The following is a 267,769-nucleotide window of genomic DNA, read 5'->3' as shown; positions in this document are numbered from 1 at the left end:
TTCGTCCACTAGAGTGCAGTGCTACACTATAGTTGGACTGCATGTCCTACCAAACTGCTGCACTATCAAGTCATGCTTTACAGTTTTTTCTGAATGCTTAAACCCTAACTGTGATTCCTGTAGCACAATCTCTAAAACTATTCAGACTTATAGCAAAACCACTCACTGAGTTTGCAAAACTAAAAGCACAAAAACTGCTTTGCACTCAGTTTGCAATTTTGTAACACACACTTTGCAAAACTGTAGGCACAATTCACTGCACAACACTCAATTACCAAATTTCCAACACACTCCTAGCAAAAGCATACACATGTATGGCTATCATTAACACTAATTTGCCAACTGTCTGGCACACTTTCACATGTCAAAACTTTCTTAGATAATTAGTTCACTTTGCAATCAGCCTAAGCACTATAATACAGGTAAGCTGTGTGTGCGGAGTACAATGGAGGGAGCAGAAAGAGTGAGAAGTAGAGGAGGCCGAGGAAGAGGACGTGGAGGTGAAGAAGTAGGATGAAGAGGACGACAAGGACAAGGAGGAGCAAGGAAGACGAGGAGGGGGGAGAGGAAGGGTAGGAAGAGTAAGAAATAGAATTGCTGATGACATCAGAGCTACAATAGTGGACCATGTCATCAACCGTGGAATGACCCTGAGGGTAGCTGGCCAACGGGTCCAGCCTAAACTGAGCCGCTACACTGTAGCAAGCACCATAGGGACATCTTGAAATGAGAATCGGTTAGTACAGTCACTTTGCACAAAGATTTGTAGCACTGCCATATGCCAATGAGAAACACACCAATACCATTGATGTACAAATACTGAAATTGTTACTTTACAGAATTGCTAGATGACCAGATGCTGGGGGCAAAGGAAGCATGTTCACTGCAGACCAAGTAACCCATATAGTCATTATGGCGATTGCAAATAATCCTATACTTGGAAATAAACACTTGTGTTTGTTTTGATGTGTTTGAATAAACACCAGTACTTGAAGTTTGGATCCCTCTATGCTTATGGATCTATGACAGAAGTATGAGCTCAAACTGACATAGCCTACCTTGTGCACAGAGAAAGCAAAAGCCAGATGTGTTTTGTATTCATACCATCAGTGTGCAGTTGGCGCATTGTGTGCTTAGTAGATGATGGCTTGTGTGTACTGTTTGATACGGAAACACCATTTTTACGAAGGTGTGAAGAGTTAATCTAGCTGTGTTTGCTTTTGCAAGAGAACTACAATGTTTTGATGATTGGGTGACAGGTTTTCTTATTTGTGTGAAGAGTTTTGCAAAATTAGCCAATAGTTACAAAAAATGTGCTTAAGCAATCAGAAAAAACTGTAATAGGGGAAAAGGTCCCTTGCATGATGTAGTTTTCATATTTGAATTGTGTTTGGCTTCTGGACTCATATCTTTTTGTTTGTGAAGTTTTGAGGTATGAAATTACTTTATTTGCTGTAGTTAATCATCTGTTTTCTCAAAAGAAAACACTTGGTGGGACTTCTTGAACAGAGACAAAGCTGTAGCATCGATAACAAGGGCAGATAAAATACTGAGACAAAAAGACTTCAGGATAAGGGGAACCCCCCACTCATGGCACACCTATGTGCCATGAGTGGGGTTTCCCTCACATAGTCTTCAAATTGACAAATTGTCAATCCATCCTACGATTCAATTTTATATATACATGTACATGTTTTAGAATATTAAATACTGTATGTTTGGTTTAAATTTATCAATGGTATTTATAGAAACATAGAGGGGTTCAGGTAAGGACCGAGAGGGAGGGTGTTTGGTGGGGATGTCAGACATGGAGACGCTGTCAGGCATTCTGCTGGGCATGGTGCCCTGCTTCCTTGCTGCCGGCTCCTTGCCACTTAGACTGGCAGCAGCATGCTTTGACTCCATCCCAGCAACAGCGTCAAAGATTTGGGCTGGCTGCCACAGGGTCTTCAGCCAATCGGGGCAACACACTGCCAGATCATTTCAGAGGCAGCCAATAGTAAGGCTTAATTTGTTTTGTGTCATCCCTCCCAAATGTGAATTCCTCCAAACCCACAAGGTACACAAATGCACATGGAAACACAATCTAGGCTTTCACTTAAAGACAGAGTTCACAGATTTACACTGACTCTGTGTATGTCTGGAAAGAGGAAGAGTTACATAAACATTCTTTGTGGTTGGAAATGAATGCACCTCTTCATAGCACAACTGCCTTCCCATGCCTTTCTGTCAGTATTTTTACAGTTTTTTCTGATTGCTTAAGCACATTTTTTGTAACTATTGGCTAATTTTGCAAAACTCTTCACACAAATAAACTTCAAGTACTGGTGTTTATTCAAACACATCAAAACAAACACAAGTGTTTATTTCCAAGTATAGGATTATTTGCAACCGCCATAATGACTATATGGGTTACTTGGTCTGCAGTGAACATGCTTCCTTTGCCCCCAGCATCTGGTCATCTAGCAATTCTGTAAAGTAACAATTTCAGTATTTTTACATCAATGGTATTGGTGTGTTTCTCATTGGCATATGACAGTGCTACAAATCTTTGTGCGAAGTGACTGTACTAACCGATTCTCATTTCAAGATGTCCCTATGGTACTTGCTACAGTGTAGCGGCTCGAGTTAGGCTGGACCCGTTGGCCAGCTACCCTCAGGGTCATTCCACGGTTGATGACATGGTCCACTATTGTAGCTCTGATGTCATCAGCAATTCTATTTCTTACTCTTCCTACCCTTCCTCTCCCCCCTCCTCATCTTCCTCTCCCCCCTCCTCGTCTTCCTGTTGCTCCTCCTTGTCCTTGTCGTCCTCTTCATCCTACTTCTTCACCTCCACGTCCTCTTCCTCGGCCTCCTCTACTTCTCACTCTTTCTGCTCCCTCCATTGTACTCCGCACACACAGCTTACCTGTATTATAGTGCTTAGCCTGATTGCAAAGTGAACGAATTATCTAAGAAAGTTTTCACATGTGAAAGTGTGCCAGACAGTTGGCAAATTAGTGTTAATGATAGCCATACATGTGTATACTTTTGCTAGGAGTGTGTTGGAAATTTGGTAATTGAGTGTTGTGCAGTGAATTGTGCCTACAGTTTTGCAAAGTGTGTGTTACAAAATTGCAAACTGAGTGCAAAGCAGTTTTTGTGCTTTTAGTTTTGCAAACTCAGTGAGTGGTTTTGCTATAAGTCTGAATAGTTTTAGAGATTGTGCTACAGGAATCACAGTTAGGGTTTAAGCATTCAGAAAAAATTGTAAATTATGATCAGCATAGGTTTTCACATAGAGGTGGCACCCACATTGCTGCTACTACACATGGAGCTTTGTCTCACTCTTGTGGAAAATCCAAGTAATACAACATGATGGTGCACAACACAATTTTTCAAAAGATAAACAGTTTTATATTAGTATGTGTCATTACTTGTATTCTGTAAGGCAAGTTAGCATTTTTCTTAATTCAAGAAGAACTGAAGATAGTTAGTTATTTGTTTTCTTTATTGATTTTTAATGCATTTCTCACTTGTCTTACATACATGTCGCATCTAGCACAAAACTAAAACACAAATGCCAAAAATTGTAAAGCATAAACAATGTCATCAATAACAATGGAAAAACAAAGCATTACATGTTCAAACTAGTCAGGACAGGTGCTGTTCAAACCCCCAGAACTTAGACATTTCAGTCATAATACATGAACCGTCCTGTGAACATCATGGTTTAGTCTGAAAGAAAAAATGAGAGAGAAAATGTAATCCTTCAGTGACAACTTTGTATTGTTTTCTCTTGAAATAAATAAAAGAAACAACAGCAACTTTTATTATTATTATTATTATTATTATTATTATTATTATTATTATTATTATTATTATTATCATCATCATACTATATGCTCCAAGATTAGTGGACTAATCATAATGAAAGTTTGCATAAACATTGCACAGGGAAATTTGTGTGCCAACATATATATGGCATATACACGTATTTCATTCAATAACCAAAATTGTATATATTTGTCATATTTGAAAGTTCAACTAAGCACCAAATGGAATATCATAATACAGTTTTAGAAGCTGAGAAAAAAAAGTAACTGGATTCCTTTAGGTTTTGTGAAGATGTTGCTAGGCCTAGCAGCGCCACCACTTCCTGAGACGCCTAAAGCTTGCCAACCTTCCTCCTCCCATCCTCACCATGTTCTACAGGGGCACCATAGAGAGCATTCTGACCAGCTGCATCTCATAATCCTGCCCATGTTTACAAAATTTAAATTGTTATTGATCCTTTTACCTTAGTCTTAAAGTGTATATTTATTTCTTACTCTTCTTATATTTATTGTTTTTTTTGCACTGAATGGAACTGGAACCTCGTCGTCTTGTCTCTCAATATACTGTATTGTTTAAAGCAGAGATGACAATAAAGTTTGCTTTGACTTTGACTAAAGTCAGGAGAACACCTGAGATAATCCATCCACAATGTGAGGTTAGTCATTAACATACTGGTGCATGGGCTGCGCTGTACACAAAAATGCATTTTCTCCTCCTGTAAACGGACACATAAACGGACACACAAATGTGTGTATGCAGAAGCAGGGAATAATATGCAGAAGCTGAGATAAATAATGTGCTACAATGTTCATACTATACTGATTTTCTATACAAACAAGTTCCTTATGCGCATATACTTTTACTTAGCACTTTTACTTTGCACATTGTCCAAAAGAAAATTGGATTCCTGTAGACACAAAAGGAAATAACTGAACTGCAGAGCTTCAGTGCTCTCTTCTGAAGTCCATTGAGCAGGTTAGGGAGGAGAGGATTTTGTCTAAGCTAACATCCATCATGGACAACAGCTCCCATCCCCTGCCTGAGACTGCACGAGCACTGAACAGCTCGTTCAGCAGCAGACTTTTACACCCACAGTGTAGGATGGAGCACGACCACAGGTCATTCTTACCAGCAGCTGTCAGACTCTATAAGACAATTTAACATCCTTTTGGTTAGCTTATCTCCGTACAATTTATTCTATACATATTTCTTTACATTGTTACCTGTATATACGAACTTCAGTTGCTTATGTATATAGGACCACTTTGTGTCTTCCTTTTATATTTTATATTTCCCCTTGCTATAAGAGCTGTGTAACACCCAAATTTCTGGGATAATGAAGGTTAATTCTTGTCACGGTCCAGCAGATCTGCCTGAGAAATAATCTGCTTTGTGTTTTCTCTTTCCTCTCTTCCCCTCTCCCTCTCTCTCCCTCTGTCACCTGGGCGGAGTTCATTGTGGGCTCCCACCTTTGGCCTACATACCTGGGAGATGGGTAACACCTGCGTCTCATTAACTGGCCTTTACTTAAGGGAAGAATCGAGACTTCTCTTCGCTGGATTGTTGCTTAACCTGTGTCAGTGAAATCCTGGCTGAGACACTGCAATCTAGTTCCCTTGGTTTTGCTTCTTGTGTTAACACATTGTTTTCCTGTGTACAGACACTGTGGACCTGCCCTTGTTCCTTACAAAGATTCTGGTGTGAGAGAGGAGTGAGAGACTGGTAAGACACCAAGAGAGACAGAAGAGGAGTGAGACTGTTCACCTGCTTTTCCCTGTGGATTCCCTGGAGCCCTGATCCCTTGTATATAGCACTTTGTCACTGTTGTACATTTCACCCGGTGTTTGTGAATAAACCCTTCCTTTGAGCCAAGGAGTCCTGTGTTTGAGTCCCTCCAGTTAATGTGACTATTCTATTCTATTGTATTCTATTCTGCATATAAATTGACTGGCAAGCAAACACAGATTTAATATTAAAGTTAATTCAATGTATTAATGCTCAGTGAAAGTGGAGAGAGACAGGCAGAGATCAGTAAGGACAAGGATTATGTAGACAGACGGAAAGAAGCATACTACTGTTTTTCAGACAGGCGCAGAGGACAATAACATTAGGACAGTAAGTAATTAACATTTATTTATATATCACTTTTCATAGATAAAAATCACAAAGTGCTTCACATTAAAACCAGAAACATAAATAAAATAAAAATATAAAACAATGACAAAAATATTAATTAAAAGCTTGTTTGTATAAAAATGTTTTTAACTGCTTTTTAAAAGAGTCAATGAAGTCTACACAGCATTAAACACAACAGAAAGAGCCCTGGTGCCAGTGGCTGAAAAGCGTGTTTTGATATGGGACCAACAGTAACCTCTGACCTGACGATCTAAATGCTCGGGAAGAAGGAGGTTTCAACAGGTCAGAGATATACTGTGGAGCTTCACCATATAGAGCTCTAAAAGTTAAAACTAAAATTTTTAAATGAAACCTAAAATGTACTTTTCAATAATATGTGACCTCTTGTTAGTACCAGTTAAAAGTCTTGCTGCAGCATTCTGTACAGTCTGAAGGCGATCCAAAGCTTATTTGCTGAAACAAGTAAAAAGACCATTACAATAATCCAGATGAGAAAAAAATTTATAGCATGAATAATCATCTCAAGTTCTGCCTTTGACACCAGTAGTCTGAGTTTAGAAATGTTTCTTAGATGATAAAAACAGTTCTGAACCAGTTGTTTCTCAAGTGACATTGAACTGTCAAATATGACACCCAATACAGCGTATGAGTGAAGAATAAAAAAAAAGACAATGTACCAAAGCTTAATAATCATGAGCAAGACTGCTTGGATATATTCTAGTTCTCATTCCACCATGTGTGTGTGTGTGTTGCCACAAAGTCTATGAAAAAATTATGAATTTTGAAATATTTAACAATATTTCATGTTATTTAATGAGGTGAAATATTTGATTTTATGTTGGTTATGTTTTTTTTTTGTTTGAATAAGTTTGGGTTTTGGTTGTAAGTTCAAACAGTTATTCCTCTCTGTGTTGAGATTATTTATCAACATAAGCAGCTTGGGGCGCATTTACGATAAAGTCAGCCTCTACTATAATTTCTTCAAAAAACAAAAACTGGAGATTAACTCAATAACTGACTCTTATTAGAAGAAGCAATCACTAGATGTGGCCCAGTAATTATTTATAAGAAATATTACTTCAGAAAAAGCGCACTGAATAGGTTTACTGTAGCAATGTACTTTGTATGTGATGTATATAGAATTCAAATAACCTAAGAAAAGGAAATTAAATGACTTAGCATAAGTCTTACCAATTGGATCAACAATAGCCTGTGCATTCCCAGCAGCGTGATTCACAACACATCGGAAATTCTGTTGTGTATCCCAGTCCTGTTTCCTCACTCGGACTTGACTGACTCCAGTATAAACATCGCCTTTTTGTACTGAAGGGTACTGGATGAAGTCTGTCAAGGCAGTGTCGCCTTTGGTCCACGAGAAAGTCACTGCAGGTGCACTGAAGTTTACTGTAGCAATGTATTATGTATGTGATGTATCAAGAGTTCAAATAACCTAAGAAAAGGAAATTAAATGACTTAACAAAAATCTTACAGACTATAACAATATCAGCCTGTGCATTTATGTGCAAATTCATTCAAATTGTTTAGTTTTGTATATGTTCACAGAGCTTTCATGTAAACTTATTATAAGTCAAATAGAATAAGATAAACTGATTAAATGTGAATTAGCATAAGGCTTACGTGTTGGTCTGACAGGAGTCTGTGCATTCCCAGCAGCGTGATTCACAACACATTGGAAATTCTGTTGTGTATCCCAGTCCTGTTTCCTCACTCGGACTTGACTGACTCCAGTATAAACATCGCCTTTTTGTACTGCAGGGTACTGGATGAAGTCTGTCAAGGCAGTGCCGCCTTTGTTCCACGAGAAAGTCACTGCAGGAGGGTTAAAGCCGGTGGCAAGGCAGCCAAGAGTGACCATATCTCCACTTTCAGAACCACATGGTGCCAGAAGAAACACAGTGGGTGCAGTTGCAGTGGCTAAGAAAGGGGAGACAACAGTAATTAAGATACCAGAATAGAAATACAATAATATACCACACATTTTCACTTAGAACTGATTAAAGAGAAAACACTTGAGCTGATTATGTTGCGTAATAAATCCCATCTTGAAAGACATTACATTTTAAATGTTTAGCATTTCAAATGTCCCGATTTATGTCCCATTTCATTGATCACTCTCCATTAGTGTTAAATATTAATATTATATAGTAATATATATATTATTATATACTAATAAGTGTCATAAAAAACTGAAATAAGTAAAAAGAATAGCATATATACATCTTATTGACAGTAATGGTGACCAGACACAGAGTGATTTCATCTTCAGGCTAAAATTGGTCAGTGTGCAGCTGTGAGAGGATGTGGATTGTCACCGCTGGCTCTGTCCCATCAGGAATTGATACTCAGCTAAACAGGGAGATTATGTATAAGTTTAAAGTCAAGACATGAGATAAAATTATGTATATATGACGACATATGTATGTGTACGCATGTGTGTGTATTGTAACGTACTGTTTTTCAGATCTGTGGTTGTGAAAAAATCTGATGGGGAGAAAAAAAAATTATGTATTATGTGTTGTACCTCAATTTATTGGCTATTAGTTCTCATCAAACTTTATCTTTATTTTTTTTTAATTATTTTTAAATTCCTCCAAAAGTTGAAGCTGTTGAAATGACTAGCACTTTCATATGAGTACATTAGAAGTTAAAGAAACTACTCAAAACAAATTCTATATGACTTAGCATAAGGCTTACCTGGTTTTATGGTTTTATTTTGATTTATTACAAAATCATAGAGCAAAAAAACATTTTTTGGTTTTTTTTCTCACCTAGTGTGTTGTCTATCTCGCTTTTATTCAAAGATCTACTTTGCCCTCCTGTAAACACAAGTGAATTCAGTATCTTCATTCACATCACTGGAATTTACTGTGTGAAAACTTGCTGTGTTGTACACTTGATTCAGAAACTGTAGTGATCAGATCAATTTTGCTGGTGACGTCTGCTCCATTTTTCAGCCATTTGATATCATGTTTCTTTGGTGCAAACTCTTTGGCAAAGCAGGAGGCAGAATAGGTACCGTCCTCATCAGGAGAGGAAATCACTTTATGAGTTGGATTCCTCTTAAACAGCACTGAAAAAAAAAGATGTACACAAATGTATGTATGCAAAAGCATTGAATTATTAATTTAAATGAACATACTATTCATAAATATAGAAATCCATCCATTTTCTTGCGCTGGAAAGTCTGTCTTGCAACCCAGTCCTGTCTCCTCACTCGGAGTTGAGTGACTCCAGTATAAACATTCTCTTTCTGTACTGCAGGATAGTGAATGGTGTTTGTCAAGGAAGAGGACCAAAGGAAGGAACCTTTTGTCCATCACAGGAGGGTTAAACCCAGTGGCAAGACAGGCAAGAGTGACCATATCTCCGCTCTGAGAACCACATGGCATCAGGGGAAACACAGTGGGTCGACTTGAAGTGGCTAAGAAAGGGGAAACAATAATAATTAATATACCACAATGGCAAAACAATAATAAAGCACACATTTTCACCTAAGATTAGTTAAAGATAGACTTTAGCCTTTAAATGTTTATCATTTCAAATGCCCCGAATCCCAATTTGTTCATCAGCCTCTGTCAGTGCTATTATATATATATTACTGTTGTTATAAGTTCCAGATTTTGTTAGTGTATAGATCATTTTTCTAAATTATTTTAAAATGCAGAATGTGGACAAAAAAAAAAAACAATAAAAAAATGAAATAAATAAAAGAATAACATAAAGTTAGTAAACTTCGTTTCACAGTGTTGATGGCAAACTCTTTTAAGAACACATTAAATTTGATTCCACTTCAGCATTGATATTTGGCTGAAATGGTTTACTTACCTGATGAAACAGTGACTGTTGTCCCCTTTCCCCAATAGTCTACAGCACCGTATCATAGTACTGAATATACTTAGTACTGATGATACACAGAAGCAATTACTTCTGGGACTAATTAATTATTACATTATATTAATTATAATATATTATAAAATCCTATCAAATCACCCAAAATACGCTATCTGTTAATAATAATGGATTTCGAGACCCTTAAAGCACTTTACAATTCCACTATTCATTCACTTTCACACACTGGTGGAGGCAGCCACAGTTGTAGCCACAGCTGCCCTGGAGCAGACTGACAGAAGCAGGGTTGCCATATCGCACCATCGGCCACTCTGGCCAACACCAGTAGACGGTGAAGTAGGTAGGTGAAGTAACACAACGACCAAGACAGACGGAGCTGGGGATCGAACCAGCAACCTTCCAGTTACAAGATGAGCTTCCCAACCCCCTGAACCACGGTCACCCCACAAGACCATTTCGACGATATCGCATTTTTATAGCAAATGTATATGAACACAATTCACATTTGAAGTGACACTGACAAAAAGTCTGTGAAGGTTCTCAGTCATCCAGGTCATCATAATGTAAGGAACTTTGAAAGAAAAGTGTCTGGACTTCTTTATGTTGCTTGAACTTGAACAAAAGTAACTTGAACAAGAAATTTTTCGCTTTTCTTTCCAAGCTCCTTAGACCACACTGACAAAAAGTAAAATTAGAACTTGCATCCAATGGAGACATATCTTAACTGATGACGCTGTAACTGGAGAGCCATTTTATAAGTCTTAAAGCCATTTGAAATAGTTAATGGATACTGTAACAGGGTAGCCCTTAGCGGCTGGAAACACAGTGAGACAGACCAAGGCAAGTGTAGTGGAACAAAGTATTTATTCGCTATACGGCTCTCCTTACAACAATTAACTTGTCGAGCTTCTTTACAGCACAAAAATCCCCCTCTAATGACAACTGGCAGCCTTAAATATGTTCAGCTGTCACAGACTCAACCATTATTCCACTCTCAGGTAAATTCTTAAATCCCAACCTTCCACCACAGTATACAATATATCAATAAGAATAAATAAATACATAAATACATTTTCACATTTACATATTAATAAATATTTCACACTTAATGTTACACCAAACCCAATATTATAAAAACCCAGAAACCCAAGCACAAAAAGATTCACCACACTCTCTTTACCCATGGTCTCTCCCGGAACCTTTAAATGGTGTCTGGACCCCCGGGGAAACATTTGCCCAAACACCTTGAAGAGGACACAGGCAAGAAAGGTGAGTAATCATTAACTTACAAACACTTATTTACACCACTTTTATCCCTAGATTTTACACACACATTTGCCTTAGTTTCCCTTATTGGTAAACCTTAATCACAATCTCAATCACCATTCTTCTCTCCTGACAGACAACCACCACATTCCTTGACGAGGAGCAGCTGTGCAGGATCTGAAATAAGGCTACCAACTGATTTTAAAATTCCCAATAAATAGACAATAAATATTTAAACTGCTTGTGTGCAAATCCATGCTTAAAGTGCAATGCTCATAAAGTGCTTGATAAGGTGCTTTTAATAAAGTGAACAGTGTGCTCCAAAGTGCTATACATATAATATAAATAAATGCAGTAAGGGAGTCCTCTTCCTTACAGATACTTTTCTTACTTCTCACAAAATTGGTCTGAAATTCTTTTTTTAACATATTCTGTAACAAACTACAACAATTGTTGAAATAAGTACTTAATTTATCAAATTTATCATTATAGTTGTAAACAAATGAAAATGAATACATTGTATCGTACCGGGGGATCAGGAATTTCTCTCTTTAGCAAGAAAGATAACAATTCATACCTGATGTGACAGTGACTGTCGTGCCCTTTCCCCAGGAGTCATAAGCGTAGTCACAGTCTAACAACTTACTGACAACTGTATACAAAAACCTTACGCCCCATCTAATAAATTCTACAATCTGATATATTCTCCAGTTAATATAAAGAGATTCAAAAGACTGAACAAAACCTGATTTTCACCACCATTTAAACGAAGTCTGTAAATTATAAGCCATTTATCCCTCAGTAGTCCACAAATGATGGTATTGAACTTTCTCACAACCACAACATTTCTTTAAAAAAAAAATATCACAATTTAAATTAGAATCATAAATTAAAATGAAAGAATTAGATCACCTTACCTGATGTAACTGTAACTTTTCTCTTTATCAGATTTCATATAATTAAGCAGGAAAAAAAAGTTAGTTATAAGAATGTTAGAATTCATACCTGAACTGATAGTGACCATTGTGCCCTTTCCCCAGTAATCAAACGAATGGCCACAATCTAAATAATTATTTACAGCTCAAACCAAAAACCTGTTTGCACATTTCTGTGTTTTTCCATATTATTTTATGATAAGAAAATTATGTGGAATACTACTGCAAATTGAGATTTTGAATTGTTAAAAACAACAACACAGCCTTTAAATTTAAATCTTAACATTAAGGGAAAACAACTGACTCACTTTCCCTGATCTAACCGTAACCATTGTGCCTTTCCCCCAGGGGTCAAAAGCGTTGTCATACAGGGAGTGCAGAATTATTAGGCAAGTTGTATTTTTGAGGAATAATTTTATTATTGAACAACAACCATGTTCTCAATGAACCCCAAAAACTCATTAATATCAAAGCCGAATGTTTTTGGAAGTAGTTTTTAGTTTGTTTGTAGTTTTAGCTATTTTAGGGGGATATCTGTGTGTGCAGGTGACTATTACTGTGCTTAATTATTAGGCAACTTAACAAAAAACAAATATATACCCATTTCAATTATTTATTTTTACCAGTGACACCAATATAACATCTCCACATTCACAAATATACATTTCTGACATTCGAAAACAAAACAAAAACAAATCAGCGACCAATATAGCCACCTTTCTTTGTAAGGACACTCAAAAGCCTGCCATCCATGGATTCTGTCAGTGTTTTGATCTGTCCACCATCAACATTGCGTGCAGCAGCAACCACAGCCTCCCAGACACTGTTCAGAGAGGTGTACTGTTTTCCCTCCTTGTAAATCTCACATTTGATGATGGACCACAGGTTCTCAATGGGGTTCAGATCAGGTGAACAAGGAGGCCATGTCATTAGTTTTTCTTCTTTTATACCCTTTCTTGCCAGCCACGCTGTGGAGTACTTGGACGCGTGTGATGGAGCATTGTCCTGCATGAAAATCATGTTTTTCTTGAAGGATGCAGACTTCTTCCTGTACCACTGCTTGAAGAAGGTGTCTTCCAGAAACTGGCAGTAGGACTGGGAGTTGAGCTTGACTCCATCCTCAACCCAAAAAGGCCCCACAAGCTCATCTTTGATGATACCAGCCCAAACCAGTACTCCACCTCCACCTTGCTGGCGTCTGAGTCGGACTGGAGCTCTCTGCCCTTTACCAATCCAGCCACGGGCCCATCCATCTGGCCCATCAAGACTCACTCTCATTTCATCAGTCCATAAAACCTTAGAAAAACCAGTCTTGAGATATTTCTTGGCCCAGTCTTGACATTTCAGCTTGTGTGTCTTGTTCAGTGGTGGTCGTCTTTCAGCCTTTCTTACCTTGGCCATGTCTCTGAGTATTGCACACCTTGTGCTTTTGGGCACTCCAGTGATGTTGCAGCTCTGAAATATGGCCAAACTGGTGGCAAGTGGCATCTTGGCAGCTGCACGCTTGACTTTTCTCAGTTCATGGGCAGTTATTTTGCGCCTTGGTTTTTCCACACGCTTCTTGCGACCCTGTTGACTATTTTGAATGAAACGCTTGATTGTTCGATGATCACGCTTCAGAAGCTTTGCAATTTTGAGACTGCTGCATCCCTCTGCAAGATATCTCACTATTTTTGACTTTTCTGAGCCTGTCAAGTCCTTCTTTTAACCCATTTTGCCAAAGGAAAGGATGTTGCCTAATAATTATGCACACCTGATATAGGGTGTTGATGTCATTAGACCACACCCCTTCTCATTACAGAGATGCACATCACCTAATATGCTTAATTGGTAATAGGCTTTCGAGCCTATACAGCTTGGAGTAAGACAACATGCATGAAGAGGATGATGTGGACAAAATACTCATTTGCCTAATAATTCTGCACTCCCTGTAGTGTAATATTTCAACATATCCAATGTAAAAAAATAACTAGCTCCAAATTCTAAATATGCCCAATTATACAGTGAAAGTTCACTTCAATTCACTGACAGACTGTCTTCAGTTTTCCTTGAGCCTTGTGTTGACCTTGTTGCCACCTTCTTAGGCAACAAGGACTCATGATAGACTCATGATGCACCTTCATGTCTAATTCTGTCTCAGATTGGTGTCCTGATGTGCTCACTGGATCACGGATTCAAAGTGAGAACAAAGTTAGCTAGGTAGTTAGCTTTCAGCAAGCCAAAATATATGTCAAAGATATACATAAAAAATAATCATTTTAAAACCAAACCAGATAATATTTTGTTTAATATTTGGTTTTCTCCTGGCATTTTTTCTATTCAAGGTTGAAATGTTATTTCTAGAAAATAAAAGTTCAGCTAAAGGATTATTAATGCTTTTCATCACCACAGCAATCTGGCGTTTTTCTTTTTCTTTTTCGTTTTAATTTTTTTTAAATTTTCTTTTTTGGTCTGCGGGTCGAGTCTGTGCCCTCCAGCAATAACTTTTAACTATTATTTATAATTTTCCCAAATAAAAGGATCTGGCTTGCATTAGTCACATGACAACCATTAACCAATGCTCACCCTTGACAGCAGAGTGTTCTTGTTACAAGCTCGCAATGAGCACATGCATGTTTTTTTGCTGCCTGGACGGTGTGGAGCTGTAGGGGAAACACACAAATTAACATGGAGACGCAGATGCAACAAAATCCAGTAGGAAGGGTGTACAGCATATATACCCTATAGCTCACAGGAGTATTAGTTTATTATGTACACAAGGCAACAGCCATTAAGATACCATAATAGAAATACAATATATCAGACATTTTCACTTAGAACTGATTAAAGAGAAAACAATAGAAAAGACATTTCAAGTGCCCGAATCCTTCCCTGCAACATTTTTTAGAGGCAGTTTGCCCATCAGCCTCCTCCAATATAAGTTTACTCTTCTGTTAGTGGACACATACATCAGAACATTATTTTAAATGCAGAACATGAACAAAAGTCATTGCATGTAAACAATAGTGTAAAGTTGTTGAATGTCCTTTCACAGAATTGAGGGAACATTCTTACAAAAACACAATACATTTAATCCAACTTAAGTAGTGATCTCGGAAATGAAATTGTATTCTTACCTGATGAAACAGCAACTGCTGTCTCCTTTCATTCTCAAAGGTAATGCCATCTAAGGTAAGTATCTGATTAGACATGATGTTTCTAAGATTTTTATGTCAGCAGGTCTTCAAGAGATTTTTTCACCTGTGTCATCTTACTTCATAGATGAATAGAGCTGGGTATCATCTGCATAACAATAAAAATGTGTGCACTCTTTTCTAATAATATTAACTTAATAAAGTTTAGGAAAGCATAATAATGTGTGCATGATGTGAAAAATTATTGAATCATGGCACAGACCTGGAGGAAATCCATGAAAAACTTTTGTGTCTGAGAAAGACTCCTCATTATCATGCTAAAACTGGAATCTATCAGATAGGTATGATTCAAATCACAGCAGCAGAGTGCCTTTAATACCTACATTGTGTTCTAATTTCTGGAGTAAAATATTGTGGTCAGTGTTATGGACTGCTGCACAAAAGTCTAGCAGGACAAGCATAAAGATGAGTCCACAGTCAGAGCACATAAGAAGATCATTCATAATTTGCTGTTTCTGTATTGTAATGAATTCTGAATCCTGACTTAAACTTTTCAAATAAGTCCTCATCTGGAGATGATTCGTTTTCTGTTTTACAACTACTCTTTCAAGATTTTCTTCTTCTTCTTCTTCTTTTTACATAAAAGGAAGGTTGGAGATTGGCCTGTAATTAGATTAGACAGTTGAATCAAGTAAGAGCTTTTTAAGTAATGGTTTAGTTACCACAACTTTAAAAGCCTGTGGTATCTACTCTTTTACAGTTTTTGCCCGTTGCTTGAACACTATAAACCCATGCTCAGACTAAAGTAACACAACGTGAAGCTTTTGTTACCATACCTCAAACACATGTACCCATACCTTAAACAAAAGCGCTGCTTTGCACCCCAGTACCAATTATGCAACACTCCTACTCCTTTATGCAACACACATGGTCCTGCATGCTACACTCTATTTCATACATAAGACACTTCGCTCACAAAATGAAATCTCAGGGTGCCATTCGGAAAACACATGTATCCAAAATACAAAACACATCGGATAATTGCAACCACTCAAATACACACCTGAAGGCACGTACTTGCAAAACCGAACACCAATTAGCCAACTACAAAAAGCCCTCAGCGTAGCCATTTCAAGAACTTTGCAAGCATGGATGGAGGGAGAGCAAGAGGAAGAGGTAGAGGAGGAGGAGGAAGAGGAGGAGAAGGCCGAAGAGGCCATGAACGGACCCATATTTCTCTTGGTGTGGGAGTTTGAGTTTTGCAGTGGGAAGGTGTGGTTGTGTTTATGTAGCTTTAGAGAAGGGTGTTGTGTTTGGACATTGGGGGACCTGGTGGTAACGTTTGTGAAATGTGTTTTAGCATTTGAGAAAAACTGTATTTGCAATCGCCATAATGACTATATGGGTTACTTGGTCTGCAGTGAACATGCTTCCTCTGCCCCCAGCATCTGGTCATCTAGCAATTCTGTAAAGTAACAATTTCAGTATTTTTACATCAATGGTATTGGTGTGTTTCTCATTGGCATATGGCAGTGCTACAAATCTTTGTGCAAAGTGACTGTACTAACCGATTCTCATTTCAAGATGTCCTTATGGTACTTGCTACAGTGTAGCGGCTCAGTTTAGGCTGGACCCGTTGGCCAGCTACCCTCAGGGTCATTCCACGGTTGATGACATGGTCCACTATTGTAGCTCTGATGTCATCAGCAATTCTATTTCTTACTCTTCCTACCCTTCCTCTCCCCCCTCCTCGTCTTCCTTGCTCCTCCTTGTCCTTGTCGTCCTCTTCATCCTACTTCTTCACCTCCACGTCCTCTTCCTCGGCCTCCTCTACTTCTCACTCTTTCTGCTCGCTCCATTGTACTCCGCACACACAGCTTACCTGTATTATAGTGCTTAGGCTGATTGCAAAGTGAACGAATTATCTAAGAAAGTTTTGACATGTGAAAGTGTGCCAGACAGTTGGCAAATTAGTGTTAATGATAGCCATACATGTGTATACTTTTGCTAGGAGTGTGTTGGAAATTTGGTAATTGAGTGTTGTGCAGTCAATTGTGCCTACAGTTTTGCAAAGTGTGTGTTACAAAATTGCAAACTGAGTGCAAAGCAGTTTTTGTGCTTTTAGTTTTGCAAACTCAGTGAGTGGTTTTGCTATAAGTCTGAATAGTTTTAGAGATTGTGCTACAGGAATCACAGTTAGGGTTTAAGCATTCAGAAAAAACTGTAAAGCATGACTTGATAGTGCAGCAGTTTGGTAGGACATGCAGTCCAACTATAGTGTAGCACTGCACTCTAGTGGACGAAGTAATTATGACATGGGAAAGAAAGTAAAGCCAACTGCAAAATGAGATGATGCCACAATGAGTCCCATTGCATGTGGTGGATGAATGGGGTCAAGCACCATAATAAATAAATTAATTAATTTAATTAAATTATAACACAGGACATTTTCCACTTCAAACTAATATTCAACATGGCTTTGACTCAAAACCAAGTCTGCTTATGATTTTTTTATTTTTTTAAGATCATGTGGGAACAAATTACTAATTACTGAGAGCTTCCAAGTGTACTGATACTCTGTTTAATCCGTATAAGTCACAGTTATTATCAAATCATAGTAATGTGTGTAGAGGTCCCGGTTTGATAGTTTAACAAAAAAATTTTTTTAAATGCCCTCCAAAAGCTAGCACTATTCATCACTAGTCATGGAAAACAGAAAACATTCCAGGTTTTACTTGACCACTGTAGCCATGCTGACAAAGAGTCAAAGTCAAGCCAAGTATTCTGTTGCGTCTGCGCTTCCACAGGCCCCGCTGGTTTAGAAACTTATTCCAATTACAGTTTTTGCCCGTTGCTTGAACACCATGAACCCATGCCTAGACTAAAGTAACACAAGTTGAAGCTTTTGTTACCATACCTCAAACACATGTACCCCTACCTTAAACAAAAGCACTGCTTTGCACCCCAGTTCCAACACACATGGTCCTGCATGCTACACTCCATTTCATACATAAGACACTTCGCTCACAAAATGAAATTTCAGGGTGCCATTCGGAAAACACATGTATCCAAAATACAAAACACATCGGGTAATTGCAACCACTCAAATACACACCTGAAGGCACTTACTTGCAAAACCGAACGCCAATTAGCCAACTACAAAAAGCCCTCAGCGTAGCCATTTCAAGAACTTTGCAAGCATGGATGGAGGGAGAGCAAGAGGAAGAGGAAGAGGTAGAGGAGGAGGAGGAGGAGGAGGAGGAGGAGGAGGAAGAGGAGGAGGAGGAGGAGGAGGCCAAAGAGGCCATGAACGGACCCATATTTCTGATGAAATAAGAGCAACTTTGATGGACCATGTCATCAACCATGGCCTGACTATGAGGGAAGCTGGGCAGAGAGTCCACCCACATCTAAGCCGCTTCACAGTGGCATCTGTAATACGAACATTCCGACTAGAAAACAGGTCTGTCTTCACCTCCATACCTTCTGCTCTACTCAGATGGTTTTATAGCACTGTTCTACAGTATATCACATTACCATATCAAGTGTACGGGCTGCTAATGCTCCTTTTGCAGTCAAAGTGGCTGATTCCTTATATTGAAGTACAGTGTTGTACAGTGGATGACACAGTACATACAGTAAAGTACTGTAAGAAAAATAAGCAAACCGATGACAATATGTGGTTGTATTCCTCCAGAATGACCCGAAGACCTTCTGGGGGAGGACGGCAACGCCTGTTCACACAACAGCAGGAACTTGCCGTTGTGGACCTAGTGAGGGCAGACAATGCCATCCGTCTCCACCAGCTACGACGGAAAATACTTGCAGACAGGCGAGTGTTCAGCAACATAGACCATGTGACCATCACCACCATCAGACGCATCTTGGGTAAACACAGCATCACCATGAAGCAGCTCTACAGAGTCCCATTCGAGAGGAACAGTGACAGGGTCAAAGGACTTCGAGCTGAATATGTACGGGTACGTGTAACTGTCCCTTACATTTACAATAGAGTATTGGTGAAGTCCAGTAGCAGCTGAATATGTACCATATCAGTACCACATGGATCTATTCTGAGAGCTACACAGGTACCTGTGTGATGGGGTGAGGGTGCCGTATGTGTAGCACTGTAGTACAGTGATATGTTCCCCTTTTTTTCAGAGAATCTTGGCCATGGATGGAGCTGCACAGCCTCATGAATACATTTTCATTGATGAAGCTGGATTCGACCTGAGCAAAACAAGACGACGGGGTCGTAATGTAATTGGCCAAAGGGCAATTGTGCACGTCCCAGGGCAGCGCGGGGGAAACATCACATTATGTGCCGCCATATGCCTTCGAGGGCTTCTGCACCATCATGCAATACTAGGTCCATACAATAGCCAACACATACTCACATTTCTAGATGCTCTCCATGATATAGTTGTACAGAACAGACCAGATCAGCCCAGGTTTGTGGTGATATGGGATCATGTCAGTTTCCATCGGGCTGCTCTGGTCCAGGCCTGGTTCTCCAACCACAATCAATTTGAAGTGGTATACTTGCCCCCTTACTCACCATTTTTAAACCCTATTGAGGATTTTTTTAGGCTTGGAGATGACGTGTATATGACCGCCAACCACATGCCCGCATGCCTCTTCTGCAGGCAATGGAACAGGCCTGCGGCGACATTCAGGTGACAGCAATCCATGGATGGTTTCGACATGCAAGAGGATATTTTCCCCGGTGCCCAGCGGGAGAGGACACTGCTTGCGATGTTGATGAGGTCCTGTGGCCAGACCCCAACAGACGGCGGGATCCATGAGCCCACTTATGCACAATTGTCATGGTTTTTTGTGTTTACAGTATAGTGTTTTTTCTATTGCAGTATTATTGTGTTGTGTTTTTTTTTTTTTTTGCTTTATCTGAATTCATGGTACTGCGATGTACACTATTGAGTAGGTCTATTTGCGTTTTTGGTTGTTTGGAAATGTGTCTCCTGTAAATGTGCCTTCTGAATACACAATGGAAATCAAGGACTGCAGTGTTTTATGTAAAGAAGACTAGTGTGTTCCCCCTGATCTGTAAGTGTTTGCATATGATGCAAGTATGTGTCATTTTGTCAACAGAGTTACATTTTGACAGAGGAATGATAGGTTTTGACAGCAGAGTTTAGGTTTTGGGAGTGGAGTTTCATTTTGGCACAGATGTGTATGGTATATTTCCCAGTGTTGTGTCGTGTTTACTTGTGTTTAGAGTTTTGGCACAATGAGCGACGTTTTGCCAAATGTGTTCAAGCAACGGGCAAAAACTGTAATACAGACAGATTATTCCCATTTAGAATTTAAACATTATTAATCATCAATTTATTTGAGCAGTCTTGTAGGAATGGAGTCTAAATGGCATAATCATGGTTTCGAGGTAGAAATGATTGAAGTTAACTCAGAATGATTAATACGAGAGAAATAGTCTAAACTTCAGAAGTCATTAAAGAAAACATGAAACACTACAACTATAAAATCTAATTAATTCACACCAGGGAGCCCTGCTGTCAAAAAACGGACATAGATTTAACACTGTCTGTGAAGCTCAAGTTAAGAGATAAGTGTTAAAAGTTTTTAGAACATATATAGCGCCATCTTGTGTCAGTGTAGAACATTACATCACTGTGTTGATCGGTTGCTGGTTATAGACTTACATTAGTTTATGTTAGCTAACTCATAATATAACAAATAACTATTAAATAGAAAAGGAGACTAAAACTAAAAATCTGTTTTTGTTCTTCATATTTGGATGAACACTCATTCAAGAAATTCATGAAATCCTTGCAAGTTAAAGTTAAAGACATACGTGACCTGGAACTTTGACTCTTTGTCAGCGTGACTACAGTGGTCAAGATAAACCTGTTGTTGTTTCTGTTTTCTATGACCAGTGTTTAATAGTGCTAGCTTTTAGGAAGGCATTTTTTAAATTCTTTTTTTAGACTAAAAGGTATTTTCTCCCTTTTGGACACTGGGACCTTCACACATGTTACTACGATTTGATAATAACTGTGACTTAAACAGATACCTGGAAACTCTCAGCAATTAGTAATTTGTTCCTACATGACCTTAAAAAACTGAAATGCAAAAATCAGAAGCAGACTTGATTATGAGGCAAAGCCATGTTGAATATCAGTTTGAAGTGGAAACTGTCCTGTGATATGATATTATTTCATTTATTTATTTATTGTGTTTCTAAACCCCAATCATCCGTACTAACCACTTTTCTGTGCAGACAATGGGACTCATTGTGACGTCTTATTTTGCAGTAAGCTTTATTTTTTCCCATGTCATAATTACTACATCCACTAGAGTGCAGTGGTACACTGTTGTTAGACCCTCATTTCTGCTTCCTCCAGTAAATGATCCAGTCATGTTTTAATGGGAGAAAGGTCCCTGGCATGATGCAGTTTTCATGGTTGGATTGTGTTTGCCTCTGGATTCATAATTTTTGTCACTGTGATGTTTTGAGGTATGAAATTACTTTATTTACTGTAGTTCATCATTTGTTTTCATAAGAGAAAACACTCAGTGGGATTTCTTGAATAAAGACAAAGCTGTAGCATCAATAACAAGGGCAGATAAAATACTGAGACACAAAGACTTCAGGATAAAGGGAAGTGGTTTGGGTAATATTGGAGGTACATTCCCTCACAGCGTCTGCAAATTGGTGCTTTAAGAATCCATATACAATCCAATTTAATATATACATGTATACATTGTACTGGTGGATTATTAGCTCATGTAGGATGTTTGGTTTAAATTCATCATTGGTATGTAAGGAAACAGGGAAGGGTTCAGGTAAGCACCTGGGGGGAGGGTGTTTGGTGGGGATGTCAGACATGGAGACACTGTCAGGCATTCTGCTGGGCATGGTGCCCTGCTTCCTTGCTGCTGGGCCCTTGCCACTTAGACTGGCAGCAGCATGTTGTTCATTAGCAACAGCTTCAAAGATTAGGGCTGGCTGCCACAGGGTCTTCAGCCAATTGGGGCAACACACTGCCAGATCATTTCAGAGGCAGCCAATAGTAAGGCTTAATTTGTTTTGTGTCATCCCTCCCAAATGTGAATTCCTCCAAACCCACAAGGTACACAAATGCACATGGAAACACAATCTAGGCTTTCACTTAAAGACAGAGTTCACAGATTTACACTGACTCTGTGTATGTCTGGAAAGAGGAAGAGTTACATAAACATTCTTTGTGCTTTCAAATGAATGCACCTCTTCATAACACCACTGCCTTCCCACTGCATCTGTCAGCATCTTTAAATTATGATCAGCACAGGTTTTCACATAGAGGCTGCACCCACATTGCTGCTACTACACATGGAGCTTTGTCTCACTCTTGTGGAAAATCCAAGTAATACAACATGATGGTGCACAACACAATTTTCCAAAGATAAACAGTTTTATATTAGTATGTGTCATTACTTGTATTCTGTAAGGCAAGTTAGCATTTTTCTTAATTCAAGAAGAACTGAAGAAAATTAGTTATTTGTTTTCTTTATTGATTTTTAATGCATTTCTCACTTGTCTTACATACATGTCGCATCTAGCACAAAACTAAAACACAAATGCCAAAAATTGTAAAGCATAAACAATGTCATCAATAACAATGGAAAAACAAAGCATTACATGTTCAAACTAGTCAGGACAGGTGCTGTTCAAACCCCCAGAACTTAGACATTTCAGTCATAATACATGAACCGTCCTGTGAACATCATGGTTTAGTCTGAAAGAAAAAATGAGAGAGAAAATGTAATCCTTCAGTGACAACTTTGTATTGTTTTCTCTTGAAATAAAAAGTGTATTAAAGTGTAATAGAAACAACAACATTTTATTATTATTATAATATACATTTATATATTTGTCATATTTGAAAATTCAACTAAGCACCCAATGGAATGTCATAATACAGACTTAGAAGCTGAGAAAGAAAGTAACTGGACTCCTTTAGGTTTTGTGAAGATGTTTCACCTCTCCTTCAAATGACTTCTTGAGTTCTTAAACTAGATGGTGGGGAGTTCCAGGTCCTTAAACACTAGTGAGTGTTGTCTCTTAAGGGGGTCAATGACCGATATTAGCCATGTGCCTCATCATTTGATCCAATGAATGAAAAAAGTAATTATCACCATAGCTTTTTGATAAACCACTGTGAGACCTCACCCAGTCATATGACCTTTTGAGGTCACCTGAGGGAAGATGTGAGTGGGGGTTTAGGCACTTGGTGTGATCCCAACACTGCCAAGAGTGATCTTTATCCTTTAGGTGTTGATTTAAAGCTAACTCTTGCAATGCTGGTAAAGGACAACCTGTGCCAAGGTTTAAATACCGGGGACTCTCCATCGTTTGGTTTTAGAACTGAAAAACGTCTTGGATGACAGGCGAAACCTCTTCATATAACTTAAAAAAAGTCAAGTTGCTTTCTTTCCAATCTCCTTAGACTATCATGACATGGATGACTGAAAGCCTACATAGACTGGAATGTCAGATTAGAATGGTGTGTCACAATATAAATCATCACAGCATCATACTGTAATGACAGTGCATGTACATATTTTTATGCTCCCTGTCTCCCTTGTACAGATAATAATAACAATAATTATAATAATCTTCATGGTTCAAATGAGAAGCTAGACGTGAATCTTACTTTTAAACAATCAAATGACAAGTGCTTACCTTAAATAATGTAACTATGATACCATATATGGTGGCGATGATGAAAAAACCAGTGAGGGTGAAAGCCACATTCCAGCTTTCCTCAGCTGTGTCTTCATTCACATCAGCATGCACAATGTTGTCAAATAAATTACAATATTTCATCGTATCTGTGAATAATGTATACATTGCGTTATTTATCACTTACTTGACATTATTATACTAACAAAGAAGCTGAAAAGAGATTGGAAAAATAATGGACTTTACATGTCCTTTACATTACTTAATAGGACCTTATATGTGCAAGAAAAAAAATCAATCAGTGAATGATGCAGTACCTGGTTTCGATATATTCCGGGACAGGGTGGTGTTGGCATGGATCACCCGGCAGGTGAAGACCACCCCAGGTAAGAATATTTCTTGGGACAGGTAAAGGTGGCTCTTGACACTGAACTTTCCATCTGGGCCTCTGTGGGGCTCACTAGTGTTGTAGTTCAGCGGTTCTGTGCCTCCATTTTGAAACCAAGTGATGTTAATGGATACAGGGCTGAAGCCAAAGACCAGGCACACAAGTTCATTAGAGCCCTGAAACAAGTAGACTGATGGCTGGCTGTAGATCACTGAGGCTGGAAAGATATCCACAACATTTTTAGCAATCAGTCAATCAATTTTAATCAGTCTGTTAAAATGATTATAATGGAAATAATAGGTAAATATTAAATGCTAAATGGCAGCTCACCAAACACATCAGTTATATTGTCTTTAATAGGCGCTTTAGATGACTCCTGTTTGACAACACAAGAATACGTAGACCTTGTGGCTTCAGTTTTGGATATGTTTAGTCTGCTGCTCATAGAGTAAGAGCTGCTCCCTGAGTATTTCCATGGAGGACTGTTTACGTAATGTGAGGATGCGAGAGTCCGGCCATCTTCTTCCCAGTGCACTATGATGTTAGCAGGGAAATATTCAGACACTAGGCAAACAAGCGTTAGGATGTCAGACTTAGAAAGTTCAGAGGCAGTTGGTTGTATTATCTTCACTGTTGGCTCAAGGAAGTCTTGAAAAACACAAAAGGAAGAGAACCATAAAAATACAGTCACAACCAGAGGAACATGAAGTTTAGAAAGATTTGTTACATTTCTAATATTACCTCTGCTTTTGCTTATATGGTCTTCATTCCCATGATTGGAACATGGATGTTTTCCTTCACAAGAAATCTTTGTATGTGCATCCCAAGCCACTGCTGACACTTTAAGGAAGCTCTGTCGAGTCTCTGTTCCATTGTTATGACTCACTGAGAGATTAGTTAGGACACCATAACTCTCGGGAATTTTGCTGCCACCTACTCTCCAGGTGATGGAGAAATCACTAAGATTAGGGCCGACCAGAAGACAGGTAATAGTCACATGTTCTTTGCTCTCAGTCAGCTGTGGCAGTGGTCCCTGGACATAAACCCCAACTAGCTGTGATGATGATGGAGTTTCTATAAAAAATAAAATTAATTTTAAAAAATGAATACATAAATAAATAAAAATAATATGCAACAACCATGGAGCAGTTATAAAATGTCTCATATCCAAATTTCTAATTTAAAAATAGTTTTATTGTATTCTTAATGATTATCACAATAAGAGAATTTTCACTGTACCTGAACAGAGACTGATTGTTTTTGTGATACTTGTGTTCAGAGACCTGTCAGACACTTCACAGGTGAAATTATTCCCTTTTTTCCACTCAGATTGATCAATTACAAGTTGACTCGTTACTCTAACACGTCCATCTACACTCATGCTGATATTAGTGGAAGTTGGAGACCTTTCCTGAGACTCAGACAACCATTTAATGTGAGGGTTGAAGCTCCATCCAGAGCATGAAAGAGTCTGTGATTCTGAACCTTTACTGGGAACCAGAAGAAGCTCCATGGATGGGTCCACTAAAGGGGCATAAATCAATGCATCTATTAGTCTATTTAATAGAAACCATGTAACTATAAAACAACAAAGATAAATCAGCTTCTACAAAGGGAAAAAAAGGGAAATCTCCTCACCAAAAATATTGCTGATGGAGTTTGAGTGAAAGGTTTTAGAAGAGCCTTGAATCACTTTGCAGGTAAAGGTTTGGTCTTTCATCCAGTACTTCTGAGGGACAATGAATTGACTACTGATTGAAAGTTTGGCTACTGAGCCTTCAGCAAAATTATAAGGTTTTTTTTCAAGAATTTCACCACGATTGACTTCTAAGGCGATGAAGAGGTTACATGAGGACAGTTGTTTGATGTCACACTCGAACACTGCACTGTCTCTCTTCGGCAGATCTGTGAGAGATCGCCTGATCTCCACCGAAGGAGTATTAACTGGACAACCTGGATGATCATGCAAAAACATTATTTTAATTGCTCTTTGGTCATAACATGTCTGATTTTCCTATTGTTGTATCATCTTACCTGCAATATTTATGGTCTTCTCAGCAGATGTGAAGCACTTATGCTCTGCTTTGCATGTTACATTCTTCACGTTCTCCCATTGAGTCGAGGAAACTGAAAGATTGCTGATTATATGAGTTGCGTTTTTCTCTCGGGTCGCTGTTTTAGTCACGGCTTTGCCATCAATCAGCCAGGTGATCGTGGCATCAAAATAAGTGTGGACCAAACACGTTGCTTGCATGTCAGTATTTGAGGTAATTACAGTCTTGAAGCTGGGAATCTCCACTTGAATGAAGGGAGAGGAGCTTGGAAGAGCTGTTAATAGGAAAGTCAAAAAAACCAAACAAACATTAGAGTCTGACGTTGTTACAATAAAGGTGAATTTCTGTGGATTATAAGAAAAATTGCTTATTAATATGGCAAGCTAATAAAACAAACTTTTAACTAAAGACTGATCTTAATTAGTTTCACATATTAAGAATTTGCGCATGATAAATGTGTTATTTGAGTCAGTAACTCTACATACTTACTGTGACAAATGTTTATTGTTCTGTTATATTGATCACCATTGGGCTTAGTCTTGCAGGCAAAAGTTGAGCCTTCTGCCCACGATGTCATATTTGGCCTAAACTCACTGCTCAGGCTGAAGGTTTTCTGTTCTCCCCCTGCACTTTGTAGCTTCCTTGTGCTTTCCTTATTGCTTTGATCCCGTTTTTCATCCAGGAACCACTCCAAAGTCAGTTTGTCTAGAAAGGAGCCACTCAATGTGCAGATGAGCCTTACTGTTGAGATTCCAACTTCCCCATCCCAGACTGAGTACAATGTGATGTTTGCTGAGACAATCCGAGGCACTGAGAAAGAGCAAATATTAGTTTGACTTTACATGCATAATTATAAATTCTATGTGTTAACGCAGCAAGAAAAAAAGTTAATGTCATCTCAGTTATACATACCTTCAGATTTTGGTAAATGAGGAACTGTTTCAGTTTTAAGTGTAGTGTGTTTGTCTTTAGGCTAGATGGCAGAGTTATAATTTGACATTGTTTGGTGTTACTGTGTCAGGTGAAGATAGGGCAGGAAGTCTGTTGCACAGTTGTTATGCATGATAGGGCAGAGTGGTCAGGGCAAGCAGCAAGCGGAAGCATTGAGTAACACCCAGGTCTCAAAAAAGTACCAAAATACAGAAGTGAGAGAATGCAAAGAGCAACGGAGCATCACAAACAGCAGGTGTGAGGTGTGGTTATGCCAGTAAGAGAAACAATTTGCACATTTACATTTCTCATGTCAGTTTGCATGTGCACCACATGTATTTTATTTCACATCTCATGACTTTGCCAAAGGTTTTAGTTCTCAAATCCTCTAATAATAGAGTAAAACGCAACCGACTGTAAAATCTACCACTTTGCATATTTGGTATAGCATGGGCTGCTGATTCCAGATGCTGTGGATGTGATGAACAGAACTGTATATTAGAGTTTAAAAAAGGACAAAATATTAAATACATATAAATAATCTTTAAAATGCATTAAACTTTTACAGATCAACCTTCAAATAATGTAAACAATTTCAAAATAAAGCAAGAGAAAGACAAAATTTAATCTTAATTAAAACATTTATTTTTAAAGACAGATAAAGCTTTTGCAGTTTAAAAAAGGCAGTTGTGATTACTTACATGATAGTATGAGATTATATGAAAAAAAATGTTTGAGAAATATTTTTTTCACCACACTCAAAGGTCCTTTCACAGTCCATTTGTTTTATTTGACCTGTTAAAAGAATAAAAAAATAGTGAACTTGGAGCAAAAGGATTTATTTCATACTGCTCACCACTACTTCATTATAAATAGTGTTTATGCATGAAGTTACATTGCTACACATATATCAAAAATGTATCAATACACAGGAAACTTATAATGCTGTGCGTTTATTTTGTAGTTGGTTAAATATAGTTGCTGAATAAACTTAGAAGGAACACTACTTTAATATCAGCTGAAAATCACTTAGGAGGTCAAACTAACAGTTGACAAAGCTGCTTATAAGAGATTGTTACACAGTATTAAGACAATTTCTAAATTAATTTACTTTCAATAATACACATTCAATTGATTAAGGCATTCAGAAACTTGCCATCTGGACATAAAGCACTGGGATATACATGCTACAATGGGATATAAAGAAAAATGAATTCAAATAGTAACATTATGTAGTGTAATTATCTTTTAACTTACACATATAAATTGGTTTAAATCAGCAATATGAGCATATTTTATATGTTTTGCCATTGGCATAGATTATTCCACACAATATCACACAATTTAATGAGTTTGATAATCACTTTTGTCACCATATCTTAAATATTGTAATCAACCACACATGCCACACTGATTTTGAAAGAGCTTCATTTTGATCTGACACGATTTTGTATTTATGGTCTTCCAATATGCAGTGTAATAGAAATTACACTTGCTGCTTCTGACTTAAAACCCTTGTCTTTGTCCATACAGCTAGATCTTTGAGTAGGGCGATATCAGTATGATATCAGTTGGCCCTTGAACATTCAACTATTAAATTATGTTTTTATACAATTTCAGCACTCTAAGTGAATTTTAGCTGATATATATTGTTTATATGATATTAGCAATAACTGTATAAAGATAATTAAATTCACAACAACAGCTGAATTGTGAAGTAGGTAATCCCTCACTGGGATAACGTGAACCTTTTTCTTCCTTTTTTAATTGTATTAACTAAATATTACATTGGTTTATTAAACTGACATAATCCTAAATGCTTCTAATGTGCATAGATACAATTTTTTCTGTAATCTGCATTTTTTTAGTTGTTTTTACAATAATTGAGTTATTCTGACTCATGGTTAAAATGCAGAATGCTAAATGAGTTTTAGTTTTTTTCTGTCATGGCTACGTGCTTGATGAATGTAATCTGTCATATTGCTCAATGCTGAGTTAAATCTGCAGACAATGCCAGCACATTAATTTCTGATTACCTTAATAACAGTTGTTCCAAAGATTAACAGCAGAGTGATGAGGAAGAGAAGGATGAAGACGATGGCTACGCTTGCTATGTTATCGTCTCCAGATAGCCCAGGGTGATGAAACTCCAGATAGTCACCGATGAGAAGATCTAGATGAACAAACGTTATTGTGTCAAATAACTGGACATTTCACAACCCACTTTGAAACACACATTGTACGATGGGAACTTATAGATTTTATTTATTTCTGTTGTGGGTTAAATACATATGTTTTGACTCTATATGCTATAGCAGATTCATAGTCAGTCAACTCAGCTGGAAGTTATAATGACAGAAAAGAAAAAAATAAGCTGACAGATGTCGAGTGAGTGTCCCATGAAGATGAATAGAATTTCATGCCCTTTCAGACCTACAATCCTGACTTCTGACTTGCTTTAGAAAGACTCCAGTATTGTTTATTTGCCTGGGAGATTTAAAGGGTTGTATTGAGCAGTCATCTGTTTTTAAGGGGTGCAAGACTCAGTAGATGACACACAGGCACACAAAGACAAGTCACAGAAGCAGTGTTACTGAACTATCTGCATATTAAATAAACATAGACTGTTCCCTAAATACCTCATTTAGTACTGTTGTATTATTCTAGTAGAAATTAGATATTACATTTTTTTTATATTATTATTTTGTATTATTTTATAATTATTGTGTAAATAACCCAAACATGCTACTGTCTACATTAGGATAGCACTGTGACTGTACAATAAACATAAAGCTCAAAATATGATTTAAATGAAGACATGAACTGCATACAATAAACATCAACAGAGTTGCAAACTGTTTTTTTTTTTTTATTTTGAATCTGCATTGAAACACACAAACACAATGTCATATCACAAGCAACAGACATTAAACAACAAACAGCAGAAGACAGAGACATGAGAAACATCTACTGGGCCGAGCACTTTGAGTCTTGGTTGATGTTCATGTTGAGGTCAATGCGGTTTTTGTCAAATGTTCTGTACCCAATGGACCTGACAATAGCTCTAGTTGTGTTAACCACAGATTCGTGGTACACTACACAGCTATAGACAGCATTGTTTTTCCACTCGTGAAGGCTGACAAACAACTGGCCATACGCAGAATAGAATCCATTGTTTTCAATGGGTTCTGTGGTATTAAAAGCATAACTACTTGAGTCTGCTTCCTCGTCATCCACAAGCCAAGACACAAAAACTTCCTTAGGGAAGAAGTCTTTCACAAAGCAAGTCAGGGTCACCTCTGCTTTGTTAGTTTGTTCTAAAGGAGGGAGCATAAACACTGACGGACGCTGAGGGTTTCCTCCTGTAAGCATGAAACAACATGAGACTTTGTGCCACACATACATTAACCAAAATAATACAGGAAATCAAATACACACACACACACACACACACACACACACACACACACACACACACACACACACACACACACACACACACACACATACAGACTGAGAAGCAACAGTTATGATGTCTTTGATATCAAGATGTCAATAAGGACTAAACACAGTTTCAGAGTATTCTTCTTACCGAATTCCCTTTCATAAGGTTCCCTTGAAGGTGTGAGTAAATCTGGGTGGTGAACAACACAATCGCGCTTTACCCCCCTGGTCCATTCATCATAGGTGATGTCAAGTTCAGACATGTATGTCTCCCCATTTTCTTCAATCATTGGTTTACTTGCTATCACATCTTGTTTCTCATCCTCCCACATTATTTGAGGTTTATTTTTTTGTACTGTGACTCGACATGTTAGAGTTCCTTTTTTATGGAGAAGCATGTCCTCAGTTGCGGGGCCAGTGACTTCTACTTTCACATTAGATGTAACACAATCAGGACCTGAGTAATGAAGCAAAAAACAGTTAGTGAGCAAAATTATTACAAAACCACATTTAAAAATATAAATGTATATTTTTTTTAAAAGAAAACAAATCTGTTACTCACATGATGGTTTTACTTTGTAAGCCACAGTTTTATTCAAAGATCCATCTTCTCCTCCAGTAAACCAACATGTAAATGTAGTCTTATCATTCAGGTCACTGGAATTTACTGTGAGAAAACTTGTTGCATAGTACAGTATTTTTCCAGCCGCATTTTTTGAGTCAGAAACTGTTTCGGTCAGATCTATTTTGCTGGTGATATCTGCTCCGTTTTTCAGCCATTTTATGCCATGTTTCTTTGGTGCAAACTCTTTGGCAAAGCAGGAGGCAGTATAGGTACCGTCCTCATCAGAAGAGGAGGAAAACACTTTAAGAGTTGGATTCTGCTTAAACACCGCTGAAAAACAAAGATATACACACATATGTGTATGCAGAAGCAGGGAATAATATATATATATATATATACGTATTTATATATATGCAGAAGCTGAGATAAATAATTTGCTACACTGTTCATACTATATTGTTTTTCTATATAAACAAGTTCCTTATGCTCACTTTTTTTTTTAGCACTTTCACTTTGCACAGTGTCCAAAAGAAAACTGGATTTGTGTAGTCACCAATAACTGAACTGCAGAGCTTCACTGCTCACTTCTGCATATACATTGACTGGCAAGCAAACACAGATTTAATATTAATGTTAATTATGTTAATTATCAATGCACAGTGAAAGTGGAGGGAGACAGGCAGAGATCAGAAAGGATGAGGATTATTTAGACAGATGGAAAGAAGCACAACATGCTGCAATACTGTTTTTCAGACGGGCGCAGAGCACATAAGTATATGAGTGAAGAATTAAAAAAAGACAATGTACCAAAACTTAATACTGCTTGGATATATTCTTTTTCTCATTCCACCTTACAATGTGTGTGTGTGTGTGTGTGTGTGTGTGTGTGTGTGTGTGTGTGTGTGTGTGTTTCCACAAAGTCCATTAAGAAATTATGAATTTTGAAATATTTCACGTTATTTAATGAGGTGAAATATTTGCTTCTATGTTGATTATGATTTTTTTTAAAAACGAATAACTTCGTGTTTTTGTTGTAAGTTGTGTGTTCAGATTAATTGTAAACATAAGCAGCTTGGGGCACATTTACGATAAAGTCAGCCTCTACTATATTTCTTCAGTAAACAAAAACTGGAGATTAACTCGATAACTGACTCTTATCCTTATTAGAAGTAACAATCACTAGATGTGGCCCAGTAATAGTTTATAAGAAATATTGCCTCAGAAAAAGTGCACTGAAGTTTACTGTAGCAATGTATTATGTATGTGATGTATCAAGAGTTCAAATAACCTAAGAAAAGGAAATTAAATGACTTAACAAAAATCTTACAGACTATAACAATATCAGCCTGTGCATTTATGTGCAAATTCATTCAAATTGTTTAGTTTTGTATATGTTCACAGAGCTTTCATGTAAACTTGTTATAAGTCAAATAGAATAAGATAAACTTATTAAATGTGAATTAGCATAAGGCTTACGTGGTTGTCCGATAGGAGTCTGTGCAATTCCAGCAGCATGATTCACAACACATTGGAAATTCTGTTGTGTATCCCAGTCCTGTTTCCTCACTTGGATTTGACTGACTCCAGTATAAACATCGCCTTTCTGTACTGCAGGGTACTGGATGAAGTCTGTCAAGGCAGTGCTGCCTTTGTTCCACGAGAAAGTCACTGCAGGAGGGTTAAAACCGGTGGCAAGGCAGCCAAGAGTGATCATATCTCCGCTCTCAGTGCCACATGGTACCAGAGGAAACACAGTGGGTGCAGTTGAAGTGGCTAAGAAAGGGGAGACAACAGTAATTAAGATACCAGAATAGAAATACAATAATATACCACACGTTTTCACTTAGAATTGTTTAAAGAAAAAACGAGATGATTGTGATGTATAATAAAGTCCATTGTGAAAGACCTTACATTTTAAATGTTTAGCATTTCAAATGCCCCGAATCCTATTTTGTTAAATACTCTCCATTAGTGTTATATAACAATATTATATATTAATAAGTGTCACTTCTTTAGTAGTCTACACCACACCTTTTTGTAAATTATTTTAAATGCATAATATGGACAAAAATCAATCACAAGAAAACAGAAATAAAATAAAAGAATAACATAAAGTCGGTAAACTTCCTTTCACAGTGCTGATGGCAAATTATTTTAAGAACACATTAAATTTGATTCCACTTTAGCATTGATGTTTGAGATGAAATGGTTTACTTACCTGATGAAACAGTGACTGTTGTCCCCTTTCCCCAATAGTCAAAAGCACCGTAGCACAGTACTGAATATACTTAGTTCTTAGTATAAAAAGGCTAAACTATTAATGATACACAAAAGGTCTACTTCAACAGTCATTAAGAAGAAGATTATAAAATCCTATCAAATCACCCAAAATATGCTATCTGTTAAAGCCAATTTTGACATTTTTTTTAGCAAATGTATATGAACACAATTCACTGAGAAAATATTACGTTAAATTATAACTTGTATCCAATGGAGACATATCTTAACTGATGATGCTGTAACTGGAGAGCCATTTTCTAAGTCTAAAAACCATTTGATATACTTAATAGATAGTTTTCATACTTCACACAAAACATTTGATACTCTTACTTAAGGATTTTTATTACTCACAATTGGTCTGAAATTCTTTTTTTTTACATATTCTGTAACAAACTACAAATTTTTTTTGATGTAAGTACTTATTTTATCAAATTTATCATTATAGTTGTAAACAAATGAAAATGAATACATTGTATTGTAACGGGGGATCAGGAATTTCTCTCTTTAGCAAGAAATATAACAATTCGTACCTGATGTGACGGTGACTGTCGTGCCTTTTCCCCAGTAGTCAAAAGCGTAGTCACAGTTTAACAACTTACTGACAACTGCCTACAAAAACCTCACACTCCATCTTATAACAATCTACAATCTGATATATTTTCCTTATAGTTAATATAAAGAGATTCAAAAGACTGTACAAAACCTGATTTTCACCACCATTTAAACCAAGTCTGTAAACTATAAGACATTTATCTCTCAGTCTACAAATGACGGTATTGAATTTTCTCACAACCACAACATTTCTTTAAAAAAAATCAAAATTTTAATGAAAATCTTAAAATTAAAGTGAAAGAATTAGATCACCTTACCTGATGTTACTGTAACCATTGTACCTTTACCCCAGTAGTCAAAAGCCCAGTTATCACAGTTAACAGAGTCTTTTCACACCTCTCACAAAAACTAACTTCTGTGATATGGCATTACTTGGTGACATCATTTAACTTTGGAAATAATTTGAATCATTCTCAACTAAATAACTGCTTATATAATTATCTTCTAATCAAATTAAAGAGAAAGAAATACAAAGTTCTTTCTTTTTTGTGCCAATTCTTTTTCAGATTTTATATAATTAAGCAGGAAAAACAAGTTAGTTATAAGAAAAATGTTAAAATTCATACCTAAACCGACAGTGACCATTGGGCCTTTTCCCCAGTAGTCAAAAGAATGGCCACAATCTAAATAATTATTTACCACTCAATACAAAAACCTGTTCACATTTTTCTGCGTTTTTCCATATTATTTTACGATAACCAAAAAATCTGGAATACTCTCATTTTTTGCAAATTGAGATTCTGAATTCTTAAAAATAATACCATCAAAGATTAAACTGAGAGTACAAATTATAGGCTTGTAATACTATAGAAATTAGTTTGAAAAACATTTTTTCTTTGAAAGAACAACAACACAGTCTTTAAATTTAAATCTTAACATTATGAGAAAGAAATGAATCATTTTACCTGATGTAACCGTGACCATTGTGCCTTTCCCCCAGTAGTCAAAAGCGTGGTCACAGTGTAAAATTTCATCATATCCGACATACAAAAACAACCACCTCCAAGTTCTAAATATGCCAAATTAACAGTGAAAGTTTTGTATTTTTAGTATTAAAATTAAGTCAGAAAGCTCATCTTACCTGTTGTGACAGTGACCATTGTGCCTTTTCCCCAGTAGTCAAAAGCATTGTCACAGTATAAGACATTAACACATTGAACATACAAAAACAAGCACCTTAAAGACTCTCATGGTCCCACTAATGTCGAAAAATCAACCAAACAAAAAACCCAAAAATGCCTCTAAAAGAACCACATTTATAATATGAAGACAAAAGCCTTTTTTACCTGTTGTGACAGTGACCGTGGTTCCTTTTCCCCAGTAATCAAAAGCAGCGTTCACAGTGTAATAACTCAACATATCCAACATACAAAAACATGTGCCTTTAAAACCCTAAATACAACGATTTAAAAAGTGTTATTAAATTTTTCATAGAACGGAAAAAATACGTATATTTTTTACCTGTTGTGACAGTCACAGTTGTTCCTTTTCCCCAGTAGTCAAAGTAGTCATCACAGTGACAGATTTCAATTGCACTTTAGTGCAAAAAATATTTTGCCAGCTACTTGTGTCATTTCAAAGGTGATTACACTAAACCGAGAAACTATTACCTATCATTTACACAGATATTACACTATAACATTAGATGCAAAATATAACCAAGATTTTATTTAATACTCTAAATAATCAGCTAAATATAGGATTTCACTAACTCAAAATACATGACATGATCACTTACCAGAAGTTACTGTGACTTGTGTTCCTTTCCCCCAGTAGTCAAAGTAGCCATAGCTGTCACAGTGATCTGTTAGAGTCTGTTTCCAATACAAATACTTATTTAATTTAAACCAAAGGAATCAGGTTTCACAGACAAAACAATTCCCAGTGTACTCTTTATTAGCAGTTTCCGTTGAGACATCCATTTCCTGTGGTCTGGGTTATATAAAATTAGGTATCCTGCCAACAGTTTGTAAACACTTCCTCTTTATCAGACCCTTTGGCAGCTCCTGCTTTTACAGCAACCAACCAGCACAAAGTCAGTAGGAGTTAATGTTACTGATAGAGCTTTGTTGGCCTAAAGGCCTTGTATATATGTTAATACTGAACAGTCAGTGCTTGTTTTTGGTTCAACTCAAACATGATTGATGTAGGTAAACATTCTCCGCTGCAATAGTGAAGAAATTTGAAGAACAGAATTTAGCTTTCAATGTTGAGTTAGGTGATTGTTTTTCTAGTTACTGTTTCATAGCAGAAATGGCAAATAAGTTTGCCTCAAGGTGTCATCAAAATAAAGAACTATGTGTCTTGAAGAAGTTCGAAGAAACTTGTGGGCACCCTGGACAGGTGTTGATGAGATGTCCATGTTGCCCACAGTAAAACCACTCACTCCTTCTTTCCTCTGAAGTCAGCTCGGTCCTGCTGATCTGCATCGGCTACAACTCCAGTTTGCTCTCATCACTTCCTGTTTCCTCTTTTGCCCCCCTGAAGTTTCGCACCTGAAGTGGAGCGGGAGTTTAGTTTTAGTTGACAAGAGAATCAAGTAAGTGTTTAACAGCTAAGTCTTTCTTCATATAAATAACTGAACTGTTAAAAAAAAACCTTGATGCTACACCATTGGTCCCCAGCCAGTCTCCTTCACTAGGATCCAAAAATCCAAAAATCAACTGAATAGTCAGCCACACTCCACACCCCTGTTACACATTAAACATATTTTGAGCTGCTGTTTCTCAATTGGACTCTTTGACAAAAACACAAACTAGTAAACAAACTCTGCATCATTTCCATTTATCACAGCTTGTCCCTATTTTAAGACCCTGCCCCGAGGAAGTTTAACTATGTAAGTAACCTTGACATGATCTGAAAAATATGTATGCAGAGTAGTTTGACATTGAGTTAAAAATAATCATGGACATACCATGAAAAGCTTCACGACAAGGATGTGTTCTTTCATGGAGATTGGGTTGAGTTTTGATTGTGGATCAAGAGTCGAAGTTACTGTGGAATGGGCTTTGGTTTTTAAGCATATAACTTTAATCTTAACTTCTGACATCAAGAGCTGGACACAGGGAGAAAGTGTTACAAGTTTTATCAACAGCAAATACTTAAGAGAATGGAGGCTTAGAGCGACAGGTGGTTAGCAGGCTGGTCTGGCATAGAAAAACACAGAGAGTTTACACATGTGAATCCACAGACAAGGTGAGCTGGGTTGCGTAAGAGAAATGTCCAGGGACCGAGAACTGTCTGCACGGAGGGAAACCGAACATGCAATTTGTAGGAGACCATGAAAGGTGTTCCTGCAGACAGTGGGCAGCATGTGGTTTGGAGATGACTGCATGTCCTAAGAAACATAACATGATAATTTTTTCATGTGGTTGGTTAGGGGCTGCAACACAAAAATTAACCACAGCAATAAAGAAACACATTTTTGTCCTACTGTAAAAAAGAAATGGAAAAATGCTACTGATGTCAACTCTGCACAGCAACACACCTGTGGGCACAAGGGAGGACAAGAAAGTTCAGGGAATATTGGATTTTTTTTTACACTGTTAGCTGCAGTTTGGGGACAAGTTTCTTTGGACCCAAATAGAATGTTCACTTTTGACTGGGAACACAAAAGTTGTAACTTTATCTGACAGTATTTATGAGAGTTCAGAAAAAGAAGAATGACTTTCAAACCCTTGCTTAAATATCACTCTCTATCACCGGGTGTCTCAAGACAAACACAGTGAGTGTTTTCACATTATGCAGTAGTGTAAATCATCTAATATGCTGTGTCTTTTGATATATATGCATATGTATTCATTGAACAAAAACATTCTGAGTAGTCATGAATTATCAATGAATGAGTGACTGGTTAGTACAAAATCACTATAAGATAAGATAAGATAAGATAACCTTTATTAGTCCCACACGTGGGAAATTTGTTTTGTCACAGCAGGAAGTGGACAGTGCAAAAGTTATATAGCAAAAATTAGAATATAACTAGAAAAAGTTGCATTTCCTGCAGCGTATTTGAAAGACTACACTGAAGAGTGTCATGAAAGCAGATTACATGCAAGCAGGGAAGATGTGCAGCATCTGTCCCATGTAGTACTTGAACCTTTGCCACGAGAGCTCACAGCTGCTGCGCATCCCACTGCGCCAAACCAGTTCCAGTACCGAACAGAGATATGATGAGAGGAAAAAAAATGCGCACTGTGCAGAAGAAGCTAACTTGTACTGAAAAGAGGTGAATCAGCAGACTTTCTGCTGAAAAGAGGAAAATAAGCTGAAGTTTGTGCTAAAAACAGCTTAAGAAGCTGGAATTTGTGCTGAAAAGTAGTGAAAAACTGAAAGTTTTGCTAAAAAGAGGTGAAAAAGCTGAAATTTGTGTGGAAAAGAGTTTAAACAGTTGAAGTGTTAACTGAAGAAAATGTTGCCATAAGTGGGATTCGAACCCAGGCCTCCTGGTCTGAGAACGGATGCTCATCTCACTGAGCTAAAACATGGCTCAGTCCAGCAAGCAAAACTGGTGATCACACTGATAATGTGGTCCCTGTCAGCAAAATGGACCAAAAAATGGCATAAAAAGTTGAATATCTCAAAAAGTATAAAAGTTATCATCATCAAAAGATATAGCAGATATAGCAGAAATAGCAGAACAGTTTAAAGTTTGAACTGTGAAAATCGACTGAAAAATGAGGGAGTAGTTAAGCGGCAAAGAAACGGAGCAACTAGAATAATAAAGGATAAAGAATAAAGAGAAACAGGATCTCAATAGTGTGAATGCCTGTGAAGAATTCACACAATAAGAATAAATACAGTACACAACTGTACAGAATAGAATAAAATAAAATACTATATACAGTAGAATAAAATATAATAAAATATACAATAGGAGAAAAATAGAATACAAATTCTATATACAACTGAGTAAAAATACAACTTTGTCAGAAAAGAATATTGCACTTAGTCTTATTGCACATGTGTGGGTTTTTGTGCGTTTGATCAGTTGAAGTTTTTGTTGTAGAGTCTGACAGCAGTGGGGAGGAAAGACCTGCAAAATCTCTCCGTCCCACACCGTCGGTGCCGCAGCCTGCCACTGAAGGAGCTGCTCAGTGCTGTCACAGTCTCCTGCATGGGGTGGGAGATGTTGTCCAAAAGGGATGACAGCTTAGCCACCATTCTCCTGTCACTCACCACCTCCACTGGGTCCGGAGGGCATCCTAGAACAGAGCTGGCCCTTCGGATCAGCCTGTTCAGTCTCTTCCTGTCCCCAGCAGAGATGTTGCCACCCCAGCAGACCACACCATAAAAGATGGCTGAGGCCACCACAGAGTCATAGAAGGTCTTCAGGAGTGGGCCCTCCACTCCAAAAGACCCTAGTCTCTGCAGCAGGTACAGCCTGCTCTGACCTTTCCGGTAGAGGGCGTCTGAATTATGAGTTCAGTCCAGTTTGTTGTTCAGATGAACACTAAGGTACCTGTAGCTGTCCACAGCCTCAATGTCCATACCTTGGATGTTCAGTGGTTGCAGTGGAGGATGCTTGTGCCTGCGGAAGTCTACCACCAGCTCCTTGGTTTTACTGGTGTTAATCTGGAGGTAGTTCAGCTGGCACCAGTCCACAAAGTTTTGTGTCAGTTCTCTGTACTCCTTGTCGTCCCCATCAGTGATGAAGCCAACTATTGCAGAGTCATCAGAGAACTTCTGCAGGAAGCACTGGGTGGAGTTGTGGGAGAAGTCTGCAGTGTAGATAGTGAAGAGGAACGGAGCCAGAACCGTTCCCTGTGGGGCCCCAGTACTGCAGACGACCCTGTCCGACACACAGCCCTGAGTTCTCACATACTGTGGTCGGTGGTCGATACTATGGCGATGAAAGTGGTAATAGACTGACTCACTAGTAAGTAAGTAAGTTTATTTATATAATAGCTTCAAGATAAAATCACATCCAGTGATTTTATCTTGAAGCTATTATATAAATAGCAACAAATACGAAACAGAAAATAAGACAAAAAAAAACCCCCAACAACAAAATGAATATGAAACTAATGCAAGCTTAAAGAAATTAGCTTTCAGCTTTTCAGAGGGCACAATTCCAAAGCACTTTTTCTATGAAGTAGTGCTTTCAATCCCCCAATCACACACACACATTCATAACCCAGTGGAGCAGCCAGGGATTCAACCACCGACCTTCAGTTCAGTAGATCCCCTGCTCTACCTCCTGAGCTACAGTCACCCTATGTTTTGCAAAACTTTGGAGGATCCAGTAGGGAGCCTGACAGCATTGTGTACTAGTGACTAGCTAGTTTTCAGTTGGCCAAACACAAAACTATACTGCAGATTAACTGGTGCTTCTAATACACTTAGTTAGTTAGTGCACTTCAGTACACTTTAGTTTAAGTGAAAAAAAAAATTTCAATTACCGCAATGATTTTTTTTTTCTTAAATAACATGCCTGAGACTTAGTATCTGATTACATGCCTCATAGTCAGCTATACTCTTATTGGTACTCATACTCTTTTTGAATTGGTATTAATTATAATTTTTCTTTACTCAGGCATTATTCAGTTCAGATGTGCTATTCTGTAAGGAAATGCCATAACTGAAATATTTATTTTGAGGCTGAAAACATACAAACACTGTCTCTCTCCTGCTTTGTCCAATATATTAACAAGAACTATCAGTGCTGAGCTTTTTGCTGTCAGTCCAAAGTTTCAGTTTGTTAACTGCATGTGGAAACACCTGTTGTGGTGAAGACTGCTTCCTGTGTGTTATAATAATATAAACCCGAAAGGATGTCCTTTGAAAGTTTGAAAATACCCCTGACTGTATATAGGTTTAATACTTTTGGAAAGAAATACATTTGAAGTAAAATTAACTATAAATAAAGTGTAATATATAACATTTAAAATACGTTTGGTGCATTTTAATTTGTAAAGATCCACATATTATTCTTATTTCTATCAAAATAAGGGCTAAAAAACTATAACTTTTTAGCTGGTGTTGTTCTAACATAAGTACTGGTGTAAGAAAACATGACTACCAACATATAAACATTTTTGCTTTCCCTAAGAAACATACCAGTCTTACACTTCCCACATACAGGATTATATGAGGACATTCTAGGGTATATACGAGGCTCCAACTTGTTATAACAGTTAACACTATTTTATGTGCCCTCCCAGCTCCAAGCGGATCAGAAAATTGTATAATAAGAACAACTACCACCGGTACTACTACTTGTGTCCACAGCTGACCATGTGCAGGAGGGAAAAGGGCCGTGATCTTGGCCATTGTTTTTGCCATAGGATATACCACTGTGGTTGTTATAGTGCACTGTTGTTGAACCCTGTACAAAAACTTCCCCATGTACATTGGCTATCATGACACTTCACACTGGTTCCAACTTTAATGCTTCTTATATTAGTTTAACACTATTTTACTTTGTCTGTCTGTCAGTTTATGAACTATGTTAACTATGATGAATCAGAAGCAAATAAGGAAAACTGTTAAATTGCCATATTTTTCAAGATGAAACTACTTTCATAACCTATATTTTTATGGAAATTAACTGAATTCTTTTGTTTGTTTGTCTTTACAGATATAGTAACCTTTGGTATTTACTAGAGAGGTTTTTGTATTGCCTTCTAACACTGTGAGCCCCAACCACTACCATACACAGTGAGGAATACCCATTCAAAAACCTTTGTCTGATAGTGTGCACAAGTCAGTGTTTTTCACTTTTTTTCACAGTGTTTTTCAGTTTTGCTGCAATTAATTTCAAATGTTACTCTTGGAACTTTAAGTTTTGAGTTTTAGTTATTAACATCGCAAATAACATTTACTCTAATAATATTTTAAATTATTGATAAATAACTATTTAAACACATGCTAAAGATGATGTATTAGTTTAAAGCTCATTGTGTTCTAAAAGGATTCTTATTGTAAATATGACTTATCAAACATTCTTGTTTTTTGTATAGTGTTGTGAGGCACATACGGGAAAGAAAAGCCATCTCTTTACCCACTCACTGTTGTTTGTTTATTTGTTTGTCATTTTGTTTCAATCAGGTCTGGAATCAGGTTTTTGTCATAGAAGGTGTTACAGTGGTAGCCACTGTTATCCACTGTGGCACAACCCAATACAAAAACTTTACAGCACACTGGCTGTCATGCACTCCTTTAAGATTTTTATATTACTTTAACAAATAATTTTAATTTTATTTCAATATCATTTGTTTCACTACATTTACATTTGTTTGTGACTATGCATAATATATGGACTGAAATTAATCAAAAAAAGTTACAACAAAAAAGTTTAAAAATACAAGTGTTACAATTTTTCAAGACAAAAGTGAAAAAAAATCTATTCCTTCATATATTTTGTTGAATATTACTTTTCATGAAAATTGCAAGGATTGACCCTCAAGGCATCCGTTGCATTTCCTCCAGTAAACGTTGAAATTTTAGTTGAAGAAAACGTTTATCTAAAAGATTATTCATGGTCTGCTTTCCCGTAATCTGCTCTTGACGACAAAAGTGTCAAAGTTTGCTGGTGTCGGCTGGGCTTTGATGTCATGCTGGATTAAAGCCAAATGTTTTGTCAGTTTTGACCACCCCTTTAATGATATATCAGTACAGCTCAAAGCTCAAAGATTCACAGATTATAATGAGCGAGATGTTGTACCAGTTTGAGAAGATGAGACTTTCTGGGAAAAACAACAAAAAAAAAAAAACCCAATGAAGACAAAAACAGCACTAATGCGAAGGCTTTGTCTAGCCAGTGGCAAACTAATTTACCAGCTTGATCAGTCATTAAAGTTCTGATTATCTCAGTTGACACTCAAGACAATTATTTTACTAGGGTTAGCCAACCTACCTACTGTGACTTTTTGGAGCCATTCTAAATTCTGAAAATATGCCTGTTAGTCTAGTTTTTGTACAACGTTAGAATACTGATTCTAGTATTTGAGTTAGTATTGAATATTCCCAGTTGTGTAAATAGAAATGGATTACATTCCATGCTACATGTAAGAAAGGACAATTTATGATCTTATTACTTATTACTAATGATCTTAACCTGATTCTTACAGAATTATCTAAAGTGTGTGTATAAAAAGTTCTGCTATCTCAAGTACTTGTTTTATGTATCAGCATCACATCTTTCTGAGTGGAAGGATTTTGTCTCAGTGTGTATCACTGTGGTCGTAATAGTGCACTGTAGTACAACCCTATACAAAAATGGTCAAGCTAAATGACTAGCTCAAACCTACTGCCTAGTTAACACAATCCCTTTTTTGGTAATTAAAAAAGCCATTCCAATATTAAGTCAGTGACAGACAAACATTAGAGTTAATGAAATTGTGGCATTTGTGAGAATTTGAAGCATTTTTTTAAATTTTCTTGTTGTATTGATCTAATCTGAGAGACCTCAATATTTTTGTGCTTAATATGTAAACATATTGTGTTTGATGGGTATATGGGGTATTATGGATAGAAGAAAAATGAATCACAATGAAATTATGGTGCTTGGAATTTATAAGTCAAAACAACTAATTTCACTACTTTCTATAATGAATATTTGTGCTTTTAGAAACATAAACAAAATTGCTTTTTACTCCTTTTTAAATGTGTCAGTGAATTTTCTCTTTTCAGAACAACATGTGCCATAGTTCAGTACAAGATGTGTTTTTGTATTATCATTTAACAGTGTGGGTTCCACCACACAGTGACACATACTCATACAAAAACATTTCCTGAAGTGGCTCCTGAAATGTTCAGTTCAATGCTCCATTTTTCTGTTACATAAACAGAAATTGAAGTTTAACTAACGACTTTTACTATTTCAGTGCATTATCACCATACACAATGTCCCTTTCTTTGTGGAATGAAGTTTTTGTCATAGGATGTGTCACTGTGGCCGCTATAGTACACTGTGGTTAAACCCCGAACAAAAACATCAGCCCACACACTCACACAAAGTTACTTTGAGTAAAGTAACTTTCTGCATAAATTCTGCTCAGGACAGGTTTTTGTATTGTCACATATCACTGTGGTCCCAGCTATACACTCTGGCACACAGCCATACAAAAACCTCTGATAAATATTTTGTTTACTGTTTTTACTATTCCATGTATAAGATGACGTTATATGTATATATCTATATATATCTATATCTATATATATAGATATATATATATATGTAGTTCTGTACTATATATATATACATACATATATATATACATATATATATATATATATATATATATATATATAATACAGTATATAGTACAGTATAACTGTAGAGCACATTTCATATACATAATTCCATAATTTTACTGTCTGTGTGTAAATTCTCAATATTCAGTGGCACAGGACATGCTAAAGAGCTGCCTGTATATTAATGAAGGTCCCCTTGTAATATGCACATATATATCTTTTTTACAGCAAAAATGCCTTTTCTCTCTTAAGGAGGTTTTTGTAACTATGTGAATCACTGTGGCTGCCCCAGTTATATACACAGTGACACATAGTGATGCAAGAACCTGTGCCACAGTATAGTTGCCACTGTGGCTTATGTTCTACTTATATGTTTACCAATTAGTGTTAAAACAAATATTTTTTGTTGTTTAAAACGTTCAATCAAAAATAAAATGTATAATGATTTTCAGTTTAGCTCAGTTCAGTCATTTTATTGTCCTCACTTAGACACTTGGCTTACAGTTACAGACAGGCTGTCAAAAAATCTTCCACAGAAACAATATAAAAAGAGCAATATAAAGTGTATGACTTTGATAATGCAAATTATTCCTCTTGTTTGTATTACCTGTCAAGAGTGAAACAAAAGAAAATACATATAATTAATTAAATTGTAATTATAGTAAAACTAAAAAAAAATAGTGACTGCAATTACACCTTTTCTAAAAGCTCAAGCTCTGTCAGATTAGATGCAGCACATGTTAGTTCTTTTCAATTTATTTTAATAATAATCATTTGTGTGCTTGTACATATACTATATTTCATAGTTATATGCTGTGCTATGTGGATAAAGCTTAAATCTTATTATTTAAAAATAGCTCAGTCTTTCAATAGCTTCTCTGTTACAGTTATATATGCCCTTGCTTGTCCTTACATCAATAACATGTTATTATGTTTTTAAGGTTTTGCATGTATGGTTTACATGACCACTCATTTCGCACACTACTAAAATTATAATGAAAGGATTTCATAAAGAAAGACTTTACGTCGCTTATGGAGGTTTTTGTAACTGTGTGAATCACTGTGGCCACCCCACACTGTGACGCACAACACTTCAAAAACCTATGCCATAGTATGGATAAGCAGGAAAACAAATATTATTTCCTTTATTTGGAATCTTTAAAGTTATCTTAAATCATTTTTAAAGACATAACATCTTTTTTATTACTTTACATTTTTCGTATGAATGTTTTGTATGTTAACATTTTTTTAATGGCTGCTTAAATAAATGCATAGGAAGTGTTATCAGTCGAAAGCTCATAGTGTCTTCAAAATCGCTGTTGCTGTAAATATAACCCCTTCTTTACAGTTTTTCCTTTTATATATTGTAAAATTATGATATTATTTTATGCCATGTTATACCCCTAATTAAAGATTGTGAATTATTATGTAGTTTTAGTTTGCATTATTCTCCTGAATTAGAAGAAGCTGATAACTATTGCATTAGTTAAACTGATTTGCATTACATTAAATTGCTGACTTGTTGTGAATGAATGATATTGTTTTATGATGCATTATATTGCTGAGTTATAAGAAATACTGTTCGCAGAAGGTTATTGTCTAATTTGTCTGAGTAGAAGAGAACAGAGTGTGCTGGAGTTTTCTGCCCCATTTCAGCAGGAGCAGATAAACAGGGAGCCAAGGTCGTAGCTTAGGCGCTGTGTGAGAGAGAGCATGTGAATGTTTAGGCTTTTTATGATAAGGTGGAGGCACCAGAGGTTATAAAAGTTTGAGCAATGCTCCACCATTTTGAGATTTTGAGGCTGTCTGCATCAGTGTCCATCTCCCACGTGTGTGATCATTAAATCATCGTTTGACTCAACCCGGCCGGACCAGTGTTGTTATTGTGGTTTTTTTCTCTTGTCTCCATCCCCAATATTTTGAACCTTAACAATATTTTTGTAAAACACACAAAAAGCAAATGTTGTTAACCACTAGTGCTTATTTCTTTATCAATTTTCTGTTCTGTGTTTTGTTTTCAGTTGAATGAGGTTTTTGTCATAGACTGTGTTACAGTGGTTCCCACCATACACTGTGGCTCAAATCCATACAAAAACCTTTCATTGCACGATGACTATAATGCATTCATTATTTCTTCATATTTATAATAATTTAACAAGTAATTTTACATCGGTTTATGACTATGCAAAGAATATTTGGCTTTCCTGACAAGAATTGATCTAAACGCAGGGATTGATCTTCATGAATTTGTTGTTTGATCTGTATTTTCTTTAGTGATGGTTGAAATTGTAGTTCAAGAAAATAATTGTACACCTCTTACTGCTCTCCATCCCAACTACCATGCTTACATGCTTCTGCACATTCTAGTTGGAGCTCTTTTGTCATCCTCAGCAAAGAATTTAGCTTTCAAAGTTTCTGCCAAAATGCCATTTGTTTGTTTAGCTCATAGAGTAATTAGCCAGCTGCAAACTTTGTCAGCCATAGACTTCTGACTATTTCAGCTGGTATTGAAGACAGTTGCTAGCCAGCTTATTTAATGTGACTTTTTGGAGCCGTCGTAAATTATGAAAATATGTCTTTAGCTTCAGCTACTGCCAAGTTAACTTAAAACTAGCATTGATGATACCAAAACTTTTCTTTTTTTTCTTTTCCTTTTTTCCCCAATCAGCTTAAACATGACGTTTTTGACAATTTTTTAAATGAAATTCTCATCTCTGCGAGAACTTGAATTCTCTTTAAATTTCTGCCCAATTAAAACGCAAATACCAGTGAAAAACATCTTTACAAAAAATATTTGTGTACAATTAAACTTTTGCAAAACATTGCAGCTCTGCCTGCACATACAATGCCTTTCTATCTATATGAGACTTCATGTTTATTTAAAGAAAAATAGCAAAATTGCTATTTTTCGAAAGTCATTATTTATTGAGTTTGGTATATATTTCACAATGACTTCACTTTTACACGTTATATAATATTTGTATACCGGTAATATTTATTTACTTATTTCATTTTATAGCCTCATAACACAACAGTAAAATAGCTGAATTGACAAATGCCATTTCCTTATCTGAATGAGAGAAGAGTTTAAAGCAAAGCATAACAGGGTTTTTTCTTAACCGTTTCTAATGTTTATTTATTTGCTTCTTGTGCGAATATATATTGTATTTCATTGGTATATACTAGGTCATGTATAAGATATAATTTCTAGTGTTTGGATTTTATTAGTCAAAAAGTTATTTCTTTTAATATATTTTATATAAAGAATAATTGCCCCGCATATTCTCTCCTTTCAAAAAAGAACGTTTTTGTATTGCCATTTAACAGTGTGGGTTCCACCCCACAGTGTCACATACTCTTACAAAAACTTTGCCTGCTAGGGTCCATGTTCAGCATGTTCTGCATGTTGCACTGTTTACACTAAGCAGGGATGCCTATATATATTTACTTGCCACTTTATGGACACTTTATTAGGTACACCTTGCTAGTACTGAGTTGGTTTTATTTTATGTATTTATATACAGTAGAAGAAGGACACTAAAACACTTTTTGTCTCACCTAATGACTTGTTTTGCTCTATCACCATCACATATAGTCACTTTCTTAGTGCTGTGAGGTTTTTGCCTCAGGATGCATCACTGTGGCTGTTATAGTACACTGTGGTTCAACCCCATACAAAAACAACAGCTCACAAACTACCCATTGTAATGACTAAACGCCTGCACTTCAAGTACGGATTTTTGCCTTAGTTTAACCAAATCCATAAGGCCTGCAGTGGTACTGTAATATTCCTTGTTTTTCATAATACAATACATATATAAATAAATACATACTAACCTAAACAACATTTTCTAGAATTTTCCTTGACTGGTGACAATAGCCCTTTTGTTCACACTGAACCAGTTTCATGTTTTATGAAGTACACTGACTTTCTGCATAAATTCAACTCATGTCAAGTTTTTGTATTGCCAGATAAAGTATCACTGTGGTCCCAATGATTGAGCTCATTTGAGCTTTGTGACATGGCACATCATCCTACTAGAAGCAGCAATCAGAAGATGAGTACACTGTGGTCATAAAAGGATGGACATGGTCAGCATCATACTTAGGTAGCTGGCCTTTAAGTTATGCTCAGTTCATGTCCAAAGTGTGCCAAGAAAACATTCCCTAACCCATGACACCAATGATACAGGGCAGGATAGGATCCCAACCATCCGCATTTCACAGCAAAAATCAAACGCCATCAGATAAAGGTAATAACTGTCATCTTACTTATAAATTGCAGACAGATTGCTAACAGTACAGTATTCTGATGAATATAACCTTTCTTCTGAAATGTGGCAGAGTAACACAATTTCTCATTTTTGAGGCTTAGCGACTTTCTGTATAAGTTTAGGACAGGTTTTTGTATTGCCAGATTTCACTGTGGCTCCCATCATATCCACTGTTGCAACTAGTGATACGAAAACCTCTGCTACTTTGCAACTGCACTATCAGTTTTTTTAAAGATTTTTTTAAGATTCAGTTTCATGAAAGTGTGGTCTATTATTTTTTCAGTTTTATATATCTCTTTTATTAGTGTTATTATTTTATTTTAAACCTTGAATCCTAACTATTATATGTCTTGAAACCTAGTTATTAACTAAATAGTAACACGCATTTAGATACCTTAGTCAGGTATAACACTGTGTGGTTTGTATAGTTAAGAACAAGTTCAAACAAAGGCCAAATATCCCACAGAAGAGAAATAAACCCAATATGTTAGCGTTGAATATTAAACAAAAAGAGGTGAATGATCTTTTTCTTTGTCTTCTTGGGTCTTTTTGTGCAAAGAAATACTTTTTTGATGCAGTGTAATTTATAATACATGCTGTATGTAGTCAGTAACCCTTTTGTTCATACAGGGAGAATTCATCATATTAGTGGATGTGTTTAAGTTTCATAAACAGAACTTTGGCAAATATTCTTTTGCTGCCATTTAGAATATGCTCATGCTTTCTTCAGACACAATGTAATGATGTCATGTTTTTGTTTTTGTCAATGACAGGTTTTTGTCACAGTACGTGCCACTGTGGCTGCTATACTGCACTGTGATGAAGTCCTATACAAAAACTCCACCCTGCGAACTGTCTGTCTGTATATATACCTTTACTTGTTCAGTTCAACTTTGAAATATGATTAGGATACATCAAACTCAATAAAAAATATACCCCTGGTAGCGAAACAGTCACTGCAGTTGTAAACATCTAATATGCATTATTGTGGGAATAATAATTATCTTATTAGACTCTTGTTTTTTTCATTTGCATTTTATGTGAATTCTAATTTTTCAGTAGCAGGAATGATAATTTGGTTTTGATTTCACAATAATGATATTAACAAAATCTTCTTTAACAAAAAAATGTTGTTTTTTTTCTAAAAAAAAACCCCTTTAATTTTAGGATATGCTAAAGAGCTGACTGCATATTGATGAAGGCTCTACTTACACGTCACACATTTATACCTTCTATTAATTAGGACTGAAAAAGGCAAAATTCAATTTAATGATCGTCATAAATGTTTTTTGTTTCCATTTAAAATATGCTCATGATTTCTACAGAAACAATGTTTTGATCCCCCCATGTTTCACAATGACAGGAGGTTTTTGTCACAGTCTGTCTCACTGTGGCCGTAATTTTGCACTGTAATACAACCCTTTACAAAAACTCCACCCTTCAAACTTGACATCATATCTGCACATATTCATTAATCATGAACTCCATGAAAGAATATGAAAATATAGTAAATGTTTTAAGTGGTACATTTTGTATGAATTCTACAAAAAATAACCTCAGTATTACAGAAGACAGAAGAGAGAAAAATGTGCTTCACAAACTGTTAGTCTGTATTTTAAATGCAGGAAAAAAACCTAACAAGTACAAAGACTGAGTACATACATGTTTTTAAGTCTATCATCCAAAGTCTTCAAGTTAACTCATTTTTAATATTTGTAACTGGTCTAATGAAAAGTGTTTCTTCAGAGGTTTTGTAGCTGTGGCCCTCTTTTAACATACAGTCTAACTGTCATACACATCTAATGAACACAATTAATTTTGGAACTAATAATTATTTCATTATTATATGTTTTTGTTTGCACAGCATGGATCAACAATCAAATCATTAAATCTTCCTTTTTGGTAATAAAAAGCTTATTTCCATCAGAATTTTAGGATATGCAAAAGAACTAACTATATTAATGAAGTTTGTGCTTACAGTATGCATCACACAGTCTAGTTGCAGCAGAAAGACATTGCCTTTCAAGGAGGTTTTTGTAACTGTGTGAATCAGTGTGGCCGCTCCACACTGTGACACATGTTTGTTCAAAAACCTCTGCCACCGTGTAGCTGTCACCCATTATGGAATATAAGCAATAAGACAAATATTCTGCCAAAATATTGTGGCCATTCTATATAAATATGGCCCCCTTTTCATGAATATAAATTAAAGATTTAATAATTTGAATAAAATCTTGCAATAGCTTTATTATAAGAGTTACTATTGATTAGTTATTACTATTGTGTGCTTCTTTGCAGTTATAGAAAACACATTTATTTATTTTTTTACGTAGTGTATTCTAATAATTAGTATGTTTTATTATTGCTGTACCTATTTCCCCATTTTAACTGTGTGTTACAAATGCCTAAATTAGTCATTAATGGATAATAATTAATGATGACTAAATATATTTATAAATAAAATGTACCTTTTTCATTAGTTTTACCTGATCAGTACTGTGCTTCAAAATTTACAGGACAGAGGAAGAGGAGAGGGGTTTCACGACATAGTTTTTGTTATGGGGTATAACACTGTGTAGTAGCCCCCATAGTATCACAGTGACATAAGCGCTTACCAAAACCTTCCCACTCTTGCCAGAACTTAAGAGTTTTAGACTATGAAAACAACAGGATGTTCTAGTTAAGATGATCACAAAAACAGAGGCATATTTTAAAAAGGTTTAAGAGAATATTTCTGTTTTATCTGTATTATTATTTTATGAGAGTGGAAATACATTAATGTATTTTCCTTCTTTGTAGCTGTGAGTTCTTGTTGAATAATAGACTTAAATCTTTTGGAGTCACCTGGTGACTTTTAGGTCTTCAAAATACGTTAAACTTAAGCTTGCTTGACAGGAAATAATTGTTGGTTAAAACCTCACATTTTGTACACTTCTGTCCACTTTATGTTCATTCTTTCATTAATCAGGGACACACCGTTTCACACTATATGTTTTTGTCTACATAAAGACCTGTAGGTGGCAGCAGAAGCAAGGGTTGAATTTGTACATGTCACCTCTCTGAATACACAAAGGAGGCAGCCAGAGATGGAGTTCCTTTTTTGCTGCTTCAGTTTCTCAGCCACACAGCAGCATTATCTGAATGCAAATACAGATAAAAATAATAATAATAATAAACACCTTTTAATGTTTGCATGAAGTAAGTGAATTCTTTGGTTTCCAAGCACTGCTTCTATTCAAAGCATCAACATCTTCCAACTGTTTTATTAACTGCAAAACAAGCTAACCCACTAGGTGGTGGTATTTCATCATGTTTCCCACTTCAGTTATTCACTGGGTACTGTGTAAAGCTGTACATATTTGGTGTATTTTGAGTTTTTATACAGGCACAGATGAAAATGTTTTAGATGAGGTTTCAAAACAATACAGTGGTTAAAACTGAATGGATGTTAAATTATGAAGGATAAAATGTTAATTGCAATAAAACGGAAACAGTGACTGTTCTTAACTTAGATGCATGAGTAACTGGACAATCTATGTGTTTATGCTACTTTTGTTATTTTAATTAAGAATATTGATTTGTATTACACTTGTACTATATTTTGTCCACACAAGAATGATTTAATGTTTGAAATATTTTGTATTATCCTGTTTTTAAAAACATTTTTAAAAGAAAAAAAATCCCCACACAAAATCAATAGATCAATGTCAACATCGATTTTCTGTGTGTGCATCTGTGCGTGAGAGAGTATATGCATATGTGTGTAACTGTACAGGCTTGATTGCTTTTGCTTCTTGCTTTGTCTCCTCACTATATGAAGTTGTGAACTACCTGTTTCTTGCTGAAATCCCTGTGCACACAGGTACCGACTGCTGACTTCATGATCTTCATTGAAATCTGGAATTTTGTTGTCTTTGGTTGGGCCTGTCTCCTTTATTCCTGTGGCTGAGTTGTGGCTTTTGTCACTCACACACCTTCACATTGCTTCAGTTGTTGTGGTTTGCAGTTGGGGGCAACCTTCCAATCGACTTTTGTCGATGGAAGACTTGTCATGCATTGATGATACATTCATGAATTCAGTGCTGATTGGGCTTTTTCCTATAGAATAAAATACTATAGGAAATTAACTCATTCACTGCCATTGACGTCTATAGACGTCAATTGAAAGCATACGTTGACTCATGGCTGGCAGTGAATGAGTTAATACAGGTCACTTATTCATCTAAGCTTAAAATTATATATATATATATATATATATATATATATATATATATATATATATATATATATATATATATATACATATATATAGTTTCTTGAATGCAGTTTGAGAGGGTGTGGTTACATTTTGAGCATATATTCTTTTGTCTGCAAACATTTATGCCTTCTGAAGGCATGTGTATCAATTTATAGCTGGATGCATTTGCAACCTAACAAGATATTTTTTGGGACTTGAAGAAATCCACTTATACAAATGTGGCCCCAAACGTGCAGAGAAGCAGCTCTCTAAAGATGGCACGTTTAGAAACTGAAAAACATCAGGCCTTAATTGACAACAGGAATTTGGAAATGTGACTCAAATGAACTATGGAGATGCAAATACAGTAAGCTGCCAGATGCCACAGTTGTAATGGTTGGTGCACAGTTTTAGTTGTGCAGGTGTGGTCCCAGGGGTGCACCAGGAAACTCAAAACCTCCAGGCTCTAACTGATAACAGAGGTTTACGGTACATTGACTTCAAATGCTGTTGTGTTATTCTTAGAAACCTTGAGAAATCATAGAGCGACATCAAAAATGATTTTGATGTTTATTACATGCTCACATTCATATTCTGTTTAATATTTAAAGTGCCAAATGTTATTTACTGAATCTTATTAACCTAACTTTAATTTAATGAAGCATTTACAGAAGTGAAATGACCATAAGATGCAGTATAATATGTAGTTTCATTTTATTTAATTATTTTTCACATTTTGCACATCTCCTAAGTGGGTATTTGTATATGACATCTATTTAATATAAAAAATGAATGATTATGTGCATAAATATAAAATGAAAAATCAATTTTAAAAGCAGATTAGAAATGAAGCGCACCCATTCCATCCCATTTGTTATCATCTCTTTATCTGCAAAAAAAAAACCCAAAACAAAAAATCATCAGAAGGTTAAAACAAATCTGTTAAGAACAGTCATTTAATTACTATTACTAGTAAACCCTAATGTACTCTAAGTTTACATCTTAATGTTACTTATTCCAGGAGATAGTTTTGGATTAAATTAAAGCCTAAACATTTCTAAATTACACTCATTTTTTTTCCTCCTTTAAAAATCAAATGATATAATTTTCATGATAAAGGTGTGATTTTAAAAAGTGCAAACAGAACATTACAATTCCTTGTTCCTAATTTTTTTTAATTGATCTATGAGTGCTCTTTTGAGTGTACTGCATGTTCTTGTGATTGAGTTTATCCTACATTACAACTCACAGACTTCATTCTTCAATAAAACTGAAATGCAGAAAATATAAATTGCATGTTTACCTTAAGAAGACTGATGATTATGCTATAGAAGAGAGAGAATATGAAGAATATGAAGGAGGAAGCTGTGGACCAGAGGCTATTAAAATCCTCTTCAGCGGTGACATCGTCCCAACTCAGATCACAAAGGTATTCTAAAAAGTAGAAGGTACAGTACACTTGGTTAGAGGAGTGCTATGTGCATCTGTTTTCTATTTATTCATTGGGGTAATACAATTTTTCTCTTCTTTAATGGTGTTAATAGAAAAGTGAAAAATGGAAGAATTTTTCTTTTTTTTTGTGACGCTTCAAGTTTTCCATCTACACATATACCAAAGAGTTTCCATGCAACGTTTACTTCAAACAGACAGCACATATATCAAGCAATTGGACACTGTGACTCACATAGGCTGAACAACAACATGATGAAAACAAAACAAACATTTTGTCTCACAGTGACTGACATCTCAAGTGCACAGGTTTTCATATAGAAAACTCTCACAGACAAAGAATGACACAAGCACAAAATATCACATTTAAATCTTAGTAGTTACAGTCACATTCTATGGAATTACCATGGGCACTGGACACTGTTTTTAAAATATGTTTAGGTCCGACTCCGACACAGCAGGTGAACTCTTTGGTTGGATCTTTTTTGACCCAGTTTGCCTTACTGGTGGTGTAAAGACTCATACTTCGCCATTTCTGGTCATTTTTGCTCTGCTGTGCAGGGTCGTCGGTGGCTGTAGCATAAGGTCTAGAATTTCGTTCATAACTTTCTGACCATTCGATTTTATACATCTTATTCACAGTACTGGTGAACAGACACACCAGAGTGATTTTATCTTCAGACTGAAACTGGTCAGTGTGCAGCTGTGGGAGCATGTGGACTGTCACTGTTGGCTCTGTCCCATCAGAATGAGATACTCAGTTAAACAGAGAGATTTATGTACAAGTTTAAAAAGAAGACATTAAGTTATGTATATATGTGGATGGATAGATTGGTGTGTGTGTGTGTGTGTGTGTGTGTGTGTGTGTGTGTGTGTGTGTGTGTGTGTGTGTGTGTGTGTGTGTGTGTGTGCGTGTGTGTAATTGTAACATACTGTTTTTTGGATCGGCAGTTGTGGAAAAATCAGTTACCTAGTGTGTAGTCTCTGTCAGTTTTATTCAAAGATCCACTTTGGCCTCCTGCAAAATTACACATAAATACAGTATCTTCATGCAAGTCATTGGAATTTACTGTGAGAAAACCTGCTGCGTTCTACACTTTCTTTCCATCTGCCTGTCTTGTTTCAGAAACTGTAGTGATCGGATCTTTTTTTGCTGGTGACGTCGGCTCCAATTTTCAGCCATTTGATGTCATGTTTCTTTGGTGCAAACTCTTTGGTAAAGCAGGAGGCAGTATAGGTACCATCCTCATCAGGAGAGGAAATCACTTTAAGAGTTGGATTCTGCTCAAATACCACTGAAAAGTAAAGATATACACAAATGTATGTATTCAAGAAGGAATTAAATGTGCTTTTATTCAAGTAGAAACACTTATTCCTTGGTATTTTTAGGCTATTTTTTTAACATATAAATGCAAGGTGTACTTTCAGTGAAGTCAGCTTCTACCTTCCAAAAGCAACAACAACCAAAAATAGAGAACTATCAAGAACTAACTCTTATCCTTCTCAGAAGTAACAATCACAAGTTTTAGTGCAGTAATACTTTACTAGTAATTGTTACTGCCGCACAAAATCCAACATTTACTGAATAAAGCTGCTGTCTTTGCGAATGTGTCTGCTTAAAAGCCACTGAAACACAAAGATGTACACAAATGTATGTATGCAAGAGCATGGTTTTTGTTTTTCAATTTACAAACTATTCATAAATGTAGAAATCCATCCATTCATTATCTTCCATGGAAGAACCAGGAGCCGATCCTAACTGCCTTAGGGTGAGAGTGAGGGTACACCCTGGATAGGTAATTCGTTTTTCGCATGGCTAACACATAGAGAAAGACCACCATTTGCAGTCACATTCACACCTTTGGGCAATTTAGAATCACCAATTAAGCTAACCGCAGAAATGAGAAATATTTAAGAACATGTCATGCTATTTAATAAGGAGAAATATTTGCTTTTATGTCATTTATTTGACATAAGCAGCATATCTGAATATGGTTTGGGGTTTTAAAGTTGAAACATTTTTTCCTTGGTATGCTCAGATTCTTTGTCAATATAAGCAGCTTGGGGTGAACTTACAATAAGTTTGCTTCCAGTACAAATCTTCCAAAAACATCAAAACCGTGAACCAAATAAATAGAGAACTAAAGAGAACTAACTTGTATTCTTATCAGAGGTAGCAATCACTAGGTGTAGCTCAGTAATAATTTAAGAGTAATTGTAATTACTGTTCAAAAACAACAACAAAAAAAAAGAACTTTTATTGAAGAAAGCTATTGCATTTGATAATGCATTACGCATCAGACCTTTGGAATATATATATTTTTTCATGTAAACTTGTTGTAAGTCAAACAGAATAAGATAAATTGATTAAATGTGACTAAGCATGAGGCTTACGTGGTTTTGTGATATTAGCCTGTCCATTTCCAACAGTGTGATTGACACCACATTGAAAATTCTGTTGTGTATCCCAGTCCTGTCTCCTCACTCGAATTTGACTGACTCCAGTATAAACATTGCCTTTTTGAACTGCAGGGTACTGGATGAAGTCTTTCAAGGCAGTGCTGCCTTTGTTCCATGAGAAAGGAGGGTTAAAGCCAGTGGCAAGGCAGCCAAAGAGTGACAACATCTCCACTTTCAGAACCACATGGTATCAGAGGAAACACAGTGGGTGGACTTGAAGTGGCTAAGAAAGGGGAGACAACAGTAATTAAGACACCAGAATAGAAATACAATAACATACCAGACATTTCCCCTTGAAAATGATTAAAGAGAAAACACTTGAGCGGATCATTTTGTTTAATAAAGGCCAGCGTGAAGACAATTACCTTCTCTAAATGTTCAATAGAAAAACATTTCAAGTGCCCGAGTCCTTCCCTGCAACATTGCTTTGGAGGCAGTTGGTTCATCAGGATCCCCCAATAGAATTATACGTTTACTTTTCTGTTATTCAACACATAAATTAGAACATTATTTTAAATGTAGAACATGAACAGAAATCATTAAAAAAGCATAGTGTAAAGTTGTTAAATGTCCTTTCACAGTGTTGATGGCAAATTCTTACAAACCACAATAAATTTGATCCAATTTAAGCAGTGATCTCTGAAATGAGATGGTATTCTTACCTGATGAAACAGTGACTGTTGTCCCCTTTCCCCAATAGTCAAAAACACCGTAGCACAGTATAGAATCTAGTTCTTTCATGATATCAAAAGGCTAATCTATTCATGATATGGAGAAAGTCTAAATAGAACCTTTTCTTAATCCCACTAGATTAAAATCCTATTAAATCACCCAATTATACCCATTTTGACATTATCACGTTTGAGAATATTTTTACAATAAATGTACTTTAACACAATAACTGTATTTTGAAGAAAACCTCCACTCAATGGGAAGTTATATTATATCTTGTAAAATGAATTTCTCTATCCGAAACATATCCTATGCAGATTTTAGATAGGACAGGTCTTACCTGATTACATTTTTATCTTGATGCCATTTTCTTAGTAGCCTAAACCTCATTTGTGTCAGTTAACCGAGTCTTGTCTTATTTCTTACAAAAATTAATCACTATGACATTCTGATTTCGGTCTCAGAGAAAATTAAAATAAGTTTAAAACACTTACTTCTTGATATAGCTATAACTAACATCAATAAATTAAGTCCAGTTTTTTACAAGTTCTTTGCTCTTTTGGCTACAAAGTGTTCCAATAATGACTTTCTTTGCTGAGTTTATCCCAATAGATGAATCAACATTGTACTAGTGGATAAAAATAAAAAATTCTGTCTTTAGTGAAAAATACATCAATTCATTCCTGACATGACGGTGACCATTGTGCCCTTTCCCCCAGTAGTCAAAAGCGTAGTCACAGTCTAACAAGTTATTCACCACTTCATACAAAAACAGACTTTCCATCTTGGGATACTTGGTTTTCTTCATGTTGTTTGTGCAAATTGAGATTCAAAAGACTGAATTAAACCTGTTTTTCACCACCAAGTGTTTAAACTGAGTCTTCAAATGACTTCACACTCGACTTGCAGTATTTTACAAATACAGTGGGAATACACTGTACACTAACACACTGTTTCTTCGGAAAATATCAAAGTTTTTAACTCAAAATCTTAAGATTAAGGACATATTCCAAGTGCCTTACCTGTTGTGACTGTAACCATTGTACCTTTCCCCCAGTAGTCGAAAGCCCAGTTATCACAGTTGAGTCTTTTGCACCTCTCACAAAAACTAACTTCTCGGATATCCTGTTAATTTGTAAAGTTTTTCTGACTTCGGAAATAATTAGAACCACTCTAAACTTAATAATTGTTTACATAGTTATGTTTCAATTAAATTAAAGGTCACAAAGTTTTTAATCACCAGAGTTAAAATTATGACTACAGATTGTAGACTTGTGATACGCTAGAAATTAAAGCACTGCATGGTTTTCACAGTGTTTATGAACTTAAATGTCAACATTAAAGAAAAAGAAATTAGATCCCTTTACCTGGTTGTGGCTTATCCCCAGTAGTCCAAAACAGTGTCTAGTATAAAATCTCAAAAATATGCAACATACAAAAAACAACCACGCTGAAGTTCTAAATGTGTCAAATTAAACTGTGAAAGTCAAACATTTTTAATATGAACAATACAGAAAGCTTGTCTTACCTGTTGTGACAGTGACCATTGTTCCTTTTCCCCAGTAATGAAAAGCAGAATTACAGTGTAATATCTCGATAAATCCAACAAAATCTTTCATAGAAAGAAAAAAAAAATGTGTGCAAAAATCTTTTGTCACCTTATATATGATTACACTAAACTGATAAATAATAAATAAACCGGTCATTTACACAGATGTTTTATTTTTCCTTGCATGTCAAATTAAGCATAAAGTATAACAAAGATTTAATTTCATATCAACCCATCAAATGTAGACTTGTTCTCACTCAAAATAGATCGGATTGTTATTTACCAAAGGTTATTGTGACTTGTGTTCCTTTCCCCCTGTAGTCAAAGTAGCTAGCATAGCCATAGCTGTCACAGTGATCTGTTACAATCTGCTCTAATATAAACGCTTATTAACTTAAATAAAGGAAGTGTACATGTTTCTCTGAAAAAGCAGTTCCCTCTGTGCCATTTATTAGCAGTTTCCTTTGGGAGATCAGTTTCCTCTGGTTTGGCTTTTGTAAAATTATGCTTCTTGCCAGCGTCCTCTTTTTTAGAGCCTCCTGTTAATCCCAACTTTTATAGAAAATAACCAGCAGAAGTTATATAGTGCTTTTTCAAATTAAAAAATTTACAAATTCTTCCTACTCATGGTGAAATTACATTTTATTACTGGAGTATCTATTATCAACACTAATGACATCTTTTTGCCTTTGCCTTGGTATCTTAAAAAGGGTTAGGGTTACAGTTACTTAAACACCCTCTAGACCATAGGTGTCAAACTCTGGCCCACGGGCCAAGTTTGGCCCGCAGCCTAATTACATTTGGCCCGCGAAGCCATACCAAATTACTATCAGAGCTGGCCTACTGGTATTATACAGCTAATATATATATTGTTTAGTATTAAGCTTTTCTTGTTCCAAATTCATTTTTTTAGCAAAATGTGTTTGAGTCCATAAGAAAAGATTCATTCTTATATCTGGAGGAATAAATATATTTCAATAAATATTAACGTTAGCCCGCGACTTTGTTCCAGTTTTGAATTTTGGCCCACTGTGTATTTGAGTTTGACACCCCAGCTCTAGACTATATGACCAAGAAATTTAGGTTGAAATTATTTGTAGTAACACATGTAAATACATGCTTCTTTCACCTTATGGTTCTCAGCTCTTACTCCGTGACTCCATTCACTTGGGTCCATTTGTGTTTGAGTGGCATAAATATGTCATTAGAAATTGAATACGAGTTGTCCCTTGAGTAGACCTTATGTGAAAAGTTTATTAGAAACAACTACTTTGTCTTCACTTGGTGTCTAAGGTGTCTACAGCTTTCTGATTATTCATCAATAATTACGTTTCTCGGCCTTCATCCCACGATGCAGATGTCACCCTAAAGATGCAGAGAAGCAACTCTATAAAGACTGTTTTTAGAAACTGAAAACTATCATGCCTTAACTGATAACCGAAATTTGTAAGTGTGAATCAAATATGCTATGGATATGTAAATATACAGTAAGCTGCCAGATGAGTATGTTGTTTTTCAGGGAAATTCATTCACGGTTGTAATGGTTGGTGCACAGTTGTAATTGTGCAGGTTTGGCCCCAGGGGTGCACCAGGAAACTCAAAACCTCAAAGCTCTAACTGATAACAGAGGTTTACGGTACATTGACTTCAGATGTTGTTGTGCTATTCTTAGAAACTTTGAGAAATAATAGAGCAACATCAAAAATGCTTTCGATATTTATTACATCCTCACATTCATATTCTGTTTAATATTTCAGGTGCCAAATATTTCTTACTGAATCTTATTAATGTAACTGTAATGTAATGAAGTATTTACAGAAGTGAAATGACCATTGTAGTGTTTCTTCTTTTCGTTTTTTTTTTTTTTTTTAAATTTCCTTGAGCAGTTCATTTGGTTGTTTACTGAGAATTAATGTAACAACAGAATCCATAGCAGAAAAATAGTAATATCAATATCAGAATGCAGTATAATATGCAGTTTCATTTTATTGATCTATTTTACACATTTTACAGATGTGTTAATTGACTATTTATATATGACAGGCATTTAATATAACAAATAAATGATTATGTGCATAAAAAGAAAATGAAAAACATTTTAAAAATAGCGTAGAAATGAAGCGCACCCATTCCATCCCATTCGTTATGATCTCTTTATCTGCAAAAAGAAAACATCAGAAAGTTTAAAAAAGTCTCTTAATAAGAGCAATTTCAATTTTTATTTTACCCATTTACACAATTTAAATTTACATCCTAATGTTATTTATTCCAGGAGATAGTTCTGGAAGATTATATTATGGAAATTAAAGGCTATAATTTCTCAAATAAACTAATGTCTTTTTTTTTTTATTCTTTAAGAAGCTAAATAATTGTATAATTTACATTATAAAAGGTGTACTTTTCAAGTGCAAACAGAACATTAAAATTCCTGATTAAAAAAAAAAGATATTTAAGTGCTCTTTAGAGTTCCCATTTACTGCATTTTCTTGTGACTGGGTTTATCCTACATTACAACTCACAGACTTCAATAAAACTGAAATGCAGAAAATGTAAATTGCATGTTTACCTTAAGAAGGCTGATAATAATGCTATAGAAGAGAGAGAATATGAAAAGGAATATGAAGGAGGAAGCTGTGGACCACAGGCTGCCAAAATCGTCTTCAGCGGTGATATCATCCCAACTCAGATCACAAAAATCATCTAAGAAGTGGAAGATACATTACACTTGGTTAGAGGAGATCTATGTGCATCTGTTTTCATTTGTTTTTTTAGGGTAATGTGATTTTCCTCTTTGTTACTAGTGTTAATGGAAAAGTGAAAAAAGGAACAGTTTATGTGTATGTCTGCTTTTTGATGTTGTTTCAAGCTATTCATCTACACATATACCAAAGAGTTTCCATGCAACGTTTATTTCAAACAGACAGCACACATAAAAGCAACTGGACACTGTGACTCACACAGGCTGAACAACAACATGATGAAAACAAAACAAACATTTTGTCTCACAGTTACTGACATCACAAGTGCACAGGTTTTCATATAGAAAACTCTCACAGACAAAGAATGACAAAAGCACAAAATATCATATTTAAAGCTTAGTAGTTACAGTCAGATTCTATGGAATTACCATGGGCACTGGACACTGTTTTAGAAATATGTCCAGTTCCGACTCTGACACGGCAGGTGAACTCTTTGGTTGGTTTTTTTTCGTCCCAGTTTGCCTTACTGGTGGTGTAAAGACTCATACTTAGCCATTCCTGGTCATTTTTGCTCTGCAGTGGAGGGACGTCGGTGGCTGTAACATAAGGTCCTTGTGTCTTTCCAACCATTTCTGACCATTCGATTTTATATGTCTCATCCACAGTACTGGTGACCAGACACACCAGAGTGATTTTATCTTCAGACTGAAACTGGTCAGGGTGCAGCTGTGGGGGGATGTAGACTGCTACTGTTGGCTCTGTCCCATCAGAAAGAGATAGTCAGTTAAACAGAGAGATTTATGTTCAAGTTTAAAGTGAAGACACTGAGTTCAAATGTATATATGTAGACAGACAGAAAGGTGTGTGTATGTGTGTGAATTTAACATACTGTTTGTCGGATCTGTAGTTGGTGAAACATCAAAATTATTTAAATGAAACTACTACTTTCATAATATGTTATACCACTAACACTTTAATGTCAATACAAGAAAACTAAAATAAACTAATAAAATCAATCATATATGCATATATATGCATAAGGCTCACCTGCTTTTATGGGTTTACCTTGTTTTATTAAAGAATTAAAGTGTTTTGTTTTTTTCAAAAACAACAACAACAGCTATGAGTTACTCACCTCCTTTGTTGTTTTGGTTAGTATTGTTCACCGGCTCAGACGCCTCTGCAATACAAAGACATGCACACATGTATGTATGCAAAAGCAGTATACAGAAGTATACAGAAGTTGAGGGAAACTGTGATACTGTGTTCCTACTGTATCGATTTAGTTAGATTAAAGTAGTAACAAAATAAAATGACTGAGCATTCTATTTATAAATTTAGAAAAATGTAAGAATAAGTCGTGCTATTTAATAAGGCAAAATATTTGCTTTTATGTTGGTTATTTGGCACAAACAGCATATTTATATATAGTATTTTTTTAAAGGTTGAAACAATAATTCCTCGGTATGTTATTTTGTCAATGTTAGCAGTTCAAAATGGCCTTATTACTGCTTCCACTACCAAAAACATCAAAACCAATAAAATAGAGAACTAAAGAGAGCTAACTTGTGTTCTTATCAGAGGTAGCAATCACTAGGTGTAGCTCAGTAATAATTTAAGAGTAATTGTAATTACTGATCTGAAAACAACTAACAAAAAAAGAACAACTTGAAAAAGGTTACTGAATTTGATAATGCATTACACATCAGTTCAATTCTAATTTTTGTAAAAGTTTAAATTCATTCAAATTGTTTAACTTTGGAATATATTATCAATGCTGTCATGTGGTAATTGTAAATAATGCTCAGAAAATAACTAACACAAATGTGACTTACCATCAGGCTTACGTGGTTTTGTGATAGGAGCCTGTGCAATTCCAGCAGTGTGGTTTACAGCACATTGAAAATTCTGTCGTCCATCCCAGTCCTGTCTCCTCACTCGGATTTGACTGACTCCAGTATAAACATTGCCTTTTTGTACTGCAGGGTACTGGATGAAGTCTGTCAAGGGATTGTTGTCGTTGCTCCATGAGAAAGTCACTGCAGGAGGGTTAAAGCCAGTGGCAAGGCAGCCAAGAGTGACCATATCTCCACTTTCAGAACCACATGGTACCAGAGGAAACACAGTGGGTGCAGTTGAAGTGTCTAAGAAAGGGGAGACAACACTAATTAAGATACCGGAATAGAAATACAATAATATACCACACATTTTCTCTTAGAAATGATTAAAGAGAAAACACATGAGAGGACCATTTTGTTTAATAAAGGCCAGCGTGAAGACATTGCCTTTTCTAAATGTTCAATACAAAAACATTTCAAGTGCCTGAATCCTTCCGTGCAACATTTTTTTAGAGGCAGTTTGTTCATCATCATCATCTGTTATTCAACACATAAATTAGAACATTATTTTAAATGTAGAACATGAACAGAAATCATTAGAAAAGCATAGTGTAAAGTTGTTAAATGTCCTTTCACAGTGTTGATGGCAAATTCTTACAAAAACACAAAAAATTTGATCCAACTTAAGCAGTGATCGCTGAAATGAGATGGTAATCTTACCTGATGAAACAGTGACTGTTGTCCCCTTTCCCCAATAGTCAAAAACACCGTAGCACAGTATAGAATCTAGTTCTTTCATGATATCAAAAGGCTAATCTATTCATAATATGGAAAAAGTCTAATTCAACATTAATTTTATTCCCACTAGATTGAAATCTTATTAAGTCACCAAATTATACCCATTTTGACATTATCACGTTTAAGAATATTTCTCACATAATGTGAAGTTATATTATAACTTGTAAAATGAATTTCTCTGTCCGAAACATATCCTATGCAGATTTTAAATAGGACAAGTCTTACCTGATGACATTTTTATCTTGATGCCATTTTCTTATGAGTCAAAAGCTCATTTGTGACAGTTACTTCTTACACAAATTAATTACTATGACATTCCAATTTTGTCTCAGAGAAAAATAAAATAAGTTTAAAACACTCACTTCTTGATATAGTTATAACTAATATAAATAAATTATGTTGTTGTTGTTGTTGTTGGTTTTTTTTTTTTTTTTTTTTTACAAATTCTTTGCTCTTTTGGCTACAAAGTGTTCCAATAATGACTTGCTTTGCTGAATTTATCCCAATAGATGTATTGTCGTAGTTGATAAAAAAAATTCTGTCTTTAGTGAAAAATACATCAATTCATACCTGACGTGACGGTGACCTTTGTGCCTTTTCCCCAGTAGTCAAAAGCGTAGTCACAGTCTAACAAGTCATTCACCACTTCATACAAAAACAGACTTTCCATCTTGGCATACTTGGTTTTCTTCATGTTGTTTGTGCAAATTAAGACTCAAAAGACTGAATTAAACCTGTTTTTCACCACCAAGTCTTCAAATTACCTCACATTCGACTTGCAGTATTTTACAAATACAGTGGGAATACACTGTACACTAACACACTGTTTCTTCGGAAAATATCAAAGTTTTTAACTCAAAATCTTAAGATTAAGGACATATTCCAAGTGCCTTACCTGTTGTGACTGTAACCATTGTACCTTTCCCCCAGTAGTCGAAAGCCCAGTTATCACAGTTAACGGAGTCGTTTGCACCTCTCACAAAAACTAACTTCTCAGATATCCTGTTAATTTGTAACATTTTTCTGACATTTGAAATAACTAGAACCACTCTAAACTCAATAATTGTTTACATAGTTATGCTCCAATTAAATTAAAGGTCACAAAGTTTTTAATCACCAGAGTTAAAATCATGGCTACAGACTATAGCCTTGCAATAAACCAGAAATTAAAGCACTGCATGGTTTTCACAGTGTTTTTGAACTTAAATGTCAACATTAAAGAAAAAGAAATCAGATCCCTTTACCTGGTTGTGGCTTATCCCCAGTAGTCCAAAACAGTGTCTAGTATAAAATCTCAAAAATATGCAACATGCAAAAAACAACCACACTGAACTTTTAAATATGTCAAATTAAACTGTGAAAGTTTAACCTTTTTAATAAGGAGAATATGAAGCGTGTCTTACTTGTTGTGACAGTGACCATTGTTCCTTTTCCCCAGTAGTCAAAGTAGTCACAGTGACAGATTTCAATTGTACTTCAGTGCAAAAATATTTTTTCACGTGATTACACTAACCTAATAAACTGGATAAATCTGTTATTTACACAGATGTTTTACTTTACCGCCAATGTCAATTAAGCACACATTGTAACCAATTTTTCATTAACTGACAAATACAGAATTGTGCTCACTCAAAACAGATTAGATTGTTACTTACCAGAAGTTACTGTGACTTGTGTTCCTTTCCCCCAGTAGTCAAAGTAGCCATAGCTGTCACAGTGATCTGTTACAGTCTGCTTGTAATACAAATACTTTTTTAATTTAAACCAAGGAAGTATGAAAAAGTAGTTCCCTCTGTGCCTTTTATAAGCAATGTCCTTTGAGACATCTATTTCCTGTGGTTTGGCTTCTATAAAATTAGGTATATGCCAACTTCCTCTTGTTAACTGCAGTATGTATAGCAAACCAGCAGCAGAAGTTAATTATTCATTTTCAAATAGATCTAATCTAATATCTAATCTATTTAATGTATTAATGTCCTAAAAATAGGTAAACACCCTTTGGACTATGGAACCAATAATTTTAAAGGCTGAAATTACTTATGGTACCAAACATTCTTAGTACTTTATAGATATATCACACAGTCACAATGTTTAGTGCATAGTTGTGAATATTCAGTCAGCTTGCTTAATTAATTTCATAACCCCTAACATCAGTGTTAGTCTGTCTTTCTGCATCCACTCGGGTCCTTTTGTGTTTCAGTGGTCTAAATAAGTCATCAGAGAATGAATGCAAGACTATACTTAGACCCATACAGGCCTGCCAGTTTTTTTTGTTTTGTTTTTTTTGTTGTTTTTTTACCTTGAGGACTTTTCCATGCATCAATACATTACAATACACCAAATACCAGAGTCCTTCAGGCAGACCTCATGTCAAAAGTATAACAGAAACAACTACTTGGTGTTCACTTGATTTGTATGGTGTTTGACGCTATCTGATTATTTCCTAAAAGTTGATTCTGTTCAACTGGACCTAGGGTTTTTAATGGGGAAAATGTTTCATCACTCAATGTTTCATCACTCGCCTGAAGGAGTCACTTGGAAACTGTTACGTCCAGATGAACCAACTTTCGAGGATTTCCTTAGCTTAGGTATCCTGGCCTTAATCCCACTGGCAGGATTGTTGACTTGTTTTGTATGAATGCATGTGTCAGGTATACATATTAATACTCGAGGATCTGTGTCACAGTCCTGGTACGGATTGACCCAACATTTGGAGTTTTTTATGTCTTGGTTTATTTTTGAATGATGGATTGTTCTTTATGTTTCTCTGGTTTGTTGGGTTTTATGATGAATCTGTGTTTCAGTTATTTTGGTGTGTCTTTGCATTATGGATTGTTTTCTTATTCTCTTGTAGGGCTTGTGATGGTGATGATGATGATGATGATTATTAGTTTCATGTTTCTGTTTATCCGTGTTTAAGGATTTGTTGTTGCATGTATTGTTTGAGTTGCATGTGTTATATTCTGTCTGCGTCTTTGTTTAGTGTTTTCTTATTTCCTGTTTTATTGTGAAGGTCTATGTCTCATGTGAGTGTGTTCAGTTCTACTGCTCCCCTGTCTTGTTAGTCCAATTTCTCCCAGCTGTGTCTCCCTCCTGTTGCCCATTCCCTGATTACCACCCTGTGTATATTAGCCCTGTGTTTTCCTGTGCTCAGTGTTGTGTTGTACTTTCAGATCCTGCCTGTGTGGTCCAGTTTGCGGTTTCATGGGTTGGTTTCTGTTTTTGCTTGGTGCCAGCAATAAAGCTGTGGTCTTCAGTTACATTTCCATCTCAGAGTCCTGCATTTGGATCCACATCTCTACCTGCCCGCACACAGAGTCCCGACAATCTGATCAGAAGTTGTATAGTGAGTACAAAAAGGTGTGAGATACAATCGGTGTCATGATGCCAGCTATTTTTGTGCATCTGGTTGAGATCGTTGAAAATATCCTTCACATGGTAGCAACATAATTCTGCCAAAAGCGAGTGAGTAGTGAGTAACAGCAAAACATATCTGTTAATTTGCAGGAGGGAACATGGCATTGGTTGCAATTATCAGATGCAGGATTGCATTTCTGAAGTGTGGATTTTGAAGATCCCAGCTGCCTTTTTTCACCATAAGAAGTCCAAAATAGTTTGATCAGTTGTTTTGAAAAAATTCTTTGGCAAGAAAAATGGAAGAGGAATTTGGGTAAAATGTTCATTTTTAACTGCACTGATTATTCTGATAAACAAGAGATGTACACTTCCCAATCTTTGGAGGTCCTGTTTAATTTTAGACATTAAAGGCAAGAAATTAACAGCGAAAAGAGTATTCAATGTTCTGGTTGCATTGATCCCTAGATCCCTCTATAGTCAGAGAATGAACCAAATCTCTGAAAAGCAGATAAAATTGATGATATGAAGAGAACAGGACTTGAGACATAACTCATCAGCATAAAGTGATAACTTAACTTCATAACTTAAATTCAGCTAAAAATAAAGGAGAACCTCAGAAAAATTGACAGAGGTTCTATAGCAAGTGCGAACAATAGAGGGGATGATGGACGTCCTTGTCTGGAGCCTTAGGAAAGTCTAAAAAAGATGGATTTAATACCATTGGTAAAGATCTTCAGTCTGTCCATCCTCTCCTGCGCTCTCTCCTCTCCTAAATCCAAAAGTTTTCACAGCAGAAAACGAGAGGAATTCCATCTGGACGTTACAGGTTTGGTACAGCATGAGGGTTAACAAATTCGTATTCTTATGAATATGATGTGTAAATTGATTTATTCTTGTACCTCCATCCCACAGTGGCAAATTCTTCACCCCAGTGAAGGTGGTGATCATTTTCTCCTCATTTTAATAAATTGAGCCATTCGGTCTTTGGTCCCAAAACACATCACTAAAAGGTTAATTAGCTGTATGTAAGCAGCAATACATGGAAAAACACAGGATCCACCATACAAGCTATTTTATGATTATGAAAAAAAAAAGTCTATGCAGATGCCCACACTACAACCACTATAAAAATTTAACTTTTGTACCACCAGATTTTCATATACTTAAATTTGAAAGTGTTTTCCTCTCCCGCTTCAACCACCATCGTTATCAGAAAAAAAAAATCTTCTGTATGGCCCACAATGAATCCTGAGATATGGTAGGACACGAAGGATACACCAGACCCATCCTTGAAATTCGGGGAAAATAAGGACTCATTTGTCACCACATCTGGAGGACTATTCGAATTTGGACAGCCTTCGTCGCATTGCTCTGACGTCATTACCTCCAAATATGGCATTTGAAGCATCCTTCCCTTGAATTTGGACACAGCCTTAGTCTGTGTGTTGTTTTTCATTCGGTATCAGGTCATCTGTTGTTTTTACCATGTTTCCAAGTTTCATGTCCAGGTTTGTTCAAGTTCATGTCAGGGTTCTTCATGTTGTTTTTTTAGTTCTCCCAGTTTAGGGGCCCGTTCTTCGTACGTCGCTTACTACATCCAAGATCAAATGACACATCCAAGATCAAATCATCGCGCTAACCGTGAGCTCGCTAATCCGGTTCCCCGAACACACCTGCTGTTGACGATTACTACAGCTGGACGCAGTAATGTGACATCACTGGGTGTCGTAAAAGGGGCTACGCATCGATAGTAGAAACATTGATCGGCAACCCTCTGATTGGTCGGCGAAAATGTCGAAGGAGCGTGCTCGGCTCGGTATTTTTCGGCAGCAGAGCAAGAACTCCTGAGTGAGGGATTTCAGGAGTTTCAGAGTTTAATCAGAACGCAAGGGAACACTGCAAAGGCTGCAAAAGCAAGGAGAGAGGGCTGGCAGAAAGTTGCTGACAAATTAAACTCGTAAGTAATTTAATAATAATAATAATAATATATTGGATTTATATAGCGCTTTTCAAGGCACCCAAAGCGCTTTACAATGCCACTATTCATTCACTCTCACATTCACACACTGGTGGAGGCAGCTACGGTTGTAGCCACAGCTGCCCTGGGGCAGACTGACAGAAGCGAGGCTGCCATATCGCACCATCGGCCCCTCTGGCCAACACCAGTAGGCGGTAGGGTAGATTTATCATATCACACTATATTATCCAATATTATATTACATTATATTATATTGTTATATTATATCCTCTTTCACATTAGAGCCACAACAGGACCCACTAGAACATGGGAACAAGTAAAAGTGAAATATAAGAATATTCTACAGAATGGTAATATTTATCACTTATATTGCTTTTCGTCTCTTGGAAAGAGACCCTGAAATAATCTGTTTGTTTGTTTATAACAGCAACCAAGAAAAGGGCAGAGCAAAAAAAAGACAGGTGGTGGTCCTGCACCCCCTCGTCAACAAGTTGGTTAAGTAAATAATACCCTCACGGGAAGATATCTCTCAATGAGCACACTGTCGCGCTGAGCTAAAGGATCCTGTCTGTCCCGCAATATATGCTGAATTCTGAGGACTCTCCTTATCAATCTTGCACCTTCCGCAATGGGTTGCTCGCGTAAACGGACAGGACATGGCTGCGACAGGCTTCCCAAATCCACCTTGACTTTTATAGCCGTGGTCTCTCATCTTGATTACACGAAGTAATTTACAATTACTACTCTGAAATATGAATTACATCTGTAATAATAATAATACATGTAATAGAATGTTAATAGTACATTTCCCTTTTTTAGGAAATGACCTGTATGTATCTGTGTGACATCAATAAAAGGATCAAGTGCTGCATTATCTTCAGTTACATTGATGTTATTTATTTATCGCTGTTGCTTTCGTATAAATGAAGCGGACATACCTGCGTGGCCGCGATCTAATCCTGTTTACATAAAGTAAACCTGCTCCCGAGCAGGTTTACGCTTACGGCTCTGTTGCTATGACAGCAAGTCCCGGATGAGCTTCGGGGAACCGACTGATCCAGGATCACGCGAAATCGTCAACAATCTAATCCGGCTAACCTACTTAGCGAGGTACGAAGAACGGGCCCTAGGTTAATGTTTAGCTTTGCATCAGTTTGACTTTTCTTTTGTTTGCACCTTTTTCATCAGTCTTATTGAACGGCTCGCCTTTTGTTAATATCAAGTTTTGTTCTACGTTCATTTGTCTTCATTTGGGTCTACTATTCACAATTCATAGTCTGCTTCGGCACACTGTGACAGAGGAGATGTATCCATGAAATTAATACATTTCCCAGCCCAAATTTACTTTCTCAGCGTCTACTGAGATCACTACTACTACTTTAGAGTAGATGATGTTTAAGAGTACAGAGATGAAGAAATAGTTGCCTCACAGGAGCAAATCTAGTTTGCTTCTGTGAAACAATAGTTTGTGCAATATTTTCCAGACAACATGCCAAAGCTTTAGCAATGATCTTAGCATTCACATCATTAAGAAGAGAGGTCTCTAAGATGCAAAGATTTGTCCTAATCCTTTTTTTTTTTTTTTTTTTTTTAAGAGACTTATTGAGGCTTGTGTTAGAGTAGGGGGGGAGTGTCATTTTGTAATGATTCCTTACATACCGCAAGCAGTAATGGGGGCAGATTATCCTGACATTTTTTTAAAGACTTCAACAGGGAATCTGTTTTTAGCAGCATCTGAGTTTATCGCAGGGAAATTGAGGGTGTCTAGAAATTAACTTATTGCAGTGGAGTCAGATGGAGATTCAGATTGATATAAAGACGAATAAAATGAGTGAAAATACAGTGGAATACCTATGCAATGTTCCTGATGAATCTTTTATCTGAGGAATTATATGTGAGGATGATCATGAAAGAAGTCTCTCTGCATCCCTAGTGGGATAAGATCAAATTTAGTCTGTAAATCACCTTGTGTTTAAGTCAACTAGGAGAGGGAAAAATAGCGATTTGTTTGTTCAGTTTAATAATATTAATACTGGATTCTTGAAGTTTTGCTTCATGGGACTTGTTTACGTGGGCAGAGGAGAAAATAATTAGTCCCTGTATGTCTGCTTTCAGTGATTCCAACAGTAATAATAATGGATTGGATTTATATAGCGCTTTTCAAGGCACCCAAAGCGCTTTACAATGCCACTATTCATTCACTCTTGCATTCACACACTGGTGGAGTAGTGAGCATGAGATTGGCTCCTTCATGTTCTGATTTATAGCAGTAAATAGCATCATCAATTTTAGCTGTGATGATAGAATGGGAGCATGAAATAATGTACTGATAACAATTAGGTGTCTGCCTTTCTTATCGGATATAACGTTTGAAGCTGAAAACTGGATTGACCTACCAATTAAAATAGCTACCCGGTGGCTTTAGAGTTAAAGTTTGAGTGGAACACCTCAGAAACCCAAGGACATTTAAGTCTGACCTGATCTTTGGTGTGCATGTGGGTTTCCTGCAAAAACACTAAGTCAGCTTTAAGACGTTATAAATGAACAAATATCCTTGATCTCTTAAGTGGGCTGTCCATGCTTTTAATGTTCCAGCTCAAACCTCAGACAAGACCCAAGTTGTGGAACATTTACATCAGTGGGCATATATTAGGGTTTTTATAGAAGGAAGAAAGAGATGGACTGAATGTGGACCACAACACCCCACCAGCAAAACACACCCTTTTAAACAGAACAACACCCCAATACCCCCAGCCCCTCACCACAGCTCTTACAATGACCCCAAACAATGGAGAACCCAGTGTAAACTCCACAACGAGTCAAATCCCTAGAACAAGTGATTACATTTTTTTTTGTATGTGTTTGTTTTTCTCACAGTACCATTCATTTGTTTATCTGAAGTAAGTAATTAGTATTAGCCACAAGTGTACCATATAGTCGGAAACAGAGAAAGGAGAACTGCAGAAAATATCCCTCTTCAAGTTCATATATGAAATGCTCACTCAGTTAATTTTGCAGGTGCTCATTTTCAGTACCAGCATCACCTGTCTTTCTTAGTTGAGTTTAGGTTTTTGCCTGTCTTTTATTATTGTGGTCACAATGCAGCACCGTAATGCAACGCTAGACTATCATGCTAAACAAATATCTTTAGGTTAAAACGTGTGTGTGTGTGTGTGTGTGTGTGTGATCACATAATCCATGCATTGATTTCAGTATGTTGTTTTCAGTATCTCTGTTACCATATAACTATTTTCTAAGAGACATATGTTTGAATGTGCTGCATGAAAAACGTTTATAATTGTGTCTGTGTGAGGGCTAAACATTTCATGCCTAAGACTCTACATGAGTTACAGTATATATGTTCAGTGCAGATAGATATATAGGTATACATGTCATACAAAAATCCACCGCAATGGCAATGTTCAAAGTTATGAAATGTATCGCAGTTATGCATATAAGAAGTGGCTACTATGGCATGACATATGACATTTTTATGTCATTGTTCACAAAACAATGAAGAACCATTAAGCAGCTATAGGTTGAAAGCAAAAGACAAAAGTAGACTATAGCATAAATATAAAATAAATAAAGGTAAACCCAGTTTGGTAGTATAGCATAGCATCTTTATTTATAACGCACTTTACATCCAACAATGTTGACCAAAGTGCTACAAATATAAAACAGAGGAAACAGTTTAAATTACATATAAAATATCTTAAAATTAAAAAAAATTATAATTAATAAGAAACATATTAAGAGACATCAACAAGTCCTGCTGTGCTAAAAGCCAAGGTAAATAAATGTTTTAAGACGTGATTTAAAAACAGATAAGGAAGGTGCCTGTCTAACATGTAAAGGCAACTCATTCCACAATTTTGGTGCTGCCACAGCAAACGCCCGATCCCCTCTGAGCTTACAATTAGTCCTGGGCACACTCAGGAGGAGCTGGTCTGCCGACCTGAGGGACCGGGGAGGTATGTATGGATGAAGAAGCTCAGAGAGGTACAGAGGGGCAGCATTGGACAAACATTTAAAAACAAATAAAAGCAGCTCAAAATGGATCCTAAAATGCACGGGCAGCCAATGAAGTGAATATAAAACTGGGGTGATATGCTCGTATCTACGAGTGCCAGTTAAAAGGTGTGCAGCAGCATTCTGGACTAACTGCAGTCGAAAAACAGAAGATCGACTCACCCCAAAATAAAGAGAATTACAGTAATCCAGCCGAACGGTTACAAAAGCGTGGATTACTGTTTCAAATTGCTGTCTCGTAAAAGAAAGTGCTTAATTTTGGCCAGTGGTCTCAGATGAAAGAAACTAGACCTTACAACCAACCCGATCTGGCTTTCAAGTTTAAGCTCAGGATCCATTTTAAAACCCAGATTAACAATCTCTGGTTTACAGAATGATTTCAGAAATTGCAAATCAACACACGGAACAGCAGTGGAGGCAGGTCTGAACACCATTACTTCAGTTTTAGAATCATTAAAACAAAGGAAGTTTAGCACCAACCACGACTTGACGTCCTCCAGACATGTTTGTAAACGATTTACAGACTACTAGGGATGGGTATCGTTTAGGTTTTATCCGATACCGGTGCCAAACCGGTACTTTGAAACGGTGCCGGTGCTCAAACGGTGCTCAAACCGGTGCTTAAAGAATGGAGAACACAAAATTGGTCCAAAAACCTCTCATGTTCAGCTGGTTTTTTGTAAAAAGATAACAATGTTAGCCTTTTCTGCAGCTATGGGGCATATATGGTATCACTCTTGGCTGGAAGCAGTGCTTAAACAATGGAAAAAAACACAAACTTTGTCCTAAACCTCTCATGTTTAACTGTTTTCCACTTTTTCTTTGGTCATTTTAGCCTTTTTGGCTTTTTGAAGGGAGTATCTGCCATCAAACAAGAGGACAGCTGCATGTAGCTATGATGATGTTTGCTAGTTCACCTTACATGCATTAATGTAATAACATGGTTAGCCTACTCAACGTAAATTACACACGAACAACATTAAGCTACTCACGCAGAGAAGAACGGCTGCTGCTGCCATCATGATCCGTCATCATTTCTGCTACACTGGCAGGGCTAGGGGCCAGGACTCTCCTCTTCGTGTTTTTGGGGGATGTTGCTAACTCCGGGTCCGATAACAGGCAACAACCGCAGTAAATGTGCTCGGTGTGAGGTCTCGCAGCAAGCTATCACACAGCGCATTTCTGGGCTTTTAAAAAAAAACGCTATGCGTCGCCAGGTGTTTCATCGGATTTGAGGTGTTACCTCCTTTGACAGTATCACAGTATCAGCTTAAAGCACCTGTTGCAGGCTGCTGAGTTTGCATATTTTGCTGTGAAGTACAGCCAGGCTTTTGACCGCTTCGCCTTGGGCATTTTTAATCTGTAGCTCTGCTCTAAAAGAACGTACGTACCTGGCCCCGCCTACTATCCTCGGAAACGTAAAATGATTGGCTAGAAGTGTATCACAGCTCAGGAAAAAAAAAGCACCGAAATGTGCGCTGCTTTTCGGTCTGGTTACTACCGTTTATGTCAGAACCGGTGCCATCATGGCACTGGACACCGGTACCCATCCCTACAGACGACCCATCTTTCTTTTTAAGAGGAACATAAATCTGGCAGTCATCTGCATAAGAGTGAAACGAGAGTCTGTGTTTTCTAAAAATTGAGCCCAATGGAAGTAAATAAAGTGAAAACAGGATAGGGCCCAGAATGGAACCCTGTGGTACTCCATGAGACAACGGAGCACGGGAGGACTCGCAGTTTCCTAAGCGAACTGAAAAGGTTCGGTTTGTTAAGTAAGACCTGAACCATTTCAGAGCCACACCTGTTATACTGACACACTGCTCCAAACGTGAGATTAAAATTTCATGGTCTAGTGTCAAATGCAGCAGTTAAATCGAGTAAAATAAGAATGACACTTTCACCAGAATCACGTGATAAAAATATATCATTAAAAATTCTTAAAAGTGCTGATTCAGTGCTATGCATTGCTTTAAAACCAGATTGAAAAGTCTCCTGAACATTTTGTGCATTCAAGTATGAGATCAATTGGTCATATACAATTTTTTTTCTAAGACTTTAGATAAAAAGGGCAGCTTAGATATTGGTCTAAAGTTCTCAACAGCGTTTGTATCTAGCCCAGGTTTCTTAAAAAGTGGTTGCACAATTGCATCTTTGAAATTCTTTGGAACCATACCTGAAGTAAGGCTGCTATTTAAAATGGTTAAAATGGTTGGACCTATGGTAGAAAAAACTTTCAGAAAAAGGGGAGGGATAGGATCATAAGGTGAGCCTACAGGCTTTAAATGATCCACCACCTCCTGTAGCTGAGCAAGAGTAACCGACTCAAACTGTTGAAAGACAGCTGAGCAAATTGGAAGGGTCAGAGGGGTCAGATGTGGGCAAAATAATCTGCGCCCTAGCCGAGGCTACCTTGTTTATAAAGAAGTGCAGAAACCTTTCACACACTTCAAGTGAAGGCTCAAAACTAAGAGCAGAGGGAGGGCTTAAAAGAGTCTCAATTGACTTAAACAATATATGTGGTTTCTGATAATTCACCATAATAATGTTTGCAAAGTGTTTCCGCTTTGCTTGTTTTATTGTAAGCTGATATAAGGCCCAGCACTCTCTTAAACTTTGTAAAGAGACCTGTAAGTTATCTTTTTTCCATCTCCGCTCAGCCCTACGACATTCACGCCTCGCAGCACGGGTTTCATCGTTCAACCAGGGTTCAAGCTTTGTCTTAGAATGCTTAATTTTTAGAGGAGCAACAATATCCAAGACAGTATTTACCAAATAAACACAAAAATGCAGAGTGTCACAGGAGGATAGAATGGCATGTTAAAAATGTGTTTCCAGATTCAATTAAATTATCTTAGGGATGGGTATTGCCAGTTGAAATGAACTGTTTATTAATCTATTGGTTCTGAACTTTATTGGGTATTTAGTGTGAATATCACTGAGGGGGGTTAGAGTTGCACTAATGATACGCTCTGCTGCATTCACCACCCATTGCGGATCCTTTTAGGTTTCTGCAGCTGGCGAACCACAACATGCAACAGTAAGTCTAAAGACTTTCAATTGTTGACTGTTGAAGTTGGTCAGCAGTTGACAAGGGAGGTGAGCTTGCTTTAACTTTCTTAGAAAGTAAAGCCTATTTTGGGTATTGTCTGTGAAGGTTCTTAGTCATCCAGGTCATCGTAGTCTAAGAGGCTTGGAAAGAAAAGCGTCTGGACTTCTTTAAGTTGCTTGAAGATGTTTCACCTCTCATCCGAGAAGCTTCTTCAGTTCTAGGGTAAAATGGTGGAGAGTCCCAGATTTAAACCCCGTGGGAGTATCTCCCCAAAAAGGGGCAAAAGGACCCCCTGATGATCCTCTACCTAATCACGTGAGCCAAGGTGTGAAAGCAGGTGGGTCTAGGTTTCACAATCAGCGCACCCAAAACCCTGGCTGATTGTGACCCACACCCGCAGAGCTTAACTGGTCTTCTTTGGTAGGGATCTGTAGTTGTGGCCCTTATCATGCACATGATAAAACGCAACAAAAAATTTGGTACAGTACAACTGCACCACATCTAATATCTATAATTACTGTGAGCCCTAATAGTTGTTTTATCCCCATTCTCTGTGTGTGTGTGTGTGTGTGTGTGTGTGTGTGTGTGTGTGTGTGTGTGAGTGAATTCCCAACATTTAGTGGCCAAAAAAGTCAATCATTTGATGTTGATTGTTATGTAACATCTTTCTTCTCGATTGTAAGAAATTCTGGTAAGGATAAGGATATGCTAAAGAGCTGACTATATATTAATCAAGGTCCCCTTATATATGTATTACATATACATCGTTTTCTACGGCAAACGTACCTTTACTCTCATAAGGATGTTTTTGTCACTGTGTGAATCACTGTGGCCATCCCAGTTATATACACAGTGACAGACAGTAATACAATATGCCACATGTAGTTGCCATTGTGGCATATTTTCTGCTTATATTTAAACCAATAAGCAGTAAAGTAGATATTCTTTCGTATTTAAAACTTTCAAAGAAAAATACAAAAATAATAATAATTTGTGGTTTGGTCATTTTATTGTTCCCACTTGGAAACTTGGTTTACAGTCAGGCTCTCAAGAAATCATCCATGGAAATAATATTGAAAAGAAAAACAAAAGAATAAAACGTCAGTGATTTTGGTAATACAGATATTTCCTCCCATTTGTATTATCTGTCAAATCAAACTAAACTGAATGAATAAAATGAGTTAATTAAACTGTAATTAAAGCAAACCCCATCTTTATAAAAAAATAGTGACACTACTGCAATTACACCTGTCCTAAAAGCTCAAACTCTGTCAGATTAGTTGCAGCAGAAGTTAGTGCTTTTCAATTTATTGCAGTAATTATTATTTCTGTGCTTCTTGTTCTTATACTGTATTTGATATGTATATGCTGTTCTATGGGTAGTCTTTTTAAAATCTTATTATTCAAAATATCTTAACTCTATATCTTTTCTATAATGAATATTTGTGCCCTTGCTAGTCCTCATAACAATAACATGATGTTATTATGTTTTTGTATGCAGAATTCAAAACATGGCCACTCATTTTGCTGAATACTAAAACTGTCATGAAAAAGACTTCATGCAAGACTTTTCAGAAAGACTTTGTCAAGAGGAAGCAGATACAGGAAGCAGATGTCTTTAACTGCCAGTGTTTCTTTATTTACTGACCACTTTGTTCCCAGCAGAAGGATGTTTTTGTCATAGAATAGCTATTCAAAGGCTGTTTTCTTGTATTTGTGTCAGTGTTGATGGTATACTTGCACAAAACCACTACATTGGACACTGATGTGTCACTCCATACCCTGCCACCCACTGGTCGTTTAATGTTGCTATAGATGTATGACATGCTTCATCGTAATTACTGTTATTTAACCCTGACATGCATGAATTATGACAACTTCAAACAGGATTTTTTCTTAGGTATTTTTATTCATCTTTTCACGCTTAAAGATGAATAAAAAATACTTAGAAAAAAAAAATCATAAATACTTTTTGCCATCGTAAATTCTGAAAAGAAGTCTGTTTGTTCAGTCACGATTGGACTACTGTAATTCACTGTTTACATGTCTAAACAAAAACTCCCTGGAGCGTCTGCAGATTGTCCAAAATGCTGCAGCAAGGCTTCTGACAAAAACATCGAAATACTCTCATGTAACACCATTGCTTATACAGCTGCACTGGCTCCCCGTTGAATTCAGAGTTCATTTTAAGATTCTGGTTCTGACATTTAAAGCTCTTCAAGAACAAGCATCAGCGTACATCATTGAACTTTTACAGTCCTATGCCCCTAGTAGGTCCCTGAGGTCTTGTGATCAGGGCCTACTTGTTATTCAATATACAAGACTGAAAACCAAGGGTGATAGAGCTTTTGCCACTGTGGCCGCCAGATTGTGGAATTCTCTTCCTCAGAACTTAAGATCTGCAGACTCAGTGATTAGTTTTAAAAAAACAGCTAAAAACACATCTTTTTAAAACTGCATTTTGTTAACTTGTGACTGTTTTTGTTTTATACCTTGTAAAGCACTTTGTGATCTTTTATCTAGAAATGTGCTATATAAATAAAATTTTACTTTTTACTTACTTTGTGCAGTTCTAAAATGTTAGAATATTGATGTTAGAGTATTAGTTTCAATTTCCATCTGTATGCTACATTTGAGAAAAGACAACTTGTATAACAAAATATCCTTTCTTTATTCTTCCAGTCTTATACACCAGTTTATTATTTTTTTTTTCTGCCTGTCCCGTTTGACTCTTTTGCCATCAGAATTATTGTCTAAAGGCAAAGAAAGACGCCGAACGGATTTACTTTACCAAATGGACCATCCCAGACTTGCCGTAATGGTCTCTTTGATTCACCTTTTACTGTTTATTTTATTTTATTTTCACTTGCTAAATACGGGGCAGACTTAACTGGGGGAAAGAAAGAGGGGGAAAAAAAACAGCGGAGAAGAGGGACGGGGAAAAAACAAAAACCAACAAAATAAGCAGACAAAAATATACATATATCAATGACCTGGATCACCTGTTGAGAAAGAAAAAAGAGAAATCAAGCAGAAGAAAAAAAAGAGCAACATAATAAACAACATCATGATGATCTATGGGGATATAACAGTAAATACTAAATATTAAACATTGTTGTGGAGCACGTAAGATCGACAGCGCACAGTGTGCTTTGAGGTAGGAGCCAAAAAGGGTGTAGTTTGTTTGTGTGAGCACCCGTGTGTACACCTGTGAGCATGAATGTGCTTGTTTTTAAAAGGTTCCTTCATGTAATGATCTGCTAGAGGGTGTGGGGAGCCACAGCCCCGTCCACCAGGGCATGAAGCAGGTATGGAGGAGATCAAGACTCCAGACATCCAGAGGCCCTCAGAACACGAGAGACCAAGGAAGACTAACAGAGGGGCAGCTGCGCCACTATCCCAGAAAGAGCTGAGGAGAGTCCCAGATGAGGGGTCACTCAGCAGCCGCGGAGCAGAAGCCGGGGGGGGTTGCAGTGACGTGCCCGCGAGCTCCGCCGGCAGCCAGCTGCGCCAGAGTGACCAAGCCCCAGGCCAAGAGGCCGAGGGTACCCCACCCCCGATGTGGCCCGAGCAAGCCCCAGGCTCCAGGCCCCGTTAAGCAGCCACCAAGGAGTGAGCTGGCGGGTACCTGGATGCCCATCCCCAGACACAAAAAAAACCACCAACGCACTGAAGTCTGCGGGCGTCTGCCACCAGCAGGGGAAGTGGTGGGGGAGATAGGCCTCCATACTGTCAGGGTTCCTGGGTCGGTGACCCAGTGTTTTCAGTTTTGTTCATGTTCAGTTTATTTTGCCACTTCCATGTGCTCACTTCCTGCTTTTCCTGTGTCAGCTCGTCTTGTGTCATTAGCCAGATTATGTTCAGCTGTGTACTCACTGGTCTCTCATTATCATCCTCATCAGTCTGTGTATTTAAGCCCTCTGTTTCTACTCGTTCACTGTCATGTCATTGATGTTATGTTGTCCTTCCCGTGTGTTCCCTCAGTTCAGTCCGCCATTCAGTTGTCCAGCCAGTCAGTGTCCGTTCACCCACTCCTTATAATAAACCTCACCTACCTGCGAGTCTTGCGTTTGGGTTCCTTCTTCCTCGCCTCCACACAACGCCTGACGCATACATTGGAGGGCCTGAAATGTCCCTAGAGAGGTGGCGTCTGATACCCAACCTGACATGTGGACACAGACATACAGGCACACACAGAAACAAACATCCATTCCAACTAGGGGTGGGCGATATAAACGATATACGATAGAAACTATATAAATTTGGCCAACGATAGAGATTTTGATTATATCGCTCTATCGCGATAGCGCATGTTGATGATGTCATCAAGCTGCACCTGTTTTGGTTGACAGCATCGCAGCGGCTACAACTATTATCATCTGCAATTATGCTGAGCGACAGTCATAGCAAAGAGATGAAGCACTGTTGAAATATGGGGAAAGCCAAAAACTGCGCTTCCTCCACTTCCCTAACATTGATTCATTAATGTTGAATTCTCTCGCAGCTGCTCTATTCCCATGTTGTTGCAGTATATTAATGACTAACCTCGTATTGTGGATGAATAATCTCAGTTGTTCTCCTGACTGAAGTTTGGCCCGTTTACAGCATCCTGCTATGCGATTGCATTTGTCCCTGGCCACCAGAATCCCTCACGTTAACTTTTATCGAGTGGAAAAAAGTTAGCGTTCATCCTCCAGCTTCACTGTGCTAATGTCATGCTAACATAGCTGTGTCGCTAGCAATCACGTAGCACAACATTATATACCAGGTAGTCCAACTTCAGTAACCCTGCAAACGCCACTGCTGTTTAGTTTTCTGTCTTCATTTATGTTGGAAGTGATAGCAGAGCTGTACATTTTAATTAGTTTCAAATTTGGCCCGCAGCCTAATTACACTTGGCCCGCAAAGCCATACCAAATTACTATTAGAGCTGGCCTACTGGTATTATACAGCTAATATATACATTGTTTGGTATTAAGCTTTGCTTGTTCCATATTCAGTTTTTCAGCAAAACGTGTTTGAGTCCATAAGAAAAGATTCATTCTTATATCTGGAGGAATAAATATATTTCAATAAATATTAACGTTAGCCCGCGACTTAGTTCCAGTTTTGAATTTTGGCCCACTGTGTATTTGAGTTTGACACCCCTGAGTTAAATGATGTTAGTTAAGCTAGAGCATCTTACTAATCATCAGTGATTGAAGAAAATAAGAACAACCCTCTGTTTATCTTCAGCATTTTAGCAAGCTGACAAAAAGTCAGAGCACTGTTGAGCCAACCATTGCTTTAATGTTTACTAGTAATGACTTCATGAATTTCTTCACAAGTAAAATTTTAACTATTAGTGAAAAAATTACTCATAATCATCTCTCAGATGTAACATTCTCTACAACTACCTTCAGTACTGTTGATATTCATTTAGATACTTTTTTCTCCAATTGATCTTTCTGATTTTATTCAGTAATTACTTCCTCCAAACAATCAACCTCTCTTTTTAGACTTCCTTCCATCAAGGCTGCTCGAAGAAGTCCTGCCATTAATTAATGCTTCAATATTAAATATGATCAACCTATCTCTAATAATCAGCTATGTACCACAGGCCTTCAAACTGGCAGTAGTTACACAGTTAAACTTTACTTAAAAAGCCATCTCTTGGCTCAGCTGTTTTAGCTTATTATAGCCAATCTCTAACCTTCATTTTTATCTGAAAGTGTAGTTGTCAAACAGCTAACAGATCATCTGCAGAGGAATGGCTTATTTGAAGAGATTCAGTCAGTATTCAGAGTTCACAGCACTGAAACAGCTTTAGTGAAGCTTACAAGTAATCGTATGGTCTCTGACAGTGGACTCATCTCTGTGCTTGTACGCCTAGATCTCAGTGCAGCGTTTGATACTGTTGACCCTAATATTCTATTAGAGCGATGCATGTTACAGATGTATTGGAATTTCTTTTATTGATGTATTTCTAGCCTGGTTAAATTAACCAGCTCAGAACACAGATTATCTTTGGGGTTCTTTTAATCTGAATGACAAAGTAAGTGCTCAGAAGAAAATAAAAAGGTTGTCAAAATAAAGAAATAAAATTGTTACAGACAGTTCTTATTCAGTAACAACTTTGTGCACTGGTAACCCACTGCTACTGCAGGTTATTTTCCCAACTTTATCAGCGTCTGGAACTCAAAGATGTCTAGCGTCAATTTGTGACTGATATAAACCCATCCAGAAACAAAACAAACTTAGCAGCGCAATAATAACTGTAGTGGTTGTTCCTGCTAAAATACAGAGCCAAAATTAAACAGTTAACAAAGGTACATTTTCCCTCTTACCCACAGAGATATTATAATACAAGTGTGAACTCAAATACTGTACAGTGCCTTAATCCAGCAGAAAAACGGAATACAGAGCCCTCTGAGATGAACGGCGAAGTCAGTTGCAGCAACTCCTGGTGCCTTAACTGTTCCACACTTTGCGTTTAAAACAAACCATGCAGCGAAAAACGGCATTACACACCCACATTACACCAATGCAAGCTAGCACTTCCATGAATGTTTCTGTAGATCCCCATCGTCCGTTGCGCTCTCAGAGGTACCCCAAAAGAAACGGCGCCATCCAGTGGCATGTCCCATAATACCGACCTTTCACCTGGCTACATATTGGTCACATGGCATTTTCCAAGGCCTATGGACAGTTTGGTGTAGTTCATAGGCACCTTCTTCATCGCACCTTTCTGCAACTTGGATAGTTGGCTAACTTCCCTCCATTCTACTTTGGTCTTTGCTTCTAGTTTCCTCCATGGAGGGAACTGCTCCTTGTGGCTGTTCATTTTGTAGCTAAGCATCGTACTGATCACTGCTGCCATGGTGTAGATGAGCTGATTACTTAGTAGGGCTGCACGATTTTGCATAAAATGAGAATCACGATTTTTTTGGCTTAGAATTGAGATCACGATTCTCTCACGATTCTCTTTTCCAGTATAAATATTTATTGCACTTATTAACTGCACATCAACTTGGTAACAGTTGAGAGTGAAATAAACATAAAAACAACAAATGTCTCACGTTTTGTTGTTGCCGCAAAATGTTGTACTGCTTGAAATTCCGTCTCCACCGTTGCTCGACACTGCGTGTATAGAGCAGGTAGTGCAACAATAGAAAAATAGTTGCGGGACAGCACAGTGTAGCATTTGTCTAGGGTGTTGATCATTTTCCTAAATCCCTCGTTTTGCACAGTGTTGATGGGAGCCATATCTGTGGTCAGGTGATAAGTAATAACCTCCGTAATTTCTTTGTGCCTGCGGGAGTTCGACGTGTATAGGGAAGCGCTGTATAAGGTTCCCGTTATTGATGTTTGGGTGGTTAACCGGGACGGATTTTCTCCTGTCACTTTCTCGTCATCCCTGACGTGCTCTCCGTTGTTTTTTCCCTGCTAATTTTAGCATCACACGGCACAGCTTCTGTATCACATTGTATAAGGCTCCGCCCTTGTCATTTGTTGAGCAGGAAGAGTGAGCGCTTGTTTTCATGCAGATTACGTCCCAGATCAAAATGCGGTACAATCGTGGTCGTCATCTTTTTTTTTTTTTTTTAATCGTTGTCATTTGGAAATGAGATCGCACATAAGTATGAATCAAGATCGCGATTTTCTAACGATTAATTGTGCAGCCCTATTACTTAGTTACGTTTATTTAATCAAGGACAGCACAAAATACAATGTTACATGATGAAATAATGCTGTTGTTGTTCTATAGTTGGAGTTAAAAAATAAAATACAGCAAAGATTAAATGAGTCAGTTCACACACACAAACACAGAGAGAGAGAGAGAGAGAGAGAGAGAGAGAGTGAGAGAGAATTACTATAACTAATAACAGAAAATACATGGCCATGCATGTTAGAAATAGTGTGTTATCCAGCCACAGCAAAAGCAGGCTGGTTTACATCAATGTCCACAGATTTGTTCATTTTCAGCCATTATTTCACCTGAGATTTAAAAACCTCTAGAGTTTGTTTTTAACATTTTTTATTGCAGATGATAAACTGTTCTAAATCTGAAGACCTTTGAGTAAGAATGAGGACTGACCAAATAATGTTTGCATAATAATAATAATAATAATAATAATAAGATTGCAGTCTCCAAGAGCTGCTCCTGTTGTTACACTTTGTAAAAAGTGTAACAAGAGGAGCGGAGGTATGTTTTCCTTTGATTTCAGATCACAATTTAAAAATTGCATATTTTTTATAAACATTTTTTATTACGATGTAATGTGGTCTGCAATCTTTCTTCTGGGTCTAGAAATGTGGTGGAATAAACCAGTCTCTTATTTTATGAGGGTCAGTGCCTTTCTGCATAATTTTAGCTCAGGACAGCTGTGGCCCGATACACTGTTGCACACAGTCATACAAAAACCTCTGGCTGATACAAACTCTGAATAGTGTATTGTTATTTTTTTTTCTTTGTATGATTGTGCCTAAGATTCATGAAGCTGCTGTGGTCTATATATTACAATGGTCTTGAGAGGTTAAATGCACTGTTAAATGCAACTTAAGGGAACACAGTTTTTTCAACTAACATTGTTTTTTATTAATCATACGGTGTGTTTTATTCAACTCCCGTTGTTTATTTTTTCTATTTTCCATGCGCAACGCATGCTGGCATTTTCTTAAGTAGCGGTGTGTTTGACCTCTCAGTAACTCTTTTTTAAAAATAATTTAATTTAATATTATAATTTATTATAATTATTCATATTATAATTTATTTTATTTTAAATCGTGAATCCTAATTAAATAATGTTTTGAATACCAGTTATTAACTAAGTAATTAAAATCATTTGGATGTTCAGGCATTTAACCATAAAACTGTGTGTATAGTTTGGAAGTAAATGTTCAAATAAAGGTTTTAAACAAAAAGGGACAAATGAGTGGTCTTTTTTGTCCAAAGTAATCATTTTTCTAAATTTTGCAGTTGCTCTTAACTACTGCTCTTACTGTATGTAGTCAGTAACACTTTCATTTATACCATAGTGATTCATGTTAGTGAAACAGTGGATGTGTGCGAGTTTGATAATCAGAAATAATGCAAATATTTTTTGTTGAAATTTAGAATATCCTCATATTAAATGACTCAATGACAGGAGGTTTTGGTCACAGGATGAATCACTGTGGTTGTAATACTCCACTGTGATGAAATCCTACACAAAAACTCCACCCTACACCCTATCTTTACATAAACCTTTTGGTTGAACTTGCAGATTATATATAAAATATATACTTTCTAATTATATTTTTTCCCCATACATAGTAATATTAATATAGTTAGCTTTCTCAGAGAAGTAAATTCTGTTTAAATAAAGGCTCTCCTTACAGTATATATCACATAAACACATTCTCTTTACAGCACAAAGACCTTGCCTTTCTTAAGGAGGTTTTTGCAACTGTGTGAATCAATGTGGCCACCCCAGATACACTGTGACATATCACAGCTGCCATCCATTATTAGAGATACCCAAGGAAACACATATCTTTTTGTTGTTTGAAATATTCTAGATGATGAAAAAAATTGTATATATCGCCATAGGAATATAGGAACATAATATAAACACATAATATAAGAACAGAGAAACAGCAGAAAACCTCAAGAATTTAACTGAAAACATTTTTGGTACTTTGATTTCAAGTGTTGTTAAGAACCTTAACAACAGAGCAACATCTTGAAAGGCTTTCCATGTTTATTACATTCAGAACTCAGGACATGCTCTCTTTAAATTTTAAGGTGCCAAATGTCTTCACTTAATTATACAGGGAACTGTTGTTGAAAGCAAAATAGTATCTCTCTCTCTATCGATCTATCTATCTAGATAGATATAGATATATAGATATATCCACTTGGATGAGTGACAAAATGTTTTTCTCCCACAAAACGCTACGCCCAGATGAACAGAATCAACTTTTGGAAAATACAAAAATATAGTTTTACATTAATAAAGTGCTGCTCACAAATCAAATTGCTGAATCACAACCAAATAGATATCAACTCTAATGACGTTAAACTGGTTATTAACCTAAATATTCAATTAGTTAGACACATCATAAAATTGGATGAGGTACAGTATTTCTTTATGTTTTTGTATGGTTATACATCACAGTGCCCCCCAGCCAGCCAGTGTATCACAGTGACAAACAATAATACAAAAAAGCAAAGTCTGTAAAACCCTGTATTGTAAGGGAACCTATACTGGCATTAGAGGGAAGAATGAAATGTATATTCTGTCATTTGAAAAATTGTAAAATGACTTTAAAATTATAATCTTTACTCTATTTATTTGTTAATTCTGACTATAAACCAAATGAACACCTCACTTATATACTATTAAAGTATATTTCTAATTTTTAATTTAATTTAATTTGAGTATTTCTTAAATATATTTAGAAAATACTAAAAAATACCTATATTATATATTTCATATACAGGTTTTTAAAACAAGTAATACAATATGGATTCTTACCATCAGTGATAACAGCGACATCTGCTGTGCTTTCTGTGCAGCTCTGTGGCTTTCTGTGTCACTGTAGAGCTAGAGTCAGCCTGTTTACGTGCAGATATATCTGGTTATTGTCTCTGTAGGCGGTGAAGTGAATCTGGATGGATGTGAAATAGTATTTATGTCTTCTGCTTTGGACAGAAATGAAGGCAACTCACTTCTGTGCTTCTTCTTCAGCTTTTTGGATCCAGCTGTACCGACAGAACCAGCCTCAATATGTCCAGGTCAGTTTGTGGGCTTGTCCAGGCCTTTTTAGCATTGGTTCAGACTCAGACTAAGAGTCTGACTGCAATCTCCTGGAAGAAAACCAGAGTGATAAGAAAAGAGCCAAAAATAAACCTAAGTAATTTATAACTACAGAAAATGTAGAACTGTCTGTGGCGTGAAGAGGAACCTGGTAGCACTCAGCGAGAACCCTCCCAGAGATTGGTAAGGGAAAATACAAACGCCATTCAGCCTAATGTTTTTCTTTATTTTTTTAATTGTGAGCACTGGACTGGTAAGAATCCTGATAGAATCCAAGGTGGCTAATGTTGACTATACAGTACTATATGTACTTAGTTAATTGTTAATTTGTGATTGTTTTTCCAGATCCAAGAAATATAAACAATCAAACTGTTAATGTTGATATATTTTTAGACGTGATGCTACTGGGTTTGCATCTGTTGATGGTTTGAATCACTGTGGTCACAACAAGCACATTAAAGCTACAGTTGTGTCATATGTTAAACTATTTGCCCCTTCGTAATTTATTATTATTGTTATTTGGTATTTGTCTTAATTACATGTTTCTGAATCTGAAGCAAATTTTAATATAAGACAAAGAAAACCCATGTAAATACAAAATCCAGTTTTTAAATGATTACTTAATTGTAACTCTCCAATGGATGTCACTTTTGCAGAGACTATTTCTCATTGTTGAATGATGAATACGGGCCATACCTGACACAAGTTGGACGTGCAGTCTTTAGATGTTGTTCTGGGATCTTTTGTGATCTCCTGAATGAGTCATTTTTTGCTGACCACTCCTGGGAGGCTACATAACACAATATACAACTTTTCTCCATTTTTGGATAATGGCTCTGAATGTGGTTCCCTGGAGTCCCAAAGCCTGAGAAATGGCTTCGTAACCATTCCCAGACTGACAGATGTCAATGACTTTGGTTCTCAGCTGTTTCTAACGTTCTTTAGATACATTTTCGTAGCCTACTGCACTTTCTCAGAAAGGTCCTTTCAACATGAATTAAAGAAATGTAACGCATTTTCCCAATAAAACTTGTTGTTCACAGTCGGGAATAATACATTTAGCTTCTTCTCTTCCTCCCAGCAAAAAGATACCAAAAATGAAGATAATTTGCACTTTTGTGATGGTGACAATTTGCAGAATGGGTGGGAATCAGAAGGATGTGCGCTGGCATTAACAAAGAAAAATACAGGGCAGGATGATTTGTGTGTTTGTTTCATACCCTATCAGTCAAAACCTACATTTGTGTTATAAAAACAAACCTATTTAGTGAATATGGTTTAATATCAACAGTTATATTTCTTCATTCTATACAAATGGTTTTAATAATTTTGATAACAGAAGATTCAGTGTGATCACAAGCAGCTGAAACAGACACAGAGTTTAGTTGACAGTGAATAAGCAGATATTCAAAGCTCAGTTTCTCTTCCTCACCCTCACCTCCTGAAATGATACAGATGAAGACATTTTGCACATTTGTATGGGTGCAGCTTGCAGCATGACTGAAGGGTTAAGGAGGATGTGACTTGGTATTAAAAGAAGGGGAATACTGGACAGTATGAATTAATGACACAAGGAGTAACTGAAGGCTAAAGAGTGATCAAAGTTAAGAAATGATCATAAGAATCAGGGTTTCTCTTTTTTTTTTTGTTTTTTCTTTTCTTAAAATAGACAAAATAGCCTAATTCAAAAGTCATGGACAGATGTGACACTGACTGTCCTCCAATGTTCTAATAAGCACTACTTTTCGTTCAGAATACTAAAATTTGTGGTTGTTTCTCTTCCTGGCTATGATTTTAACAACAAAATCATACAAGCATTGTCTCTGGGGTATGAGAGAATAGTCTTAAGTTGTATTTTTAACAAACATACATTATGGTGGATTTTGTACAGCCATTCAACCAGCTCCAGTCACTGTGGTCGTCGAGCACAATAATAAACAGCAGTGTCTTCAGTCTTCAGGCTGTTCATCTGCAGATACAGCTGCTCTTTGCTGTTGTCTCTGGAGATGGTAAACCTGCCCTGAACTGACTGAGAATAAAAGATTCTATCACTGTCATATTCGATGATTGCAATCCACTCCAGTCCTTTTCCAGGAGCCTGTCTGATCCAGGCCATCCAGTAGCTGCTGAATTCAATGTTGGAGCCTGTACAGGTCAGTCTGTGGGAATCTGCTGGCCTTTTAACCACTGATTCAGACTGTGTTATAGTCTGACTTTCAACACCTGTTGGATTAAAGAAAGAACAAAGAAAAGTGGTCATTTACAATAACAGGAAGTCCTACTGCAGCAAAATATTTATATCTGTAAGTGAAAAATCTTCACCTGCCAAGAACACAGTTAAAAGCAGCAGTCCTGCCCTGAAGTCCATATTGTTAAAGTGTGAGTCCACTGCTCTCTGTCATCCTTTCTGCTGTTAGATAAGTACACATGAAAGACATTGCTGTTTTGCATTAACTCCTCCTCACTGGAAGAACTCAGAATTAATCATTTTCTCAACATGTTTAGAGTCCACACAAATTTAAACCACATTATAATGTTTGATTTGAGCCAGAAATTAATTAAATACAAGTTTAAGTCTGTTTTACATTTTGTACCTCACATCATTTCAAACATTTCTATATTTCAGCAAAAATGCTTTTTGAAATCAATTTAAAATTCAAATTTTGTTTCCATGCTTTCTTAGAAATAAATATGAAAATAGGAGAGATTTTAGTCATTACCATGACAATGAAATTATCATGACTGTAGGTGCAAGACAGAAAAAATAAAATGCTGTTTATCATAGTTATAATAGTAGTAGTACTTCTTGTGAGATTTGTACTCCTTTGTCACTCTATTCACTGCCTAATTTGCTAATAATGAAGACTTAAATATTCTAGTACAAACAATAAGATAGGCTGTTACATGATTCAGTGAAATAACATAAAGAAACTAAAAGTAGCTTACATGCAATGGCTGAATGCACAGAGGATGCAAGAGTGAGCATGTGCAAAACACAAAAACTAAATGCTTTCATAGCCAAGCATACAAAGGAGAGGAACCACCAAATGCTCTGGCAAATCTGCTTTATTGTGCACCTGATCCTGGCATGCTCAGGTGTGGGTGTGAGCTCCACCCATTAATTACCTAAAAGAAAGGAAACCAGAAAACAAGGCCAGTCACCAGACCATCACTGTAGAAGGATGCTAGAAGAGATCTCTACATCAAATTAATTTTTGATATGATGTGAAGCAGCTAAGACAGACACAAAAGTGCTAGCTCATTCAATATGAACTTCAGGCAACACACAGATGATTGTTCTATACTAAATTAGAGGTTCTGTAAGTTTTTGTTCAATACTAAAGTAAAGTACAGTAATCCAGGTAGGAAGTGATAAAGCAAGAATGACTTTTTACAGTCCCTTTTGCAGGAGTTAGAACAAAAATCATGCCCAGATTTTGTGCAGGAGCATGACAATAAAAAATCATATAACTCAGAGTTTCAGAAGAGATTCTTTAGGGGTGACATACAGTTGGACACTTCTACCAGTCAATTATACCATAAACATCTTTGACTAAAACTGAGGAGCCTGATCTTCATCCACAGCACAGGCTCCTGTGGATCTCTGCTTTTCAGTTTGACTGGCAACTGGATGTCATCAGTGAAGCAGTGGGACGATATATTATGCTTTCAAGAGGCCACATATACAATAAAAAAAAAAGAATTGGGGACAGAAACTCTACAAGTTCTTGTAGTACAGTACTTTGAAGTTGAAGATTAAATCTTTGGAGCTGATCTGTCTTCTGACTGACAGGCAGACATATTACTCCCTTTTAAGTAACAATTATTTGCATATTCTTGAATATATTATGTTCAAGTTCAAAGTTTATTCGCCACATGCAGTGGCAGGTTGCCCTGCAGTGGAATGAACCCGCCCCCGACCTTACACATACAACACAGACATCACATGGGGATACAAGTCAGAGAACGGTTACATTACAGAAAAAAAACACTGAAATGTACACTACAGCGGGAAAGGTACAAGAGGAAAAAAGGAGACCTCTACTCATGCTGGGCTACAGGAGGACAGCATGAGAACAGGAAACAAAAAAAAACTCCTCTGCACAGAAAAGCACACAAATGTCCACAGTACAACATTATAGAGCACGTGACCAGCAACAGGGTTGGGTAGGGGGATAAGGAGTTGTTTTGAGCCATTCAAGGTATCAGCAGTAAATAGACAATCTGTTTTAAATGTAATGTATTGTTACAACTCTATTTTCAGTTGAGTAAATCTGTTATGTCTAGAACACACAGTCCCAGACTGACAGATGTCAATGACTTTGGTTCTTAGCTAAGAACATGATGCTAAAGCAGTTCAAGTTCTAAAATTGGCAAGGCACCAAAACCTGCTGGTTTGTTTGAATTGATCATTACATATTTCAATCCAACTGTCTATAATTTTACTTGTTTTTATTTAGTCATTTATATTATTTTTGCTTAATGCAGCCAGTTGTTGTTGACAGCATGTTACCAGCATGACCACCCATCCATCCATCCTTTTTTTTCCGCTTATCTGGGGCTGGGTCGTGGGGGCAGCGGCCCAAGCAGAGAAGCCCAGACCTCCCTCTCCCCAGCGACCTCCTCCAGCTTATCCGGGGGAATACCAAGGCGTTCCCAGGCCAGCCGAGAGATATAATCTCTCCAGCGTGTCCTGGGTCTATCCCGGGGCCTCTTCCTGGTGGGACAAGCCTGGAAAACCTCACCCAGGAGGTGCATGACCTCACTGGCAATAGCTTTCCTTTAAAAAGTCTTGTGATTAATTTCAACAGGAGCCCCAGAAGGGGCATTCATTGTGCCCTATTCATTGTGCCTTATGGCTTCACATTCAGTTTAATTGATCATCTATGTTAAAACTATGTACACCCTACAACACTTCCTATGTAAGTGGCCAATGTGGTACAAGGTGGAAGTTGGGTTACACTCTTCTATCCAGTCTTATCCAGCCAGTTATTAAGATTGTGGCACAAGAAGCAGCTTGAGTATTGGACTAAACAACAGCACTGAATTAAATTGTTGCAACTTGTTAAGATGTTGTGGTCTACATTTCTAGGGTGGGACATTTCAGGTTTCTGGTTAGGTTATGGGATTCAGAATAGTCAGCAGTTAGGCTATATCGCTCTGCCTGCCCACCTACCTGAACAGAGGTAAACACTCATGCCATTACAGTTCATGCCATGGAGTTTGACCTAATTCCAAACTCGTGTGGGCATGATTACGATCCATTGACTGATAAAATAGAGAAAAAATTATTTTGCATATTATAATAACAGCCCAAACTTCCCTTTGTGATGTTAATGCTATTTATTTATTTTATTTTTTTGCCAGATAAACCTAATTTCAGCTGCTACCTTATTCTGAAGGGGTCAAGACTGCAGGTACTGTAGTGCATATTTGATTTGGCAGAATTTTATGTTGGGTGCCTTTCCTGATGCAACCCCATAAAGTTTGTGTCTCCTCCCAAAATCGAACCATGTGAATGGTAAATGTGAATGGTTTACACATGGTGAATGTGTAGACCACAACACCATGGAGCCACATTAGCTTTGCTTTATTCTGTACCATGGGGACAACTGTAACTGATCAGTACCCAGTACTTACTCAGTATTTGTGCAGCTTTGTTGCTCTACGCATGGCTTGGGCTCTGGAACCAGTCTCCTGGAGAGGGGCTGGACTCTGTCTCTGTCTGGAGTTGCCCCTGGTGAGAGGCGGCGGGCTGGGGTGGGTATTCTAATATCCCCTTGGCTTGCTGCCGGTACGTTGGGGTTTTTCCCGGTGGACGAGAGGGTTTGTTCCCTGCGCCTTAGGGTCGGGGAACGGGTCCTGACTGTCATCTGCGCTTATGCGCCGAGTGGCAGTTCAGAGTACCCAGCCTTCTTAGAGTCCCTGGGGGGGGGGGGGGGGGTGCTGGAAGGTGCTTCACCTGGAGACTCTGTTGTCCTGCTGGGAGACTTCAATGCTCACGTGGGTAACGACAGCGAGACCTGGAGGGGCGTGATTGGGAGGAACGGCCTCCCTGATCTGAACCCGAGCGGTGCTTTGTTATTGGACTTCTGTGCTAATCACAGTTTGGCCATAACGAACACCCTGTTCGAACATAAGAGTGTCCATAAGTGCACGTGGCACCAGGACGCTCTAGGCCGTAGGTCGATGATCGATTTTGTAATCGTATCACCAGACCTGCGACTATATGTTCTGGACACTCAGGTAAAGAGAGGGGCTGAGCTGTCAACTGATCACCACCTGGTGGTGAGTTGGATCAGGTGGCGGGGGAGGACGCTGGACAGACCTGGTGCACCTAAACGCGTAGTGAGGGTGTGCTGGGAACGTCTAGCAGAGGCCCCAGTCCGCGAGATCTTCAATGCACACCTCCGGCAGAGCTTCAACAGCATTCCGAGGGAGACTGGGGACATTGAGTCCGAATGGACCATGTTCAGCGTCTCCATTACCGAAGCTGCTGCATTGAGCTGCGGCCGCAAGGTGGTTGGTGCCTGCCGTGGTGGTAATCCCCGAACCAAATGGTGGACACCAGAGAGGGAGCCACCAGGCTGAAGAAGGAGTCCTATCGGGCTTGGTTAGCCTGTGGGACTCCGGAGGCAGCTGACAGGTATCGACAGGCCAAGAGGAATGCGGCTCGGGCAGTGGCTGAAGCAAAAACTCGAGTGTGGGAGGAGTTCGGAGAGGCCATGGAAAAAGACTTTCGGACTGCCTCGAAGAGATTCTGGCAAACCGTCAGGCGTCTCAGGAGGGGAAAGCGGTGCTCTACCTGCACTGTGTATAGTGCTGGCGGAGCGCTGCTGACGTCGACTGAGAAAATTGTCAGGCGGTGGAAGGAATACTTCGAGGACCTCCTTAATCCCACTGACACGTCTTCCGAGGAGGAAGTAGAGTCTGGGGATGAGGGGAATGATCCGCCAATTTCCGGGGGCGAGGTCACTGAGGCAGTTAAACAACTCCTTGGTGGCAGAGCCCCTGGTGTTGATGAGGTCCGCCCCGAGTTCCTGAAGGCTCTGGACGTTGTAGGGCTGTCCTGGTTGACACGCCTCTGCAATGTTGCGTGGAGATCAGGGGCAGTACCTGTGGACTGGCAGACCGGGGTGGTGGTCCCCATCTTTAAGAAGGGGGACCGGAGGGTGTGTTCCAACTACAGGGGGATCACACTCCTCAGCCTCCGGGGGAAAGTCTATGCCAGGGTGCTGGAAAGGAGAGTTCGTCTGCTAGTCGAACCTCGGATACAGGAGGAACAATGCGGTTTTCGTCCTGGTCGCGGAACACTGGACCAGCTCTTTATGCTCTCGAGGATACTTGAGGGTGCATGGGAGTTTGCCCAACCAGTCTACATGTGTTTTGTGGACTTGGAGAAGGCATTCGACCGTGTCCCTCGGGGTGTCCTGTGGGAGGTGTTGCGGGAGTATGGGGTGTCTGGCCCATTGCTACGGGCCATTCGATCCCTATACAACCATTGCAAGAGCTTGGTTCGCATTGCCGGCAATAAGTTGGACTCGTTCCCGGTGGGTGATGGGCTCCGCCAGGGCTGCCCTTTGTCTCTGGTTCTGTTCATAATTTTTATGGACAGGATTTCTAGGCGCTGCCAAGTGGCGGAGGGCCTTTGCTTTGGTGGCCTCATCTCTGATTTTTGCGGATGATGTGGTTCTGTTGGCTTCATCGGGTGAGGGCCTCCAGCTCGCACTGGAACGGTTCGCAGCCGAGTGTGAAGCAGCGGGAATGAGGATCAGCACCTCCAAATCTGAGGCCATGGTTCTCAGCCGGAAAAGGGTGGAGTGCCCACTCCGGGTCGGGGATGAGTTCCTGCCCCAAGTGGAGGAGTTCAAGTATCTCGGGGTCTTGTTCGCAAGTGATGGGAGAAGGGAGCCGGAGATCGACAGATGGATTGGGGCTGCAGCTGCAGTAATGCGGACGCTGCACCGGTCCGTCGTGGTGAAGAGGGAGCTGAGTGTAAAAGCGAAGCTCTCAATTTACCGGTCGATCTACATCCCTACCCTCACCTATGGCCACGAGCTGTGGGTAGTGACCGAAAGAACGAGATCGCGGATACAAGCGGCAGAAATGAGCTTCCTCCGAAGGGTGGCTGGCCTCTCCCTTAGAGATAGGGTGAGAGGTTCGGCCATCCGGGAGGGGCTCAGAGTAGAGCAGCTGCTGCTCCACATTGAAAGGAGCCACCTGAGGTGGTTCAGGCATCTGACAAGGATGCCCCCTGGGCGCCTCCTGGGTGAGGTGTTCCATGCATGTCCCACCGGGAGGAGGCCCCGGGGCAGACCCAGGACACGCTGGAGAGATTATATCTCTCGGCTGGCCTGGGAACGCCTTGGTATTCCCCCGGATAAGCTGGAGGAGGTGGCTGGGGAGAGGGAGGTCTGGGCCTCTTTGCTTAGGCTGCTGCCCCCGCGACCCGGCCTCGGATAAAGCGGATGAAGATGGATGGATGGATGGATGTTGGTGGTTTGAATAACTGTGGGGCGACGCACACAGTAATAAACAGCTGTCTTCAGGCTGCAGATTCTGCCCATTTATTGTCACGGTCTCACCAGACATGTCTCTGCTGTAGCTGAACTTGGTTTTAAAAGCATCATTTTGATAAAGGCTGCCACTACTTCCTCCCCACTGATGAAAAAGCCAATCCATTGGTTTTCCTTCACGCTGTCTGATCAAACCTGTTGCATAGCTGCCATCAGTCAAAGAATAACCAGAGACACGACAGGTGATGGTAAAAGTCTGTCCAGGCTGAATAACCCTTGAGTCTGGTTGAATGAGATCAATACTGTACACACCTGTGGACACAGAAATAAACATTATCTTGGTAATTTGACTTTTTAGCATTTATATTATATTCAGTAGGGCAAATTCAGTAAATTCCTTACAGTGTACAACAGCCAGCAGTATCAGCCTTAACATGATCATTATTATCAAAGCTGAGTGATATGTGATGTGTCTGTCTTCTCACTGACACACAGCCACACACTTCCTTTTAATAAACCCTTATTTGCATATTGCTGCAGAAATTTTACTTGAATTAAAGCATATTTATAGCTCGTGTCCTTTAAAGCGAAAGTGAATTATTATGATGATGACGAGAGCTTGAATGTGTTCATTAAGCTCCTCCTTTCTAGCATTTGTTAGCCATTTGTTTTTTGTTAGTTAGAGTGTGTTGTCAGCCCTTTTATATCATCTAATCTATGCTGTCATTTTAATGAAATGTCATGAATAAGGAGGTGCACAGTATAAGGAAGCTCTGTTATTGTTGTTTTAACTTACCAAAAAGTGTCAGGCACCGTAATAACCAGCAGTTCCTGCTGCAGTCTTCTTTCATTGTTTCATCTCATAGTGACAGAGGTGAGAGAGACTTGTTATTTCATGCCCTCTAGTGTTTAGAATTATTTTACAGGACAATGCCCCCACTCCAAATGATTATTTTATGTCCCTAAATATACACATGTAGTATTTCTGCCATTTACACCCAGACAGTAATTTTATCATAATTTAAAGAAGTTGAAATGGCTCCAGTGTTTCTTGATTTTTTTGGAAAGACAATGGGGCAGAAATATATGTACTATTGCTAAATGTTCTAATCACTAATTATTATTAAATGATTGGATTGCTGTTTTAACAAAGATTAAATAAATATGAAACATTTAGAACAAAGAGTCTTTAAAACAACTAATATGAAATGGATTCTAACCATCAGTGTCACAGTGACATCTGCAGTGTTTTTTATGTACAGCTGTGTTGCTTCCTATATCACTGTGGCTTCCGAGCACAATAATAAACTGCAGAGTCTTCAGCAATGAGGCGGTTCATTTGCAGATACACTTGATCCACATTGTTGTCTCTAGAAATAGTGAAACGATTCTGGACAGATGTGGAGTAAACTTTAGTGCTCCCACTTGGAGCAGAAATGTGAGCAACCCACTTCAGTCCTTTTCCTTCAGTCTGTCGGATCCAGCTGATATCAGCATTATCATCTGATATTCCTGCATATGTACAAGTGAGTTTGTGAGAATCTCTCCAGGTCGTTTTACCACTGGTTCAGACTCAGTGAGTGTCTGACTGCAAACACCTGGAAAAAAAGAAGAAGACTGATCAGAAAGAAGCCAAACATAATCCTAAGTATGAATATAGAAAAGTGCAGAACTGTGTTATTCACCTGGAATCACTGCTAGCAGAATGAGCATTATACATTGAGTTAAAGTCATACTGAAAAGTTGTTTGTCTGTGTTGTCTGTCTGGTTTGTCTTCACTTTCCCATTCAATAAGTAAAGCTGGCTAAGCCAGTATTTGCATTAACTCCTCCTTAAAATGTTAAAATAAATCATTCATTCAACACTTTTAAACTGCACTTCATTGTAGTTTTATAACACACCTAATTTCACATGGTTACAATTGTGTTACAGAAACTCTGCTCAACCTGTATTCACAAAACCTAGTTGAAGAAAAGCTCAACTGGACAATGACAACTATAACAATGTCAAACCCTATTACGCTATTGCTTCCTGACCGCTATGCACATCAGTAGATTGATCAAACATTATGATATAATTAATAAACAGCAAAAACTAACAAGAAAATACGGTGAAACTAATGGCTATTTATAGTTTTATTAATCTGTTTTTTGTTGTTGTTGTCGTTTATTCAACCACAGGTCAGGAAGCAAGAACTTTATTAACAAACTTTGGTCTCATTATAGGAGTTGGTATGTAGGATAAACACAGGGGCAAAAACATTTACAAAAATCAGTAGTTGCTTTGCAAAATTTCCTACCAGTTAGTATGTCAACAATATCTGCAGTGTTTTGTGTACAGCTCTGTGCCTTCCTGTCTCACTGTGGCGTTCGAGCACAGTAATACACTGCGGAGTCTTCAGTTGTCAAGCTGCTCATGTGCAGATACACTTGATCCACATTGTTATCTCTGGAAATGGTGAAGCGATTCTGGACAGATGTGGAATAACGTTTGGTGCTCCCACTTGGACCAGAAATGTAGGCAACCCACTCCAACCCTTTTCCTTCAGCCTGTCTGATCCAGCTCATATCAGAGCTATCTGATATTCCTGCATATGTACAGGTCAGCTTGTGAGATTCTCCAGGCCATTTTACCACTGGTTCAGACTCGGTAAGAGTCTGACTACAAACAGCTAGAAGAAAATAAATATGATCAGAAATGAGCCAAAAAATAAAACTAAGCATGAATACAGAAGAGTGCAAAACTGTGGTGGTTACCAGGTATCACTAATAGCAGGACAAGCATTATACATGTAGATGAAATCCTATTGAAAAGTTGTTGTTTTTGTCTGTATGGTTTAGTCATCTGCACTTTGTTGTGAATTAAATACAGATGGAAGGATCAATATTTGCATTGGCTCCACCTTAAAGCATCAAAATAAATAATGTATTAAAATGTATTTAAATTGCAGGAGGAGGTTAGACTTACTTGCTGAGACTGTGGTTTTACTGATTATAAATATAATTTTAAAGTACACGCATAATACTTTTAGTGTTTGTTTGGTAAGCAACACAATGTCGATTGAAATGAAATTGATGATGCAGTGCCTGATTCCAAGAATACATTTGTAAAAATGAAGCAAAATTGAACACTACAAGCATTTAGTAATACTATGACTTCCCCTGATTATCTAATGGCCTGGATTCTTCAATGCTTTTTAACATTTTCTTATTTAAATTATAATTGCATGTCATACAAACCAAATAAACTAGTTCTTCAAAGGTTGGTGACATCTTGTTTTGCTAGTTTGATTAGCAATCAAAAACATTCCAAAGTTCTACTTGACCATCAGCAAACTTCTTAATCCTCCTTAATATGCTTTCCCTCCCCTGGCTTCTGATGACTGTGAAAAGGTTTTAGATTTCTTCACTGACGAGATCAACACTATCAAGTCACAGTTCAAATCTGTACAACTTCAACCACCCCAAGTCTCTTAAACAGTTCTGTTGTCTGAGTTTAAACTAACTTCTTCAACAGATCTTTTGGATGTAGTCTCATACGTGTACACTTCACCCAGCCCAACAGAGATCCCTCCTAAATTCATTAAAGAGGTTCACCCTGGCATCTCTCCCTGCTTCTCTCTATTGTCAATCCTTCCTATTCATCTGGGTGCATTCCAGATTACTTTAAAAAAGCCAGTATTTTTCCTCTACTGGAAAAAAAAACCCTTAGATCCCTGTTTGAAATAATTATAGGCCAATTTCCAAACTCCCCTTTATTTCCAAAATCCTTGAGAAAGCTGTTGCTCGTCAGCTTCTTCATCTTGTTGATGGAAATAACAACGTCAATAAATTCCAGTCTGCTTACAGACTAAACCACAGCACTGAAACAGCTTTATTAAAAATTACTAATGATATTCTTATATCCTGCCCTAATAGTTATCACTGCTGGGATTCCATTCTGGATTGGGGTTAATCTGGGTTAATCTGGGCTGTAATCTGAGGTGCTGTTAATTTGCAATTTCTGAGGCTGGTGACAGCAACAGAGGTGACTCTTGGTCGTCCTTTCCTGGGGCGGTCCTCATGTGAGCCAGTTTCATCGTAATACTTTTGGTTTTTGAAACTGCACACACACATTGCAATTTTCTAGAATGACTGAGCTGCAGCTCTTAAAGTAATGATGGACTCTACTTAGCTGATTGGTTCTTGCCATAATATGAATTCTAACAGTTGCCAAATAGGGCTGTCAAGGGTATAAGACATATTTAGAGTCATTATCAATTTTTTATTTGCTACATAATTCCATATATCTTGCTTCCAATATTTGAAAGTAGTAAAAATAATGAAAAAAATCATTAAATCAGAAGGTGTGTCCAAACTTTTGACTGGTAGTTTATGCAAATTAGATTTCCCTAAGTCTTCTCTTTGGTGTGTAGACCACATAAACAGACAATGTCTTTATTAAAAATATATCAATAAATAATAGAATATAGAAACAATAAGAAAACTTTTTATCTCCCACAGAGAAAAAGTTTATTACAGAGACTACTAATGATCACATTTTTATCACTGTTATATTCCCATTTACTCAGTGTTTGTCCAGGTCTGTTAGTGGTTTTCATCACTGTGGAGCGACGCACACAGTAATAAACAGCTGTGTCCTCCATCTGCAGATTCTGTCCTGTTATTGTCACTGTTCTGGCAGAAGTGTCTCTGCTGTAGCTGAACTTGTTCTTTAGAGCATCATTTTTATAAAAATCTCCTCCACCCCACTGATGAAAAATCCAGTCCATTGGTTTTCTTTCGCGTTGCCTGACCCATCCTGTTGCATAGCTGTTATCAGTCAAAGAATAACCAGAGACCTGACAGGTGATGGTTAAAGTCTGTCCAGACTGCACAATACTTGAATCTGGTTGGAGGAGATCAATACTGTACACACCTGTGGAGACAGAAATCAAAACGATCTTTGTTATTGATCTGAATTTTTTGCATTGCTATTATATTTATTAGGGTGAATCCATTAAAAACTCCTTACAGTGTCCAGCAGCCAGCAGCAGCATCAGCGTTAACAACACCATCATGACTACACCTGAATGATGTACACTTGTACACTGACACACAGCTACACAGTCCTTTAAAAAAAAAAAGCCCCCCCCTCCAAAAAAACCAACCTTATTTGCATATTGTTACACACATTTTCTTTAAATGACAGCATATAAAGACTGTGTCCCTTAAAGTGACAGTGAATTATTATTGTGATGATGATGTCAATGAAAGAGTTTGTATGTCCATTAACCTTCTCCTCTCTGAATTTGTGAGTTATTCGTTGTTTGTTAGTAGTGATTGTGTTACAATATGTATTTTATTTTCATTTTAATGAAATGTCACAAATAAGGAGGTGCCCATTAAAAGGACTCTGCTATTATTCTGTTATCACAGTATTAACTTGCTATTAGTTTGTTTATTTTGATTCTAAACAAACTAATAATTAAAAGAGTTTTTATCATAATATTCAATTCAACTGGGGACTTTAAATTGAACTGTGTGGATCCATTATATGGCTTCTGAGTCTAAGCATATAACTTATTAAAATCAAACTAGATTGGAAGAGACAATATTGAAAACTGTCCAACACAGTTTAACAGAGACTCACATTACTTTAAATACTGAATTATTTGATAAGAACTGAGTAATACTTACAGATATCCTGCCGATATTTTCATATTTAAATTGTAATGATAAATTAACTCTTTAATATACTGATATTTTTTTATTACAGTTTTTTCTGATTGCTTAAGCACATGTTATGTAACTATTGGCTAATTTAGCAAAACTCTACACACAAATAACAAAACCTGTCACCCAATTATCCAAACATTTTAGTTCTCTTGCAAAAGCAAACACAGCTAGATTAACCCCTCACACCTTCGTAAAAATGGTGTTTCCGTATCAAACAGTACACACAAGCCATCATCTACTAAGCACACAATGCGCCAACTGCACACCGATGGTATGAATACAAAACACATCTGGCGTTTGCCTTCCCTGTGCACAAGGTAGGCTATGTCAGTTTGAGCTCATACTTCTGTCATAGATCCATAAGCATGGAGGGATCCAAACTTCAAGTACTGGTGTTTATTCAAACACATCAAAACAAACACAAGTGTTTATTTCCAAGTATAGGATTATTTGCAATCGCCATAATGACTATATGGGTTACGTGGTCTGCAGTGAACATGCTTCCTCTGCCCCCTCCTTGTCTTCCTCTTGCTCCTCCTTGTCCTTGTCGTCCTCTTCATCCTACTTCTTCACCTCCACGTCCTCTTCCTCGGCCTCCTCTACTTCTCACTCTTTCTGCTCCCTCCATTGTACTCTGCACACACAGCTTACCTGTATTATAGTGCTTAGGCTGATTGCAAAGTGAACGAATTATCTAAGAAAGTTTCCACATGTGAAAGTGTGCCAGACAGTTGGCAAATTAGTGTTAATGATAGCCATACATGTGTATACTTTTGCTAGGAGTGTGTTGGAAATTTGGAAATTGAGTGTTGTGCAGTGAATTGTGCCTACAGTCTTGCAAAGTGTGTGTTACAAAATTACAAACTGAGTGCAAAGCAGTTTTTGTGCTTTTAGTTTTGCACACTCAGTGAGTGGTTTTGCTATAAGTCTGAATAGTTTTAGGAATTGTGCTACAGGATTCACAGTTAGTGTTTAGGCATTCGGTAAAAACTGTAATAAGGTTTTAGTAGTATCTCTGTATTCAGTATTAGTCTAAGTTCAGGTTTCAAGAACCTGTTGATGCAGTGCCAAAAAAGAAGTCCTGGTTTCTAACCAACTCGCTGACCTTTCTCTGCAGAGTTTATGTGTTTCCCTCATGCCTACATGTGTTATCTCTGGGTACTCCCGCTTCCTTCTGCACCCTAAAGACATGAAAGAGTTACATCAATGTGTAATTCTAAACTGGCCATTCAGAATTACATATAATTGTCTGTCTTTCTGTGTTATTCCTGTGATTGACTGGTAAACTGTAATGAGTGAACAGTATACCTGCCTTTGGCTTTTACAGCTGTTTACTATTTGCTACTACCAATTTAGTTAGATGTTTATTTCATATTTTTTTGTAGTTATCAATTTATTTATATTTACGAGGACTGACAATAGGCAAAACATAATTCATTTTTCAAAACAATGCTGCAGTTGTTATTTTTTAAGTGTTAATTTAATATCTAGGAACTTAAATATAAAACATTTCAGATTGTTATTTTTCATGTACAGTTTTTGTCTGTCATTATTTATCTTCTAAGCTTGACATGGTTCAGTGCTTCTCACACACACAGTTTTTGCATGGCCTTTCAGTCTCTTATTTCACTGTGGCTCCCGTGCACAGTAATAAACTGCAGAATCTTCCTGTTTGAGGCTGTTCACCACTAAATTCACACGATTTTGGGAAGTGTCTTTGGTGATGGAAAACTGGCCTTGGAGACTTTGGGCAAATATTGTGCCAGTCCCGCTATCAATGCGTCCGATCCACTCCAGTCCTTTCCCAGGTTTTTGACGAATCCAGTGTAGATAAGCCAGAGAGAGTCCTTGAACTCTACAGGACAGAGTGACTGATTGTCCTGGTCTGCTGACCACTGGCTCTGATGAGGTGAGAGACTGACAGCGAGCAGCTAAAAGAGATAAAGAGTTTAGAGGGAATGAGCTAAAATTCAAATTATAATAATATTCTTTTCCTATATTGATACAGACTTCACTCACCTGAAATAAAAGTCAAAAGGAGCAGACTCTGTAAAATGGCCATGGTCATAACCTGGTTCAGACTTCAACTGTAAATGGTGACGTGAATGAGAGATATTTATGCTGTGTAGGCAGAGTGGGTGGGGATTTTTGGTCAGGTTGAATTTGCCTGTTTGTGTAACTGAAATGCAGTTGAAGTTATGTAAGCTATCACATTAATGAAACGTCACAGACAAGAAGGTCAAATAATGCTTTGTTACTGGTGTACTGTTTTTTTTTTTTTTTGGTTTTTTTTACCAAAAAGTTTAAGGCAGGCACCAGCTCCTTCAGTCTTTTCATACAGTCTCATGCAGTGTGACAAACAAAACAAAACAAAATCATGATTACACAGTCAGTGCCAATATACCTGTTGAAAACCTGTTTCATTGCTTCTCTGCATACTGGCAGATGTGAGAAACTTGTCATTGTATGCCCTCTAGTGTTCCACATTATTTTACGGTGCAATCTCCATGTGTAGTGTTTTGATTATTTATGCCCAGACAATGACTTCAATGAAGACACATCTTTTTAACCCATGCAATTTATTTTATTGGGTACTTAATTAATAATTAAAAGACAACGTTTTATAAAACACTTAAAAACTTAAACAGTGTGTTTAAGTATGTTCAAGTAATATCAATATCACTTTTTGTGTGACTTTGTGAATTTGAAGGTTAGCATCATATATGTGTTTCATATTTTATTCCACACACAGTTAGGTATTGTGAGTAAGTCGATGTAGACTGGAGCTCCCAGGCACCTTGAGACGTTAGGCGGATAGTATGACCCTTCTCCTTATCCCTTGAGCATTTTTTGGCCTTCAGACAACAATTCTCATTGCTACACTGCCAGACAGGACAGGCAAAGAAAAAATTAAAATAAATAAAGGGATCAAGAGTAATTTGAAGTGTGTTAAAAAGGCCAACACAGTTCTGGAAAATATTTTTTGATTGGATGAAACCAAGATCAACTTCTACCAGAGTCATGGTAATGGATTGGATTTATATAGCGCTTTTCAAGGCACCCAAAGCGCTTTACAATGCCACTATTCATTCACTCTCACACACTGGTGGAGGCAGCTACAGTTGTAGCCACAGCTGCCCTGGGGCAGACTGACAGAAGCGAGGCTGCCATATCGCGCCATCGGCCCCTCTGGCCAACACCAGCAGGCAAGTAGGGTAAAGTGTCTTGCCCAAGGACACAACGACCAGGACAGGTTGAACCAGGGCTCGAACCGTCGACCTTCCGGTTACAGATGCGATTCCCAAACCCCTGAGCCACGGTCGCCCGTGGTAAGAAAAAAGTATGGAGAAGACATGGAGCAGTTCATGAGTCAAAGCATAACACATCATCTGTAAAACACTGTGTGATGGGATGGATGGGAGGATGCATTTCACTTGTTGAAGACTAAGCTTTGGGCAGAAAGGCACACAAACAAACAGCAACTGAAAGCCAGCATCTGGTGATGTCCATGAGCCACAGACCTCAGGCTGTGTCACTGCCAGCAAAGTGTTTTTAACCAAGTTTTAGAAATGAACATTTTATTTGCAGTAATTTTATTTGTCCGATTACTTTTGAGCCCCTGAAATAAAGGGATTGTGTTAAAAATGCTTTAGTTCCTCACAGTTTTATGCAATCTTTTTGTTCAGCCGTCTGAATTAAAGCTGAAAGTCTGCACTTCAACTGCATCTGAGTTGTTTTATTTAAGATTCATTATGCTAATGTACAGAACCAAAATTGGGAAAAAAACATTGTCTCTGTCCAAATCTTTTGGACTTGCACACAAAGTTAGCTCTGTAGTTTTACACATGTTCTCATCTCAAAGTGTAACAAATTACGCCATGTGACAAATTGTCAGTATGTTACGCTTTTGGCCACCCAACATGTCTCTATGTTATTTGTTTGGAAATGTAAGGAAACATGAGAACCATCTGGAATGAATCTACACATGTACATTTCTTTTACTTTCTCATCATTAATCGCATTGGAAGAGACTATCTAATAGACAAACTTCAACCACATTCTTTCTTTGGCTCTCGGAGGAGGCGGACGCACTTTTTCTCCTCTCCCTTATCTTCCCTGCTAGTTCTTATGTCCTTTTCTAGTCTCGTGTCTTTTTTGTATTACTTTTCCTGGAACACTCTCTCACAGTCTGTGTCTAAAACCTAAAAGAGAATTGGGAGATTGAGAGACCAGTGTCGGAGTGTTAAAGAACAGCTTGAAATTCTCATGAGTTGTTGCAAAAGAAAAATCACCATCATAATCCGGCTACCCCTTCGGCGCCAGCTGTGGGCTCAAGGCTGGAGCCGAACAAAAACTCCCTGATAACGACTGTGTTGAGTCTGTTCCTTCCCATTATCACCCTCCCTATCCAACGCCACCTCCAACGCTTACCTCCCCCATGATGTGGACATCGGGTCAGCTGGAGGCGCAGTCGAAGATTGCAGCGGTCCCAGATCAGATGTACAGACTGGAACACTTTCCCATGTTGCTTGTCTGTGTTTATTGTGTTATGGTGTGTTGATACCTGTGCATTCCTGTATTATCCTTTTGTGTTGCACATTTCGATGTTTTTTTCCTCGCTACCTGGCCTGACCTGTCTCCCCAATGTGACGTTTGTGTATTGTATGTACGGTCGGCAAGGTCTGTCATCTCGGTTGTGGGCAAAAGACCTGCAACTGACAAATAAAGGCTATCTCATCTCATCTCATGATAGATTGAAGCAATAAATTAATGAAATATTAGAAAAATTGAATTTGAAAATTGTGTGTGTTTTTCTGTTTTTTTTTTTTTTTTTTTAATGAATTCATGGATGAGTATGGGGGATTGTTCACACAGTCCACTATATAAAGTAAGCAATCCACTCCTTTACCAGGGGTCCGTTCTTCGTACCTCGCTAAGTAAGTTAGCTGGATTTGATTGTTGACGATTTCGCGTGATCTTGGATCGTTCGGTTCTCCAAAGCTCATCCGGGACTTGCTGTCATAGCAACAGATCCGTAAGCGTAAACCTGCTCGGGAGCAGGCTTACGTTATGTAAACAAGATTAGATCGCGGGAACTCAGGTATGTCCGCTTCATTTATACGGAAGCAACAGCGATATTTTACCACTGTTTTTCCATAAATAAATGTTATCAGTGTAACTAAAGATAATGCAGTACTTGATCCTTTTATTGATTCCATACAGATACATACAGGTCATTTCCTAAAAAAAGGGAAATGTACCATTAATCATTCTATTTCATGTATTTGATTATTTCAGATGTAATTCATATTTTAGAGTAGTAATAGTAAATTACTTCATGTAAGCAAGATGAGAGACCATGGCTATAAAAGCGAAGGTGGATTTGGGAAGTCTGTCGCAGCCATGTCCTGTCCGTATACGCGAGCCACCCATTGCGGAAGGTGCAAGATTGATAAGGAGAGTTTTCAGAATTCAGCGTATATTGCGGGATAGACAGGATCCTTTAGCTCAGCGCGACAGTGTGCTCATAGAGAGATATCGATTTTCCCGTGAGGGTATTATTTACATAACCAACTTGTTGATGAGGGCGTGCAGGACCACCATCTGTCTTTTTTGCTCTGCCCTTTTCTTGGTTGCTGTTATAAACAAATAAACAGATTATTTCAGGGTCTCTTTTCAAGAGACTAAAAGCAATATAAGTGATAAATATTACCATTCTGTAGAATATTCTTATATTTCACTTTTACTTGTTCCCATTTTCTAGTGGGTCCTGTTGTGGCTCTAATGTGAAAGAGGATATAATGTAATATAATATAATATGATATAATATAATATAATATAATATAATATAATATAATATAATATAATATAATATGGTGTAATATAATAAATTTACCCTACCGCCTACTGGTGTTGGCCAGAGGGGCCGATGGCGCGATATGGCAGCCTGGCTTCTGTCAGTCTGCCCCAGGGCAGCTGTGGCTACAACCGTAGCTTGCCTCCACCAGTGTGTGAATGTGAGAGTGAATGAATAGTGGTATTGTAAAGCGCTTTGGGTGCCTTGAAAAGCGATATATAGATCCAATCCATTATTATTATTATTATTATTAAATTACTTACGAGTTTAATTTGTCAGCAACTTTCTGCCAGCCCTCTCTCCTTGCTTTTGCAGCCTTTGCAGTGTTCCCTTGCGTTTTAATTAAACTCTGAAACTCCTGAAATCCCTCAATCGAGTTCTTGCTCTGCTGCCGAAAAATACTGAGCGCGCTCCTTTGACATTTTCGCCGACTAATCAAAGGGTTGCCAATCAATGTTTCTACTATCGATGCGTAGCCCCTGTTAAGCCACCCAGTGATCTCACATTACTTCATCCAGCTGTACTAATCGTCAACAACAGGTGTGTTCGGAGAACCGGAATAGCGAGCTCAGAGTTAGCGCGATGATTTGATCTTGGATGTGTCATTTGATCTTGGATGTAGTAAGCGAGGTACGAAGAACGGACCCCAGGAGCCTGTCTGCAGTGTTGGGAAGGTAACTTTTAAAATGTATTCCACTACAGATTACAGATTACAGATTACATGCCCCAAAATGTATTTTGAAACGTATTCCGTTACGTTACTCAATGAGAGTAACGTATTCTGAATACTTTGGATTACTTAATATATTATCATGCTTTTTACAACTACATGAGTACTGAAACTACTCGCCATACCAATACCAACTAGATTTTAAAATCTTAATATAAAATGAGTAACAGCAGGGTGGACATTAGGTAAGGCTGCACTTTTTGCAGCGATCTCGTATAGAAAACTATTTTGCGTGTATATAAAACAGGTAAAAAGGCGTAAAACCGTAAAGGGACCTCTGGCTAATACGTCGGGTTCAGTGTCGGGCTCTTAGCCGAAAACTAGCGTTACTTTGTTGTCTGGGTCAACTTGGCTAGCGAGAGACAGAGAGAGGCGTTGAAAGGCTGCTCAAACGGAGCTTATTGTTTCGGAGGAACACAGGAACACAGGAACACAGTGCACAGTCGAGTCTTAATAGCTTACTTAGAACTGGGCTCGTCAGGCACTCTTCTTGGCTGCAGTGGTTATTATTATATTTACATGCTTCCAGCTCCCGTTTCTGCTCGGTGACAACTCGTAGTTTCCCAGTCCCCTTTTTCTCCCTCCCTCGCTCACAGACACATAATGGGTATGGCGGTCCATTCTCCCTGCAGCACGGACTACACTGCCCATGAGGCTACATTCTTTAGGACTATGCCTGTAACACTCTGCCTATTGCCTTCATATTAAATCATTTTGGTGAATAAATTTTAAAAATATTTCGTCACGTCATTATGGAGTTCGCAAGTAGAGGTGACATGGGCCGCGAGATTGAGACAGAGGCATTAGAGCCTCTTGTTTGGGTTTCCACTGGTGTGGAATTACCAAAAAATAGGGCAAAGCCTAATATGAAAAATATGTAATCCATTTATTTCAACAAAGTAACTGTATTCTGAATACCACCCTTTTAAACGGTAACTGTAATGGAATATAGTTACTCATAATTTGTATTTTAAATACGTAACGGCGGTACATGTATTCTGTTACTCCCCAACACTTCCTGCCTGTGTCAGGGTGTGGTGAAGGAAGACCCAAGTTTGCAGATGCAGAGGCAGCAGGAGGTAAAACTAAAGGCAAGCAAACAGGATACTAATTACAAACTACAAGGGCATGACTGGGCATATGAACACAGGAGCATGAATGTACACTGTGACAAGAAACAAGCGAAGATGGACACAACAGGACAGTGATTAGAAGTGGAGAAACATGGGAACACAGCGGGAGCAAAGTAGACATAAGGAGACATGGGGTGCAAAGCTGAACACAAAGCACATCAGACAATAACTATCTAAATAACACAGGAAATCAAAACAAGTGAGACATAAACAGAATTACACAGAGAGAGTCAGAGACAGACAGAGACATGACTCGGGAAACAGACAGACAAATAAACATGGAGACAAGACTGGCTTCAAAGGGAGGCACAAATAACTAACACAGGGGATGCTGCAGAGGACACACAGAGGCAAGACCAAGACAAACATGAAAGGAAACACAGAACATGAACAAGTAACTAGGAACTAGTAACTAAGAACTAGAACAATACCAAACAAAAAATGTTCAAGATGAAAAAGAAATATTTGTAAATCATACTTATTAACAACAATAATAACAAAATATTAGTAATGCATAACTATGAAAATCCAGGAAAACATTTCATATTAAGGGTTTAAGGTCAGTTAAAAACTGATATAAAGTGGATTCTAACCATCAGTCACACTCACAAAGTGTCACAAAGTGACATCTGCAGTGTTTTGTGTGCAGATCTGTGGCTTCCTGTAACACTGTGGCTTTCAAGCACAATAATAAACTGCTGAGTCTTCAGTTGTCAAGCTGCTCATGTGCAGATACACTTGATCCACATTGTTGTCTCTGGAAATGGTGAAGCGATTCTGGACAGCTGTAGAATAATATTTATCGCTTCCACTTGGAGCAGAAATGAAGGATACCCACTCCAGCCCTTTTCCTTCAGCCTGTCTGATCCAGCTGATAGCAGCAGAACCATCTGATATTCCTGCATATGTACAGGTGAGTTTGTGAGAATCTCCAGGGCGTTTTACCACTGGTTCAGACTCAGTGAGCGTCTGACTGCAAACAGCTGGAAGAAAACATGTGAGATCAGAAATGAGCCAAACATGAACTTAAGCATAAATACAGAAGAATGCAGATCTGTGGTAGTTACCAGGAATCACTGATAGCAGGAAAAGGGTTATAGATGTAGATAAAATCATATTGAAAGGTTGCTGTCTGTCAGTTTTAGTCATCTTTACTTTGCTGGGAACTAAATAAAGATGGAAGGATCAATATTTGCATTGACTCCTCCTTAAAGTGTCAAAATAAATAATGTATTAACATGTATTGAAATTGCAGTTCATCAGCTGAGGAAGTTAGACCTAATGGCTAAGAGTGCAGTTTTGCTGAATATAAATAAGAATTTAAAGTAGGTGCTTAATATTTGAGGGGTCTGTTAAACAAGATATGCACAGTCAATTAAAATGTGTAGATCTGGGATTTAGTGTCTGATTCTGGTACATAACTTGTAAAAATCAAGCACAGTTGGACAAGCAACAAGTGATATTATGACATGTTGTAACACGACAAACGACCAGCATGCTTTTATTCATTAATTAAGAGGAGAGGAAACCATTTGCCTTATATTTATGATTAGGATCTCATGCATTATCTAAACTGATTGCCTTTGCAATGCACACAGGGTGTGTCTGTCTTTTTTCTCTGGATAATCTAATGTCCTTGATTTTTCTCTGCTTTTTAACATTATAATTGCATGTCATACAAACAAAAGGAACTAGCTCTTAACCCTTTAAAGCCGGTCCGAGCGGACACGCTCCATTTTGCGTAACTATTTTTAAATCCCGGTAGCACTGCAACCACGTAAGCTAGCGCAATATTTGCATATGAAACCGGAGGAGTTGTACTTACATCTTATGCCATCAGCTTGTCCTAGGTCACAGTTTCCTTCCACATATAGCTTTGCAAAAACTGCATAAAAAGCACTTGCAGCAACAAAAACATAATATTCCAGAAACACGCGTTGCCGATCCGATCAGCTGTTTGTAACACTTGCTACGTCCATCAGCGTGAACTATCACATGTCCGGCATGACCTGCCCGAAACTGGAAGTGACGTCATTTTGCGGAAATGTAGTTTTTTACCATCGTGGCCTTATGAGCCTATACTTGTGTTTTTAAAAGTTATGTTTGACTTTATGACTTTCTGTGTCGTTTCTGGGATGCTGAGGACTCATATTGCACTGCTGGAAATAGTTTATTTTGATGCATATGCTGTTATTTTGCAAATTTGCACTATAATATATTTTTTCTTTTTTCCTGCAGTATATGAAAATTGGTGTATCTCAAAAATAAAACTATGAAGACACTTAAAATAAATTTCCTTTGGTGGGAAACTAGTTTGTGCAACTTTTTTGTATTTACAGTTTTGAGGGATAAGCCTCTTAAATTTCTCTAACTAGAAATACATGTTAAAAAAACAAAAACGATTTTCAATTTTTTTGTAGTTTATTGCACTTTTTTGCAATTTATGTAATTACTATGCACTTAATGCAGACATAACATTAAAATTTGGGCTATAATGGTTGTATTGATGTATAGCAACTTGAAATGCTCCAAAAAATGGCTCCACAGCATGTAAAAATATACTATACGCTCTGGCGGACTTGGTTCTATGGTAGGTCTTAAAGGGTTAAAGAACTTGGGACATTTCCAAAGAGGCTATTCGATAAATTTATAATAAAACCACTGCACTGTCTTTTTTAGAAGCTGTATCACTGAAAGACTAATGACCCTGTGTTGTACAAACCGAAAAAATTAAAAAAAAGATTTTCCATGACTTTTATCAAAAAACAACAAAACAAATAATATAATAAATAAACAAACAAAAAAAAGAGAATCTGTATCATGACATGTATTCATGTTGAGTTTAATGATAGCTCTAAATATTCTAACCATCAGTGTTAAAGTGACATTTGCAGTGTTTTGTGTGCAGCTCTGTGGCTTCCTGTAACACTGTGGCTTTCGAGCACAGTAATAAATGGCAGAATCTTCAGTTGTCAAGCTGCTCATGTGCAGATACACTTGATCCACATTGTTGTCTCTGGAAATGGTGAAGCGATTCTGGACAGATGTGGAATAATATTTATTGCTTCCACTTGGAGCAGAAATGTGAGCAACCCACTCCAGCCCTTTTCCTTCAGCCTGTCTGATCCAGCTGATATCAGCATCACCATCTGATATTCCTGCATACGTGCAGGTCAGTTTGTGAGAATCTCCAGGGCGTTTTACCACTGGTTCAGACTCAGTGAGTGTCTGACTGCAAACACCTGGAAAAAAAAAGGTGTAATGAGAAACAAGCCACACATGAACCGAAGTATAAATACAGAAGAATGCAGATCTGTGTTATTCACCGGGAATGACTGACAGCAAAATAAATGTTATACTTGTAGTTAAAGTCATATTGAAAGCTTTTGTCTGTGTAGTTTGGCTGTCATCACTTTGCTGAGAAATTAATAAAGGCATGGAGATCAATATTTGCATAGACTCCTCCTCACAGTGCTAAAACAAATAAAAGAGTCAAGACTGAAGAACTTTATTGTCATTATGCGAGTGAAATAACTAATTTACAGTTACAATAACCTTGTAATAAAAAGCAGTTTATCAGCTGAATTGATTTTTTATTAAATCTGTTGTTTTTGATAATAAACAAAAATAATAATTAAAGGAATCTTTTCTATAAAATTTCATTAACTGAGGAGGTAGAATTTGGACAAAATGAATGGAGAAGGACAAACCAATTATTAGAAGTCTGATACAGCTTATAAATATAAACAGAACTGGAAGCAGTCAATATTGAATACTATCCAACATAATTTATAAGAGGCTTGCATCATGTATCATGTAAAGGTTTCCATATTTAAATTGCAATAATGAATAAATAAATCAACAGATATATTTATTTTTCAATAAACTTTTAGTTGTGTATATAAATTCAATATTGGTTTATCTAAGTTCACTTTCAGGTTGTAAGAAAACCATGCTGGTGCACAGCGTTACTGAAAGTAGTCCTAGTTTCGAATACACTGGCCAGCTGGGCCCTTTCTGTGTTGTACTCCAGCTTCCTCCTGCAGCCTAAAAACATGCATGGGTTACATTCATTTGTAATTCTAAATTGGCCATTGGTGTGAATTACAGTCTGTCTTTCTGTGTTATTCCTGTGATTGTATACTGTACACCAGCGGTCCCCAACCTTTTTTGCGCCACGGACCGGTTTATGCCCGACAATATTTTCATGGACCGGCCTTTAAGGTGTCGCGGATAAATACAACAATATAAAACTAGTACCGGTACCGAAAAAAAGAAGATTTATTCGTAACCAGTGTTGGGGAGTAACGGAATACATGTACCGCCGTTACGTATTTAAAATACAAAATATGAGTAACTGTATTCCGTTACAGTTACCGTTTAAAAAGGTGGTATTCAGAATACAGTTACTTTGTTGAAATAAATGGATTACACTGCGGTACTTTCCTGTTTCATTTTGTCGCGGGTCAGGACTGTTTGGGTTTTGTTTGACAGCTACGTTCTGTTGTTCCAGGCGGCAGCGTTACGGTTGCCATGGTTACAGGGCGACGCTCTCTCTCTCTCTCTCTCTGCGACTGTGTGTTTCCTGGGTGAGAGAGCGCCTTTTCGTTGTTGTTGTTGTTGTGCTAAGCTAACAGGCAGAATGCTACAAGCATAGCTCTAAAGAATGTAGCATCATGGGCAGTGTAGTCCGTGTTGCACGGAGAATGGACTGCCATACACGTCATGTGTCTGTGAGCGAGGAGGGAGAAAAAGGGGAGTGGAAAGGTACGAGTTGTCATCGAGGAAAAACGGGAGCTGGAAGCATGTAAATATAATAATAACCACTTCAGCCAATAAGAGTGCCTGACGAGCCCAGTTGTAAGTAAGCTATTAAGACTCGACTGTACACCGTGTTCGTGTTTTCCTCCGAAAACAATAAGTTCCGTTGGAGCAGTCTTTCAACGCCTCTCTCTGTCTCTCGCAAGAAAAGTTGACCCACACAACAAAGTAAAGCTATTTTTCGGCTACGAGCCGACAGGGACCCCGCCGTATTAGTCAGAGGTCCCTTTACCACAGTTCGGAGTCGCGGACCTTCAGTAATAGTAATAAATCACACAGCAATAGTACATTCACATTGTTGTAAAAAGCATGATAATATATTAAGTAATCCAAAGTATTCAGAATACATTACTGTCATTGAGTAACGTAACAGAATACGTTACAGAATACATTTTGGGGCATGTATTCTGTATTCTGTAATGGAATACATTTTAAAAGTAACCTTCCCAACACTGTTCGTAACACACGTGAAAAGACCCAGGAAAACAGAGTTAACGATAAAAGCGATAACAAAATAACGCTGAAAACCGATAAAACCCCTGAAAACCATACATTTCACACCTGAGCCTCAACTCTTGCGGCCCGGTACCAAACGACTCACGGACCGGTACCGGTCCGAGGCCCTGGGGTTGGGGGCCGCTGCTGTACACCCAGTCAGAGTATAGTATCCCTGCACTTGCATTTTAAAACTGTTATGTACTATTTATCAACTTCAATGAGCTTTTTTGTTTGTTTGTTTTAAATATAACAATATATTATATTACAAAGGACTAACAATAGGGAAAAATAACTTATTTTTTAAAACAATTCAGCAGTTGTTAGTGATTAAAGTAGGGATTTTTAATGGTTACTTTTACTATCTAGGAGCTTAAATGTAATAAAATAACAATTTTAAGACTGTTATTTTTCGTGTACAATTTTTGTCTTTCATTATTTATCTTCAGACATGGTTCAGTGCTTCCCACACATACAACAGTTTCAGTCTGTTTGTCTCTGTGCTTTTCTTGCACAGAAATAAACTACAGTCCTCTTATTTGAGTGTCTTCATCACTAAATTCACACGATTTTGAGAAGTGTCTTTGGTGATGGAAAACTGGCCTTGGAGACTTTGGGCAAATGATGTGCCAGTCCCATCATGAATACTTCCAATCCTTTCTCCTAAGCTCTGGTTTTTGTCAAATCCAGTGCAACCAAGTCGGAGAGAGTCCTTGAACTCTCCATGACAGGTTAACTGATTGTCCTGGTCTGCTGACCACTGACAAGGTGAGAGACTGACAGTGAGCAGCTGAAAGAGATACAGAGTTTATATGATGGGAAGGAGCTGACATCCAGACATTCTCTTTCTATCCTGATACAGACTTCACACACCTGAAATGAGAGACAGAAGAAGCACACTCCATACAATGGCCATGGTCATTACCTGGTGAGACTTCAACTGTAAATGGTGATGTAAATGAGAGATTTTGATGCTGTGTAGGCAGAGTGGGTGGAGATTTGCTTGTCTGTGTATCTGAGAATCAAAATAAGACAGAGAGAGAGAGAGACAGATAACAGTTTGTTGCAACACTACCAATAAAATACATTTTGTATTGTTACAGTGAAGTTTTTTTTAAAAGTGTGTTCGATCCTCATTTGGCATGTGGATGTGTAGGGAGTAAGAATGTGTTAGAATGTGTTGAAATGTCACATATACAGAGATTTCCAGATGAAGACTGATTTGTCATTGGTGTATTAACGTGACTACCAAACGTTTCAGGCACAAGAATAAACAACAGTCTTCTCATGCAATGACATGGTGAGTTCGTTAAAACAAAACAAAACAAAACAAAACACACATGGCTGTGAGGCCACCACTGATCTATCTGATTAAAAGCTGTTCTAACGTCTCTGTTTATATTCACAGAGGCGAGAAACTTGTCATTGTATGCCCTCTAGTGTTTAACATTATTTTTCTGTAAAATCCCCCCTCCAATAAATAATTTCAATGAGGACTTACTGTGAACCGTAAAGGTTCTTCTTGGTGTTAAGTGATCAGTGGAGATCATGTGGTCAATTCTTGTGTTTTTAGCTTTTTTTAAAAACAAAATTGCCACAAAAGAATTATGCTCTCAAAATAGATTTTGTGTCAGTGCCTTAAAAAGACAGAGAAAAAGGGTAAATAATAATAAAAATACAAATAAAAAATAATATCTGGTTTTAATACTTAAAACTAAAACCATATCCTGTTCTCAGATTGAGAACCACACACATTCACCCTGATTTGTTTAAAAGGACAATTAGAGAAGGTTTCTCTGGGAAAACAGCTGATAATTTGGCCTACTGACATTTTTCAGTGCTTATTTTGGCAATAACAGGAAGAAAAGTGAATGTTCTCATAAAATGTGAAATTCTGAGAACAAACTTTATGACAAGAGTCATATTGATTAGCTATTTAACAGACTACTTACAGTATCTTGATTTTACCCCTGGGTAACAAGCTACAAAGGAACTAGGGCAAGAGTATGTAATTTATTTTCTTGGTTAATTAGGCAATACTACACAAAGTTTTTAAAAACTTTAAAATTGTTCAGCCACATAAAATCAGTTTCCACAAGAAGAACATTGTGTAAAAATGAGTGTGTGTAAAAGTAAAAAAAACCCAGACAAACAAACAAAGATGAATACATAGAAGACAGACAAACCAAACTGCCCTTAATGCACATAGTGTCTGATTCTAAGAATTCTGCCTGTCACTACTGAACTTTATATACTTTATAAATCACAGCAATGTCCCTGCATTATTTGAACAGTTTGAACTTTTCCTATATTTCAGTTAAAGTGCGTTTTAACTCCAGTCACTGATTTGTGTCTTGAAATGACCTCTTCATCTTCTTTCTCACACAGAATGGTGATTAATGATAAGCCACGTTGTTGAACGGGCCGAGCTCTGTGTGAGCATTGTATAATTTAACATAACAACACTGGATACTTTTCTCTCTATCCTGTCTGCAGTAGAGGAGTTGGCAAATATAACATCAAAACAAAATCTCAAAATAATACTAAAATACACTATCATTACTGCTATTACTATGATAATCTTTACAGAATTATAGTATACCCTGAACTCCTGTGGTTATTTCTGTTAGTGATTATGACAACAAAACTGTTGTACCAACAATGTCTGCCATTATATGTGAGAATAACTTTAGTCATATTTTTAACAAACTTATGTTATGCTGGATTTTGTACAGCTGGTCAATCGGCTCCACTCACTGTGGCTCTCGAGCACAGTAATAAACAGCAGAGTCTTCAGTCTTCAGGCTGTTCATCTGCAGATACAGCTGCTCTTTGCTGTTGTCTCTGGAGATGGTGAACCTGCCCTGAACTGACTGAGAATAATAGATGTAAGCACTGTCATATCTGATACTGGCAACCCACTCCAGTCCTTTCTCAGGAGCCTGTCTGACCCAGGCCATATAGTAGCTGCTGAAGTCAATGTTGGAGCCTGTACAGGTCAGCCTGTGGGATTCTCCAGGTCTTATAGCCACCGGTTCAGACTGTGTTATAGTCTGACTATCAACACCTAGAAGATCAAAAAAAGAAAAAAAGTCATTTGCAATAAGATAGTAAGACAAAAAAAACAAAAACAAAACATTTTTTTATTCATAAGAGAAAAATCTTCACCTGCCACAAACAACGTTAAAAGCAGCAGTCCTGCCCTGAAGTCCATACTGTTAAACTGTTAGTGCACTGCTCTTTGTCATCCTCTCTGCTGACAGATAAGTAGACATGAAAGACATCTGAGTTTTGCATTGACTCAAAGTGAGGAGGGGTTAACTTGGCCCTCAATTGGTAAGCATGAATAGTGTTAGAACAGAGACATAGATGAATTCAATTCAATATTTGAATATTTTGTTGTGTTTTTTTTTTTTTTTTTTTTTTTTTTTGTTGTTGTTGCTTTTTCATGAATTCATGTCCCATTGAAAACTCAGTGGTTTTGGCACAGTTAAAACTGCTGTGTTCATCTGCAGATAAACTTTACTGGTAGAATCATCTCTGGTGATAGTGAATCTGTTCTGGACTAACTGGGAGTAAAAGTTACATATTAAATCCAGATGTTGTATGGATGAGCCTGTGGGACTGTTGAGGTCTGTGACTTCATAAGCAATCTGCTTGAATCCTTTAGTCTCTCTGATCCAGTTTCACACATGAGTCTGTGGAAGTCAAATCCAGATGTTGCACAGGTGAGTCTGTGGGACTCTCCAGATCTTTTAACAGCTGCTTCAGACTCTGTTAAGGTTTGAGATTTAGCACATCTTGAAACAATGGCAGCAACCACCAGAAATGTTAGCTTTCTGTAAGTTAACAGTGTGATGGGTGTGTTGTTAGGGCTTGGTGAGTAGTAATGCAGAAAGGCAGGTGAGCCCTTTATTGAGCTCATTTGAAAACTAGACATGAGCATAAAGCCTTCAACTGGTGGTCACACCACAGGCCCACACTTGGATGTTCAGATCTCAATTTAATCACAGAGTCCCTTCATTCTCCACATACCAGTGACAGAGTGTAAATACAGAGGCTGAAAGGACTTTGTTTAAGCACACACATCTCTTAGCAGTGCAAAAAAAAAAGCCAGGCAGCCATCATGTGTCTGTCTAACCACTCCACAAAGAGTGTGGATAACTTGCATTACTGTGGGATTTCAGAAATGAGATAGCTAATCCAATAGTTAATCCTTTATCTTATCCAGAAGCTTTTTTATGAAATACATTTTCTATTTGAAGTATTTATCAATCAATATTGATTGATAAATAGTGAGCCACTGTCTTACATGGTGGCCGGGAGAGGCAGGAATAATAAGCCAATAATATAGCCAATAATAAGCCAAGAGTGGAGCCAACAGTGAGCTCCACCCAGGCGAGCGAGACAGAAGAGAGAGAGACTGAGGGAGAAAAAACAACAACAAATACCTCTAGCCTGTTCAAGCCAGCCGGGGAGACACAGGGACCATGACACATGTGTTTGAACACCAGACACAGTCCATGCAGAGATGCCCCAGCTGACCAGTAAATTTGAACCCATGGTTTCTTGCTGTGAGGTGACATAAAACCACCAGAAAATAACCATGTCCCTGTTTATTTACTGTTTTAATTAGGTGGGAGTAAAATTGACCATTGGCTATGATGAGGTGTGTCAAGAGATGTATTCTAAGACACTTCTTCAGCTGAGAATCAGAGAGGAAAAACACACAGTTTTACTTGCATGCAAGGGCAGCACAGAACACTCGCATGGGAGTGAGGGCTCCGAGGCTGGCGCTCTGCCACTGCCCTCGTCTTTATTTTATACATCAGTAGGTGCGTTTGTTCTTTACATTGGAATGTGGATGTGTATACGTGTGTGTGTGTGTGTGTGGGGGGGGGGGGGGGGGGGGGGGTGTGTCAGAGTGTGACCCCATAAAGACTTCCCTAAACCTGCTGGTCTGGAAGTCCAGCAGTTCATCTAAACAATAGACTAAAACTGGCATAGCTACGTTTATCCTACCATGAAACAATAGGAGAAGATACAACCTCTCCCATGTTCCCAGGATGTGGGTGTGAATGCCAGAACACTCTGGAATGCACACAAAGTCTTGTAGTGAACAACAGCCTAAGTCATCAAAAGGTCAACATGCAGTATTCTACCATTTGCAAACTTATATCATTAAAAGATTATACTGACTACTAAGTACAATTTTCTATTGACAATCGGTGAAAACCTGACCACAAGCACTTGAAAGACAAACAGAATTTGACATCCAAACAATTGAACATGTGAATCCAGCGAAACCTCCTCAGGATCCAGCAGCCTGCAGTAGTATCAGAGCTAACATGACCATTGTTGATGTGGTCAATGCTGAAGATGAAATTATAAAACAAACTTGATCACAACAATAACAACAAATATTCCCTATCACATAATATCTGACATAAAATTGTGATATATAAATATAGTAAATGTAGTAAAGAAAAGCAAACTTGCAAAGTAAACATTTGGCTTTCTATCACTTTATAATATTTTGTGATATAAATATGAGGCCAATAAATGTATAGAACATTTAAGGCTAGTTAAAAAATAATATGAAGAGAATTCTGACCATCAGCGTCACAAAGTGACATCTGCAGTGTTTCGTGTACAGCTCTGTGGCTTCCTGTTTCACTGTGGCGTTCGAGCACAATAATAAATGGCAGAATCTTCAGTTGTCAAGCTGCTCATGTACAGATACACTTGATCCACATTATTGTCTCTAGAAATGGTGAAGCGATTCTGGGCAGATGTGGAATAGCTTTTAGTGCTCCCACCCGGAGCAGAAATGTAAGCAACCCACTGCAGCCCTTTTCCTCCAGCCTGTCTGATCCAGCTGATAGCAGCATCACTATCTGATATTCCTGCATATCGTTAGCTTCATAGCATAAGTGCCTAAGTCATTTGACTAAGTCAATGACTTAGGCACTTATGCTATGAAGCTAACGATATGTACAAGTCAGTTTGTGAGAATCTCCAGGGTGTTTTATCACTGGTTCAGACTCAGTGAGCGTCTGACTGCATGAATGCAGATCTGTGGTAGTTACCAGGAATCACTGATAGCATTGAAGCATTATAGATGTAGATAAAAACATATTGAAAAGTTGTTGTCTGTCTCATTTACTCGTCTTCACTTTGTTGTGAACTAATTAAAGATTGGCAGATCAATATTTGCATGAACTCCTCCTTAAAGTGTCCAAAAACAAGTAACACATTAAAATGCATTTAAATGAAACCTGTTGATAAGAGGTTAGACCTACTTACTAAGAGTGTGGTTTTGTTGATTGTAAATGTCGTATTAAAGTAAAAGCTTAATATTTGTAGGGTCTGGTTGATTTAAAAATTTGAGACATGTCCAATAGAACAAAGAACAATAATAAATGAAAGAATCTTCTTTTTCCAAGCTGTTAATATGCAGATGCTCCTGATCCTGAGTGTTGTCTCTGGAAATGGTGAAAAATGTGGAATAATATGTATCGCTTCCACTCGGACCAGAAATGTAGACAACCCACTCTGCCTTTAGCTTATTGGAGCTTATGGCTTTAGCTACCCACACCAATTCTCTGAACTTCGTGAGTTCATTTATAAAACAAGCTTTATATGTATTTATTTTTTTCTTATTATTTTTCAAGATTTTATATCAAATGAGAGTTGGAATTAATATTTTCCTTTTGTGCTAAATTTATGCAGTTTCACTGTCTTCACTGATCAAATTTCCTGCAACTGGCTGTGAGTGAAATGAGCTGAAGGCACAAGATAACTTACTTCTTTCAAAACAGTTTGGCAGCTGCAAGTGAACAAATTTGGGATTTTTTTTTTTACGGTTTAATGTTTCTATCTAGGGGCTTAAATTTAGGACTGTTACGTTTCATATACAACGTCAGCAGTCACAAAGGTGATGTCTTACAAGTCCAGCTAGTTCTATACGATTTAATGACCACACCATTAGACAATTGTATTTTTACTCATTTGTTTCATGGATAACTCCATCAGTATTTAACTCACTAGGCTGAAATGGTTCAGTGATCCTCACACACACAGTTTTTGCATGGCCTTTCAGTCTCTTATTTCACTGTGGCTATCGTGCACAGTAACAAACTGCAGAGTCTTCCTGTTTGAGGCTGTTCACCACTAAATTCACACGATTTTGGGAAGTGTCTTTGGTGATGGAAAACTGGCCTTGAAGACTTTGGGCAAATATTGTGCCGGTCCCATCATCAATGCGTCCGATCCATTCTAGTCCTTTCCCAGGTTTTTGACGAATCCAGTGCAACCAAGACAGATCGATTCCTTGAACTCTACAGGACAGAGTGACTGATTGTCCTGGTCTGCTGAACACTGGCTCTGACGAGGTGAGAGACTGACAGCAAGCAGCTGAAAGAAATAGAGAGTTTATATGATGGGAAGGAGCTGAGATCCAAATATTCTCTTCCGATCTTGTCTCTTCCTAACAGACTTCACTCACCTGAGATGAGAGTCAAAAGGAGCAGACTCTGTACAATGGCCATGGTCATAACCTGGTGTGGATTTCAACTGTAAATGCTGATACGAATGAGAGATTTTTATGCTGTGTAGGCAGAGTGGATGGGTATTTAGGTCAGGTTGAATTTGCCTGTTTGTGTATCTGACATGCAGTTAAAGAAAGAGACACAAAACAAGTTAACATTTTGTTGCAACACTACATATAAATACATACAGCAAAATATATTTGCATTGTCAATTTGTGATTTTTCTTAGTGTGTTTAATATTTTTTTATGTGTGTTAGTTATTTGGAAGTAAGTATACTAGAATGTTTTGTCAGCTCTCTAATATAGTGTAAGCTATACTATCACAGTAATGAAATGTCACAGATAAGGAGGTCGACAGTCAAATGATGTTCAGGTTTTCAAGCACCAGAATAAACTGCAACAAAAATGATTGCACGGTCACTGTTGAACTACCTGTTGAAAACCTTTTTGTCGTTTCTTTGGATACTGGCAGAGGTGAGGAACTTGTCATTATGTGCCCTCTAGTGTTCAACATTGTTTTTCAGTACAACCCCCTCCCCAGTGCCCTTCCACTGTCTTATTTTTGCTGTTTGTACCCAGACAGTTATTCCAGTGGCAGGCATATCCTTTATGAACAGTGGAGGTTGCAGGTTTTAAGTAATTATTAGAGTTAATATGTCGAGTTCTTTTGTTCATACAAACTCACAATTCATAACATATCATTCTTCTTTTTGCTTCCTTCTGTAAATAAAACAATTCATTTACTCTATGTTCTGTTTTGTCTGTTTGTTTCATACTGCATCAGCCAAAATCTACATCCTAGTTATAAAAGCAAACCTATATAGTGAATGTGGTTTAATATAAGCGTGCTAGTTGTTAAGCTGTACTGATAGTTTGAATCATTTTGGTATTGAATAGTACACTAAAGAATCATCTGTGTATTTGGGTGAGACAGATAGATTTATGATACATTGTGACTTCTTTGTGGAAGATGAAGTAGAAACACATTTGTTAATTCATGTTCATATTCAAATTTACATTATCCATGTCTTTTTGCATGTCTCTTGGTGGCTTGGACTACTGTATCCCTAACATGTAAACAATTATAAGAGACGGTTTCAGTTCAATTCAGTTCAATTTTATTAATCTAGTTTCAAATCTAATGGGATCCTCCAGGTCTTTTAACCACTGGTTCAGACTGTTTTGTAGTCTGACTATCATCATCTGTCAGGTTAAAAATAATAAAAGAAAGTGATCTTCTTTTATAACATAATAAGAGTCATTATAAGTGAAAAATCTTCACCTGCCAAGAACACAGTTAAAAGCAGCAGTCCTGCCCTGTAGTCCATACTGTTAAACTGTGAGTCCACTGCTCTCCGTCATCGTCTCTGCTGTCAGATAAGTAGACATTAACACCTCCTCACTGGAATGACTCAATTTTAATTAATTTGGGCATCATTTGGTCAACATGTGTTAAATTTAGACATACTTAAACCACATTTAGCATGTCTCTAATATAACTCAAAGTGCTTTTAGTGCACTCAAATTAATATTTTACTTTTTTTTTTAAATCTTTGTAACATTTTCTAATTGATATAATTTGAAACATTTCCATATTTCATGAAACATTTACTTTGAAATTCAAGTCTTTTTGTTTGTTTTTTTCAATTTCATTAGAAAGATATTGAAATTAGATATAAAAAGAAAAATGTTCTTTATCATAGGGACAAACAAAAATACATCCTATGAGGTTTTCAATAAGATGGAAGACAGTATTGTTCTGGCACAATAAAAAAATGGCTGGCTGTGGAGACTTTACTACTGGAATGAAGAATCCATGAATCTGCCCTGGACTGACTGTGGGTAACAGATACTACATTAAAACCAGATGTTATATGGATGACTCTGCTATGATCTGACAATCAACACTGATAGGTTTGTAGCTTGAACCTATTCGCTGGAACGTTGAAGACAATATAATTACACAGCAAGCAAGACACGAAGTAGGCAAAGTTCTTCATGTTTCTCGTGCACGGGAGAGAACCGGACAAACGCCGTTCCTTCGCTTGACCCCAGTTGCTCTCGTCCGCTCCCCCTTAACACTGCTCTTTTATTGAGGTTATATGAATATGCATAGGTTCATTAACATACGACATGTACATACACACAAAGAGTACCTTGCCTGTGTGTGTGTGTGTGTGTGTGTGTGTGTGTGTGTGTGTGTGGGGTGTGTGGGACTTCCCTAACCCTGCTGGTCTCGAAGTCCAGCAGTTCATCAAACCAAAAGGCACTTAGACTAAGACAGCTATAGATACGTTTATCCTACCATAAAACAATAAGACAAGGTACGACCTCTCCCATGCTCCCAGGATGTGGGTGTGCACACAAAGTTTGCAGACTATTAAGGATCAAACCTCTACCAATCTAAAACTAATTATAAAACTCTAGGCATATATAAGTAGATATTTCTAAGCATAAATAACAATCAACAATACAAAACCTAACAAAGACACCTTGGAACAATGACAGCAACCACCAGAGTATAAGCCATGTTAACAGTATCCCTGCTAGGTATTCCATCCATACATCAATGAAAGAATCCATAATGACACAAAGTGATGACCACACACTACACACTTTGGTCACCTGAAATAAGGGCCAAAGTTGCATGCTCTGTTCAGTGTTGTTGTACTTGGCTGAGACCTCAGCTGTGAAGCCTGAAATGTATGATAGGTATAGGGGTAGAATGGATGTTTGAGTGTGCTTATTTATGAGTCTGAGGTGCAGCTTGAGAAGGACGCAACCTGTGGTTTACAAAATACTGAGACATGTTGCAACTACACAATCAATAACACTATTCATTTCTGAAAGTCTTTCAACATGTGTGAATTTGTTAATAACTGGGAGTAAGAATAAATCACACACAGCTGTGTGTTAAATTTAATCAAATGAATATACTTGAATATACTTGGGAGTTGTGTGTTAGGGAAGAAGTGAGCAGTGACCGTTAATTCATGTCATTTTTTCATGTCATTGTTGATATTCAAGTTTACACCATGTATGTCGTGCATGTTTGTGAGTATTTGTGCAGGTCTCTTGGTGTTCTGGATCACTGTGTCACTAACACGCACACAGTAATAAACAGCTGTGTCCTCGGTCTGCAGATTTTGGCCTGTTATTGTTGCTGTTCTGGCAGAAGTGTCTCTGCTGTAGCTGAACTTGTTCTTTAAATCACCATTTTGCTGAAGGGTGCCTCCACCCCACTGATGAGAAATCCAGTCCATTGCTTTTCCTTCACGCTGTCTGATCCAACCTGTTGCATAGCTGTTATCAGTCATAGAATAACCAGAAACCTGGCAGGTGATAGAAAAAGACTGTCCAGGCTGCACAGACCTTGAGTCTGGCTGAATGAGATCAATACTGTACACACCTGTGAAAACAGAAATTAACATTACATCCATCATTCATCTGATAATTAAGTATTTCTAATATATTTATATGAGGGAATTTACTAAAAGCTCCTCACATGATCCAGCAGCCAGCAGCAGTATCAGAGCTAACATGATTGATGCTAAAGAGGAAATCTTTAAGCTGATCTGTCTTTTCACTGAGAGGCAGACATCACTCTGCGACATCACTCCCTTTTAAGTAACTATTATTTGCATATTCTTGAATATATTATGTTTTGATCCATTTAAGGTATTAGCAGTAGGTATATAGACAATTTGTTTTAAATGTAATGTATTGTTATAATTCTTTGTTCAATTGAGCGAATCTGTTATATCTAGAACACACAGTCCCAGACTGACAGATGTCACCGACTTTGGTTCTTAGCTGTTCCTAACTTTCTTTAGATCGTGGCATGATGTGTTGCTTTTTAAAAAATTTTGTAGCCTAATGCACTTTGTCATACAGGTCATTTTTAAATGATTTTAAGAAATTGAACTCATTATCAAAAAAAATGTGGTTATTCTCAATCGGTAAAAGGCTTGTCATTGCATGCTCTCTAGTGTTGAACATAACTGTTCAACACACACTCCAAAGGCTTAGCCCTTAAATTTGTACATGTGGCTTTTTTCTGCTACAAAACAATGATCTTAATGAGGAGTTGTTTTTTGTAAAGCTTGCCTTGTGTGTGATGTTAGTAGAGCCAGCTTTTTTATGTTTTAGTGCATACTTCTATTGGTAATAATGATCACTGATCAATGACCAAAAAGAACCTATGAATAAACATTTTGCTTCCTCTCTTCCTCCCAGCAAAAAGATTACCAAGATAAAGATAATTTGTGTATTTGTGATAGTGACAATTTGCAGAATGCGTGGGAATCAGAACGATGTGACACTGACTGTCCTCCAATGTTCTGATAAGCACTACTTTTTGTTCAGAATACTAAAAGTTGAGCTTTCTGTTTCTGGCAATGATTTTAACAACAAAATCACACAAGCATTGTCTCTGAGATGTGAGAGAATAGTCTTAAGTTGTATTTTTAACAAACATACATTATGGTGGATTTTGTACAGCCATTCAACCAGCTCCAGTCACTGTGGCTCTCGAGCACAATAATAAACAGCAGTGTCTTCAGTCTTCAGGCTGTTCATCTGCAGATACAGCTGCTCTTTGCTGTTGTCTCTGGAGATGGTAAACCGGCCTTGTACTGACTGAGAGTAGTAGATGCTGCCCCCACCATTACTAATGATTGCAATCCACTCCGGTCCTTTTCCAGGAGCCTGTCTGATCCAGGCCATCCACCTGCTACTGAAATCAATGTTGGAGCCTGTACAGGTCAGTCTGTGGGAATCTGCTGGCCTTTTAACCACTGATTCAGACTGTGTTATAGTCTGACTATCAACACCTGTCGGATTAAAAAAAGAACAAAGAAAAGTGGTCATTTACTATAACATAGTAAGACCAAACAACAAAATATTTATATCTGTAAGTGAAAAATCTTCACCTGCCAAGAACACAGTTAAAAGCAGCAGTCCTGCCCTGAAGTCCATATTGTTAAACTGTGAGTCCACTGCTCTCTGTCATCCTTTCTGCTGTTAGATAAGTACACATGAAAGACATTGCTGTTTTGCATTAACTCCTCCTCACTGGAAGAACTCAGTTAGAATTAATCATTTTCTCAACATGTTTAGAGTCCACACAAATTTAAACCACATTATAATGTTTGATTTGAGCCAGAAATTAATTAAATACAAGTTTAAGCATGTTTTACATTTTGAACCTTATATCATTTCAAACATTTCTACATTTCAGCAAAAATACTTTTTGAAATCAAATTAAAATTTACGTTTTTTTTCCTTCATAGGAAATTTTCTTATAAATAAATAAGAAAATAGGAGAGATTTTAGTCATTACCATGACAATGAAATTAGCATGACTGTAAGCGCAAGACAGAAAAAATAAAATGCTGTTTATCATAGTTAAAATAGTCGTAGTACTTCTTGTGAGATTTGTACTCCTTTGTCACTCTATTCACTGCCTAATTTGCTAATAATGAAGACTTAAATATTCTAGTACAAACAATAAGAGAGGCTGTTACATACTTTAGTGTAATAACATAAAGAAACTAAAAATAGCATGTTTGCAATGACTGAATGCACAGAGGATGCAAGAGTGAGCATGTGCAAAACACAAAAACTAAATGCTTTCATAGCCAAGCATACATGAAGGACAGGAACCACCAGATGCTCTGGAAAATCTGCTTTATTGTGCACCTGATCCTGGCCTGCTCAGGTGTGGATGTGAGCTCCACCCACTAATTACCTAAAAGAAAGAAAACCAGAAAACAAGGCCAGTCATCAGACCATCACTATAGAAAGATGCTAGAAGAGTAGCTTGGATTTTAGAGTTTGTGTTTAGTGTTTGGAGACAAAGAGATGAGATTTTAGGAAATGTGTTTTAGCAATTCAGAAAAACTGTAACAGGTTGTTTTCTAAGGATGTTCATGTTGATGTCATTTTTTAAAATCTTTTCCTGACTTTCCATATATAAATTTGTTTTAAAAAATATATCTCAAGGTTTTAATGTTACCAATTAGATGTGTATTTGTAGTTTTTAAAATAATATTATTTATGCCTTTTTTTAGATGGACAGCAGACAGGAAAGCAGGGAGAGTTCATGAAGACACACGGTCAAATCACCTGTTTACTGATCACCTGTTTACTCCATTAGCTGAACTGGCAACCTCAGATTATTTTTTTCTTTAATAAATTTTAATTGCTGTGTTTTATGTTTAACTATTTATTGTAATCTATTTTAAACTCTGACATGGGTAGGTGTTTCTCACACATAAAGACATAGTTTTAGTGTTATGAAAATGCATTTATTTTCTTAATGGATTTTTTTCATGCGAGAAGTGAGCATGAAATTGTTCATTTTTATATTTCCATCATTTTTGTTTTGCAGGTGTCTGAGTTTTCACACAGGTCTGTCAATGTTTTGCACCACTGTGCGGTATCGCACACAGTAATAAACAGCTGTGTCCTCGGTCTGCATATTCTGTCCTGTTATTGTTGCTGTTCTGGCAGAAGTGTCTCTGCTGTAGCTGAACTTGTCCTTTAAAGCATCATTTTGCCGAAGACCACTAGTACCCCACTGATGAGAAATCCAATCCATTGCTTTTCCTTCACGCTGTCTGATCCAACCTGTTGCATAGTTGTCATCAGTTAAAGAATAACCAGAGACCTGACAGGTGACAGTCAAAGACTGTCCAAGCTGCACCATCCTTGAGTCTGGCTGGATGAGATCTATACTGTACACACCTGTGGAAACAGAAATCAACAGTAAAACCATTATTTATCTGATTATTCTTCATTTTGAATGTTTTTTTGTTTGTTTTTTATTTCAATCCACTAAAAACCCCTCACATGATCCAGCAGCCAGCAGCAGTATCAGAGCTAACATGACTGCAGTATAAACTGAAATGATGTGAGCTTGGCTATCTCTTACTGACACATTTATCACACTCCTTTAAGATACTATTATTTGCATATCCTTTACATTTTTTTTTTTACATTTTGATCAGCTTCAGTTATAAATGCATAATGTTACAACTTGAACTGTATTATATTATTGTATATAATTGTGCAATATTTTGTATTCAATTGTTTAATACCATAAAAAATACCATACCATTAAAAAAAGAAAAGAAAAAAGAAGTGTTGAAACAAAACCTGCTTTCATTTTTTTTTCCTTTTAAGTTTTGGAATTATGTGATCCGAGTGTAAGAAGCACTTCGATGTAATAGATTTGAAAAAAAGAAAAGAAAAACACACTAGACAAGGACAGCTCGCACATCTCTGATAGTGGCAACTTTTGTAATTGGTTGGAGTTGTCGATATTTGAATTTGTACTAGTAGAATAAGAGTGCAGGACTAAGCTAAGAGCTCATTGTTGTTTTTCATGTTTCTTTTCTTCTTAAAATTTAAATCCACTGCTTAATGCAAAGAAAAAGGATAAAACTTGTTGTTGAAAAATCATCATTGTGCTTGATGATTTGTGTGATGAGACCAGTTCAATGCTTTCGCTTCACACTTTCCGATCCCACCTGTTGCATTGGTGCTCTCATAGAATAAACATTTTTTTATTTTATTTTTTTTCAAATTTTGGAATAATTTAATCCCATGTAAGTCTGTGAGTGTGAGCTTCTCAAGATACTGTCTTTTGGGATCCAAGGAAGTCAGATACTGATCATAAGTAACTCAAAGTTTAACAAAGTTTAGCTGACAGTTAATAATCAAATATGCAAAGCTCAGTTTGTCTTCATCTCTTCCTCCTCCCTTGAAATAATACCCACAATGAAGTAGGTTTGCGATGGCGACAACTTGTTCAAAGGTTGCGTGGGTTAGTAAATTTGCATTAGAACAAGAAGAGTACAGGATGAAGTTGCTGCATAAAAAGTAAGAGATAAATAAAACTTGAGCAATGGTAGCATTTCTACTTTGTTGTTTCTTCTTAAAATTGAGAAATACAACTTAATTTATATAAAAAGGTGCAGTCATCACTAAGCTAACTGTTTTATGAAAAGACAGATTTGTTACTAATAATGAAATGAGGAGAAGCAGAACAATTTTCATTCAAAATACTAAAATGTGATTATTTCTGTTAGTGATACATAGACCATGATTTTGGTAAACACATTGGTATAAAGTCATTGTCTGCTTAGTAAGAATTATTTTTATTTTTTTGTTTTACAAACATGCATTCTGAAGAATTTTGTATGACTCTTCAAGCACCTCCAGTCACTGTGAGTCTCCAGCACAATAGTAAACAGCAGAATCTTCAGTCTTCAGACTGTTCATCTGCAGATACAGCTGCTGCTACTGAGAGTGATAGATCTCACCACTGTCATATCTGATAGTGGCAACCCACTCCAGTCCTTTTCCAGGAGCCTGTCTGACCCAGCTCATCCAGGATTTGCTGAATGTGAATCCAGAGGCTGTACAGGTCAGCCTGTGGGAATCTCCAGGACTTATAACTGCTGGTTCAGACTCAGTTAGAGTCTGACCATAAATGCCTAAGAAAAGAAAGAAAAGTTGTCATATTTTATAAACTGGTAAATTAATGAAGTCAAAACAACTTAGTAAAATAAATAAATAAACAAACCTGTCCAACAGAGAGTTAAAAGCAGCAGTTGTGCTCTGAAGTCCATACTGTTATACTGTGAGTCCACTGCTCTCTGTCATCCCCTCTGCTATAAGTAGAAATGAAAAACATCTGAGTTTGCATTGACTTCTCCTCACCTGCTGCAGTGAACTTTGCCATTTAGTCATTATGCATTGAACCTGGGCTATTGAATTGCCTTATACTGTTATATTGAAGCTATAAATGTAGTTCATTCAGCAAATGTTAGAAAGATACTATAGATATATCACTATATTTGTTAAAGTCACTTGTCTTTCTTTCTTTTTTCTTTCTTTTTACAAAGATCTGTTTGTGTATGTATTTATTATTAGTAGTATATTATGATTAATATAATATGTATAATATTATTCTATTATTTATTTTATTTTTTTATTTTTTTATTTTATTTATTAATATATTAGTCTGATTATTATTATTATTATTATTTAGTATAAGACAAGTAAGCTAAAGATTGTTCTGGGACTTGTAGGGGTGGTTTATATGACACATTTAAAGGTTGTGGTATTAAAATTTAGTTTTAAGCTACAAATATGAATAGAATGTTGCATCCTCAAAAGGAAATGAATTACTAAAGAAATAAAAGATGTCTGACTCCGTGGAGAGGTGCTTACAATAAATAATCAGTAAGGAGAAACAGATGAAAACTGATCAAAACTGGGCATCTGGAAGGCTGATAGCATACAGGGCGTGTTGTAATAGCTATTGTAGAAGATGTGCAGGTAAATGTTTTTTTTTTAATTATTAATAACTTTAATCTATGAAAGAGGTGTGGCACAATGGTGGAAATTACAAACTTGGTGGGTGGGGGACTCTTCAAACCACTAGTCCTTTGTGTGACTTGTTTCAGTTTATTTACAGTGATCAACTATGTGTTCAAGTTTTCTGCACTTCATTTGTCTGTGTGATAAAAAAACAAACAAAAAAACCCCCAAAACTCATATCTTCTCATATTACATCACATTGTGACTTTAAGTAAAATCAGTCTTAAATGCTCAACTTGCCATGATGCTTGAAATCAGTGAGGTTTTTGTGCACCTGCTCCTCTGGTTTCACTCACTGTGCTTTGTCGGGCACAGAAGTAAACAGCAGAATCTTCTGCTGTCAGGCTCTTGATCTCGAGGTACTGAGTGCTGCTAGGAACGTCTTCAGTCATGAGGAAACGACTTTGAAAGGAGCTGCTATAGCTAGCAGAGTTTGAACCTGAATTCATTGTACCAATCCACTCCAGAGCTTTCCCGGCCCTGTGTCGTATCCAGCTGAAATATCCGCTTGTCATGGTATAACCAGATACGATACATGACATCTTTACTATCTCTCCGGGTCTTTTCAGCTCAGAGGACGACTGCTGCAGCTTAACATCACTCCATACTCCTGTATGCAAACAGATCATCATCAATGTTTTCAAAGGGAAGAAAATGCAATTAAAATTGTAATTAAATAAATAAATTATCACCCTGTACAGTGACAACAAACAGCAAAGTCCAGACAATTGTGTTTCCCATTTTGTCATAAATGTTGTAAACTGTATGAGCTTGACTTGGGATATGCTTATAAAAGAAGAAAAATTTGCATAGACCCCCCCCCCCCCCACCCCCCCCCCACACACACACACACCCGCCCGCACCGCCACCATCGAGACCATGTGAGAGTTAAATTTCAAAGACCACCTCTGAAATGTCACTTCTTATCCATGATTTTTTTTCTTCTTCCTCTACTTCTTCTTTATTATTATTAATATTATTATTGGTGTTTTATTTATAAACATACATATTTTTTTTATATTATCATCACCACTTTCTTTCTTTTAAGAGCTACTTATGATTTGTTAGCGATTTTTATTATGACAGAGAAACTGTTCAGAAAGATCCCAAAAATCGATTCAGTTCATCTAAATGTAGCAATTTCAGTTTTCTTCAGTCATCCAAGTGACCTAGTGAGTGAAAAAACGTCTCCCACTGAAAATGCCTGATTTTGTTCATATGTCTAGATGAACAGAATCAATTTTGGGGATATCCTTAAATGGATAATTGAGCATGCATCAAGACACTGTTCAGAATGATGAATAAAATATTTGTCACTGTCTTTTTTCTGCATGAAATAAAATTCCTATCAGGAAACAAGAGACCACTGGTGCATGAATGTTTTGCTACTGAAACACACTGACAGGCAAATATTTTATTTATCTATTATTTTGAACCACTTTGGTCCTACGTAACTAGCAGAAAAGAAGATGCAGTTGTGTTTTTACTAAAAGATACATTTATTCATACACCTATCAAGGATGACCTGATAAAACCGAATTGAAATAACCACACATATGTTAATTCACACTGCCATCATTCACATTTACAATAATTTAGTTACTGGTAGCTGAGCGATTTTGCTGAGTTTTTTTTAATCAGTTTGTATTACTGTGTTACTAACAAGCACACAGTAATGAAAAGCTGTCAAACATGCCGTCTGACCCAACGTGTTACATAGCTGTCATTAGTTATAGAATAACCAGAGACCTGGCAGCTGATGGTCAAAGTCTTTCCAGGCTGCACAGACCTTTAGTCTGATTTGATAAGACCAATATCGTGGTTTCAATGTGTCTACCACACATGTGCCTTCATACTCCATCACTTTCATTCTACTGAATTTGAGAAAATAATAGAGACAGGCAATTTGAGATAAAAAACAAGAGCGCAGGCAGTACATGTCTGCTTACTGATGAAAAATCAAATCCATTGGTTGTCCTTCATGCTAGCTTAACCCAACCTGTTTCACAGTTGTTATTTGGTTGAGAGTGAAAAAGCAGGCGTCCAAAGAGAAGTTTTTCTTCCTGTGTTGGAAAGCAAACTTACTTGCTTGAAATGACACGCTACAGGGAGACATATTGCATATTTGACTTTGAGAAGTTTAATAATAATGTGTATGTGTTAGTCCCTGCAGGGAAATTACTCCTCTGCAGTTAACCCATTTACCCAGTGAAGCAGCAGGCAGCCACTCCGGGGAGCAGAGTGTAGGGACGGTACTTTGCTCATTCCCTTTTAAAACCTATTTTTCATTAAAAGCAGAGCAAAGAATGTAACATGACCAGGTAGAAAATAAATCATAATCTGATTCATAAACAACACACTTTCTTCTTAATGCACAGAAAAAACAAACAAACTGCGTACTAATTTCTTTTTCTTAAAGAAAGCAATATGAAACACTGCTGACTCACACATGAAGCTGCAGTCATTTCCTTGCTGATCCTAAATGAAGAGACTTAACACTGACTGCCCTCTAGTGTACTGATACGATCTGTCACATCAGTTTTGAGTCTAAATTTTTAATCATAATTTTGATCATCAAATTCTAAAGGCTGCTTTGTGAGACTGTTTTTTTTTAATTTGTTTTTTTATTATTTTATTTTTAATTTGTTTTTATTTTTCTTGGGATGTAAGGGTCAGTGAAACAAATTCCATTAAAACCAGACTATAACTGCTGTCGCTCAAGATGGTGAACCAGCCTTGTTGCTGAGCATTTGTGCAGATCTGTAAAGTGCACTTCTAACCCTGATCAAAATTCCAGTCCAATGGTTTGTCTTTCAGATTCAATCAGTTGCATAGATGCGATCAGTCAAAGAATAACCAGAGACATGATAGGTGATGGCCAAAGACTGTCATGGCTGCACAAGTATTTAGTCTGGCTGATAAACTCACTGTGCCCACCTGTGAAAGAATAAATCAATATCCATCATTCATCTGGTCACTTAGTGACTCTTACGTGTTTATTTGAGTGAATCCAGTGAAATTGGATGCAGCTGTAAGATCAGAGCTACAGAGAACATGAAGCTGAACTGATGTGGGTTCTTCTGTTCCCCCACTGATGCAGTCACACACTTCATTTCAATAAGGAGAGATCACTTGGAAGAATTTAACATCGTTTATTGAGATAGAGAAATCAATGGTTTTGGCGATTAGACTCTAATGACCCATCATGGCAGAACAGAATCACAGCGGTGATAGAATTTAGGACAGGGCAAGAACGTGACTGGACCAGAGTAGTGAAGTCAGTACTGAGATTTACAGCGTGGGAAAGCAGTAGACATGTAAACAGAATAGAAGCTGGAGACCCAAGAAAGCAGGCATATAAATGATTACAGAGCTCACTTATCAGTCCTATCAATTGATAGGAAGCTCTAAATGATGATTAAACTTGTATTTGATTAATTACATTTAAATATACAGTTTGTTGTTTGTCTACGCCTAGAAATCCTGTCCATAAAAATTATGAACAGAACCGGTGACAAAGGGCAGCCCTGGCGGAGCCCATCACCCACCGGGAACGAGTCCGACTTATTGCCGGCAATGCGAACCAAGCTCTTGCAGCGGTTGTATAGGGATCGAATGGCCCGTAGCAATGGGCCAGACACCCCATACTCCCGCAACACCTCCCACAGGACACCCCGAGTGACACGGTTGAATGCCTTCTCCAAGTCCACAAAACACATGTAGACTGGTTGGGCAAACTCCCATGCACCCTCTTCAGCCTTCAAACTGTTCATCTGCATTGTTGGGGAGTAAGGGAATACATGTACTGGCGTTACGTATTTAAAATACAGAATATGAGTAACTGTATTTGGTTACAGTTATCGTTTAAAAAGGTGATATTCAGAATACAGTTACTTTGCAGAAATAAATGGATTACACAGCCGTCTTTTCCCATTTTGTATTTTTGGTAATTCCACACCAGTGGAAGCACAAACAAAGGACACATTATGAGGCTCTAATGCCTGTCTCTCATCAGCAAAGTTGACCCAGACAACAAAGTAAAGCTAGTTTTCGGCTACGAGCCCGACACGGAACCCGACAGGGGTTCCGTGTTGGGAACCTCTGTCGGGGGTCCCTTTACTACAGTTTGGAGCCGCGAACCTGTTTATATACGTGCGGAAAGGTTTTCTAAAGATTGCAGCCTTACCTAATTTCCACCTTATTATTACTTATTTTATATTAAGATTTAAAAATCTAGTTTGTATTGTTATGGTGAGTAACCTTCAGTAATACTAATAAATCACACAGCAATAGTACATTCATATAGGTTCAAAAAGCATGATAATATATTAAGTAATCCAAAGCATTCAGAACACGTTACTCTCATAGAGTAACGTAACAGAATACATTACAAAATACATTTCGGGCCATGTAATCTGTAATCTGTAGTGGAATATATTTTAAAAATAACCTTTCCCAACACTGTTCATCTGCAGCTGCTGCTGTCTGTTGTTGTCTCTGGAGATAGTAAACCGGCCTTGGACCGAGGGAGAGTAGAAAGCTCTGCTACTATCAGTATAAATGAGAGCAGTCCACTTCAGTCCTTTTCTAGGATCCTGTCTGATCCAGTGTATCCAGTAGCTGCTGAATGTGAATCCAGAGGCTGGGCAGGTCCATTTGTGAGATTCTCTGGGTTCAGACTGTGTTATTATTGTAAGGTCTACCTTAAAATATAAAGCACCTTGAGGCGACTGTTGTTGTGATTTGGAGCTATATAAATAAAACTGAATTGAATTGTTAGGATCTGGCAAACAAGACCTGTCAACAGCAATAAAATAGCAGATAAGAAATTATTTTAAACATAAATTAAAAGAACTATATTTTTTGTATTTATTTACTTATTTGTAAAAGGTTTTACCTGCTCAGCAGACAGTCAAAAGGAGCAGTGTTGTTTTATAAATCATTGTGTTTAACTGTGTCTGTCTACTATTCTCCACCGGGTCAAAGGAGCTTGCAAAGAAAAGCGTCTGGACTTCTTTAAGTTACTTGAAGACATTTCACCTCTCATCCGAGAAGCTTCTTCAGTTCTAAGGTCAAATGGTGGAGAGTCCCAGATATAAACCTAGTGGGAGTAACCCCCCACAGAGGGACAAAAGGACCCCCTGATGATCCTCTAATCGCCTGAGCCAAGGTGTGAAACTGGGTGTGGGTCCCAATCAGCCAGAGTTTCGGGTGAGTTCATTGTGAAACCTGGCCCCACCTTATCATGCGAATTCCTGAGGTCAGATGGCCCAGGATGTGAGTGGGCGTTAAGGCGTCTGGGAAGGGATCTCAAAACTGGATTATAGATGGCAGAGAGTTGGTGTCGTAAACCCCCGCCTCTGTTCAAAAATGGTCGCTCACAGTGGACATAGATGGCTTCTTTCACTCCTCTTTCAAACCATCTGTCCTCTCTGTCCAAAATGTGAACATTGGCATCCTCGAAAGAGTGTCCTTTATCCTTAAGATGCAGATGGACTGCTGAGTCTTGTCCCGTGGAGGTGGCTCTTCTATGTTGTGCCATGCGCTTGTGAAGTGGCTGTTTGGTCTCTCCAATGTAGAGGTCTGGGCATTCCTCGCTGCACTGTACAGCATACACCACATTGTTAAGTCTGTGTTTTGGCGTTTTGTCTTTCGGGTGAACCAGTTTCTGTCTGAGCGTGTTGCTGGGTCTGAAATGCACCGGGATGTCATGCTTGGAGAAAACTCTCCTGAGTTTCTCTGATACACCGGCTACATAGGGGATGACAATGTTGTTGCGTCTGTCCTTCTTATCCTCCCTCGCTGGTGTCTGGTCTTCTTTTCTGTGCCTCTTTGCTGACTTTAAGAACGCCCATTTAGGATAGCCGCACGTTTTGAGTGTTTCCTTAGTCTTAATAGATTAAGTATTAGAATATTGTCATAATACCACAGTTATGATGCAAGATAAATATATCATAAAGGGCTGTAGGATTTTGTACAGCTGCTTAAACAATTTCAGTCACTGTGAGTCTCGAGCCCAGTAATAAACAGCAGAATCTTCAGTCTTCAGACTGTCAGAGTCTGCCCATCAAGACCCATCAATAGAAATAAACAGGCGGTTAAGAAAATAAACTATTTTCAACATAAACAAACATAAGTACCTGAAAAGAGTTTTTGTAAAGAATTTTACCTACACAGCAGACAGTCAAAATAAGTAGCACTATGCTGCAGACCATCTTGTTTAACTTAGTCAGTCCACTATTCTCTCCAGACTCTAAGCAGCCAGATAAGTAGGTGGAAGACATGTAAATGTTTGCATATGTTGGGGACCTCAAACACTGGAGTACTCAAATACTTTTCATTTCAAATTAATCTGAAATCATCCAATGTAACATTTTCATCTATTTCTCATCAAAAACGCATTTACAAAATTGAAAGAAAATGTAGTATTAAATTATGCCTTAACATCTGAAAAACAGTTTACAGCTCTGATAATATGAAGTGCAAAACTATATTAACTGAAGATTTTGAGACTTATTGTAAGTAATTTTCACAACATGGATTTCACTGTTGAAATTGTATCTTCAATTAAGTGTAGGATCAACACCTTATAAGCTTTACATTAAATTCCTGTTTGTAATGGACTGAAACCTGCTTTCAAAGTTTTCAAGTGGTTATTTTATATTGATTTGGGTATTACCAGGCAACACATATATAATAGGGGTGCAACGATACACAAAATTCACGGTTCGGTTCGATACTTTGGTGTCATGGTTCGATATTTTTTCGATACAAAAAAATGTTTATGTCTTTTTAATTTGTCATTTATCAAAATTATAAATATATATTTTAACTCAAAAGTACAGTTTTTAAATGTAATGTTGCTGAAACAACAAAATAATTTAAAAATAAAATAAATCTATCTGATCGAGAAATCACTCATCTTTGGAAAAGAGAGTGTATTACAGAGAAATGGCTCTTTCCAAAATAAAAGCTATACTATACGCTTCTTCTGGGCTATATTCTCAGCAGCATATTAAACATATCAGGTCCCCATAAGGAGAATCATGTGCTAACGGCTGTCTAAATGACTCGGGTAAAGTTTGTAGCATTAATCTCATTAAACATTAACACATTACGACAAGTTACCGCGGATCGCCCCGTGCGTGGGGCTGGACGGCGTCAACACGTTAACAAGCTAACTGCACTAGTTCCCACCAATTGAGCATTGCGTGGCACATCCGACATACTGTTTTACTTTTGTTCATGACGCGCTTACCATCAGGGTCATACTTCACATGAAAACCAAAATAGTTCCAAATGCCACATCTGAATGAGGGTGGGGGAGGTTGAATTTCGGGTAGCGTTGAGGCAGTTGCCATGTTGCAACTAGCTTAGCTTCTGTCTTGCTAGCTTGCCCTGCGCTCAGTGGATCTGCACTCGACAGTGCAGCCTAGGCGGAGTAGTTGAACGCAGATCCACTGAGCGCTCAACACAGACAGCATCGTCAGAAGGAAAGTTGATAAAATAAATAAAAAATGTTGTATTGTTCGATACATATGCGTACCGAACCAAAAGCACTGTATCGAACGGTTCAATATCGATACGAGTATTGTTGCACCCCTAATATATACATATAAATGTACTTAGTGATAAATATTAAAATATGATAAGACCTCTTAATTAAACCAGATATAACCAGATGTAATACATACAAAGTCAGATATGCTATGTAGTTGTAATAAAAAGAGGAAGTATTTTTTGTGTGACGGCTCCGTTACTGTCTCTCACTGTGTCTCTCTTGGCACAGTAATACACTGCTGTGTCCTCAGTCTTCAGATTGTTCATGTGTAGATAGACTTTACTGCTGGAGTCATCTCTTGAGATGGTGAATCTACCCAGTACAGATTGGGAATAATAGATAGGAGTACTAGATGTGTGTACCAAAGCAATCCACTCCAGCCCTTTTCCAGGAGCCTGTCGGATCCAGTTCCACACTTCGCTACTAAAGCTAAATCCAGATGTTGTACAGGTGAGTCTGTGTGACTCTCCAGGTCCTTTGACAGCTGGTTCAGACTCTGTTATAGTCCAACCTTTAACACAACTTGAAACAATGAGAGCAACCAACAGAAGTGTTAACTTTCTGTAAGCCATGTTGACAGTGACTCAGGTATGTTTTCACGCCTTTAAATATGATCATGTAAAAGATCATTGATAATTTGTTTACATCAAGCTCCTCCTCTTACATTCAAATTCTGTGTTTAAATTCAAATCTCAGGGGTTTAAAAGGTGTCAAAAGGCCCTCATTATAAATCATTTGATGTTTTTTTCTTTCAACTTTTGATTACAGCTAGTTTTTGTCTTGCAATGCTCTGTATATTTAACGAATTGTTACCTAAAGGCAATAAGTTTTGTCACAGCACTGAAATATATTTGTTCTCAGTAGAAGGAGAACTGATTAATATTTATTTTCTTTCATTGATTCCACTGCTGTTTAGCTTTAACTTTATGTTAGATGTTTGTTTTTGTTTTTTTAAAATGTTGACTTCAAGCCCCGCAGCAGTATCTGTGGACAGTCACCAAGGTAATTAACAAAATGTCGCTCTCTTTCTGTGCCTCAATATCCTGCTGATGAGATTCATAAAAAGGTGTTTTGGGGTTTCTCAACACACACAATCTGTAATTAAAACATCACTGACTACTGACTGTCAAGGCTTGCTGCGTAGCAGGCAGGAGTCAGGCCCACATGCAGAACTCAGAATCAGGAAACAAGGACTAGAAGCAAAGAAAACAAATTTAGTATCATTGAACAACAAAAGCATAATCAGAGGACTAAATATAAGGCTTGGACATAAAGTACATAAATCCAAAAGGATACATCAAAATCCCAGAAAAATTCCAAACTCAGGGGCCATTTTTACTAACTTTTATTTGCAGTTTCTTTTTTTAAAAATTTTCAAACATACCACACAGCAATGTTCTTATTTGTCTTCTGATACGTTTATATATTAAATGTACTTTAGAAATGTGTCTTAAATCATATGTAGTTAGTATGTTTTTGGGTAAACAAAAAGTTTTATGATAAATAATGTTTTGAGGATGTTTTTACTTTAATCCACTACAATTGGAAACTTTATTTTCTCGGCCCTGTTGAAGTTAGTTTCTGATCAGTTTGGCACAGTTTAACTGGAGCTAGTCTTTGTACTTCAGATGCTTCAGGCTCTTAAATATTCAACATCATGACTGTTTCTCCTGCTATAGTGACCACTAGCTATAACAGACAGAGTTTAAGCTGAGAGTGGAAAAAAGAGACAAAAAAGATCTGTTTTTCTAAATCCAAACTCACTTGCTCGAGAGGACAGGCTACAGGAAGACATGTTGCACATTTGACCCCATCAAGTTTACAGGTGGATGCACTAGCTAGCATTAGTATAGAGTAACATTCTTTGTTTCAACTGTTGCAACAGTAACATCTGTTAATATGAGTATCCTGAAAATACATTTTATTTTGACTGATAAACAATCCAAGTCCTTCAGTGTTTTGAGTTGGAAAAAGATCAGCTTATTCAGTCTATTAAAAGAAAGAAAGAAAAGAAAGCACCCTGTGACCACAACCTAAAGACAGAGACTTAACACTGACTGCCCTCTAGTGTCCTGATCAGAGCTGCCACAAGAGTTTTGAGTTTTGAGAATTTTAAAACATGGTTATTTCTATTTTATCTAGACAGTGATTTTAACAATCACATTGTAAAGGCTGTGTGAGACTGCTTTTCATTTGTGTGTTTATTGTTTTATAAACACACACATTGTTTTTTAGTCATTCATTTATTTAGTTAATTTTTATTTTTCTATGTGTGTGTAAGGGTAAGTGAAAAGAATTTCCTAGTACATTGATTTCCCTATCTGAGCCGACCTGTTGCAAAGCTGCTCTCAATTAAAGAATAACAAGGGACCTGAAAGGTCATGGTCAAAGGCTTTCCAGGCTGCACAATCCTTAGGTTAAATATTGATACGTCGGTTGGCATAAATTTTCTATTTCATCATGTTCTCTTTGCGTATTCGGGCTTCCTTTTTTTTTTTTTTTTTGTCCCGTTTGGATCTATAGCCATCAGAATTGTTGTCTTAAGGCCAAGAAAGATGCCAAGCGGATTTATTTTACCAAGTGGATCATCATGGCCTTGCCATATTGGTCCATTTGATTGACCTTTATTATAATTATGAATTTATTTTATTTTCAGTTGCTACAAACGGGACAGACATGACTGTGGGATAGGACAGGGGGAAAGAATGAAAGAAAGAGAGGGAGAGAAAGAAAACCAAAGGGGAGAAGAGACGGTGAGAAGGGGGGGAAGAGAGAAAAAAAAAACAAACAAACAAAAAAAAAAAAAACACCTGGGTCACCTGTATGGAGAAAAAAAAATAGAAGAGAAAGCAAACAACAAAGAGCAACATAATAAGAAAAAAAAAAGCACCATCACAATAAACTAGCTAGCAGTAGATATCAATAGTTACTAAATAATAAACGATATTGTGCAGCACACAAGATAGACAGCGCACAATGTGCTTTGAGGCAGCAGCCGAGGAAGCTGTACCCATGTGTACACCTGTGTGCATACCTGTGTGGATCAGCATGCTTGCATTCCAAAGGTTTCTCCATGTAATGATCTGCTAGGGAGTGTGGGGAGCCACAGCCCTGTCCTCTATGGTATGAAGCAGGTATGGAGGAGATCAAAACTCCAGACATCCAGAGGCCCCCAGAACACAAGAGACCAAGGAAGACCCACAGAGGGGCAGCCGCGCCACTGTCCCAAATTGTCCCAAGAGCTAAGGAGAGTCCCAGATGAGGGCTCATTCAGCAGCCGCGGAGCAGAAGCCAGGGGGAGTTGCAGTGACGCGCCCGTGAGCTCCGCCGGCAGCCAGCTGTGCCTGAGTGACCGAGCCCCAGGCCGAGAGGCCGGGGGCACCCCACCTCCGAAATGGCCCAAGCGAGCCCCAATAAGCGGCCGCCAAGGAGTGAGCCGGTGTGTACCCGGACGCCCACCCCCAGACACAAAGAACCACCAACGCACCGACACCTGAGGGAGTCCGCCACCGGCAGGGGAAGTGGTGGTGGGTGGAGATAGGCCTCCAAACCTTGGAGGGCCTGAGATGTCCCCAGAGAGGTGGCGTCTGATACCCAACCTGACATATAGACACAGACATACAGGCACACACAGACACAAACATCCATTCCCACCCTCATGCTCTCATATGCACTTACTCCACACTCAACCGACGTGGAGATTCCTTCCACAATCCAAAGACATGCAGTTAGTGGAGTTTCTATTGGTATTTTCCTCTAAAACTTGTTTATTCTTATTTCTCCTGACATATTGTACAGCTGCTAAACAAGCTCCAGTCATTGTGAGTCTCGAGCACAATAATAAACAGCAGAATCTTCTGGCTTCAGACTGTTCATCTGCAGGTACAGCTGCTGTCTGCTGTTGTCTCTGGAGATGGCGAACTGGCCTCTGACTGAATCAGAGTAGAATGCTCCACTACTATCAGAGTAAATGAAAACAATCCACTCCAGTCCTTTTCCAGAAGCCTGTCTGACCCAGACCATATAGTAGCTGCTGAACGTGAATCCAGAGGCTGTACAGGTCAGCCTGTGTGAATCTCCTGGTCTTTTAACTGCTGGTTCAGACTCTGTTAGAGTCTGACCATCAACACCTGTCAATAGAAATAAAGAGAGAGAATTTAAACAGAATATACATTACTGCAAATAATTTTTTTTGGTAAAAGCTTTACCTGCACAGCAGACAGTCAAAAGTATCAGCGCTGTCTTACAATCCATCTTGAGTAACTGTCTGTCCACTATTCCCTGCATGCTTTGAGCAGTCTGATAAGTGGAGGCAGAAGAAAGGATATTTGCATCAGCTCCTCCTCAACATTAGGAGAGAAGAGGTGAATAATGAAATAGGTTTTACTCAAAGACACTGTACTTCACTCAAGAATATATATATTACATTTTATACATTTAAAATTATAATTAACAGCAATGAAGATCAATGCTTTTAAAAACACAAGATCCAGGATTGTTTTATGGCTGTTTAAATCTGAGCTACTTTTTAGTTTACACACTAAGCTGGAGTCATCACTGATCGCACTGTTTTCCCTTCATTTTTTTTATACATCAAGAAGTGATTCCAAAAAATAATATTAAAAATGATAAGTTTTGAATTTTTGTGATTTATTTATTTTTTTTAACTTTTTTTATTGAGCATCAACAATGTAGTACAAAGACATAGATATAGCAAGGCCACAATGCTTCTTTTTATATATTTACCCTACCCCAAGAACATATTGGACACCGATCCAGAAGAGGAAAGAAATTAAAATAAATAAATGAATAAAGTGAATTTAAGTGAGGTACAAGGAAATTCACCATATTTGAAAATGTGCACTTAAAGGGGAATAGTTTACACAAAATTAATCCCAATCACACACAAAAAAAGGATTTACGGCAGCTGTCAAGCATCTTTCAGGTGGGTATGGTTTTAATTTTCTCTAAATGTTTTAGCAATGTATCCCAAACAGCAAAGAATCTCTCCTTTGACCCCTTGAGAGCACGGGCGACAGATCTGGTTGACATTCCTGCTGTCAGCATGCCAATTGCACGCTCCCTCATTGCTTGTGGCATCTGTGGCATTTTGCTGTGAGACAAAACTGCACATTCCAGGGTGGCCTTTTGTTGTGGGCAGTCTGAGGTACACCTGTGCACTACTCATGATGTCAGATCAGCATCCTGATGTGGCACACCTGTGAGGTGGGATGGATTATCTCAATGTGCCCACTACCACACATTTGGACTGATTTGTGACCACTGTTTGGGAGGGATGGTTATATTGTGTATCTGGGATGAATTTTAGGTCTCTACGTCCATCCCATGGGGAATGGGAGCAGTAACAAAGGTGTTGCGTTTATATTTTTGTTGAGTGTAAATGAGACGAGAGCTTTATCAATAGATTTAAAAATGATTTTGGAAGGTAAAGTGGGATACACTGAAAAAGATAAAGAAACTTGGGGAGTATGTTCATTTTTATACAATTTACCTTCCCTGCCAACAACAAATGAAGTGGCTTCCACTTCTTTGAGTCTGATTTGACCTTTTCAAATAACAGACAGAAATTTTCTTCATAGAGATTATGCAGATCTCTTGTTATATTTATGCCTAGGTATTTGAAGTCATTTTTGGCTGTTTTGAAAGGTGCAGCACTATTCTGTATTTGAAGAGCCAGATGGTTTACAGGATAACATTCGCTTTTACTGAAGTTCAGTTTGTACCCAGAGAAGGAGCCAAAGCTGCTTAAGGTGTGAATAATATTGGGGACACATGAAACAGGATCAGATACATACATTAACACATCATCTGCATAAAGGGACACTCTATGCTCTTTATCCATCCTATGGATACCCACAATTGATGGCAAGATTTTGAGTGTAATAGAGAGGGGCTCTATGGCCAGGGCAAATAACAATAGACTGATTGGACAGCCCTGACGGGTACCCCTTGTCAACTTAAAATAACGTGAACATTTATCATTTATGATTATAGAAGCTTTGGGTGATGTATATAAAAGTCTTATCCATGAAATAAATTTGGGGCCGTAACCAAACTTTTTTTAAACAAGCGAATAAATAACGCCATTCTACCCTATCAAATGCTTTCTCTGCACCCAGCGCAATAACCACCTCAGGCACCACGCTGGATGCAGGAGAGTGGATAACATTAAGGAGCCGATGGACATTTGTAAAGGAGTGACGGCCAGTTTCGTCTGCAGATATTACGTCGTGGACTGTGGTTTCTAGGCATTTTTACATCACAGTTTAGGAGTAAGATAGGACGGTATGAACCAGGTTCTGTGCTGTCTTTACCTGATTTCAGCAAAAGGAAAAGAGATGCTTCAGTCATTGACTGTGGAAGTGACCCACAAATAGCCTGTATTTGTATAGCGCTTTACTAGTCCCTAAAGATCCCAAAGCGCTTTACACATCCAGTCATCCACCCATTCACACACTGGTGATGGCAAGCTGTAACCACAGCCACCCTGGGGCGCACTGACAGAGGCGAGGCTGCCGAACACTGGTGCCACCGGGCCCTCTGACCACCACCAGTAGGCCTTGTCTCGCTCAAGTACACAACAACCAAGACTGTCCAAGCCAGGGCTCAAACCGGCAACCTTCCGATCACAAGGCGAACGCCCAACTCTTGAGCCACGATCGCCACAAGACAAAGAGTCATTAAAGACATCAAGTAAAATTGTTGTTAGCTTGTCAGAAATTTTTTTATAGAACTCAGTGGGGTGCCCATCAGGGCCCGGTGCCTTGCCATTCTGCATCGCCTTTATTGCAGTACCTATTTCTACATGACTGAGTGGAAGTTCAGCTTCAGTCCTATGGGCCACTGTTACAAGAGGAACCTGAAGATTATTAAAGAAATGCTCCATATCAGAGCAGTCACTTGTAGTCTCAGACATAGCTGGACTGGCCATCGGGCATACCGGGAATTTGCCCGGTGGTTTTTGTTTTTATGGGCCGATCATTTTTGTTTTTTTGTTTTTTTTGGAAGGGTATAAATAATAAAAGGTGTTGGATTGGCCAATTGGTCATGATCGACTCTGGGCTGGACCAATTACAGCCGAGGAGGTCGGATGCACCCTCCCCCTTGTTTAGCAATCTTATAGACGAACTAAAGAAAATGGAGAACAAAAAAAGGAAAGGAGGTGCAGAAATATTAGGGCCAAAAAGAAACAAGCCCTTCAGGCAGATGCTGCCAAATATCTAAAAATAACTGAATTGTTTGGCGGTAGCTATGGCATAGCTTCCACAGATTAAGCAACATCAGCAAGTGGTGGAGGCCAGCAGGTGGATAAGGGAAAGGGGAGGCAAGAGGAGGAGAGACCCGAGGCGGCCGCCGGTCATAGTGGCAGAGCAACTGAACTTCAGTTAAGAAGTTATGACCTGCTGTCTATCTGTGTCAGATATAAACCAAGTTTAGTTGTAGTTTGTTTCCTTGTGCTGACTTTTTACAGTCGCTTAGAATAACTGGTACTGCGTACTAGCTAGCATGACGGAGTTTATATACTGCTGGGCAGGTGCGATGAAGTTACTGATAGTAAATGTTATTTTATGCTTAAGGTTAGTTTCTCAAACTCCTCAAAATCTTAACAAATTTTGCCAATCCTTACATGTTGCACCAGGCTGATTTATTATCAAAAATGGAGAAGTCTGTGACAGAGGAGACAGAAGAGCAGCAGAGAGAGATGGAGCAAGAGAGAAATAAAAGAGCAGGAGATGGAGATGGAGAGATGACTTTATGTCATCGATGAGGGATGCATTTGACATTTTTCACATATTATAGCCCAACAAGTTACTTATAGCAATTTAAATACGAGCAATCAGTTTTTGGCAAATACCGGAAATCAGTTTTTGGCACAACACCGGCTATTGCTGTTAATAATACAACAGCTTCTTGCCATTTTTTATGTTTCTTTTTATCACTATGTAACTGAGTTCAATTGAAAGCCTGCATGCGCTAGTACCTCTTGCCACAAGTTCCCAGAATCCTTTGCAGTTTTACCCCTGACTGACGTCACATTTTTGGTGGGCCGGTCTCTAGTTAAAATGCCCGGGCTGATTTTTTGTCCCAGTCCAGCACTGGTCTCAGATGTATAAAGATTTGAATAGAACGTAGTGAAAGTTTCTTTAATTTCTTCAGGGTTAATAGTTAGCTCACCATCATCTTTTCGTATTTGTATAATTTGTTGTGCGGCTCATATACATAACCTCGTGATTTTAACAGAAGGCGTTCAGTTTTTTCAGTTGACAGCAAATTGCATTGTGTTTGGAGATCCAGCTTCCTTTTATAAAGCTCAGGAGAAGGAGAAGTTGTCACGGTCCTGGGTCTCCTGACCCAGCGTTTTTAGTTCTTTGTGATGTTTGTATTATTGTACTTGTGAGTTATTCTATGGTTTCTAGTTTCGATCCCTTACCCTTCATGTTTCTCTGTGTCCCCTCTGTTCTGTGTAAGTCTGTGTCTGCATGTTTGAGTTCCCCTCTGTGTCTTTCGGTTCTTAGAGTCCTCTGCCTTATGGTTTATGTCTCTGTGTTTCTTAGTTGCTGTCTCCACTGTGTCAAGTTCGCGTCTCTGTGTGATCCTTCCTGTTTTACTTTGAAGGTCTTATGTGAATGCGTCCTGCTTTGCTTGTCTCATCAGTCCTGATTTCTCCCAGCTGTGCCCTCCTTCTGTGTCTCATTCCCCTCGTTACTCCCCAGTGTATTTAAACCCTGTGTTTCTCTGAGTTAGTGTTGTATCGTCCCTCATGCTGTGTGGATCTCCCTGTGTTTCCCTGTGAGTTTTAGTCCACTGTTTCCCTGTTTAGCTTAGTTTACTTTGTATGCTTGTTTTTCTGTGACCAGCCAATAAAGCTGTGATTTTGAGTTCATCCCCTGATTCTGAGTCCTCATCTCCTGCCTGCCACACAGCGTTTCATGACAGAAGTAGATAGTGATGGCCAAATGAAGCTTTCCGAAGCACTGAAGCTTGTATTGAAAAACGGTTCATTACTCGAAGCTTTTCAACACAGTCCTCTCCGGTGACATCTGGTGGTGAAAATTTTGAAGAGCAGCTTGAATCTGCAAAATAAAACGGACTGCTCAATTATCACTGCTCACTCAAGAGTGGAGTTCTCTCTGATATTGGGCCACCGTTCCGTTGCTTTGAACATGTAATTGGTTTTGTTTTCTCGATTGGGGGGCTGAAAAAAATGTAATGCGTATCTGCGTAATACATTTTGATCAATAAACTTTCCCTATTTGAACATGCACTATGGTGTGGCCTTTCTTTGCTCATAACTCCTTGATGTTGGTAAATACAATAAGTGAGCAATATATATAATATACATATGATAATGCACAGCACATTATGGAGTATGCCCCTGCTGTGAAGTCCTGCCTCCATCTACTTGTCGTTTAATCACTGGACAGCTGGACAGGTTCATACAAAATATTAGATTAGGCCAATTCCTATACATATTTTTGACCTAGGGGTGGGATTGATTGTGAACTGGAAAGGGAAAATGCTTAGGGGGCTGAGTACGGCTGCATCGTCACTGATTTGTAGAATCCTTTTGATTCGATACAGGATCCGATTCAATTTGATTGGAATCTGGAAAGTTTTGCCTCAGTCAGAAATATTACAAGTCTGATCATTTAACAGTATATATCTATAATTTCGTATCTATTAAAAGAAAGCTGACACATGTGAGACTTAATTAGAGATGTAAACAGAGAGTTATGAAACCTGCAGCTGCAGAAGCCAGCGAAAAAAAAAAGAGGCAAACACAGCGCGGACCCGACGACACATCAAAATCTGACTCTGACGCGTCGGGTCCGCGCTCTGTGTTTACGTTTGTATGCAGAATCCGTAAACCTGCTCGCAGTTACTGTTTTAGCTGCATGGTGTTTGACGACATGTTGTGAGGTTTAACCTGAGATGCTGGCGTTTCAGGCATAATAACGTTAATTTACAAATCGACACAGGATTGTAATGAATCAATATCACTTTATTCAATTTAGCATGGATTGTAATCAGAAAGGCGATAATCAAAACCCACCCCTAATCAAGAACTTGCAAAGTAAAAACATGATCTATGTAAGGTAGCCCTTTTGTTATTTACATTTAAAAAGAGGATTAGTGTTACTGTGCGCTGGCTGAGTCTGTTTCTTTTCTTAGAAATAGTTTCTCCTGCCCTGGAGAAAATCCACTTGCATGGAACAGAAGAGGCTGTGGAGTGCAGGAACTACACTGCAAGCTGGTAGATATGCAGGTATTCCTGGGTCCTGCAGACTATCACCTAAAAACAATAAACAAAATGATTTTCTAAACTGTAGCAATGTAATGTACGTATAGTGCCAAATACATTTTTGTAGTCTTCATTAGCTTTAATTCACATGGAAGTGTTCCTAAAGTCATATGCTGTGATGATATTTACATTATGAAAACATGATTTTGGACATTTCAAGTTTTTCACTTCGGCAGATAAAATGAATTGAGCAAAATCAACTCAAAATATTTCCACACGCCAGAACGTCCTCTCTTCCTTGCTGGCTCCATATCTGTCAGTGGAATGATCACCTCGTCGCTATCTGTCACCATCAACACACTCCACGAATCCCGTGGATGATTCACTTCCTTATATCCGTTTGAATCAGGTACCGAAGCAGTTACGTGCGTAATGAAGCTTCGGACGTCACTGGTCACGTGACTTTTGCCAAACGAAGCAAGCCTCGACACAGTGCTTCTGAACCAGTGTGTTGTTTTTTTTCGACACACGCTCCGGAGCGTCAGCTTCAAGCGGGCCATCACTAGAAGTAGAATACAGAACATCTAACATAGAGATAGTTTAGTTAGTGATGGGCAGATGAAGCTTCATGAAGCACTGAAGCTTTTCATCCAATTGGTTCATCCCAGCGCAAAGCTTCTTGAAGCTTCATTTGCTCTAGTAGGACACCTACTGGACGTAAAAATATTAGTTGGCATGAATTTGAAGAGTGTGGCCTTTTGCACACAGCCTGTAAATGTCAACAACAAAAGGAGTGTGTAAAACATGTATATTGTAGTGATGGCAGTATACTGTGTATATTTATACTGGCAGTATGGAAAATGATTATTTGGAAATGCTTAAAATGGAAATGCTCATTTACTGTGAGGTGAGGTGTGGTTGGGGTGTGGACAGTAGTTGTGCTTTTGTAACGTTGAGGTATGGATAGCTACAGGCTTTGAGCCTCAGTCCTGCCTGTTCACATTTTATTCTCTAAAAACTAAATTTTCACTGCTTTTATGACCTTTTTAGTGGGGAGAACATGATTTAACAAATCTTTTGAATCCTTTGTCCTCCACAATGCTAAATGGCTGGGAGTCCTCAATCACCATGCTAACCAGGTCTTCATCTATTTGAGATTGTTCTCCTGAGGAAAGACAATAAAGACAAAGCACAAATATAAATATCACACACATAACTTATAACAGTTGTATAATATTGTTATATCATTTAGTAACATTACTGCATGCTATATTATCATGGCATTTGATGGCTCACCTGGTCTTGCTCCACAATCGGTGTTCCCCTTATTCTCATGCAAAGCTCTGTAGTGCCTAAGCATGGATGAGGTGTTGTTGTTATATCCCAGCTCCCTGGCACATAGCAAACACTTCACCTTGTACAAAAGTCAAGACAGCTTAACATAAATTGTATTGCACCATCAGTATTATGAAAATACATCTTCTGTAGAAATTTACATACCTTGTTGGGAGGAATAAGATCAAAATGTTCCCACACAGGGGAGGACATCCTCCTCTTCTTAGCTGGCTCCATTCTCTCCTGACTTTCTCTCCTCACTCTCATAAACCTCCAAACTGTCTCCAAACTCTCACTAACCGCAACTCTCCATCAAACACCCACATTTTGAATGAAGTCTGAGGGTTTATATCGCTGTCATATCTCGTGGCAAAGTTCGAACCACTTCATGAACCAGTCACGTGGTACAGCCGGGCAGCGAGGCTTCGGACGTCATCATTTTCAGCTCCTCCCATAAATGAAGCAAGCCTCGATACGCGCATCGCGGAAACGCTCCCTCAATTACTCGACACAAGCTTCAAAGCCTCGATACAGAACGTCACATCACTAAGTTTAGTTAGTTCCTCTTGCCTAATTCGATTCATTTTGTTTTTTCTAGATGAATATGAGATGATTTCTCCCCTGATTACAGCCTTTAATGCTTCCCACAAGAGGGAAGGTGAAACATTATCTTTCTGGTTGAAAATGAGAAAGTCATGTATTTTTTTTGATATCGTTTCACAGAAACCCTTATCTGCCAGGAGAGTCCTGTCTAATTTCCAGGGTGGATGTTCTGATTGGTAAAAAGGAAACACAAGATCTAAAAGTACAGGAGCATGATCTGACTCAACAATGGTTAAATATTCAGTTTTCTTGACTAAGGGGAGGAGATTCTGGTCAATGAAAAAATAGTCTATTCTACTATATGAGTGATGTACATTAGAGAAAAAGGAAAATGATTTACGTTGTGGAAATAAAAACCGCCAGGGGTCAACACATCCTATTTGGGCCATAAAAATGGATAATAATTTGGCTTTTTTGGAGAGATTTGTAGGTTTACAACTGGAGCGGTCAAGTGCTACGTTCATCACACAGTTCAAGTCTCTACCAAAAATCAGCTGTTTTGAGTTCATATCTGGAATTAATGATATTTTACTAATAAACTTATCATCATCCCATTTCGGGGCATGAATATTTATCAGAACCACAGGCTTATGGTATAGGAGTCCTGAAACCATCACAAATCGCCCCTGCGGGTCTGAAATAACAGTGGGTACATTAAATTGAGTTATTTTATGGATTAGTATGGCTGTTCTACATGTTTTTGAGTTGAGGCTCGAATGGAACGTTTTTCCTACCCATCCTTTCTTAAGTCTGATGTGATCTTTTACCAACAGGTGGGTTTCCTGGAGAAATGCAATGTCACATTTTAGATGCTTAAGATGATTAAATATCCTAGCTCTTTTGACAGGCCCATTCAAACCCTTCACATTCCAGCTAATGAATCGCACAGCAGCCGCCCCCACATCAATACCATTCACCATGTTTAACTAAGGCGATTACACCATAAGAATAACCAGGAAAAAAAGGTAAGCAATGAGCATATTTAAGTGCACAATTTGGAAAATTTCAACTCTTGTGTACATAGAGGTGAACAAACATTGTAAAGATCTGGTGGTGTCCCTTCTCTTACTCTTGTCCATAAACAAGGATTGTTAATGTCGACACATTGTTAGCTGCAAAGGATGCTAGCTTGTTTGCAGCATGTGTATCCAGAGTTTGTGCATTAATTGGCTTGTTTAGACATACTCAATATTTTCAAAGTTAGTTAAATTGACTTAGACATACAAATGTGTCGAAGTGTACACAACCAGTTAGTTATAAAAATATAGTTTTAAGATGTGAACCGGGAGCCCTCGCACATACGTCCCCCCTCTACATAGTACCGGAAGTCTCTCTCCTGGAGTCCATTTTTGTGATTGTCTGTTATCTTTATCTTTGTCTTTATTGCTAATGATCTGACTCAGGATCAGCGTTTGCATTTTCCTAAGAAAAAAAAAGAAAAACAATATAACTAACATAAATTTTAAAGTATTTTGTGTAGTTGTTAAAATTGGCTCTTGTCACTGTCAGTGTAGATGAATCAGCCTGTTCATACAACTTCTGTCTATGTGAGTTAAGTTGGCCCCCCCACCTTCTTCAAATCCAACAAAAGTGGTATCAAACGTTTGTGCTACGTTTGTGCTGCAAAAAATTTCGTTTGTGCTGCTATCATTTTAAATATATTAATAAAAATTTCTAGAGGTCATCAGAGGTCAACCAGCCCCCCCACATTAATTAAATCAAACAAAATGAGTGTCAATCAACTGTGCTACGTTTGTGCTGGTTTGTGCTGCAAAAATTGCCGTTTGTGCTGCTTCTGTTTTAAAGATATTAATGAAAATGTAAAGGTCAAAAGGTCAACCAGCCCCCCCCCACATTACCCAAATCCAACAAAAGTGGTATCAAACGTTTGTGCTACGTTTGTGCTGGTTTGTGCTGCTAAAATTGTCGTTTGTGCTGCTATCATTTTAAAGATATTCAAGAAAATTTGTAGAGGTCATCAGAGGTCAACCAGCCCCCCCCACATTAATGGAATCAAACAAAACTGGTGTCAATCAACTGTGCTACGTTTGTGCTGGTTTGTGCTGCTAAAATTGTCGTTTGTGCTACCTCTGTTTTAAAGATATTAATGAAAATGTAAAGGTCAAAAGGTCAACCAGCCCCCCCACATTAATGGAATCGAACAAAATTGATGTCAAACGTTTGTGCTACGTTTGTGCTGCAAAATTTGTCGTTTGTGCCGCTATCATTTTAAAGATATTCATAAAAATTTCTAGAGGTCATCAGAGGTCAACCAGCCCCCCCCCACAGTAATGGAATCGAATAAAATTGATGTCAAACGTTTGTGCTACGTTTGTGCTGGTTTGTGCTGCAAAAATTTTCGTTTGTGCTGCTATCATTTTAAAGATATTCAAGAAAATTTGTAGAGATCATCAGAGGTCAACCAGCCCCCCCACTTTAATGGAATCAAACAAAACTGGTGTCAATCAACTGTGCTACGTTTGTGCTGGTTTGTGCTGCTAAAATTGTCGTTTGTGCTGCCTCTGTTTTAAAGATATTAATGAAAATCCAAACGTCAAAAAGTCAACCAGCCCCCCACATCACCCAAATCAAACAAAAGTTGATGTCACAGGTTTGTGCTGCAAAAAAATTTTTTTGTGGTGCTATTATTTTAAAGATATTAATGAAATTCCATCCATCCATCCATCTGCTTATCCTTTTAAGGGTCACAGGTGGTGCTGGAATCTATCCCAGCTGTCATAGGGCAAGAGGCAGGGTACATCCTGGACAGGTTGCCAGTCTGTCACAGGGCCAACACACAGGGACAGACAACCATTCGCACTCACATTCACACCATAACATTACCTTACTCCATCTAGTGTGCTACCAGCAGGGTATATGCTAAAATGCTAATGGTTGTTAAAACATTAACCTAATAATATGTGAACTGTAGCTTTTAAGTCAAATGCTAATATTAACAAAAGTGCTGTCATTTGTATGTGGGCTGTCATGAGCAAGTTGTATAAAATTAACATACACAGGAGTGCACTTCAGTGATTCAGCAAATCTGAACTCAAAGGCTCCAAACAGCCTGCAGAACTGTGAATCTTAGGTAACTGTCAATGTTACCTGAAAGGGTCGACCTATAATTTTTGCAAGAGTAAAACTTCTGTAGCCATGGTCACAAAGGGCTATTAAATGAGTGGGCTATTAAACAGGTGTGGGATTGACACAGACACAGATTTATCTCAACAGAGTCTGGATTTATCTACAAGTATTTTAATGATGAGCCTTGAACATTGACTAAATTCATTTTTATACCGATCAAATGAATTTTGAACTAGATCGTGTTTAGGATAAACTGATAAACTCTGCCAAAAAATAAGTAAAAAAAATAGTAAAAAAATAACAGACTTTAGCAATGTTGTAACTTCTCACAACCTGCTCCTGTCCTTTTGGTAAGCTGGCAGGTTTTCTTACACAAAATATAAGTAAAAATCTTCCCCTTGCAAGTAGAGACTAAAACTATGAATGATATTAGAGAATTATATTCTTCTCTGGCTTCTATTATGTTATGAGATAAATTAGAATGAATTTGGAAGTCACTGTTAATTTGTGTTGAACCTGGACAGTTGAAATGCATTTTGGATTCAATTTTCAAAACATGATGGCATATTCATTGAGATGAGGACTACATGAGCCAAATGCTCTGTGTCGTTGTGATAAATACAGGAAGTATTTTTTGAATGGCTCCTCTAGTATTTAACTCACTGTGTACACTCTGGCACAGTAATACACTGCTGTGTCCTCGGTCTTCAGATTGTTCATCTGTAGATAGACTTTACTGCTGGAGTCATCTCTGGAAATGGTGAATCTACCCCTGACTGACTGGGAGTAATGGATAGGAGTACTAGCTGTGTGTATAAATGCGATCCATTCCAGCCCTTTTCCTGGAGCCTGTCTGATCCAGCTCCACACTGAGCTTCCAAAGCTAAATCCAGATGTTGTACACGTGAGTCTGTGTGACTCTCCAGGTCTTTTGACAGCTGGTTCAGACTCTGTTATGGTCTGACCTTGAACACAACTTGAAACAAAGAGAGAAACCAACAGGAGTAGTGACTGGTTCTCCATTATTAAAACAAACCAAAAGAAACACTGGTAAAACCTTATGAAAAAAAAAATCCCTGACTTTCGTGATAATGTTAGGCTCATTTACAAACTTCAAATTGTCTCCAAAGGTTTTAGTAAAGTTTGTGGCTGAACAGTTGATTGCCTTTTTTTTCTTCTTTTTAAACTTAAGTGAAACTGACAGAGGTGAGGAACTTGTCATTATGTGCCCTCTAGTGTTCAGTACAACCCCCTCCCCAGTGCCCTTCCACTGTCTTATTTTTGCTTTGTACTCAGACAGTTATTCCAGTGGCGGGCATATCCTTTATGAACAGTGGAGGTTGTAGGTTTTAAGTACTTATTAGAGTTAATATGTTGAGTTCTTTTGTTCATACAACAGGCTCATACAAACTCACAATTCCATAAAAGCTTAAAATACTGAAATTTGCAGATCTATTGAAAGTCCAAACAGCAAGAGTGGTGCCTTAACGCTCACTCACATCCTGGGCCATCTGACCTCAGGAAATCGCATGATAAGGTGGGGCCAGGTTTCACAATGAGCTCACCCGAAACCCTGGCTGATTGTGACCCACACCCGTTTTCACACCTTGGCTCATGTGATTAGAGAATCATCTAGGGGTCCTTTGTCCCTCTTTGGGGGGACAAAGGATCAGATTTAAATCCACATGGGTTTAAATTTGGGACTCTCCGCCATTTGATCTTAGAAGTGAAGAAGCTTCTCAGATGAGAGGTGAAACGTCTTCAAGCAACTTAAAGAAGTCCAGACGCTTTTCTTTGCAAGCTCCTTTGACTGGACATACAATAGTTCGCGCTGACATCTATTCCAACCTAGGAAGTGTTACGAACAGCTGATCGGATCAGCAAAGCATGTTTCTGGAATATTTTGGGGTTTTTTTTGCTGCAAGTGGTTTTTATCCAAGTTTTGCAAAACTATACATGGAAGGAAACCGTGACCTAGGACAAGCTGATGACATAAGATGTAAGTACAACTCCTCTGGTTTCATATGCAAAAAATCTATTGCGCTAGCTTACGTGGTTGCAGTGCTACCGGGATTTAAAAGTAGTTGTGCAAAACGAAGCGTGCCTGCTCCGACGGGCTTTGAAATATTTAGCATTTCTATTGTATATAGTGTTGTGAATTCAGGAAATCTTCTCACAGGATGCAGCAGCCAGCAGCAGGATCAGACCTACTGAGAACATGGTTGATGATGAAGCTCTTCTGTCCAAATATTGAAGCAGTCACAGGCTTCACAATTATGAGAAAGATCATGGTGGTCATTTAAATAAAGGGGCTTTGCATTGCAAAAATTCAATATGATTCAATGTACTCTCAATGTACTTTTTTTCAGTTACTATTTTATATGCTACACTTTCTCTTGTGTAAAAAGTGAAAAGTGTGATTTTTCTTTTTAAACTTGATCTCTCATTTTCAGTCTCATCAATTCTGATGAAAAAACTAGAGCAGACTATATAGATCTGCACAGATCCACACTACATAGATCTAGAGAAATTAAAACATTAGTATAGATCTCAGGTCCCCTTTTGTTTGCTACTTTACACTAATAGAGTAAACTGAAGCTACAATATGAGCTTCTCACTATTAAAGCTGTAATGGACTTTAAATCCTGCACTAGATGTAAAGTGTTTACAGCTATTTCCATTGCTCTTTCTTCAAGAATTCAACAGGATGAAAAAAAGTTCTAGACAGATGTAGAGAAATTAATTTAAACTGTCGGCATCTCTGTGTCGTTCAGTGATTTTTACACTGTACTAAACTTACTTATCAGAGGAGTGAGCCCAAATGATTCCCACATAAGAAAAACATCTAATTACCATCACCCTCTCCAACCACAGTAGTTTATTAAGTGTGGGTGCTGATGCTCATGTGATTACCTTCAGCTCAGACATATACAGTGATGGGAATCACGGCGTTACAAGTAATTTATATTTGCATTTTAATTTATTAAATAATTCAATAAACATGGTGTGGTTGTTACAGTGAAAATATCACTTTTTCTACACTGTTGGGCAAGCACTGCAGTTACAAGAATTTCCAGAGACACACTAGACTGTCAACATCCAAGTACTGGCTTCCATTAAATGTACATGAACAAGTAAATGGACTGTGCAGACACCTCTGAAATAATAATAATAATAATAATAATGGATTGGATTTATATAGCGCTTTTCTAGGCACCCAAAGCGCTTTACAATACCACTATTCATTCACTCTCACATTCATACACTGGTGGAGGCAAGCTACAGTTGTAGCCACAGCTGCCCTGGGGCAGACTGACAGAAGCGAGGCTGCCATATCGCGCCATCGGCCCCTCTGGCCAACACCAGTAGGCAAGTAGGGTAAAGTGTCTTGCCCAAGGACACAACGACCAGGACAGAGAGCCCAGGGATCGAACCGGCGACCTTCTGGTTACAGATGCGATTCCCAACCCCCCTGAGCCATGGGTGTTTTACTTTGCTCACTGCCATTGAGAAAGTCAAAGAAACAAATTTCTATCTGATGGAGGCTTTCAAAAGCTTTACATCTGAAACTGTGTTAAAATTGGTTTCTCAGTACTGTTCACTAAACTCTATAGTGGTCTGAGAGCACCTCCTCTGTTGACTCCATGCTACAAATACACAGGGACTTTATGTTACTGTGGCTGTGGGGTGCAGTTATGCACTGCAGTGTCTGCAAGTTGTAGATTCTGCCCTTTTAACGTCAGGGTGTTGATAGTGTAGTCCATTTAAAAAAAGCCTTTAAGTAGCTGCTACGAAAAGTTTAAAATGAGTTTAAAAAATAATTTAATGAAATGTTTTTGTAAAAGTGACATTAAGAAAGAAGAGCTTCCAGTACTTTTAGTATAGGATAGAATTGGTAATGAGATACTAGTGGACCAGAATTACTACCAGCAGTGCCTTTTTCCCCTCCTCCACCTGATTCACACCTTCAGGTGGCACCATTGCAGACAGACAAACATGTATGTGAGTCAGTTTTTTTTTTTATTTGTTATTTATTTTCTGTTGGTAAAAAGCAGTGTTTCCATGCCTGTTTAAGTATAGATTTACTGTTGTTTTTGGAAATGGTAAACTGACCTTGAAAAACTTTCTGTTTTTCTATTATTGTTTCCCATGTTTTGGAAGGTTTTCGGTATCTTCACTATCAACAAACTCTAGACATTATTCATATTCACTTTACAGCATTTGTGTTGAAGTGTGTTGCTTGCTGCTGAGTATTTGTGCAGGTCTGTCACTGGTTTGTATCACTGTGTTGTAACGTGCACAGTAATAAACAGCTGTGTCCTCAGGCTGCAGATTCTGTCCTGTTATTGTTACTGTTTGAGCAGAAGTGTCTCTGCTGACGCTGAACTTGTTTTTTAAAGCATCATTGTTGGAAGTGCTCCCACCAGTCCACATGCAGTTCATCCAGTCCAGTTGCTTTCCTTCACGCTATCTGATCCAACATGTTGCATAGCTAGTCAAAGAATAACCAGAGACCTGACAGGTGATGGTCAAAGACTGTCCAGGCTGCACGACCCTTGATTCTGGCTGGATAAGATCGATACTGTGCACACCTGTGGAAACAGATATTAACATTATTGGCATTATTAATTTAATCAATCGGTGTTAAAAGAGTTTTTAGAGTGAATCCATGAAAATTTGCTCACAGGATCCTGCAGCCAGCAGCAGTGTCAGAGTTAACATGATTGATGTTGAAATGATGTGAGCTCCTTGGTCCTCACACTGAACACACAGACACACCACTCCCTTTTAACTAACGTTTTCATTTGCATATTGTAAATAGGTCACATTTGAATCCAATAGTATATGTTTTTCTTGAGCAGACTGCATAGCAACATTTTTATGACAAAGGTTGTGTTATTGAATGTAACTATGATGGTTAACTTACCCATTAAAAACATGAACCATGAAAAATTAACATAATGGACAATACTATATATATATATATATATATATATATATATATATATATATATATATATATATATAATTTCTTTTTCATGTTAACTGAAAATAGTATGATGACATCACTTACTGTACATGATTGCTTGAGGAGACAAGAATGTAGAGCATATTTAAAAGAAAGATAAAGAATGTGTCATTACTTCTAAGACAAGTACAAAAAACGACTTCCTACTAGAAATAGTAATAGTATTGGAAGTAATGTTAGTATTTGGAATGCTAATTTTACTAAATTATAATGCCAGATAAATAAAATATGCAGAGGACTGTGAGATTTTGTACAATGGCTCAAACAACTTCAGTCACTGTGAGTGTAGAGAACAGTAATAAACAGCAGAATCTTCAGTTCTCAGAGTGTTCATCTGCAGATACACCTGTTGTTTGCTGTTCTCTCTGGACATGGTGAACTGGCCTCAGACTGAATGAGAATAAAAGATCCTAGCACTGTCATAATGGCTTGCAATCCATTCCAGTCCTTTACCAGGTTACTGTCTAATCCAGACCATCCAGGAGCTGCTGGATGTGATTCCAGAGGAATCTCTTAATCACTGGTGTGATATGAAGTTCTTTGACAAAAGGAAGAGTAAAGAGCCTGAATAGAATTTATGACATGATTAGTTTTTTATTGTTATTATTATTATTATTAAAATGTTAAATTGAGTCCTGATAAATTGAGTCCTCTGTTGTTGTCTCTCTCTGCAATCAGATAAGTAATGGTAGAAGACATCTGAGTTTTGTATTGACTCCTCCTTACTTTTGGATAAAGCTGTAATATCTACCATCTTTTTTACTCTGTTTTATATATATTTTACATTTAGTTTGTGCAGACTTGATTTGTTTGATGAATAATGCAAAGGCTTTTTTATTTTTACTTTTTGAAATAGACAGAATTTTATGATTTTAGTTACATTTTTTAAGTTGTTAAAATTATTTAGTGCTTAAACAGCAACAATAACAACAACAATAAAAACAAACAACAACAACTTCAATACTACTACTATTAATAATAATAATAATAATAATACCAAAAAGCAGTAGCTGCTGTTTAAATGACATGCTCAATTCTCTATGTCACAATGTGCTACTGCAGAACTTGTGAGGTGAAGATGAGGTGGACCCAAACACAGACAATCAACAGGCTGGAACTTAGGTTTTAATAGAAATGAGTCTTTTTTTCAAAGGCTGCTTGAGAACACAAACAAAAATGCAAATGGAGAAGAAACTAAACACAAACCACTAAGAATCTAAGATGTAAAACATAACCTTGAAAACTAGGAGTTGGGAACTAGAAAGCAATAATCTGACAATGAACACCTGACACTATACATACACACACCCGCACGCACACAAACACACACATGCAAACACAGCTGGGACGAATAGACTAATTACACAGTGGAAGCAAAACTTTTTGTCTCAACAAGAGACAAAAATTTTTGTAATAACATTACATTGTTATTACAAAAATCATCATTATAGTCATTACTCATGTGTTTATTATGTGAGTCCAACAAAGTTTCTCACAGGATGTAGCAGCTCCCAGCAGGATCAGGGCGACAAAGAACATGGTTGTTACTGAAGCTGAGCTGATGTGAGCTCCTCTTTCCTGTCACTCACTTCAGTTATGAGGAAATTCTTGATCCTTATTTCTCATTTGAATAAAGCAACTTTGCCTTTGCACAAATGGTTCAGTGACTGATGAAAGATTTGACATATTTTGTTGCTTTTTTGTCAATTTCTTTCTAATTTACCGTATTTGTTATTCTTAATTGATCAATTGAACTGTTTTTGGGTTTTTTAGGGTTTTTTAGTTTTTTTTAGTTTTTTTTTAGTTTTCAGGCTATTCACCTGTAGATATAGCAGCTGTTTTTTGTTGTCTTTGGAAATGGTGATCCAGCCTTGGTCTGATTGAGAATAATAGATGTCTATTATACACTATTATCCCTACATCCCAGTCCAACTCCTTTCTATATGGCAACTGCTAAATGTGAATTCAGAGTCTCTAAAGTTCAATGTGTGGGATACTCAAGGATTTTTGATCATTGTAAGTTTGTAAGTCTGCTGTAAATGTTTGTAAATCACTGAAAACAAGTACGACTCAACATCATTGAAACTCCTCGCTTTCCCAGAAAGTAAAAATAAATAAATGACTACAAGGCAACAGTCACCTCCTGACGCCCTATAAAACTATGAGTTCACTCCTCTTCTTTACCCTTGAATCCCAAAAGTGGGTTTAAGACAATGTATACACAAGAGAGAATCAGGGCAGATAAGTTTTCAGAAAATGGATATAGTTAGGCTGTGCTTGATCATCATTTTTGCTCATTATTCTCTGTTTTAAATAAGATGGTCAGCAAACGAGGACATAAAAGAAGCAAGCCTGCTAGACAGATTTTGCAGCCAGTTCTGCAGTAATAGATATTTTCACTTTCTGCTGGCAGCAAATATTTTGACTCAAAATAATTAAGTTAATTCTATGGATAAATAGTATACTGTACTCATCTCACTCCAACTATTACATGTGACCATTTAATTCTGCATTAGTTCACACTTGTCTGTGTAATTAATTTCACTATTCCATGTATTTAATTACATGAGCCAAGGTCCAGCTCACTTTAGAACTACAAAGAATATGGTTTATGCTGAAGCTGAACTGATACGTTGACTAATCAGTTTAATCTAATTTAATCTTGAATAAAAAAATTCTGAATTCAAAATGTATTTAAACCACAGACATACAGAGAAATATGGAGCCCCAAGAGCAAAAAATAACTCAGGAAATGAAACAGGACTGTAAAATGCAAAGGTACACTTGGTACAGATTTAACGTTTAAACAAATGATTTGAAACTGAGCTGTTCTTCAAATTTAAGATTTTGTCTTGAAGTAACTGTTTATTGACTCTGATATTTTTTTATATTCATACTCTGTATGACTACACAATCTTCATATGGGGAAGTAAAATGCAGTTTTGTTCCAGTTTCACTTTTGTCTGGCAAAGGGAGCAGAAAGATGATAAACATCAGAGTCTTCAGTCCTCAGACTGTTCATCTGCAGATACAGCTGCTGTTTGCTGTTGTCTCTGGAGATGATAAAACGGCCTTGAAATGACTGAGAATAAAAGATGTTGCGACTGTTATAATGGCTTGTAAGCCACCCCAGTCGTTTTCTAGGAGCCTGTCTGAGGTCATATAGTAGCTGCTGAAGGTGAATCCAGATAAAAAAAAAATTACACTGTGTTAATTGGTTACTCTTGTCAGCCACAAGAGAAGTCAAAAAGACACATAATACAATTCTACAGTGTCAGAGTTTATCTGGCACTGATGCAGTCACACACTTTACTTCAGTTATGAAGACGTTCCTGGTGTCTGTTTGGAAAAAAGGAACTTTGCATTTGCAGTTTCTTATGTAAACAGAATGATGCATTTTTTGTTCTTTACTCTACATAAGTATAGTGACATCTCTTTGATGCTTGTACAGATGTCAAGCTGTCTTGTCGTGGCTGCAGTGTGAGAATAACTATTCAACAAGATAAACTGCAACTGCAATCAAATTAATTTGGTAATTTTTATTTCAACATGTGAACAATATACAAGTACATTTAGAAAAGAAATAAGAGAGAAAAAAATACTATACAAATTACATACAAAAAAAATTCTGATTAATTTACATGTTGAAAGGGAGTGGGAAGAAGTATACACTTATTTAATCCCACCCCTGTCCCATAAATTATCAGTGAATATTTAGTCAGCTTCCTTACTGATATAATTTGTAATAAAAATAGTGAACAGATTTCTGATATACTATATACTATAATATCACATCATGAATTTATTGTTTGTTTGTTTGTTTTTAAATAGAGACATTCACTTAATTTAAATATTTTCCTTTTCTTTATAGATCGAGAAGATCATATTTTTATAACTCTTTTTGAACAGTTTTATGTTTGGACATTGCTTTAATTCCATATTCAGTTTGTTCCATAATTTCACCCCTTGAACAGAAACACAAAAGCCTTTTCTTGTAGTACGACCTTCATTGTTTTGAAGTTACAAAAACCCCTTAAATTATAACTTCCTTCTTTCAAAAAAAACATACTCTGAATATTACCTGGCAGTTCTTTATTTTTTGCTTTGAATAGAATTTGTGCTGTTTGGAATTTCACTATATCGTCAATTTTCAATATTTCAGACTGCAAAAATAGTGAGTTTGTATGTTCCCTATAACCTGCATTGTGGATGATTCGAATTGCTTTTTTTTGAAGAGTAAAAAGTGAATGTAATGTGGTTTTATAGTTATTGCCCCAGACCTCTGCACAATAGCTTAAGTATGGTGAAACCAGTGAACAGTAGAGAATATGAAGTGATGTTCTGTCAAATACCTGTTTTGCCTTGTTTAGTACTGCAATGCTTCGTGATACTTTGGAATGAATATATCTTACGTGAGCTCTCCAGTTAAGTTTTTCATCTATTATTACCCCCAGAAATTTATTTTCACTGACTCTTTCAATATCAACACCATTTATTTGAATCTTTGCATTTGTATTTAAACTACTATTTCCAAATAACATCAGTTTAGATTTATTCAAATTTAATGATAATTTGTTTTTATCAAGCCAGAACTTCACTTTACTTATTTCATTAGTCATATCCTCCAATAAATTCTGCAGATCATCACCAGAGCAAAAAATGTTTGTATCGTCAGCAAAGAGAACCATTTTTAATACTTTGGACACTTTACAGATGTCGTTAATGTACAAGTTGAAGAATTTTGGACCCAAAACTGACCCTTGGGGTACACCACAAGCAATGTCCATACATAAGGAGCAACCACCATTTATTTTCACAAACTGCTTTCTGTCACTTAAATAACTCCGGACCCAATCTAAAACTACCCCTCTGACACCATAACGTTCCAGTTTTCTTATTAATATATCATGATCTATAGTGTCAAATGCCTTTGTCAAGTCTATGAATAACCCAGCCACATATTGCTTTTTGTCTATGGAATTTGTGATGTATTCTATTGAATCTAATAGTGCCGATGATGTTGATCTGCTTGATCTGAATCCGTACTGACTCTCAGTGAGTAGTTTATGTTTATCTATAAATTTTTCCAGTCTGTTTTTAAACAGTTTTTCAAGAACTTTTGAGAATTGAACACAAATGATGTTGAAATCATGCACATGGATATTGTTTGCAGTTGTTGTTTGTAGTGAGCATTCCACAAGGATTCACTTGGACTAAAATGTTCTTCCAGGTGCAAAAATAATAAATAAAATAATAAATAAATAAAATTAATTCTAATTGTTTTCTAGATGAATGAATGAGATGAACACAAGATTAACAACTACTAATCATCAGTCTTACAGATAGTAAACTTTGAACAAGTGTAGGTGCTACTGGTGAGATATATTGGCAGATACATGTAGAAAGGTGTCATGGTACTGCTGCTTAGACTCTGAAAGGTTTTTGTACAGATCTGCTAATGGTTTGTGTTACTGTGGCTGTCTGGCACAGTAGTACCCAGCTGTGTCTTCAGGCTACAGATTTTGGCCTTTTAAAGTCACTGTGTTGTTGGAAGAATCTAATTCAAAACTGAACTTTGAACTCTGAACACAGTCCTGACTCATCCACTCCAGTCCTTTCCCTGCAGGCTGTCTGATCCAAGCTATGCAGTAGCACAGAACAGAGACCTGACAGGTGATGGTCAGATGCTGACCTGGCTGCACTAAGACACAGGCTGGCTGTGTCAACTATTCACACTTCACACATGTTGAAAAACAAAATGTTTTGTCATAAATTCTCAATTCATATTAAAAAGAACTGCTGAACATGACAGATTTAAACAGACTCACATTCAGAGTTTGCTTGTGAACCTGATGTACTGCGATCTCCACTCCAGTCTGATGTCATGTCTTTATGAATAACATGAGAATCAAACTAAATATGTAGTTCTTATATAATGACTGTAATACTTGCTATGTTTCCATAATATTGAATATATTATTATTATTATTATTATTATTATTTATTATGGACAGACCTATTTACCAAAATTTATATTTAAATCAATGTACAATGTATATTCATTGATTGTAAGAAATTGCTTAGTTCTTAAAAACATTATTGTTTTTCATTTCTTGGTAAATCTGCTCAAACACATTAAAAGTACATGATCAGGATCATAAATCATAAACAAAACCTTGGATGTACTTTTGCAAATAAATGTGCATATATGAGAGAGTTTTCATGACACCTGCATTTTTACATTTATTACTTATGTGTGGTTGTGTGTTGCTTGTTGTTGAGTATTTGTGCAGGTCTGTCAGTGGTTTGTATCACTGTGAGGTAACGTGCACAGTAATAAACAGCTGTGTCCTCAGGCTGCAGATGCTGTCCTGTTATTGTCACCGTTTGAGCAGAAGTGTCTCTGCTCACACTGAACTTGTTCTTTAAAGCGTCATTGTTAGCAGTGTTCCCATTATACCACATGCAGTTAATCCAGTCCATTTGCTTTCCATCACGCTGTCTGACCCAACATGTTCCATAGCTGCTATCACTCAAAGAATAACCAGAGACCTGACAGATGATGGTCAAAGGCTGTCCAGGCTGCAAAACCCTTGAATCTGGTTGGATGAGATCAATACTGTACACACCTGTGGAGACAGAAATCAACATTATCACCATCATTTATATGAATATTCAGTGTTTCTAATGTGTTTATTAGATTAAATCCAAGTTCCTCACAGGATCCAGCAGCCAGCAGCAGTATCAGAGCGAACATGATTGATGCTGAAGCTGAAATGGTGTGAGCTCATTTGTCCTCTTAGTGAAACAGAATCAGTAATCCTCTTTTCACCACTTTTTTATTTGCATATTTTTAAATAAATTATATTTACATATAATATTATATTTTCTTTTTGACAAGACTGTATGGCAAAGTGTTTTTATTTAAATGACAGAGGCTGGGTTTATTGTAGTGCGACCATGTAGATAATTAGCATAATAAACCATTCTGTTTATTATGTTATATTTTTTATTTTCATGGAAACTGAAATGAATATAATTTTTTTTTCCAATGCCACTAAATATATTATTTTATTATGAATATAGACCAAGAAATGACTTATGATACATTTTTGTAACAAAATGTTAAAAAAATATATATATCCACCAGAAAATTCATGATTACTTACTTTATTTTTTTTTTGTTTGTTATGTGTTTTTTTAACTCAATGAAAAGGTCTAAATAAGGAAGATTTAATAAATGTCAGCTCCTCCAATGTTCTGACTGTTTTGTCGAAATCTGACTAAATCGAAACCAATCAAATCACCACTGATGATCAGAACAAAAACAAAAAGAAAGTAATCTCTAAAAGCCAGCTTTTAGTTCGAAAGCTCTAATGTAATCTCTTCTTAAATTCTCTATATTTACTTTTACTTTTGATGGGGACAGAAATACATGATATTATAAAATCTTTAGGGACAAAATATGTTCATTGTGCCTTTATAGTTTTGAATTTTTTAATATTTCATGTGGAAATTTAAGGAAACTGCATAAGGGGTTAGTGGAGCTTCATAAAGCAATAAAACATTACCATGCAATTATTAGTTTAGGATTGTGTCATTTAAAATGATTACTGCATTATGTAAAATATCCTAACAAATTCACTGTGAGTTTTGAACACAGCATTCAAACAGTCTTATTGTCTGTAAAAAACAGTTGCTATCTGGTGTCATGTCTTGAGACGACATGTCTATAAACCTGCCTCGAAATGACTTAGCAATCAGTGAGAGTACCATCTGCTTTTACTACAGTCAGTAGTCAGGAGCGATTTACCAGTGTTTTAGTGTTTAGGCAAATACTGCTTGACAAATAGTAAATCTGGAAGAGATGGCCTTGAAAAGAAACTTTTTTCATCACAGTCCAGAGTTTTCTGTGGGCTCATAAGTAAAACCACATTTGACACATGCCATTGATTGTCTCTGGAGAAAGACTATTTAAATCAGAATGAACATTTACAAGTGAACCCAAGCAGAAACCTTCTTAGCACGAACACTGACTGGGAAAATCTTTAATAATACACAGTTACTATTGTATTTCTATTTTATTATTTTCCCATTGTGTGTAGTTGTGTGTCTCTGCTTGCTGAGTATTTGTTCAGGTCTGTCAGTGGTTTTTATCACTGTGCGGTGACGTGCACAGTAATAAACAGCTGTGTCCTCAGGCTGCAGATTCTGTCCTGTTATCGTCACTGTTTGAGCAGAAGTGTCTCTGCTGATGCTGAACTTGTTTTTTAAAGCATTATTGTTGTCAGTGCCCCCACCACTCCAAATAGTGTTAATCCATTCCAGTGGGTTTCCTTCACGCTGTCTGACCCAAGCTGTTCCATAGCTAGTTACAGAATAACCAGAGACCTGACAGGTGATGGTCAAAGACTGTCCAGGCTGCACGATCCTTGAGTCTGGTTGGGTGAGATCAATACTGTACACACCTGTGGAGACAGAAATCAACATTATTGCCATCATTTATCTGACTATTCAGTGTTTATTAGAGTGAATCCACTAAATGCTCCTCACAGGATCCAGCAGCCAGCAGCAGTATCAGAGTGAACATGATTGATGCTGAAGCTGAAATGATGTGAGCTCATTGGTCCTCTCAGTGAAACACAGAAGCACCACTCCCTTTTCAGTAACTTTTTTCATTTGCATATTTTTAAATAAATTAAATTTAAATATAATTTTGACCAGACTGCATAGTAAAGTGTTTTTTGTTTTGTTTTGTTTTATTGTTTTTCTTTAAAGACTTAATAATAAATTATTTACAGGTTCAAACTAAACATTTTTGACTGTTGCTGAGTATTTGTGCAGGTCTGTCAGTGTTTAGCCTCTGACTGACAGCAGTTATCAGCTTAATAAACCTGAAGTCCTGTTTTGTTTTAAATTTATTTTACAAACATGTCAAATCAAATTTGTATTTATTTCCATATAAACTGTATACAGTATGATACAGAGCATTTTAAATAACATTTTCACTGCCGCTGAATTTATTATTTTTTTCAATATAGACAAAGAACTGAATTATGAGAAACTGTCTTAACAAAAAATAAAATAAATATTTATTTCCGTACTAACACATCACTGATTCTGACTCCAGTGAAGTAAGGATCTTTTCCAGAACAGCTAAAAACAGGCACAGAGTTTAGTTGATGGTGTATAAGCAGCATCCAAAGTTCAGTTTTGCTTCCTCCTCTGAAAACCAAATGTAGTTTTTTGAAATGACAAAAACATACAAACAATTTGCACTTTTGGACTTGAAGAATAGCAGCAATGCTAAAGGTACTAGTTGGTAGAATGGGTAGGACTGCCTATATTGATGTATCCAAATAAAGGATTGAGACTTAAACTGTTGTTTAGTCTTTCTTATTTTTAAAATGTTTGTATTTGTGAGAAAATGAAAATAAAGATTTAACATGAATAGCTAATAAATATCCCATAAAATGAACATTGAGTTAATTGCAAAGTCTCAGAAGCATAGAAAAGTAAAGTTAATCACTTTATCCTCTTAACTTTTTTAACTGAAGTTTACACGATGAACCACAACTCTGCTGATCTTGCCCTTTTCGAAAAGAAGATATTTGACAGCACCTGCCCTCTAGTGGTCTGATGGGAGCAGCAACTGTAATGTCTCTGTTCTAAAATATGCATATTTCTCTCAGTGATACTTTGACAGTAATATTAGCCAGCAAAATGTTTTACATGTAGTCACTGTCCTATGTGATATTGTCACATTAGTAACCCTCTACAGTCCTTTTTCAGGTGTCTGTTTTACTTAGACAAGAGGATTTACTGACTGTGAATCTGTTGGATTCTCTAGACCTTTTATTCACAGGTTCAAACTCGCAGTCTGACTTTCAGGACTTGTAAAATATAATAAAACTGTAACATAATAAAACACCCACTGTTGAACACCTTTGGTCACAAATTAGTGATTGAAAGAATAAGCTCGTGGATACAAGCAGCAGAAATTAGTTTCGTTTGAAGAATGGCTGGACTCTCCCTTAGAGATAGGGTGAGGAGTTCAGTCATTTGAAAGGGGCTCAGACTAGAGCTTCTACTCCTCCATATTGAAAGGAACCAATTGAGGTGGTGTGGGCATCTGATGAAACTGCCTCCTGGGTGAGATGTTCCAGGCATGTCCCATTAGAAGGAGCCCCCTGGGACAGACCATAGGATCATTAAATCTCTCGGCTGGCCTAGGAACACCTCGGTGTTCCCTCACATAGGCTAGATGAGGCTGGGGAGAGGGAGGTCTGGGCTTCTCTACTGATTGGCTGCTGCCAATGACACCTGACCCCAGATGAGCAGAAAAAAATGGATGACTGAATTGAGGGATGGAGGGATTGGTTACGTTATTTTTTTTAAAAAAAAGATTTGAATCCCTCTCTAACTAGAAAAAGAAAAGTAAAAAAAATTGCATTCAAATTTTTCTGTCAGGCAAACCTAACAAATGAGACTGATAGGATCTGACTGAGAAATGCTGATTAATCAAATGAGTAATAATGTTGATATCTGTTTCCACAGGGTTGTACTGTATTGATCTCATCCAGCTAGATTCAAGGGATGTGCAGCCTGGGCAGACTTTGACCATCACCTGTATGTTTAGGTCTCTAGGTATTAGTTGACTAGCTATGCGACAGGATGGATCAAGCAGTGTGAAGAAAAATAAATGGATTGGATTAATTGCATGTGGTCTGATGGGAGCATTGCCAACAACGATGCTTTAAAAAACAAGTTCAGCATCAGCAGAGACACTTCTGCTCAAACAGTGACAATAACAGGACAGAATCTGCAGCCCGAGGACACAGCTGTTTATTACTGTGCACGTTACCTCACAGACCATCAGAAATCCTCAGCAACTACAGGGAGTGCAGAATTATTAGGCAAATGAGTATTTTGTCCACATCATCCTCTTCATGCATGTTGTCTTACTCCAAGCTGTATAGGCTCGAAAGCCTACTACCAGTTAAGCATATTAGGTGATGTGCAACTCTGTAATGAGAAGGGGTGTGGTCTAATGACATCAACACCCTATATCAGGTGTGCATAATTATTAGGCAACGTCCTTTCCTTTGGCAAAATGGGTCAAAAGAAGGACTTGACAGGCTCAGAAAAGTCAAAAATAGTGAGATATGTTGCAGAGGGATGCAGCAGTCTCAAAATTGCAAAGCTTCTGAAGCGTGATCATCGAACAATCAAGCGTTTCATTCAAAATAGTCAACAGGGTCGCAAGAAGCGTGTGGAAAAACCAAGGCGCAAAATAACTGCCCATGAACTGAGAAAAATCAAGTGTGCAGCTGCCAAGATGCCACTTGCCACCAGTTTGGCCATATTTCAGAGCTGCAACATCACTGGAGAAAGGCTGAAAGACGACCACCACTGAACAAGACACACAAGCTGAAACGTCAAGACCGGGCCAAGAAATATCTCAAGACTGATTTTTCTAAGGTTTTATGGACTGATGAAATGAGAGTGAGTCTTGATGGGCCAGATGGATGGGCCCGTGGCTGGATTGGTAAAGGGCAGAGAGCTCCAGTCCGACTCAGACGCCAGCAAGGTGGAGGTGGAGTACTGGTTTGGGCTGGTATCATCAAAGATGAGCTTGTGGGGCCTTTTCGGGTTGAGGATGGAGTCAAGCTCAACTCCCAGTCCTACTGCCAGTTTCTGGAAGACACCTTCTTCAAGCAGTGGTACAGGAAGAAGTCTGCAGCCTTCAAGAAAAACATGATTTTCATGCAGGACAATGCTCCATCACACGCGTCCAAGTACTCCACAGCGTGGCTGGCAAGAAAGGGTATAAAAGAAGAAAAACTAATGACATGGCCACCTTGTTCACCTGATCTGAACCCCATTGAGAACCTGTGGTCCATCATCAAATGTGAGATTTACAAGGAGGGAAAACAGTACACCTCTCTGAACAGTGTCTGGGAGGCTGTGGTTGCTGCTGCACGCAATGTTGACACACACACACACACACACACTTACACACACACTTACACACACACACACACACACACACACACGCACGCACGCACACACACACACACACACACACACACACACACACACACGCACACACACACACACACACACACACAGAGTAAGAGTAAGAATGTAGCTCTTTGCAGGATGTTTCTACCAGCTAATATGTGTCCAAAGCTAACTGAACCCTGAAACTTCTTTTTAATTTCAATTTCTAATAAATGTGCTCGGCTTAAATCACTTAAGTAGAAAATGATCAGAGAAAAAGAAGGAACATAAAGAAAAATAGTTCTGTTTTCTGTGGCCTACATTGTAGAGGGTGACTACTGCTCTTTATTAATCTAATCCCACTGAGCAGTCTCTCCTCTGCTGCCCTGTCCTTCTTATCTTTCTTCATCTCTGAGTAAGGTTAGCTCTCTTTCTTTTCTCTCCCTGTGAAATACAGCAGCTGGACCTTTAGCTAGCGAAACACTTTGCAACAAACTGTAGACACAGTTTTTGTGTTTGCTGATGTTTGTTTAGCTGATAGAAACCTTGCATTTGAAATTGTCTGCCAAAAAAACATTACTCCCTTTATGCTCCTCTTGCTTCTTGTTTTTAGCAGACATCTGCACTCGTTTTAGTGTTGCCCCGAAAAAACAACAACTCTTTTATCTCTTCTTATGCCACATCCCCCACGTGATTAATACACGAACACGATTGCCTTTAATTTGTTACTGTTTAGGCTCAAATCAGTTTGATGTTTGAAGGCTTTGTAACGTAGGTTGTAGCCTTCATCAATAGTAATAAAAATCACTGCCCTATGCATAGCCAAGAAAACAGTCCTCATGAACTGGAAAAATAAAAATAATCTTAATTCTAACCAATATAGAAATTATCTATTAGATTACATTAGTCTTGATACAGCCTCTGCCACCACATCAGATCAATTGCTCTGGGCTCCTTTGATCAGCTCCATCACCTAGTGGGGGTGGGGGGTCATAGTTTGGTCCCGCCTTCACTGTTGTGATTGGTGTGGGGGTAGGGACAGGCTTAGGGCGTCGGGGGGTTCCCCGGAGGCATCTTCCTTGGGGGGCTCAACCCGGGGTAGCGGTCATGTCCGGTTAGGGGCTCTGTTGGCTCTCAGGTGACTGTTTCCTCGCGGCTGCGTGCAGCGGGGCTAGTGGAGGGTCTGTGCTGACGGACGTGGGTTACTGACCTGGTAGCCTGGCTGCCCCTGGGTGGGTCCGGGATGGGCGTGAGGTTCTGGGGGCGCTCCGTCTCTGGGCTGGGACCCGGACCGGGCCTCGGGGGCTTGGGTCCTGGTTGGTGTGTTGCCGGGGTTGTGGGCGGGTGGGTGCATGGGGGCCCAGCCCTGGAGCAGGGTGCTGCCGGTGCGTCGAGCCACCTGGGGGGCTCTTCAACTGGTGGGGGAGATTGTCACATCTTGCAGGAGCTTTCCTCTCCTCAGGAGCTCCCTCTGCAGGAGGGGGAGATACAGGAGAGGTGGAGGAAGATCTCAGCCTGGGTGTTTATTGTCTTATGTAGTCTGGAAGATGAGTGGATGGTGGGGTGGGTGCAGTTTTCTCTGTGGTGGGGTTGGGTGGACTGTCCCGGGCTCTGTGGGGCCGGGCGGCGCTGCTGCACTGGGCCCGGTCTGGATGGGCCTGGGCCCCCTTTCCCTGGCGGGTCGCAGAGTATGGGGGTGCCTACTGGGGTCAGCGGGGGAGCTGGCCCCAGGGAGGGGTCACTTGCCCCTCCCTTCCTTCCCTCCCCATCTCCAGCTGCCTCCCTCTTCCCGCTCCACCACAACCACCCACACATGCAGGGCCTTGGAGTAGGGGTATGTCACCAGGGTGCAGAGGAGGCTACCCCCCCCCCCCCCCTGTCCCCTTCTGGCTGCCTCTGCCTCAATTTTATCCCACAACTTAGACATTCACATTACTCACACTCTCATTACACATACATATAGGATCTTGGGGGTGGGCACGATACACGGAGTCCAAAGTACCATCAGGGTGTACACCCCACCCCTGGCATCGTTGTCCACCTCTCAATTTTAAATACACGTAGACATTGAGGGCTAGCAGGAGGGACCATGCGCTTACCTGCTGCTCTCTGGGAGGTAGCTCCAAGCCCTCCTGGGTTTTAAATGCACCTTAGAACACACATGCATCAACATTACAATGAGCGGGTGGAGGGAGGTTTGGAGTCTTCTCTCACCCCCATTCTCTGCGACCTGCTGGAGCAGGGGGGCTAGGACTAGGAGGAGGAGTTGGCCGTCCGACTGCGGTCTGGAGTGTGGAGCCTTCCTGCTGCTGCGGAGTCGGGGCGGTCTGCCTCCCCCCACCGCAGGGAAAAGGGAAACACCACCTGGGTCTGGGTGCAGTTCCCCCCTCCAGGGGCGGGGGCACCTAGACCCGGTTTGTAGAGTACGCTTGGGGAGTGTGATCGTGTGTACAACGTCTCTTTATGTCTGTCTCCACGTTGGTTGAGTGTGGAGTAAGTGCATATGAGAGCATGAGGGTGGAAATGGATGTTTGTATTTGTGTGTGCCTGTATGTCTGTGTCTATATGTCAGGTTGGGTGTCAGGCGCCACCTCTCTGGGGACATCTCAGGCCCTCCAAGGTTTGGAGGCCTATCTCCCCCTACCACCACTTCCCCTGCCAGTGGCGGACCCCCTCAGACATCGGTGCGTTGGTGGTTCTTTGTGTCCGGGGATGGGCGTCCAGGTACACACCGGCTCACTCCTTGGCGGCCGCTTATCGGGGCCTGGAGCCTGGGGCTCGCTCGGGCCACTTCGGAGGTGGGGTGCCCCCGGCCTCTCGGCCTGGGGCTCGGTCACTCAGGCGCAGCTGGCTGCCGGCGGAGCTCACGGGCGCATCACTGCAACTCCCCCTGGCTTCTGCTCCGCGGCTGCTGAGTGAGCCCTCATCTGGGACTCTCCTCAGCTCTTTCCGGGACAGTGGCGCAGCTGCCCCTCTGTTGGTCTTCCTTGGTCTCTTGTGTTCTGGGGGCCTCTGGATGTCTGGAGTTTTGATCTCATCCACACCTGCTTCATGCCCTGGAGGACGGGGCTGTGGCCCCCCCACACCCTCTAGCAGATTATTACATGAAGGAACCTTTTAAAAAACAAAAAACAAGCGCGTCCATGCTCACAGGTGTACACACGGGTGATCACACCCACAAACTACACCCTTTTTGGCTCCTACCTCAAAGCACACTGTGTTCTGTTGATCTTATGTGCTGCACAATAATGTTTAACATTTAGTATTTACTGTCATATTCCCATATATCATTGTGATGTTGTTTATTCTATTACTCTTGTTCTCTTCTGCTTGCTTTCTTTTTTCTTTCTCAGCAGGTGATACAGGTGATTGATATATGCATTTTTTTTCTCTGCCCGTTCTGTTGGTTTTTGTCTTTTGCCCTTCTCCCCCGTCCCTCTTCTCAGCTGTTTCTCTTTCCCTCTTTCTTTCTCCCCTTCTTTCCCCCAGTCAAGTCTGTCCCGTATTCAGTAAGTGAAAATAAAATAAACAATAAAAGGTGAATCAAATGGACCATTACGGCAAGGCTGGGATGGTCAGTTTGGTAAAGTAAATCCGTTGGGCATCTTTCTTTGCCTTTAGACAACAATTCTGATGGCAAAAGAGCCAAACGGGACAGGCCAAAAAAAAAAAAAAGAAAAAAAAATCACACAACAAAAGTACATCGAAGATACTGAAGTTCCGCCCATCCCATTCTTCTTATGAAGTGGTGTCGGTAATGCATTCCTGCCCGTGCACTGCTGGCTCTGAGTCCACTGTGTAATTGACGTCACCAACATTAACAGGACGCTTACATTAGAGCCTCTTATGACGTGTTTAGTGTGGGTTTCCAGCAATCAGAATCAGAGAAACTGTATTAATCCCAGATGGAAAAAAAAAAAAAAACCTTTGAAGAAGGGCCGCGAGTTGTACTCGAACCCAGGCCGGCTGCTCTCAGCCATGCGATATATGACTACATGCTGATCCAACTTTACTAAACCTGCGCCCGAGTGTGGTTAATCACCAAAATTGGAGAAGGCATAGAGAGGGGATAGCCTAACATATGAAACAGGAAATGACCGCCGTGTATTCTATTTATTTCAACAAAGTAACTGTATTCGGATTACCACCGATTTAAACGGTAACTGTAATGAAATACAGTTACTCATATTTTGTATTTTAAATATGAGTAACTGTATTCGGATACATGTATTCCGTTACTCCCCAACACTGGTTGTACTCAGTGGTTGAGAGGAGAGGTAGAAACACTCAACAGCACAGTCAAAACTCACTGGTACTGGGAATTCCAGTGTTTGTCCTTTAATGCATGCTCTCTTCATCAACCTTAAAGGCCCGGTTGAACGGCTGCTGCTTATCATACATGAAGCACAGTGTCTTACAACCCGTAACATTGCAAATTGTTAGAGGGGTAAAAGTTATAAGGTCTGTGTTTCTGTCCATTCACTCACGTGCAAGCACATTGCTCTCATACTCCACAGAGGGCAGTGGCGTATATTAGTGACATCACTAACCCTTAAGTTGTCTGAAAGAGAAACCACACCATTGTGACTGTTACAGCTTGCAGTGACGTGAAACAAATTTCTCGCCTCAAATGTGTTAAACCAAAAGTTATAAGCCTGTGTGAAAATGTAAGGAGTAGAAGGTACAGATATTTGTTTAAAAATGTAGGAAGTAAAAGTAAAAAGTTGTCAGAAAAACAGCAACTTAAAGTACACGTGCATGAAAAAAAGAGAGAGTGCTTACATCTATTATTCCCACTCAGTTCAATGCTGGTTTATCATCCTCAGTGACAACAGCAAACAGCATTTCAAACATTTCATTGTCAAAGGTATCCACAGTGATCAGTTAAAGTGATCACAAACAACCATTGATGGAAAGAGACTGCTTACCTGACAGAAAAACAAGCATTAGAACTGTTTTACCAGGAAAGAAAAGCAGAGAAAAATATAACTTTAATTTGCTTTTGTTTTTTTTTTTGGTTTTTTTACAGAGGTCTTGTGTCACCACTTCTTCATATCTTGCTTTAAAGTAATCAGTCTTTCTTGTCATTTTGTAAAGTGGCGTTGAGCAATACTTCTTAAGGATTTCTGTTCATAGTTTTCATTTGGACACTGGCTGCATTTTCAATCCACACTTGTACCTGACCATTTTGAGAGGATTTTTTTAAGCAACTTATATCTCATCTATCAATCAATCAAATAATAAACAGCTGTGTCCTCAGGCTGCACATTCTGTCCTGTTATTGTCACTGTTTGAGCAGAAGTGTCTCTGCTAACACTGAACTTGTTTTTTAATGCATCATTTTTGTCAGTGCTCCCACCAGCCCATATCATGAGAATCCACTCCATTTGCTTTGTTTCATGCTGTTTGATCCAAGCTGTTGCATAGCTAGTTAAAGAATAACCAGAGACCTGACATGTGATGGTCAAAGACTGTGCATACTCCACAATGCTTGAGTCTGGTTGGATGAGGTCAGTACTGTACATGCCTGTCGAAACAGAAATCAACATTATAGTCATTACCCATTTTATTGTCTAGCATTGCCACTGTGTTTAGTGTGAATCCAGCATTCTCTCACAGGATCCAGCTGTTAGCAGCAACATCAGAGATATAAAAGAGCACAGTTGATCTTGAAGCTGAAGAGCAGTGAGCTCTTCCGCTCAATGATGCAGTTGCATCATGCTTTACTTTGATTTTGGGGAAGTTCTTGATGTCCGTTTGAATAAAGGGACTTTGTATTTGCATTTCATTGTTCTTCACTAATCTAAGTATTGTTGATGTGTTTACTGCAGATCAGATTTTTTTCTAACCATGGCTGCTGTGTTAACAGCTGAACTACCTAAGGACTTAATATAATTCAAACTGACACATTTTTATACATTTCTTTTGAGTATCATTAAATACTAATGGCATTCACTTTATCAGTGCAAACTGTGCAGCTCATCTTTTTAAGTGTGAACTGCCAATGCAAACTTCAGTGGTCTGAGGGCTCCTCCTGTGGTGGTGTCGTGGTACAGCGGCTTAAACTCTGAAAGGCTTTTGTTCAGGTCTGCTGATGGGTTGTGTTACTGTGGCTCTCCTTCTGGCACAGTAATACACAGCTGTGTCTTCAGGCTGCAAATTTTGTCCTTTTAAGGTCACTGTGTTGCTGGAAGAGTCTAATTCAACGCTGAACTTGTTCTTCAGTGAATCTTTGACAGTTTCATCGTCACTCATCCACTCCAGTGCTTTTCCTGCAGGCTGTCTGATCCAAGCTGTGTAGTAGCTGCTAAGAGAATAAGAGACCTGACAGGTGATGGTCAGATGCTGACCAGGCTGCACTAACATAGAGGCTGGCTGTGTCAGCTGTTCACACTTCACACCTGTAAAAAAAACAAAATGTTTTGTGACAAATTTAAAATAAGAACAACTGCTGACTATGATAGCCTCAAACAGACTCACATTCAGCTGCCAAGAGCAGTAAAAGTGCTACAGAAAACATCTCTGTTTGTCAACTTGAAGTTCTGCGAACTCCACTCCAGTCAGATGTCTTGTTTTTATACATGAAAAACAGGAAGTCAAAAAGTTTGCATAGAATCAAACATTTAAAGCACCAGTGTTGGGCAAGTTACTTTGAAAAAGTAATTAATTATAGTTACTAGTTACTTCTTCAAGAAAGTAACTGAATTAGTAACCGAGTTACAAGATTCTAAAAGTAATTAATTATTTGAAAAGTAACTATTGCATTAGTCAAAAAATAAGTTTAACCCTCTGATCCACTGTATAATTGGCCATTTTTAACTACTTTTGATTTGATGTCTACATTTCACCTTTAAAAACTATTTACTTTGCCTTGTTTGGTATCATTGTTTTCGGCACAACCTCACCTGTCTGAATTTACAGTTATGTTTTCATTTTGATATACTGTATTAACACAATTGATCTAAAATCAGACAAAAAACATAAAATCTGAGTAGAAAAAGTTGTATTTTTTATTGTAACAACCACAAACATGTTTAATGAATCATATTTAATAACTTTAAATGCAAATATAAATTGTCAATTTTAAAGTCATATACACAAGTTTTGCAAACAAAGTTATTTGCAGTCATTTACCTTTTACCCCCCTTTTTATGACCATTTCAGACTATTTACACAACAATCAGCTGTTCGGCATTCAATAAGATGTCACACAAATTATTTGTGCCACTCCAAAAAATAATTTCTGTCCACTATAAAGGAGAACATCACAGCCTGATACCTGCAGGTCTGACAGCAGCAGGTGTATCAATTCTGTTTTCTACCTGGAGACAGCAGCTCATTGTTCTGACACGCAACACAAAACTATCCACAACACTACACAAGACAACACATTAACTACACACTCCAAACACGCTAAACGTCACAAATCTCTCACATCTCAAAACTCGCTCTCTCTCTTTTTCTGCTGTCTCTCTCTCTCTCTCTCTCTCTGTCTCTCTCTCTCTCTCGCCATCACTCCTAAAATATCCCCCTCTTCCTAAACAACCAAATGTTATGTTGCCATTTTTGATTGGTCGACATTGTGCATTTTTCCACCAACACGAAAGGGCTGGTTTTTTTTTTTGTTGTTGTTGTTTTGTTTTGTTTTTTTTGCTCATAAGCAGAGAGTGCATGCTAGCGCTGTCCTTAGACAGTAAACGTGACAAAACTATTGAGGAGAAAACGCCGCGTATATATTGTTTATCATGACTCTGGTTTTACGTTGCCTATCAACACAATTTAAACACTGGTATATATCACCTTGTTGCTTTGTCATCTTAAAGTGGTCATGTGATTGGCTTACCACAACTACTTTATTCTTTTTCAGTCAAACAGCAGCACTCATGCGACTGTTTTGCCCCCTTAGCTCCAGGTGTTGTGCCAAAAAGTGATCGTCGGGCAGAAAGTGATTGCTGTCGGCGGGAGCGCGCACAGCTGCTTAAAGCTGTAGCGCCCAGATTACTTACAGCTACTTCCATAGAAGGGAGGTCGGACCTCCACGCGCTCTCTGGACACAGATGCTGTAAAAAATGTAATAATAAACATGATTGTCCATAAAATTCTGAACTCTATTGTGGGGGACAGCAGTCCACAATAGAAAAACAAAAACAAGAAACACAAAAAACAAGAAATGAAGTATTCTCAATCAATCAATAAATTACAGTTTTTCTCAAATGTTAAAACACAAAAGCCAATCCTGTAACCCAAATGACCAGTAGTCTAAACACATTTACTAAATGTAGCCACCATATTCCACTACCATAAACACATGTCACATGAAGACACAATTCACAAAACACAACCCTCTGTACTCATAAATCTAAACACATTTTTCCTTGCTAAAACACATGTTGCAAAACAACTCTGCTCATATTCTCAAATGAAAGCCCATGTGATGCAAAATGCTTGCCACAGTCACCAATCTGTGAAAACAGGGAACACACCTGGCGTCAGTCACTACCAGTGTTGGTCAAGTTACTTGAAAAAAGTCATCAGTAACTAATTACTGATTACTCCCCCAAAAAAGTAATCCCGTTACTTTACTGATTACTTATTTTCAAAAGTAATTAATTACTTAGTTACTTAGTTACTTAGTTACTTTTTAAAAACACGATTTACAACCTGCAGAGGTGATAAAGTGATAGATCTTTCAGCCCAATTCTACTTTTTCTACATAATCCATCATACAAAATGTAATCAAATGGAAAAGTCTCTTTTTTTAACTTGTTTTATCAGTTTTAATCTTTTAACTTTATGCATCAAGCAAAACATTTAATTATATGCAACATTCTCTGACTTGAATAAATTAGTTTAACATTTAAACCTATTTTCTACACATTCCAGCACATAAAATAAAATATTTTTTGTGTTTTCACTCACTCTTTCAAACAGATGCAAGTAAAACACAGCAGAAAATAAATAAAGTCAAAGACTCAGCGGTCCTTTTGCTCTATTTTCACCTGTAAAGCAGGAGCAGGGTAGGCGGAGGGTTACCCTGGTGCAGGTGTGCTGCGGTCAGTTGAAAAATCCGCGCGAGTGTCTCTGTGAGTTTCCCATCACGTCGTAGCTACTCGGTGCTTGCTCGGAAGTTTAGGGGTTTTTTTCGCTGTAAAAATAAGTTTTCTTCCCACGCACGATGGACGCTAATGTTTTTGTCACTTTTTATGGAATCAAACTCAAAGTAAGGTCAGTACTTCCACACTTTAAACGCTGCACGCTCATACTCTCTCCCGCACTCGATATATTATCCATTGTTGATCTGCACACAGCTGCTGTCACCAACGTCGCACTTGCTTACGTCACTGTCATGAGACATTCTCGCAAAAAAAATCACGGTTTTAGTAACGCAGTAACGCAGCGTTCCTACGGGAAAGTAACGGTAATCTAATTACTGATTTTGCAATAGTAATCCCTTACTTTACTCATTACTTGAAAAAAGTAATCAGATTACAGTAACGCGTTACAAGTAACGCGTTACTGCCCATCTCTGGTCACTACACACAATGACTCAAAATTGAAGACACCTGTTGCTAATGATGTGACCCCACCTATGAAAGCATAGTTTGGTGAAGATGCCAAACAATCACAATGGATGAAGGCATTCGAGCGTGCGGAAGGAGAAGAGCTGCAGGCCAAAGAGGAAGAGGGGTTGAGATCAGAGGAGGAAGAGGTGAAGGCCTAAGAAGAAGAGGAGTTCGGAGTAGAGGAGGAAGAGAAGGAGGCCAACAAGAGAGAGGAGAAGGTCCAGGTGGGAGAAGAAGACAACCTCGCACCATCATAACAGATGATATGCGAGCAACAGTAATTGATCATGTCATTGTCCATGGCATGACAATGGCTGAAGCGGGACGAAGAGTACATCCAAACCTGAGTAGGTCCACCGTGGCCACCATTATCAAGGCATTTAGACAACACAACAGGTATAGTACGCTATTGCTTTCTTTGTCACACTACAGTTTTACAGGCCTGTGAAAGTGGTCTGTTACTTTACATGTAGTTTTACATATAAATCAGTCAATTGACAACACATGTTTCTTTCTTTAGAGCTGAAAGAATGCCACATAGAGGTGGGAGGGTTGCCATATTCACAGCGGCACAAGAAACCCTCATTGCAGATATGGTCCGTGAGAACAACTGCATTAGACTCCGAGAGATCAGAGACAAAGTCATTGCAGATAATGTAAACTTTGAGAACATTGATGCTGTCAGCGTGTCCACAATAGACCGAGTTCTCCGGCGCCAACAGATGAGGATGAAACAGGTCTACAGGGTTCCCTTTGAGCGCAACGCTGCGCGACACATAGGACAACGTTACGAGTATGTGCAAGTACGTATACATCCATGTCCACAGTACAGTTAGTGGACATACTGTGTTGCTTAGTGGCCTACATTACTTCTGGACAATACTGTGCTACCTGATTGACCGTTCTGAACACCTGTACGCTTTTCCATGTTCACAGAGGATAATGCAGTTGGACGCGATGGCCAGACCCCATGAGTACCTCTTCCTGGATGAGGCTGGCTTCAACCTCCAGAAACGAAGGCGAAGAGGCCGTAACATCATTGGCCAAAGAGCCATCACTGAGGTTCCTGGCCAACGGGGGGGTAATATTACTCTTTGTGCAGCTATGGGTACGGAGGGGCTTGTCCACCGGCATGCTGTCCTTGGGTCTTACAACACCCAACGTCTCCTCACCTTCCTAGAGGAGCTAAAAGACATCCTTCTGGACCGTCAACAACACCATCCTAGGCTAGCACATCACATGTATGTGATCATTTGGGACAACGTCCGCTTCCACAAAACACACCAAATCAGAGAGTGGTTCACCACCAACAGTGACCACTTTTTAAACGTCTGTCTGCCACCCTACTCCCCTTTCCTGAACCCTATAGAGGAGTTCTTCTCATCATGGAGATGGAAGGTGTATGACAGACAGCCATACACAAGAACGGGCAATGGAGCTGGCCTGTGCTGACATCCCAGTGGAGGCCTTCCGGGGATGGATTCGCCATTCCAGGGCGTTTTTCCCGCGGTGCCTAGCAAGGGACAATATAGCCTGTGATGTGGATGAGGTGATGTGGCCCAATGCAGCTCGGCGACATGATGCCGCACAGTGACTGTGTGTAATACTGTAAAATGACCGTGTAGACAATAAAAAAGACTTCACACCCTGATCATGTTTCCGAGAGTACTGTTGTGTGCGATAGATTCTGTTTTTGCATTGAGTTGTGTTACAGTAGTGTACGTACATGCAGGATGTTTTTATAGATTTATAGTCTTCATGTGGAACTCACAAATCTAAATGCCTAATCTATTTCTAGTTCTATGACGATCCGTTACTGTACAGTCTATAAAAATATGCATTGGCAGTTATGAACCAAAGAACCTTCTCACAAATTGAGCATTGTGTTTTCAATTGTTTTGCTGTAGTGTGTAATGCTGTGTATAGTGTTTACAGTTTTGACAGCTTCGAGCTGCTCTCTTGGTGTGGGAGTTTGAGTTTTGCAGTGGGAAGGTGTGGTTGTGTTTATGTAGCTTTAGAGAAGGGTGTTGTGTTTGGACATTGGGGGACCTGGTGGTAACGTTTGTGACATGTGTTTTAGCATTTGAGAAAAACTGTAATAGTAATTTACATATACATTTTGTGAGTAAAATAAAACATAATTAAAATACAATGTGCTAAATTTGCTTAGATGAGAGGGTCCAGCTGTAGATCAGAGTAGTAGGAAAGGATTTGTGAATGTCTGTGTGTTTTAGTTTGGTTTAGCTGTAGGCCTGAGAGTTTGTGTAATTGTGTAGAGGGAGAGGAGTTTATTGACACTGGGGGTCTGCCTGTCATAAAAGGAGACAGGAAGCTGCAGTTGGGGGATGCTAGGACTGTATGGAACAGATAGGAAAAAGAGGAGAAGTCTGTTAGCTTTGTCCCTGAAATGTAATAAAAGCTCAAAATTGTCATAACTTAGAAGTAGGTTTGCAGGAGACCCTCCAAAAGCTTAGCTGTAAAAGTAAGACAACAAGAGGCCCAGTGGATGCAGAGAGGAGATCTCAGTGCTTGTAATATGTTTTGTATGTTTTGTAGAGGAATTTGGTGTAGCTTGGGTGAGGGGAGATGACTTTATGATCGGCAGGAAGTCACATACATAGAGACATACACACAGTGCTTTAACTGTTACGACGCACACACACACACACACTCACGTGCACACACGCACACAGACAGAGACTCACGTGCTCGTACTATATTTATTCACATATGCGGCGTTTTTGTAGTTGTGTTTCTGAAATGCGCATTTGAGCAGGTCTGTGATCAGGCCATCGTCAAAGACTGTCCAGGCTGCACAATCCTTAAATCTGCTTGGATGTGATCAATACAGTATATATCTGTGGACACAGAAATTAACATTATGGTCATTCATTTGATTATTTTACTTTTTCTTTGCATTTAGAAATGTGAAACCTTGCACTCCAAGCTAATTGAGGCAGTTAATTTTGCAATATTTTAAGTGAAAGAAAAGTTTCATCAGTGTCATAATTACTGACATACAAATTATCAATGTATTTGAAATAATGGCTGGAGTAACAGCACTATAAGATTATGAAAGATGTACATGGAAAACTATGTCTCTGTGTCACAGGATTAGCTTCACCATGCCCAGACATTGAAACAGAAGAATATACAGTGGGGCAAAAAAGTATTTAGTCAGCCACCGATTGTGCAAGTTCCCCCACCTAAAATGATGACAGAGGTCAGTAATTTGCACCAGAGGTACACTTCAACTGTGGGAGACAGAATGTGAAAAAAAAATCCATGAATTCACATGGTAGGATTTGTAAAGAATTTATTCGTAAATCAGGGTGGCAAATAAGTATTTGGTCAATAACAAAAATACAACTCAATACTTTGTAACATAACCTTTGTTGGCAATAACAGAGGTCAAACGTTTACTATAGGTCTTTACCAGGTTTGCACACACAGTAGCTGGTATTTTGGCCCATTCCTCCATGCAGATCTTCTCGAGAGCAGTGATGTTTTGGGGCTGTCGCCGAGCAACACGGACTTTCAACTCCCGCCACAGATTTTCTATGGGGTTGAGGTCTGGAGACTGGCTAGGCCACTCCAGGACTTTCAAATGCTTCTTACGGAGCCACTCCTTTGTTGCCCGGGCGGTGTGTTTTGGATCATTGTCATGTTGGAAGACCCAGCCTCGTTTCATCTTCAAAGTTCTCACTGATGGAAGGAGGTTTTGGCTCAAAATCTCACGATACATGGCCCCATTCATTCTGTCCTTAACACGGATCAGTCGTCCTGTCCCCTTGGCAGAAAAACAGCCCCATAGCATGATGTTTCCACCCCCATGCTTCACAGTAGGTATGGTGTTCTTGGGATGCAACTCAGTATTCTTCTTCCTCCAAACACGACGAGTTGAGTTTATACCAAAAAGTTCTACTTTGGTTTCATCTGACCACATGACATTCTCCCAATCCTCTGCTGTATCATCCATGTGCTCTCTGGCAAACTTCAGACGGGCCTGGACATGCACTGGCTTCAGCAGCGGAACACGTCTGGCACTGCGGGATTTGATTCCCTGCCGTTGTAGTGTGTTACTGATGGTGACCTTTGTTACTTTGGTCCCAGCTCTCTGCAGGTCATTCACCAGGTCCCCCCGTGTGGTTCTGGGATCTTTGCTCACCGTTCTCATGATCATTTTGACCCCACGGGATGAGATCTTGCGTGGAGCCCCAGATCGTGGGAGATTATCAGTGGTCTTGTATGTCTTCCATTTTCTGATGATTGCTCCCACAGTTGATTTTTTCACACCAAGCTGCTTGCCTATTGTAGATTCACTCTTCCCAGTCTGGTGCAGGTCTACAATACTTTTCCTGGTGTCCTTCGAAAGCTCTTTGGTCTTGGCCATGGCGGAGTTTGGAGTCTGACTGTTTGAGGCTGTGGACAGGTGTCTTTTATACAGATGATGAGTTCAAACAGGTGCCATTCATACAGGTAACGAGTGGGGGACAGAAAAGCTTCTTACAGAAGACGTTACAGGTCTGTGAGAGCCAGAGATTTTCCTTGTTTGAGGGGACCAAATACTTATTTTCCACCCTAATTTACGAATAAATTCTTTACAAATCCTACCATGTGAATTCATGGATTTTTTTTTCACATTCTGTCCCTCACAGTTGAAGTGTACCTCTGGTGCAAATTACTGACCTCTGTCATCATTTTAAGTGGGGGAACTTGCACAATCGGTGGCTGACTAAATACTTTTTTGCCCCACTGTAGAACATAGGTGAGAAAAATGTGAAAAAACCCAACTTCCACCTGACGTCCAGCCATGGGTAAGGGTCAAACACTGATGATTTATCTAACTGTACTGCAACAGAATGTCCTAACACTAAAAAGTAATTTAGTCTGACGCAACTTGTTAAAGGTCCCAATGAAACACATAGTCTCAGCCTATCTATAAACTCCCTGCATTTGTCTGTCTGAGCTACTGTCTGACCACAAGTTGATAATTTTTTGGCACAGTTTTAGAGAAAGTATTGTCTTCCCAGATGCAATCTCTTTAGTATTCTGTCTTTAAAATTAATTCAGCAGTTTTCAGTTCTCCTGTGTAAAGGGTTTGAATCAACAACTAGTTCTTTGACTTAGTTAATTGGTTTAATAGTTTGTTTTCATCAATACTCAATCCCTGCTGGATCAGTGATTACATTCATCATCATAGAAGAGAGTACAGAAAAGATGAATGCAGATCCAAAAAATACAAATCTCAGAGCATTTGGTTTGGATTATAGAGATAAAAGTGCATAATGATAAAATGGTGGAGCTGCTAATCTGGAAAAAATAATGGAGGACATTTGATATACAGTACTGTGCAAAAGTTTTAGGCAGATGAGAAAAAATGCTGTTAACAAATATTTAGTCCATAAATATAAATATAATAAGTCTAGATTTTTTTTGCCACATTTGGATCACTAACAATTTTTTACTTCTCTTGTTTCTATTTAGAACTGATTATTATAAAAGAAACATATTCAGCAAGTTTGAGTCTACAAATGAATGTTGGACTATATATTTATGCTATATGTGATATCTTATATTTCAAAAACTCCCTGAAAACAAACTGAGAAACAAACATGTTTGGTTTAGACTCTTTGGAAAAATAAGATAACAACAAGGATTTCTGTTAAAGCCGGTTTCTCATTACTGCAAAGATGAGCTGAGAGTGCCTCCTCTGGTGACATCATGCTACAAAAGTTTAAACGCTGCAGAGAGTTTGTTCAGGTCTGCTGATGGTTTGTGTTACTGTTACTGGATTGTGTTACTGGTCTTAAAAGCATCACTGGTCTGAAGGCTCCTCCTCTGGTGGCTTAATGTTACAACTATTCAGACACTGAAGAGTTTTTGTTCAGGTCTGCTGATGGTTTATGTTACTATGGCAGGCTCTCTGGCACAGTAATACATAACAGTGTCTTCAGGGTGCATATTTTGTCCCTTTAACGTCACTGTGTTGCTGGAAGAGTCAAATTGAACACTGAATTTGTTCTTTAGTAAATCTTTGACACTGACTCATCCTAACTCATGAAGCAAGTGGTTAATGACCACATCGATGAAACAAGTGATTAATGTAGCAACTCCATTCTCTGGGTTTTTATTATAAGTGACACATTTAAGACACTTAATGAAAGTGCACTGCAGCGCATAAAACAAAACAAATAGTTATATCTTATCTGGTTATATCTAAAAAACAAAAACAAAATACATTTAATGTCATGTTTTTCATTCTGTAATAACAGACTCAATTCTGCACAGTCATATGTCTGAGATCAGTGATCGTTCATAAGGCTAAGGGCTGAGTGAACCTAAATATTTAACAGTTATTGTCATACAACAACTTGGGACTGTGCTATTGTTTTTCTTTTCATTATTTTAGTTATGTAAACTTGTAATTTAATAATCACATTATTTTATTATTATTATTATTATTATAAGAAAAAAAGCAACGTTACAATGGAATCAACCAAGCAGCCATTTTTGGAGCTGAAGTTCATTTAAACAAGCTAAAAACGACACTTTTATTCAGGGTAATAAAGGTGAGATCAGATTTTTTTTTTTTCTCTTTTCAGTTGTTGACAGCAGTTATGTGACAATATAGTGAGAACGGGTTGGTGTACCAGCTGCTAACAGAATAAGAGACCTGACAAGTGATGGTGAGACGTTGACCTGGCTGCAGAGTCAAAGGGGCTGACTGTGTCAGCTGTTCAGACTTCACACCTGTTGAAAAATAAAATCTTTAGTGAAACTGTATCAGCTTATATTGCAAAAAAGCTCATACCCATAGCAAATACAAATCTACTCATATCCAGCTGATAGGAACAGTAATAGCGCTACAGAAAACATGTTTTCTGATGAAAGTGACTGTGGTGGGGCGTGGTCTGCGGTGCTGTGCGGACGCACCTGCACGGCATCCGCAATCACGCCCACCGTGTTAAAACATGGGGACTCAGGAGTTGGGGTGTGTGTGGTCTGACGTGAATCAAATAAAGTTGGCTCTGAACGTTGCTCAGTGGTCCCGCCGTGCCTTATTCATGCCACAGTGACATAATATTAACACCACCCCACTGTCTGTTGTGCACTTCTATAGAAGACAGTACAGTATACTTCCTCTGTTTGGCAAGAGAGCAACAGAGCTAACGAAAGTTTTGTACATTAAACTATTTAGCCGCATGGAAAATAACACTAAAATCTAAACACTTAAAATAAAATGAAATTACTGAATCATACTTGGAAAATTATACGAGTTAAAAACTCAGTCATTTGGCATCAGGGATGTTACCATGATGCCAAATGCCAAAGAGAATTAATGTGTTTTTTGATATGACGTGAAACAGCTAATAGAAACACAAAAGTGCGAGCCCATTTAAAATGAACTTCAGGCAGTACACTGTTAGGATGCCGGGTTTTGAGTTTATTATATTTTTTTTTTAATAATTTCTAGTCTTTGGTTTCTTTGTTAGAGTTCTGTCTTATGGTTTATGTCTCTGTGTTCTCTAGTTGCTCTGTCTCCCCTGTCAGCTATATCCCCTTGTCAAGTTCGCGTCTCTGTGTTATGTTTCCTGTTTTACTTTGAAAGTCCGTGTCTCATGTAAATGTGTCTGGTTTTGCTTCCTTTGTCTCGTTAGGCCTGATTTGCCCCAGCTGTTTTTCCCTCCTGTTACCCATTCCCTGATTGATCCCTCTGTGTATTTAAGCCCTGTGATTTACCATTGTCTAGCTGTGTGTTCTGTCTGCATAAGTTTACTTTGGAGTCTCAGTTTTGTTACTTTTTGGTAGTGATGGGCAGATGAAGCTTCATGAAGCACTGAAGCGTTTCATCCAATTGGTTCATCCCAGCGCAAAGCTTCTTGAAGCTTCATTTGCTCTAGTAGGACACCTACTGGACGTAAAAATATTAGTTGGCATGAATTTGAAGAGTGTGGCCTTTCGCACACAGCCTGTAAATGTCAACAACTAAAGGAGTGTGTAAAACATGTATATTGTAGTGATGGCAGTATACTGTGTATATTTATACTGGCAGTATGGAAAATGATTATTTGGAAATGCTTAAAATGGAAATGATCCTTTACTGTGAGGTGAGGTGGGGTTGGGGTGTGGACAGTAGTTGTGCTTTTGTAACGTTGAGGTATGGATAGCTACAGGCTTTGAGCCTCAGTCCTGCCTGTTCACATTTTATTCTGTAAAAACTAAATTTTCACTGCTTTTATGACTTTTTTAGTGGGGAGAACATAGCTAGGATTTAATGATTTAACAAATCTTTTAAATCCTTTGTCCTCCACAATGCTAAATGGCTGGGAGTCCTCAATCACCATGCTAACCAGGTCTTCATCTATTTGAGATTGTTCTCCTGAGGAAAGACAATAAAGATAAAGCACAAATATAAATATCACACACGTAACTTATTGCATTGTGTGATATTGTTATATCATTTAGTAACATTACAGCATGCTATATTATCATGACATTTGATGGCTCACCTGGTCTTGCTCCACAATCGGTGTTCCCCCTATTCTCATGCAAAGCTCTGTAGTGCCTAAGCATGGATGAGGTGTTGTTGTTATATCCCAGCTCCCTGGCACATAGCAAACACTTCACCTTGTACAAAAGTAAAGCCGCTTAACATAAATTGTATTGCACCATCAGTATTATGAAAATACATCTTGTGTAGAAATTTACATACCTTGTTGGGAGGAATAAGATCAAAATGTTCCCACACAGGGGAGGACATCCTCCTCTTCTTAGCTGGCTCCATTCTCTCCTGACTTTCTCTCCTCACTCTCATAAACCTCCAAACTGTCTCCAAACTCTCACTAACCGCAACTCTCCATCAAACACCCACATTTTGAATGGAGTCTGAGGGGTTTATATCTGTCATAGCTCGCGGCAAAGTTCGAACCACTTCATGAACCAGTCACGTGGTACAGCCGGGCAGCGAGGCTTCGGACGTCATCATTTTCAGCTCCTCCCATAAATGAAGCAAGCCTCGATACGCGCATCGCGGAAACGCCCCCTCAATTACTCGACACAAGCTTCGAAGCCTCGATACAGAACGTCACATCACTACTTTTTGGAGTTCAGCATTAAAGCTGTATTTAAGTTCACCTTTTGTCTCCGACTGTCTGCAGGACTGTCTGTCCTTTTCCCGCTTGCACACAGCCTCCACATAACACACAGATGATTGTTCTACACTAAAGTACAATAATCCAGGTAGGAAGTGATAACAGCAAGAATAACTTTTTACAGTCCTTTTTGCAGGAGTCATGCCCAGATTTTATCACTTATACCATAAACATCTTTGACTAAAAATGAGGAGACTGGTCTTCATCCACAGCAGTTTGATTGGCACCTGGATGTCATCAGTGAAGCAGGCAAAATATGCAATTAAAAAAAAAAATGGGGCCAGAAACACTACAAGTACAGGGTGCTGTTGTAGAGGAACTTCTATTGATCAGATATGATTTGCATTTAGAATCATACTTTTGATTTCCGACTTCATGTTCTAGATGAGAGTGTGCAAAAATAGTTTGTCACACTAAGTCAAAAGTGTCTTTAAAAATGCGAGGCGTACAACAATGTGAATTTGTTATTCACGGGGAGCAAGAATAAGCAGCCAGACACATGACACCTGACCTGTGTGTTAAACATAATCAAATGTATTTATGTCCTCAGTAGCTCTCTATTAAGTGAACTGCTGAGAGTATTAAAACTCCTGAGTATTTGTGCAGGTCTCTTTGAGTGTTTTGGATCACCGTGTCACTAACACGCACACAGTAATAAACAGTAGTGCAATGAAGTGAGCGTGACATTGTTCATTTTTACATTTCCATCATTTTTGTTTTGCAGGTGTCTGAGTATTTGTGCAGGTCTGTCAGTGGTTTGTATCACTGTGCGGTATCTCACACAGTAATAAACAGCTGTGTCCTCGGTCTGCAGGTTCTGTCCTGTTATTGTTGCTGTTCTGGCAGAAGTGTCTCTGCTGTAGCTGAACTTGTTCTTTAAAGCATCATTTTTATAAAAGCCTCCTCCACCCCACTGGTGAAAAACCCAGTCCATTGCTTTTCCTTCACGCTGTCTGATCCAACCTTTTGCATAGCTGTTATCAGTCATAGAATAACCAGAGACCTGACAGGTGATGGTCAAAGACTGTCCAGGCTGCACAGACCTTGCGTCTGGCTGAATGAGATCAATACTGTACACACCTGTGGAAACAGAAATTAACATTATCTCCATCATTTATCTGTTTTTCTAATGTTTTCATGAAGGTGAATCGTGTAAAAGCTCCTCACATGATACAGCAGAGAGCAGCAGTATCAGCGCTAACATGTTTGAAGTTGAAAATGAAATCATCAGCGCTCCTGTGTCCTCTCACTGACAGACAGAGACACTGTTTCCTTTTAAAAGGAAGCAGTAAGAATATTTGCATATTCTTCAATGTATTATATTTTTTTGTTTGTTTCTGTTTTTTACCTCTTTTTCCCCAATGATAGGTTGGATTGCTATATTGTCATGATTGAACTTGTTAATTTATATCTTTCATTTACTTTTTATAATTACTGTATTTATACATTATCTCATACAAAAACACACAATTATTTTAGTTAAAATAAATTTGTGTTGAAAGGTTGTTTTTAGTTTTTGGTTTTTTGGGGTTTTTTGTTTTGTTTTTGAATAATCTGAGACAGTGTTAGTCTTTGCTCCTAATAGAGCTGCTCCAGTTACTGTCATATTGGTGCCATGACAGTTAGAAATTGATCACAAGCAGCTGGAAGCAGAACAGCATTTAGCTAACAGTAAATAAGCAGATATACAAAAGAGTTTATCTTCCTCTTTTTCTCTCCTCAGAAATGATACCTAAGATGAGGACAATTTGTGCATTTGAGATGGTGTCAATTTGCAGAATGTGTGGGAATTCAGAAGGACTTCCACTGGGATGTGAAGAAGGAGAGTGGAGCTATTGAAAACTATGCAGTGTTACTGAGTGTTTCCCCTTTCTCATTTTTTCTTAAAATTACAAACACCATTGTATCCAAAACAACAATATACAAAGAAAATAACAATATACTAACTTCTTGCTGATCAAGGTGGAAGTTTTATGTTCCTTTGCCATTGAAAGAGTTTGACTATTGAGTACTGAGCACTGACCACTGAGTAATTGAGTAAACTTGTGGTGGTGCTACTTTTTACATTGAAATGATAAATTGTTTGAAAATGTTAATTTATATTTGCATACACTGAGTATGTTTTATATTAAAATAGTATTGTCATTGTTATATTTCTTATCCATCTCAGCACTGCAGAGAAGAGCTCATACCTCACTGTCCCAACTGTGTACAGAATAATTTCATTATGTTTCTTGAGTGTGATTTACTCCAGTGAATCAGCATATTAATGACTAATGGCTTTATTATTGTCGTATTGTTTTAATTACAGTTTTTTGGTTGTTTTTTTGTTTCTATTCTCTCGAAATTCCAAAGGAGAAAGAAAAGATATTTCCAGGTCTTAATGTCCAGATGTTTATTTTGTTTTAAGATGGTTTCTGAGTGCTTTTTAGATAGTGTGGTAGTGGAGAGCAGTGTTGGGCAAGTTACTTTGAAAAAGTAATTAATTACAGTTACTAGTTACTTCTTCAAAAAAGTAACTGAGTTAGTAAGTGAGTTACAGTATTCTAAAAGTAATTAATTACTTGAAAAATAACTATTGCGTTAGTTTAAAAAAAAAACCCTCTGGGATCCAGGGTATAATTGCCCATTTTTAACTACTTTTGATTTTCCCTCCACATTTCACCTTTAAAAACTATTTACTTTGCCTTGTTTGGTATCATCCTTATCAGCACAACCTCACCTGTCTGAATTTACAGTTATGTTTTCATTTTGACATACTGTATTAACACAATTGATCTATAATCAGACAAAAAACATAAAATCCGAGTAGAAAAAGTGATATTTTTTTACTGTAACAACCACAAACATGTTTATCCATCCATCCATCTTCATCCGCTTTATCCGAGGTCGGGTCGCGGGGGCAGCAGCCTAAGCTGAGAGGCCCAGACCTCCCTCTCCCCAGCCACCTCCTCCAACACCAAGGCGTTCCAGGCCAGCCGAGAGATATAATCTCTCCAGCGTGTCCTGGGTCTGCCCTGGGGCCTCCTCCCGGTGGGACATGCCCGGAACACCTCACCCAGGAGGCATCCATGTCAGATGCCCGAACCACCTCAACTGGCTCCTTTCGATGTGGAGCAGCAGCTGCTCTACTCTGAGCCCCTCCCGGATGGCTGAACTTCTCACCCTATCTCTAAGGGAGAGGCCAGCCACCCTTCGGAGGAAGCTCATTTCTGCCGCTTGTATCCGCGATCTCGTTCTTTCGGTCACTACCCACAGCTCGTGGCCATAGGTGAGGGTAGGGACGTAGATCGACCGGTAAATTGAGAGCTTCGCTTTTACACTCAGCTCCCTCTTCACCACGACGGACCAGTGCAGTGTCCACATTACTGCAGCTGCAGCCCCAATCTGTCTGTCGATCTCCGGCTCCCTTCTCCCATCACTCGCGAACAAGACCCCGAGATACCTGAACTCCTCCACTTGGGGCAGGAACTCATCCCCGACCCGGAGTGGGCACTCCACCCTTTTCCGGCTGAGAGCCATGGCCTCAGATTTGGAAGTGCTGATCCTCATTCCCGCTGCTTCACACTCGGCTGCGAACCGTTCCAGTGCGAGCTGGAGGCCATCACCCGATGAAGCCAACAGAACCACATCATCCGCAAAAAGCAGAGATGAGATTCTGAGGCCACCAAAGTGAAAGCCCTCCGCCACTTGGCTGCGCCTAGAAATCCTGTCCATAAAAATTATGAACAGAACCGGTGACAAAGGGCAGCCCTGGTGGAGCCCATCACCCACCGGGAACGAGTCTGACTTATTGCCGGCAATGCGAACCAAGCTCTTGCAATGGTTGAATAGGGATCGAATGGCCCGTAGCAATGGGCCAGACACCCCATACTCCCGCAACACCTCCCACAGGGACACAGTCGAATGCCCTCTCCAAGTCCACAAAACACATGTAGACTGGTTGGGAAAACTCCTATGCACCCTCAAGTATCCTTGAGAGGATAAAGAGCTGGTCCAGTGTTCCGCGACCAGGACGAAAGCCGCATTGTTCCTCCTGTATCCGAGGTTCGACTAGCGGAAAACAGGTGAGCGGCCCCGTCCCATTGTAGAGAGGCTACACTACTACACTGACTGTGTTAAAATCCTGTCGAGGGCAAGGGAGTTTCAGCGGATTAAAGTGAACAATATGACCATCTCCGTTTTCCCCGCCAAGACAGCCCGAGCTCGTGCGGCCTTTGCGGACTGTCGCCGTCAGCTCCGCGGAATCGAAGGGGTCCGGTTCAGCCTGCTCCACCCAGCCTGGCTGCGGATTACCCATGATGGGGTCACATGGGACTTTACCTCTCCAGAGGAGGCCAAAACTTACATTAAGACGATAACCAAGTGAGAAAAAAAAAATATATATATACTATAATATATTTAAGGAAGCGATTGACATTTCTGGTTTATACTTCACGGTTTGAGGAGTGTGTTTTTCTTCTTCTGGGGTAAGGTATTCTTTGAGGTTCAAAAATGTTTGAGTCAGTTTTAAAATGTTTGTCCCTTACAGGGTTAATTTAAAAACAATATTTTCACTTAGGCATTCTTAGATTAGTGCCTGTCGTATATTTTCATTTTATACTGTGTGTCTAGTCCTGCGGGATTCACCCGACACTTAAAGGTCTTTTTTTTTTTTTTTTCTTTTTCTTTTTGTTCCTATTGTGCTATTTAGCTGAAAGTACAACTTTGTCAATGACTCCCATAGGGGTCTGCACCACTCCTTCATTTGGGGAAGGACAGTGCAAGCAAGGGAGGGAGGGTGGGGTGGATGGTCTTTGTTTTTTGTTTTTCTTTCTGTTTTTGTTTGTTTTGTTTTTTCCTTTGTTTTTGTTTTGTTTTCCTTCGGGAGGGGGGTGCCTACTTACTTCTGCTATAAATGACTGATCACATGTCCTGTGATATACAAGCCTCATCAAGTTCTTCCTCAGTTAGCTTTTTAAGTTGGAACGTCAAAGGCCTTAACAACCCGGTGAAGCGTTCTAAAATATTTTCACACTTGAAACGTCGAAATCCAGATATAGTATTTTTACAAGAAACATATCTGCAAGATACACATCATTGCAAGCTCAGGTACTCATGGGTTGGGGAGACCTTTCATTCAACCTTTAACTCTAAAGCCAGGGGAGAAGCTATTTTAATTAGTAAGAAGGCTGATTTTACAGTTTCCAAAACGATTTAGGATAAAAATGGTAGATTTCTTATAATTGCTGGTAGACTTTTTCATACTCCTGTTTTGTTGGTCAATATTTATGCTCCAAATTTTGACAACCCTGATTTTACAAACAATCTATTTAGCACTCTTCCTTTACTTGACACCCATTGTTTAATTCTCGCTGGGGACTAGAACTGTGTAATGAACCCGAAACTAGACCGCTCCACACCTCGTGTCTTTACTCAGTCCTCTATGTCCAAATCAATCTCTGACTTTATGTCTCAGAAAGTTGTAGATCCTTGGAGGACACGTAATCCACAAACAAAAAAGTTTTCCTTTTTCTCTCAGGTACACCAATCTTATTCCCGTATAGATTAATTTTTTGTTGATGGTTCTCTGATGCATAAAGTCACATCTTCTGAATACCACCCAATTGTTATATCAGAACATGCTCCACTAAGCCTTGATATAAACTTCACTGGTAGATCTCGCTCCTGCCCTTCTTGGAGGTTCAACATTCTCCTACTATCTGCTGATTCATTCAACCAGTTCATTCTTTCAGCAATCGATGACTTTCTTGCCTTTAATAAAAGCGATTCAGTCTCCTCCTCATTATTATGGGAAACACTGAAAGCATATCTGCGTGGCCAGATTATTTCTTATTCAGCTAATCTTAACAAAAACTCCAGGGACAAGGTAGCAGAAATTTCAGCAAAAATTCAGGACGTTGACAACCAAAATGCCATTAATCCATCACAGATGTTATTGAAGCAACGACAGGATTTACAGACTGAACTTGATCTCCTCACAACAGCTGACGCGGAACGTCTTCTGATTCGATCCCATGCTACCTACTACGAGCATGGTGAAAAGCCAAGTAGACTTCTGGCACACCAACTGAAACGTAGAGCCAGCACTCGCACAATTTCACAAGTTAAAGACCAGTCTGGCAATCTGGTTTCTGACCCTGTCTCTATCAGTGGGATTTTTAAGAGATTTTACTGCAATCTCTACAGCTCTGAATCACAGTCAGTTTCAGATGAGATGCCTGCCTTCCTCCATGATTCTAACCTTTCCACAGTAAATAAATTTAGTTTCTGATAAGCTCGATGGTCCTATTAAAATAGAGGAAATTTTTGGCTCAATCCAATGCATACAGAGCGGTAAAGCACCAGGCTCAGACGGATTTCCGGCTGAGTTTTTCAAAAAATTTGAAGACAAGCTAGCCCCTCTCCTTCTTGATGTATATAATGAATCACTGCGAAATGGCCGGCTGCCCCCTACTTTAACGCAGTCATGTATTTCAGTTTTACTGAAGAAAGGCAAAGACCCTACAGCCTGTGAGTCCTACAGGCCCCTGTCTCTTCTAAATGTAGATTTTAAGATTTTGGCAAAACTACTTGCAATTCGGCTCGAGGCCATTCTTCCACAGATTATCTCACAGGAACAGAATGGATTTAACAAAGGCCGTCAGTTGTTCTTTAACACACGTACAGTGCTAAGTACAATTTTTTCTGCTCATTGTCCCTCGTCTCCTGAGGTGATCATTTCTCTAGATGCAGAGAAGGCCTTTGATCGGGTTGAATGGGATTATCTTTTTGCTGTACTGACTAGGTTTGGGTTTGGAGAAAGGTTTGTGTCTTGGATCAAACTTCTATATACATCCCCTCAGGCTTGTGTCATCGCCAACTCAGTTCGATCTGATTATTTTCCACTATGCCGTGGCACTCGACAGGGGTGTCCTCTTTCTCCCCTTCTCTTTGCTTTAGCCATAGAATCTCTTTCTGTTGCTCTGAAATCCCTCTCTTCCTTTCATGGAATTATCCGTGCAGATGTTGAACTTAAGGTATCCCTGTACGCAGATGACCTTCTTTTGTGTGTAGCTGACCCCATATGTAGTCTTCCTCCAATTTTATCTGTCTTGGAAAAATTCAGCTCTTTTTCTGGCTATAAAATTAATTTGCTCAAGAGTGAATGTTAGCCTGTGAACTTTTTAGCGTTAACACTTGAGTAGTCTGACATTCCTTTTAAGCTCAGCCCCTCGGGGTTTAGGTACTTGGGAATTAATATTACACGAACTTTACCTTTACTGTTTTCTGAGAATTTTGCCCCCCTGGTCTCACAATTTGCATTAGATTTCCAGATGTGGAACTCCCTCCCACTGTCACTAATTGGCAGGATTAATATTATCAAAATGAATGTGCTACCCAGATTTCTCTTTCTATGTCAGTGTATCCCCCTATTTTTGCCCAAACAGTTTTTTAAGTCCCTGGACCAGATGGTTTCTTCTTTTTTGTGGAATGGAAGAGCCCCTAGACTGAGGCTCTCTTTATTACAACAGTTTACCTCTAATGGGGGTCTTTCCCTACCAAATTTTTTAATGTACTATTGGTCTTCGCATATTCATAAGCTAACCTACTGGCTAAATTCACCTAACCTGATTTGGTGTAAACTTGAAATTCAATCAATTTCTCCATATATTTCACCTGCCTTCCTTATCTCTTCATCACTGCCTGTTAAGACATCTTCTGTTGCTTCAAATCCCGTAGTGCTCTCTACACTTCAGATATGGTTTCAGTTCAGGTCGCATTTTAAATTCATATCCCCCTCTACCAGATTACCATTGTTAAGGAATTATCTATTTTCCCCTGCCACTACCAGCACCGCCTATTTGACTTGGCACAAAAGAGGCATAAAAACCATGAGAGCCCTTTACAAAGATGATGTCTTTCTTAGTTTCTCAGAGCTATCCTCAAAATTTAACCTACCTCCTTCTCACTTGTTTCTCTATTTGTAAATTAGACACTGTGTCTCATCACTGTTTCCAAATTTCCCAATTCTCCCTGCTGATCCTCAATGGGTTGACCTTCTGCTTGATAGGCCTAGTCAAAAATCACCTCTATCAAATATATATTGTATGCTTATAGCGACCGAATCTGACTCATCAGGTAAAATCAGAACTGCCTGGGAGCGTGAATTAGGTGTTGAACTGTTTGAATCATGGTGGGATAAGGTGAATCTCATCATGCGTTCAAGTACACCATGTGCTAGGCTACAGCTTATACAGTTTAAAGTAATAAACAGAGTCCATTTCTCAAAATCCTGTTTATCTAAAAATTTTCCTTCAATTATAGACCAATGTGACAGATGTCACACCTCCCCTTGCAATCTAAGCCATACGTTTTTTTTCTGTCCGAGTTTGAACAAATTTTGGAGTGATTTCTTTTCTGTACTTTCGGGGGTTTTTGGAATTCAGATCCGAGAAGATCCTCTAATTGCCATTTTTGGAGTTCCAAAGACCCCTCTTAATATAACTCCCCAGCAAAATGAGATCTTGGCCTTTTGCTCCCTTCTTGCTAGACGCTGTATTTTACTTCTTTGGAAATCTCCCACGCCTCCATCTGCATTGCAATGGCTTACTACTGTCCGGACATTCTTGAGGGTGGAGAAGATCTCACTCACAGTGAAAGGTAGTTCTGCAAAATTTATCCACAAGTGGACACCCTTTGTGGAATATCTCAAATCTTTTCCTTAGTACAATGCAATTTACCCACCCTGCGACTAGATTGAAAAGAATTTGAAATTTACTCTTCCTCAATTTTCTGTTCTTCTGTTGGTATGATGTTTTTTGTATTTTAATTTCTCTTTTGTTTAACAAGAAAAAGTTAAAATGATTGGGAAAGAAATGTTTGAGAAAATATGTCATGTAAGATGCATACAATACAATGTATATAAGTTTCTATAATCTCTTGATAAACACATAAAAAAAAAAGAATTGGGAATTTATGTAGAAATTACTTTTTCCCTTATTTCCTACTTATTTACCTCAATGACTTACCTTGCAGACATATATATATATATATATTAAATAAAGCCATTCATGTATCATAAGTTCTGGGTCTTGTGTGTGTTTGTTTTATGTTGCATCAATCAGGACACTGCCTCTAGAGATTTGCCGTGTTAATGCGGTTATGGAGTTAATGTAATTTTAATGAGATTAAGGCTGACAGCACTAGTTTTTACATCTTTTCCTGACTAAATTTGAGCATAGTTTTCCACATATAATTAAAAAAAAAAAAAAGATATCTCAAGGTTTTAATGTTACCACTTAGATGTGTATGTGTGTTTATTATTATTATTATTTAAGATTATTATTTATGCCTTTTTTTAGATGGTGTGGCAGTGGACAGCAGGAAAGCAGGAAGAGAGAGTTAGTGAAGAAACAAATCACCTGTTTCCTGATCACCTGTTTACTCCATTAGCTGAACTGGAAACCTTAGATTTTTTTAATTTGATGATTTTTAATTCATGTGTTTCATGTTTAACTATTTATTGTGATCTGTTTTTACACTTTGACATGAATCAGTGTTTCTCACACATAAAGACATAACTTCAGTTTTAGGAAAATGCATTTATATTCTTAATGGGTTCTTTTTCAGGGAAGAAGTGAACATGACATTGTTCATTGTTTCATTTCCATCATTTTTGTTAGGCAGGTGTCTGAGTATTTGTGCAAGTCTGTCAGTGGTTTGCATTGCTGTGCGTTATCGCACACAGTAATAAACAGCTGTGTCCTCGGTCTGCAGGTTCTGTCCTGTTATTGTTGCTGTTCTGGCAGAAGTGTCTCTGATGTAGCTGAACTTGTCCTTTAAAGCATCATTTTGCTGAAGACCACTAGCACCCCACTGATAAAAAATCCAATCCATTGCTTTTCCTTCACGCTGTCTGATCCAACCTGTTGCATAGCTGTCATCAGTTAAAGAATAACCAAAGACCTGACAGGTGATGGTCAAAGACTGTCCAGGCTGCACCATCGTTGAGTCTGTTTTCGGATGAGATCAATACTGTACACACCTGTGGAAACAGAAATCAACAGTAAAACCATTATTTATCTGATTATTCTGCATTTCGAAAGTTTTATTGATTTTAATCCACTAAAAACTCCTCACATGATCCAGCAGTCAGGGGCAGTATCAGAGCTAACATGACTGCAATGTAAACTGGAATGATGTGACCTTGGCTATCTCTTACTGACACATTTATCACGCCCCTTTGCGATATTTGCATATTCTTCATATTTTTTTTTTTTTTACCTTTTGATCAGCTTCAGTAAATGCATACATTGCCTTGTTGCCTTTTTAAATAGTTTAGTAAATATGTTACGACTAGAACTGTATTATATTGTTGTATATTATTGTGTAATATACTGTATTAAATTGTTTAATAAAAAGCATTTTTATTTCAAACCAGATGAACGTCCTGATGAATGATCCTAATACCATACAAAAAGAAAAAAAATGCTGAAATAAAACCTGTTTTCATATTTTCGTCTTCAGTTTTGGAATTGTCTGATCCGAGTGTAAGAAGCACTTAGATGTAATAGATTTGACAAAAAAAGGAAAAGAAAGAAAGACACACAAGGCGAGGACAGCTTGAAGCTTTCTGATAGTGGCAACTTTTTTAATTGGTTGGAGTTCTCGATATTTGAATTTGTACTAGTAGAATAAGAGTGCAGGACTGAGCTAATAGCTCATTGCTGTTTTTCATGTTTGATTTCTTCTTAAAATTTAAATTCACAGATTAATGCAAAGAAAAAGGATATAACCTGTTGTTGAAAAATCATGATTTTGCCAAAAAGCACTTCCACCCCACTGATCAGACTTCCAGTTCAGTGTTTTGCCTTCACACTTTCCGACCCCACCTGTTGCATTGGTGCTCTCATAGGATAAACATTTTTTTTATTTTTTATTTTTTCTAAGTACAGGATGAAGTTGCTGCATAAAAAGTAAGAGATGAATAAAACTTGAAACAACAAAGTAGAAATACTTTGTTGTTTCTTTTTAAAATTGAGAAATACAACTTAATTCATTTAAGAAGGTGCAGTCATCACTGAGCTAACCATTTTATAAAAAGAGAGATTTGTTACTAATAATGAAATGAGGAGAAGCGGAACATATTTTATTCAAAATACTAAAATGTGATTATTTCTGTTAGTGATGCCTAGGCCATGATTTTGGTAAAAAGTAAAAAAGTAAAAAGGTATAAAGTCATTGTCTGCTTAGTAAAAATCATTTTTATTTTTGTGTTTTACAAACATGCATTCTGAAGGATTTTGTATGGCTCTTTAAGCACCTCCAGTCACTGTGGCTCTCGAGCACAATAGTAAACAGCAGAATCTTCAGTCTTCAGACTGTTCATCTGCAGATACAGCTGCTGTCTGCTGTTGTCTCTGGAGATGGTAAGCCGGCCTCTGACTGACTGAGAGTGATAGATCTCACCACTGTCATATTTGATAGTGGCAACCCACTCCAGTCCTTTTCCAGGAGCCTGTCTGACCCAGCCCATCCAGAAGCTGCTGAATGTGAATCCAGAGGCTGTGCAGGTCAGCCTGTGGGAATCTCCAGGCCTTTTAACTACAGGTTCAGACTCAGTTAGAGTCTGACCATAAATGCCTAACAAAAAAAAGGAAAGTTGTCATATTTTATAAACTAGTAAATTAATGAAGTCAAAACATCTTAGTAAAATAAATAAATAAACAAACCTGTCCAACAGAGAGTTAAAAGCAGCAGTTGTGCTCTGAAGTCCATACTGTTAAACTGTGAGTCCACTGCTCTCTGTCATCCCCTCTGCTATAAGTAGAAATGAAAAACATCTGAGTTTGCATTGACTCCTCCTCACCTGCTGCAGTGAACTTTGCCATTTAGTCATTATGCATTGAACCTGGGCTATTTAATTGCCTTATAATGTTTGATTGAAGCTATAAATTTATTTCATTCAATAAATGTTAGAAAGATGCTATAGATATATCACTATATTTGTTAAAGTCACTTGTCTTTCTTTCTTTTTCTTTTTTTTTTTTTTTTTACAAAAATCTGTTTTGGATGAATGTATTATTATTATTATTATTATATCACAATTTATATGAAATATAATATTATTATATTATTTATTTTATATGTTTATATAGTTTCTTATATTATTATATTAGTCTGATTATTATTATTATAGAAGACAAGGAAGCTGAAGATTGTTCTGGGAGTTGTAGGGCTGGTTTATATAACACATTTAAAGGTTGCGCTATTAAAATTTAGTGTTAAGCTACAAATATAAATAGAATGTTGCATCCTCAAAAGGAAATGAATTACTCAAGAAATAAAAGATGTCTGATTCTGTGGAAAGGTGCTAATAGTAAGTAATCAGCATGAAGAAACAGATGAATTGAACTCATTTAGGTAACCATGAAGAGAACAAATGAAATTCCTTCTTTTAGGAATCATTCTATTACAATTAGAACGAGATCTGAATTATCAAAGGGCATATGGAAGGCTGATAGCATACAGGGCCTGTTGTAATAGCTATTATAGAAGATGTGCAGGTAAATGTTTTTTTGATTATTAACTTTAATCTATTTAAAGAGGCGTGGCACAATGCTGGAAATTACAAACTTGGTGGGTGGGGGACTCTTCAAACCACTAGTCCTTTGTGTGACTTGTTTCAGTTTATTTACAGTGATCAACTATGTGTTCAAGTTTTCTGCACTTCATCATTTGTGTGTGTGATAAAACAAAAAAACAAAACCCTCATATCTTCTCATATTACATCACATTGTGACTTTCAGTAAAATCAGTCTTAAATGCTCAACTTGCCATGATGCTTGAAATCAGTGAGGTTTTTGTGCACCTGCTCCTCTGGTTTCACTCACTGTGCTTTGTCGGGCACAGAAGTAAACAGCAGAATCTTCTGCTGTCAGGCTCTTGATCTCGAGGTACTGAGTGCTGCTGGGAACGTCTTCAGTCATGAGGAAACGACTTTGAAGGGAGCTGCCATAGCTAGCAGAGTTTGAACCTGAATCCATTCTACCAATCCACTCCAGAGCTTTCCCGGCCCTCCAGCTGAAATATCAGCTTGTCATGGTATAACCAGATATGATACATGACATCTTTACTGTCCCTCCGGGACAGTAAAGTAAAAATAATGTGTCTGCCACACATGTGCCTTCCTACTCCATCACTTTCATTCTACTGAATTTGAGACAATATTAGAGACAAGCAATTTGAGATGAAAACAACAGCACAGGCAGTACACGTCTCCTTATTGATGAAAAATCAAATCCATTTGTTGTCCTTCATGCTATTTAAACCCAACGTGTTGCACAGTTGTTATTTGGTTGAGTGAAAAAGCAGGCGTCCAAAGATTAGTTTTTCTTCCTGTGCTGGAATGCAAACTTACTTGCTTGAAATGCTATGCTACAGGGAGACATATTGCATATTTGACTTTGAGACCAAGTTTGTAACTATGTATGCATTAGTTAGCAGAATGGCACCATTAAATACCAAGATTGCTTCAGAAAAAAAAATCACTTTCCCTTTTAAAACCTATTTTTAATTAAAAGTGGAGAAAAGCATGTAACATGACCAGGTAGAAAATAAATCATAATCTGATTCATAAACAACACACTTTTTTCTTAATGTAAAGAAAAAAACTGCTTCTTTGGTCTACTAACTTTTTTTTCTTTATTATTTTTTTCCTTTAGATTATTTGCATCAGCCCCTCCTCAAAAATAGGAGAGAAAAGGTGAATAATTAAAGAGGTTTTACTCAGAAGTAATTACCCACAACGCAAAAAAGAACTGTGCTAAAAACTATGAATGATTAATGTATGAGTATTCTTCTCTGTTGTCGCACAAGTAGAACTAGCATGGTTCTACTTGTGCTTGTCCTGGACAATTCTTGATTCATCATTGTTCACAGTACTGTTATTTGAGTGTGATAAACATAATATGTTTTTCATTTTAATAAAGACTGCGGCACTTTTTAAAAATATAATATACAAATAAATGTAGAGCATGTAAAAATAAGAACCAATGAGTTTATGAACACAAAATCAACCATGTTTGAGTGTTTTCAATTTAAAATTCAGCTACAGCGTTGTTCACACACTGAACTGGATTCATCACTGATCTCAAGGTTTTCTAAAAGTGGAGCCTATTTGAATTCTCTTTTCCCTTTTTTAAATTTTTTTAACCCTGAAAAAAATATTCAAAATAAAATATAATTTAAAAACCTCTATTTTCAGTATATACTTTGTGTATATATTATTAGTTGTCTGTTAGCTTTATTGCTAATTCTGTCTCACAGGATCACTGTTTGCATTTTCATCAAAACAAACATAATTACATATATTCTGAAGGCTTTTCTGTGGCTGTTGAAATTGGGTCCTGAACTGACTAATAGATGTTAGTGCCTGACCCAGGACTTCCAGTAATTGATTTGTGACTTCTCCGTGACTTCTCTTCCACCCACTCTGTTATCAGATGATTTGGAATGAACTTGGCAGTCATCCTTATTGTGTTGAACCGGGACAATTATACTGCACTTTAATGTTGGATTGCAGTTATAGAAAATGTTGACTCCGTGAATATTTATTACAATTCTGGGGTATGTTCTGTCTCTGTGGCTTGGGTTTACATAATAATATATAGGAAGCTGCCATTACATGCAATGGCTGTAATGTAATTAATGTTGCTCTCTTTGCGAGTTGGAAAGTGGATATTGTTTGTTGATACAAGTTTCACTCAAATTAAATATATATATGTTATTTCACAAGAAATATATAAATGTGGAGAAAATGTCCTTAGGAATACACATCAAAATATGATATGGCATTCATAACATGAGCACCATGCCATAAATGAGCACTTTAGGCACTGTAAACACCTGTAGAAAAAGAAGTCAACACTATATCCACCAATCATCTGATTAATAGTGTTTCTAAGGTGGTTTTTTTTTTTTAGAGTGAATCCATCAAAGCACCACAAAAGATGCAGGCGCATTAGTATCAGAGGTACAGAGAACACAGTTGCTCTTCAAGCTGAAGAGATATGAGCCTGTTCAATGCCTGTTCATGCCTGATGGCAAGGTTGGAATGGAAAGGTTTGATCCTAATTTAAAAATTTTTACTACTGATTATTTCGATTTAAAATGATGAATGAGTAGACTTTTCGTTTTCTTCTCTGATTTCCTCTCCTTTGTTAAAGCAGTTAAAGGCTTGTGCAAGTAGGTAGGCAGTGTTTTCTTTTCCATAGTTGCTATTTGAACATCTGTGGAATAAAATGAGCCCCTATTTTTAGCAAAAACAAAGACCACTGAATATTTAATGATATTAAAACTCTGCATTTGCTTTTAACCTATTTAAACAGCTGGGATGTCTGGTAAGGCGTTAAATGATCCTCTCATATATGAACAACTTCCTGTGACCATTTTAACTTACCGTTATGTTTTATTAACTTTGGGTAACTTTGGTTGATAGTGAGATCACATTCATGATGGCACCACAGGAAACAGCAGTGGAGAGTTTAACTGTGTGAAAAGTAAAGAACTCAGAATACAGTTACTTTGCAGAAATAAATGGATTACACAGCCGTCTATTACACTATTACAGTAATAGTCTTAATAAATTAAGTATTAGTAATATTGTCATAATACCACAGTTATGATGCAAAATAAATATATCATAAAGGGCTGTAGGATTTTGTACAGCTTCTTAAAGAATTTCAGTCACTGTGAGTCTCGAGCACAGTAATAAACAGCAGAATCTTCAGTTTTCAGACTGTTCATCTGCAGATACAGCTGCTGTCTGTTGTTGTCTCTGGAGATGGTAAAACGGCCTTGAACCGACTGAGAGTAGAATGCTCTGTTACCATTGCCCCAGATGTGAGCAATCCACTCCAGCCCTTTTCCTGGGACCTGTCTGATCCAGCCCATCTCATAGCTGCTGAATGTGAATCCAGAGGCTGTACAGGTCAATCTATGAGATTCTCCTGGCCTTTTAACCACTGGTCCAGATTCTGTCAGAGTCTGACCATCAAGACCTATCAATAGAAACAAACAGGCAGTTAAAAAAATAACATAAGAACATGAACGAGTTTTTGTGAAGAGTTTTACCTGCACAGCAGACAGTCAAAATTAGTAGCACTGTGCTACAGTCCATCTTGTTTATCTTAGTCAGTCCACTATTTTCTCCAGACTTGAAGCAGCCAGATAAGTAGGTGGAAGACATGTAAATATTTGCATATGTTGGGGAACTCAAACAAAGGAGTACTCATATACTTAACATTTCAAATGAATCTGAAATTAAATAATGGAATTAAAACATTTTCACCAATTTCTTATGGAAAACACATTTACAAAATTTACAGAAAATTTAGTATTAAATTATGCCTTAACACCTGAAAAAGGTAATGTGATGTAGCATCAAATGGAGAGTAACTGTTTATTCAGGCGTTATAAATTATACTGTATACTTTTAAGCGAGATGGACTTACCTCTCATGTCTGAGAGAGGGTGAGTGACTCGACATCTTGACCTTTATGTATAAAATGATACTGTGCTAAAACTGACTTTATCTGCTTTTGCTAATAGTAAATCATCTTCTCAAACATGTAATCAAAGTATAAGTCTCAATAATATTTTGAATGAGAAATGTAGTTGCAGTTATGAAAATGTCTGTTTTAATTCTGTGTGTGTAGACATGATTCAGCTTTTACGTTTGGCAAATTAGTGTCTCTCTGTGTTTGAGACCAGCAGCAGGAATGCGAAAAATAAGAAATGTGTCTCTGCAGGCCATCATTATGCATGATTTTTCATAAGAGAAATCTTTTTAAGTATGCTGTAATTATCAAACACAGAGTCATGATTTATATGTGATTTTGCTCATAGGTAATCATCTCAGTTGCTTTTAATACTAATCAGAATTGAATTAAGTGCAAGTTTAACCAACATAAGATGGAGATACACTGAGATTCCGTATGGAGTGGGTTGTTCAGGCAACGATGGCATGATTGGAGGCTGTGTGTATTTGTGCAACAAGGATGGGAGGGGGAATGAATGAGACACTAAGGACCCCCTAGTCTAAAAAAAGAATGTATAAAAGATTTGTGCAGATGAGAGAAGTTGTTCATTCCTTCGTCTCCTGTGAGATAAGCAGTACAGAAGATTAAGAAGTTCACACTTGGAAATTCCAGCAGAGATGCCAGAGGGATCAACCGCTGCCCGAACTGTGGACTCACGATCCCTTTCTCTCCTGGCATCTAAAATCTATTTCAAACGATACAAATGAATTCCTACCTAGAACTGCCTCAATGTACAAACATTTATAGTAACTGTACAATTGACTTTTTTCATTTTTGTGTGTTTTGGATTACTTTTGGTAAAACAATCAATCAAATCTTGAGCTGAAAGAATGATGTGTAGAACAAAAATTGCTAAAACAGAAGGCACTTGACCTAAACAGTATTGTAACGTTCTCAAGAACCAGACTTTTAATCTCAGTTTGTCCGTTTATTCCGTAACACAGGCAAACGGGCCGTTAACTCTGGGGAGAGTGCTCTCGTACAACACCTCACTTCAGCCCCGTACAGTCACTCAACAACAAGGACCCCCCTCCCCTTCCTGCACACATTAACTCCCTTTTTCCTGCAGCACAACCAAACATGTAAGAAATAGCAACAGTGCGCAGAGATAGCCAACCTTTCACTGTAAAATAACATTTAACCATCGTTACACTGCCCCCCCCCCAGCAATAAAAGGTGTTTTTGAGTTTGTCAACCCACACAGTCTGTAATTAAAACATCACTGACTACTGACTGTGAAGGCTTGTTGCGTAGCAGGCAGGAGTCAGGCCCACATGCAGAACTCAGAATCAGGAAACAAGGACTAGAAGCAAAGAAAACAAATTTAGTATCATTGAGCAACAAAAGAATAATCAGAGGACTAAATATAAGGCTTGGACATAAAGCACATAAATCCAAAAGGATACATCAAAATCCCACAAAAATTCCAAACCCTGGAGCCATTTTTATTAACTTTTATTTGCATTTTATTTTTTACGTTTTTAAACCTACCACACAGTAATGTGTTTTTATTTATCTTCTGATACATCTATATACTAAATGTACTTTATACATCTGTCTTAAATCATATGTAGTTAGTATATTTTTGGGTAAACTAAATGTTTTATGATAAATAGTGTTTTAAAGGACGTTTTTACTGTAATCCACTACAATTGGAAGCTTCATTTTCTCAGCCCTGTTGAAGTTAGTTTCTGATCAGTTTGGCACAGTTTAATTGGAGCTAGTCTTTGTACTTCAGATGCTTCAGGCTCTTAAATATTCAACATCATGACTGTTTCTCCTGCTATAGTGACTACTAGCTATAACAGACAGAGTTTAAGATGAGAGTGAAAAAAGAGACAACAAAGATCTGTTTTTCTAAATCTGGTGAAATCCAAACTCACTTGCTTGAAAGGATAGGCTACAGGAAGACATGTTGCACATTTGACTCCGTGATCAAGTTTGCAAAGGTGTATGCACTAGCTGGTAGAATGGATGCATTAGGATAAAGTTGCATTTTGTGGTTCAACTGTTGCAACAGTAACATCTGTTAATATGAGTATCCTGAAAATACATTTTACTCTGACTGATAAACAATCCAATTCCTTCAGTGTTTTAAGTTGGAAAAAGATCAGGTCACAGGGTGCTTTCTTTTTAAAGGAAAGCACCCTGTGACCTGATCTGTGACCACAGCACAGTCACATATACTGGTGGAGTGATTGCTGATCTAGTTGTTTCCTAAAGACAGAGACTTAATACTGACTGCCCTCTAGTGTCCTGAGAAGATCTGCCACAGGAGTTTTAAGTCTAAATTCTAAAACATGGTTATTTCTTTTTTATCTGGACAGTGATTTTAATAATCACATTTTCATTTGTGTGTTTATTTTATTAATGTATTTAGTCATTCATTTATTTAGTTAGTTTTTATTTTTCTATGTGTATAAGAGTAAGTGAAAAGAATTTCCTAATACACGTATTTTCCTGTCTGAGCCAACCTGTTGCAATGCTGCTATCAATCAGAGAATAACAAGAGACTTGAAAGGTGATGGTCAAACACTGTCCAGGCTGCACAACCCTTGAGTTAAATATTGATACCTTGGATGGCATCAATAATCTCTCTCATCATGTTCTCTTTGCGTGTTCAGGCTTCCTTCCACAATCCAAAGACATGCAGTTAGTGGAGTTTCTATTGGTATTTTCCTCGAAAACTTGTTTATTCTCATTTCTCCTGAATCATGTAGGATTTTGTACAGCTGCTAAACAAGCTCCAGTCACTGTGAGTCTCGAGCACAATAATAAACAGCAGAATCTTCAGTCCTCAGGCTGTTCATCTGCAGATACAGCTGCTGTCTGCTGTTGTCTCTGGAGATGGTGAACCGGCCTCTGACTGAATCAGAGTAGAACATGCCACTACTATCAGTATAAATGAGAGCAATCCACTCCAGCCCTTTTCCAGGAGCCTGCCTGATCCAATGCATCCAGTGGCTGCTGAATGTGAATCCAGAGCCTGTACAGGTCAGTCTGTGGGATTCTCCGGGCCTTTTAACCACAGGTTCAGACTGAGTCAGAGTCTGACCATCAACACCTGTCAAGAAACAAACAGGCACACAATAAAAGAAAAAGTAAATTATCTAAATCATAAATTAAAAGAACTTTTTTTTCTTTTTTGTATTTATTTATTTATTTACTAGAGAGTTTTACCTGCACAGCAGACAGTCAAAAGCAGCAGCACTGTCCTACAGTCCATCTTGTTTAACTGTGTGTGTGTTGGTCCACTATCTCTAGATGGTTTCAGCAGTCTCATAAGTAGAGGTGGAAGAAAGAATATTTGCATTTGCACCTCCTCAATCCTATGACAGAAATATTTAATAATTAAAGAGTTTTTACTCAGAATGAATAACCCCGCCCCACAAAAAGAGAAAATAGAAACTGTGGTATAAACTGTGAACTGTTAATTTGTGTACATTTTTCTCTGTTGTCACACAAGTTATTTCATTATTTGTTGACAAGTGAAACTTCACTTGTCAACTCTGGTTTTACGTGGCCTATCAATACAATTTAAAAACTGGTATATATCACCTTGTTGCTTTGTCATCTTGAAGTGGTCATGTGATTGGCTTATAACAACTACTTTATTCTTCCTCAGTCAAACAGAGGGTCGCCGTTATTCCCACCACTGTAAATAAGTAAACAAATCTTTGTGTGAGTCAACAAAAGATAACAACAAAAGATGTAGAAAAATAAATTATCTTCCAAAAAATGTTATTGAAAGATTTTGTTAAAATTGGACTAAATTTAAAAAGTTTCTTCTTTTTAAATTTTCTTCTTTTAAAAACTTTTTGATACATTCTACTTTGTGTTCCGGTACACTGATGTCCATACTCTAAAAGTAATTCAGAGGCTTAGTAAATATCACTATAAATATAAGTTGGATGAGCCTGATAAAATCTATGAATATCCTTTTAGTAATTATTTGAGTTTGATAAATTGAAATAAATGTCTAAAATGTTAACTTATGTGTTTGTGTTAAATTAAGGTATTTATTTACATTTATCTCAGACAAAAAATTCAGTATGTGATTCACAGAATACCTTCTTTGCATGTACTTAATATATTTGTTTAAAATTTAATTTATCCTTCAAGTATGCAAGGCTTTGATCTAAAAGGGAAAAGGCTCTTGTCTTTTTAGTGCTTGTTTATTTCGAGTTATTGCCATGTTTATGAAAATAATTTTTTCATTTGGAAAAATGTTAACATGTGGTCATTTTTCATACATGTATTATGAAACATACATATTAGTTGACTACATATTAGTTTGTTTGGTTTTTTAGACTTAGACTACCAGTGAAATACAGTAAGATTCATATTTGAATGTTAGGGGGTGATTGTGGCTCAAGAGTTGGCAGCTCGTCTTGTAACGTGGCTGGTTCGAGACCCAGCTCCGACAGTCTCATTCATTGTGTCCTTGAGCAAGACACTTCACCCGTTGCCTACTGGTGGTGGTCAGAGGGCCCGGTGGCGCCAGTGTCCGGCAGCCTTGCCTCTGTCAGTGCGCCCCAGGGCAGCTGTGGCTACAAAGGAGCTTGCCATCATCAGTGTGTGAATGGGTGGATGACTTTGGGGTCCATAAGGATTACAGTTTTTTCTGAATGCTTAAACCCTAACTGTGATTCCTGTAGCACAATCTCTAAAACTATTCAGACTTATAGCAAAACCACTCACTGAGTTTGCAAAACTAAAAGCACAAAAACTGCTTTGCACTCAGTTTGCAATTTTGTAACACACACTTTGCAAAACTGTAGGCACAATTCACTGCACAACACTCAATTACCAAATTTCCAACACACTCCTAGCAAAAGTATACACATGTATGGCTATCATTAACACTAATTTGCCAACTGTCTGGCACACTTTCACATGTGAAAACTTTTTTAGATAATTCGTTCACTTTGCAATCAGCCTAAGCACTATAATACAGGTAAGCTGTGTGTGTACAATGGAGGGAGCAGAAAGAGTGAGAAGTAGAGGAGGCCGAGGAAGAGGACGTGGAGGTGAAGAAGTAGGATGAAGAGGACGACAAGGACAAGGAGGAGCAAGAGGAAGACGAGGAGGGGGGAGAGGAAGGGTAGGAAGAGTAAGAAATAGAATTGCTGATGACATCAGAGCTACAATAGTGGACCATGTAATCAACCGTGGAATGACCCTGAGGGTAGCTGGCCAACGGGTCCAGCCAAACTCGAGCCGCTACACTGTAGCAAGTACCATAAGGACATCTTGAAATACAGTTTTTTCTGAATGCCTAAACACTAACTGTGAATCCTGTAGCACAATTTCTAAAACTAGTCAGACTTATAGCAAAACCACTCACTGAGTGTGCAAAACTAAAAGCACAAAAACTGCTTTGCACTCAGTTTGCAATTTTGTAACACACACTTTGCAAGACTGTAGGCACAATTCACTGCACAACACTCAATTTCCAAATTTCCAACACACTCCTAGCAAAAGTATACACATGTATGGCTATCATTAACACTAATTTGCCAACTGTCTGGCACACTTTCACATGTGAAAACTTTTTTAGATAATTCGTTCACTTTGCAATCAGCCTAAGCACTATAATACAGGTAAGCTGTGTGTGCGGAATACAATGGAGGGAGCAGAAAGAGTGAGAAGTAGAGGAGGCCGAGGAAGAGGACGTGGAGGTGAAGAAGTAGGATGAAGAGGACGACAAGGACAAGGAGGAGCAAGAGGAAGACGAGGAGGAGGGAGAGGAAGATGAGGAGGGGGGAGAGGAAGGGTAGGAAGAGTAAGAAATAGAATTGCTGATGACATCAGAGCTACAATAGTGGACCATGTAATCAACCGTGGAATGACCCTGAGGGTAGCTGGCCAACGGGTCCAGCCTAACTCGAGCCGCTACACTGTAGCAAGTACCATAAGGACATCTTGAAATGAGAATCGGTTAGTACAGTCACTTCGCACAAAGATTTGTAGCACTGTCATATGCCAATGAGAAACACACCAATACCATTGATGTAAAAATACTGAAATTGTTACTTTACAGAATTGCTAGATGACCAGATGCTGGGGCAGAGGAAGCATGTTCACTGCAGACCAAGTAACCCATATAGTCATTAGGGCGATTGCAAATAATCCTATACTTGGAAATAAACACTTGTGTTTGTTTTGATGTACTTGAAGTTTGGATCCCTCTATGCTTATGGATCTATGACAGAAGTATGAGCTCAAACTGACATAGCCTACCTTGTGCACAGAGAAAGCAAAAGCCAGATGTGTTTTGTATTCATACCATCAGTGTGCAGTTGGCGCATTGTGTGCTTAGTAGATGATGGCCTGTGTGTACTGTTTGATACGGAAACACCATTTTTACGAAGGTGTGAAGAGTTAATCTAGCTGTGTTTGCTTTTGCAAGAGAACTACAATGTTTTGATTATTGGGTGACAGGTTTTCTTATTTGTGTGAAGAGTTTTGCAAAATTAGCCAATAGTTACAAAAAATGTGCTTAAGAAATCAGAAAAAACTGTAAGTAAAGCGCTATACAAATACAGGCCATTTACCATATTTAATATTAAGTACAATTTTGATTACGTTCAGTTTACAATATTAAGTAAATGGAACAAAATTTTGGATTAACTGACCATCTATATTTTAGTCACATTGACCAAGCACGTCAGTGTTATTTACTCAATTTTTTCATGTTTGTGTAACGACTACAATTATTCATTTCAACTTAATATGTTTAAGCTTTAGTTATTCAATTGATCAAGTATATTGAACAGGTTCGACTGGTTTCCAATCTACTCAATATTTTTAAGTGTAAAAGTGTTGCCTCAAAAATTTTAAGTAAATGTCAGTTTTAGTTTTTAGAGTGCAGGATCTAAAGACAGTGAGTTTGGTCAAACATTGAAATATGTTTGTTTTCAGTGGGGAGACACTGATTAATTTTTTACTTTGTTTTCCACTTCTATTTTGTTTTAGTTTAATTTTGTTTTGCCTTCTTTGTTGCTCTCTGCTTTATTAACCTTTTTTTTTTTTTATAAACAAGAGCACACAGTTGTCTCCTAAAACTATGTTTGAAATGGACTCCACCTTAAATCACACACAAAGGTCGAGTCATTGTTGATCGGCCTGTTTTCTAGACTGCAGCGACTGCCCTCTAATGTTTTGATGAGAATAAACTACAAAACTGGTTCTCGTAAAATCATTGTGTCAACTTGTTTTTAAATGTCTGTTTATTGTCCTTAGTTAGTGGCTTTCATCACAACCAATACAACTAAAACATTGTCTGAGGTAATTACAGCTGCCAATCTGTGGGTGTCGCGATCAAAAACAATCTGTAGAATCTTCGTCTGCTGATACAGCTGCTTTCTCTTGTTGTCTCTGGAGAGAGCCTACGGCTGCATGAGAAGAAAAATAAACACAAACACTGTTACATGTGAGGCTTGCAACTAGAGTTATTATAGCTTAGTTTTTAAATGTTATTCCATTTTGACTTTCTATGTTTAATTCAGTTTTATATTAGTTAGAATAATAGACGTTAGCAATGTCCGAACTTCTCACAACCTGCCTTTGTCCTTTAGGTAAGCTGGTAGTTTTTCTTACACAAAATATAAGTAAAAATCTTCCCCTTCTAAGTAGAGACTTTAAAGCACCGGCCCCATCTTGTAGTTGGTACTAAAACTATGAATGAATTGTAGAGAAATGTATTGTTATTTCACAAGAAATACATAAATAATTTTGGAGAAAACGTCTTTTGGATTAAACATCAAAATATGATATGGCATATTCATTGAAATGAGCATTACACAGACAAAGACAAATGCTCTGTGTCACTGTGATAGATTGAGGAAGTATTTTTTGTATGACTCCTCTAGTACTCAACTCACTGTGTACTATCTGGCACAGTAATACACTGCTGTGTCCTCAGCCTTCAGATTGTTGATCTGTAGATAGACTTTACTGCTGGAGTCATCTCTGGAGATGGTGAATCTACCCTGGACAGACTGGGAATAAAAGATAGGAGTACTAGGTATATCTATATAATCAATCCACTCCAGCCCTTTTCCTGGAGCCTGTCTGATCCAGCTCCACACTGAGCTTCCAAAGTTAAATCCAGATATTGTACATGTGAGTCTGTGTGACTCTCCGTGTCTTTTGACAGCTGGTTCAGACTCTTTTATGGTCTTACCTTTAACACAACTTGAATCAAAGACAGAAACCAACAGGAGTGCTACCTTTCTGTAAGTCATGTTGACAGTGTGTCAGATAAGGTCACAACTCCTTTAAATATGATCACATAATGAGATTCTCACTAGATCAGTGACATTGTGTTTACATTAAAGTCCTCCTATCACATTCAAATTATGTTTCCAAAATCAAATTGTGAAAATCAAGGTGTGAACTCAGATTTGCACACTCATCATTCTTAAATGAGTGGGGGAAGTTGTAACGTTGTCTTTTTACAGCTGGTTGAGACTCTGTTTTTGTCACAGAGAGTGGAATTAGAGGTGAAAGTTAGTTCAGTAAACAGTTCAATGTGCAAACAAACAACGGAGACGACGGCGAAGAATAAAACATGATAAGTGGAATGAAATGGAGCTCAGTTTTTAACTAGACAAAGACCTCTGAAGATGTCATGATACTGAAACACTGCATTTATTGTATTTAATCTATTTAAACAGTTGAGAAGTCTGGTGAGTCCTGTAATGATCCTCTCACATATGAACAACTTCCTTTGAGTATCTTTAATAATGAGATGACCTACATCATGACACTGGAGGAGACTCCAGTGGAGAATTTAACTGTGTGAAATGTAACCTCTCAGACAAGTGCAAGACTTTATTACACTAATATCCTTAATAGATTTAGTATTAGTAATACTGTCATTATACTACAATTATGATGAAAGATAAATGCAGCATAAAGGGCTGCAGGAATTTTCTTAAAGAATTTCAGTCACTGTGAGTCTCGAGTACAATAATAAACAGCAGAATCTTCAGTCCTCAGGCTGTTCATCTGCAGATACAGCTGCTATTTGCTGTTGTCTCTGGAGATGGTAAACCGGCCTTGGACTGACTGAGAATAATAGATGTAAGCACTGTCATATCTGATGTTTGCAACCCACTCTAATCCTTTTCCAGGAGCTTATCTGACCCAGTGCATCCAGTAGTCACTGAATGTGAATCCAGAGGCTGTACAGGTCAGTGTGTGGGATTCTCCAGGTCTTTTAATCACTGATTGAGACTCAGTCAGAGTCTGACTATCGACACCTGTAAAATTGAAAGAAATGCAAGTAACTTTGTATTTGTATTATTGTAACTTTATGGAGACAAATATCGGCACAATATTAGCAAAAATCTTCACCTGCCCAGCAAACAGTTAAAAGCAGCAGTCCTGTCCTACAGTCCATCATATCGATCTGTGAGTCCACTGGTCTGTCATTCACTCTACAGTCAGATAAGTAGAATTGAAAGACATCTGAGTTTGCATTAACTCCTCCCCACTGGATGACTTTAGCTAAATTTAGTATGGACATTGTTTTTTTTTTTCATCTCATATGTTAAAGGTCAGACTGTGAATTGAGTCGCATGCTCAGTTCTGTCAGCTACAAGAAAACAGCAAACATAGAGATAAAAAAGGAACATGATAATAAAATAATATGTTTATACTAAAATTAGAAAGTTAAATCATTAGTGTTGTTTTTTTTTTATACAAAGAAAAAACACTGTACTACAAAGCTGTATTATTAAAAACTGGCACAAAGCTATGTAAAATGATTCTGTTCTACAAAGTGAATTTGAAGCTGAACTAAATAAAAGAATCAGTCAGCAGTAATGGCAAATCTATGTTGCTTATGTGTCATTAAAGTAAAACCAGTAGTCAACAAAAAGATCGCATCCCTTTTAAACTGATATAAGTTTTTGTAAGTGTGTCACAGGGAAAATTACTCAATATGAATAGAATTTTTGTGATAGTTCAATTATCTTTTTGCTATTAAAAAAATATTACTACATTAATATTAGGTACTGAATGATTTTTTGCAGTTTTTAAACTGACTCCTGTTACTGTGGTGGTTGAGCACTATAATAAACAGCAAACTCTTCTCTGCTGTCTCTGGAAAAAAAGGTAAACTGACCTTGGACTGACTGAGTATTTGTTGCTACCACTATAATTGTCAACCTAGGAAACCCACTGGGAGTCCATTTGTGTTCTCTCTGTATGTAGAGATAGAAAACATCTGAGGTTTGCAATGAATCCTCCTCAGTTGAGGATAACAGTGAGATAATCTTGTCTATCAACTTTTTTTACTGTGTGTTATCCACAGTAAACTGAATTGGAGCCAAATTTATTATTCACTGTAATTTTTTGACTATCCATTATTCATTGTTTTATGAATAACACTAATATTTTGAGTTAAAGTTCTCTTCCAAAACAAGTCAAAGTCAAAGTTTCAGTGATGCAGCTCAGTGCTCATATATTCATATTGCTAGGTGAACCTGACTGGTGTGAATGGTTGTTTTAAACCGTTTCTGCTACTCCATATATCTATTTGTAATATTAACCCTTGAAGTGCCAAGTGAATTGATATATGATGATTTTCTGTTATTCACTTCAGGATTTAAAGCTAAAACTGCTTTCATTTATAAATGCTTTGTAAGATATAGATAATCCCCATTTATGCATTATCTATATCATGCATAATCATGCATCATGTTATTGTCCTTTCAGTTCTAGATGGTCTCTACATATGGACCCAAGGAAGTGTACAGGAAGAAACAGACGTGGTTGATTGTTTTATTTTTAAAATTAAAGTAATGCTATAATTATAGCGCTATCATTGAATTTAGTACAATAATATGTTACATTACTGCATTGCTTTAAAATATACTGTGATTACTGTAATGCATTACTTTGGAACAAGCGACAATCAGTTTTATTTGAGTTTTATTTACTCGGGTTTTTCCATAGAATTTCTTTCTGCTAACTTTTACACAATCAGACAAAGGTATGTGGTAGTTTAACAATATAATACTCTACAAACTCTCTGCCTCATACTCTTATTTGTATTCACAGTTATACAAAATGCTTTTGATGGCTGTGTGTTGCTGGGTATTTGTACGCACCTGTTAGTGGTTTGGATCACTGTGTTGTTACATGCACAGTAATAGACAACTGTGTCCTCAGGCTGCAGATTCTGTCCTGTTATTGTCACCGTGCCAGGAGAAGTTTCTCTGCTGACTTGTTCTTTAAAGCATCATTTTTGTTACCGCTCCCATCATACCAAATCTGGAAAATCCATTCAACCTGATATAGCCAGTGCGTCTGGCTGGATGTGATCAATACAGTGCACACCTGTTTAAGCAGAAATCCATATGACTTAAATTATTAATTTAAATACTTAGTATTTCTATTGTGTTTAGTAGTGTGAATTGACCAAAGATTCTTACAGGATATTGTAGCCAGCAGGTTGTTACTGAAGCTGAACTGATATTAGCTCTTCTGTCCTCTCACTGATGCAGCCACACACTGCATAGTTTTGTGGAATTGCGTGGTGTTCATTGCAATAAAAGGACTGTGCATTTGCACAAAATGCAATTAATTTTTAATAATTAGTTAATAATTAATAATACATTTTAATGTGAAACTTCAGTGACTGATGACAGGTTTAAATGCAATAGTTGAAACCTGCATTTGTTTTGCTTTGATTTGTTTTATTATATTTATGTTTTTTTACTACCTTAAATCATTGCAAACCCACATGAGTTTTTATGATTTTATCTCTTTATTTCTCAGGTTTTTTCATAATTGTAGGGTCTGTACTTTACAATATATAGTGCCTTGAGGCAACTTTTGTTGTGAGTTAGTACTGTATCAATAAAATTTAATTGAATTAAACTCAATATATTTTGTATTAGGTGTATTGCTGGGATAGTTGCAAAGCAGGAAAAATGTTTCATTAGCAGATGTCATTATTATTATTATTATTATTAAATCTTTTTTTTAAATAGCAAAACTCAAAACAAGGATGTTGTTTCAAATAGGATTTTGTACAGCTGCTCAAACGCTTTCAGTCACTGTGAGTATCGAGCACAATAATAAACTGCAGAATCTTCAGTCTTCAGATTGTTCATCTGCAGATACACCTGCTGTCTGTTGTTGTCTCTGGAGATGATAAAATGGCCTTGAGCCGACTGAGAGTAGTAAGTGGTTCCCCCATTTGTGATGTCAGCAATCCACTCCAGCCCTTTGCCCGGTGCCTGTCTGATCCAATCCATACCGTAGGTGCTGAATGTGAATCCAGAGGTTGTGCAGGTCAATTTATGGGATTCTCCAGGCCTTTTATCCACTGGTCCAGATTGTGTCAGAGTCTGACAATTTAGACCTGTCAATAGAAACATTCAGGCAGATAAGAAAAGAAAATTAAATACTTTCAGCAGATGTAAAAAGAACATTAAAAGAGTTTTATTAGAGTTTAACCTGTACAGTAGAGAGTCAGAATTAGCAGCACTGTCTTAGAGTCCATCTTGTTAAACTCTGTCAGTCCACTGTTCTCTGCAGACTCGCAGCAGTAAGATAAGTAGGTGGAAGTCATCTCAATATTTGCATAGGAAACATCAAAGGTAGAAATACATGAACGCAATACGGATAAAATCTTGGAGAAGCTCACGGCTCTTCAACTGGAAATTGATAGACCTGGTGACCAGTGATGGACATTAACCTTTTCACGCATAGTGGTCACTACAGTGGACAGCTATTCAAAGCCTGTTTTCTTGTGTTTGTGTCAGTGTTGATGGTTTACTTGCAGATAAACAACTACATTGGACACTGATGTGTCACTCCATAACCTGCCATGTTTTAAAAAAAATGAAAAAAGTACATATTTAAAAAAAATGAAGTTCAAAATACACATACAAGTTAAAAAAGCTGGAGGCTGACGGGAACAACAAAAAATTCTACTTGATATCGAGACTGTTTGACTATTTGTCCATATCCTTCCAAGGCCGCCTGCATAGGCTGTGGACTGTTGACTTTCGCTTAACAGGGTGAAAGGACACTTTCTGAAGCTGAACACAGGACACACATACACTCGCACACACACTGGTACAGATACACACTCACCCACCCTCCTCCATCCCAAACGCCTGTGGAAGCAGATTTATTTTCTTATGTATTAATCACATATTTTAATCATATCACATTAGTATAGCAAGAGCACTCTTGTCACTTACCGTATTTACCGCACTATAAGGCGCACGTAAAATCCTTAAATCTTCACAAAAATCAACAGTGCGCCTTATAATCTGGTGAGCCTTATGTATGAATTTTGGTTTGTCCTTACTGACCTGGAACCGGTTTTATGTGGCACACTATGCTCAAAAATCTGTCAAAAAAAGATTTTTAGTGCCACTTTTTGGAGCATTACGGTTACCGTTGCCAGGAGCTTCGCGGAGTAATACGTACTGTGCTTCAACACAACATTACTGTGTTGTGTGTGTATAACGACTCCAAAATGGCACCCGCGAAGAGACACGCTTATGAAGCTGATTTTAAACTTCGAGCAATTAGTTATGCAGAAGAGAATGGAAATAGAGCAGCTGCCAGACAATTCGGCATTAATGAGTCCATGGTGCGCAAGTGGAGGAAGCAAAAAGATGACCTAAAACAAGTAAAGAAGACCAAAAGGAGTCTCCGAGGGAACAAGGCGCGATGGCCGCAGTTAGAGGACAAAATTGAACAGTGGGTTATTGAACAGAGAACAGCAGGTAGAAGTGTCTCTACAGTCTCTATTCGACTCAAGGCAACAGCGGTAGCACGTGACATGCAGATCAACGACTTTCGAGGGGGACATTCTTGGTGCTTCCGTTTTATGAAAAGGCATAATCTCTCAATCCGCACAAGAACTACTGTCTCACAGCAACTGCCAAACGATTACAAAGAAAAGTTGGCCATTTTCCGCACGTACTGCCAGAATAAGATCACTGAAAAGAAGATCTGGCCAGAACACATCACTAACATGGACGAGGTCCCCCTCACCTTTGACATCCCTGTGAACCGTACTGTCGAGAAAACAGGGACCAGTACGGTATCTATACGCACCACAGGGAACGAGAAGTCATCCTTCACTATAGTTCTGGGCTGCCAAGCTAATGGCCAGAAACTACCACCCATGGTCATTTTCAAGAGGAAGACTTTGCCAAAAGACAAGTTTCCGGCCGATGTCATCGTCAAGGCTAACTCAAAGGGCTGGATGGACGAAGAGAAAATGAGCGAGTGGCTGAGGGAAGTTTATGTCAAGAGACCGGATGGCTTTTTCCACAAATCTCCGTCTCTTTTGATCTACGACTCCATGCGCGCCCATCTCACCGCATAGAATGATGATGAATCATTGTTGGTAGCTGCAGATGCCATTTTTTTCTTTTTTTATTTGAGTGCTGCACTGTGTTTTACTGACTCACAGTGCAGCACTGGATTTTAACTGGATTTGCATTTATTTGGGCCAGAGATTAATGAGATTATCATCCCTTTAAATTGCTTTCGCTCTTTGCTCTGTGCCTCCAGTTTGAGTTACTTTAAGTATGTCTTTTATAATGTTTTATCATCTCTTCCTACTGATGATTTTTAACAATTATAATGTTTATATATTTGCTTTTAATTGACCCTCTTTTAGGTTCTTAATTCTCTTTGTACCCCATCTGCTTGCAGTTATAGCTTTCCAGTGATTTTCACCTTCTTCTTCTTTTTGTTCTTATTACTATTCATCACTAGGTTTTGAAATGCCTTCTTGGCCTCTAGCTTGATCTGTGTTTCGCTTGAATTTACTTTTTGTCAAAATATAAAACCAGCTTTGTTGCTTTTGTTGGGTAATGGCTTTATTTCTGAGTATTGTTTTCAGTGGTGCAGTATAGGAGATTTTTGGGGACTTTGATGAGTCCCTAGACAAAAACAAACAATCATAAACATTTGTATAAAGGCACGGGGACATATGTGTAGATGACATCATTTTGCTAGCAGTAAGGACTACAGTGAAAACTGTGGTTAAGTATCTGTAGTGAACAGCTGTAGACTGCTATTGCTATTTAAAGCAAATATTTGGCTTAGTAAAGTTGAGTATTTGTCCGGGTCTGTTCATAACACCAACACATGCGTCTACATTAATGTACATGCATAATGTGGACTAAATGTATTAATTTTATCACAAATTTAGCTTACAGACATTTTGTGTTGCCTTGTTAGCCCATATATTCCTTATTGGAATATAAGGAATATATATTGTAACTTATCTTTTCCCCTCATTTCTGCTTTATTTCATTCATTTTAATAAAATCACAAGGACTAATTTAATATCCGAAAATTTACCACTTAGAAACCAAATTGCTTCTCTACAGGCATTTGCTTGCTGGTTCATGTCAAAGTGAATTTAAAATGCTTTTTAAATATTGAACTAAAAGTAAAATTTAAAGAATTGCTGACAAGGCTGTGGGTAGGGGTGCAGGGGATGTTGCAATAGGTCTTCTCCTAAAAAGCAGGTGTCACAGCACCCCCTGCTTAATCCACAAGAACTGCAGGATTTTGTACAGCCGCTGAAAGAACTTTAGTCACTGTGGATTTCGAGCACAGTAATAAACAGCAGAATCTTCAGGCTTCAGACTGTTCATCTGCAGATACAGCTGCTGTTTGCTGTTGTCTCTGGAGATGGTGAACCGGCCTTGGACTGACTGAGAGTAGAAGCTGCCACTACTATCAGTGTAAATGAGAGCAATCCACTCCAGTCCTTTTCCAGGAGCCTGTCTGACCCAGCCCATATGGTAGCTGCTTAATGTGAATCCAGAGGCTGCACAGGTCAGTCTGTGGGATTCTCCTGGTCTTTTAGTAACTGGTTCAGATTCTGTCAGAGTCTGACCATCAACACCTGTTAACAGAAATAAAGAGAGAGAATTAAAAAAAAAATAAAAAATTACAATGATTTTTTTTTGGGTAAAAGCTTTACCTGCACAGCAGAGAGTCAGAAGTATCAGCGCTGTCTTACAATCCATTTTGATTAATTGTCTTTCCACTATTCCCAGCCTGCTTTGAGCAGTCTGATAAGTAGAGGTAGAAGAAAGGATATTTGCATCAGCTCCTCCTTAACAAGAAGACAGAAATGTTGAATACATAAAGAGTTTTTACTCAAAGACACTGTACTTCACTCAAGAATATATATATATATATATATATATATATATATATATATATATATATATATATATATATATATATTAGATTTTATTCATTTAAAAGTATAGTTATTTCAGTGTGATAAAACATGTTCCATACAAATATAATTTAAAAATAAATGTGGAGCATGTAAATATAGAAAACACAAGCTCCTCTAGATTATGTTTGTCTGTTTAAATCTGGGGTACAGCTTAGTTCACACACTAAGCTGGAGTCATCACTGATCTCACTGTTTTCTAAAGGTGAAGACTATTTGTTTTCTCTTTTCCCTTCATTTATTTTTTATACATCAAGAAGGATTTGAAGGATTTTGTGTAGCTGTTAAAATTGTCTTTTGTCACTATCAGTAATAATAATAATAGACAGCAGAATCTTCAATCTTCAGCCTGTTCATCTGTAGATACAGCTGCTCTCTGTTTCTGTCTCTGGAGAAGGTAAATTTGAAGTGGCTGAGAATAACAGACTTTAGCAATGTCATAACTTCTCACACCTGCTCCTGTCGGCTGTTAGTTTTTCTTACACAAAATCTAAGTAAAAATCTTCCCCTGCCAAGTAGAGACTTTGAAGCAATGGCCCCATCTTGTAGTTGGTACTAAAACTATGAATGATATTAGAGAAGTATGTTCTTCTCTGCTTTCAATTATGTTGTCAGATAAATTGGAATGAATTTGGAAGTCACTGTTAATGTGTGTTGAACCTGGACAGTTGAAATGCATTTTAATGTTGGATTCAACTTTCAAAACATGATGGCATATTCATTGAAATGAGGACTACACCGTATGTATTACAGACAAAGACAAATGCTCTGTGTCACTGTGATAAATAGAGGAAGTATTTTTTTGTATGTCTCCTCTGGTATTTAAGTTACTGTGTACCCTTTGGCACAGTAATACACTGCTGTGTCCTCGGTCTTCAGATTGTTCATCTGTAGATAGACTTTACTGCTGGAGTCATCTCTGGAAATGGTGAATCTACCCCTGACTGACTGGGAGTAATAGATAGGAGTACTAGCTGTATCTATATAAGCAATCCACTCCAGCCCTTTTCCTGGAGCCTGTCTGATCCAGCTCCACTCTGAGCTTCCAAAGTTAAATCCAGATGTTGTACATGTGAGTCTGTGCGACTCTCCAGGTCTTTTGACAGCTGGTTCAGACTCTGTTATGGTCTAACCTTTAACACAACTTGATACAAAGAGAGCAACTAACAGGAGTGTTAGCTTTCTGTAATCCATACTACCAGTGTGTCTGGTATTTTTACAACTCTGCAGAACTCCTTTAAATATGATCATGTAATGAGATTCTCACTACATCACTGACACTGTATTTACATTAAGCTCCTCCTATCACATTCAAATTCTGCTTCTGAAATCAAATTTGAAGTTGTGAACTCAGATTAACAATATTTTTTTTAAAACATGTAGTTCTCTTCCAGTTAAGAGATTTGTTAAAATTGGAATGAAATTTGAAATTAATTATCTATCCATAATCATTGTGCCAGTAGTGACTGATTCTCCATTGTTAATACAAACAAAGAAAACATTGGTAAAACCTTGTGAAAAAAAAATCCCTGACTTTTGTTATGGAAAATATTAAATAAAATTACAACCACCAGGTGAGTGTGTCTTTTGAAGTGAGGTTTATTGAAAGAAAAAGGAAAAGAAAAAAACACTGCAGTGGAGCAAACGTTCAGATCAACCACCAAACAGTTTTCTGAGGATGGACACCAACCTGAACTACTTAATAAGGTCTCCCATTACAATGGCCTCACTGTGTGTGTAGAGCATAAGGCCCATCTGTAGTGCACATGCATACAACTAAGTGAGAAAGTGACATTACTATGACTAATGTGATATGATTAAAATATATGATTAATACATGACAAAAGAAATCTGCCACCACACTTTCCTGATAATGTTAGGCTCATTTACAAACTTCATATTGTCTCCAAATGTTTTAGTAAAGTGTGTGGCTGAACACACAGAAGTGAACTCTTTGTAAGGTTCCAGTCAGGTTTTAAAGCAAACTATAGCTCAGACACTGCTCTCCACAGATTTTCTGGCGATCAGTGATAATGGCGATATCTTTGTGCTGGCAATCTCCCCCTCCCAATGATTTTAACCTTTATTGTTATTATTAAGACTGATAGTAAAGGTGAGAAATGTAGGACTTTCTACAGATGCTTAAAGTACTTCAGTTACTATGAGTGTTAACAGCAGAATCTTCAGTCTTCAGACTGTTCATCTGCAGATACACCTGCTGTCTGCTGTTGTCTCTGGAGATGGTAAATCAGCTGACTGAGAGTAGAACGTGGTGACACCACTGGCCCAGATGTGAGCAATCCACTCCAGCCCTTTTCCAGTAGCCTGTGTGACCCAGTTTCATCCAGATCTTGTAAAGGTCAATTTGTGGGCATCCTAATGATTTTCATAATAAATTTAAAGAAATTATAAAGTTTCAGTAAATGTTTTTATCTGTACGGCAGACAGTCAAAAGTAGCAACACTGTCCTACAGTCTATCAAATCAAATAATAATACAAATTTTTGTATAAGTTATAATAATGGATTGCATTTATATAGCGCTTTTCGAGACCCTCAAAGCGCTTTACAATGCCACTATTCATTCACTCACATTCACACACTGGTGGACGCAAGCTACAGTTGTAGCCACAGCTGCCCTGGGTCAGACTGACAGAAGCAAGGCCACCATATCGCGCCATCGGACCCTCTGGCCATCACCAGTAGGCAGTAGGTGAAGTGTCTTGCCCAAGGAAACGACCGAGACTGTCTGAGCCGGGGCTCGAACTAGCAACCTTGCGATTACAAGACGAACTGCCAACTCTTGAGCCACGATCACCCCTCGAGCCCTCGTTGTAGGGAAATTTTTTTTTGCAATTTTACAGTCTACCATATCAAACTATGAGTTCAGATCTTTCTTATATAGAAGTAAAATACATCTGAATTAGTGTTGACCCCTCCCAGAATGGATTCACTTGGAATGAACTTGTCAGATGTTTTTGCCTCTCATGTGTTTAGCCTGAATACTCCTTGAATATTTATTGCTGTAAAGGAATTTTTAGTGTGAGAAAATCAGTCAGCTGTATGTCACAGAGTAATGGTCCTTGTCAGCGACAATGTGAACCAACAAAGAATGGCTAATAAAGCTGGTCATCTTCAAACTCCCTCAGATATATTAACTTGACTAGAGTACAGGTTTATATTTTTCTTATTTGCTATGAAGTGTTAACAACCAGACTTTGTAAGTGAAGCTTTTCATGAATAGTAGGGATTCTTATTTTAATAACTAAACATGTTCACTGAATTAAACACAGCTATAAATTTTATACAAGATAAGTCAAATTTGCATTGTTGTAATAAGAAATAGAGGAAATATTTTTTGCATCACTCCTCTGGAACTCAACTCACTGTGTCTCTTCTGGCACAGTAATAAACTGTCCTTGGTCTTCAGATTGTTCATCTGTAGATAGACTTTACTGCTGGAGTCATCTCTGAAGATGGTGAATCTACCCTGGACTGACTGGGAATGACAGGGTGGGCCATTTATATGGATACACCGTAATAAAATGGGAATGTTTGGTGATATTAAAGTCCTGTTTGTGGAACATTAGTATATGTGAGGGGGCAAACTCCTCAAGATGGGTGGTGACCATGGTGGCCATTTAGAAGTCGGCCATCTTGGATACAACTTTTGTTTTTTCAATAGGAAGAGGGCCATGTGACACATCAAACTTATTGGTAATGTCACAAGAAAAACAATGGTGTGCTTGGTTTCAACATAACTTTATTCTTTCATGAGTTATTTACAAGATGACAGCCTCCTGAGTGGATCGCACACAACAACAACATAAGAGAGTGCCTGATATGTTTTCAAATCCATGAATTCCCCTTTAAATAAGATATAAACTGGATTTAAACTGGATTCCTCTGAGAATGTGTTCCCAGTTTGCTCCTCCTACATACATTTGTTAAACTGAAACTCAAAAGTACAGCAGAGAGAACACCTGTGACAGAAATGTATGTAAATACATACATTTACATGTATTTAAATGTATGTAAATATATAAATATATATTGTTAAAGTCTTTAGAAATGTCTTCTAATGAAATTTGACTAATGTGTTGAAACTTTCACTAATTCTAACTAATTCTGACCAAATAGGGGCTATAGTTAGTAAGCCAGTAAGGTTTTTTTTTCATACCTTTGTGCTACTGAAAGCTAAAACTTCATGACACCAAAAGTTAAGAATGCTTCAGTATTCAAATTGTGTTTTCAGTCACAGAAATACCAGGAAATACTGCACCACAGAAAGTAATAACTCAGGAAATGAAACAGGTGTGGCTGAGTGCAAAAACATAAAAATAAAAATACTGCTTATGGTTCTGGCTCATTTAAAAAAAATGATATGAAACTGCTCTGCCTTTTTCTTTCAAGCTTATGATTTTATGTTACAAAACTGCTAACTGACTTATTCTTTCGAGATTGCTTAATACTCTAATTTGCTCTTTGGATTTTGCAGAACTGAAACTGTTAAATTTGTTAATCTCACTTTTCTCCACTGCACCTGCAAAAACAGCTGCTATCTGCTGTCAACTCTGGAGGTGGAGCTGTTGAAGTGAATGACTGCTACTGAGAGTAATCTGCATGCCAAATATCCTTGGGCAAGATACTAACCCCAAATTGCCCTCATCTGAGTGTGAATGTGTGTGTCAATGTTTATCAGTTGCCCTTGAGTTTAGTAGTGCTTGTATGAGTGGGTGAATGTGGCATGTTGTACACTGAAAAAAATATGTTGTTGGATTTACTTAATTCAATGGTGGACATTTGTTGCACACAGATGTTTTGCTTTGGCAGCAACTTAAACAATTGAGTTAAATTAACACAATTTATTCATGTTCAATAAACCTGTGCAATTTGTGTTGATAAAATGTGACTTAAACATGTTTTGATGAAGTAATTTGAGCTCTTGAAATATTTTAATCCTTCACAATTTTCTCACTTTATCCCAACACGATTCAATAACTTTTACCCAATACTACTTGGTCACTTAAATACTACATGTTATCTTCAAATTACATTTTGCTATTATATTCTAGTATCAAATACACAATTTTCAAATGGAGGCCTTATAACAGATTGTATTGTTCTCTTCCAAGATGGTTGCTGGCATCCACCAGTAACCTTTCAAAACAACATGTCTAATTTCACTGCATTGACAGTAGGTAAAGAATTAAACTGACATTACTCCTCTACTGAATCTATATAAATCAACAGTTAAATAATGTCAGTTCTTCCGTGTTCTCTGGAATCAATCGCAGCAAAGAAATTAGACTGTTTCTTTTGAAAAATGTTGGGAAAGAACAATACAAAACATTCTATTTAAGGCCTCTGACATCAAGATTCAGTTAAACAACAATTATAACTAAACAATTTGAGGTAATGTTAGTTTCCATTAACATTAAATTAGGTTACTGAATTGGCAAACACCTTCCTATTAACACTACCCATTTTACCCCAATAACTAAAGAAATTAGCACTTGCAGGTCAAAACCTTTATTCAAGAGACGCAAAAATAACATTGATACAGTGACTGTCAAAAAATACAGCACTGATCATACTGTGACATCTTGGTTCAAAACAGCAAGCTTAGAAATATTCAACGTTCTTTACTTCAACTGAATGAAACTGAAAATACCATTTCACACGACCCATATGGGATATTTAGACTGTATAACTGTTCACGCTACATCTCTTCACTAGTAAAAGAAAGAAAAAATACAAAGAGAAATTTAAAAATGCTGCCAAACAGAGAACTTGTACAGAGTAAAAGGAAAAACAAACAACAACAAAAAAAACAGCTCGTCCTCATGGCAGTTGCAGAGTATATAAAAATGAACCCTGCGATCCGTTCCTGGAATTGAGCTTCAAAAATGCAGCAGAACAAGTGTGAGATTTAAATGTCCTCTCACCTAGAGCTGGTCACCTCACATGCATAACAGTGAGCTTCGTTGCAGGAGCAGTTTTGTCTTAGTTGTGAGCTTTTCTTGAGAGCTGAGTTGCATCCAACTCCATTACCACCCTTTGAATCACCTCAAAAGTGTAGCAGAGTTGTGATGGGTAACTCATGTTGAAGGAATAAAAAAGGTCCAAACAGCATGGCTACTGCAAAGGTCACGTTATCCAGATCTTGAAGAACAACATCAGAAAAGTCATTGCCTGGCGCATCTCTGGAGACAGATGTTCATTGTGGTTTTCTCAATCTGTGCAGTGGCCTCAGTCAAGTCCTGGTTAAACACAAAACATTTCTTTAAGATTCCTTTTTAAACTCATCTCTTTTGAATCTACCAGTTCTAATGTTAGAGTAATTTAAACCAATGCAAGCAACATAGTAAATAGCTATAGCCAAAGAGTGGCCTGCCATGCTGCCATTCATGGTCTAACAGAGTTTCTAAGAGAGGGTGAAAAACATAATAATTTCAAATTCTTTACATTAGTTTTTGTTAGAAAGACACCGGCCCATCAGAAATCCAGGTTATGTCACTCAGAAGATGTTAGAATTCAGACTTTCAGCCCCACAATTTGGTTAGCTGTTGGTCAGTTGGTCTTTTTTTTTTTTTTTTCAAACAAAAGCTAATTTAAATACTGGTGGGATTTTCCTTTGTTCATTAGAATGACAAATTTAAAGTTTTTTTCACACTGATGTGACCCCTAATACAGGGGTGGGGGTGGGGCCTCAAGGGCCGGCGGCCGAGTTCACTACCAGGCCTCATGTGAACTTCAAATTATTAAAGAGGACTACTGGTCCTAACCAGTCCAATGAGGATCAAGTGGATAACTAAATGCATTTTTAAATGTTGCAAAGCCACAATCTACTCATAAAACACTCACCATGAACTCCTGCACCAAGATGTTGCAATTGTCTTTCACACAGATGCGGAGCACTTTGATGAGGGACTTCAAGCATTAATGTCATCCTTGACTATTATAACAAAGAAAACAAAGATTTGTGAACTTTTCAGTAGCACAGAAGAAAATGATCCCAGACAAAAACTCTTGACTTTTTAAACCAGTCAACATGCAACACCAGCATCTACAAAGCAATTTCAAAAGTTCCTGTTTGACATCAACTTTATGGATATATAGTTTCCAGAACATTTATTTTTAAAAAAAGATAAATTTTTCTCAGTGGGCCAGTAAATGCATGACGAAAATTATGGCATCCTTTTAGTGGAATCATTACTCACAGGTAATAGTTGACTGTTTCAATGGATGTAGCATAAAAATCTTTTACTGACCTAATGCAATACATATACACTTTGTAGTTAAAGAATTTTAAAGTTCTTACTGTCATAATGGCAGCTACATCCTTTAGCTTTGTGCCCTGTTCCCCCGATCACTTTGCAAACACTTTCAGCAGACTGTCAGAGAAAAACTCAGCTCCGTCAGAAACCTTGACTGTAAAGGCATGGTTGGGATGCACTGGAATGCTGCATTTTATCTGAAATGACATAAAATTATTTTGAAATAACAGCAGGCACTGTGCTTGGTTAATCAGTAATGTTTTGTTGAATAAAAACTGTGTTTCCAGATCTTATGGGATTAAAAAAAATCCAAAGATGTTTGTTTCTGATTTGCAACCCAACAACCCACAAGTTACAACCTCATTTCAGTTCAAGTGTGCATTAATGCGAGTCCAGTAATCACCTTTCTGGCAATACATACAGGTATAAGTTAAACCTATGGCAGATTTTGGATTTCTCAGTTGTATTAATAGGGTGAGTATGCATGCACCTAATAATTATAAAAAACCTATTATAATTAAGTTACAGAAACGAAAATAGAATATACTTTCTTACCATAACACCTTGAACCCACAATCCATCAGCTGACTCCTGGTGAAATGCAGAATAGAGGTCGTCTCTCAATGTGCAGCAAAAAAAACAAAAACAAAAACAAAAGGACAGCAGGTGAGGGCAGGAGGGGTAGGGATGTAAGCTAGCATAATGCCGCTGATGATATTAGCTAAAGCTGTTCAATGTCCAAAATCTCACTAACACCACGGTGCAGTAAATACACAATGTAACTGAAGAGTCAGTTGGCAAATCTATTCACACAGAAAACCAAATTATGTTATGAGTGCCTCATAATTAGGTTTAATGTGATATTACGGCTCTTGTGCCAAAGACAAATTCAAATGAAAAAGCGCCAATTCTTTGACAACAGATAAAACAGCAAATAAGCTAACGGCTCTTTTTTAGCATGTTACATGGCGACACTCTAGACGTTTAACTACATTTGGCTGAAATATGGTAAATATTAATTCAAAAAATCAAGACATACCAAAAACGTAGAGTTGGCTGCTCGACTTGACTGAGATGGATGCATTTTTTAAACCACGATCCAAAGCCCGCGAGATGAAATCACGCGTGGTTTCACGAGATTTAACGTTGCTATCTTATTGACTTACTTCACCTGAACATGATATGAACAATTTAATACACCCTTTCTGCATATCATGTAGTTTTTACACTATATAGTTACATTTAACTTTAAAACATGAGGCAATTGTGTTAAATACATGCAAGATGCTTACATAAATCCAAGAGATGGCCAGTCCCTTTTTTTCAGTGTATAGATAGTATATATAAGAATCAGTCCATTTACCATTCAGTCCATAGTGGCAATAAAGCCGCAAAAGAGACGGTGAGCAATTCAGACAGTCTCAAATGCCAACAAAAAAAAAGTTTTTTAGTTTTAAAAGATTCAGTGGAGGGAGTAGATTTGACAGTAAGGGGAATGCTGTTCCACTTGTATCCATTCAAAAAACCTTTCCTGGCCTCGGTCATACTCTGAATTATTTTCTGTTTTCTGTTCTTCTGCAAACCCATTTTGGGATCTTTTCAACATTTTATTTAACCCTTTACAGCCGATCGGAGCGGGCACGCTCTGTTTTGCGTAACTATTTTTAAATCCCGGTAGCTCTGCAACCAAGTAAGCTAGCGCAATAATTTTTTTTGCATATGAAACTGGAGGAGTTGTACTTACATCTTATGCCATCAGCTTGTCCTAGGTCACAGTTTCCTTCCACATATAGCTTTGCAAAAACTGCATAAAAATCACTTGCAGCAACAAAAACATGATATTCCAGAAACACGCTTCGCCGATCCATCAGCTGTTTGTAACACTTCCTACGTCCATCAGCGCGAACTATCACATGACCGCATGACCTGCCCGAAACCGGAAGTGACGTCATTTTGCGGAAATGTAGTTTTTTACGATCGGGGCCTTATGAGCTTGTGTTTTACTTGTTATGTGTTTTAAAAAGTTATGTTTGACTTTATGACTTTCTGTGTCGTTTCTGGGATGCTTAAGACTCATATTGCACTGCTGGAAATAGTTTATTTTGATGCATATGCTGTTATTTTGCAAATTTGCACTATAATATTTATTTTCGTTTTTCCTGCAGTATATAAAAATTGGTGTATTTCAAAAATAAAACTATGAAGACACTCAAAATAAATTTCCTGTGGTGGGAAACTAGTTTGTGTAACTTTTTTGTATTTACAGTTTTGAGGGATAAGCCTCTTAAATTTCTCTAACTAGAAATATATGTTAAAAAAACAAAAACGATTTTCAATTTTTTTGTAGTTTATTGCACTTTTTTGCAATTTATGTAATTACTATGCACCTAATGCAGACATATTATTAAAGTTTGGGCTATAATGGTTGTATTGATGTATAGCAACTTGAAATGCTCCCAAAAATGGCTCCACAGCATGTAAAAATATAATATAAGCTCTGGCGAACTTGGTTCTATGGTAGGTCTTAAAGGGTTAACTCTCCAAACTTCTGTTGCACATGTATTTATTATGGTTCATATTTGTTTTTTAAATCATTGTTATTTTGATGCGATAAAGATTTTTTTCTATTAAAAAAAGAAAAAAAAAACAGCATATTATACATTTCATTCTACACTCCATTCTAATATAGGCTATTGCATCTTTGTAAATGTCACAGTCATTGTGGTTTAATAAACAAATAAATAATGTTCTCTAAAGGGAGAAACTTGACATTGACTGCCCTCTAGTGTTTTTTTGCTGTTGTTTGTTTGTTTTGTTGTCCTTGTTTTTTCTCATACTTGGACAAAGCAGCACAATTTACTGTACAAAAGATGTGGGGTTTTTTTTTCCTTTTTCTTTTTGCCTCATCTTTCTAAGATTAAATATTAACATTTTCAATAAAACCCATATAATCAGCATTGATTTTGACGGGATTTGTGTAGCTGTTAAATTAGCTCCTGACACTGTGGCTCTCAAATAAAATCCAAAGTACAAGTACAAGTACTACTACTGCTAATAATAATAATAATGAATAATTTTGTATCATGATCACAAATAAACAGAATTGTAATCAGAAAATTCAATTGAATTTAATTCTAATCCCTAAGGAAATTATGTCAGATAGCAAAAAGTATCCATTGTTGTTCAGACTAACAGTTTAATGACCGTCTGAGTTCTGTGCCATTATGCTTCTTAGAGGTGAGTCACTCTGGGATGTGTGAGAGAGTGTGTTTGTGTGTGCAAGTCTCAGTGAGAAGAATTCCATAAGAAAGCAGATAATAAAATGAACTCCCTCTTTCAAGGTTACTACAGATGCAATGATAAGTCTGATGAGTGTGTTGTAGTTTTGTTTCTTTTCATTCGGGTGGAAAAGTTGTTACAGCTGGACCTGGAAAATCCATTTAAATAGCTTGAATGTCTAATGAGGCCTGAAATCTGAACAGATATGAAAAGTTTATTATTCACCATGTTATATGAAGGATGGATACTGCTCATAATGAAATCATCTTCTTGATGCCACTGAAGGAGACAAGAATGAAGAGCACAGCTGAAAGAACTGAAAAAAAAAAGAACTTCCAGAACTTCTCAGACAAGTCCAAAAGAGACACCTTAGTAGTATTAGTAACAATAACATTATTTTTTAGCAATATCCTCGTTGCATTAAAATTAAGATGCAAAATAAATAAACTGTAATTAGAATTATGCAAAGATGCCCAAGCAGCCTCGGTCACTGTGGTTCAAGCACAGTAATGATCCGGTAGTCACTAAATGTGAATCCAGAGGCTGTACAAATCAGTCTGTGGGATTCTTCAGGCCTTTTAACTGCTGGTTCAGAATTAGTGAGGGTCCAACCATCAACACATATCAGACAAATTAAGAAAAAGAAAAAACAAACAAACAAAGAAAATGGAAATAACACAGTTACAAAGTAAGTTTTAATTTTTTCAAGACAAAATGTGGTGGGTTAGAAATGTAATTCCTTTTTGAGTAAAAACTTTCATTCTTTATATCTAATAAAATAACTTCATTGTTGTTTTGACTGTGTTGCTGTAGGGAAAATGCAGTGGGAAGCTAAAAGGAAATGAGTGTCAAGAGTTTGGCCTTGGATGATTGTGAGTTGATCTATTGGTAATGCCTTTGGGCTCAAATGTGGGAATACGCACCCCTCTTCCCTCAGTCAATCTGTACAGACAAGTAAAGGTGAGAGCTGCGTTTCAGTGTCTTCATTCATCTTTCCTCAATATTTCCCCTGTTTAAGGGCACAACAAAAACCACTAAATACTAGTGAAAACCTTCATCTGCCCAGCAGGGAGTGAAAAATAGCAGTTATACAGTCCATCATATCAAAATGTGAAAACTGATCTGTCATTCTTTCTACAGTCAAATACACAGATGTCAAAGACAGTTTTGCATTAACTCCTCCTCTCTGGATGGACTGAGTGATTAATAACATCCTTCGTTCCGTCACCTACAAGAACACACAGCACAGAAATTAAATCATTAAAAAGGTAAATGATAAAAGATTTGAAAGTTACTTTATTAGTTTTGGAGTTCTCTTAAAATTGAAGATGTACTTAACTGTACCTAACCTCACAGCTAAATTTGCAGTCTGCTCATCTAGCTGTTATCTAAAGGGTGAGACTTCACACTGACTGTCCTCCAGTGTTCCAAAAAGAATGACAACATTAGTTTTCAGTCTAAATCCTAAAGCATATTTTTGTTTATGGTAGTGAAACGTCAACAGTGATTTTAGAGTTCAAACAGTTTTACAACTCTGACTTGTGTCATTTGAACTACTACCTCTGTGGTAACACTTGTCTCCTCAATCCGTTATTCACCGTCTTTATTCCAAGCCTCCTGTTAACCTATCTGTGTGTGATCTCCAGCGCCTGTTTTCCATCCTTTCACTGCCTCAGCTGTTTGGGTGATGTGCTGCGCTCGAGCCCCCAGATTAACCAGCTTCCTCCACTGTCATCCTGCCTGCCAGGCAGTTCTCCTGCTCAGTCGCTAGCCCCCCTCCCAGTCCCCATTTCAGATTTTCCCAGAGAAGTCTGTTTGTTTAAATACACTGCAACTGTATATAAAGACAGCATTCACTTCAAACTCGTGTTTGTGAATCCACACCCTGGGTCCAACCTTTGGCTTAACCTGATTAGAGCTGACAGAGTAATTGGTGTAATCACTGTCACATGTAACAGCAGCAAAACACTTCAGTTCTTCCATCCAAGATTTACTGAATGTGAATCTGTTGGCCGTGATTGTCAGTAGAATAGCAGCATTATAGTTCAATATTTTTTCAGGAGCCAGTTCTCAAGGCCTTTTACAGGTTCTGAATCAGAGTCTGACTGTAAGCAGTTTTCAAATATAAAAGGAAAGAAAACTAATTTGCTTGAAGTTGGAAACTATATGAAGACAAAAACAAGTTAAAAGCAACATTCCTGTGTTGTAGCACATATGGTTAGAATTAAGTTAAAAAATAAACAATCCTGATATTGGCTGCAAAAGAGTACAGATTCACAATTACAACATGTGTGTGGTGGTGTGTTGCTTGTTGCTGAGTATTTGTGCAGGTCTGTCAGTGGTTTGTATCACTGTGAGGTAACGTGCACAGTAATAAACAGCTGTGTCCTCAGGCTGCAGATGCTGTCCTGTTATTGTCACTGTTTGAGCAGAAGTGTCTCTGCTGATGCTGAACTTATTGTTTAAAGCATAATTTTGGTAAGGGTCCCCACTATACCATATGTAAAAAATCCAGTCCAGTAGTTTTCCTTCACGTTGTCTGATCCAACCTGTTCCATAACTACTATCAGTCAGAGAATAACCAGAGACCTGACAGGTGATAGTTAAAGATTGTCCAGGCTGTACAACCAGTGAGCTTGGCTGAATGTGATCAATGCTGTACACACCTGTGGAAACAGATATAACAATTAAATTATTAATTTAATCATCTAGTATTTCTGTTGTATTTAGTAGGGTGAATTGACCAAAGCTTCTTACATGAACCAGCAGCCAGCAGCAGTATCAAAGCAAAAGAGAACATGGTTGATGATGAAGCTGAACTGAACTGATGTGAGCTCCTCTGCCCTCTCACTGATGCAGCAACACACCTCAAAGTTATAAGCAAGTGCTTTAAATTCATTTGAATAAACAGACTGTCCATTTACACAAAGCTTCAGTGACTGATGACAAATATGAGATATTTGTCTCATTATGTCTTTCATAATGCATTTCATTTTGACTTGATCTCTAAACAGTATTTTTTAAATTAGTTTTCAGACTGTTCATCTGCAGATATGACTGTCGTCTGCTGTTGTGCAAATGGAAACTTGTGCATAGTGTGTGTTAGAAACTCTTTCCTCCTCTGATCTGAGTGTGCACTGGATGTGAGTCCAAGGACTTCTTTTTTATCCTAAAATCCATTTTCCTCATTTTTTAAGGACACAACTCACACAAGTTTTCAGCTAAAAGGTCGCTGGTAATCATGTTGTTGGTTCAACAGTTATTTTATGTGTCAAACTGTCATCAGTGGCATTGATCATAGAGTCAACAAATTAAATTTGCAGAAATGATGTTTTGACAATAAACTGCCCAGTGGTACCATTAAAAGTTGTTTGTTTCTAACTTGCTGTTTTTGTATAGACACAACAAGGGTTCCCTTGTTGTCAGGAACAAGGACTGGACTCAAAATGAATGAAAACACAACCAGTGTCCAAAGAAAAACTTCCTGAAAACCAAATATAAAGAATTAAGAGGTGACTCAAGACTTTAAGACAGTATTGTAAATGTGAAATTGGAACTATAGTGCACACTGTACATAAATGTAAATAAAATGTTTTTATCGTGAAATAAAATATTTTTATTGGTTTGTTGTATCAGAAACATAGTAAGCTGGCAGTGATAAAAACAGAAATCCAAAGATCATTTTTTTCATTCTCATGTGGAAATCAAATTCCCTCACTTGAAATGACAATGGAGAGACTTGCTGCGCTGTCAGAATGGTTCATTATTGTCACTTGGTGACGTCATTCCAGCTTTTTCTTTTTAACATTTCCATGTGTTTGAGAAAAAAAAGAGAACAGAGAATTTCCCATAAGCAGAAAAGTAGAGTATGTCTCATAAGCATCAAATATCATGTCTGAAACCTGATATTATTTATTTACTTGTTTTTTTTAGATTGATTGGAACTCAGTGATGAAAAAATGCATGGAAGCCTTGTTTTTTATTAATTGTTTTTTTCTGGGGGTGTGTTTGTGTGCGCTCATGCACTTTTTTCACTTTGTATCCCGTTAAAAAAAATATTTTGTTGTTCTGTTTCTTTTCATCAGGGCAACACACTGTTGCTATGGAGTGCCAGGACTGCCATAATGAATTCATTAAATACACCATTAAATAATTAATTAAATGTGGCAATAATTAATTAAAATTGGAATTAATTAATTAAATAAATAGTTATGACACATGTAATTAATTAATTATTGACACATTTAATTAATTATTTATTGACACATTTAATTAATTAATTATTGACACATTTAATTAATTATTTATGTATTTCACATTTTAATTAATTATTGACACATTTAATTAATTAATTATTGACACATTTAATTAATTAATTATTGACACATTTAATTAATTATTTATGTATTTCACATTTTAATTAATTATTGACACATTTAATTAATTATTGACACATTTAATTAATTAATTATTGACACATTTAATTAATTATTTATGTATTTCACATTTTAATTAATTATTGACACATTTAATTAATTAATTATTGACACATTTATTTAATTATTTATGTATTTCACATTTTAATTATTGACACATTTAATTAATTAATTATTGACACATTTAATTAATTATTTATGTATTTCACATTTTAATTAATTATTGACACATTTAATTAATTATTGACACATTTAATTAATTATTTAATGATATATTTATTTATTTCATTTTGGCAGTCCTGACGCCTGGCTCTCATCATGAAATAATTTTATCTGTCAGCCTCACCCATCAAACTCAGGGGGCGGGGTTAACGCTGATCGAGTCAAAACCATTGCTTTGGCCTGGTGGCCATTGTTTCTAGCACACAACAACCGGCATGTGGAAGCTAACAGAACTGAACTTTGAAAAACCCTGTTTGTGTGTCACCAAATACCATTTTAATATTGTTTTAGCCGAGAATGTAGTGGTTTAATCTTCATGTGTCTGGTCGGTTTGTCAAGATACAGCCTCTTTGCAAAAGTGCTTCGATGATTTCGGAGATGTCTGCCCAGTCTCACGGCAAAGCGTGGGATAGACCCGCTCGCCTCGCAAGCAATCCCACCGACAAAGCGCAGGCCCCGGTACACAGCTGTAGTAACCCCCGCTGACTTCTTTTACTGAGGTTATATTTATCGATGTTTTATTTCCTGATGTTCTTATGTGTCCTACGTGTTTCAGTCGCCAATTCTGAATTATAACTAACATTAAAAACATGTTTAAGGAGGAGAGAGAGCAAATAAATCTGTTTAACATCTGATCTTTGGGTTTTTGTTCAGTAATCAGCGTGACCTGTGTATAAACACATAAAAGAGATAACGTTGGTGTTTCTGTCATGTAGTAACTGCTGGCTTTAACTGTACAAAGGTTGTTCGACACTATGAAACACATACAGACTTCATGATGTTCGGCTAATATTTTTATTGTGAATATTAATCATGCTGACCTCGCTCTGTACACCACGCAGCGAGGTCAGCATATCCACGATATCCACGATATCCTCAGCTCCATGAGTTAACACAAAGTTTCTCAGCTGACTATCTAACTTCCAACTATTCCAGAGACGTGAAAATATACAGCATAAAGAAAAGTGTAAGAGACTCAGCAGCAGATTAGAATAATAGTTATACATTTAATAAATCACCAAATGAATCCAAGAAACGAGCAAACCTGTTCCGACAATTTGAGTTTGTATTCCCTCAGCTGCAGACTCGCTGCTGTTTAAATGTTTGAAAAGGAAGATTAGATATAAAAAACATCAAACATAGACTCAGTCTGCCTTCACATTTGATATGAGACCAGCACGTATAGTGGCTGTGTCCTGTTTTAAGATCATACATGTAAAATTGTTGTCTGACCTCAGTCGATCCAGCCGCTCAGAGTCCGTGGTTACCATGGTTACTGCATAAGCAGCTATAATGTTAACAGCTGGCACTGAGGAAACCTACCGGCAGCATGGGTGTTTATGTTTTTCATTGCAAAAGAACCGTCTGAATGGTTAACTGAAGTTAACTTGGATAAATTATAGTTAAGTAGTATCACAGATAATGCCCACGTGAGCTGTGCGACTGTTCACCACTACACTGAAATCAGCAGGCTATTACTGAAATACACGTGCGATATCATAAACTATGATATAAATAGGGAGGTCCTATTAACATGTTTCGTTTTAAAGGACACCTTCCTGCCTTTAGTCTCCTTCATGAGCAGTATTAGTTTTCTTCTAACATCCAGAAGTCTGCACGATGTGTTTCATAGTTTGTAACAAGCCTTTGACAGGTAAACATAACATGACCGAAAAAGCAAAAAAAAAAAAAAAAAAAGAGAGAGAGAGAGAGAGTGTTGACATAAGAGAAAATGCTCTCAATTATGGAGACAGGCAAATGGTTCATTTATGTTTGACGTGTGTTTATTCCTCCCTAAATATCGTCGGTGAAGTTTGCCATGCACGTCAGATTTTCCTGCGCATTTTTATACCTCCGCCAACAGAGAGAGAAAAAAAATCACATTCTAACAAGACAGCTGGTGCTTAGAATACAGTTGAATAACTATTAAACAACAGATGATATTTAGATGATAGTTCAGTCTAACACATGTGCCAGTGAACCATTAAACGTCTGTGAAACTATGCAGTTATGAAACGTAACTTTAACCTCAGCCAAACCGATTTGCTCAGTTGTAAATAAAACAGCGAAGTAAACGTGACCCGACAGACAGAACCTGAGTGAATGAAGTCCAGCGTTTAACCACTGAGAGCTAAAACTCAGCTGAGGTTTCAAAGCTGTGTGATTGGACATCAGCCGCTGATGAAGCTGGTTCGCCTATAAAGTGCTCTGTAAGGAAACAAGCTCCAGCAGCTCTGCGCTCGGGGAAAACACTATATTTACTTATCTTGTGCAGAAAAATGCGCTGACATTGCTTTATATCGAGCACCGGCTGCCCAGTTAAACTGTGACTATCACCAGGTAACGTAGGTGTGTTTCTTGAATTAGCAGCAGGTGTTAAACAGCTGACAGATGAGGAGGAGGATGCATGCAGGTAAACTGAGGGTCTGTTGAGCTGATCGCTGGTTTCGTGAGAAAAATGTCAGCTCGTTCTTTATGTTGCAGAAGCACAGAGACACAAGACCAGGCGGAAAGAGACGATCGTTCGGTGAAAATGAGAATCTGCGAATGCAACATGTGGAACAAGGAGAGTGGAATATGTAAACAAACCGGTTAACGTAACCCCCTGGGTGCACTCTGCATGCTAATTGTTAGCAGAGCTAGTGAAATCTCTGAAAACATCTGAGCACTTTTGCAAACATTTTCTATGTTGACAACCTGACCAGACATACGGCGCGACATTCGCGGCTAAAACACTGTTAAAAGTGTAGCTGGTGACAGAAAAACGGGATATTTTAAAACTACACCACCACCATTGCTGCCTGTGATTTGATCTGCATTCTGGGATACCTGGCTGCCCCAAGTCTACACAAGCAATCGATTATCTAGGATCGACCTGTTTTGACTTACTTTGCACGGCAACCAGTCAAATGTTAGAGAAGCTGCATGGGCAGCGTTAACCCCGCCCCCTGAGTTTGATGGGTGAGGCTGACAGATAAAATTATTTCAAGATGAGAGCCAGGCGCCAGGACTGCCAAAATGAAATAAATAAATATATCATTAAATAATTAATTAAATGTGTCAATAATTAATTAAAATGTGAAATACATAATTAATTAATTAAATGTGTCAATAAATAATTAATTAAATGTGTCAATAATTAATTAATTACATGTGTCATAACTATTTATTTAATTAATTAATTCCAATTTTAATTAATTATTGCCACATTTAATTAATTATTTAATGGTGTATTTAATTAATTCATTATGGCAGTCCTGGCATTCGATATGTTTCAGCTTGGACATTCATTAAATCAGCTGGAATCACCTGAAAATACCTAAGAAAGATCTCCAGAAAAACTGTCTGTGACCATTTTAGCTGACCTCCATGTTTTATTAACTTTGATAATGGAATCACCTTATAGATGTCACTGAAGAAGACACCAATGGAAAGTTTAGCAGAGTGAGATAAAATGAACTACAGACACTTTTCTTACAGTAATACTATTAATAGAACTATTGTTAGTAAAATTTTCATTATACTGCAGTTATCATTGAAGATAAATGTATCATAGTGAGGAGTGTAGGATTTTGTACAGCTGCTTAAACAACTTCAGTCACTGTGGATCCGAGCACAGTAATAAACAGAAGAGTCTTCAGTCTTCAGACTGTTCATCTGCAGATACACCTGCTGTTTGCTGTTGTCCTTGGAAATGGTAAAACGGCCTTGAACTGACTGAGAATAGGAAGTGCTGCCATCACCATAGTATATGTAAGCAATCCACTCCAGTCCTTTTCCAGGAGCCTGTCTGACCCAGACCAGGCTGCGGTCTCCAAAGTTATATCCAGATGCTGTACAGGTCAGTCTGTGGGATTCTCCTGGTCTTTTAATTGCTGGCTCAGATTGTGTCAGAGTCTGACCAACAACACCTGTCAACAGAAATAAAAAAGGACATCATAACAAAATAAAGTATCATCGTAAATTAAAGAAACAGAAGAACATCAGTGAAGAGTTTCACCTGTCCAGCAGACAGTTAAAAGTAGCAGTGCTGTCCAATAGTCCATCTTGTTTAACTACAACTGCCCACTGTCATGCTCTAAGCAGTCAGATAAGTATAAACGAAATACATTAAAATATTTGCATTGACTCCTCCTTAAAACTAGGAAGAAGTGTTGAATCATAAATAATGTTGTTGTTTTTTTTACATTAACTAACCATCATGTTTTCACTGATTCCTTCACAGAAACACATTTAGAAAGTTTAGAGGAAAAAAAGTAAATTGTCAGCTGTATTCAGAAATAAGTTATTTGCAAATGGATTTTTGCATCAAACGATGTTGCATACTTTGATTGTCCTGATTGTACTGAGTACACACTGTGGTTAGTTTGAATTTCTCTTATTTATTTATTAATTTGTTTGTTTATTTATTTATTTATTTATTTGTTACTTATAATAAACAGTTTCTTTTAACTGGAATTTGTGTGCATTTTTTTTGTTTTATTATGGTCATGTGGCCCAGTTTGTGACACGCGTTATTACTGATTTACTGACTGTGAATCCTGAAGCTATACAGTTCAGTCAGTGGCATTATTTGGCTCATATTGGTCAGCACACAAAACTGAATAAAAGTTCTGATAAATGATGCAGAAAAATATATAGTTGTGGTTCACTATGAAGATTTTTATTTCCTCAGGCATATTAATAGAATTTCCTTTAGCCAACTTCTGCACAGTAATACACAGAAGTTTATTTTACAAAGCTAACCACATATGAAGAAGCTATTTCTTATATAGCACTCTTTTATTTTATATGGCATTTCTCATTTACCCAAGCATGTTTTCTACATATAAGTGCTTTCTATTGAACATTCACAAACATTTATACTCCAATGAAAGGACTGGAATCAGCAAACTATCTGCTCTCTCTCCTGAGCTAAAGCTACCCTTTGCCAAACGGTAAGCTCTCTGTCTCACACTGGTATTATTTCTATTCACAATTACGGCACAAGCATGGTTGCTGCTGAGTATTTGTGCAGGTCTGTCAGTGGTTTGCATTACATTGTGGTAACATATACAGTAATAAACAGCTGTGTCCTCAGGCTGCAGATTCTGTCCTGTTATTGTCAGTGTTTGAGCAGAAGTGTCTCTGCTGATGCTGAACTTGTTCTTTAAAGCATCATCTTGGTAAGTGCCCCCACTATACCATATGTAGAAAATCCATTCCAGTGGTTTGTCTTCACGTTGTCTGATCCAACCTGTTCCATAGCCACCATCAGTCAAAGAATAACCAGAGACTCGACAGGTGATAGTTAAAGCTTGTCCAGGCTGTACAACCAGTAAGCTGGGCTGGATGTGATCAATGCTGTACACGCCTGTGGAAACAGAAATCAGTATTATCTATATGATTTATTTAATTATTTAGGATTTCTGTTGTATTCAGTAGCGTGAATTGACCAAAACGTCTCACATGATGCAGAAGCCAGCAGCAGTTTCAGAACTACAGAGAACAGGGTTGATGATGAAGTTGAACTGAACCAATGTGAGCTCTTCTGTCCTCTTATACTTCACAGTTATGAGGAAATGCATTATGTCAGTTTGAATAAAGGGACTGTACGTCTGCAATTTAACAATTTAATAATGAAATCTACAAACTGAATACAAATTGGAAATATATGAAATTTCTCTTTTTTGTATTCATAATATTCTCTGGTTTAAAACATTTATTCTTTTTTTTTTCATAATCTCCTTAACTCCTATAAGCAAATTCATTTTGAAAAATCAATAAAGTTAAGAAGGAAATGGAAGAACATGTGGTTCCTTTGAAGCAAAACATGAAGAAATGAGAAGTATCTCAAGACCTTTGCAGAGCACTGTACTATACTGTCTACTGTACTGTACACAGATTACTGAAAATGTAATAATACTGAAATCCTGAGAAAATACCTTTAAACAGCTGGAAAATCTGATGAGGCCTGAAATGATCTCCACATATATGAACAACTGCTTATTAACTCACCACCATCTAATCACCACACCGTCCGAACTGTGGGTACCTCTGATAATGAGATCGTTTACATGATGCCACTGGAGGAGACCATGGCTGAAAGTACTGTAAAGAAGGTTCCCACACATCTATGAACTTCTTGGTAGCATTAGTAAAATCCTCAATATTCTACAATTGCCATGCAAAATAAATTAGGTAGAATAATGACTGCAGGATTTTGTACAGCTGCTCAAACAACTTCAGTCACTGTGAGTGTCGAGCACAATAATAAACAGCAGAATCTTCAGTCCTCAGACTGTTCATCTGCAGATACAGCTGCTGTTTGCTGTTGTCTCTGGAGATGGTGAATCGTCCTTGGACTGACTGAGAGTAGTGGATGTTAGCACTGTTATAATGGCTTGCAACCCACGCCAGTGCTTTTCCAGGTGCCTGTCTGACCCAGGCCATCCAGTAGTCACTGAATGTGAATCCAGAGGCTGTACAGGTCAGTGTGTGGGATTCCCCAGGCCTTTTAACTACCTGTTCAGACTCAGTCAGAGTCTGACCATCAACACCTGTCAGATGAATGAAAAAGAAAAATAACATAGTTACAACACAAGTTGTTATTTTTCAAGGCAAAACAACTAATTACGAGTGAAAATCTTCACCTGAAAGCAGTCCTGTCTTGTAGTCCATCATATCAAACTGTGACTCTACTGATGTGTCGTTCTCGCTACTGTGAGATAAGTAGTAAAGTAAAAAGCATCTGAGTTTGCATTAACTCCTCCTCACTGAATAAACTGAGCAGAAATTAACGTAGTCAACACTTTTAAGTGTTAAAATCACACTGAGCTCAATAACATCCTCAGTTCTGTCACCTACGAGAAAACAGCATAAAAATAAAAAAATAAAAAAGGTACATGAGATAACATTTGAATGCTTTTAAGTCAGACTTCCCTTAAACAGATCAGACATTGTTTGTGCTAACAAGTGTATTAACTAAAAATATCCTCAAGTGGCTCCCAAGCACAAAAGTAATTGTAATAAATGAAATAATTTCACACTGGTGATTTGAATCTGCTTTGGACTGACTGAGAGTAGTATTTGCTGCTACAGCTGTAACTGTCAAACCAGACAATCACCTCTACTCATTTTCTGACAGCCTGTCTGATCCAGCTGATGAATGAGAATCTCAGAGCTCTGGTCTGTTTTATTCTTCAGGCCTTTTAACCAGTGGTTCCACCAGAGACTGGCCATCAACATCTGTCAAGTCGGTAACTTTTAAAAACTGTGTTTTTTTTTTCAGTTAATGAAAAAATAAATAAATAAACTCAATAATATTTTTCAGATATCACCAATAGTAATAGTATCAACTGTTGTTCAGACTAACAGTTTTAATGACAATCTCTAACTTCTATTATGTTTCAGGTCTTCACTGGAGGAGCTTTTTTAAGAAGCACAGGGATCTGACTGTATCGTCACTGTTCACACAACCTAAAGCCTGTTTTGTTTGTTTTACAGTCTAATTTTAAATTGCACAATTGTTGAGGACATAAATGCAACAATAACATGATGTGACTATTTAATTTATAAATATTAAAGTAATTAATAAATAAATACATGCAGATCTATCTACAGATAAAGGACATAATATTCTCTTGCTGTCTTGACCTTTGACCTCGCGCTCCAGGGATGTACTGGACTGCTAATTTTTGTACAGGACAGTAGTTGAGAGTGAATAAGAAGACACCCAAAGAAGTTTCTCTTTGCTGCTGGAAACCAAATTCATTGCCCCCAAATGACAACCAACAGGAAGACACTCAATAATCTTGCCGTCCTAAAGGGTGATCTTGACACTGGACGCCCTCTAGTGTTCCAAAAAGAATGACAACATTAGTTTTCAGTCCACATCTAAACCATATGGCTACATCAGTTAGTGATACCAAAACAGTGATTTTAGGAACCAAATAGATTGACAAGCTCTGACTTGTGTCATGTTTGTGAGCAAGGGTTAGCGCTGAGAGAGTGTAATGAATGTAATCATGTGACAGCAGTAAGTGACTCCAGCTCTTTTTCAGGCACCTGACCCCAACTGTCCAGGATTTACTTGTGAATCCATTGGCTGTTATCTTTGATTAGGATAAAATCATCATATTTCAGTCTTTTTTCAGGAGCCTATCAGGCCCAGAAAATCCAGAGCTGACTGAGGGAATACAGAAGCAGTACAGCTTAATCTGTGGCCTTTTACAGGTTCTGACTCAGGGTCTGACTCTCAATATGAAAATGACAGTCCTGATCTACACTGCAAAAAATAGCCAACACTCTCCATAATATAAATATTTATTTGTTTACCATGAAGATGATTATTTCTCTTTCTATTCAGTGTGTGTGGTTCAGCAGGAAGACTTCTATTTCCTCAAGTTCATTAACAGAACTTCTTTTAGGCTAACCTTTACACAGTAATACATAGTTGTTAATTAAATATATTTAAATATGCTACAAGCATGTGAGAGTGTTTGATTGCCTGCTGCTGAATAGTGAGTATTTGTGCAGGTCTGTCAGTGTCCATTCCATGAATTTTTCCTTCACGTTGTCTGATCCAAGCTGCTGCATAGCCGCTATCAGTCAGAGAATAACCAGAGACGTGACAGGTGATGGTTTAAGGCTGTCCAGGCTGCACAACCAGTGCGTTTGGCTGAATGAGATCAATAATGTAGGGGAGACCGGGGATAGTTGTAACGTGGGTCAGTTGTAACTAGAGATGGCACGATACCACTTTTTTATGTCCGATACCGATACCGATATCATAAATTTGGATATCTGCCGATACCGATATGAATCCGATATAGTGTTTTTTAATCAACAAAACTGTTTTTTAAAATATCTTGCTGCATTTTGCAAGTCTGCAAGTTCATACTCAAGTTTAAAACAACAACTACACTAAAGCTATTCTGTTATACCTGTATACAAAAAAAATATTTCATAGTTCAGCAATACTGATCAATCTAATAAACTTAGACCTACACCATCCTCCCTATTCTGGTATTTTAAAGAGTACTTAGCGTAAATATTAAGCAACCTAACTAATAGGGTTCCAACTCCCAGCAACAACAAAAATAAATAAATAAAAAATAGGGAACCACCCCTCACGCTCCACCTCATGATGCTTAATCAACGTAATCAACCTTAATTTGATGCAGTGTGAAAAAAAAATGCACAGAAATCAATTATTTTTCAAGAAATATTAAATAGATTCAACATCTTTCTTCAACAAAATTGCAGACTGCACAGATGGTACCTTCCCAAAGGAAAATGTACTATAGCTTACTAGGGTATATATATTAGACTTAATAGTCACTATATACAGTAATTGACTTCTATTCATTTTACATCAAATTAAAACTTTGGGTGTCAGATAATTATTTATTAAAAGCTAGACATTTTAAATGAGAATAAGAAAGAAAAGTATGTCTTTGTGCCCCCTTTTCCCAGTTAATGCCCTATCGGCCCCCCTGGCTAAACTTTGCTAGATCCGCCCCTGCACAGTTACCAGCCGTCAGCTACGTAGAAAAAGATCCTGGTGTAGAAAGTAATATTAAATAAATTGTAACAACAGCTTATCAAGCTTAAACGTGCTGCTGTTGTTCAGCCGCTGGTTTGCTCTTTCTGGCGCAAAGTGGACCAAAAACAAACAAGAGAGACTCACGACAGAAAAGCCGATCAGCTGATCATTAGCAGCTTCACGATTGAAGTAGCAGCCGGAGAGCGAGAGGCAGTGTTAAGCTTAACGTGGGAATGCTTTACAAACATTCAGAGATGGACTTACACACTTGCTTTACTTCTCTCGGGGATAACTTTGTCGGAGATGAAATGCCAGGTTGCTAGCGAAGCTCCAAATGCTATCCAGACCACCGACAGGTCCCGCATGCCACAGCTGCTCTATCACGTGATGCATACTGCTCCGACGTTCTGAGGCGAGTTACGGCGTGTTGCAAGTTTTGTGAGGTGCTTTCGTGATATTTAATGGATCGGATTACATTTTTTATTTTTCTCCGATATCCGATCCAGTAATTTAGGTCAGTATCGGACCGATACCGATACGTAATATCGGATCGGTCCATCTCTAGTTGTAACACTTCCAATTTCTCCAATCAGGGCTAAGTTTCAAATGATGTGACTCATCCTGTGCATGCCCAACTCAGTTCTGCTATCACATGTGAAAAATCAGCACATTTTGTCAAACACAGACAATTTAACATGAAAAAAAGTCATTTGTATGGCAAAAAGTAAGTTTTTCTACTTTATTTCAATTTCTAATAGCATTATCTGCTTTGCAGTTAAACTCATCAAGCTTAAATTATGTTATTTGTATGTCTGTGGGGATATATTCTGTGTAGGTCTTTAGTGCTAATGTTTTAGCCGTTGGCTGTAATGTTAGCTAGTTCATGGCTATAGGAGTCTGGGTCAGTTGTAACAGCAACAGTCTGGGTTAGTTGTAACAATAATGCAGATGTTACAACTTACCACACTTTTACTTTAATTTATATTAAACAAGTTGGGGCAACGACATCAGCAGAGAGATGTTCACTGGTCGCTTTTGTATATGCGGTTAATGCCATTGGCAACACAATTCCTCCACTGTTTGTGTTCCCCACACATACATTATGCAGACCACTGTGTCAGAGATGGACCAGTAGGAAGTATTGGTAGTGGAAATAAATCAGGATGGGTGCAAGAAACAGATTTCCTCATCTTTCTGAAGCACTTTGCAAACCACACCAAGGTAAGCCATGATAAAAAGTAATGGGATTGCGATGCTGGTGAACAACTACATTTTTTCAGCTTCATTGTTATGTTCAAAATTGGTGCAAGAGTTGTAGGTTATAATGCCCACTGAGCCAATGAGGCCAAACTCAAGGAAAACCAACCAAAATTAATGAAATATTCAGTTGCAGAAAATTCCATAATTTGTCTTTTTTGGGGGGTTGGAATATGTTCAAAAGCTAGATTTCTGCATTCTGTCACACACACAAATAGCTACATAAATGGCTCTAAGTGCATTCATGTGTTGAATAAACAAAGATTACATGTTAATGTTTTGTTAGTACCCTTATTTCATTGTGTTACATTTCACCCCAGGATATGTTACAACTAACCCAGACTATGGGGTTAATTGTAACATTTCACTCTTTGTGTTTGAGGCCATACCATTCAATGGGTAATTGTGCTGCAGAGAAAATAGCTGCACTATTTAATAGCCGAGACATGTAAATACTTTGCATTACATTTTGAATCCACGACCTTAAAAGAGCTTCAATTTACAGACAGAAATGTCAAAAATGTTACAACTATCCCCGGTCTCCCCTACACACCTGTGGAAACAGAAATCAATATTACTTAAATGATCAATTTAAACTTTCCCATGTCTGTTGTCTTCAGTAGTGTTAATAACCCAAAGGTTCTCACATGATGCAGCAGCCAGCAGCAGTGTCAGAGGTACAGAGAACATGGTTGATGATGAAGCTGAACTCATCTCTTCTGTGCTCTCACTTTTGCAGCCACAAACTTCATTGCATTTGCAATTACTTCTTTTTGATGTGACACTTTTTCTCTGATTTGAAAGGGGGTTTTTTTGTTTGCTTTTTTTTTCAATTTTACTTGATAGTAGTTTTTGCTGCAAATCAGTCCACTCAGTACTCAGAGGTTAAATAATAAATGTCAGTCTAGTGGCTGACAACAGGTGACTGGAGTGTTTATGCAGTTCTGCCACTTTAATCAATCATTATTGCTGACTTTGCCTTTATGTGTGTGTCTGATATGAAATTCTTTTGTCTTTGTCTGTTTAACAAACAAAAACGATGATGATTCACAACTAAGAATGCCTTTGATGATTCTCTAAAAACTTACATTTCTGTTCCCATGACTAAAGGCACAAAAAGATTGTTTTTGTTTTTTTTACTTAGTCCCAACGTCTTTCGGGTTTTATTTCATATTTTCTGTTATTATGTCACCAAAATATGCACACGACTGCGGTGACATAACCGTGACGGCCGCTCTTTATTGATCTGTCAGTTATGAGTGGGTGTAAGTGTGTGTAGATAGACTGCATTTTTACATGACTCATTTCATGAGTTTAATTTTTTTTTTAATATCTTTAAAGTTCACACTAAGGCTACCAAATTAATTTCAGATGTGTGGGATGAAAAAGCAAAAGTAAAAGAGAAATAGTTTTGCTGATGGGGCTGGACCTGGAGTTGAACTGCCAACCTGACTGCTCACAACCATCTTTATAGCCTCTGTAGCCTGTAGCTCCATGCAAAATGTACTTAAGTTTAACAGTAAGAAAATGAACTGGTATAAATTTAAGTCAGGACCACCTTATGAACTGTTAAACAACTTTAAACTAGCTTTGAAATAAAAATTTCAACCAGCATGTGGTGAGCACACATCCAAGCTTTTGACTTTGATGTACTTTGTGCTGCTGGATGTGTAAAGTGTGGAGGAAATGGCTTTGAGAGGAAAACTTTCATCCTCCCAATCCAGAGTGTCCTCTGGCTCATTTCATAAACCCATGTGTTACATGGCACTGTCTCTGCAGGACATTGTTTTTTTATTTATTTTTAATCAGACTGGGCCAGTCTGATCTCATTCTAATTTCCTGTAAGCAAAAGCATTTTGAATATTTTCCAAAGATTTTAATTATTAATTATTATTAATTATTGTGGACATTGACTAAAAAGGCTAAGCACAGATAATTTTATTAATTCTGTGCTGATGGTTTTGGCTCCTTTAGCATTTGCAGTTTTAGATTTTGTCATTTTAAACTCTAAGAATAAAGAAGTGTAAGAAATAAATAATCAGTTAAATTACATATAACAAATAGCCTTGCAAAAGCCTGCTGACCTGTCCAGGGTATACTCCACCTCTCACCCTCTGGGGGATAGGCTCTAGGACCCCGGCTACACCGAAATGGACACAAGTAAGAAAATGGATGGATAGATGGGTGGAATAAAAAAATAACATTTTAATTCAGCTAAATAATTTGAATTACTGAAAGTTACTGAAAGAACAGTGGCAATTAAAACTGTTGGCCGAACTGTTCTCATCTCCTGAGTCATTAGGCCTGAAATGATCATCAAAATAAATAAACAACTGCTTTATTAACTGTGAGTATAATGAGGTGACCTTCTTGGTGCCACTACTTCCATTCAGGCATGAATTTACAGAGAATAATTAAAAATATTCTGTAAAATGTGACATCCTAAGACACCAATTATGCAAAACACATGCAACAATCAGGAGCACAGTGTAGGATGTTGTACAGCTGCTGAAACACTTTGAGTCACTGTGGTTGTCGAGCACAATAATAAACAGCAGAATCTTCAGTCTTCAGACTGTTCATCTGCAGATACAGCTGCTGTCTGCTGTTGTCTCTGGAGATGGTAAAATGACCTTGGACTGACTGAGAGTAGAAAGTTCTACTGCCATCAGTGTAAATGTGAGCAATCCACTCCAGTCCTTTTCCAGGAGCCTGTCTGACCCAGCTCATACCGTAGCTGCTGAATGTGAATCCAGAGGCTGTACAGGTCAGTGTGTGGGATTCTCCTGGCCTTTTAACCACAGGTTCAGATTGTGTCAGAGTCTGACCATCAACACCTGTCAATAAGAATAAAATGAATGAAGAAAAAAATGAATTATTTAGAAAGTAAAATAACATAAAAAAAACATGAAATTAGTTTTAGTGGAAAGTTTTACCTGCAAAGTAGACAGTTAAAAGTAGCAGTGCTGTCCTACAGTCCATTTTGTTTCACTTTGCCTGTCTGTCCACTATTCTGTGCATACTTACAGCAGACAGATAAGTAGGTGGAGGACGAGGGAGACGTCTGAATATTTGCATTGACTCCACCTCAAAAGAAGGAGAAAGCTAATATATTATCAAAGAGCTTTTAGTCACACAAATAAAAATTTCAGTTCTTTTAATTTGAAACCACAAAAGCATATTTACAAAATTTACAGACTGCTAGTGACTACATTTTGTCAGTTGCATCTTGTAGTCAGGAACCTTTTGCCCTACAGTGTTTACAGGTACATTTTTTTGTTTAATTTTAACATCTAGCTCATTTTAAAGGAAAAAGTCTCGTAATTTGATTGGATTTTCTAACCACTGTCCCTTAAAGATTTACTGATAAATTTTATCAAACTATCTATACTATCTAAATTTATACATGTATTTCCAATGATAACAGTGTTGTCATTGAAAATAAATATAGGTGATTCATTTGAGATTATATTTCTCTATATTTATAATACCCGTGTCCTTTCTCATAGATTAGTTTATTTTGGTACATTTCTTTCTGACCAGTGGTAAGTGATGAATTATATATAATATTATTATATAACATATGTTACGTTCCCCTAAAAGGGTCCAGGCAGTGAGGGGGAAGTAACAAAAAGTGTCCAGGTCAGAAAAAGGAGTCAAGGAGGCAAAAGGGTTAAATTAAAGAGTTTTATTAAAGTAGCTCAGCTAAAAGAGACAGACAAGCCGCTATCACCATTTAAGAAAAACAAACAAAACTCAGGCATTGGTCAATAAAGTAAAACGTAAGCCAAACAGAAAGAGAGCAGCTCACTAGCTGAAAACCACCAAAACACAGCTCACTAGCTGTAACCACACTACTGGCACTCTGGCCCAGAGCTCACCTTTCCCTGGGCTTAAATACTTTTAATTACTGATGTGAGTCAGCTGTGTAACAGGGAAAGGTGGCACCTCAGGCAGAAGAGGTGGTGGGACACGCCCACACAGGCACCTTCAGGAGGAGGCCCTGCTAGGGCCGTAACACATATAATTTAGCTTGGTGCTAATTTGAATAGATTTACTTTGATTAATTCAATTTAAATGCACAGTTAGTTTGTGTAGTCTTTGTAGATGATTGAGATGATGATTGAGTAGATTTAAAATTTTCTCTCTCTGTTTTTCTCCTTCTTTCCTGGTAAAATAGTTTTAATGATTGAGCAAATGTCAGGTAAACACTGTCTTCCACTCATGGTTGCTATTTGAACAAAGTCAGTGGAATAAAATAAACGTTAAATTTTATCTAAACAAGGACGTGAGAAGTGGTTCAATAATTTTTCACAGTACTTCACCCTTTCGTTGCCATTTTAGTAACAAATTCCACTACAGTGAATGTGGCACTGGACTGTGTGCACAATTATTTTATTTTATTTTAGTTAAACAATGTTTACTGAAGATGTAATGCTGCTGAAATCCTGGTTCTTAACAAATATAAATGACAATGTGTCTTTGTTTTTTTATCAGGGTAAAGCAATTGTTACACCATAACAGGGAAATCCATTTATACAGCTGGTATGTTTGATGAGCTCTAAAATAATCCCCAATCATATGAACAACTGAACAATGGCTACGCTCCATGATGGCATTAGAGGAGACAAGAGAGGAGAGCACAGCTTAAAGAAAGATAAAGACGGCTCTCGGACAAGTGCAACAGAAATGTCTTAGTTTTATCAGTATAAATAGTATCAGTATTAGAAATATCCTTATTATACTACAATTGCCATATGATAAATGAAGTATAGTGACCACTGTTGGATATTGTACAGCTACTCAAAGAATTTCAGTCACTGTGGCTCTCGAGTACAATAATAAACAGCAGAATCTTCAGTGCTCAGACTGTTCATCTGCAGATACACCTGCTGTTTGCTGTTGTCTCTGGAGATGGTGAACCGGCCTCTGACTGACTGAGAATAATAAATGTTATCACTGTTATAATGGCTTGCAAGCCACTCCAGTCCTTTTCCAGTAGCTTGTCTGACCCAGACTAAATAGTAGTTAGTGAATGTGAATCCAGAGGCTGTACAGGTCAGTGTGTGGGATTCTCCAGGCCTTTTAACCACTGGTTCAGACTCAGTGAGAGTCTGACCATCAACACCTGTCAAAATAAACCAAAAACAAACAAACAGTGTATCATTATAAGTAGCAATTTTATGAACACAAATCAGTTAAAAAATAAGTGAAAACCTTCACCTGCCCAGCAGAGAGCTAAAAACAGCAGTCCTGTCTTGCAGTCCATCATATCAAAATGTGACTCTACTGATCTGCCATTATCGCTACAGTCAGATAAGTAGAAGTAAGAGACATCTGAGTTTGCATTAACTCCTCCTCACTCAATAGACTGAGCAGAAATAAATGCAGCTATTACTTTCACACCTCATGTGTTGAATATCCTTACCTCTGTCATCTATAAGAAAACACAGCACACTGAGAAATCAGAAAGTCAAAAATTATACTGAAAAAATTGAAACGTTACTTAAAGAGTTTTCTTATAGTCTACTAACAAAAACCTAAAAAATAATAATGAGTCAGCAGATTAGTATCAACTGCCCCATCATATGTTTTTTTTTAATAGGATGAATGGAGATTTAACTGTATCTTGAGTAATAATATATTTTTTTAAAAAGGTAACCTTTTGTACTAATTAGGGCAGCAAAGCTATCAGATTTTCAGCATAAGATAAATGTGATACAGACAAAAGGTGCTAAGATCACTAACTCTCACCTTATACAGATACATCTAAAATACTCTTCATCTGCTAGAAATTAAAGTCATTGTCTGAAAATGACAGCCAGTAAGAAGCCATGTAATTCTTCCACATTTTCTTTGAAATTCAGGCTTGTGAACCACAGCTAAATGTCAGTCTTTGTTGATTTAGCAGTTATTTAAAGATGAGACTTGACACTGACTGCCCTCTAGTGTTCCAATAATTGGCAACAATAGTTTTTAGTCCAGCTCCCAAAGTGTGTGCTTATTTCTGATAGTTATAGATAGACAGTGATTTTAGCAGCCAAGCTGCTTTCAAGTACAGACTTGTATCATTTTTATAAGTGTCACCGTTGGGGAAGTAATGGATGTTAGTACGTCCTGTCGCATGTGACAGCATTAAACCACTGCAGTCATTTTTCCCATGCTGAAATATATCTTTCATCACTAAAATCACTGTGTATTATCATTTTTCTGTTCATTCATTTTGTTTCATGATGAGAGCTCGCATTTGTAATTTGAAGATTTTATGCAGTTGTTAAACTGGCTTCTACCACTGTAAGTTCTGAGTGCACTAATAAATACAATCTTCAGCCACCTGTTTATTTGAAAATAGATGGTAAACTAGCCCTGAAGTAACTGAAAGTGATAGTTGCTGTAATATTTTGATACTCCAACTCTCTCCCAGTCCCCAGGAGACTGGTCAATCTGTAGGATCCACCAGGTCTTGTAATAAAACTATGAAAAATGTACTTTTATATAAAATGAAATTGAGCATTTTTAGCCTTTTACTTGAGCTGCAATTTGGTGTGTGTGGCACTCTCACAAGAGTTTTATTTTGTCACTTTTGATTGTTTGAATCCAAAAATTACATAGTGTCACCTTTACAACTTGTGTGGCTGCTGGCTGTTGAGTATTTGTACACATTTATAGGAAAAAAACACATTTTAATTTAATCATCAACAAATTATTCATTTACTTTTCCAGCATTTCTGATGCATTAAGTCAGGGGTGTCAAACTCAAATACACAGTGGGCCAAAATTCAAAACTGGAACAAAGTCGCAGGCTAACGTTAATATTTATTGAAAAAAAAAAAATCTTCCTCCAGATATAAGAATGAATCTTTTCTTATGGACTCAAATAAGTTTTGCTGGAAAACTGAATATGGAACAAGCAAAGCTTAATACTAAACAATATATATATTAGCTGTATAATACCAGTAGGCCAGCTCTAATAGTAATTTGGTATGGCTTCGCGGGCCAAATGTAATTAGGCGGGCCAGAGTTTGACACCTATGCATTAAGTAGTATAAATCAAACAAAGCTTCTCACAGGATCCAACTTTTAGCAGCAACATCAGAAATATGGAGAACATAATAGTAGTTTATGATGAGGCTGAACTGATATGAGCTCTACTGTCCTCTCACTATGCAGTCACTTATTTCAATTCAACTATGAGGAAGTGCTTGATGTTTATTTGGAGGAGATGGAGGAGCTCTATATAAATGTCCATTTGGGCTCATAAAAGCTAGGTCCCTTAACTTTTGGTACCTGTTGAAAGGATAAAGTTGTGGCATACCAATGGTCAGAAATACCATTATTACTTTAGTATTACTTTAACACAAAGTCAGGGCTTACCGGGGACTGTGAGGCACAGTGCGCAGCATAAAGGCCCTTTCACAACAGATGTGGCACGCGCTGCGCTAGCTAAGAGCGAAGGATCCAAAATTTGTTGCGCTGGCCGCTGCACTCTGCACTCTGCACTTTGCAGCCGGTCTATGTGTAGTAGATGCGCCTGCTCCTTGTGGATTCTCCAGACCCGTTATGCATATAATTACCAGCTTACAATTGTCATTTCCTGTAAGCTGGTAATTATATGCATAAAACTGGCAATTATATGAAAGCAAACACAAACAAACAACCCCCCCCCCCCCCCACCCCAAAAAAAAAGAAAAAAGAAAATCTGCACAGTTAAAGTTACGATACAAATACAAAACTTTCTATTACATTTATTTAATTCTATAAACAAAGACAATATGATTTGTTTCCATTTAATGTATGTGGTTCAGCAGGAAGAGTATTGTTTGCTCAGGTGCAAATTCTTTTTGTTTTAACTTTATCGAATCAGACACAGTGGTTTGTGCAGGCTTCCCTGACTCTTAATTCCTTTGATAATATTCACATTTAGAGCACTTGTGGTTGTAGATTTAAATATGCTACAAGCGTGTGTGTGATGCTGTGTTGCTAATTACTGAGTATTTGCACGGGTCTGTCAGTGGTTTGTATCACTGTGTGGTAACCTTTTGCACAGTAATAAACAGCTGTGTCCTCAGGCTGCAGATTTTGTCCTGCTATTGTCACTGTTTCATGCTGAACTTGTTCTTTAAAGCACCATTTTTCTCAGTGCTCCCATCAGACCACATGCAGAAAATGCGGTCCATTTGTTTTCCTTCACGCTGTCTGATCCAACATGTTCCATAGCTACCATCAGTCAGAGAATAACCAGATACCTGACAGGTGATGGTCATAGACTGTCCAGGCTGCATAACTCTTGAGTCTGGCTGAATAAGATCAATACTGTACACTCCTGTGGAGACAGAATCAATATTTAAGCCATTATTCATTGAAGTATTTAGCATTTCTATTCTGTTTAGAGTTCAGCAAAGCTTCTCACAGGATATAGCAGCTAGCAGTAATATCAGAGCTATGGAGAACATGGTTGATCTTGAAACTGAACTGATGTGAGCTCTTCTGTTGCAGCCACACACAGTTTTGAGGAAGTGCTTTATGTTCATTTGAATAAATGGACTGTGCATTTGCACAAAGGTTCAGTGACTGATGACAGATGACAGGCATATTAAATCACATTTTGTCAATTTCTTTTTGATTTGCTGCATTTTTTCTTAATATACGAAATGTGTTTTTTTTTTTTTTGTCCCTTTCAGTTTTCAGTCTGTTCATCTGCAGATACAGCAGCAGCTATGGATTATTATGCTTGCATCCCAATTGAGTTCTTTTTCAGGTGCCTGTCTGACCTAGGCCTGAGGCTGTAGAGGTCAATCTGTGGGACTCTCATGGGCTTTTGATCACTGATTCAGTTTCTGCCAGAAAAGAACTGACAGTGTCTCATAAATAATCCATAACATGTCTAAAACTTGACTTGTGTTTATCATTGCTTCAAAGTGCTGCACAGGAACAAAATGCAGCTTCTTCAGTCCTCTTTGTGTGCTTTCTTGTGTCTTCTGTTCCCTTATTGATGCAGTCACACACTCTGCTTCAATTCTGAGGAAGAGCTTGTTGCTAATTTGAATGTACAGTTGGTCTGTGTGTTAATTTTACTTTGATTTGATTGATGATTTAATAAATAATTGGCTTTACTCTCCGTTTTTCTCTCCTCGTAAAACAGTTTTAATGCTTGAACAGATGTCAGGCAAAGAATGTTTCCCATTCATGTTTGCTATTTGAACATAATCAATAGAATAAAATGAAGCTTCAGTTTTAGCTGAACAAAGATATTGAAATCTTGTGTTTACTAACAACTGTTATAATGATTTGGTCGCTTTCCATCATAGTTTAAATGCTATTAGAGCTTCCATTTGAATAGCTGGGATGTCTGGTTAGGCCTGAAAGTATCCTCACAAATATAGAGGAGCTGCTTGTGATCGTTTTAACTGACTGCCATGTTTTATTAATTCTGGATACCTTTGATAATGACATCACTTACATGATGGCACTAGAGGAGACAAGAATGGAGAGCATACCTGAAAGATGCATGAGAAATTAAGCATAATGAGGAGTGTAGGATATTGTACAGGAGCTCCAACAACTTAATTCACTGTGAGTCTCGAGCACAATAATAAACAGCAGAGTCTTCAGTCTTCAGACTGTTCATCTGCAGATACACCTGCTGTTTGCTGTTGTCTCTGGAGATGGTGAACCGGCCTTGGACTGACTGAGAATAGTAGATGTAAGCACTGTCATATCTGATATAGGCGATCCACTCCAGTCCTTTTCCAGGAGCCTGTCTGATCCAGTGCATGCTGTAGCCTCCAAAGTTAAATCCAGATGTTGTACAGGTCAGTCTGTGAGATTCTCCTGGTCTTTTAACTGCTGGTTCAGATTCTGTCAGAGTCTGACAATCTGCACCTGGAACCAGTCACAAACAGGAACATATTAAAAAATAAACATAAAGTATATTGATGAAAATAAATAAATAAATAAATAAATAAATAAATATATAAATAAAAACAGAGAAAGAGTGTCACCTGCCCAACACACAGTTAAAAGTAGCAGTGCTGTGCAATAGTCCATGTTTAACTGTGTCGGCCCAATGTTGTGTCAGACTCTGTAAGCTGCCAGATAAGTAGAGATGGAAGACAATGAAACATTTGCATTTCCTAAAAGTAGGAGAGGACTGGCAAATCACAACAGTGACCTTTACTTATTCAACTGATCTCATGTTACCAAAACTTTAAAGTTATCACAGGTTTCTTCTCAAAAACACATTTACAAAAGTTTATATATATATTTTTTTTAAAACCGCAGCTGTTTTCATAAATAATGTAAATAAGGTAAGTGAAACTGTGGGATTCTCCAGGCCTTTTAATCACTGATTCATTCATTTTTAATCCTGCTGTAGATATTGCCGTGTTAACCATTCCACATGCTCAAGCCTTTTTATTCAGTTGTGAAATTTTAGGAATATATTACTTTGCATTTAAATCAAGATGTAGACCTGTGTTTCAGAGCTTATGTAATGCTCACAGTACAGATACTACAAACCTATGATTTTATAGAATATGGTAGATTACAAATAATAAAAAGTGTTTAAAACAAGCTGAACCTTTGGTTGTTGACCCAGTGTTTTGAGTTAGTGTATTTTCAACTTTTTTGTAATGTGTTTCTAAGGATGGTTAATGTTATATTGGTTGATTCATTCCTTTGGTCAGATTTAGTCTTGTTCTTTTACTCTTTGTGTTCGTGTAATCTTCCCTCAGTGTTCCTCGTCTGTTCCCTGTGTTTGGTCAGTGTGTGTCTTAGTGTGTATTTCTCGTATTTCCTGTTTTATTCTGACAATCTATTGTCCTCCTGAGCTATGTCCCAATTTAGAGGCTGCATCCTTTGGAGGACCTGGCCTTCGTAGTCTACGTGGGCCGGGTCCTTCGAAGACCAAGAAGGCTGGAAGTGCGAGGTTGTGAAATGGGACAATCTAGACTTCAGATTTGCATCACCAGCTGTCCGGTGTCCTCGTTGGCTCTAGTGAGCCTTGACCACTCAGTCAGCTATGAGCTGATGCGTAACCGACGTCTCCGAAAACGTCGGAGCACTTTTGCAAATATGTGAAGTCTTGATAAACTGAGCAGATATTTGAAGTCTACACAGCTACATTCTTGCCTGAAAATATGTTAAAAGTTTATTGTGTAACCCAGTGTTACGACTGTGACCGTAATTGTGTGTGGATTTGAGTGTCTAGGTGCTCCTCCGGGATTGGTGCATCCAGGGTGGATGGCTCACACCGATTGGCTGAGGACGGGGAGACAGCGGATAAGAAGAGCCCGCCAGGGACTGCCCAGTCATTCATCCTCGGCCCAACCCAGCCGGCAGACCGGTCACTGTATCGACGTATTATGTAATGTAAGAGCATGTAGGGGTGGACCGCCTTTTTGGTTGATCAGTTTTCTCCTGTTTTTGTTAGGTAGGGAGGAAAGTGATTGTCGTTTTGTTTAGTTCCTTTGAGTAGGTAAGTTTCGTTTATTTTTGAGATAGGCTGCTTTTGTTTGTTGTTTTGGCCTTGGGTTCACCCTGAAGCTATGATATGCTCCCTTCCTTTGTTTAACCGCACCTATTGTAAATAAATCACTGTCACAAAATAGTAAGTGTCTGACGTGCTGCTTGGGGTTGGACGGGGATGGATCACCCTTTATGTTGTGGTCTGGCCGCGCCTAGACGGGCCATAACATAATTGGGGGCTCGTTCCGTTTCTTTTCTCGCTTGTTGGTTTGTGGGGTTGGCGTGTTTTTTTTTTCTGGTTGGCGGTTTTGTTTTTGTGTGGGGGTGTGTGTGTGTGAGTATGGAGTTTTCGCTGGACGGTTTTGTGGGAGCACCTTCATGGGAAAAAATTGACAAGTGTAAGAAAGCGGACCTGCTCATTGTGGCTAACTCTTACGATGTGGAAGTGTCTTACAGTGCTCGCAAGGCAGAGTTGAAGGATGCCCTGGCTGAAAGGCTAGTGGAAAAAGGTGTGCTTCTACCACGGGGAGATGATGCGGAAAACAAGCCAGTGACGGGCACAGATGACACTGCATTTGAAGCGGCTGCTGACGCAGTTGATGCGTCTGCTGCTGGCACGGAGGCTGATCGGATTTTTGAATCCGGTGAAGGTACGTCCACTGAGGATCTGCGCCTCACGCTCCGCATAAAGGAGGTGGAGACCCGCAACAGGCAGCTGGAAGTGCAGGCTATGCATCTCCGTATCAGGGCTCTTGAGCTCGAAGGGGGCTCAGCGGGTGTTTCCCCAACGTTGTCAAGCACAAGTGCTTCTTCTGCTGGGTTTGACATAAGTAAACACATCAAGTTGGTTCCCCCGTTTCGCGAGTCTGAGGTGGACTCCTATTTTAGTGCATTTGAGCGCATAGCTGCTGCTTTGAAGTGGCCGAAGGAGTTTTGGTCCCTCCTACTCCAATGTAAGCTTGTGGGGAAAGCCCAAGAGGTGTGTTCAAGCCTGTCTATGGAGCAGAGTTTAGACTATGAAACTCTTAAGAAAACTGTGCTGCAGGCGTATGAACTTGTCCCTGAAGCATATCGCCAGAAATTTAGGATTCTTAATAAAGCTGCTAACCAGACTTTTGTTGAGTTTGCGCGAGAAACATGCTTAAACATGCTTAAACGCTATGTTTCTAGAGAGGACGTGGCAGCTGACAAAACCACACCCATAACGCCTGTCTCTGTGTGTTCGGCACCCCCATTGTATGTTTTGCAAGATGATGACTTGGCTGACAAGAGCAGTTGTATGCCGTTGGCCCGTTTGCGAAACTCAGAAGCGTTAGAAAACTTAGACTCTTTCCTGTCGCATCTGTCAGATTCCGCCCGCAAAGATATCCTTGATCTGATTGAAGCTAATTTGCTGCTTTTCTCTGACCATCCGCGGCAGGCGTCTGTGCTCTCTCATGATATCGTTGTGGAAGTTGATAAGCCAATAAAGCAACATGCTTATCGAGTAAATCCAACCAAGCGGAATTTAATGCAACAGGAAGTCGAATACCTGGTTAAACATGGGTTAGCTGAGCCCAGTAACAGTGCGTGGAGTTCACCCTGTATTTTGGTGCCTAAACCAGATGACACCCCACGTTTCTGTACCGATTTCAGAAAGGTTAATGCTGTCACAAAACCGGATTCTTTCCCTCTCCCCAGAATGGAGGACTGCATTGATCGTGTCGGCTCAGCTACATACGTCACTAAATTAGACCTGTTAAAAGGATATTGGCAAGTCCCGTTAACCCCCAGAGCTTCTGAAGTCTCCGCGTTTGTAACTCCAGATCATTTCCTCCAATACACGGTAATGCCCTTTGGGTTGCGAAACGCACCCGCAACATTTCAACGTCTAATGCAGAAGGTATTGTTTGGAGTGGGAAACTGTGAGGCATACTTGGATGACATTGTCATTTATTCTCCAACATGGTCAGAACATCTGGAAACGCTCTCTGAGGTGTTCAGACGTTTTTGTGAATCTTCTCTCACCCTAAACCTCTCTAAGTGTGAGTTTGGTAAAGCCACCATTACTTGTCTAGGGAAACAGGTCGGACAGGGGCAAGTGCGCCCTGTTGCTGCGAAAGTACAGGCCATTGTTGATTTTCCTGTCCCGCAGACAAAAAGAGCACTGCGTCGTTTTTTAGGAATGGCCGGGTTTTATCGAGGGTTTTGCAGAAATTTTTCTGATGTGGTTAGTCCCCTAACTGATCTTGTTAGCCCCTTAAAACCTTTTATTTGGTCTCCAGCATGTCAGGTGGCATTCGAATCTGCCAAAGCATTGTTGTGCAGTGCACCAGTGCTAGCTGCGCCGAATTTTGAGCGCCCTTTTAAACTAGACGTTGACGCCAGCTCGTGTGGCGCAGGCGCTGTTCTGTTACAGGAAGATGATCACGGCGTAGATCATCCTGTCTGCTACTTTTCAAGAAAGTTTAACAGACGCCAGACCCATTATAGCACCATTGAAAAAGAGGCCCTTGCTTTACTCCTTGCGTTACAGCACTTTGAGGTCTATGCTGGGTCAAGTGTGCTGCCTGTGCAGGTGTTTACCGATCACAACCCACTGGTGTTCCTTTCCCAAATGTGCAACTCCAATCAAAGACTTATGCGCTGGTCCTTGTTGTTGCAAGATTTTAACTTGGAGATCAGTTACAAGAAAGGGAAGGATAACGTATTGGCTGACACCCTGTCTAGAGCACTGTCTCCTTGAATTAAACATTTTGGGGTTAATGTTAATTCTTGGGTAAGGGGGTGTTACGACTGTGACCGTAATTGTGTGTGGATTTGAGTGTCTAGGTGCTCCTCCGGGATTGGTGCATCCAGGGTGGATGGCTCACACCGATTGGCTGAGGACGGGGAGACAGCGGATAAGAAGAGCCCGCCAGGGACTGCCCAGTCATTCATCCTCGGCCCAACCCAGCCGGCAGACCGGTCACTGTATCGACGTATTATGTAATGTAAGAGCATGTAGGGGTGGACCGCCTTTTTGGTTGATCAGTTTTCTCCTGTTTTTGTTAGGTAGGGAGGAAAGTGATTGTCGTTTTGTTTAGTTCCTTTGAGTAGGTAAGTTTCGTTTATTTTTGAGATAGGCTGCTTTTGTTTGTTGTTTTGGCCTTGGGTTCACCCTGAAGCTATGATATGCTCCCTTCCTTTGTTTAACCGCACCTATTGTAAATAAATCACTGTCACAAAATAGTAAGTGTCTGACGTGCTGCTTGGGGTTGGACGGGGATGGATCACCCTTTATGTTGTGGTCTGGCCGCGCCTAGACGGGCCATAACACCCAGAAAGAGTAATAAGAGTAATATTAAAACTAAATAGCTGCCACCATTGTTGGAAACTGGAATTGGCTGGGCTGCGCTATGAATTCTACACCTGACCCATCCTGTAAATCTGGGGAAATGAACGACGCATTTGTCAGCCGCATTTGGAGCAGCCTAAGAATTGGGAGAGCCTTCGTCGCCTGGCTGTGATGTAATCGGCCTTCAAATGCAGCCCCTGAATTGTGACACTTGTGTGTCCATGTTCAGTTTTTCTTCCCCTGTATTGTTATGCCTGATTTATCCCTCCTGTGCTCCCATGTGTCACCACTCTCCCTAATCCCCCTTGTGTGTATATATATTGTGTGAGTTTCCACCTTATCCCTTGTTAGGTTGCCTGTTCTTCACCCCTTGTGTCTCTCACGTGCCATGTTCTTTAATGTTTTCCCAGTTTAGGTTAGTTATTGCATTTTGGTTTTTCTTAATTTGTACTTCAAAGTTCTGCCCAATAAGCAGCTCGCCTTTTGTTACACCAGTTCCTATTTTCCTGTGTTGTCTGTGCCTGGGTGCTCTCTCTGCCTCATAAACGTCTGCAGCAGTAACAGTGGTCCATATAAGACTGAGGAAGGATGTTTTTCTCTAGTTTAAAAACTCGTAGTGACATGTTTTCATAGCATTTTATTGTTCGTTTTACTAAATGAATGATAAAAAAAAATCATCCACCACTTGCAGTTGTTACAATGATTCTACAACCAGGAGGAATGTGCAGAATGTGACCCAGTTCATCTTGTTAGTTATTTTTATTTTTATTTTTATTTTATTTATGTATGTATTTATTTTGTGTTTCGTTTTTGGAGTGGTATTGTGAGGTGGGAGCTTGTTGACTCTCCTTGCTTTTTTTGTAAATGCTACCACACACTGCTGGTTACATTTATAGATTTATGTGTGGTTCAGTAGGAAGAGGTTCACTATTAATATCCATATTTACAGAACATTGTATTGTTTTTTGTTGCTGCCTTTTGATTATTTGTGCAGGTCTGTCAGTGGTGTGTATCACTGTGTGCATACGTGCACAGTAATAAACAGCTGTGTCCTCAGGCTGCAGATTCTGTCCTGTTATTGTCACTGTTTGAGCAGAAGTGTCTCTGCTCATGCTGAACTTGTTCTTTAAAGCATCATTTTTGCTTGTGCTCCCATCATACCACATGGTAAAAATCCAATCCATTTGTTTTCCATCCCGCTGTCTGATCCAGTTTGTTGCATAGCTGCTAGAAGTTAAAGAATAACCAGAGACTCGACAGGTGATGGTCAAAGACTGTCCAGGCTGCACAATCACTGAATCTGCCTGGATGAGATCAATACCGTACACACCTGTGGAGACAGAAATCAGCATTTAAACCATTATTCATTTAACTGTTTAGCATTTCTATTGTATTTAGTTTTGTGAATTCAAGAAATCTTCTCACAGGATGCAGCAGCCAGCAGCAGGATCAGAGCCACTGAGAACATGGTTGATGATGAAGCTGAACTCATCTCTGCAGTCTCACTGGAGCAGTCACAGGCTTAATTATGAGGAAGTTCGTGGTGGTCATTTAAATAAAGGGGCTTTGCATTTACATTTGAAAAATTCAATGTGAAGATTCAGTGACTGGTGAAAAATTGGAAATATGTGTATGTTCTGTATTTTTTTTGTTATTTTTTTATGTGATACATTTTCTCTTGTGTTTTTTTAACTTGGCTTCTCATTTTCACTCTCATTAATTCTAAAAAAAGAGCACTGATGTTCTTGCAAATTTCAGATCCTTCTTTTTTTTTGCTACTTTGCATCAATAGGGTAAACTGAAGCTAAAATGTGAGCTTCTCCCTATCAAATATATAATAGTCTTTAAATCCTGAACCAGATTTAAAGTGATTCTATTTACAGTTACTTGCAATGCTTTTTCTTCAAGAATTTAACAGCATGAATTTCTAGAAAGATGTGGAGAAATTATTTCAAACTGTCAGTATTTCTGCATCATTCTTTCGCTCCTTCACCATCTGAGGAGTGAGCCCCAAATGATTCCCACATAAGACAAACAAATTAATTATGCCACCACGGTGGTTTATTACGTGTGATGCTTACATGATCACCTTCATGATGACATTAGGTCAAACAAGAATGCAGGATATAGCTCAGGGAATAAGAACAAGTCACAAGAATTGCCAGAGACACACTAGACTGTGAACGTCCAAGTATTGGTTTCCATAAAAATAGGTACAAAAGTAAAGAGACTGTGTAGACACCTGACATAAAAGCTTTTGTTTCTTATATCAAAGCAAACATGGCAGTTTCAGGTGCTTCTTAAACATTGCCTGGACATCGTTAGACTTTTTAAAAAAGATTAGAAAACTAACAGTCTAATCCTTTATTAATGCTTTGTTCTTTATTCACAATTGCATAAATATAAAATTCTTCCATCATGTAAATGGCTAAAACATTCAACAGCAAGTACAACACGTTGCGTGATGTCTCAAGCAAAAAAGATTTCAAAGCACTGAGTAAAGCCTGTGTTTAACTTTTTTTCTTTTTTACTTAAAGGAAAATAAGCAAAACTAAATAAAGAAAAGTGCCTTGAGAAAGTAATATAGACCACTCAAATGATGAAAACACAAACTTTTGGATTCACTGCTAATCTAAAAAAGCCAATTGACAGCAGTATCAGTATCATTAAATATTATTAGTATTAGTATAAATAATATTAGTATTTATCATATCAGTGCAAACTATATAGCTCATCTCATTAAGAGCAAACCTGTCTTGAACGCATCAGCAATAAGAAAGCTCCTACTGCCGTGGTGTTCTCATTGACCAGACTGTTTAGACTCTGAAAGGTTTTTGTACACATCTGTTGGTTTTCTGACTGTGTTTACCTGGTACAGTAATACACAGCAGTGTATTCATGCTGCAATTCACTGTGCTGCTGGAAGAATCAGATGCAGATTAAGAATAAATTGTAATCAAATAAAGTTCCCACATATCTTCAGAAAAGACAATTTCTGTAAAACACCTGTAAAACTGAAAATAACTTTGTCTTTTAAGACAAGCTCTAACTTTAGGAAGACATTTCTATTGTGTTTAGTAGTGTGAATCTGAACTGATGTCAGGTTTTCTGTACTCTTAGTGATGCAGTCACACACAAGGTACAACCTGTACAAGTCACTAACACACACATTATCAATTATCCCAATCCTGGAATACTGCAGCAGAACCCATGCTGGCACTGGGAGATCATGCAAACTCCACACATACGAGTCCAGGCTAATTAGCGTATTCTTTTCTATGCTGTATTTTACATGCCTTTATTCATTGTAATGTTACCACATGACAACAACCTTAATTCAAATCACTGAGATCAGATTGTTTTTGTCCTATTCCAGTGTTTGACAGTATTTATGTGACAATATTTGATACCCTGAATGAAAACATATTGGGAATGTTTTGGAAAATCATTCAGTATGAACACTGCAATCTTGGATGAAATTTATATGTGTCATTTAAAAACATAATAAAATATTAATATCTTGTTATATATCTAATATATAGTATGTTTTGTCTTTGGAAATGACAAAATTGCTGAAGTCTCATAAAATGTTGTACTCATATTTCAAAGGCCTTTACAACACATATAAATGTTTCTCAAATGGATAAGGTAGCTTATTTGAGTAGTTGTTGTACAGGTCTCCTAATGGTTTGTGTTATGATGGTTTGAATCTCGTCCATTGTTAATTGCCTTTTTTCCACCATTTTTGTCGCAACACATCATCATGAATAAAATAAACACCACAAAATAAATCAGTAGTATTTCACGAGTTACGTTATTATTGAACTTTGATTTTGA

The 267,769-nt window shown here is 38.0% G+C and overlaps 6 protein-coding genes, 1 long non-coding RNA gene, 1 pseudogene and 2 gene segments (V, D, J or C); 3 read left to right on the top strand and 7 right to left on the bottom strand.

Moving 5' to 3' along the window:
* Positions 1 to 18,522: 18,522 nt before the first annotated feature.
* LOC146711191 (uncharacterized) lies at positions 18,523 to 20,057 on the top strand. The gene is made up of 3 exons (XM_085455405.1): positions 18,523 to 18,623; positions 18,858 to 19,140; positions 19,322 to 20,057. Exons 1-3 carry the CDS (start codon positions 18,538 to 18,540, stop codon positions 19,838 to 19,840), a joined length of 888 nt encoding a protein of 295 aa, XP_085311531.1. The 5' UTR covers positions 18,523 to 18,537; the 3' UTR covers positions 19,841 to 20,057.
* A 2,612-nt stretch (positions 20,058 to 22,669) lies between these two features.
* On the bottom strand, positions 22,670 to 27,545 carry LOC146711190 (uncharacterized). The gene is made up of 11 exons (XM_085452951.1): positions 27,537 to 27,545; positions 27,216 to 27,276; positions 26,793 to 27,113; positions 26,284 to 26,577; positions 25,888 to 26,202; positions 25,489 to 25,773; positions 24,991 to 25,323; positions 24,580 to 24,897; positions 24,179 to 24,466; positions 23,862 to 24,010; positions 22,670 to 22,914 (listed from the first exon to the last, which is right to left on the bottom strand). The coding sequence occupies exons 1-11, from the start codon at positions 27,543 to 27,545 to the stop codon at positions 22,903 to 22,905; spliced, it is 2,385 nt and encodes a 794-aa protein (XP_085309077.1). The 3' UTR covers positions 22,670 to 22,902.
* Positions 27,546 to 30,117: 2,572 nt separating this feature from the next.
* Positions 30,118 to 35,102, bottom strand: LOC146711189 (Ig mu chain C region membrane-bound form-like). The segment is given in 5 exon segments: positions 30,118 to 30,595; positions 30,826 to 31,134; positions 31,240 to 31,572; positions 32,719 to 33,015; positions 35,040 to 35,102. Coding segments are annotated over 5 exon segments (1,353 nt in total).
* Positions 35,103 to 53,551: 18,449 nt separating this feature from the next.
* On the bottom strand, positions 53,552 to 216,384 carry LOC146711186 (immunoglobulin gamma-1 heavy chain-like). Its single transcript, XM_085452950.1, has 12 exons — positions 216,264 to 216,384; positions 209,655 to 209,964; positions 72,391 to 72,399; positions 65,963 to 66,015; positions 63,507 to 63,815; positions 62,807 to 62,851; positions 62,100 to 62,429; positions 61,539 to 61,672; positions 55,262 to 55,382; positions 54,697 to 55,026; positions 54,146 to 54,276; positions 53,552 to 53,731 (listed from the first exon to the last, which is right to left on the bottom strand). Exons 1-12 carry the CDS (start codon positions 216,310 to 216,312, stop codon positions 53,720 to 53,722), a joined length of 1,833 nt encoding a protein of 610 aa, XP_085309076.1. The 5' UTR covers positions 216,313 to 216,384; the 3' UTR covers positions 53,552 to 53,719.
* Positions 150,589 to 151,231, bottom strand: LOC146711188 (uncharacterized). Its single transcript, XM_085455310.1, has 3 exons — positions 151,043 to 151,231; positions 150,839 to 150,956; positions 150,589 to 150,707 (listed from the first exon to the last, which is right to left on the bottom strand). The coding sequence occupies exons 1-3, from the start codon at positions 151,142 to 151,144 to the stop codon at positions 150,589 to 150,591; spliced, it is 339 nt and encodes a 112-aa protein (XP_085311436.1). The 5' UTR covers positions 151,145 to 151,231.
* On the top strand, positions 181,188 to 182,614 carry LOC146711187 (uncharacterized). The gene is made up of 3 exons (XM_085455309.1): positions 181,188 to 181,558; positions 181,683 to 181,965; positions 182,099 to 182,614. The coding sequence occupies exons 1-3, from the start codon at positions 181,227 to 181,229 to the stop codon at positions 182,612 to 182,614; spliced, it is 1,131 nt and encodes a 376-aa protein (XP_085311435.1). The 5' UTR covers positions 181,188 to 181,226.
* A 4,026-nt stretch (positions 216,385 to 220,410) lies between the features above and the next one.
* LOC146711185 (pogo transposable element with KRAB domain) lies at positions 220,411 to 221,271 on the top strand. The gene has a single exon (XM_085452948.1). The coding sequence runs from the start codon at positions 220,411 to 220,413 to the stop codon at positions 221,269 to 221,271; it is 861 nt and encodes a 286-aa protein (XP_085309074.1).
* Positions 221,272 to 222,496: 1,225 nt separating this feature from the next.
* LOC146711184 (immunoglobulin heavy variable 3-33-like) lies at positions 222,497 to 222,934 on the bottom strand. The segment is given in 2 exon segments: positions 222,497 to 222,810; positions 222,928 to 222,934. Coding segments are annotated over 2 exon segments (321 nt in total).
* A 5,026-nt stretch (positions 222,935 to 227,960) lies between these two features.
* Positions 227,961 to 231,757, bottom strand: LOC146711183 (uncharacterized). 2 transcript variants are annotated; one of them, XR_014920124.1, is made up of 4 exons: positions 230,986 to 231,757; positions 230,475 to 230,627; positions 230,018 to 230,108; positions 227,961 to 229,413 (listed from the first exon to the last, which is right to left on the bottom strand). It is a non-coding gene; the product is annotated as an uncharacterized LOC146711183 (long non-coding RNA). The 2 variants fall into 2 exon arrangements; XR_014920125.1 differs by having other exon boundaries at positions 230,018 to 230,103.
* A 26,961-nt stretch (positions 231,758 to 258,718) lies between these two features.
* Positions 258,719 to 260,467, bottom strand: LOC146711182 (immunoglobulin heavy variable 3-30-3 pseudogene; annotated as a pseudogene).
* Positions 260,468 to 267,769: the final 7,302 nt, after the last annotated feature.

This window comes from Copadichromis virginalis, linkage group LG4 (genome assembly GCF_057382275.1).
Source record: "Copadichromis virginalis isolate Kocher_CV1m ecotype Utaka linkage group LG4, C_Virginalis_male_GT1.1, whole genome shotgun sequence".
Lineage (NCBI taxonomy): Eukaryota > Metazoa > Chordata > Actinopteri > Cichliformes > Cichlidae > Copadichromis > Copadichromis virginalis.
The sequence above is the reverse complement of the archived record's forward strand: the minus strand, read 5'-3'. Positions and strand labels throughout refer to the sequence as shown.

Coding starts and splice junctions, on each gene's coding strand:
- LOC146711188 (XM_085455310.1), bottom strand. CDS start 151,144: ATGAGAGTGAGGAGAGAAAGTCAGGAGAGAATGGAGCCAGCTAAGAAG. Junction 150,957..151,042: donor ATCTTATTCCTCCCAACAAG/GTATGTAAATTT, acceptor CTTTTGTACAAG/GTGAAGTGTTTGCTATGTGC. Junction 150,708..150,838: donor CGATTGTGGAGCAAGACCAG/GTGAGCCATCAA, acceptor GTCTTTCCTCAG/GAGAACAATCTCAAATAGAT.
- LOC146711190 (XM_085452951.1), bottom strand. Junction 27,114..27,215: donor TCATTTACCAAAATCTGAAG/GTATGTATAACT, acceptor GCTCTTTCTCAG/TGCCTCGGATTGTCTCAGCA. Junction 26,203..26,283: donor GAAGACCATAAATATTGCAG/GTAAGATGATAC, acceptor ATGATCATCCAG/GTTGTCCAGTTAATACTCCT.
- LOC146711185 (XM_085452948.1), top strand. CDS start 220,411: ATGGCACCCGCGAAGAGACACGCTTATGAAGCTGATTTTAAACTTCGA.
- LOC146711191 (XM_085455405.1), top strand. CDS start 18,538: ATGAGGGAAGCTGGGCAGAGAGTCCACCCACATCTAAGCCGCTTCACA. Junction 18,624..18,857: donor ACATTCCGACTAGAAAACAG/GTCTGTCTTCAC, acceptor GTATTCCTCCAG/AATGACCCGAAGACCTTCTG. Junction 19,141..19,321: donor TTCGAGCTGAATATGTACGG/GTACGTGTAACT, acceptor CCTTTTTTTCAG/AGAATCTTGGCCATGGATGG.
- LOC146711187 (XM_085455309.1), top strand. CDS start 181,227: ATGGATGAAGGCATTCGAGCGTGCGGAAGGAGAAGAGCTGCAGGCCAA. Junction 181,559..181,682: donor GCATTTAGACAACACAACAG/GTATAGTACGCT, acceptor TTCTTTCTTTAG/AGCTGAAAGAATGCCACATA. Junction 181,966..182,098: donor AACGTTACGAGTATGTGCAA/GTACGTATACAT, acceptor CCATGTTCACAG/AGGATAATGCAGTTGGACGC.
- LOC146711186 (XM_085452950.1), bottom strand. CDS start 216,312: ATGATGGACTGTAGGACAGGACTGCTGCTTTTAACTGTTTGCTGGGCA. Junction 62,430..62,806: donor TAACCAAAACAACAAAGGAG/GTGAGTAACTCA, acceptor CTGATGGGACAG/AGCCAACAGTAGCAGTCTAC. Junction 54,277..54,696: donor AACAGTGTCCAGTGCCCATG/GTAATTCCATAG, acceptor TCTACTTTTTAG/AATACCTTTGTGATCTGAGT.